The 242,434-nt window shown below is 38.7% G+C and overlaps 2 long non-coding RNA genes across 2 annotated transcripts; one reads left to right on the top strand and one right to left on the bottom strand.

The window, feature by feature from the left end:
• Positions 1-54,147: 54,147 nt before the first annotated feature.
• LOC120299155 lies at positions 54,148-93,524 on the bottom strand. Its single transcript, XR_005554351.1, has 3 exons — positions 93,345-93,524; positions 92,556-92,588; positions 54,148-54,646 (listed from the first exon to the last, which is right to left on the bottom strand). It is a non-coding gene; the product is annotated as an uncharacterized LOC120299155 (long non-coding RNA).
• A 20,107-nt stretch (positions 93,525-113,631) lies between these two features.
• On the top strand, positions 113,632-231,931 carry LOC120299159. Its single transcript, XR_005554352.1, has 5 exons — positions 113,632-113,671; positions 182,643-182,685; positions 184,426-184,488; positions 196,094-196,102; positions 231,887-231,931. It is a non-coding gene; the product is annotated as an uncharacterized LOC120299159 (long non-coding RNA).
• Positions 231,932-242,434: the final 10,503 nt, after the last annotated feature.

Here is a 242,434-nt window from a genome sequence, read left to right on the forward strand (position 1 = left end):
GAGATTTCCCGAAAGTCTCTCATCTAACTACTAAGCTAAACTGCTTAATATTCCTAGACCCACCAATGCTAGTTAGATGCTACCACTCACTAATGTGAAAGAAAGGTCATATTAATAGAATTTTCATTTAATGGAATTTTCATAATGTACACAAAATGGAATAACATTCTAATTTGGTCCTCATCTCTCCCGTTTCCCTGATCTTCCTTGGTTTTAAAAAAGTAGCCCTCAGCACATAAACATAGCTCTCTACAGAGAACCTCAGTGCTGATTTCATGGCACAAATGGCTTAACTATGTAATTGTGCCATGTCATCTGATGCACGTATGTATTTTCTATCATCTGGGTGAAGATGCCACAATGTGGTTACTTCCTTCCCATTTTGTCGCTTGGTATCACTATTCATATAGATCCCCCAAAGGGTGAGGATTCCCCTTTGGAGGACCTATATGAATGGGCTAGTCATATGAACTCATAACCAAGCCAGTGGCTCCCATCACTATACCTAGGCGCTGATAATTTATACTTCTGTTTGCTGTTTCTGAGTATGCAGATTCTTTCCTTTTCTCCCTTCTGATAATTTATTCCTGGATTTTACTAGCAATTGAAGAAGATCACAACCCAGCTGCAAAAGAAGAGGTCATTAGAAATTGTTGCTATTGATCTTTCTCCATCTGTTTCTCAAAAGGGGGTTGCTATAAATTACTATGTGGAGCAGCTCCCAAGCAAATTCCAACATTTGAATGAAACTGTTGTCATTAGGCTGAACAATAGATCCTGCAGTTGCTTGCAGATTATCTTGCATCACTCTGTTCACTTAATATTCTAATTATGTAACCGGGTTTATTGAAAACCAAATATCCCACTATTCTGACATGATAAAAACAGGAACTCATTCTCTCTCTCAGTCTCTCCATCCATCCATCCATCCATCCATCCATCCATCCATCCATCCATCCATCCATCCATATCTCTCTCTCATCTATCATTTATCATCTATATCCATCCATCTCTACATACAGTATAGTTATACATCTGATTAAGACTCAATTTAACATCACCTTAATTGGATTTTTGCTTTTCATTTCATTTCACAGCACTCTTGAAATATACTTTCCCTGCTGGAAATTAGAACTTTCCTGCTAAGAAGTGACAGAAATGTAAAATGTAAACATGATTCTATTAAATAAAATGAGGTAGATAGTGACCCTTGCTTTCAGGTTTCTTTCTGGGAACCAGAGGTGATATAAGCTTATAAAATAGAATATAAATGTACAGTGGGACATGTTTTTATGTTTATTGTACTTTTAAATAACAAATGTATGTTCCTACACATGCATAAATGAATGGGTATAAGTAAGAGAGATATATGATGGATGCAAGGGATGCTATAGCACATAAGTGTTGCTTGAGCAGGGTCTGCAGGATTGTCCAGGACACTACACATCCTCTTCATGACCTGTTTTCCTTGCTACCTTCTGGGAGGAGGCTTCGTGGTATCCAAAGCATAACATCCAGATTCAGTCACAGTTTTGTGCCATACAGTATTAACCTTGTGAACTCTAAAGCTTCCTCCTTCTGTTATGTATTCAAGATGGACAGTGATTAATAGTTATATGTTATTTATATCTAAGGGTGTTGGTCTATACATATGTTGCATATAGTATGTTTAAATGTGTGTTGTGTATGTGTACACTTTGAGAGCAAGTGACTAAATTTCATTTTTAATGTGTGCCGTTGTGCCAACAGTAAAAAATGACAATAAAAGTTATCTAATCTAATCTAAAATCTATTTATATTTACCTCATACTGATTCTCCTATATAAGTGCGGTATCCTGGTGTTTTCCCCCAGTTGCGGTGATTTGTATTCTTAGAGCCCAACTGTGAAAAAAATTGATTGCAAATGACAGGGAAGGGGGAAGCCTTTAGAGTCCTCCCATTCACTGAATATTCTGTAAGCAAACTTATTGTCTTTGTGCAAATGCCATAAGACAATTACACATTGTCTTGTCAGATTGAGGGCTGCCCGACAGTTACCTAGGGATGTACTGGGCCTCATTTCAATGGCTGCATTCAAACAGAAGCTGGGCAGCCATTTGTGACTCTCCTGTCTCGTCACCAGAGCTAGGGTAATAGATATTGAACCACACTGCACAGTTACATAGTAAACAATTCTACTCGCAGGTCTTAAAGGAAACCTTCTTTCTCTCTGTATCCAATGGGCTCTGGGTAATCCCCAACCTCCTAAAGCAAATCTGAGATGAATTTGTGTAGGAATTGGGGAAATCAATGCTCTTATGGTTTCCATTACGTTGCCACACAAATAGCCATGAATAAAATCTATAGAGCTAAAATTAGGACAAAGAGCTGTCACGTGTGGTGGCATATAGTTTGACATATTTAGAAAGAATGTAAATAAGAATGTTAAGAAAGAACTTAGAAAGTAACGAAATGGCATTTTGGAAATGGTAAGTGCAGAAAGAAGAAGCTCTCAATCATTAATAAATGCATAATAATTCACTCTACCCTCACTTTTAATTATCTTTGCTTTCAGCCATTAAATCAAAGTGGACAACGTGAGCATGTAGATTGCACACGGCTCTGTCAGCCCTTCGAGGTAGATTAGACAAGGAAACTAATGCTACATAGAACAGTACTGCTTTTATTATAAAGTAATAGCAACAGAATCTTGCAAGTTATAAGGTTCTTTCTCCTCCCTCCCTGTATTTTTATGTGAACTAGGGGGAGGGGTGTCTCTCAGATGTTTCCCAGGTTACTTTCTTAGCTTGCAATCAGGACTCTTTTATCTGACCTGTTCCCTTGGCAGCTGCATTTCCTCCTGTCTCCCAAGGCCATTCTCTCATCTCTCCATAGGCTCCCAGGACCCCATTTGTTGGTAGATGTCTATGTCTCTGTTCTCCAAAACTACAAGTGGTATCTGCAGCACACGCTTCTCCGGTTTTTTTTTTTTTTTTTTTTTGCCACAACTAGCAACCTGTGAAAAAGATTGGCCTGAAAGTGAGTGGCTGCCCAAAGTCACCTAGTGAGATTACATGGCTGAGGAAGACTTGAATCTGGGTTTCTCCAGTCTATGGTCCAATGCCTTACTTCTGCAAAACATCTCTGATCCCCACGTTCCCACTCACCTCGCCTTGTAGACAAGGCCAGAATTTTTAAAACGTTTCAGAGACACTGAGGAAATTTTAAGGGAATAGCACATTATCTTTAGACTTGCAAAACCTCCCGCCCTCCCCCCCAATTCTATTCCTTAAGTTGCACAAAACTGTATCTCGATTGGCCTTCTGGCAGTGAACTATCATTGTGTAGTCTCTAAGCTGAGAAATCTTCCCTTGCATTAAACCATTGGCAGCTTGACTTAAGATAGGAAAGACATTTGCTTAAATTGAATATCATCTGGTGAATTCTATTCAAGAGACACTTCCTCATTCACAGGTTTTAATCCAAACTGCAATCCCAAGCATATTGACTAGAGTTTGCTCCAGAAAGAACTAGGAGCTTTATTTCTGAATAAGCAAGTACAGGTATTGTGTTTATCCTGTCTTTGCGTGAAATGTTGGTTTGATGTTCCATTCCTTCATAGGCTGATTATATGAGAATGGCATTTAGGGACCAGCCAAGAAACTGGGTGACCTGAGGATTGGAACTCAGAAGGTTTAAAGAAGAAAACAGAATAAAAAAAAAGAGAGAGAGAGAGAGAGAGAGAGAGAGAGAGAGAGAGAGAGAGAGAGAGAGAGAGAGAGAGAGAGAGAGAGAGCGCTTATAATTGTTCATGATTATTATCTGTGTAGAGTCTGGTAAAGCATCAGAAATTTGAGCAGGGTTTCTCATGTTACATCATATTTTGCCCTCTCTCACATTTATTCTTATCTGCATTTCCTCTGAAGCTTGACTGTCATTCAGTAACCTTTGGAGATCGGCCTTTCTCAAGATCATATAATTGGAACTCTATTAAATATGTACTGTTCTTAGTCATGTTTGTTTCACATTTCTTGCTGGCTTCAGTAGAGTCTGAAGGCAAAGTGTGACTAGTTTACTATAGTACTGTCAGGAAATTCTAGCAGAGATTTTCATATAAAAAGATGGTCCTGATGGAGCCCAATCAATTGGTCCAATTTAGCTCACATTTTTGGCTGGGCTTCACATGACAGTGGTATTCCAGAGTCTAAAGCAGAGACGCCTTCAAGGCACTTCAAAGCTATCTGTTTCTTTTTTAAATAGCCAACGATTGAACCAAAATCAGCCTGCATGAGACGTATGCCTTGGTTGTTAATCAATTATGGACCCACCCTTCATAGGCAATGTGAGATGAACAAACCCATCAATATCAGTGACCTTTTGTAGCCACCTTCTTCTATGTCTCATTGTTTGTTCCTTATTCACACCACAGCCTTTTCTGTCATCTTCTGATTTTTATTTGCTTTGGATTGTTACGAAAGCTAAGCTGCTAGAACACTTCCTTCCAAAACCCAGCCAAATCAAATAGGAACATGATTATTTATTTGCTAAACAGCACTGAAGCCTTACATGCAACTGTACTTAAGTTGATACCAAACCAGATGCCGTAGATGCAATTCCATGCATTACCTCACATGAGCAGGAAGAATTAAAGAACATTTAAACAAAAATAATTACACATGGTCCCCTGAAACTTAAACGACTAATGAAACAAATAGTAAATGTGATAGTAAGAGAGGACAATGTTCAGGTTCTTAGGATGAAGCTCTCACTGAAATGAATGCTTATCTTGCTTCAGGACATTTTATGGCAGAAACGGGATGAACTGCTTTATTATCTAAGCTGTTGCAGGTGCAAGTTAGTCTTCTAGTAAATAGCCATAAATTGTTTTCCAAATGTACTGATCTGGTCTCCTGATTATATGTCCTGATGAGGGATACATAGGATGGAGATTTACTGCTAGAAATCATTGTACAACCTTTTCAGGCCAGTTGGTTCCAATGTCTAAGTCCAGCTGAATCAAATGTTATGCAAGGAACAGATTGTTGAAAAATAAGCCATGAGCAGAAAGGAGAAGTTAACATTGCTATATATGTCTTCCTTTCATTGGATGCATTTGCTTTTTAAATAATTTGGTCATTGGCAGGCACAATTTTAAGACACGGATCAGTAACCATAATGTCAAGATTATGCTCAGTTGTAGGAAAACAGTGGATCGCCTTAGGCCAGCGGCCCCCAACTTTTTGGATGCCAGGGACCTGTTTCATGGAGGGTGGTTTTTCTGTGGTCGGGGAGGAGAAGTCATGGCTTAGTGTGCTGCCTGGATCCCATGCATTTGTAGATGGGGCTTTGCTTGCCTGCGCGGACTGGTTCTTGGCAGGCTGCAGACCGGTGCCTATCTGTGGTCCAGGGATTGGGGACTCTTGCCTTAGGGTGGGGGTGTCAAACTTGCAATGTCACATGACGTGTCATGACGTATCACAAGTTTTTTGCCATTGCCGGCAATGGGGTGAGGCCAGTTTTGCTATGATGCATATAACCCGCCTGTCTTAGGGTATTCAAGAAATGTTTGCCAGATTCCTTATAACTGGCTGACTGTGGCTGCTAGGCACTATGGCTGAGTAAGATCACAAGCTCCTAATTCCTGACCAGACTTCCTTGCACTCAGAGTCCAAGTGTTGTTAGATTTTAATTTCCATCATCTCATGAATAATCATGTCACTTACAGGGAATTTGGGATCTAAGTATGTTTCATATTAGAGATTCACAAATATCATATCATGAGTTAACTTTCAAAATTGTGGATCATTTTAGAGGCTGACATCTCAAACCAATGCCACTATTCCACGCTGCGGTTCTTCAAGTGGTGGGTAGCAGATGCTAGTCAATTCCTGCATATTTCTAGTATCTCTTGGTATAAATCTCTTTCAATAATGAATGAGGCTGAAGTGTTAAAGGGTAGTACTGTATGGACCTCTATAAATAAAGTGATGCTACAAAACAGGCTCTGTTTCTTTTCCTCTGGCTTCCACATTCCCAAATATAGAATAGCTAAGCTTTGGCTGAATTATTTCTAGAGGTTTACAATGCTGGGCAGAAATAGAATTCCATGTCACTTTTTAAAAGATGTTTGTGTCACATCGATAATTGTTATGATGGCAACCAGAACAACAATGCTTTTATTTTCACCCACTCACAGTTAATCTGCCTCTTTTTTTTAGATTTGGTGTTTTAAAAATTATGTTATAATTTAACACAGGGGACCTCAACCTTGGCAACTTTAAGACTCGTGGACTTCAACTCTCAGAATTCTGGGAGTTGAAGTCCACAAGTCTTAAAGTTGCCATGTTGAGGACCCCGTTTTAACATACACAACTAACACAACCCGCTTTAAACTTATAGCGGAAAAAATACTAAAAAAAATGGAAATTAAATGAAATCAAAATAAAATACCAGCCTTAAAGATTTAAAAAAGGGAAAATTACATAAGGTCACCAGTTTAGGAATAAATACACTTATGATATAACCAACACGAAATATTATTGTAAAATAAAATCTCTGCCATATAATCTGCAAAGTGCCAAACAAACTTTCAGTAGCAAGAGGAAGATGCAGGAAATAAAACATATTAAATAAACACTAAGCTCTTTGATTCACAAGATCAAACGAAGATGGAAGAAACAAACAAAAAAGTAGCAATATTCAAATATTATAGACCAACTATCACTTAGATCTGAAAGTTGCAGAGCAACAGGAACATACTATCAGATTAATAAAAAACTACAGAGGAATGTCAAATATCATGTGAGCTTTGGCTTAGACAGGGTCTGGTTCTTTCTAGATCAGTAGAACTAAGCTGCAAAAAAGACTGATTAATTGTTTATTAAATAAAAGCCATAGATGTACTTGAAAACCAGCTTCGCTTCCATAACTACGCCAAATCATTTTGCTATATCAAGGACATTAAAGACAAGTAATTGAGGAATTGCTAAGAGACAGATAATACTTTGACAGGAGAACATAGCTGATGCAATGCTTATTTACATATCATTAAAACTGAACATATGGAGTTTGTCTGGAAGGCTTTTATCAACATTGGTAAGATTAGTTGAAGCTGTTTATTCAAACTAGACAGAGTACACTAACTGCAAAGTTTATAGCTGCTAAACTCAAAGATGCCCCTTAGTTCTGAAATAATCAGCATCCTGAAAGATATGTTTTAGATAAGTATAGAAAAAAAAATTAAACCTGAATATTCTAATTTGAAAATATAGATTGTGACTTATAGAAAATCTTTCTGCAATATGACAATATGATATATTTCTTGATGGGTCAAAATCTTCTGGGATGGTTCACATCTTTATGGCATAAGGTAGTTTATTGCCACAAGTTTCTGAGCTGGGTTTGAGAACAAGAGAACCATGTTGCTTACTCCACATCAGTTGTATGGTTAAAAAGGGAAAAATTGTTGGTAGAATGGAGCAGGTAATATTTACTTGTAATGCTGACATAAATGCAGTATCAAAGTCATGTTTAATATGTTGCCTACTTATGGACCTGAGTTATAAACTTTAGCTAGTTACCTGATTCTTTGGAATTAATAACTGACCATAATCTACAGATGTAGTAAAAAGCATTCTCTCTTGAATCCATAACATTTCAACCTCTACATCGGGGGTCCCCAACCTTCAAACAGTGGACGGGTACTAGGCTGTGGCCTGCCAGCAACCGGTCCACACAAACAAGCAAAGCCCCATCTGCGGGATGCAGGCAGTACACAAAACCACGCACCCTCCGGCCCACGGAACCGGTCCCTGGTGCCCCCAAAATTGGGGACCTCTGCTCTACATATTCAAGGATGTTATTTTACTAACATCTATCTTGCTACCCAATAACTAGTTAATTGAAGTAAGAAATCATCCAAATTAGACTAGCCTTTTGGAAGAAAACTCCTGGGATTGGTTAACTGCAGTCTTGACTAGGAAGATTGAAGAAGCTATTTGGATAAGCAGCAAAACGTTTCAAGCCAAAAAGAAAAGAAGTCCAGTTGCTATGACTCAACTTCCAAACAATCTTGACTATTGTCATATGTTCTGGATGGGGCTGCCTTTGGTACAGAACTCGAAAAGTAGATTAGGCTCTTTCAGAAAGCCCCATATTACTTGTGCTAAAAACATTGCAAGACTATTTCTAGGCAAAATACAGAAAGACCTGTAGCAGTGCTTTCTACATTGGTTCCTCTTCCCTGATTTGCTGAGTTCTTCTGAGATTTGTCAACAATGGCCACAAACTTCTCTACTGGCATCTCAGAATTTAGCTATCTCACTAGCTGCTCAGATATTTGGCATGCACTTCCTGCTGAACTGAAGAGGCCTAGCCTCTTGGTTCATCATTTACAAGATCCTCAAAAGCATGCCTTTCCAAACATTAAACTGTTGGCTTCAGCTACTTTTAATATTACTGGTTCTAATATTAGGTTTAGGTTTTATGAGTAGCCCTTGCTTAATGTCTGCCCAGTTTAGTGACCATTCAAAGTTACAACAGCACTGAAAAAATAACTTTGCTTGGTCTTCACACTTGATGACTGTTGCAGCCGCCCATTTGTGATTGCCATTTGTGTGCTTCACAGCTGGCTTTTGACAAGCAGAGTCAATGGAGAAGCTGGCAGTAAAATCATAAGTCATGATCATATGATATCTTCTTTAATGACCACATTGCTTAGTGATGGAGTTGGTAAGTCCCAATTGTAGTAGTTAAGTGAGGATTAATGTAAAATGCTAAGAAATATCAGTAAACCTCAATATATGCCAAACAGCAAAGAAACACTTGGCTTGCATTATTTATCCAAAGAATACATCCAACCTTCCATCCTTTCTTCTTTTCTCAAAATGATCTGAGCTGATAATTTCACTTTTTGAGATTGCCACGATGTTGCCACTCAAAGGAGACCATCCTAAGATATCTGAAGGAACTGTCGGATTCTTTACAAGGTTTGTATTTTCAGTCACACAGTATTGCTAAGTCACAGAAAATGTCAACCTGTTGGAGGACTGACGTAATCCTTATGTAACTCTGTTTACATCAACATCTTTTCCTCTTTGCTCAGCCTGAATGTCTCCTGCTGTGGCAGTCCTTTTGACCCTCTAGTGATTTCGGCACAAGGATTTTGTTGCACTTGTTGGCTCTGACTCTCACCAGCTGGAACTTAGTGGGACACTGTGAAAATCTTTCCATAACATCAGCATAAATCCAGTTTGAAAAGGTCCAGTTTTTCTCTTTAACTGTATTATAAGACTGAGTATAGTTTCATATTACTGCTGATAATGACATTTTGGAAAAGACCGGAGGCTCTTTAACTCCGGGTAAGCCAACATGTAATTTGTGCATGGTTCTTGTGGCCCAAAACTCCATTAAAGAGACTTTGATTGTAGAGTCTGCTGAATAGTCCAGATTTGCCATCTCTATTAGGTAGACCACACTAGGAAATCAGTTTCACTAGAAGGCTGGAATAACTTTTGTTGAGATTGGCTATAATGGCAGAATCTTGCAAATCTGATGGTACTATACTTCCTCCCCCTCCCCCTCCCCCTCCTCCTCCTCCTCCTCCTCCTCCTCCTCCTCCTCCTCCTCCTCCTCCTTCATTGAATAAGGCAGGTATCTGTCTAAGCTGCTTCAGCCCCCTTTGCTTTGGTAGTGGTTCCTGCATATCTACCTCAAAGTCATTTTCATTAATCTTTACAGGCTTAAAGTACAAATGTTAACTCTTCACCTAAATGAAACTTTATCCTATGGGCAAGCCACATTACATCCATACTTGCAGGTGGATCTTAGAATAGCAAAAAAGAGTATATGTTTAGCTGCTTTTTGCACAAAACATTTCACCTATTTAGTCTTGAGATTCCAAAAGGATGCTCTAAGACAGGGCTCTTCAAACTTGGCCCTTTTATGACTTGTGGATGCTGGCTGAGGAATTCTGGGAGTCATAAAAGGGCCAGGTTTGAAGACCCCTGCTCTAAAACATATACATGAGCAAAACAAATACATAGGAAGCAAGTATTACAATTATGATCTCTATATAAAAAATGTCATTTGGAATGGATGATTTCAGGTTTTCAACCAGCCCTTTCCTCTTTCTGGAGTCCCTATTCCAGGGGTGTCAAACTCAATTTCATTGAGGGCCGCATCAGCATTGAGGTTGCTCTCAGGGTGGGTGGGTGGGTGCAGCCTATTGGGTGGGCATGGATGGAGTGGGTGTGGCCTACTGGGTAGGCATGGCCAGTTCTACATATTCGCATCAAGGGTGCCTGTGGGGGCCTGGGCAGGAATGGGACAGATCTGAGGATCTCTGGCAGAAGGGGGTGGGACCGAAGTAAGCGCCAAGGTATGGTCCATTTCTTCATTCCTCACAAAGGGTGACACCTCCCCAGCATGCACCCAGGGGGTGGGGCCGACACAGCAGGGGCTGGTTCCTCGCTGTTTCTAGATGGCCTTGTGGAGCTAAGACTGAATGCGTTTCAGCATGGATGGCCACCACAAAATTGTACATTGGCTCCCGGCTGGCTTGGGCCAGGGCCAAGGCAGTGTGGGCCGTTCCCTCACTGTTTCCAGGATGGCTTCGCGGGCCACATGAAACCACTTCGCGGGCCGTATCTGGCCCCTGGGCCTTGTGTTTGACATGTCTACCCTATTCATTGGCTTCTTGAGTTTTCTCTCCCTTCCATGGCCACTGCAGATACAATCCTGTTTGGGTTACTTAGTGAGGACTTTGTCTGTTGATATTTTCTAAATGTTCTTTGTATTTCTGCATACTTTGTAGTTTATAGAACATAAGAGTTTCTTCAAGCCCATTCACCTATATATGTTTAATATGTATAATGGGGGCATACTCAGGAAATATATTTGTGTCTACAATAATGCATACTACTATTATTAGCACCTGATCCTATGAATTGCAGCCAGAATAACTTACAGGCATCTCTATTAGTCATCGTTATACACACCAATAGTGCTTCATGAGGACAGTAGCTGATATGTCACGGGCTTTATTAAAAGTTGGTCTCCAAGTGCATAAACTAGAGGCAACATTGCCACTGTCATGCATCTTTCTGTGATTTAATTTGCTTTTTATAGGCAAAATATGTGATATTGGTCTACTGAAAGTGCCATTTCTTGAATACTGTAAATATTTTACATCTATAACAACATGTTTTAATAGTGGAGCTTTGGGGATGCTTTCATAGCTTTCTGTACTGAAGAACATGTGCTAATGGAAGGCATTTAAAGATGGATAATTTAGCACACATGAAACGGACATCTCAACTAGTTTTTTCTTTCTTATGCAGTATGTTTTTTTTTTAAAGGTAGATATGGCTTCTTTAATGAGTAATGTGGCCAGTTGATTATTGTTGCCTCAATAGCTTTGTATACCTCCAAACACTGTGATGGAAGAATTTCTACATACCTGCATTTCACCCATCCATACAGTACTTGGTTTGGTTTATGTAATATTGACAGGCAAGCTTTCAAAATAGATTCTATGTGCACCATTGGGCTTCCTGACCATTGAGAGAAAATCTGTGGCTGAGTATACAGTACATTATCCTAGGTTCAGTTTCTGGTATCTTCAGGTGGAATTGGGAAAAAACTTTTCAAGATTTCACACATCTGCAACCTTGGGAAGTTCTCATCAGTTAGAACAGATATACTGAACTCAATAAGGAAGGAATCTTGTTTGATTTAAGGCAACTTCCTGTGTGCCTCTTTGCTCTCGTGAGAGAATCTGATCCACCCATGAGAGAGTGAGTCAGTAACATATTCAAGCAAAAGGTGGAGTGACACTCCTCCTCCTCCTCCTCCTCCTCCTCCTTCCAACCAAAAATATAACAGTGCTAACGAAACCAGAAATTAAAATGTGACTATGGAACTAGCTCAGTCCTTTAACTTATTATTAAATTTAGCCATATAGATCATCTATTGCTCCATCTTCTCAGTATGTGACTTCTGTGAAGTCAAGAGCAGGGAAGAAATAATCAGAAAATATTTAAATATTTTTTTTAGGAAGAACCTGTACTATTTCTTTAGCTCAGTGATTTTCACGTGCGTGCAAACAATTTACCAAACAGTACCCAACGGAAGGAAAATATTTAAATAAGAACAATGCCATAAATAGAGGTGTCCTTCCTTCAGATATTGGATTAAAAGTTCATGTTTGACAAAGGCAGCAAACGTGGTAATAAAATGTGAAGCATGTATTTTGGCTCAGATTGTACATTCTGTGCATTGTTGTCTGAGAACAAGGAAATACTTAAAAGATCACCATACAGTGTTCTTGCCCCTACTATGATTTACCTGGTTAATAAGTTACTCATTATCTGAACTCTTTAGAAGGAGTTTACAGAATATTTAGGTGAACTGAAAATAACAACAAGGTACAGACCTGTGTCATCATTAGACATACATTGTAATATGACTTTAACAATCAATTCAAAGTACAGTACAATCACTTCCTTTATTTTTTTATAGCTTGGTCTAATTTGGGAATGTGATGGAAAACGTTTTCAGATTCATTTTATATTGTATGAATTTGAATCCAGATCTGCAGAAGGCTAAAAATTTTGAATCGAAGTTTTGATTTTATCCATAAATGAATAAATGAATGTGATATAGTGGTTAAGGTAGTGGACTAAAGTTCAATTCCCACATGATCACAAATGTCACTGAGGGAATCTGAGTTGATTCTCAGCCCAACCTACCTCCTTATGTTTGCCTGCTCTGTGAGCTTGTTAAGGAGAAAAAAAGAAAGAAGGAAGGGATGGAGGGAGGGAGGAAGGAAGGAAGGAAGGAAGGAAGGAAGGAAGGAAGGAAGGAAGGAAGGAAGGAAGGCCAAAGGCTATCCATTTAACATTCCCATTAAATACATTCTATTAAACTGCCTTGATCCTGATAACTGAAGTTCTTTTCAGCTAAGGCTCACTGTGAGCAGGAATGAGCAAGTTCATTTGCCAAAGCAACCATCAATCATTCTGATAGTTCACCTCTAACAGCTGCTTCATATATTCAGATTGTAAGCATTGGCTAATTAGGAGAAAACAACTTTATAGCACTCCAAAGGTTCATTTTTAAATAACTGTTTTCTTTTTAAAAATCCACAATTTGGCAGCCAAAGGTTAGTGCTAAGATGAATGGATGGGGAAGTTTTGGGTATATCTGAGATGCTGATTTGAAATTTTCTTACAAAAAACAGTGGGAAATCAGGCTCCTTTCACTGATCTATTGCCTAAGTTAGCTGACAAGATTTATGGGACTCTGAAAAAAAAACCATAAAAGAAATTTCATAGCCCATGGGCTGCAAGTTGCTCATCTCTGGTTGGTAATAATAGAGATTGCACATAGCAAATTGAGAAACTGAGCAAGTCAGGTGGAGGGAACTCAGTGTGAGGTGTGGCATAGAGCAAGCTGGCAAGTCAACTGAAAGGCAGTTTCAGTTGCCGTGAACATTAAGAAAAGGACTAAGAAACCCATGCCAGTCCCTGTGACATGCATGCATATATATTGTCTTCAACATTAATGGAAAGCTTATGTAAGTTGGGGTGGTGGAGGATGGAAATTCTTCCTGGGGTGGATAGAGAAACATCAATTTCCTCAACAGAGGTAGATCAGGAACATGTCATCACTGATAACAGTCACATAGAAATGGCCTCAGAGGTGAAGACTTCCAATCAAAATTCAGCAATAGGAGATTGAGAAACTTTGAATCAGTATGTAACAGAGAGACTTTTAGGGGTTATAAATGAAATCTTATTTGATTTCCTCAACAAGTATCAGGAAATATCAAATCTGACAGTTGCTAAATAGCAACTGAAAATATTTTCTCTCTCTCTACCCAAATGCATTACTGCATATCTTATTCCTTTCATCTACTACATTGGATGGGTCTGCTTGTTCTGAACATACATATTGGTCATATTGGAGATATTTGCCTTCTATCTATGGTGGGGTTTAGCAAAGCGGGGAGTAATTGTTTTAGGTAAAAGGTATTTAAACTATTCCCAGATTCCAAAAGCACTACAACAGAGAGCCTAAACAAACAAACACAAAGTAAAGGCTGTTGCAATTTTTTGGGACTGTAAGAATGTCATTTTACTCCTGATGTCCAACTGATATGAAATAACCAATTTTGTGGTGGTAAAAATACCTGGGCTTTCAGTTAAATACCGATGAATGATTCTGTTCATTTCAGTGTTGAAAAGGGGCAAAATGAACACTGAAATGAACATCAGAATCAGGCAAATATCTACAGAAAAGTATGGAGATCTTCCTACAGTTCATTTTATTATAAAGGTAGAATACAGTCAAATACCCTTTCAAAGAAAAGCGTTACAATTATCTTCCCTCGTGCTGTTTGATTTTGTTTGAAACCCACATGCACATGACTTTTGCTGCGTCTGATATATATCTGCAGCATCTTTTAAAAGCCAATACAAAATCAATTATTTTATCAACAACAGACTTGCCTCTTTAGAGAGAAAGATAAATAGAAATTATTAGATATGATTGAATCCTTTGCTCAGTGCTTTTCTTCTAAAAAAAAAAAAAGGTGCCGGAACTCACACATGTCATACAACCCGCCTTGCCTACCCTACAAGGTTCTATCCAAAAAAGGTGCCGGAACTCAGTTCTGGGCGTTCTATGAGAAAAAAAGCCCTGCCTTTGCTAGCCTTATCAGAAATAAGCTTTATTTTCAGTGGGACATACTCCAAATGAACTTCCTGAAGAATCAGTAGAGAGATGCAGAGAAATAGAAGGGGGCATCACAAAACCATTGAATTTCTTGGTTGGCTTGATACCATTTTGCTTGAATAACTGTTTCTTTTCCACAGGACTCAAATGAGGAGTAGTCCCAGAGAAACGAATGTGGGTTGACCAATCTGTATATTCAGAACAAAAAAAAAAAACCCTCCATCAAATGTAGTAGATGAAAGGAATAAGATATGCAGTAATGCATTTGGGTAGAGGGAGAAAAATTATTTCCAGTTGCTATTTATGAGCGTGAAGATTCCGTATATTTCCAGTCCCATTGGTTCAAAGAAGCCCTTCATCTGATTGACTGGCATCTTCCTTCACACCCACATTCTTGCACACTTAGTCCCTTCAAAAAACAAACACCTCTAGTCCTGATCAGCCATTTCCTCTGAAACATTAGCTGCATTAGCTGTCTTTTGGATTTCTGAGTTCAAAAATTGCGGATATGAATTATACTCTCACTTGATCATGTTTTATTCATATTCCCGTGAGACTATACATTTTCCAGGAACATTTGCTTTTGGCTTTTTGTATGAACATTTTCTCTGTGTCATCCATTTACCAAAATTTTTGTCACCCTGAAATTAAATTTAACCAATAATGCACTGGATGAAGTTTGTTTACCCCAAGCCCTTTTTTTGTTATCTATTCCTTATTGCTTGATATCATAAATTGAAGCTGTTGTGGGACTTAACCAATTACAGGTAGTCCTCGTTTGCTGACTGCCTCATTTAGCAACTGTTACAATTGTGATTAAAAAAAAGTAACTTTGCAACCATACCTTCTATCTGCAACCTTTGCAGATCTGTAAAACAAAGGAAAGCTGAAGTATGATGATAAGCATGGTTATGGTTTCACTTAGCAGCTATTTCACTTGATGGCTGAGTTGCCAATCCCAATTATAGTCGCTAAATGAATCTACTTATATGTTTCTGATATTATTGTGAGGGAATAAAACAACTTGGCATACATCAAACCATGCTGAACTCAGCCTTTGTGCCCAGCCCCTGTTTGTTTGAGTTAAAAGCAAAGATAAATTCATTGGGTTGAATCTGATTTGGAAGATATGAATTGGATCTTGGAGTAGATGTAGAATGAATGCAGTGAAAAAGGAGAGTAAGGTATGTTGGTTAGATGAAGACAAGTAAAGACAGAAGGTATAAATACAAGAAAAAACTCACCAAGAGGGAATAAAAGCAAGTATAAACAAACAAATACATCAATAAATCAAACTGTATTTTCTTTAATTTGTCAAGTTAATTTGTCAAATTGCAGTGTAGGGCTTTCAGTTCAGAGACTTTGACTTCTGAGCTGGCTTTATGTTATGAAGTTATCACCTTCATGTAATAACCTTATAAAATATAAGACGTAAATTATTTTATTTATTTATATCCCACCTTTATAATTTTTACAAATAACTCAAGGCAGCAAACATATCTAACACACCTTCTGCCTCCTATTTTCCCCACAATAACAACAACACTGTGAGGTGGATTGGGCTAAGAAAGAGTGACTGGCCCAAAGTCACCAGCTGGGATTCACGGCTAAAGCAGGAATAAAATTCAGGGTCTATATAACCATAGGCAATTCTTAAAGCTTCTCTGGTATACTTTTCATATTTCTTAAGCTTAGATTTATCAGAAATTAAGCTACATAATGCTTTTTTTCAGTCCAAGCAAAACTTGCATTTTAAAATTGCCTGGCATATCTTCAAAAGATGCTCCTTTGTCTTCAAATATCTATCTCATTTGCTCTAGCAAACAGAAGCAGCATCCCATGTAATTTATACCACACAGTAATTAAGTAATTTCAATTTGTATATTAGTGTTCTGGTAGTTAATGGAAAGTGTTACTAGATTTAATCCATTTGGAATGATTCAAAGTTAAGCATTTTTATGTCCAATTAATATCAGGGTGGAAACAAATTAAGGGTTTATTTCACTTTCCAGATGAAACTAAGGGGGCTTTAAAGTCTTTAACATTGGTTGGATCATACCCATCATTGTTAATACCATAAATCATAGGATTGGTTGATAAACGATACTTGTTCTAAAGCAGAGGTCCTCAACTACCGGTCCACAACATGCCAGCAACTGGTCCATGCAAACAAGCAAAGCCCCATCTGTGGGATGCAGGCAGCATACAAAACCACATCCCCTCCAGGCCACGGAAAAACCTTTCTCCACGGAACTGGTCCCTGGTGCCCAAAAGGTTGGGGACCACTGTTCTAAAGACTTTAGATTACTGATATCTTTTTGTAGACAAACATCTCATCCATAGGGGGCGCTCATATACCACGTTCTATTACCAATAACATTTGTACATAATCTGGAACTAAATTGATTATAATTGTCAACTGTGCTCAGATTTCCATCATAAAAGAAGTCAGTGGCATAAAATATTGGAGGCCCAAGTTTTGACAAACTAAAAGATGGCAGTAAATTGTATTTCCCAAACGCATTGCACTGGGATTACTAGAAATATGCAGCGTTGTTTAAAAAATGAATCACAATTTGCTATAAATCTTGCTCATATTTGTAAACACAGTTTAAGATGCAATTAATATTTTTATTTTTTATAAAAAGCCGAAAGCACGTTAAGTGAAAAAAGTGATTGCTAGAAGGAATAGTCTGCTGTTATTCTTATATTTTCCTAGTTTACTGGAAAGCCACGGAAAATCTAACAAAGATTTATATTAACTAGCACTAGGATGCTGTGTGAATACAGCCATTTTGGTCCTTTACCCACCTGGTTAAGCAGGTTGTAAAATTTATATCACCACTGACTAATTCAAAGAAATTGCAGTGTCTCTTTTGGTCAGTACTTGTCTATAGGATTGGGAAGTTAACAAACACAATATAATAGAAGACTATTTCATCAGACCACGGAAGAAACAACATGTGTTAAGTTCATCAACAGGTGCTGTTATACCAACAGCAGTCAGATAATGTTATTCCGGTTAATAAACTTGCTGGCCCTTTTATCTGCATTATGGGTTCTGGTGCATTCATCCCAACACATTGCAAAATTAGTAACAAAAGGTAAGAGATATATGGCACAGCTATGATACTTTTCTTCAAGCTAGTATTCAAGGTAGGCTGCCGATATTGGTAGGTCTACTTCAGTGTTTCCCAAACTTGACAATTTTAAGGCATGAGGACTTCAACTCCCAGAATTCCATAGCCAGCAACACTGGCTGTGGAATTCTGGGAGTTGAAGTCCACATGCCTTAAAATTGTCAAGTTTGGGAAACACTGGTCTACTTGAATAAGAGCCTAGAAGGCTTGTGACACACCTCTCTGCTGAGCAACACATCCAATTAAATATAGGGGTTTGGAATATTTATAATATTCCTATTTTTTTTTTTTAATCCTTGGGGATGCCATCACATTGCCTTACACAAAAAAGGGATTGGAGTTATGATGTTTCTTGGTTGCTTTGTATTTTAATCTTTATAAAGCTCATAACTATTTTTATTTTATTTTGTAAAACTCTGGTTTGATGCCCAGAATCACTTGTTGAGATGGGCGGCCATATAAACTAATTAACTGACTGGTTGACTGACTGACTTTTCCCCTCAGAATGTGGGCCTATGAATGTGGGCCTTATGAATTCCTGATAAACAATTTGAACTTAACTGATTTGTTTAAGTGGTACCCAAGATATAACTAATGATGATTTAAAGACCTCAATATCTTGCTGCCTGGCTTCTCCAAACTGATTAGAAACAGCCAGACGGCAGCTAAACGTGCTGCAGCTGGCAGAGAGAGGGTTCCCCCCCCCCCGTCTTTAACTTTCTGTGTGGCATTCCACTGAGCCACATTTGGCATACTGAATATATTACACCAGGGAAAAGATTCCTGCTGACTCCATAGCATTCAATGGGAGAAATATGTTAATTGCACAGAATGTATGCAGAATAGCATTCTCCCTGCTGCACACTTAACAGAGGGTAAAGACTGGAATGCTTTGTATTTCCCAAGAAGTCCCACCCAGCTTTGACAGATGTTATGATTACAGTCATTCTGAAGTGGGAGAAAAAGTAGTTTTATTGGATGCCATCTTGCACATCAGTCTGCAGGAGAGGACCCAACATTACCCTGCTCGGGGGTAGCATTGGCCAAGGAGCCCTTGCATGAATCTCATGTCCCATACATTGAAATAAGTTTTTGAGGTTGAGTATACAAAGTGCACAGGATTCCAAAATACTTCTTACTAACAAGTCCCTTTTTGCAAGACATAATTACCCATGTAACAATGTTCAATCTTTCAAAATAACAGAGTTGGAAGGGACCTTGGGGGGGGGTGTCTTCTAATCCAACCCCCTGCTCAAGCAGGAGACCCTATACCATTCCAGGCAAATGGCTGTCCAATCTCGTCTTAAAAGCCTCCAATGATGGAGCACCCACGACTTCTGAAGGCAAGCCGTTCCACTGGTTAATTGTTCTCACTATTAGGAAATTTCTCCTTAGTTCTAGGCTGGATCTCTGTTTGATTAGTTTTGATCCATTGCTTCTTGTCTTGCCTTCTGGTTCTTTGGAAAATAGGTTGACCCCGCCTTCTTTGTGGCAGCCCCTCAAATATTGGAATACTGTTGTCATGTCACTCCTAATCTTTCTTTTCAGTAGACTAGACATACTTAATTCCTGTAATACATATTTTGTATATTTTAGCCTCCAGCCCCCTAATTATCTTTGTTGTTCTTTTCGGCAGTCTTTCTATAATCTCAAGATCTTTTTTATAATATGGTGACCAGAACTAAGTGTGGTCTTCTGAAGGCTTTATAAAGTGGTACTAACACTTCACGTGATCTTGATTCTATCTGTCATTCTACCATTCTTACTGTCTTTCCTCTTTTCTCTTCCTCTTAATTGGTTTTATTGTCATTTCCTTGTTCTTATTTTTGTGAGCTACCTGGAATCGTTGGGAATCAGGGGGAAACATAAGTTTCATAGATAAACAAAAAAAAATGAACAAATAAAATAAAGATACCTGGATAGATTCTGTGATGATCATCACGAGCTAAGATGTTAATTGTTTTCTCCCAGTTACCCCAGAATTGACAATTTTCTCCTCCCAATTGGGGAGGGGTTGACTTCTAGGGGAATTACTAATCCTGCATTGTTTCCTAGGACCTAGACAATTTCTAACACCACAATGAACAACCTATATTATTCTCAAGAAATATTTAATTTGAAATATAGTAAAAAGCCTTTGCTCTTTTTGCACGTACTGTACTTTCACTGAAAGGAATTATATACATGGCTGTCGATGTGCATGCAGTACCTTCTGTATGCATATGTAAAAGTAAAAGTGAAATGGAAATAAAAGAGAAAGAATAACTGATACATGGTCTCCACCCACATTGATCAGCAAAAGGCCCTTGGGGTGTTATACATTGCTTTTCTTAATATATACTTTTAAAAATGAAGTTACTCTTCACATCTCCACATTTATACTTCTGAGGGAATTTCTTTTATTAAATAATACTTTTTCTGTGCATATTTCCAATCTAAACACAACAGATACTAGCAGCTGCCAACTATGCTGTGTTTGCACCATACTATTCATTGAGAAATATAGCAGAGTCCTTCTACCTGCCCAGGTACCTAACAGTATTCAGATTATGGTCTGAACAGTTTGAAGTACATGGTTCAGCATAGAAACAATTGAAACTCTAGTGTGCAATCAAACCTCTGCCTTACAATAGTAATAAAAAAACTGTGGAGGAGAGATGAGCAGTTAATCTGGCATTATAAGGTAAAGAGAAGAATTAGACCTGTCCATATAACCCCTTGCAGGATGGAAATGTTCAAGGGAAAACACTTGGTCCAGGCATAAAGGCATGAAGCGTGGGTGGTCTTTAGGCTTTACATAGCATATAAGTGATGCTTGAGCAAGGTCCTTAGGATTATCTGGATGCTACACATCTTCTTCATGGCCTGTTTTCCTTGTTACCTTCTGGGAGAAGGCTTCATGGTATCTGAAGCAGAATATCCAGATCCAGACACAGTTTTGTTCCATATAGCATCAACCTTGTGAACTCTCAAATTTCCTCTTTCCGCTATGTATTCAAAATGGACAGTGATTAATGTGTGTGTGTGTGTGTGTGTGTGTGTGTGTATATATATATATGTAGGTCTTTGGTTGTTCGGGTTTTCTCCCGCGTAAAATTGGAAGTGTCTTGTCGACGTTTCGACGAAGTCCCATTCGTCATCTTCAGGCTGGTGTTTTCAGCTTCGTGCTTCGAGCAGCAATGTGTGGTCTTAGCTGTTTCTTCCTTTTAACTGCCAGTGGGGGTATGAACTGATTGGGTGGGAGCTTGGCTGTGTTCTGATTGGGTGGAGGTGTGTTATGATTGGTTAGGGGCGTGGCTGTGCTCTGACTGGCTGGGGGGTTGGCTGTGCTCTGATTGGCTGGGGGGTTGGCTGTGCTCTGATTGGCTGGGGGGGTGTTCTGTTTGGTTGTGCTCAGGTTAGTCTGAGTTGCAGAGGGGTTTAAGATTTTGGGCTGCCTTGCTATTTTTTGGCTTCGCGTTTCGTGGTCGTGCCTCCTCTTCATGGAGGGTGTCAGTTTGCTTCATGTATGGATTGGAGGGCTTTAAAGTGGCTAATGATGCAGCTCTGGTCTGGCTTCTGGTTTGTGGTCGTGCCTCATCATCGGTGTGGCTTTGGGTTTGCTTTTTGCGTGGATGTGTGGTGGTGACATCCTGTGTGGTTTTTGTGAGTGTGGGTCTGGTATCATTTTTTGTGTTAGGGAGTCGTTTGTCAATAAGGGCGGGTTTCCAAATGGCTGGTAGGCGGGAGGTATCATCTCGCTTGTTCATGCTGTGTGGGCGTTTTTCTATCTCGATGGCTTCTCTGATTATTCTGTTATTAAAATGTTCACTTTTGGCAATGGTTCTGGTATTTTTAAAGTCAATTTCATGTCCTGTGGCTTTAAGGTGTTGGACCAGGGAAGATGTTGGTTCCTCTTTTTTGACTGAGTTCTTATGTTCTTCAATGCGTGCACTTATTCTTCTGTTGGTTTGTCCGATGTATGTGGTGGGACAAGTGGTGCATGGGATTTCGTATACTCCTTGATTTTCTAATTCAATTTTATCTTTGGGGTTTCTAAGGATGGTGGATATTTTTCTGTTTGTGCAGAATGCTGTTTTGATGTTGTGTTTATGGAGGATCTTACTGATTCTGTCTGTGGTGCCTTTTATGTATGGGAGGAGGGCTTTGCCGTTTTCTTGTTCTTTGTCTTGGATTTTAGTGGGGGTTTCTTTTTGGATTAGGTTTGTAATCTTATTTCTATGGAATCCATTGGATGTGAGTACATTGGTGAGAGTGTGTAGTTCGGGTTTTAGGTGTTGTTCGTCAGCTAAGCGTTTTGTTCTGGAGATGAGTGTCTTGGCTACAGAGTTGATCTGTGCTGGGTGGTGGTGTGAGAGAGCGTGCAGATAGCGGTTTGTGTGTGTTTTCTTCTGGTAGATGGTGTGTCCTAGGGAGCCATTGGATTTCTTGTAGACTAAGACATCCAGGAAGGGAAGTTGGTTGTTAGCTTCTGTTTCCATGGTGAACTGTATTTTGGGGTGTAGGCTGTTGAGGTGTGTGAGGAAGTTGTCCAGTTTTTCTTTCCCATGTGGCCAGATTATGAAGGTGTCGTCTACGTATCTGAGCCAGAGTTTGGGTTTGTGATCCGATTTTTCTAGAGCTTGGGTTTCAAAGTGTTCCATGTAGAGGTTTGCAATGACAGGTGAGAGGGGTGATCCCACACAGGATGTCACCACCACACATCCATGCAAAAAGCAAACCCAAAGCCACACCGATGATGAGGCACGACCACAAACCAGAAGCCAGACCAGCGCTGCATCATTAGCCACTTTAAAGCCCTCCAATCCATACATGAAGCAAACTGACACCCTCCATGAAGAGGAGGCACGACCACGAACGCGAAGCCAGAAAATAGCAAGGCAGCCCAAAATCTTAAACCCCTCTGCAACTCAGACTAACCTGAGCACAACCAAACAGAACACCCCCCCAGCCAATCAGAGCACAGCCAACCCCCCAGCCAATCAGAGCACAGCCAACCCCCCAGCCAGTCAGAGCACAGCCACGCCCCTAACCAATCATAACACACCTCCACCCAATCAGAACACAGCCAAGCTCCCACCCAATCAGTTCATACCCCCACTGGCAGTTAAAAGGAAGAAACAGCTAAGACCACACATTGCTGCTCGAAGCACGAAGCTGAAAACACCAGCCTGAAGATGACGAATGGGACTTCGTTGAAACGTCGCCAAGACACTTCCAATTTTACGCGGGAGAAAACCCGAACAACCAAAGACCTACATACAAACACCCGCGAAAACCTCAGAAAACATATATATATATATATATATATCTGTGTGTGTGTGTGTGTGTGTGTGTGTGTGTATGGTTATCTATCTATTTAGCCCTTCCTTTTAACAATAGTTCAATTAATCTTACTATTATTTGATACGCTTTCTCTAATGGTTATGTGTTTACTTCCCTGACTGCAAGCCAAAATTATTATTTTTTTCACATTTCATGGATTGAACTGAGAGGTTTACAGACTAAAACCAATAAATCCAAGAAGTCCTGTTGCATGTGTCAGCTTATCTCACAATTTTTTTTTCTTTTTGCAGTTCTAACCATGGTCTTTTCTAGAGTCATAATGTGGTATTCCAATGGGGATAAATAATTGATGCATTACAGTTTAACAATCTAGGATTCCATAAATCAGATCACCTTCAGGCCTAGTTGATTCCTTGCATGCTGATCTCCCGAATTTGGTATTTTTCAGACCAGAGGGAGTGGTAGCCCAATAAAACTAGAAAATTTAGTTGGGGAGGGAAGTTTTGTAGAATGGAACTTCCTACTAATCCACTCCCCCACCCCAATTTCAGACTCCAAGGCTCTGCATTTCAACCTAGTGAATAACCATTGCAGCTAATCACATGCTGAGGCTGATTGTAGGTATAACAACTTGGAAGTACAACCCATTGTGTCTACTCCAGCTAACAGTTTGGTTTTTTTTCACTCTTTCTGTTAGATGTTAGCAATTTCCAAATAAATCAGCTAGGAATACAATGGAAGCAAGCACCTTAAGAAACAGATTTTCAATTAAAAAAAAAAAGAAACAGATACGGTCCGTGTTTGGTGGTGCACATACAGGTTGCATTAGCATGGGATCTTGAGGGCTCCATGCTTTCTATGAGATACAGTATTCTGGTTAGCTGCTCAAATAATAGACCAGCCATATACAATGTTTGCAATAGGAAGCCAGTGCTTTAGAACAAAGCAAGCAAAGGGAATTGTAATGCTTTGGAAATGATCAGCAGGAGGGAGGATGAAGGCTCGGCTCCAAAAAGGCTGCTCGGGTTAATGTTGTGCATCCTGGATGCTGTGTGTATGGTAACTTGCTCAAGCTGCTCAAGTGACCTACAATAAACAGGATGAAGGAAGAGCAGTTATTGAATGGTGAGGTGGTGAGTGGGGCTGGCCTGCTAGGCAGACACATTAAAAATAAAATAAAAATAAAATAAAAAGAGGAAATTCTGCTTGTAGAGATCTCAGATTCCAGAAGACAAATGGTGACCTTTGAGGGTTATAAAGAGATACATAGGTTGCCTTTTGTTATCATCAATTGACTGAGAGAAAGTGTACATGGGTGTACAATTTATACCCATAAATCATTTGTTGAGGGCCATCACATTTAAACTGTGAGCAGAAATAATAAATAAAATAATAGAACTCACCACAACTAACAGCAAAAATAATTTAAGATAAATCAGCTTACGTTATAGTAAATTAGGCAATTCCTGAGTATTATTGTTATATATTATCATCCATGTAAGTCAGTGGTTCTCAACCTGTGGGTCGGGACCCCATTTGGGGTCGAACGACCATTTCACGGGGGTCGCCAAACAATGCAGTCTGCCATTTTTTCCCCCTTTTCCTTAGCTGTGCTACTCCCTTTTATTCTATTGGCTTTTGAAAGCCAATAGAATAGACTCTCTTGAATAGAGTCTAATTCTATTGGCTTTCAAAAGCCAATAGGAATTGTCCAGGCTGTCTCTGCCCTGCTGAGCCCGCCAAAAGTCCCATTCTGCAAACGGTGCTGCACCAGTTGAGTAGTCCTCGACTTACGACCGGTTGAGTAGTCCTCAACTTACGACCGGTTGGGGGTCGCGGCATTAAAAAGATTGAGAACCACTGATGTAAGTGATACATACGTACTAGAAAGATGGAATAGAAATCAATCAATTGAAAAATCTATGTTTTAAACCAATAAAGTTAGTTCTTGACTTAACAACCATTTATTTAGCAACTGTTTGAAGTTACAACAGCACTTATGACTGGTCCTCACACTTACAACTGTCTCAGAATATTCAGTCATGTGATAAAAAAAATGGCACTTGTATTTACTACAGTTGTGTCCTGTGGTGTTCTGATCACCATTTGAAGATAAATAGAAGAGTCCAGATGCAGACATCCCCTAAATGCCAGCCCACAAGCTCGGAAAATGAACTTTGACTTAAATATGACTACTTCTTTCATAACAGAGATAACAGGTGTGTGGAAAGAACAATGTCAAAATATCCAGACTGTAGCAAAGAATCTATAGTAAAGTTATTTACAATTACAATAGGGCACTCTGCTTCCTTTGTACACATAATTTTCCCAAATTGGTCAAATATACATGTTGGCCTAGATATACAGCATGTAGTCTAATTCATTTTTTTGTCAACAGTATGGTCTGAAATTGTTAATGTTCATACTACTAATTTTTATTCCAAGTCATCAAAGGTAAAGTTCCTCAAAAATACTGGAATAATTAACTTAGATATGAACTGAATTGGGACAGAAACACAAGAAAACTGATGACTATTCTTTATGCATTACCTCCCCATAGTGATATTGATAGATTATACCTGCCCTGCAGAAATGGAGGCAGAGGTTTACTTCAAATCAAACCAACTGTTGAAGAAGAAAAATGTGCTTTGCTGATAATGAAAAGGCAGCCAAGAACAAGCACTGATGCAAGCTAAAAAATGGAACTTACTGAATGTACAGTCAACAAAAAGTGAATATCAAAATAATATAATAAAACTTAAACAGAATTCTGGCAAGGAAAAGAATTACATGGTCAATTTCTACAAAAAAAAAAAAAATGAGAGGAAAGAGGATAAAGATAAAACCTGGCAATGGCTTATAGCTGGAACATTAAACAAAGAAACTGAAGGCTTGATTTTGACTGCTCAAGAGCAAGCTATTCATATGAATGCAATCGGAACTGAAAAATCATCAAATGATTCAAAGTGCAGATTGCGCAAAGAGGCAGAAGATACAATAGATTATATATCCAATTCTTACAAGAAGATTGCACAAAACTGATGAAATGTTTGATATGTACCAATAATGAAATGTTGGTGGGAACATAGAGTTGAAAAAGTAACTGAAAATAAGAGGTTAAAATATTGTGGTATTTCTAAATTTTTGTTGTTGTTCAATTGCTAAATCGTGACTGACTCTTCGCAACCCCATGGACCATAGCACACCAGGCCCACTGTTTCCCAGATTTTGCCCAAATTCATGCCGGATATCTAAATGCTGACAGATAAAAACTTGACTCATAATACATCAGATATAATTGTGGTTGGAAAGAATAAATTGTGGATACTTGATACTTGATGTGGCAATATGAGGGGATGACAGAAAGACAAAGAAGATAAAGAATTGGAGAAAATAACAATTTCTGAAAATCGAAATTGAAAGATTATGGCATAAACCACCTAAGGTTGACCCAAAAATACCCAAAAATCTTGGAGGCACTTAAGAAATCTGTGTATTGATAAAATTTCTGTCAACAGTAAAAGGCCACACTGCTTGGATCCACACAGTACAGGCCAATACATTATGACATCCTAGGTTCTTGGGAATAATTTGATAAATTTGATATAAAGACTAACACCAGCTAAAGAAGTGGCAGCAGTGATTGGTACATCAATTTTTATTGTATTATACAATGTATTTAAATTTCCTGCAGATCATTTGGGCACTTAATGTGGCATAAGCTGCAGATACAATGGTTCAGAGCACTTCTGGAATACCTTGAAAAATTTACTCTTCAGAGGATTTACCCCTGAAAACTGCCAAGCCAGGTCCCTCCCTCCCCTGGCTGCCATGGTCTGGTGAAGGAAGAACACATTCTATTCCCAAATTACCAAACTTTGCACTCTCAAAGTTGTTAAATACATACACCCATACCCACACAATTTGATTGATAGAGATTAGGCACATGGAGGGATGCAGTATGTCACTATCAGCAGCATTATTTCATGTACCCAAAGTATTATGAACAATTTGATAAAAAACAAGGGTCCTTCTACTTTCACTAATTTCATTGTTATAGAGATTTATCATCAGTGTGGATCCAGACTAACCACGGCTAAATTTGGACCAAATAATAATACTTTTCAACCAGGTTACAGGAAAAGAATTGCCTGCCACTGTGAACATCAGCACCCAATAAACAAAAAAGCATATTCAAAGGAGAAGTCTTTTTGAAATCAATGGGATACATTATTACTCACATAAATCATATTGATTTTATTAGATTCACTTTAAACATAATTGATTCCATTATGTGTAATCTTGGTGGGGGAGGATTCTTATGTACTTTTATATTAGCAGCACAAATCAATAACTACTGACTGGTATAATTCACCTGTAAATCATTATGATTGAAATTGAATGTGGATAATGGAAATAAAATGAGAAATATTTCCATTGGAAAATGTTGTGCCAAACAGGTTCAGAAAACCACAGATCCATGACCTTTCTTTCACCATCATAAATACCTTTTGCATAATGAAGTGGACATCCAGCTAGGATAGCTCAATATTCTTAGCGTGTTTCATTTCTGTCATGATGGACAAATAATTTCTTTTTCAGTAAAAAGATAGAAAGATTTGAAGTTCAGATTCAAAAACAAAAAAAACCCCTCAGTTTTGGAGAAATTTTGATACAATAGCAATAGCACTTAGACTTATATACCGCTCTGTAGTGCTTTACAGCCCTCTCTGAGTACTTTACAAATGTCAGATATTGCCCCAGTCTGCATAGTCATTTTACCAAACTCAAAGGATGGAAGGCTGAGTCAACCTTGGGTAGTCAGGATCGAATTCCTGACTGTGGGCAAATTAGTCTGCAATACTGCATTCTAACCACTGCGCCACCATGGCTCTAATTAACTAAACCTAAATCACTCCAGGGGTTCTCAAGCTGTGGATGATTTCATTGCTTTTAGTTTTATTGCTTTATATTTTAATTTCAAAATAACTCCTGTAGTGTTTCCTTCCTCCCTCTCCCCGCTTTCATAATTAAAGTTTTCAGCAATGGCCTGCCTTTCTTTGTAGTTTAGCATATTGTATATCTGTGTTTTTCAATCGTGGAAACTTTAAAATGTGTGGATTTCAACTCACAGAATTTCCCAGCCATGAGAGTTGAAGTCCATACAGATCTTAAAAGTTGTCAAGGTTGATAAACACACACACACACACACACACACACACACATGTTGGAATAGAAACTCACTGGATTTTCTGGGATTTACTCCAATCAAATGGTTAGAGGTGAAGTTTGTGTAACTTTTCCTGGGGAGAATCACATTTGAATACATTTTGCATAGACAACTATAAATTAGAATTGCACTTTAATATGATAAGAGAAAAAAACAGCTGAAAAATGATGTGCTAACCCAACTTTCCCTATGCCCATAAAAAAACAATAGGTGGACCTTTACCATGACATACAAACATCCATGCCTGAAATAAAGAGCACAAGATAATGAATAAATTGGCTTAAGCCTCGTTTGTATTTCAAATTCTTTAGATTAATTCATTGACTCTTCTTAGAAAGATTATTTGCTGTATTTTTGTTCTAACACTACGGGTGACTTTATTTTTTTATTTTTTCCTTCTCACTCCCACTCTCTTATAAATCCAAACTCCAGGAAATCATTGTCCCTGATGTTTTTGGAAAAGCAAACAGGTACAGTGATAATGTGGAGTCCTGAAAGGTTTGAAACAAATCCCCAAAAAAAGGCAGATTTCACTTAGAAACATAATCAGAGATTCACTTTCCCCCCCTAAAAGAAGCAAAAGCAGTTTGCTTATATTTGACTTAAGCAACTTGCACATGCACAACTTTTCTCATCGCTCTCTAGGAAGAAGGAGAACTATATATTTTTAAAGAACTGGTTAGACAAAAGACTGCAGGGCTGTTTACAGCCTCCCAGTATTGCAGATGGGTATACACCATCTGTGTATTGTGATTGTGAATCACCATCTGTGATCGTGGAAAAATTATTTATGCCCATAATATATGTGGAATGTAACAAGGCATTTTACAAGGTGTTATACTTTATTAATGCTGTGATAGTTGTATACAATTGCAAAATCTCAGTTTTGAAAAAAAAGAAACACAGTTTTATGGACACATTCCTGACAGTAAACACTTGTATGATGTAATAATTGAAAAGGTATGGTGCCAGTCTCCCTCCCTCCCTCCCTCCCTCCTTTGTGCTGTAATAGTGATCACAGCTGTAGATGTGGGAGGTAATTTGGAACAAGCTCTGACATTCCCTCTAATAGCAGCTCTTCTAGTATGATAAGAAACTCTTCCACCAGGTACCAATTAAGGAAGAAAGCTTATCTGATCTTTGGAAAATCAGACACAACAGAATTGTGATTAGAGTAGAAGGTAGCCCACTCTGATTATTTATAATGATTAGGAACATCTTTCCTGGATGACCTACAAACTGATTGTAGGAAGGTTATAGGGCAATTGATCTGATGCCAATTCTATAGTATAGCCCAGTGATGGCAAACCTTTTAGAGACCGAGTGCCCAAACTGCAACCCAAAACCCACTTATGCATCATTGGGTGCCGGATGGGTGTGGCCCATTGGGTGGGTGTGGCTGCGGTGGTAATGGCAGAGTGGGTGGGACTAAAAAGTTCTATCAATCAATTCCAACTTTGCAAGATCTTTTTTTTCCCTGCAAGAAGTTGAAATTGACTGATTGAACTTTTTTTTTTTGCACATGGCGGCGGAGGCCTAAAGCGAAAAGGTTTTATAAAACCCAGCTGAAGGCCTAGGACTGGGGCGACGGCGTGCATGCCCATAGAGAGGGCTCTGAGTGCCGCCTCTGGCACCCATGCCATAGGTTCGCCACTACTGGTATAGCCTTTGGAATAAAGTCTCAGGCACTTTTAATGAATGCCTGCGAGTCCAGTGTGGAATAATCTCTCTCATTCCACATTCATTCAGATCAATAGTGTGAACACAGTTCCTTTCATTAGCCACAACTGCTATTCTATTAAGTTCCATTTCAATTGATTCGTTGACCATTCAGATTGATACGGCACATGTTTCCCCCCCCCCCGTTTTCATCAAAAATCCACATTTTCCTTGTCTGTCTCTGAGTTACTCTCACAGAAGTTACATTTGGCATCATGTGGTGAGCACTGCCCCAGTGTGCTTGAATAAATGGCACTTTAAAACAGGTCAGAGCTTCAAACTGCACACAGCAGAGTTTTGAAAGTTCAGGAAAACGAGCCACAGATATTTTTGAGGATAGAATTTCAATAACTGTTTGACCTTCACTTCCTTGCTTCTGTAGGGGATGATGGGCTCCCTGAGATTAAGGGAGCAGAAATGGATAAAAAATGACTCTGAGTATCACTGCTCAGGAAGCAAATGACATGTTAAATTGCTCTGCAGATTGAATGCATCATTCAGAGATTTCCTGCAGTGTGGATGTGCCAATATAGCCATGTTGTCTTTTTTGGCAATTGGATGCTTTGGGGACTGTTGTCTCCAGCAGTCTCCCTTTTGCTTCCTGTCATAGGAAAGCCTGTTTCCTGAAAGCAGAATTCCTGATTAGTGTCTGTACTATTTTAGTCCAACAGGTTGCTTCTTGGCATTTTATAGTGATTTGTAGTATGTAGAGCTAATTTTTCACAATCCTATGACATGTGAGTTTTGGGAAAAATCTGAAAAAGGACATAGATAACAGGGACACTTTTGCATATAATTCTGCATGCACAATCTCGATAGAGTTGCTCTGATCTTTGAATGCAGATGTTATACTTATGATTATCTTGGAACAACAGTTATTACATATAAAATTATAAATCAGAAGAACCAGAAGTAATCTCAGATATTATCTAGCTCAATCCGTGGCCAACGGAGGAAATTCTTTTGAGGCTTAGTAGTAATTTAGAAATGTCTAATAAAAACAAAATCCACTCCCACTTAATGAGCAGCCAATTACTATATCAAGCTGTTCACATTTTCAGTGATACTTATATTTTTTTCTTATAATTTCAATCTCAGAGAGGAAGCCTTATCTTCTGGAACAATTCAAATGTATTTATTTAGTTTATGTGACACTTCCTTATCCCAAAGGAATAGGCAACCGGACTTTGTTTTTTTTTCTTGAAGACGTTTCACTTCTCATCCAAGAAGCTTCTTCAGTTCAGAACTGTTCTTCAGAACTGGATGACTGAGAATCTCCATAGTCCAGTGTTTCTCAACCTTGACAATTTTAAGGCATGTGGACTTCAACTCCCAGAATTCCACTGCCAGCATTGCTGGCTGTGGAATTCTGGGAGTTGAAGTCCACATGCCTTAAAATTGTCAAGGTTGAGAAACACTGCCATAGACAGACATGATGATCACTGTGGTATTGCTTCTGAATTTCTCTTCTTGATTTAACATGGTATTTGTTTCACATTGTTTGCTAAAATGCAGTTCCGTGATAGCTACATAAAACCTAAATATTCACATACATTTTGATCACAGAGACAGGCAGTTTTCTGCTTTACTCTTAAAATTCCAGGATATGGGTGTACAGTAATCCAATCCAGGAAAGCAGTTTTTACACTGACAACTTCAAAGAAATAATAAGTTTATGTGTACATTTTCCTTAGCAAGATTCTCCATCTTACTTCTAACAAGCTTCTCTAGATAGGCTTATGTCATGTACATTAATAATTTCTAAGTGCATATGATAACCTCCTAATTTGCCTTTATTTAGATTAGGCTTTTATTCTGTGTTATCTGTTATCTCTCTGTTAATGATATGGCCCTGGCTGGCTGCATTGTCAGATAATGTGCAAAAGTACAGTAGGGCAGACGTGAATGGAATTAAGCACTAGTGCAAAGCAGCAGGATTAATATGTAGCCATCCATAGAATCTGCTGTTGCCCAACAAGTTCCTAATAACAAACCAGATCACTAATTCGTTCTTAGCATTACCAGCTTTTCAATGGTGGCAGCCTTCAAGAAGTTCAGTGAGCAGCTTCTCCAGTCTTGCTTGCTGTGAACCATGGTGTTATCAGAGGCCTGTGGAGCAAAGGTCCACGGAAAGAGCAGGATGACCCCAAGCACAGTAGACTTGGTTTATCATAACTTAAAGTTAGTGAAGTAAAATATAAGCAAAGAAAACATGCCTTTGAGACAAAGGGAAGGTTTAAATTTTAGCAAACATAGGAGTGGCTAAAAAAAAAATTCCATATGTCATTTTCTCAAATCAGACTGAACTACTGTACTTAAAACAAGGTGAAGTTAAAAAAGAACTCCTTAGAATCGAAATTCAGTTCTGATGATTATAGAAGTAGCTTGTTATTGCCTTTATTGGAAATGTTTATTCATTTAGAAACTCCTGCCTTGAGCAGAAGGTTGAACTAAGTGTTTTGGGGTCCCTTCCACACCAATGATCCTATGTTTTATGTTTCCCAGTCTAGTATATAATGCTCAGATTCCTTCATAATCTTTCATCCAAATGGGAGCTCTCCTTCCTTTCCATGATCAGACTAAGTTTGTCAGGTGCTGCCATCTCTGCCTGTCAAGGTTTTTTTTGTGTGTGTGTGTGTGTGATGGTGGGAGTGAAAATTATTTAAAAATGTGTGCAAAGTTCTCATTCTAACATGTTTCCATGCAGGCTGTACATCTATCTAAGAATTTCTGATACTTTTATAACACAGACAGATACACAGAAGTTTTAATGCAAATTTCGTCTTCCACTGCTGAGATGTAGAGGACTTTTCTAAAAATAAGTAACTAACCTGCTTAGAAGTTCTTGTAAGTTGGAATCAGAACACGTGGATTCCGAGATTCGGTCTCTTTTGCTATAATTCCAGGCAAATTTTATTTTGCCACACATAACCTTCCACTTGCCTTCTCCCAAAGAGCAGTCAGTATCTTTAACTGAGCCTCTGCAAAAGCTACTCTGTCTTACAATAAGTGTCAGGTTCAGAATGTACGAGGAAAAAAAATGAATCAGGAATGTCACCATTATGGAAAAAAGTGAATCCAAGTCAGATCATGACATTTAAGTCGGTCTTAAAAGCATTACTGTGTTTGGCTACAAATGCCTGCTAGGTTCACATAAGATGCCAAGCCAGATTTTTCTTAACTATGGTTTGTTGAACTCAATAGTGGTTTCACACAATTTACGAAGCTATAAATAAGATTTTCATATCATGGGAGCTTGACTTCCTCTTTTTCATTAAAACTTTTATTTATTTTTTATTTATCTTAATACAATTTACTGAAAGAAATAGAAAGAGAATGCAAAGTACAAAAAAAATCAGAAAAGATATGAAAAACACATAAAAACACAAATACCCATGTTAACAGTAACAACAACAAAGCAGAAAAAAGGGGATCTATCAATATAGATCATGTATTAATAAAATATCACACAAACACCTTCTGGTCAGGACTTCTGGTGAGGTTTCATAGTCAACCAGACATATCCAAGGTAGCGAAGGTGGCATTGTGGCAAGATCAGAAGTCAGATGGTGTTTTCTGGCTGGCCAGGCTTCCCTGGATAAAGGAGAGATTGTAAAGGAGAGATTGTAAGATTGTAAGAGATTTCTTGTGAGTAAACTGCAGCAACTGAAGTTTTTGCAGCTGGCTACAGTGCTGAAGCAGATTGTTTGGAATAAGGCTTTGGAAAAGGGAAACATGGGCCTGCTGATCTTCATTCACTTTTGCTTAGTATATAAGGTCTGTTAGCAGGAGCATTCTTGTCCTTCTGCAATCAGCTATGGCTCATTAGGTTTTGTACTATAGTTGAAAAAACACTGCTCTTTTCCCTAGAACAAACTTTGCTTTTACAGATATACCCAGGATCACAAGATCTGAAAGAAGGTTCCTCTCCCAATGGTTTCTATGGTTTTATATCTGGGGAAAATTGAAAAAGGACCCTATGAAAATGGTATGGCATGTGTGCCAGAGGTGGCATTCGGAGCCCTCTCTGTGGGCACGCATGCCGTCGCCCCAGTCCTGCCACCTCATGTTGCCCCCTCCTCACCAGCAGCCCCCCCTGGAGGAGACTCTGCCCTTGCGTCCCATTGTGTGCAGATGATACCATGGGGCACGGACAGAGGGCATGTCCGCTATGATGCTGCTGGGTGATCTGCTATGGCAGGCCGTGGAGGCAGTGGGTGGCCCTCCGGGCAGGAGAGGCGGGGCAGGGCAGGGGCGAGGCAGTTTTGGGGCACTCGATCTCTAAAAGGTTTGCCATCACTGCCCTATAACTTCAAGTAGCTTTTGAATTGAAGTGCGGATTTAAAGCACTGGTTGAGGTTATCTATTTCCATCTGGCAGAAGCTCTCTGAAATATACTAATACCAGGTCTAAAATAGTATATGTGATTTCTAGAAGATGCTAGAAGGGGGTGTAAAGCTAAGATATGCTATCCTATGGGGGTGTCTTTCGCTCCAGGAATATCCTTCATCTTTGTATACTAGCTGAAATTAGTGAGCACAAAGGTTCTTGCCTTGAGTCTACGTGTGCTGAAGTTTTTGTCTCTATTGTCATGCCTATTGCTTTCTAACTGGGAAATGTGAGTATGGAATTTTGCTGATTGCTTTCAGTAACAGTAGAGTCAATTGGAATCAACATCAGATTAAACAATGGTGATCTATGATCCTGGAGCACAGGGGAACTACCAGAGGACTGGAAAAGAGCTGATGTAGTTCCCATCCTCAAAAAAGGAAAAAAAATGGATCCAGGAAATTACAGACCTATCAGCCTGACCTCAATACCTGGGAAGATCCTGGAAAAGATAATCAAACAACGAATCAACGAACACCTAGAGGCAAACAAAGTCATTACTAAAAGCCAACATGGGTTTGTCAAAAATAGATCATGCCAGACAAATCTTATTGCATTCTTTGACCAAGTGACAAAATTAGTGGATCAGAGGAATGCTGTGGACATAATTTACTTGGACTTCAGTAAGGCATTTGATAAAGTAGATCACAACTACTACTTGACAAGATAGAAAAATGTGGGGTAGACAGAACCACCACCAGATGGATCTGTAGCTGCTGACCGGCCGTACTCAGCGAGTGGTCCTCAATGGAACTGCATCTATATGGAGGGAAGTGTGTAGTGGGGTGACCCAGGGCTCTGTTCTGGCCCAGTACTCTTCAACATCTTCATCAACGATTGGGATGAAGGGATAGATGGGGAACTCATCAAATTTGCAGACGACACCAAGCTGGCAGGAATAGCCAACACTACAGAAGACAGGCTTAAGATACAGAAGGATCTGGACAGACTTGAACACTGGGCACTAACTAACAAAATGAAATTCAATGGTGAAAAAAGCAAGGTTCTACATTTAGGCAAGAAAAACCAAATGCACAAGTACAGCATAGGTGGCACCATTCTCAATAGTAGTAACTGTGAGAGGGACCTCGGAGTCCTAGTAGACAATCACTTAAATATGAGCCAGCAGTGTGCTGCAGCTGCCAAAAAGGCCAACACAGTGCTAGGCTGCATTAACAGAGGGATAGAATCAAGATCACGTGAAGTATTAATACCACTCTTCAATGCCTTGGTAAGGCCACACTTGGAATACTGCATCCAGTTTTGGTCACCACGATGTAAAAAAGATGTTGAGACTCTAGAAAGAGTACAGAGAAGAGCAACAAAGATGATTAGGGGACTGGAGGCTAAAACATATAAGGAACGGTTGCTAGAATTGGGTATGTCTAGTTTAACGAAGAGAAGGACAAGGGGGGACATGATAGCAGTATTCCAATATCTCAGGGGCTGCCATAAAGAAGAGGGAATTAAGCTATTTTCCAAAGCACCTGAAGGCAGGACAAGAAGCAACGGGTGGAAACTAATCAAGGAGAGAAGCAACCTAGAACTAAGGAGAAACTTCCTGACAGTGAGAACAATTAATCAGTGGAACAGCTTGCCTCCAGAAGCAGTAAATGCTCCAACACTGGAAGTTTTTAAGAAGAGACTGGACAGCCATTTGTCCGAAATGGTGTAGGGTTTCCTGCCCGAGCAGGGGGTTGGACTAGATGACCTCCAAGGTCCCTTCCAACTTTACTACTATTATTAAATGTACATGTGGCTTATTGAAAAACTCAAGGCTGGCGAATGTATAAAGACTATGGTGGATAAGCAATCCATTGCAGTACTTTAATAACATTCATCTATAATGTTGATCTGGTTGGAGTATTGCTGTCCATCATGGAAGCATGCTGTCACTGGGTAGTCCTGTATTGCATTTTCCCTCTTTTATAAAAGGTGTACTCTTTTCCTAAAAAGTTTCATACTAATCACGACACTTATAAATTACAATAAAAGAATTGAAAAAAATGGGCATGGTAGACAGGAAGAAGAGAGATAAACACTTTCCCCTATTGCAGCTTCATCTCTTTCCCAAACAGACAGGATAGAAATCCATATGGAGAGCAAGGAGGATGCACTTATGGGAGATTTTATAACCCTGGAAGAGAGCTACAGTTCCTGGTTTAAAAACAGCAGTCTCATGATCTGTAATAGCAATGGAAAGGAAAAGGCTTTTACAATCTCATTCAGCAGAGCTAGGAAAATAGGGGGATCAAAGAGGTGACAGCTGGTAAAGAGAGAAATCTGGCTTCCTTCCCAGTGGGTGTTTGTTGGCCACAGCAGTGGCAGATTTTTTGCACAGTAAGGTGTAACAGTGTTCCTGCTAAATGGTCATGCATCGGGTCCTAGGACTATCAGATCATACAAATGGATAAACATAATGCAGCAAATGTTCTTTTACATAATGAGATTTGTGAAATATTTAAAAAGAACAAAAAGGTATATTTATGAATAAGCAGTGGGGAGATCAGCCTCTTAACAGAATTAAAATGAGATCCTTTCTTGCCTGTACTTTTTGTAAATAGCAAGCTATGCTTTAATAAGGTTATATGACAACTGAAGAGATTTTGACTTAAGATTTCACAGGCATGCCTTCAAAGGTTTCATCTGACTAAGGCAGAATTACACATTTCATTGGCCATCCTCATGGTTTCATGTCCCACCTCTTCCCCTAAGTGAGCCCCCCACCCTAAGCTTCCCTAAATCCTACTGATAAACAACACTGAATCCCAGTGTAAGGCACATCAGATAATTACTTCTCCACCAGCTTCCAATTTTCTACCATCTTCCCCCCCCCCCTCACCTTTGCAGCTCTATGGCCTTCCTAAACTCTCCCAATGCCACCACTATCGTTACTTTTCCCCATTTTGGGCATTTTGTTTCATTACTATTGTACTTTCCCCTTTGAGGTCTCCCCATGTTGTTCTCACTATGTTAGTCAGTATTTGCACTCCCACATGTTCAGTACATTGAGATTTCCCCTTCTTTTTCTCCAACTGTTGCGAATATTCCCATTACTGTTTTGAAAGGTTCCCAACACTCGAGAGCAGATTTTGTGGGAAGGAAATTAGGAAAGAGGAAGAGAGACCATTTCATTGGTGAAAGAGAAGCCTTCCCGTACCGCTAATGCCTGGCTTTGAAAAAGCTCTTTTGCGTATCAGGTGTCAGGTGTTCTTAGTATTCTGATGGTGGGAGGCACACTTCTTTTGTCTTTCAATACACCAATGAAAGAGCTCATGGTTCCCTTCCCTAAAAACCTGTACTGTTGTTTAAATCTAAATGTCCTTCCTGTTATGTAAATCCACTGCCACAGTTGAGTTCACTCTGGTGGCAAAAGGCTGTCTTCTGTGCATCAGTAAGCATCAGTCATCCATTTCAAGACCAATGAACTCTTTTTATATTAGCATTCATTTCTCAACCCTCCTGGTAACAGAGGTCAGTTTTAACTCGGTTCAGGAGCCTTGCCAAGAAGGGCCTGAGTGTTCTTTCAACTGATCATTTTTAGACTTGCTGTGTCTAATCAAGACTGAACCAAACCGGAGAGTTAGGCAGTTAGCCCAGGAAGATTTACAGATATTGAAGCATTTCATTTTTGGATGCCAGTCCTGTAGGGGGGAAAGCTTGGCACAACTGAGATAAAATGATGTTTTCAGGTTCTTCTGCTGGGCACATGCAAATAGGACTCCAAATGCATGTGAAATAGAGTAGAGTAGAGTAGAGTAGAATAGAATAGAATAGAATAGAATAGAATAGAATAGAATAGAATAGAATAGAATAGAATAACAGAGTTGAAAGGGACTTTGGAGTCTTCTAGTTCTGCCGCCTGCTCAGGCAGGAAACCCTATACCATTTCAGACAAATAGTTACAGACAAATTTGCAAGGGATTTAGGGCAGATGAAACCTCATTTAAGGCCAAGAAGACAGATGAGCCAGAGTGATGGGACAGGTTGGGCCTGTATGCCAAAACGTTTTCAACTCTGTCTTAAAAATACGCTTGCTTCCTTGTAGAGCAAGAATCCTGACGAAGGTTAATATATAGGTGGAACAAATGTAAGCAGTTATTCCCCAAAGAGAGTATAAAACCACAAGTTCCTGAATAGTACCATATATTCATTTGTATAAGACACGTTACAGAAAAGTCAATTGCTCATTTGGAGATTTAGCAATCAGAGGTAGGGCATCTACTCTGCCTGCTTAGCTTTTCTAACAAGATATAGCAAAAATATTGTAGTTGAGAAGAGACTAAAGAAAACGTGAACTGCCCCAGATGAATAGAGGCTGTTAGCATATCTAGACCAGTTTGGCCTAGTGCAGTGGTTCTCAACCTGTGCTCTGCAGACTTGGGGGGGGGGCAGGAACGTGATGACATCTCAGGGGGTCTGCAAAGGCTTGAAGAAATGTTATGATTTAAATCTTGCGTTAAGTCTTGGTGGTTCCTGGCCACAAAAGGTATTTAAAGGGGCTCCAAGGTGAAGAAAAGGTTGAGAACCACTGGTCTAGTGATTAAGGTGCTGGCCTTCAAACCAGGAGACTGTGGCTTAGGCATGAAAGCTGGCTAGTTGATCTTGGACCAGTCACTCTCTCTCAGCCCAACTCGCCTCATAGGATTGTTGGGGAAAATAGGAGGAGAAAGGAAGTATAATAATAAGGATAATCATGAGCATACACTCTTCCACACAATTACACACTGACCTTCAGTTGTACAGTGTGTACCTTTTCCATGGGTGGGATTCTTCTATGTTTAGCAGCCTGAGAAGGAAATGAGAGTTGACAAACTGGACTGAGCCCCATTACTTGTATTACTTTAAAATATCAACATTACGTCCATGGCTAAGACTGCCGAATATAAAGTATACCATTTAAGTAAACTGGTGCAGATGTGCCAGTTCATTGTGGAATGTACTTTTTTGGTATTAGGCTGGATAAGGGCTAAGCACTTGAATGCCAATCTGCTAAATTCCCAAGTTTATTTTCTCAGCTTAATTTTCTTGAGAATTAGGAGCTTTCTCTTTGTTAAAAAAAGTCATGCCTAATAAACTTTATGTAATTTTTTTCTTCATTTATGTAGAAATTGCAGCATGCAGTTTCCATGCCCCAGGGAGACACTACAGAAAATGACAGGAATGAAAGAAGCTTCTTAATTCTGTACCATGTTATCATAATGAAAATTCAGGGGGAAATATACATCGCTGAGAGGTGCCAGAATGCCTAGGATTATGTAGCCCCTTGAAAGAGGCAGGGTGTGACTTGGTAGTTAGATTTGAATTTCTGATTCTTGAATCTTGTCTTGCATTTGCATGTTCTACTTCCTTCTCAAAATCCCAGCAGGGTCATTTACATTTTGCCACCACACCTGTCTGTGTGACTTTTGCTGCTGTTTCATATCAAAACCTCAATTTCATCACTGGAATCCTTACCTAACTTGGGTGGAATAATGAGTGTTCAGGTAAATTCCAGTTTCCACCCACCTCCGAGTCACATTTTACTATATTTTAGATGAGAAATAGACAGGATCTTACTCAGCAAAACAGTTCACCTTGAATAACCAGTTAAAGTGTGTAAAGTTTTGATAGGAACATTGTTTTCTGCTAAATCTCGCAAGCACAAGCCATTGTTTGCACTTTGGGTAAAACAATAGCCATCTAATGGTTTGCCCAAACCAGGAAGTCAGGGAAGGAATCTGAACAAAGAAGGGAGTTAAGAAAGGAGGAAAAACTCTATGGAGCACTTGGATTTCTGGGCAAATTTCCAGAAGCCAAAGACAATGAGCTTGTCAAGGCTGCTGTTGACCTCTGGAGTAAAACTGAAAGGGCTAATGACACGATTGCTCATAAGTGTATTCTTCTGGCAGTGTAGAACCCAGGCTTGTCCTTGGTTTTCTGTGGATGCAATGAAAAAGTCAGGGAACAACTAGAATGCAAGTAGTGTACGATGTGCCAAGAGGCCAATTGGACCTAAATCAGTGCATATAATTTCACCTACTGTGTGGCAACGAACCCTGTAAAATAGTTTGAGGCTTCCATTGCATCCTCAAACAGCCATCCAGCAAAGCTCTTTAGAGTGGTGAAGGGCTTATTGACATCTGCTTCAGAACTCCCAAGGCTGTCCATTTCAAAGCAAAAAAGAAAACAGTCATAATAATTCTTTACTTGCTGCTCTGAATAAGTCAACATGTTTATTTTAGCTTACCTGAACTAGCAAAGGGAGGGAGGTGATCAAATAAACACAGGAAGTGATGCCATCAAACTTGAAGGAAGCAGAGTTTTACTCGCTCCCCGGTTCCAAAAGATTTTGTCAAATACCATCCCTTATTTTGGTTTTAAAGGTGCATGTGAGGTAGCTGCAGAGCTTGGATGACATCAATTACTCTGAGCACTTTCAACTGGGACAAAATGAGCCATGTCATCTGGTAGAAAACACAGACATTGTTGATCCTGCTTGATCTCTCAGCAGTTTTTGTTACTGTTGACTAAGGTATTTTTGGGACTGTCTCTGTGGGCTGAGAGTTGGGGACACTGTTGTTTCTACAGGCATGGTTGGCTGCCAAAAATACCATTGTGTCCCCAGCGCTATCAAGTTTTTATATGAAACTATGGGAGTTGCTTGCTCATCAGAGATTTGGGAAGTGGCTAAATCCTATTTGGGGGGGGGGGAGAAGAGTTTAGAGCATTGGGGAATGACCAGTTCCAAATGGTGTTATACGGCCTCAGGAAAACAGGAACTTTGCAGGAACTTTTAAAGTCATTATATATATATATATATATATATATATATATATATATATATATATATATATATATATAGCCATTTTCATCTGGAATACCAACTATGCCCTTTGCTGGAAAGGGACATCCTACCTACAGCAGTTCACAGGTTGGTAATCTCACATTTAGATTATTAGAATGAATTCTATGTGGGGATACCCTTGAAGACATTCTGGAAACTTCAACTAATACAGAACATTGCACCCAGGGTACGACTGGAATTCAAAATCATAAGACTCTAAATAGCATGGTACCAGGATAGTAGTCAGTGTACCTCACAATTATTAGACCTGGCCAGTCAGTGAGATCTTTGGGAGAGATCCTGTATAGGGCCTGAGGATAATTTCTTAATAACATTGTTAATACTCTGCAACAGTCTTCAAGAGGCATCTGTTGAAAACTTAATTCTTCACAGAGGCCTTTCCCCCACTTTTTAAATGAATAGGTTTATCTGAATATTATTTTATATAGTTGTCTTATAGTTTAAATATTGTTTCATTATATACTTTATTGCTGTTTTTATTGCCAACCACCTTTAGCAAATGAAACAGCATACAAATACATTAAATAAGGAAGTACAATAAGTTACATTCTGGTATATTAGCCTGATAAATTAAAAGTTTCACAAGTGTCAGACATTCAAAAACAGTATTCTGCCTGATCACAGCACATTATTATGATATTTGAATCAACTAAGCCAGTGATGGCAAACCTTTTAGAGACTGAGTGTCCAAAAACTGGCCCTACCTCCATTTCACCCCCTGCCCCACCTCTGCTCTGCCCCCCAATCTCCCACCCTGCCTGCCTGCAGGGCTACTCACCACCTCCAGGGCCCGCCGCAGATCGCCCAGGCAGCCCAGCAGCGCTATGGCAGCCACGCCTTCTGTCCACACCTTGTAGCATCAACTGTGCACGATGGGGTGTGAGGGCAGAGTTTTGTCTATGCTGCCTGGCTGCCATGTCCTTGGCTGCGCTGCTCGGGGCAACTCTCCTTCAGGGGGGCTTCTGGAGAGGAGGGGGTTGTGGGGGGAGGCGAGGCTGGGGCAACGGCACATGTGCCCACAGAGAGGGCTCCAAGTGCCGCCTCTGGCACCCGTGCCATAGGTTCGCCATCACTGAACTAAGCTGACTTAAATTTTATAAAGCATGCAGTCTGAAAAAGAAGCATTATCAAATCACTCTCAGCTCTAAAATTATTCTTAATAGCTTAGGGATACATAACAGAAAGCTTGCATGATGTCATCGAAATTCACATGATTTGTACAAAAACACAGTATATGCTATGGTGCAAGATGTATCTGCTTTAATATCGTTTGCAATTTAGTTCTCCTGGATTTTACTATTATTTATAATCACTTTTTTTTAAAAAAAAGTATTACAGATTGCCAGAAGGAAACCTAAAATGCAAGAACATCCAGGTTGGTGTTATTGTAAGTTGATTTGTTGCTAATTGCTGTGGCTAATATCATACTGGTAAACTATAAGAGCTTTAAATGGTTGGCTTTTGAAAAAGAATGCTGTTCCAGCTTTTCTTAATTGTTTAATTTAAGAATGTTGTGAAACAATTGTAGAGTTAGAATCCTACAGGGCTCAGGTAGAATAGGAAAGAATAACTGCTGTTAAACTACCAGATTTTCAGAATTGAAACTGACGTCATTCATCCCTGTGGTGAAATAGAGAGGGACAAGGTCTCTCAGGGGTAATACAATTAATATAAGAAGACTGCTATATTTAGTATGCAGGACAAGAAGAACAAGAAAAGGAAAATAAGCTATGGTAAAGCTGCTTCAAGGACAGCTAAAATTAACACACGAGAACACTATAGCCATCTTATACGTATTAACTCAAGATTATTTCCTGGTACACGGTTTTGCATCTGCAGCCCAATTTTTCCATAATTGCCCTTTTTAAAGACGATTATGCATTTTGAATGTCAAATTTATACCCCAGATTTTCAACACAAATATTATAGTCTTTTTTGTTATCTTTTTTTTTTAATGAGAGGGATTGGCTTCCGATGTAAATGATGTTTTGTGAGAAGAACCAAAAACTGAGCTTTGCTATAGTAAAATAATGGATGAATTCTGAGATTCATTTTATTTCTTAATTAATGAGAGTATCTGGTGAGGACAGAGTGTGCACTATTAGACCAGATCAGAGGTAGGCAACCTTGGCCCTTTTATGACTTGTGGACTTCAATTCCCAGAATTTCTAAGCCAGCATGGCTCAGCTTGGAAACTTCTCCCTTTCCCCTAAGCATGGCTGGCTCAGGAATTCTGGGAGTTGAAGTCCACGAGTCATAAAACAGCCAAGGTTGCCTACCCCTGGACCAGATCTACATTATGCGTAGAATAATAAACATGCAAGGATTGTTTAGGATGAATGGAAGGAACTCTCAAAAAGGTAAATGTTTGAAAAACACAGCAATAGACTGCTATATTATGTGCTATTAATGCTATTAAATATTAGCTACAGATAGTCCTCACCTTACGACTACAATTGAACCCAAAATTTCTGTTGCTAAGCAATCACTGAAACATTAAAACATGAAGAGGAGTGTTGTTGTAACTCCTTGTAAAACTTAACTCTTTGGCTAATTTTATATTTTACTCAGCTAAAACGGCATAGAGAAAACAGATTGATAATAACCAGAAACAAAAGAGGAGATAGGAAGAAAATAGCAGAAGATAGATATTTTCAGAAAAGAACATGACTAGAAAACAATTTAATTGTTCCAATTCAGAATATATAGCATATTTGGCCAGAAGGGTGTGCCAAGTAAATATGAAGAAAAAAGCCCAATAACTTCATATTAAATGCAGTTATGGTGTAATGACATAAATGAATGACTTGCTGGCCTTTAGACTGCCTTCTGTATTAGGCAGTGGTGGGATTCAAATATGTGAACAACCGGTTCTCTGTGTGGATGTCGCTTCTGGAAGTCCATTCTGGGCCTGGGCAACAAAAAATTAGCTACCGGTTCTGCCGAAGTGGTGCGAACTGGCTGAATCCCACCACTGGTATTAGGTTACCATATTACCTAATTTCTGCTGCCATTGAATGAGAGGAAAAGTAATACTTATTGTGATTAAAGCTGACCATTCCATATGCTTCCATTTTCATTCGTAGATCCTTGCTGCTTCCGCATTTGCTACCAATCTACCCCCCCCCCCCCAGGTAGAAAAGTAATGTAGGCAATGAGATTCAGTAAATAAATCACATTAAGATTTTCATCAGTAAATTAGAAGCCAGATGGCTGAGATGACTTTAATGATCCATTATGTGAGCTGGAATATAAAAATCTGTCTAATGCCCTTGAAAAATTACCACAAATTATAGCATTTGGCTTTGTCAAAGCAATCAGAAAAACAAGAGATCCTTTTGGATACTAACTTCATTCCCCCCCCCTCAAAATGTGTAAGAAGTTGCTACAGACTTGCATTAATTAACCTTTTTAGCCTATAGAAAGAAAACAGTGATTCTGGAAGGTGGTCAATTTACTTACTTCTAGCTTCTGATTTGTCTGTTTAAAGCAGGGGTGGGGAACCTTGGCCTTTTTATGAGTTATGGACTTCCTGAACCAGCCATAAAACAGCCAAGGTTCCCCACTCCTGGTTTAGAGCAGTGGCCCCCAACCTTTTGGGCACCAGGGACCAGTTCCTCAGAGATAGGTTTTTCCACAGATCAGAAGGGGTGTGGTTTTGTGTGCTGCCTGCATCCTGCGGATGGGGCTTTGCTTGCTTGTGCAGTTCGGTTTCTGGCATGCTGCAGATCGGTGCCGGTCCACAGACTGAGGGTTGGGGATCCCTAATTTAGAGGATGAAGGATTTTGAAAGGGATTCAGTCACTAAATATTTTTTGGAAAAGATATTCATGTAGTTTTAAAATGTTGAGGAGCACATCAGTAAAATACAAACTGAAGTGTTATTTAGATATATATCAGAAACAAAAAGTCACCCAGGAAGCAACTGGAGTCCTGGACTGAAATCAGTTTTTTTTTTTGGGGGGGGGAAATCTGAAGAATTGAGGCATTAAGAGGTAATGAAATATTAGGCATCAGGAGCAAATTAACAGCAATAGGTTGAAATGGTATCAATTGGTCTAGAGGGTATCCACCTAAAAGTTCTGAAAAAAATCCCCCAAATATTAAATTCATGATTGTCTAAGAAAAGTATCTAATATACGGTTCTCTACAAGAGCAATGGAAAATGAGAGAGAAGTGGGGGTCAACTTATTTTCCAAAGCACCAGAAGGCAAGACCAGAAACAATGGATGGAAATTAATCAAAGTGAGAAGCAACCTGGAATTAAAGAGAAACTTCCTAACAGTGAGGACAATTAACCAGTGGGACAGCTTGCCTTTAGAAGTTGTAGGTGCTTCATTACTGGAGGTTTTAAAGAAGAGATTGGACAGCCATTTGTCTGAAATGGTATAGGTTCTCCTGCTTGAGCAGGGGGCTGGACTAGAAAACCTCCAAGATCCTTTCTATTCTATTTTGATTGATTGATTAATTGAACTAATGTCTATTTTGTATGAATTGAAAGAAACTGAATGTTATGAGAATCACAAAGATAAAAAAAATAATCTTAGTGCAACCCTTATAATTAAATAGGGCTACCAGAGTTGGCCTGCAAGAATTCAGATGACCACTAGATGGCAACAAAGGGATACAGAAACCTCTAACTCTTTGCTGTCATCTAGTGGCCATCTAGATTTTGCATACAAGTTCTCAAAGCTGTGTAGTTAAATTATGGAGTTTGCTACTAGAAGTTGTAATAATAGTCATTAATGTTCCTGACTTTACAGAGAGTATAACACATTCATTGTAAGGTGGTTCTTAATGTTGATTTACTCATAATAGCTGTCTTATATAGCATCAGTTGGGAAACAACAACGGACAAGCTATTGTATTCTCCTGTTCTTACGTTTTTCCAGTGGTGGGATTCAGCCAGTTCACACCAGTTTGGCAGAACCGGTAGCTAATTTTTTGTTGCCCAGGCCCAGAATGGACTTCTGGAAGAGGCATCCACACAGAGAACTGGTTGTTCACATATGTGAATCCCACTACTGCGTGTTTCACATTGGCATCTAGGGGTCACTGTAGAAACAGAACATTGGACTAAACAAGGCCTTGGATTTCATCCAACAGCATTTTTGCTGTGTTCCTATTCATTGAATAGCATCTGACAAAAGTGCTATTCACATTTGGTCAGCTGCATTAGACTAGGCAGATCACGAGAGTGTAGGCTTGAATGATTAAATCATGTATTAAGAGGAGATTATTGCTTCCTAGTATAAAGTCATATACCCTCTAGGCATGCAAAATAGGCCAGAAAGAACATGACATACTCACATGGTGGGAATGGAAAGATTGTGCTTCCGTAAAAGTTTTACATGCTCTATGGTTGTAATCTTAGGTTCTTGTGTTCCATTGCTGATGAGCAGAAGCTGGCTGAGATTTAAATATGTTACATGGCCCCATCTCCATAAAGGAAAACAAATTAATCTCTGACTCCTTGTTATAAACAATAGCTTAGAGCAGTGGCTCCCAATCTTTTCTATATCCCGCACCTCTAGAATGCTTCTGATATATTCTTTGTTGCCAAATTATGCATATACTATAATTTTGAAAACCCAAGTTTTCGCATCCCCTGGAATATTGTCTCGCACCCCCAGTTGGGAACCCCTGGCTTAGAGTAAATTGGGTTTTAATGGGGGTGGGAAAAATGTGCCATTCTTAGTACATACCCCAGTTTGAAGAAAGTCTACTTTGGACCATACTATTCTTATGGCCAGTTAATATATTTAATACGATCAAGCAATAGGCCCATAGCTGGGTTTCAATACCATAATAAAAACCTATTAATTTGGGGTATCTAATAATTTTTCAGATTCATCTATTTTTTGAGCTGGATGCAGAGGCAGAAATCCTCATTACTGTTTTATTTGAAGGTTTATGTGGAAAGCTGTTGCCAGGTGGGAATCTTGATGCAAAGCCTCAACCCAAAACTTTGAAATATGCAATCTATCATTTGTATATATATAAATTGAAATATCCTATCCTACTCTTGGGATTGGTGCATTCAGCAAACTCAGAAAAAAAAATTTGAGGACTGACCAGTATGTAGTCTGAGAAATAAACTGGATGCAAGCATGCCCATTAATTATTCTGTAATGGAGCCTTTAAGGTGTGTGTGTGTGTGTGTGTGTGTGTGTGTGTGTGTGTGTGTGTGTATGCTTTGCATATAAATATTATGAAGTTCAATTTTGTGGAGTTCAGTCCTGACTGGCTTAAGGTTGACTCAAACCTCCAATCCTTCTGAGGTTGGTAAAATGAGGACCCAGATAGTTGGCAAATATTCTGACTCTATAAACTGCTTATACAAGTAGTCCTCGAGTTACAAGTGAAATGGAGCTTGCCCATTCCATTTGCAACTCGAAAACTCATAAAGTGAATCTTCTACTTTGAACAAGATCACTCCCTTGCTCATTAAAATGAACGCAGCTCATTAACCGCACATGAGGTATCTCAGGGTGGGGAAGGCCATGGAGGGCCTAGTCATGGAACAGACCCCCAGGCCTCCCCAACCTCTTAATATACCTCATGCTTTCCTCTCCCTTCCTGCCATGCCAGACTCACCTGGAAAAGATCCATTTTCTTTCTGGCCGCCTGGATCTGAGGCTGGAGGACATTTCCAGAGCCTCCTATGGCCCTATCCAGGCTCCAGAGGCCTTTCCCAGGCTGCTGCTGTCTGGAAATGGGCCACTGGAGGTCTAGGTAAGCATCCCCCGGTCTCAGATCTGGGTGGCAGCGGCCTGGAAAAGGCCTCCGACACCCCTATCCAGCCTCTGGAGGCACATGGAAGTGTCCCCCGGCTTCAGCTCCGTTCTCTGTTGCAGAGAACAGAGGCCTAAAGTACCATGAGATCAGTAGCATGAGATCTCACCCCATAATCTCGCGTGATCTTACGTTACTTTAGAGCCGTGGTTCTTAACCTGGGCGATATTGCCCCCCAGGGGGCAATTTCATTTTTCAGGGGGGCAATGGAACAAAAAGGGGCGATGCGGGGGCAAAGGAACAAAAAGGGGACGATATGGGGGCTATGGAGCGAGAAGTTTTGGGGACACCTTTGAGACTTTTTCGTACAGTGAATCGCTGCGTATCTGTTGTACAAAAACAACAGATCACTCGCTATTAGTGGATTGAATTGTGTTTTCAAATGTTCCTCCAGCTAGCTTCAGTACAGAACGCCGTACATATGTGAATATGCATTGCTTATCTTCATGCGCATTGGGCAGCAGCCTCTACCCTTTTTTATATTTCTTTTTGCGTCTTAAATTTCACTTGTAATTCAATCATTAAATGTTACTGTTTTTCTTTTTGGGCATTTTACTTTCTTGCAATTGAATTTTGTTTTCAGTGATCATTATATTTAAGTATCTTGAATAAATAATATAATAATGAAATACATGTATCATGAAGTTTGGGAATAAAGTGACGGGTGGCACCAAATTTTTCAAACAGTTGAGATATGGGGAAAAGACTGGAAATAAATTATTTGCATCGATATGTCCTGATGACAATTTTAAAGAAAATAAAAAAGTGCATAAATTGAAGAATTATTTCCTATGTTGTGATTGAGAGGTTATGTTGGGGGAGGGGGGCAATGACAACTTTCTCATTGGCTCAAGGGGGCAATTCTTTCAAAAAGGTTAAGAACCACTGCTTTAGACTTCTATTCTCTGTGAACACACTGAAGGCCTGGAGCAGCCAAGAAAGTGAAGGATCTCGATCTTCGCAGGGTGAGTATTGAAGGCCTGGTGCCTAGGGAGATGCGGGGTATGGATGTGGAGGGAGAGAATAACCAGGGTGAATATTGCAGAGCCACTGCAGTTGCTCATAAGGGCGAACAACTGCCGTGGTGCTGCAATATTCGTAATTTAGGGACATGCTCGTAAGCACTGGGGGGCATTCATCATGTAACTTTGAATGAGCATTAAACGAACACTCGTAATTTGAGGATTACCTGTACCGTGCTATAAAGCACTATGAAGTGGTATATAAGTCTAAGTGCTATTGCTATTTTCCATTTTGACGCATCTCTTTTTCTATCAGTCTATTCAGTGATAAATGTCTGGTATCCTGTTCATTCTCAAAACTTGCCCATTAGATAAGGCACCCTTATTTACATCTGGTGGATGAGTTAAAGTCAATAAAAGTTGAGTAGAGCAGTCTAAATAAACTTATTAATACAAGCATATTTTCCTACACACAAAATTGTATCCTGCATAATTGTTAGGTTTATTACTATTTTACCAATAATTATGATTTTTTTCCCCCACAGATGACATTTTTTTCAATTTTTGAGATGGCAGAGAAATTTCCACATGAGGCTTTTATTGTATAATTATTCTACCTAAACACAGAATTTATGGGCGCAGAGAATATCACCTTTATCTTGAATGTTTCCCATTTTTCTCACTTCAGCTTCTTTTTTCTCTGAAACAAACAAACAAACAAACAAACAAACAAACAAAAAGGTAAAGGTTTCCCTGTCAGCCATATCTGACTCTAGGGAGTGATGCTCATCTTCGTTTCCTAGCTGAGGAAGCCAGGATTATCCAAAGATGCTTCTGTGGTCACGTGACTAGCATGGTTATATGCCAAAGGCACACAGAATGCTTTTACCTTCCCACCAAAGTGGTACCTATTTCTCTACTTGCATTGGGTGGGCAAGAGCTGAGGCAAGGAATGGGAGCTCACCCTGTTGCATGGAGCTCAGGTCTTGAACCTGGGTGGTTAGCTCTCCAACTGACAAGTTCTGTCATCGTTCAAAATAAAACAAAATAAAACACTGTCAGAGAGGTAGCACTGGGATAATATGAGAAGCATATCTGTGTGTTTTTTTTTTAAAAATCAAAAGATTCCAATGAAGAAAAATATCTTTCTGTTTTATTCTCTTTCCTGGAAGATTAGAATGTTGCTTGTTGTTTTCTATTACTATTTCTATTTGGCAACAGGAAATTTCAAAAGATCTTAGAATATCTGGATATATCCCAGACTGGGACAGGAAATATGTTGCATATACATACATACATACATATACATACATACATATACATACATACATACATACATACATACATACATATATATATATGAAGATTTATTCCATGCATTGACTTGCTTAATGCAGATTTTGATAAGTAATTTCTCAAATGGAGCAGCTTTGAAATATACAGCTTCATTCATTTTTTTTTTCCTTGCAGGTTGAAAGGAGATGTGTTCATATTCTCTTCATTCTTAGGCAGGGCTATTTTTTTTTTCCATCTCTGTTATTTAGTAACCACATTTTATGTCACACTAAGTTCAATGACTCCAAGACATTCCCAAGCAAAGAAGAGGGAGGGGAAAAAAAGTACACAAACCTCATGTACCCAGAGCTCTTTTGCATAATTATGCACAGCAAGATATTCAAGTACAGTACAGTGGACAAAAGGTCAAGGACTGTATTTTTTTTTTCAAAAACAACACAGAAAACTACAAATAAACCCTGAAAAAAAAAACACGTGACAAAGAATCCAGTCAACACAAAGGACACAAGGAACGCAAGGGGAGGGGAGATAACAGGAAAGAACTGACAGAGCATTTTCGTTGAGCATTTCATTCTGTAATCTGCTGGCATTTTGCTTAAAATTTTGGATGAGTGACACAATAGACAAAGAGCATAGCTCTTTGCTTCCCTCATTTTAATAAAGTCTATACAGAAAATACTGCTGAGTGATTTGATCTAGATACTATAGCTGTGGATTTATTTGGTTTTCGTGGGCTGTAGTTCCATGTATACTTTCTGGAAGACAATCCCATGGTACTTTTGAATCACTGCGGTTCATACACCTGCCCACAAGCCTAAGTGTATAATTTGCTTTCATTGTGTTTCCTTTCTTTCTCATTACTCTCTGGAAAGCTTGGGTTTTATAGAGATTCATCCATGTAAATTAAATATTATCAATAGTAGAGATTTAGTGCAAGAGGTATTTTTGCACTACCGGTCCTCCATAAATTTAAAAAGAAATAAATCAAGATGGTGCACATAATGGGGAGCTGCACTGCTCAGAGATAATGTGGTAGAAATATTCCTTCATCACTAGAATTGACACGAGATCAGATCAATGATTCTAGAGAAACCTATGGAGGCATTAAGTGTAATTCTGTAGATGAAGCTGAGCTGGCCCCAGATCTAATCAGAAAAGAGCCTCTGCAGACCATTTTGCTTGAATGTATAGTTCAGTGACCTGTTGTGTTACTGAACTATATATTGTACAGCCAGTCCTCGACTTACAACAGTTCATTTAGTGACCGTTCAAAGTTACAACAGCACTGATAAAAGTGACTTGTGACCATTTTTCACAGTTACAACCTTTGAAGCATCCCCAGGATCCTGTGATCAAAATTCAGATGTTTGGCAACTGATTCATACTTACGACTGTTGCTGTGTCCCAAGGTCATGCGATCATCTTTTGCAACCTTCTGATGAGCGAAGTCAATGGGGAAGCCAGTTTCACTTAACAACCAGGTTACTAACTTATTACCTGCAGTGATTCACTTAACAACTGTGGCAAGAAATTTCGTAAGATGGGGCAAAACTCACTTAACAAATGTCTCACTCAACAACAGAAATTTTAGGCTCAATTGTGGCCATAATTCGAGGATTACCTGTACTGGAAAAAAACCCTCTCTTCTGTGTTTCAGGTTATTAGTTATAATTATTGAAGCAATAAATATTATTGTTGTAAGGTCAGAATAAAATCACCCGAGCTAACTAAAAAGCATACAGTGAAAAGCATAGAGATCCTGTTAAAACAAACAGGAGCCTTGCCACAATCTCTTAATACTACAAAAGCAAAATTGAGACAGACACCTTGGAGTTTTAGCCAAAGCATGTCTCTCTCTTATTTTGATGGACAGAAGGGTAAAAATGCCATAGCCAGTTGGCAGCAGATGTAAACAAATGTGTCTGCCAGCAAGTAAATTATGTGTTCAGCCTCTACATTGGAAAACCTGCTAATGATCAGTCCTGATGCTTTTCTTCTGCTAATTGGATAATAGAAGGGGTTGTGAAGGCCAGTTTGTTTATGTTCCCTCACTTGTCCTCTTCAAAGGGACAAACAGGATGTTCTATAGAATTTTAAGAAAAGTACCTTTCAAATACATTGGGTGGGATGCTCTGAAGCAGAGAATAATATCCTTCTGAAAGGCACATGTTAATCAGGATGGGTAGATGCAGAAAAAAGGGTTTCTTAAAGTGAGACTGCCAGGTGACAAATTGCAAGGGTTGAAAAATGAACATCACAGTTGGTTTCCTATTGTTAGTTTCTACTAACCGGTTACATCATGCCATCCGCCCCCACCACACACCCCAGCCTAAGAGAAGAAATTCCTTAACAGCACATCTTCTCTTCTTCTTGTGCCATATCCTTTATCGGATGTTGGCGATCATGTTGGCGATCCTGTTTTTATCAGCAGCCGCATAAAAAAGTGCTGCTGAGTTTTCTCCAAACCAGTCCCTTAGATTTTGAAGCCATAATCTTCTTCTTTTGCCTAGACCTCATTTGCCTTCAATCTTTCCATGGAGGATTAAATGGAGTATGCTGTATTTTTCTGGGTGTCTCATCACATGTCCAAAATATTCTAATTTTCATTTTTTAATTGTTTTGATGATTTCCCTGTTTCTCTTTCTCTTACTTTCCTCAAGGAAGAAGTGCCAAGATCTATAACACATTTAAAACACATTTAAACAATTCCACAAAGCAGATCTCTTAAAAATAACTTTATGAGATAATTTCAAATATTTCAACAAATATCAAAGCATTGAATTCCATACATGAGGCTATCAGGTTGATATTGAGAAATAATTTAACCCCAAAAATGGTTGGCAAATTTGGTATATTCATGAATATAGCTAGACTCCTTCCCCAAAGAAGTGTCTATAGACAGCTTAGTTTCTGTATTAGGTTCTATGCATTCAAAGATGCTGTAAAAAAAGGACCCCAAATCAAGCAGTTTATGGATATGCTATTTTCAATCAGTTTAGAGCTTCGTTGGTGTAGTGGTTGAAGCACTAGGCTAGAAACCGGGAGACTGTGAATTCTAGTCCTGCCTGAGGCACTTTCTCTCAGCTCTGGGAAGATGGCAAGGGCAAACAACTTCTGAAAACCTTGCTGAGAAAACTCAGGCAATCATCAGAAGCCAAAAATTGACTTCAAGCTGTGGTGTGTGTGTGTGTGTGTGCATGGATCTCTGAAACGATGACCCAACAGGTCATAGGTTATCTAATCTAATAATTATCTATTGTTCTTCTCCAGTTTGATAGCCTTTCAGCTCCAGAATTTCCAGTTAAAATGGCTAATGCATCTGGAAAGCACCATGCTGGAAAAGATTGTATCATAACAAATTAAAATTCTTAATTTGTCACACAACTGCTCTTTAATCATACGCATACAATAATTCATAAAAATAATTTATAGGAAATAATTTTCCTGTACATTTCAATCTACTCCAGTAGATTTAATGGTACGGCTTTATTATTCAGTGTTATTTTCTGTTTTTTTTATCTGTTGCATATTCTTAAGAAAGATGTTCTGTTCAACATTCTGAAGCCCTGTTTCATTTGCTCCATCTCAATACTCAAAGGAATGCACTCCAAAATGTAGAGCTTCTTGTACAGACTCCAGCCGATAAGGGTGAGGTCATAAGATGCATGATCAACAAAACAATCATGTAATGAAAGTGTTCAGAATCTCACAAAGATGATTTGTAGGAATTCACCAGACATACATTCAATAAACACAATCCTAGGATGTTCTGTAAAGGACAGACCCAGTGGCAATTTAATTAAGTTCCAAAATAGGACAGAAGTGGGCCTTTTCAGTTGGCATGGCATACTTTACTCCTAGTAGCTTGGAGCAGCATGGCTATTTGCTAGAAATGCTAAGAGTTAGAACCAGGACAATTATTGATACTTCTGAACAAACAAACAAATTGATCACTGAACAAATCAATCCAGAGTTCTCACTCATGGCACTAATGACCAGAGTCAAAATATCATATTTCAGACATATTATGTGAAGACGTAGCTTTTTAGGAAAGTCTTTAATTCTGGGAAAAGTGGAAGGAAAGAAGATAGATGGCCAGCTGTAAGATGTATAGACTCAGTTACGGCACTGATGAGTACATCATCGGAAGACTTGAAAGACCAGGTTAGATTGTCATAAAGCAAATCTATCTATGTAGTTGCCAGGAGTCACGAACAACTTGATGGCAGACAGTCAATCAATATATGGAACATCATGGATTTCTTTCTTTTTGGGTTAGAAAAACACAGGGGTTAACTCAGGATAAAACACTGTCAATTTACACTGAGAAGCTTTACACCAAAATAATAAGTAAACTACCTCTTCAATTCTCAAAGGCTTCTACGGGACTAGAGCAATGAATATTTCAACACTGTCGTCTAATTAAGCAGGGGAAACCATACAACTCACTTAGTATTCCCAGAATTGAGGCTTTTGATTAAGAGCAAAACACTTGAGACTGATGTTAAGAGAGCTGGAGTAGGCAGGTAGCACATAGCAACTACCCATGTTGAGAGATCCTAATTGGAAATTCTCAAAGTAGATTTTTTTATTTCTTCCCTTTACTACATTTTCACAGGAGCACCTTGAATGTTTTTACTGTATTTGCAAACAACTACTTGTATCAAAGTTGATCAAGAAATGTGGCAAGCCCCAACTCCATTGCTTATCAGTAACATTAGAACAAGAGTGCATATTTTCAGAATATGTGCTATGGCAATATGTTTTTTTCCAATTTAAAAATGTGTTCAGAAAAAAAAGAAAGAAAAAAGTCAATCCCATCTAGACTATATATTCTGGATGATTATTTACCATTGCTTAACTGGTACACATATTTTGTTTATTTTGTCAAATTTACTTAGTCACCCTTCTCACACACAGTGTCTTCATATAGTACTGTACACAGCATGAAAAATTGACCCTAAATAACAATGATATTCAAATCAATTATATCAAATTCATGATTTTTAAAAGGTATTCACATTTCTATTAATTCTTTAAAAAACTGATTCAAGTTTACACTTCGGCTTTCAAAAAATGACATTTAAAACATTTATATATTCTCCCATCTTACTACCAACTCTGGATAGCTCCCAGTCAATCCCTGACTGAACAAATGGTCGTAAGGTAAAGACTTTCCTTTAGGGAGGGAATAAGTCTGAATGCAGCAGGATAAATTTGTAGTTTTGCAGAGAGGGGAGAATGTGTTTGTCCCATTATAAAAAGTAAAATATGAAGACATTAAATCTTACCAGTGGATTTAATTGGTTTAGAAACCAAAAGAAAATGTATCTTGAAATGAGAGGTTATTGCTTCAAGGATATAAAGAGCTTCATGAGGAACTAGGAAAGTGGAAAGAATCATATGTAGAAAGGGTAATTATGTGGCTTGTTCACATGCACCTTTGAAATTCAGATATCATGCCCTTTGTACAATAACACAAGTCAATGTTTATTGTTTGGAATATTTGTTCCAAAGAACTTTGACAAGTGACGTTGAAAAAAAACCTCAAACAGTTTAATGTTGAAGAACTTTCCAAATTATACTTTCCATCTCACCCAGACTGACATGTTTGCCCTTGATAACCAGACTAGACTCCACCCCGAGCATATGGACATTTTCTCTGACTGTTTTGTTAACTCAAGAACATTTGCCAGAAAAGATATTGGTGGTAAGAAAGTCTAACACTTTCTATTGGGATTATTTCTTTTCCTTTTTCTATAAATGCATGTGCATCTTGACAATAAAATCCTGTGCAGAAGTCCCAGTAATTTTAACAAGAGTTAAAATATGGTAGTACATATATAGTTTGTACTGGCAAGGTTGGAAGAAATGATAAATATTGTCTGAATTTGTGGAAAAGCCTTGTTAAAATCTGTATCCCTTAAAGAAACCAAGATGATTGTGTTTTATATCTAATTCCTAAAAATCAGAGTTAACATTATGGAAAACTAGGTACAGTACTATACCACAAAGTTTTAAATTGACGTAGAGAGCTGAATTTTCCCTTACTAAGTGAACTCTTTCTGATATAGTGGCACAAATATCAATCAGCAAAACTAACCTGTTGGTTCTAATCATATCAAAAATACCACTGAAAGATTAAACGTCATAACAAGATAAAGTACAAACTGTAAAATGCAAAAATGCTATCAACACAGAACGTGATACCACAAAAAAAATGGTATAAATAAAATTATATTGCTGACGTGCTGATTCCTGTGAAGCATTTGAGAACATGGCTTCTGGTTTTCCAAATTTTACCACATTCAAGAATTGTATCAGGATTGAGGCCTTGTCATATTAGCTTTGTAATGCTAGCATCAATGGCTCTTAATAGTATTCCCTCCTGCTGGTGTGAGGGCAATTGTTTAAAAACATGCAAATACGGGTCTAGATATGGAATAAATTCATTGCTACTGGACTTCATCAAAGTATCTTCTTATACACTTCAGCAAAATTTAAAGGGAGGAAGAAGAGAGTCTGACCATATAGGTTTATTTAATGAAATAAGTTTTATTTCAATTAAAAAAGTTAACTCAAGAATGAATTGACTAATGCTAGTAACAGTTTAGTTGCTAAAAGGTATAGTACATTTTAATAAGCAGTTATCAAAAATACCTTATTTCTTGCTAAGGCTTGTATTTAAGTATACAATTCATCAAGGAGAAGGGATATAGCCAGGGTACCCACTAAATAAAATAACTTTTCTTAAATGAAGATGTGTTGTTTGCATAGCATTTAAAAAGCTGCTATCAAGGGTGAACATCTAGTCTTTCAAATACTATATATGAAAAGGATAAACATACACATCAGCAAAATACATGAAGTGCAAACCCAGCAGTAATAATTCTTGGGCCTTTATTAGTTTGTACTGTCTGCAAACCAAAGTATGAGTCTTCAGCACCACCATACCAGCCCATCACAGGGTTATACTATATAAGTATGATAAAAATTCACAAAGACAAATTGTGGTTTACTTTACAATGAGCACAAGTTGCTTACAGTTTTGCAGTTTATCAGGGGCGCTAATTTAGCCAGACCGCTATCAGTCTGACGTATTTGCTATGCCACCAAAAGAGGAATCAAGCCGTAATGAATCATATATATATATTATGTACCTATATTAATTGCTCTTAAGATTATATTTTTCAAATAAGGAACAGATTTTAAGGAAAAATCCACAACCCCTCTCAATTCAGGGCAAATTATGTAAGAAATATGCGCCAAAGCTTGTCAACCTGATTTTCTTTTGAGGAGCTGGGATTCCAGATTCCTTATTTCCCAGTTATATGGTCACCAGGCAGTGGCCTTTGAGAAATTTTATTTAGATCAGAGTTGAGCAATCACAACCTCCTCAGATGTTTTGGAATTTACCTTTTCATTTGACCTAGCCTGTTATAGATTGTGACGTCCAAAAGATGTGGGGAGAGGCAACCCTGATCTCCATTCCAGCAGTTGTTTATTAAGCAAACACTGCTGAAACCTTGGTTTGATTTGCTGTGACTCTGATAATAGCTAAATAAGGAAACAAAACCCTCCCACACAATAGTGGAGATTATTACATCAGTATAGAATTGAAGTGGAATGGAAAACAAGGCAGGGTAATAATTGGAGTCTATTCTCTTAGTGACATTTGCTGTTGTGTACAACTGCTCCCAGTGTCAAACCAGGACAAATAGCCCTACTTATTTGCTGCTGTTAAAACTGGCTCTGCTAATTACACTAAACATTTCCAAACAAACAATCCTATTAAAAGTGGTGCCCACTCATTAATCAAAGAGACACAACACTGAGTGAACAATTTATTTGATTTCTTCTTCATTCTTCATTTTCACTACCCAAATTGTTCCTGAATTAGTGTTTGCATGCTCACACATCTTCAGCCATGAAATAGCTGATTTCTCCGTTGCCAGAAACATTGAGTAATGCAACTGCATTGATAGGGCCAAACCTCTTGATCCTTCCCGCTAAATGTGCTCTCTCCTCACCAGAAGGCAAGTCAACTTGTTAGTAGTAGGGCAATCTGGTCTGGTGTGTGTGTTTTTTTTTCAGAAAAGAAATCATAAAAAGCAATGGGGATTATTGACAGATTGTAAATTGATGCTCAGGTTACATGTGGGACTGGCACATGAAATAGAGAGACCCTTGGCACAAGCACTGAGGATAGACAGGAGAGAAATGCATGCAATTCTAGAAAAAGTGATACAGCATGCCTTTTTTTTTTTTTTTTTTTCCTGTGACAGCCTTTGTATCACAGGACCTTCATTCGTCTTGTGACTTTTTCAGCTTTACTAGATGCAAATGTCTGGATGGCCACTGTATGGCAGCAAAGAGATACAAAGCTCAAAGACTTTAATGCCACTTAGTAGTCATCTGGATGTTGGCAGTTCCAATCTGGTAGTTTTAAATTTTATAAAAGTGGCTTTTTGTTAGTGGCCCATGCTTTTTTTTATTGCTCCTTTTTTCAAAATGTACACCATTATATCTTCTAACCATATTTTTAGTAAGTTTTCCAGTCCATTCGGACTTGTTCAGGTTTGATTGCTGCTATAAACAATTGTTTTTTTTCTTTGATGTGGGAATGTTCTGTTTTACTAGAACTTGATATGATTTTATTACATTGTTGGTTGAGTTGCATTTGCTTTTAGGTTTTCTTTCAATTTAGTGTTTGTTTTGTCTGCTTGACTGAAGTATTGTTGTCAGTAGTTTTCCTGAGATGGTGCTGAATGAGTACTTGTGATTTTTTACTAATAGCAATAGCACTTAGACTGATGTAGCACTTCACAGTGCTTTATAGCCTTCTGTAAGCAGTTTAGAGAGTCAGCATATTGGCCCCAACAATCTGGGTCCTCATTTTACCAACCTAGGAAGGATGGAAGGCTGAGTCAACCTTGAGCCGGTGAGAACTGAACTGAGCTGGCAGTTGGCAAAATTAGCCTCAATACTACACTCTAACCACTGCGCCATCATGGCTAATACAAGAATAGCAAAGGTGACACACTGTCATCACTCTAGGATTATGCTTTCACATAAAGAGTGCCTTAACCCAGAATTCCCTATGCTAACCATCGATAGGTAGGTGGTCTGAATTATTATTTTTCTATAATTAGTAAAACATAAATCATTGCCTAAGACCACCTACTTGGATCTGGATCTGACGGACTGAATTCTGCTAAATTTTATATGCATTCTAATTTGATGGCAAACTTAAGCTGGAATAATTACAATCTTCTGTTATCAGAAGGTTTAAGTATAAAGCTTTTAATAGCTTTGAGATACAGCTTCAGGATTTTTAAAATTCTAAACACTAATCTTCTCTTGCATCTAGTCTTAGATTAAACATATTAAAAACTGAAAACTAAGATGCTAAATTGGCCTAGTGGCTGATTCAAAATCTTCCATTTGGTCATCACTATATATATATATATATTTAGAATTGCAGGAAAGTGATCATTTAATAAAAAACTTATAAGGGGTTCGGTTCTTTTGAGGGAAATGGGCAGTTAAGTATGAAATAACAACAAACAAATAAATAAACAAATAAACTTTGCATATCAGCTTCCAGAAACAATTATTTTTTAATTTGCATAATTAAAACACAATTACACAATTAGCGCATGAATATTATACACATGCTGCTCCTTTTGCCTACATTTTCCGTTTCTGTTTTTGGTAATAGGCATAACCAAACAGATAGACCTATTCACAGATTTTTGCAAACACTTTCTTCCTCACCAAGCAGTCTGACCAAAATGACATTGACTGAGGGGACTGGAAGCATACCTGCTTTGACTGACCTCCCTGGATTTAGTGGAAACATAAGGGGACAAGTTGCTCCTCAACTAGATAGGCCATATGTTCTCGGTTTTAAGCTGAGAACACCTCTGGAATAGTTGTTAACAATTGTAACTTCCAGTCAGGTTTGAACTTAAAACAGGGGTCTTCAAACTTGGTCCTTTTATGACTTGTGGACTTCAACTCCCAGAATTCTGGGAGTTGAAGTCCACAAGTCATAAAAAGGCCAAGTTTGATTGAAGACCCCTGACTTAAATCAAGGTGTCTGAAATTTAAAATATTTCACACCTATATGTCTTTAGACCAGTGCTTCTCAACGTTTGTGTGACGGCGCCCCCCGCCACACAAATGTTCTGTGCATGCGTGGTGCCGCGTGCATGGGGGCGGGGCCCCCATGCGCGGCGCGCATGCGTGGCACCACCCCATGCGTGACGCGCATGTGCGATGCCCCCATGCGTGGCACATGCGCACGACATCGCCCCATGCACGGCGCGTGTGCGCGGCGCTGCCCCGTGCGTGGCGCGCGTGCGCGGCGCTGCCCCGTGCGCGGTGCGCGTGCACGGCACCGCCCCCATGCGTGGCACGCATGCATGGCGCCGCGAAAAATGGCGGATCGCCACCTTTGGCGACCCCCGAAAAATGGTCAATCGACCCCAAATGGGGTCGCGACCCATAGGTTGAGAACCGCTGCTTTAGACCATTATAGAATGATTAGATAAGGATGCTGAACAGTAGCAAATAGTATTCCTGAATCCTTGGGATGTAAGAGAATTAGAATTGTGGAAGAGAGAAAAATCAATGACCAGTTTCCAAAGATAATCCAGCATAGTTTGTGATAACCAATGATTAGACTAACATGTGGAAGCTGAACCTAGTAATACACGTTTTTATTATTTACTTTAAGTTATGGCTCTTGAAACATGGAACTCTCCAGTGTTCTGTACATTGCTGATTATACAGCACTAAAGACTGATAAGGAAACTTGTTTAAATGCATTTCCTGACTCAGGTTAGAGGAAAATAAACAAAGGTGAATGTTTTTGTCAGTTTTTACGAGGGTGGGTGAATCACAAAGAAAGCTTTTCACCTTTCCCTCCATTTCTCTGGTTAACACTCTTCCTCAGGTTAACCTTGTAAACAGTTGAGAAGAAAATGGTATCCTGTTGTGTTATGGTTGAATTCTTTCTTATGAAATTTCTCAGCTCAGTTCTTTACATTCTTTCTATCTCAAATATTCCCCCAAGGTTTTGGTTAAAGGCTAACATTCCTCCATTAACAAAATTATGTGTTATTGCTTTCTGCAATTCAGCAGCTATTTATATATATAGATGTACAGTATGTTTAATTCAATTAAAAACAAGACAGAAAACATGTTTCATAACAACTAAATTCTGAAATGAGTCATGCCTTTAGGAATCTGTGCTTAGGGCTGTACGGGCATCATTTCTTAGATTTGGTAGTTTAAATCCTGTCTTTTTCTAAGGGCTAAGGTCATCATACACAATTCTTTTTCCTTCAAATGTTCTCCACATAACAACATCATTGTGAAATGGATTGGTCTTAAAGATAAAGACTGCCTCAGTTCACTCAGTGGAAAGCTGGGTTAATCTATAGTAGTCAAAAAGAAGGAATCTGGTAATACCTTTTCTCAAAAACTAATGTTTAATAAATGGCATATTGTGATTTTTTTATAGACTTGGATCCCGGCCTTGATCAACATCAACAATTACATTTCTCTATAGGTGCACACATGTATACTTAAATTATGTGAAGTATACTTACAGGTAGTCCTCAAATTGCAACAGTTTGTTTACTGACCATTCAAAGTTACAATGACACTGAAAAAAGTAACTTATGACCATTTCTCACATTTATGACCATTGTAGCATCCCATGGTCAGTGATAAAAATTCAGATGCTGGGCAACTGACTCACATTTATGATGGTTGCAGTGTCCTGGGGTCATGTGATGCCTTTTTGCGACAAGCAAACTGAATGGGGAAAGCAGATTCACTTAACAACTGTATTCCTAGCTTAACAACTGCAGTAATTCACTTAATAACTGTGGCAAGAAAGGATGTAAAATGGGGCAAAATTCACTTAACAAAAGTTTCACTTAGCAACAGAAATTTTGGTCTCAGTTCACTGGTGGGATTCAGCCAGTTTGCACCACTTCAGCAAAACTGGTAGCTAATTTTTTGTTGCCCGGGCCCAGATGGACTTCCGGAAGCGGCATCCAAACAGAGAACCGGTTGTTCACATATTTGAATCCCACTATTGGCTCAGTTATGGTCATAAGTTGAGGACTACCTGTATATTCACATGTTACCTTTTATAAATATCCCAAGTGCATGCATCATACAGCACACTATTTAAGATCTGGTATTCTTTGGCAATATGGACTTCTAAGTAACTCCAGCTTTGGCCTGTGTAAAGTGTGTTCACTGATACGGTATCCATAAATACTGTGTTGTTAGAAGTCATGGCTGGGACTGTGAAAGCTGTCTGGTCTTAGAGTATGAACATTAAGCTACAGTTGGCAGGACACAAATATTGCCTCTTGAATGTTGTTTTTTGTGGTTGTGCTACATTACATTTATAGAAAGGAATGGGATCAGTCTAATGGCTGCACTGAAGTTTGTCATGTCCTCAGTTAAGTTCACTTTGTCAGAAGAAGACGGAGTAGAACCTGTGTACAAATGTTTGTGCGCTTATTTTTACATAAGTCAGAACTAGACTTATAGTAAGTCAGACTAATTGATCCACCCAGTCTAATATAGTAATTGTGACTACAAAAATTACTTTCTGGGATTTTAGGAAGAATTCTTTCCATCCTTCCCTTGAGACGCTGAGGACTGAAACTGAGATTTGCTATATGAAACCTGAAGTGTCTCCACTGACAATGCATTCCACCCCCCCAAAGCATTTTACTTTGGTTTCATTGCAGATGCATTTTTAAATGAATCACTTTTTCATGCAGCCTATGGATGTTTGCATTATTTAACTTGCAAGCTGCTTCAAAACATTTGGAGGCCTTAGTATTTAACTATGGGTTTGGGAAGTGACATGCCAATTTCCTCCTCCAATTTTCCCAGCCCACTTTAAAGTGCCTGGAATGAATTTCTTTGCTCATATTGACAAACATGGTCCTTTCAGATGGTTCAAATAACCCTCTATGGTCCATGCTGTCTTTTCTTTTGATGTCTGGATTGGTTCATTTGCATTATGAATGGTTTTACTAAACCCACTTTTCTTATTCACATACAGTATCACTGTTGCGTTATTTTAGCCTTTGTGTTCATTGAATACACTGTGCCAAATTGTTTAGGATAAGTGTAGTGTGAAGTTTACAAAATCCAATACTCTTTAGATTGAAATGGACGTTCTAATTTGATGAGGCATGGGCATTAGCTAGTAACAGCTCCCTCCAATTTTACAACTGAAAAGGGACAAATTGATGTGTTACACCCAAATATTGGTTTAGTCCTCATTCCAGACTACCTTATTATTTGTTTTCTTGTTCATTAACATAGATATTTCCTCTCCAGCTAGAGGTACAGTTGGAATGTTGAAATAAAGGGTGCAAAGAACTTTCTCATTTCACCTGAAGGCTGGTGTTCAGTCTAGAAAACGGAAAAAGATCTCATAAGTCCACTTTTTAAGTAGAGATACAGGTAGACTTCAACTTAGGACCACAACTGAGCTCAGAATTTATGTTGCTAAGTGAGACATTTGTTAAGTGAGCTTTGTCCCATTTTACAACCTTTCTTGCCATAGCTGTTGAGTGAATCATTGCAGTTAAGTTAGTAGTAACATGGTTGTTAAGTTTACCCATTGACTTTGCTTGACAGAAGGTCACAAAAGATGATCACATGATCCCAGGACCCTGCAACCATCATAAATATGAGTCAGTTGCCAAGCGTCTGAATTTTGATCACGTGATCATGGGGATACTGCCACGGTCATAAGGGTGAAAAATGGCCATAAGTCACTTCTTTCAGTGATGTTGTAAGTTTGAATGGTCACTAAATGAACTGTTGTAAATCGAGGACTACCTGTACTGTTTTAACTCTATATTTTTTCTTTATCAATGTATTAGCCATTGCTTGGTGATTTAGAATCACAGAATGTATGGGCTGGATTTGTACTGAAATGCTTGAACAATAAAAGCTCTGATTACAGAAACTGATCTGCAATTGCTTCTTCTGAGACACGTCTCAACAAAAACCTTGCAAGTTTGATCCAAACACTTTTCTGTACACAAGTGGAATCTGCTGGAATATTCAAAATGATATAATTTACATGCTTTCCAGAAGCAGCGTCCTTAAAAGTCACCTGGAAAGTCAGATCCAATACACTACCAGTAAACTTGTTTGCAGCCCATCCATTTACTCCATTGCTATATAATGGAGAATAGACCTTCAGTTCATACACCCGGCTAAGAACAGAAACAGATGATGTTTGGCTTGCAAGCATCTTAACCCATTAAAAGCCTTTTTAAAAAAACTATTTGTTTGTATTTGTATTTTTATTGGCATTCAGTGAATTAAAAAGAAAAAGAAAGGAAAGGAAAATCCACACAAATTCTGAATACACAGAAGCGTTTCTGGAATCTCTGTTACAATGAGTTTATTTTCCCAGGTAGATGTGAAATGCTTTGTGGAAGAATATTAATTAGATCTCATGGGACTGAAGTATCCTGCGGCAGGAAAACATGTAGGGTATAAACAGGAAGTGAAAAAAGAAAGTTGAGGAATATAAAGGCTCACAGTTTCCGTACTTCAAAGAGTCTTTTCAGGAGAGGGCTTTCCACCTCCTTCTTAAGTAAGTATGATGGCAGCATACTTATAAATTGCTTGTGAGGTTTTGCATACAGCTCTAAACCAGTTAGCCTAAAGCTCTGATTGCTGGTCCATTGAAAATAGCAACATAATCCTTGACACCCAAATTTAGACCGATGCTTGGATTCCCTGGCTCTAATTATGGACCTTGCTATGACTCAAGAAGAAACAGTGGGTTTGGGGCTTTACTTTGTATTTCCTAGTCACAGCTTGTTAAGTATGCGTGTGGGCAAATCTCTGCTTAGCTATCTATGTTTGTATAGCTATATCTGTCTATAAACTATTTATATCCATTTAATCTGCATTAAAGGCTGAATGTGGAAGTCTTGAAACAGTTCCCTCAAGTAGATTAAGAAGGGGGTAAGAAGATTTGGCATGGCTGGTGCAACCCTGCCATATGGATGTGAGTTTTTTTTTTTAAGCAATTAACTTGTCTGGACAAATCAGCAATGTCCCACCTGAGCTATCTTAAGATAGATTTCACTCATCTGATGTGTTCCCAGAGAATCCCAGGCTACTGACTTAGCAGGCAGCTGACTTAAAAACATTCTTTCTGGCTCTTTCATACCTCTCACTGGTGTCCTTTTCTCAAAGCTAAAGCATATGGAAGTACATCCAGGCAGGGCAGACAATGGATACAGATTTTAGAGTGTTAAAAAGGGTTGCAGTGCTGAATTCAATGGGGCTTACTTTTAAGTTAGGGTGCAAAAACCAATGCTCCTCTATAGAGTTGTACATTTATTTGTTTAATAGCTTATGGTCATGGTGGTCATGGATGGGAATAGCAGATTGTAGTGGCATTGTGGAAGATCATTATATTTCGAAGAGTGACATATATTAGTGACTTATTTTGATTTCCCCTTCATATTAGGAAAAGTCTAGAAGTTCATAGCTCATCCTAAACCTGCTTATTATCTTTCACTCCTGCTCACAAAGTATGTGTGTGAGCATATGTATGTGTGTGTATGATTTTTCACACAGTTATAGAGAGCACTGCCTTAGACTTTGGGTCTCTTCCCAGAGTTATCAAGCCAAGGTCAGGTTTTGTAATCTTGTGACTAGGAAAACAAGGCCATCAAAACTTGATGCCCAATTTCAATGAAAGCTCTGAAAATTGATCATTAAGATGGACTCTCTGCACAGGCTCCAGTGTTCAGTGCTGTGTACCAAGGGCCTTGGAGAATCTCTACTGCTTAAATGGGGCTCCCAGCAGGTAAAAGGAAGAATCTTGTTTGTACATTGCTTTGCTGTTGTGTTTCTGTTTATTTTACTAGTTACAATTAAACAATACAAATCCTTTTACCCGTTAGTGTGTTCATTATCTCTGGAAAAAAGAACCATTGGTCTAGCATTTGGCCACTGCCTGACCTTTGGCAAAACATGGACCAGAAGCTCTTCTAGATAGGGATATGGATCCATCATTGAGAAACTCAGGACACTAAGTTTGCAAATTACATTTTCTAATCACTTTTGGGAATTGCTTATTAACTGTCTTAAAGCTTTAGAGTCCTTTTGAATGACAAGTTTGAACAATCATCAGGTGAGTTTTATCTTCAATTCTGAATAAAATAAAAATTGATTACAAGTTGAAGAACTTAAAGAATATAAAACAAACAGTCAAAAGGTAAATGATATTTTGATTTAAGAAAGTTATATGTGTTTTAAAGATCTGGGTAAATTTTGAGTATTGACCTTTTCTACAAGATTTTGGAATTAAATACATACATACATACATACATACATACATACATACATACATACATGTAGGTTTTTGGTTATTCGGGTTTTCTCCCGCGTCAAATTGGAAGTGTCTTGGCGACGTTTCGACGAAGTCTCATTCGTCATCTTCAGGCTGGTGTTTTCGGCTTCGTGGTTCTAGGAGCACGAAGCCGAAAACACCAGCCTGAAGATGACGAATGAGACTTCGTCGAAACGTCGCCAAGACACTTCCAATTTGACGCGGGAGAAAACCTGAATAACCAAAGGCCTACATACAAACACCCGCGAAAACAGACCTATTTTGCCTTTCCTGGTAATTGCAAATTGCAACAAAAGATAAGTGATGATTTTAGAAACTGGATACTAAAGGGACTAAAGATTTTAAGCAAAAAGAAAAAAATTACAAACCTGTTGACTTCAGTTAATACTGGGACTTAGGCAGTAGTGGGATTCAGCCAGTTCACACCACTTCGGCAGAATCGGTAGCTAATTTTTTGTTGCCCAGGAAGCATCATCCACAAAGAGAACTGGTTATTCACATATCTGAATCTCAATACTGGGCTTAGGCTTAGGGCCAGTTTTAGTTTTTGCAGTTGTAATTAAAATTCTCAATAAAAGTGATCCCCCCCAAAAGAAAACAATTCAACACAATCATATTTAATAGTCTAAAACTTGCCATTTCAGGTCATAGCCATATCATCTGCAATCATGTTTTATAAAATTGGAGGGGGGCATACATAGTCTGAGATAAAACATGGAAGGGATTCCATCAAAAAATATGGTCCAGTATTTGAAATGACCTGATAGATCAATACATTTAATCATAAGCAATACATCTAAACAGTTAAAATACATTCCAAAAATTATTTCAGCATTTTCTGATTTCCAACATACTCCCTTATATCAAACTATTTACTTCAGTTGATTAAAAAATTCAGACACTGAATAGGATGTATTGAAAAGAAATGGAAAGATGAGGGTTTAGATTAAATTAACATTCTTCTCATCCAGGTCTTTTGAAGTCCTAAAAAACCCCAGCTTGTGAGGATTTGAAAATCTGCAAAGTGCCGGTGTCTTGCTACCAGCTCATGAGTCTCTGAATGCCAAAGACTTTTGCATTAGAACTTCTGCTATGACAGCAGTTTAACTCAAATAATGCAACACCTTTTATTTATATCCTGATTAAATCAGCCATCAGTTATATATTTACTCTTAATTAGGTTAGGTAACTCATTGGCCAGAGACATTAGATTATTAAGTTATAATGCTACATGTTCATTCCATAGGCATGTTGATTGATGACCTGTTGTGTGACAATAGATATTACTGACAATGTTACATAAAGCATACATCAAACTATAGCTAGTGTGAGTCCATTTAAATCAATAGAATTCTAAAGAGGGAATAGACATAATTTTTTTTGAATAAAAGTCTTTTTTGATTTGACTATTTAGGGAAGTTTCAGGAAAGCAGAATCATTTTTCCTGAACTGTATGAATATTAACTGTCCAATTTCTTCCCAGTTTTCAATCCTCCTGTTATTAGAGAGAAACATGTTTTACTTTAGAGTCTTAAATTTAAGATTCTCTGCCAGAGACTCAGAAAATAAAAAACCTTTGATAGAAGAAATCCAAGAAATCAGGGAGTTATTGTTATGTCCCGAGCCCTGCAAACGGGCTCGGGGCATTTGCAGGCAGTCCCGGGCAGGTGCAAGCTGCCCGGGACCAGACAGGCTGTCGCCAGCGCTTGTGCGCATGCGCGGGTGCTGGCGCGGGAAAAGTAACACATTGACCAGGGAATTGCCTATATAAGAGTCTGGGAGCTTTTGGGCGTTGCTGAAGCCTTCACCTGTAAGCTGAACACAGAATAAAAGGAAACCTGAGAACTACAACTGCTTCTCGTGTCTGCTTTTCGCCAAGGACTCAACACTGGTGACGAAGGTGGGATGCCTTACATCGCCTGGAAAGGAAGAGGTGTAAGCTTACCTAAGTGAGTCCTGAGCGGCGGAACGGCGTTGACTCGGCAGCTACCCGCCAATCCAGTGCGCATTCGGGGGTAGGCTGGCTGATAGACCCGTCTCCTGAAAATGGCAAAAGTTGGAAGGCTTTCGGAATTCGACGTCTCACATCCAGAGCGGTGGGAGTCCTACGTAGCCAGGGTGGAAAATTACCTCAAGGTGAACCAAGTGAGGGAAGATAGCTTGAAGGCTGCCACCCTGCTTTGTGTCTGCGGTCAAGACGCCTTCGAAATCGCAGAGAACCTTGCAGCACCTGTCCCATTAGAGTCTGTCAGCTACGCAGATCTAAAGAAGCTATTGAAGGAGCACTTCCAGCCCAAGATGTCCGTCATCGCATGGCGCCACACCTTCGAGCAGAGGGATCAACGATCCGGAGAGTCGGCCAAAGAATACATCGCCGCATTGAGGAAGGCCGCCAAGCACTGTGAGTTCAAGGACCTCGAAGAACGACTGAGGGACCGATTCGTGTGCGGCTTAAGGCATTGAGATCTACAACAGATGCTTTTCGCCAAAGAAGACTTGTCCTTCCAAGATGCCTTAAGAGAGGTCACCGCAGAAGAAGCAGCAGGCGGCGCCGTCAAAAACATGCGGCCGATCAGGAACAGTCCAGATGTTGCATCCGTGCACCAAGAGGACATCCAAGGGAACTCCGAGGAGGATCCGGACGAGGAAGTCGACCGTCTCCACCCCACGAAGGAAGGGAATCAGAAAAGAAGCTCTGCAGTTCCCCTCAAGTGCATCGGCTGTGGAGGTCACCACAGGAGAACCGACTGCAAGTTCCGCTCCGCTATCTGCCGGGCGTGCGGGAAACAAGGACATATTGCAGCTGTGTGTCTGGGCCAACGAAAGGTACAACCTCAGGAAGAACTGCGCCTGAAAGGTACCAGGGTCCCAAGCCAGAATAGGGTAGGTTTTTGCGCTTTGCGAAGAAGCATCTTCAGGACAGGCACACACAAGCCCATCAAGAAAAAGCTGTCACTCAAGGTGAAGCTACAAGGGGTTCCATTAACTATGGAACTAGACACGGGGTCTGCCCTTTCAATCATATCCTTACCTACATTTAGGAAGATTTGTTCCGGCAGTGGAACTCAGGCTAAATTAAGGCCTTCAGACATTGTGTTAACAGACTTTCAAAATTCGAGAGTGTGTGTTAAGGGGGAGGCCACCCTTAACGTACAGTATAAGAATTTTGAAGGTCCACTAGACCTATTAGTAGTAGGGGGTGAAAGAACGAGTCTCATAGGACTCGATTGGTTTGAAGCCTTGGGGATACACGTCACGGGGCTCAACAGCTTACAAACACTCGACCTACAGGAAGTCTGCAAAGAATTTGCAGATGTCTTCAGCCCCCAGCTGGGCACATTCAAGGGACCCCCTGTGTCCTTAAAACTAGACCCCACTGTCACTCCAATTAGAATTAAAGCAAGAAGGGTCCCTTTTGCTTTAAAGAGTAAAATTGACACTGAGTTAGACAAGCTGATCCAACAGGGAATCCTAGAACCTGTTGATTCCAGCCCTTGGGAGACCCCCATTGTCACGCCTCTAAAGGCAAATGGGGACATTCGCATTTGTGCTGAATACAAATGCACTCTTAATAAGGCATTGCAGCAACATGCCTATCCTGTTCCTGTGGTCAGTCATATTCTGGCCTCCCTCAAGGGGGGCGCGTTTTTGCAAAGCTTGACCTAGCTCAAGCATATCAACAGCTGCCTGTTGATGATGCTGCTGCTATAGCTCAGACTATTGTGACCCACAGGGGAGCCTTTAAGGTAAAAAGGCTACAGTTTGGAGTGAATGTCGCTCCTGGGATTTTCCAAAGCGTAATGGAAAACAAACTACGGGGCATACCGGGGGTTTGCCCCTACTTTGATGATGTCTTAATTGCAGGAGACTCCACACACATTCTAGCTGAAAGGCTAAGGGCTGTTCTGTTAAGGTTCAGGAAAACAGGCCTCAAGCTCAAAAAAGACAAATGCAAAATTGGGGTGCCTTCTACTGAATGTCTGGGATTCAAAATTGATGCTGCTGGGATTCACCCTGCTGAATCCAAACTAACTGCCATTTTAGAAGCACCTAGGCCAAAGTCTAAGGCCGAACTTCAGGCCTTTCTGGGCCTCCTGAATTTCTACAATTCCTTTCTTCCACATAAAGCTAATGTAGCTGAGCCTCTTACAGGCTATTAGACAAACAAGCAGTGTGGCAATGGTCACAAACACATGAGGCTAGTTTCAATGAGGTCAAGGCCTTACTCACTTCTAACAGTGTACTTGCACACTTCAATGAGTCCCGTCCTGTGTGCATCGCTTGTGATGCTTCCCCTTACGGGGTAGGAGCTGTCCTGAGCCACCTCAGGTCTGATGGAACTCAGGTTCCTGTTGCATATTACTCCAGAACATTGTCTTCTGCTGAGCGCAACTACGCTCAGATAGACAGGGATGCTCTGGCTGTTGTTGCTGGAATTAAAAAATTCCACGATTTTCTATATGGCAGGCATTTCACGGTCTTCAATGACCATAAGCCTCTGCTGGGACTGTTTACCACACGTAAGCAGACTCCCCACATCATTTCCCCTAGAATGCTTAGGTGGTCTATTTTTTTGTCTGCATATGATTTTTCCTTACTCCACAAGCCTGGGAAAGAAATGGGCCATGCTGATGGCCTCAGTAGATTGCCCCTGCCAGTAGTAGAAGCTGACCCTGCGCCAGATGTCAACATTCTATCCATCCAAGCCTTGCCCGAGTCCCCTCTGAATGCCAGGGATGTCGCCGCTGAAACAGGCACAGATCACACACTTTCACGTGTCCGCTCCTGGGTCCTGTCCGGGTGGCCTGAGCACTGCCCTAGTCCTGAGTTTCAGAGTTTCTGGTCCAAAAGGAACGAGTGGTCCACTTCTCAGGGTTGTCTGCTTTGGGGAAACAGAGTTGTCATTCCCACCTCAATGAGGACTAGGATCTTAGAGTCCCTCCACGAGGGTCATCCTGGCATTGTTCGCAGGAAGGCCCTTGTGCGCAGCCACTTGTGGTGGCCTGGTTTAGATAAGGACATTGAGGCTAAGGTGCATGCATGCCACCTGTGCCAGCGCTCTCGCCCAGAGAGGCCCCAAGCTCCTGTGCATAGATGGGAGGATACACAGTCCCCATGGTCTAGGGTGCACATTGACTACGCTGGGCCCTTTCAGGGCCAGTTCTTCTTGGTCCTCGTTGACAGTCATTCAAAATGGCTTGAGGTTGTACCTGTCTCATCCACCACCACTGCAAAGACTATTCAGGTACTGAGGGGGATTTTTGTCATCGTGTCTGACAACGGCCCTCAATTTACTTCCTCCGAATTCCAAGCTTTCTTACAGGCTAACATGATTTGTCATGCCACGTCTGCACCCTTCCACCCGTCCACCAACGGTATGGCTGAACGCATGGTCCGCATCACAAAGGACGCCTTGAAAAGACTCACCTATGGGGACTGGCATCACAGGTGGGCTGACTTTCTCCTTTCTTACCGCACCACACCGTCCACTTCTACAGGGAGAAGCCCAGCTGAACTTCGCTGGGGGCGCAAACTTACTACGAAGCTTGACCGGTTGCATCCGGACAGACTGCCTTCATCTACCTCACATCCTAGGGCACCTAGACAACTACTTGTGGGTGCCCGGTTTGGGCTCGCAATTACGGGCCTGGTCATACATGGGTCCCCGCTTCTAGTTCCAGGGTCACAGGTCCTCTATCCTACGAGGTAGCCCTGGACAACGGTCATGTCCTGCGTCGGCACATCGACCAACTCCGCCCTAGGCGGGATCTTTCAGATGAGACTCCTGGGTCTTTTCCAGGGGGGAGGGGGACCCTTTAGAGCAAAGGGAGGGGCACGAGCTGCTGCCCACCTCCAATGATGGAGCCACAAATGGCCCATTCCAGGATTCCGCGAGTGCCCCAAACAGGAATTCTAAGAGCCTATCCAACTACCAGGCATTCACGCCTACTCCAGCCAGTGAGTCACCCCGGGGGTACAATCACTATTCACCTGCACAGCACAGTACTCCAGTCAGGGAGGATACCCGGGAGCATCCCAATAAATCATACCCCGCAAGAGAGCTGGCACATAATCCCCAGAGTTGGCCTGATCTTACCCCAAGTCCTACAGGGGGTCAAACATACAGGGAGGTTGTCGAGGAACCAAGTCCCGACCGCAACACCTCTAGCCCAAATCAGGGAGTAACTGAGTTTTGGGAAGGTACAGAAACCCACACGAGCCCGGACACAGAATGGGGTTTAGGGAATGGACAGCCTCCTGACAGATCTTGGATGGACCTAGGAGGTTCTACAGAGACGCCCAGCAGTGGCTATCATTTCAAGGGGCCCGAGGGCCTACAGCTAGGCAGGTCAACCAGGTCACAAAGTGACAGAAGCCCTGGCCTGACGAGCCCGGTGGGCGAGAGAGCAGGCCAGGCATTGGGGCACAGTCCTTGGAAGGCACCAAGGCATGATAAGGAGAACAGGCTCACGTCTCCCCTCAGTCAGGGAACACCTGTCAGAAACCCAGAGCTGAGAAGGTCACAGAGAGCAAAGAAATCTCCTAAATACTTAGAGGATTACATAACATTGCTGGCCAAACAAAAGCCAGTAAACAGTAGGAGCACTGGGGAGTAGAACATTGCATCAAGAAATAATTGTATGTTGATAGTAGTCTTAGCCCGGGGGAAAGGGGTGTTATGTCCCGAGCCTTGCAAACGGGCTCGGGGCATTTGCAGGCAGTCCTGGGCAGGTGCAAGCTGCCCGGGACCATACAGGCTGTCGCCAGCGCCTGTGCGCATGCGCGGGTGCTGGCGCGGGAAAAGTAACACATTGACCCGGGAATTGCCTATATAAGAGGCTGGGAGCTTTTGAGCGTTGCTGAAGCCTTCACCTGTAAGCTGAACACAGAATAAAAGGAAACCTGAGAACTACAACTGCTTCTCGTGTCTGCTTTTCGCCAAGGACTCAACAGTTATAGTCTAATATACCTGGAAGAGAAGCACCAAGTTAAGAAAAGCTGCATTTAAGAAATACCACTATAGAGACAACAACCAAGGAGATGTGTCCCCACGTTTTTCTGTGTCTTTCAAATTGTTGTTGCGAAGTCATGTCCGACCCATCAGGACCTCATGGACAACATTCCTCCAGGCCTTCCTGTCCTCTACCATCTTCTGGAGTCCATTTAAGCTCAGCTACTGCTTTAGTGACTCCATCCAGCCACCTCATTCTCTGTCGTCCCCTTCTTCTATTGCCCTCAATCTTTCCCAGCATTAGGCTCTTCTCCGTACATACATTAAAGTCCTTCTTCAGTCCTTGTGCATACAAAATTTTCATGAAGCACTGAAGTTTTTGAATCACTACCATGATCCTGAGATTTCCACTATTGTAAATTCAGAATGAAAGGGATGAAATAGATTCAGTGAGTCATCTAAGCCAACCTATACTTAAGTAAAACTATAGAGCCCAAAGGACTTTTTTTCTTTTAAAACTCTATTTTATTGTCACCTTGATGGAAGAGATGCACTTCTTTATGTGTTGTAGAATTGACCCAAAGCTGGAGGAACATGAGATGGAAGATGTATGCTTCCTCAGATGTTTGAATTGGGACAATCATTCCTGTTTACATAGTAGTTTTTGTTTTAAGATTTCAATGGATTTCACAAAGTTTCACTTTCTAACCAAGACAAAAAAAAAGTGATCTATTGTGAGCCACTAAATTTATATTTGGGCACTTGAGATGAAACCGTCAACTAATTCTGATAGTGGTAGCCATGGAGGCTTTCCTTTATTTCAAGTGCCACATTAAGGGACAGGGAAGTTTAAGGAAAGATTTAAAAATTCCTCTTTTGGGTATGGTAGTCCTGAAAATTTAGATTAAATAATAGAGGGGATTGCATTTAGTTATCTTGCAGATTGATCAAATCTTTAACATAGAAATCAGCATGTCCAGGAAATGATTAACTCATTTTTTTCTTTGCCTCCTAAAATTTGTATTTAATTCATTGTCATTGATCTATTCTAAAATAAGGATGAATTTAACTAATATTTCTTGGAAAAACAAGAGGCACCTCTGACCAACGTAAGGAAAACATAAAGAGAAGAGTTAACAATATTTAACTACTTTTGAAGTAATGGAACAATAAGATCTCTTAGACTGTTTATGTTTCATAAAGATGTTCCCAAACGTTTTGGAATCGTGATAAACCATGGGAAAGTTCAGCAGCAAAGGGTGATCTGCCAGTACATTCTAATCTTCCTCCAACTCCTCTTTCTGCCCTCTTTGAACTTCGCTGTTTTTCCAAGTGGAAAAAAGGTGGCCATTGCTAGGCAGAGGTGTTTTAATAACTTGGCATGCTAGTCTGGCACAAACACACTACCCTACCTTTATTCTCAGTGAATCTTGTTGTGTAAATCACTGGATTTGCTCTTTCACTGCAGAGAAAACTGAATGTTCTTGGCAGATAAATAGGTGATTCAGCCGTGAATCAGAAGTGTAGGCAAACTTGTTAAGAACTTGTAAGTGCCTCCTGTGTGGCCACGGATTATGGAAAACCCTCTTCAAGCCAGTTCGTACCTGAATACAAGAGTGTGCATGTACCATTTACAAAGAAACGTCTCAAAATCTAGCAAAACAATGAGAAACCACAGTTTCTCCAATCTAACTTATTTCCCCATCCTAGTTCACAGAAACCGACTCACTACAGTTACGTGGGAAAGGAAGTAATTTATCTTCATCTTCATAGAGTCTTCAATGTGCTTAGAATGAGCACATAGGTCTCATTTGCTAAGAAGAGTAAGGATTAGACTGCTTCTCATTACTATAGACCTATATTCATGTCTTTTATCTTTACCTAAAGGTACAAATATATATTATCAAATGTAATTCCTCTTTTCTATATATAGAAATATATGTAAAAGGTAGCACGTCAAAGCAGTCAGCATTCGATCGCAAATGAGCAGTACTGTAGCAGGCTTTCAAACAATTGCTTGACCTGTACCTGTGAATGTTTGACATGTATTTGAATATTTAGAGATGCAAGTGATAACAATTTTTGATAAGGCAGCTATCAATATTTAATAGTTTATGTCAATGAACACACAATAGGACCCAGTATCGGACAGTAACTGACAAGTGACTTGCAAAAAAAGGTGATGCTGCAATGGTTGTAAAGTGTGAAAAATGACCACAAGTCACTTTTTTTTAGTGCCGTTGTAACTTCGATCAGTCACTAAATGAACTATTGTAAGTTGAGGACTGCCTGTATTAACATATGAAAGATGTATGAAACAAGCAGGTTTATTTTAAAATTCATATTACACAGTATCCTGTGTAACATTTATACATACATAAAAAGATCAATAGAGATAACCAGTAATAAGAATACAAGAACATAGAGTACACCCATATGAACGTATGCATAAACAAACAGATACAGCAACAAGAATAGCCGCAGGTGCTTCAGATCCCAAAATATCAACTGTGTCTCTGAAATATTAGCTAAATAATCCAAATCAAGCACCTTTCAAACTCCCAAAAGCTGGCTGGGGAATTCTGGGAATTGAAGTCCACACACCTGAAAGTTGTTGAGGCTGAGAAACCAAGTCTGTGATTGTCCTAAGAGAAACTATCAGGGCCCCTCTTGGTTTTGCAAGTTGCCTGATTCAGATGGATTGCAATATCTTCCTAGTGTTCTGATGCTTAAGGTGACCAACTGTCCTCCTTTAGAGAGGACAGTCCTCCTTTTTAAAGTTCTGTCCTCCCTCAAAAAGTGTCCTCCTACATGTCCTCCTTTTTGATATTTGAAGACTAATCTGCAGGGTTTTTTTTTTCTCATAGAATGCTCAGAATGGTGTTCTGGTACCTGTTTTTGATGGTTTTTTTTTCAACTTTTGCATGAGCTGTGCTACTCCCCCTATTGGCTTTTGAAAGCCAATAGGAATTGCTGCTGAGCATGCCAAAACACCCAGCCGCAAACTTTGCACATGTAAATTGTCTGCAGTGAAGGCGAATTGGCAGGAACTTTGCACCCCTCCTTGCTACCCAACTACACCATCTCCTAGTTAGTCGCAAAGATACCTGGAAGAGACTGGAGTGGCGATGCCATGGTAACTTTCTCTTGATCTTCGGCCCTGCTAGGGCAATAATGGCTGCGGGCACAAGAGGCAGGGGCAGTGGGGCTGCTGCAGGCAGGGGTGTGAGGGGTGGCGGTGCCAGCTGCCCCCATGGTGTGAGAGCCACGGGGCCTGCTCTACACGGGGCTGTGCAGGGTGGGCGGTGGTGCAGGTGGGGAGGCTGCAGGCGGGGTGTGTCGACGGCGGGCTGCCCCCCGGGGCTGGAGCCAGCACAGCTGGTGCTTTGGGAGCCGCAGGGCCCGCTCTACACGGTAGGACAGCAGTGCTGGCGGGGCGGCTGCGGGTGGGGGAGCGGCATGTAAGCATAATTACAATATAAAATGTTATTGTTACAAATGTTTTTATTATGCATTTATCATATTATAATGTATTCTGTATTATTGTTGCAATGAATAAAATGTTTCTTTTATTTACGATATTTTTTTCTTCAATTTATTTGTGTCCTCCTTTTCATTGTAAAAAAGTTGGTCACCTTATGATGCTGCAATAATCAGTCTTGTCCTTCCACTCTGAAATTGCTCTAGTAATATACTGCTGTGAGATTCTTTGGTCAAATTCATAGGCCTTATCTTCTGTCTTTTTTCTGAGTATGCATGCATGGTGACGAACATCTGCTTTGATGATTGGATAATATGGTATCATGTATGATCAGAGTACTGCACTTGCATTCAGTTACAACTGGTTCAGTCATTACCTACATGCATATTTCTCTTTATTGATAGATAAACATGATTAAAAGGTTCTACAGCAAGAACATGGAATAGAGTCAGTAGTTCAGGATTTGGCTTAGATTTGATGCTTGATGCATGAGCATCTTAAAATGTGATATACTATGACATTGAGTGGAGAGGATCAGGCCTTGTTTATTTCTAATTATAATATGCATATATGCTGAGACAGTTGCTCAGTGCATAGGAGTTTGGTGAGGAGTGAAATACATTCATGTATCTGACAACATTTCTCCTGCTATATAATTCTGATAAATTGGCATGTGGCTCACTTCCCTCCAAAATATAGTCTTGGACAAGATTAAGTAATTAGCTGGTAGAAGATGCAAAGAAACTTCATGCATTTTATTCTCTGCTCCCTGTTTGACTGAACAAAAACTTTAAGCATGGAATTTGAATAGTATAGGCTATCTTAGTACGCTCATGCAAAGAGCGATCCATAATATGATTGTTTGGTTCTAATAGAATGTGCCTTTAAAGCAAGTTGAGAACTAAGGAGAAATTTCTTGACAGTGAGAATGACTTGCCTCCAGAAGTTGTGGGTGCTCCAACACTGGAGGTTTTCAAGAAGAGATTGGACAAATATTTGTCTGAAATGGTATAAAGTCTCCTGCAGGGACTTGAACTACGGGTATAAGATCTTCAAGGTCCCTTCCAGTTCTGTTATTCTGTTATTCAAGCTTTTGTCACTTGTAAATCTGGGTTCATGACTTGAAGCATGCACCTACCTGAATTACTTTCAAAAAAGTTTATGAACATGGTGTACTGTCTGATTTGATCATAAAAAGAGTCCTAATCATGAAAATCAAAATGAAATGGAGCTTGTAGAATATACAATTATGCATTTGCACAACATGCGTGATGATATGAAATAATTATTTAAATGATACACATGTTCAAGAGTTCATAATGTACGGTACACTCTGATAATTCTAGTGACATTATCTTAAGGCAAAGACTGCTATTTTAACAAGCCCATTTTAAAAATAATATAAGGACCGCAAAGTCTCTTATCAAAGTTAAGAGTCTGATTTGTGCAAAAATTCTCCTGCTTACAATCCATTTCTTTCAATTGAGAGGCATTTGATCCAGAAAAAAAAAAAATTCTCCAAACCTCAGATTTTTTTTCAATCTGTATTTGATAAATCTTCCTGGGAAATTGTTATGTATAATAGAATTAGGTTCCAAAATGCATACAATGACTCAGGGAAAAATAATGCCACTTTGATCAGCAGTACAAATGGACTGTGTTAAAGTTCAGATAATCTGTAAAACCATAAACCTGTCCTACTCTTTGAACCTTCATGCTTTTTCAGAGAATAGGCCTGATTTTTTTCTCTTCCCTTTTTGAAGGAAAATTTGAATTCATCATACTTTCTGCAAATGACAGATAATTAGGCTATTATACTGATTTCACCATCAAAGAGTTACGGCAAGATGGACATTTTAAAAAATTGCCCTCTATTATTAGCTGACATGAGGAACTTTTTAAGAGTGAGTTAAACTAATCAAGCATTCACACACACTTCAGTGGGTGATAAGTGTAACAGTTCAGCAAAGAGTGTGGTATATTATCTGGCATTGAAATAGGAAGCTTATCATATTAAGGGTGAAATTTATAAGGCCAGCTTCCAACTTAATTTAAAGAGATTTAACATTGAAAGGTATGCCTTTCTGGATCTAAGGCAACTATCATGATGCACCTGATCTTTATGATCTGCTATCTCCCAGAAACTTGGAAGAGATCTGGCAAAAATCTGTGTTGACCTAGTGCTATACAACGTAAGGAAATCTGAGACAGATCAGTAGGGAAGCAGAAGGCTGAGGCAAACTGATCAGATTCAGGCAAGGAAAATATAATCTGGAATGCACACGGAGAATGCACAACTATCAAAAAAATATTGAGACTCTAGAAAAAGTGCAGAAAAGAGTAACAAAGATGATTAGGGGGACTGAAGGCCAAAACATATGAAGAACGGTTACAGGAACTGGGCATGGCTAGTCTAGTGAAGAGAAGGACCAGGGGAGACAGGATAGCAGTGTTCCAATATCTGAGGCGCTGTCACAGAGAGGAGCGGGGGTCAGCCTATTTTCCAAAGCACCTGAAGGCCAGACAAGGAATAATAGATGGAAACTGATCAAGGAGAGATTCAACCTAGAAATAAGGAGAAGTTTTCTGACAGTGAGAACAATCAACCAATGAAACAGTTTGCCTTCAGATGTTGTGGGAGTTTCATCACTGGAAGCTTTTAAGAACAGACTGGACATTTCTGTCAGAAATGGTGTAGGGTCTCCTGCTTCGGTGGGGGGGGGGTTGGACTAGGTGAGGCCCCTTCCAATTCTATTATTCTGAAATCTGAAAAGTTCAGAGAAGAATCAGAGAGGATGATGAAGCTGAAGGCAGAAGAAGGGAGTCAGAAGCAAGCAGCTTGAGAAAGACAAGATGAGATTCTGGCAGAAGAGGAACTGGGGTGGGGAAATAGCTACCAAATCTTAAAACCTGAAGGGCTGCAAACTGTAGGCCAGGGGTGTCAAACTGCTGGCCCATGGACGGATGCATCACCAGGAATCCGTGCCCACCCCGTTGGAAAAAGCTCCGATATGTCATGCAGCGTTATGTGAAATCACGAGTTTGACATGTCTGCTGTAGGCTAATTATGAACTGATGATCTCTCTTATCTATACAACAAGATGGGGAAGATTGGTTTGTAACATCGGCAATGGTATATGTTTTACTATGGAACTGGGACTTCATTAAGTGCCTCTTCTATCTGCTCCTCTTCCACGCTCCGTATTTATTAATGTATCTGCTTCAAAGGCTCTTACTTAACAAAGTAGCTTCAGATCAAAGTGTGCATGTGATGCTCTTCACTTGGTTTTCGCTTTGGCATTCACTATTTTTTTTAATATCTTTTGAAATTTGGGATCAGAGGACTGCAAAGCAGATGGGAGGGGGGGGGGTCATTTCTGCCATGAATGGAATCTTAATTGAAAACCTCTCCTGGCTTTTTACTGTCTTTGTATTGTGTATTATTGTTCTAATAATCTATGTACAGGTAATCTTCGATTTACAACGGTTCATTTAGTGACCGTTCAAAGTTAAAACAACTGAAAAAAATGACTTATGACCGTTTTTCACATTTGCAGCATCCTCTTGGTCATGTGATTAAAATTCGGATGCTTGGCAACTGACTCATATTTATGACAGTTGCGGGGTCCAGGGGTCATATGATCAGCTTTTGTGACTTTATGACAAACAAAGTCAATGGGGAAGCCAGATTCACTTAACAACAATGTTATTAACAGCTGCAATGATTCACTTAACAAGTGTGGCAAGAAAGGTCACAAAATAGGGCAAAACTCACTTAACAAATGTTTCACTTAGCAACCTAAATTTGGGCTCAATTGTGATCATAATTTGAGGACTACTTGTACTTTTTAAACTTGTTTTAATACTGGAATTTCTGTGCTCTGTCTCCACTGGTTGATCGATGTGTTATGTCCAAACTACAATTATTCCAAAGATACAATAGGAGTAACATTTAAAAATTTTAAAACAAACACGAGGGACTCAATACAAATTAAGTAGGGAGTGGGAAGTCCTTACACATATGTAAGAAAACTAGGCAAGTTGTTGGAAGTAAAAAAACAGGAACAGAAATAAAATGTTTAATAACTATTTCCAGAGAGGAAAATTGTTCATTTTTTCTTATATCTTATAAAAATTCAAGCACAAAAATTTATGAGAAGGGCGTGTATTACTTTCTTTCATTCCCAAAAACATCACTATCACTATAATTTATTGATTCTCTATGTAATTGAAGTGATTATTTTTTTTATTTTCCAAAGCTGTAACAAAGTATGCAACATTGCTGCTATTTATGTGGTATTAGCATGCTTTTTAAAAAAAAAAGAGAAAACTTTTCTGACTATTCATTTTTTTTAAAAAAAAATATGTGGTAGACAATTTAATTCATCTTGTGTATCCACTCTTGCAGATATAAAATATAATCAGTATAAAATCATGACTATTTCCCAAGATAGCTGCTGAACAGTAAGTGTTTTTTTCTCTTTTGCCAATGTTCTGCTGTTTTTGCTGCCAAAGCTGGCTCTCTGGTAGTGCTGCTCCCTGGATTTAAATGAGAGCAAGATGACTTTTGGACACCATGGACGCACCTGGGAAGGGGAGTCTTGAAGATTTAATTCCCTGTGGGAGTGGTTGGAAAGTCACCTGACTTTTTTCCCCCTTTCCCTTTTGATTTATGTTGTTTTGAATAACGTTCACTATTAGGAATTCCATAAGGAAACATCATGTGCTCTTGGATGATGAAAGTGCTTTCATTTGATTTACATTAATGTTGGACCCTCACCACAGAGCTTTTGCATTTTATTAATTTGCAAAATATTTGCAGCTATTTTTTATTTTTCTTTTCATTGTGGATCAGAATATTCAGAAACTATCTTCCTTGTTTTTTTAATTATTTCTTCACTTTGCTTCAGCATTCTTGGTTTTCTGATAAGTTACATCGAGCAATAATGTATCAGTTTACATACAAGCAAGCGTGGTTGATACCTGGAAAAAAACCATTTGGTAACATGCAATTTTTAGTTGAAAACTCTTTTAAAAAGTTTGATGAAATGATGATGGTTGTGGAAAATATTCAGATGCATATAGGTCTGGATAAACTAGGTCACGGGTGTCAAACTCACCACATCACATGATGTGTTGCGATGTATTGTGACTTTTCTTGCATTGCCTTGCTGGCAATGGGGTGGGCGTGGCTTCAGTATGATGAAACCGGCTTGCGGGCTGGCAGTTTGACACCCCTGAACTAGATTCGCAAAAGGAATGTGATTTGAAGGATCCAAACCCGTTGGAAAAAAACATGGACTATACAGACTTAGAACTAACTGAGTTGATTGTATATGCCTCTCTGAAGCTCAAGCCTACATTTGTTTACAACAGCAGAAGTTTGATTAAATGGAGAAATGATAAATTAGTTTTCCTTAGGAGGATTGAGGAGATTGGGGAATGGATTTATCAGAATTAGAAACCATTTTCATCTGGACTTTATTGGGAAAATAGACCAGTTGTGGAGACTGTATTTATTATATTTAATCAGAAAACAATTGATAAAAGATGGTATTTGATCCAGGACGAATTACTCCTAAATCTTGAGATGATTTGGAGTAGATAAGATGCTGTGGTAAATTTTCTATGAGTTAATTACAATAACAGTTTGTTAACAGAGAATTTTGAAACTTTAACCTTGCTTTTCTTATTATTGTTGTTCTTCTTGTAAACTATTTTGTCATTAATATAGTATAATTTGCTATATTATACTATATTAAGTATTTTATTTAGTAGTTTTAAAAATTGGGGGGCCTATTTCCAAAGGGTGGGAAACTAATACTGTAGTAATGTATTAATTAGTATTCAACTAGGGGGCATAATATGTGTATATGTGTTATTATTTTTTAAAATGCATTTATTTCAATGTCTTGTTTGCTTTGTGTTTTTTATTTTTTATTTTAACTTTTTAGAGTTTTGTAGTTTAACTTTTTTTGAATAAAATAAGAATAGAGCAAAAAATATAAAATTATATCATCATGCTGTGACGGATTCATGTACCAAAACTTTCTTCCATGTTGTTTGCATGAGATCAGTGAGAAAAAGAGAAGTTATAAGTAGAATTGTTATCTCTCAGCGCCAAATTTTCAGATTGCTCCTGTAAATGAAATAATAGTCATAAAAAGGCTATCAATATTTATGATAGAGAAACAAGAGAGTGATAATCTATGAGCCAAAAACCCAACCTATGTTAAAGCAACTGAAAAGACATCATTCTATTGGATGGTACAAGCTTAGGTTCCCAACCTGGTATTTTCTGACTAAGCCACTCAAAGTTACCAGGAGCTTCTTTGGATTTGTATGTCAAACCTGGAAGATTAATGATTTATTCTTCACTGTAGCATATTATTGATGTATTACCCTGTGGAGCAGGAGACCGCACATATAGAAACCTCACTAGCCATAACCATTTATCCCATCAAATATAATGAAACTGAAAATTTAGCCAATGGAAAATCTGGAAGAGTAATTTTTGTGCAGCTGTACAAAATACAATTAAAATGTGTAATGTAGTGCTAAATCCATGGATCATATAAACCTTTGCTGAATTATAGATTTTTTTTTAATTCAAGGAATAGAATTGACTTGTTTTTTCTGCATGGTATCATACTTGGCAGTAAATCACTCTGAATGTAAGGCTGACACATAATTATTTAGCAACAGAAGAGAATGTGTGTGTGTGTGTGTGTGTGTGTGTGTGTGTAGGCTGTTGGTTTAATCTCCAGGCTTGGTAATCAGGTTGCAAACATTTTGTCTCTGCTTGGGAGGGGGGGACATCTTCAGTGCAGTTTGAATTGTTTGGCATGTTGCTTCTGGTATTTCAGTTGAAGCAGCTCTCTCACTCTCAGTGGTTAGTAGGCGGGATCGATGTCAATGTGTCTGTTCACTGATTGGTTGGTGGAGAACCAGGCCTTAAGGAATTCTCTTTCTCTCCTTGACTTTGCTTGGGTTATAATTGTGGTCCCAGTTAGATCAAACTTGTGTCCTTCCGAGTCCTTGTGGATGGACATGAGGGACAATGGGTCGTCTCTTTTGATAGCCAGGGAATGCTTGTGCAGTCTGGTAAATAGCTTTTTTCCTGCTTGGTCCACATAGTTCTTTTCACAGTTGTTGCACTGGACTTGGTATACGACATCTGATCTTTGATTTGTTTCTGTTGGCTCTTTAGGTTTTGATAGGGTCTGTCTGAGAGTTGTGGCTGCTTTGTGGGCTACTGTGAGGTCATGTTGGTGTAGTAGTCTTGCTGTCATCTCTGAAATGTTCTGTATGTAATGAATTGTGATTCGTTTGGTCATTTGCTGTTCCTGTTGCAGTTGTTGTGTTGTTTTGAGTGTTTGTGTTGTTTGTGTGTAGGGAATCTCCGGATGAAGTTTCATGGATATCCGTTTCTCTCAAAGACTCTGTATAATTAAGGTGACCAACTGTCCTCCTTTAGGGAGGACAGTCCTCCTTTTTTAAGTTCTGTCCTCCCTCAAAAAGTGTCCTCCTACATGTCCTCCTTTTCGATATTTGAAGATTAATCTGCAGTGTTCTCATAGAACACTCAGAATGGCGTTCCGGCACCTTTTTTGATGTTTTTTTTTCAACTTTTGCATGAGCTGTGCTACTCCCCCTATTGGTTTTCAAAAGCCAATAGGAACTGCTGCTGAGTGCGCCAAAACACCCGGCCAGCAAACTTTACACATGTAAGTTGTCTGCAGCAAAGGTAAATTGGCAGGAACTTTGCACCCCTCCCTGCTACCCAACTACACCATCTCCTAGTTAGTCCCAAAGATACCTGGAGGAGACTGGAGCAGCAATGCCATGGTAACTTTCTCTTGATCTTCAGCCCTGCTAGGGCAATAATGGCTGTGGTGTAAGAGGCAGGGGCAGCGGGGCTGCTGCGGGTGTGTGTGTGTGAAGGGCGGTGGTGGCCAGTTGTCTCCCATGCTGTGAGAGCTGCAGGGCCTGCTCTACATGGGCTGTGCAGGGTGGGCGGTAGTGCTGGCGGGGCGGCTGCAGGTGGGGTGTGTTGATGGTGGGCTGCCCCCCGGGGCTGGAGCTGGCACAGCTGGTGCTTTGGGAGCCGCAGGGCCTGCTCTACATGGTGGGGAAGCAGTGCTGGTGGGGCAGCTGTGGGTGGGGGCGCAGCATGTAAGCATAATTACAATATAAAATGTTATTGTTACAAATGTTTTTTATTATGCATTTATGATATTATAGTGTATTCTGTATTATTGTTGCAATGAATAAGATGTTTCTTTTATTTACGATATTTTTTCTTCAATTTATTTGTGTCCTCCTTTTCATTGTAAAAAAGTTAGTATAATTGTCTCTGTTCTGCTGATCTGGCTTCTGTGGTGTTGCAATGGGATTCTGCTCTTCTGAAAAGTGTTCTGACATAGCTTTGTTTGTCGCAGTGGGGGTGGTTGCTGTGGAAGTTGAGGATTTGGTCTCTGTGTGTTGTCTTTCTCTATATGGATGTTAGAAGTTAGCCATTGGTAGTTCTGATTATAAGGACGTCCAGGAATGGCAGTTCATTGTTGTTCTCGGTTTCCATCATGAATCGGATGTCTGTGAAGATATTGTTTATTTTTTGGTAGGTTTGGTTGGTTTGGTTGCGCTTAATTATAACGAAGTCATCATCCACGTAATGTACTCATAGCTTGGGGTTTATTTGTAGGAGGATAATTTCTTCAATTTTTTTGCTGATGACTATATATATTCAGATAGACATTTGTCTGAAATGGTATAGGGTTTCCTGCCTGAGCAGGGGGTTGGCCTAGATGACCTCCAAAGTCCCTTCCCTCATCATCATCATCATCATCATCGTCGTCGTCGTCATCATCATCATCATCATCATTATTATTATAATATCAGGGTTGAACTGAGTAGTCCTTGGTGCATAATATTCAGATTATTTCTACATTGATACACTATGTATTTTCGATGGGGAAAAAAATCAGGAAATGGAAAGTCCAGATATTTCCTGTGGAAATTTAATGCAAGGAGCATTTGAATGGTTTAAAATCACTAGAATGGGAGGGGGAAATCCTTCCATAAATTATTTAAAACAAATTATTCCCAGAGAGTATCAGAACTTGATTTTGCCATTGTTTGTTCTAGGATGTATGTTGTTCTTTCATAAACAAATTTACACGTGCTGTTCAAGCATGAAATAAGTTTATGCTACTTGGAACTGATGCAGCATTGAATATAGGAGTTGTATATGCACTTAAATTTCAAATCAATACAGAGTTTGATTGTACAAACATAATTTGACATAACTTGTAAAGATGACAATCGGGCCACGTGGCGGGATGACTTTGATACATAGTAGTATATAATCATAAAAAGTATTGTCTTCTTATGATTTGAGATCCAGAACTTGGTTTCGGAGGTAATAACTAATATTAAAAAAAAATCCTGAACTTCACCCATGCATCTAAGTTAGTTTTCTGGTATTGGAAATTGAAGAAAATAAAGTGTGATAGGAATTGGAAAGAGAGAGAAAGACACACACACATACACACACACACACACACACACACACACACAGACACACACACACAAAGAGACAGAGACACACAGAGAGAAACAGAGAGATATAGAGAGATTCTAAATAGTACATCTCTTTTTAATGTTTAAATTGTGCCCTAATACAGTCAGCAAACTTGAGACTATTTCTCACCCTGTACTGTTATGCTAATAGAAGAAGGGGACGACAGAGAATGAGTGGCTGGATGGAGTCACTGAAGCAGTAGGTGTGAACTTAAATGGACTCCAGAAGATGGTAGAGGACAGGAAGACCTGGAGGAACATTGTCCATGGGGTCGCAATGGGTTGGACACGACTTCGCAATTAACAACAACAACAACAACAACTGTTATGCTTTATTTAATTATGGTTTGTCATTAAATCATTATTGTCTGGGTTCATAGAATAGGCTATTAAGAAACAATATTTAGTAAGTGAAATAATTGTATTCACACACATTGCAAAATCAAGTCAATCAAACCATATGTGATTTTGTTTAAACCCAGTCTGAAATTTCATGCATTTGGCATTCAACATGCACATTTAAGAAAGAAATGCCATGTTTTCAAACAGTTGTCAAATTTGTAGAGAGTTACATTGATTCAATATAAAATGTTACATAAAGTGTGTGCATGTATACACATAAAATAAGAGTTTTAACCACAAGAGGCAGTCAAGACTAAAGCTGTTTTCTTCCACTAAAAACTTTGGCATACATTCCTCCTCCCAAAAATGCAAAGGAAAACTCCAACTCTCCAAAGGAATTTTCCACAAGACAAAAGCAACAATAGAAAATGATGACCTTGGGATGGCGCCCGGACGTCAAACAGTTTGACTATTGTATAGAAGTACAGCTGACTTTTGCATAGGAAGCAATCATAGCTGATTAGATATTACCAATTCCTGCCTTAACTCTCCCCTCTCCATTGGTACTAGCTCATTCAATATGGTACTAGCTCATTCACTATCCCTATCAGCCAAAGCACAACCATATTAGACACACTGAGATGAAAGTCTGGCATGCTGAATTTTGTAATTTTATGGTTTCTATATATTGTGAAGATATCAATTGTTTAAATAACTGCCTATTTTATGTCACAGATGGCAAAAAAAATCATAAATCAGGCAGTGCACAATGCCACATTATCTATATATGTTGAATGAACAGTGTTATTTCTGTTTTTTGAACATTTAAGGAACATTCCCCTCCCCCTTGCAATAAAGTGAGCATTCGGATTGGATCTGTGCTTTGCAAAGGAGCTTATATACTATCAGAGCTGCATGGTTTAATTAGCCAAGGAGACATATAATTGCTTAAGTGACTTTTCCACCCATTCGAGAACACTTGGAATTAAAAAGCAGCAAAAGGCTCAGATTTTTTTAAAAAAAAATCTCTTTGAAAGTCCTAGCTCAGTGATGGCGAACCTTTTAGAGACCGAGTGCCCAAACTGCAACCTAGAACCCACTTATGTATCATCAAGTGCCGGGTGGGTGTGGCCCATTGGGTGGGCATGGCTACAGTGGTAATGGCAGACTGGGTGGGACTAAAAAGTTCAATCAATCAATTTCAACTTTGCGAGATCTTTTTTTTTCCAGCAAGAAGTTGAAATTGGTTGATTGATTAAACCTTTTTTTTTTTTTTTTGCACACGGCCGTGGAGGCCTAAAGTGAAAAGGTTTTATAAAACCCAGTTGAAGGTCTAGGACTAGGGCAATAGTGCACATGTCCACAGAGAGGGCTCTGCTTGCCACCTGTGGCAAGTGTGCCATAGGTTCGCCACCACGGTCCTAGCTTGTTGAAGAGTCAGGTAACAATGGGAAAATTTGCCCACTCTGATGGTACCTAACTAGCAACTTACATAGTTAAGCAACAATGGTATATTATCTCAGAACATAAAGAGAAAAAGGGAAAATAAAATAACAACAACAACAAAACAGTTGGATAGTGGATGTGGCAATGCCTGAAGACAGCAGAATAGACAAGAAAGAGCTGGATAAGATAACAAAATACAAAGACCTACAAATAGAAATAGAACTACTGTGTCAAAGGCGAGCAAGGGTAGTACCAATAGTAATAGGTTCCTTGGGTGCAATTCCAAAACAAGTGGAGCACCACTTGGACAGCACTGGCATTGACAAATTTGCCATCAGTCAATTGCAAAAGGCAGTCTTACTAGGAACAGCTTCCATCCTGCGACGATATCTATAATGCCATTAATTCAAACATCCACATCTGCCTATCCTGGGTCTTTGGTAAGGACTCAGTAGGTAGACAAAAATGCTAAATCCAGTCTGAACATCTGGCTGACTGTGCAATGATGATTAGTAATCATAATCATAATAATACAGGTAGTCATCCACTTACAACAATTCAAAGTTACAACGGCACTGAAAAAAGTGACTTATGACAGTTTTTCATACTTATGACAATTGCAGCATCCCAATGGTCATGTGATCAAAATTTGGATGCTTGGCAATTGGTACATATTTATGACGGTTGCAGTATCCCAGGGTCATATGAACACCTTTTGTGACCTGATAAGCAAAGACAAAGGGGAAGCCGAATTCACTTAACAACCTTGTTAATAATTTAACAACTGCAGTGATTCACTTAACCACTGTGACAAGAAAGGTGGTAAAATGATACAAGACTCACTTAACAACTTTCTAGCTTAGCAACAGAAATGTTGGGCTCAACTGTAGTTGTAAGTCAAGGACTACCTTTACAGAAACATTGGCTGGGCTCTTGATCTGGTAAGGGAGAAAGTCACTGTCTCCCGGAGGGCCTCTTATGAAAATCCATGTTTGATTGTGGTACCTCCACGGCATTTATCAGCCATGGCGACTGACAAGATTGGAAGCTTGATCCCATGGGCCACTTTTAGCCTTGGTCTTGCCAGCTGCTGAGTCTTTTACACAATCACCGTGAACGAATCTGGCTCTGGGAAAGCTCTTTGGCTCTGACAAGCATAAAAAAAATCTTTTTCCCAGTAGGAGGATTTCCATGCTATTATACTGCAAGCTTGTCAAGTCTTATTGATTCCTTATAACTTAAATGAATGCCCACTGCAGCGACTTCTGACAGCTTTGTGGTTAACTCCTTTATAATGAGTGTTACAGAAGTAGCCATTAGTTTTTCAGCGACATCACTTTCTCTGGAGTTAGACATGTTTTGAAAGGAAATCCTTCAGTCATTTTGTTTTCTACAGATTATGTCTGCCACCAAACAAACATGATGTATGAGCTAAAGAAGAATGCAAACGTTCTATCATTTGATTTTCAAAATTAATAACCTTGGAATGAAATATAATCAGAGGTAATAATGAATAATGAAGAATGCTAATGTAGCTAACAAATCCTTTCAAATTGGAAGCTCTGTTTCAAAAATGTACAGTCTGTTTAATTTCAAATAAGAAAAGGAAGTAATTCATCAAGACAGAATTGACCCATGATGATTATATGGACATATTATTTAGTTTGTTGGCAACAATACTGAAAATCTCTGTCATTACGTTCTACTGGGCTTTTTTTTTTTTACTTCTTCTCTGGCTACAGAATTTATATTTCCATTTTCTTTGCTCAGAGTACTAAGTTATTGTGTCCTCAGGGAAGGTAAAATAAAAGTCAAGATGATGGTCACAATTGCACAATTGAAGCTTTTTGTGTGTGATGTTTACACATGTAACAAAAGGGAAGATCTTTATGGCTATGGCTGCCATCTTTGTCATTTTGATCTCCACCCTGAGGCTTCTGTTGATTAAACAGTCAGTGGTTCAAAAGTAACATGTCTCTACTTTTCGTTAAAGCATTCTTCTTTTTTTCGGATTCGTGAATGAGATTGAAAAACAAAGAGACTGGAACCCATTCCACCATGCTTAATTTTATTTATTTGTTTGTTTGTTTGTTTTGAAAACCATCAAGATAAGCTAGATGTTGAGCAAGATGAACATAGGCTCAGATTTCTTGGTATTGCCAAAAGAAGGTATATTAAAAAAAAAAATTAAAGCAGAAATGCCAATGTCAAAGGCACCTATTACTATTGGTACTACTCTTGCTTGCTTTTGCCACAGTCTTTCTATTTCTATTTGTAGGTTTTTGTATTTTGTTATCTTCTCCAGTTCTTTCTCATCTATTCTGCTGTCTCCAGGCACTGCCATGTCCACTATCCAGACTTTTTTGTCTTTCTTATCGACAATTGTTAAGTTCAGGGTGTTATGTTGCAGGTGCTTGTCTGTTTGAATTCTGAAGTCCCAGAGCAGTTTAATTTTATCATTTTCCATGACTTTCTCTATTTTATGATCCCACCAGTTCTTGCTTACAGGCAAATGATAATTCTTGCAGATCTTCCAGTGCACCATTATTGCTACTTTGTCATGCCGCTGCTTGTAGTCAGTCCGGGCGATCTTCTTGCAGCAGCTTACCAGGTGGTCCACTGTTTCTTCAGCTTCTTGGTCCACTGTTTCTTCAGCTTCTTTGCCTAGGTGGCACTTACTGTCTGTTGCTGTCTTCTCAATTTTGACTTTATATGCATTTGTCCTTAAGGCTTGGTCTTGTGCAGCCAGAATTAGTCCCTCAGTCTCTTTCTTCAATTTGCCAGGTCTTTTTATTATCTACTTTCCCAGCTATTTTTTTAATGTACTGGCCACGTAGTGCTTTGTCTTCCCATGCCTCTATTCTGTTCTTCATTTGGTCTTTCTTGTAGGCCAGATTGGTCTCTCCAGTAGTCAGTAAGCCTTCCTGACATACTAATTTCAGTGCATCTTCATCACTGTCCTTCAGATATTCTTCCAAATCCATTTCTTCTTCTTCAGCCATCTGGTGTACTTGCAGCATTCCACGCTCACCTATTTGCCTTTGTAGATAAAGTCTGTCAATGTTACTGCGTGGATGAAGGGCATGATTCATTGTCATTATTTTTCTGGTCTTCCTATCTATTGCTTTTAGTTCTGCTTGAGTCCAATCTACTATTCCAGCTATGTATCTACTGACTGGAATTGCCCAGGTGTTGACTGCCTTTATGTATTTCCTCCATTGAGTTTGAACTTTAAGATCTTCTTCACTCTCTTGATGTATTCACCTCTAATCTTTTTCTTGACTTCAGTGTGCTTGATGTTGTCAGCTTGAAGGATACCCAAGTATTTGTAGTAATCTTTCTCATCCAGACTCTTAATGTTATTTTCATGGGGCATCTTGATTCCTTCAGTTTTCACTATTTTTCTTTGTTTGATAGTAAGTGTGGCACACTTGTCCAAGCAAAACTCCATTGCAATATCTTGGCTATATATATGGACTGTGTTGAGCAGCGATTCTATTTCAGATGATGTTTTTCCATACTGCTTCAGATCATCCATGTAAAATATTATTATTATTATTGTTGTTGTTGTTGTTATTGTTACAAATGCTCCTGAAAACTAGTAGTTCCTTCCTATATAGCTTGGTGGATGTCAAAAAGCCACTACAAAAGCTGATATATAAATATTGCAATACCAATCTTGTCACATAATGTAAGTTCATTTAATAATGAGGCCAATACAAAGTGCATTTTCCCATTTTCTAGTCAATAATAGTCTAAATTAGCATCCTTCCATAGTCCAAGAAAGATCCATTATTTACCCACTTATTAGCTATCCCATTTCCCCCAGTGTTGTGCTGCAATACTGTGCTTGAACAGAAAAACCTGCAATATTGGAAACTAATAAGAACAAATATAATAGTAATCAAGAGTAAACTCAATAACAAGAAAATGTTACCTTTATTTCACTCATGGTCTTCTTGGGGAAAGCCTAAAAATAATCAATAGAAACCAGAATGATTAAAAAAAGATCTGGAAAGGAATCATTATAAGTTGCTGATAGAGAGAGAGATAACTTAATTTGGTGCTATTAAAAAAAACCCAGCATTTTTTAAATGAATCATACTCAAAGCAAGTATTTTAACAATGTTGTATTTCCAAGCACTATAGAGATAAATTAAATAAATAATACAGAGATGAATTAAATAAAGAAGAGTCCATTTTATAAAGCAGAATTGTTTACATGTATTTGAAAAGTGCAGGAAAAGCCTCAAATGAAAGTCTTTCTATTATTGTTCCTCATTGTGCTTATTGCATCCAATATATAATTAAAATTATACTTAATTTTCCTTTTGTTCTATATCAACAAGCTTGCAATGTTTGTGAAAAGAGATAAATTTTACTTTTCTCCTTATTGCTATAATGAGGACACATTTAGCCATTTTAGTGCTCTTCATATAGCAAAATGTTGCTTTCTTCTTTTTTTCCTCTGCCACACAAAGCACTCAATCCATTATGACTCTACTAACTGCTTAGAGTCACTGGGAGTTAGGCAGCCCACTATCCAATGGTGGGATTCAAATAATTTAACAACTGGTTCTTTGCAGGGGGGGAGGCAGAGGGGCAGGTGGGGGCGCTGCCATGAGGCAGATGGGGGAGAAGGGAGCTGCCCCATGCACCCCGCAACCGCCCTGTCGAGGGCCCCTGTCGCCAGGCCTACCACACCCTGACATCCATCGCACCTCACCTGTTCAGTAGTGACTTTTCCCACTTTCTCCTTCTTGCTTTCTTTGAACAGTTCTTTGCTCCCATTGCTGCTTTTTCAGTCCCAGAGTTTTGTCCAGAGCCTGTGTAGAGAGTGTTTGGAAACTAAGCCCCGCAGCGATTGGGTGGGGTGGGAACCATTCCCTCTGCTTTTGGACTGGCTCCGAAATGGGCTGGAAGTTGCAGCCCAGTCTGGCTTTGCAACAAGCAAGGGGATTGGAGGCATGTGAACGCACGCTAGTTTGACATCTCAAAAAAACAGGTTTTTTCCCACTGCTCCTGGATTTTCGCTGCCAGACTGTTTAACTTTCTTTAAAATTTACTTGATGCAGAAAGCGGATCCTTCCTATTCTACATCAAGTAAACTTTTAAAGAAAGTTAAACAGTCTGGCAGGGAAAATCGAGGACTGGGGAAAAAACCCTGTTTTTTTTAGATGCCAGTCTAGCGTGGCCAGATTGCAGCAAGCAAAGGATTAGAAGCACGTGAATGCATGCTAGTCTGGCTATTTCAGAGCCAGTTCCCCAAACTCAAGAAAAAAATTAGGTATCAGTTCTGCCAAACCGGTGCGAACTGGCTGAATCTCACTACTGCTGCTATCCTTTCAGCTTTGCTTACCCTTTGGTAAGATCCCTGTGCTTGGGGTTTTGAATTACTTCTTTCTTTTTGGAGAAGAACAAAGAATCTTGTTGCAGGTTTCCACATGGCTATCTGTTTTATTTCAACCCCCACTGGAGCCCCCTCAAACGTCATCTGTAGTATAATTGTGGTGGCATAATAACTGACAATCAGTGGCATGGTTTCTTGACATTTTGAGATAGGAAAGAAGCCCAAAATCTGTAGCAAAAGCCCTGAACTTGATTTTATCATTTAAAGAACAAAAATCCCCTATACTCAATAATATTCAGACTTCCAAACAAAACAACCATAACTAGAATGTGCAGTGAAATCCTTGCTGGAAAAGCTATATTTGACCATGATCATCCTGTTTTTTTTGTATCACTAATGAACAGGCACATGGTTAAAAGCTTCTTCCTATCAATGCCAGTCCCCATGAGTTCTTCAATTCTCTCATTCCAAGTGAGGAGCCATCCATTTGACAGATTGCCTTAGACCAAAATATATTGCCTGGTCTTACTCCATGACTAGGTCCAAAGGGACTCTGATCATCTAACTAGATCATTGGAACAACTACCATATTTTAGCAGTCACTCAAGGGGCAGGGGCAATAGCTTCTGTTTTCAGGCCTGTTCTTCCCTGTGAAACTCTGCCCAGTATCAACAATCAATACTACCACCTGCAATTTACTTTCCCAGTACCAAACCCATATTCATAGTCTGAAAGACAGTTAAATCCAAAGCTTCTGTGAATTGTATCTGTTATGGGGGGGCTCCAGTTCTCCAGTGAAGCTTCTTATCCAAAACACCAACTCTCCAGAGACCTCTACTTCATGTTACCTCATCCCTTTTCCAGATAGTTCAGCCAATAATAGAGACTGCTATCTGTTGCTGCTGCCGTTATGTTATTTAAATTTGTACATTGCCTGACTCACAGCAATTCTCAGTGGCTGGTATCAATGTCGCTCTGACATTGTAACTCTACCAAGGAGCCCCTGCTATCATGCCAAACAAAGTTACAGTACTGGTAAGACCAGACCATTCTGTTCTGCCATGCTAATAAGCTACACTAGTTACTTTCATCGAGTCCTTTTCCATGGTTTCCTCTCCTAGCCTCTACTTTTCATATTAATTCCAGCTCTGGAACTTCCTGATCTGGCTCTGTCCAAACTGATGCACCAAAAACGTTTGACACCACTCCAACACATCATCATCCATCCATCATCCACTACTTTAAATCAACATCCTAAACCATTCCACCAAGAGACCCTCTGAGAAAGCCACTACAGCCAGAGTCCATCATCAGGGGGAATAACAACAACTTCTGATAAAAAATAAGATTAATGGTTTAAAAAAGCATCAAAACGCTTATAGTAAAACACAGAATAAACCCATGCCAGTGTGCTGTTTTAATTATCAGATTCTGCTTTGTGCTCATGAAATCCTACTCTCTACAATGACAGCGTAATTTTATGTTGCTACATGTTTCATTTACTGTATGAAAAGCAGTCAACTTAATTCGGATGGAGAATTATGAAGATTTACCCTGGAGAAGTAGTAATAGCCAAAAGTTGGAAGGATTTGTTTTGAAAGAGGATCATTTTCTATTCAAGTACAAAAAGTACATGAACACTCCTAATATCCTTTGCACCTGATCTCCCTTGCTTGAACTCATACAGTACTGATTTAATGATTTAATCCTAGGCTAAGTAAATACCAATATAGTTAGGTAAGCAATAGGGTAGAAATTTCATCTTATTTCTGTGTTTTAATTCCTATCAAGAAGAATGATTTGCTGTTGGGACAGAACCTCCATGTTCTATCACAATATATTTCTGATATGAAACTAATGCTAAGCAAAAGAAGGTAGATATTCCTATCATTGATCTACCCAAGAGTCTACAAGTCCACATAGGGAGTATTAGCTTGGGACATTTGGAAAAAATGAGCTTTCTCTGTGGAACTTCAGTCTTTGAACAATGAAGGCCTTACTTCCTCTCTTTGAAACTTCTATTTGAAGCATATTCATATTAGTCCATCAGCTGATAAGCCTTCTAGAGTTCAGGTGTGATGAGATGTTGTGGCTAGTGGCTACTTTTATGGAAGCTTTGTAACCATCTATAGTAGGGCTTTTCAACCTTTTCACCCATTGTACCACTTTTTGGATATGGCAGTATCTGAGTACCACCAGTCACCTAGCAAGATGTCAAAAACTTGATGACCCCCCCCCAAAAGGAAAAAAGTGATAAAGTACAGGGAATCCTCGACTTACAACAGTTCGCTTAGTGACTGTTTGAAGTTACAATGGCACTGAAAAAAGTGCCCCCCAAGGCACAGCTGAGCAAGACACCTACCTGCCCACCCAGCGGCACTCTCATTCCCCTCCCCCACTAGCACTTTTCTAGGATGGTCGTGTACCACCTGGCAGCTGCCAATGTACCACATGTGGTACCCGTACCACTGGTTGAAAAGCCCTGATCTATAGAACTCTTCTCTGCATTCTGGATTAAAGTTTCCATCATGGTAGCTGGGAAATATGGGCACTGAAGACCTCAACATCAGGAAGGTAGCAGCTTGGTGAAGGTACTCCTCAAAGGATGAGTTTTTTTAAGGATCCTGGATCTCCAGGTGTTTCCTCAAGGCAATATTTAACAAGAAGCTCCTTAAAATTCCCCGTAATATAATTTGGAATGTCATGTCACATTTCTAACTCAGATTATATGTCACCTAATGTGCTTATTTTAACATACTTTTATACTATATCATCTCAAAATGGTTTATCAAAATAAACTGTAAAAACCATGAGTAATGTTCATATTGTTTTAATGTATAGTTTTAATACTGATATTTAAAAGTATAGGAGGTGGGTAGGGAGGAAAATTATGGAGAAATTATCTGGCATTCGTTTAGGGAGAATCTGAGTGAAGAGAGAAATCGTCTGTAGTAATATCTGTATCATGAATACCAGGAGTGAGAACATTCCAGGTTTTAGGAGCCACCAGAAAGAACTCCTTCCATGAAGCAGAAAAAAAAACCTTTGGAGTTCATGCAAACATAAAAGTCTTTCCTTCTTACTCAGAAGAGACCATGAAAGTCTCTCAGATCTGCTGAGAATATGCTGAAGCCCAACTGCTGTAGTCTACAGGTCATATACATATAGAATTTTACCTCAGTAATATTCATAATAAGCATAGAATCTGGACAGGGCAAAACATTGGCTACTTTTTTTTTTAAAAAAAGATTGAATGTTATTGTAAGTTTGGCCTACACTAAACAATATTCAAATGCTCATCATTTATTCATCAAAAATAAAGAAAACAGTATTCTCCTAATTTTCAAGCTAGAAAAGTGTTATGTAAGATTGGCTGAAAATCTACAGATTTCTGACCACTAAAATTGTTTCACTTGTTTAAAAATTCTCTCAAGAATAAAGCCTCTAATGCTCAAGAATTATCTAGTCTAGGTAAGCAGCAACATTATTATACTGTTTTCATAGGGTATGTGTTTGTGTGTTGGTCTTTTGAGATTGCGGGGATAGTTTATTTCCCTTTATATCTCTACAATATTTGCTTGGTCTACAAGTATCAGAAAGGAAAATAAATAGAAGCAAACTGGAGGGATTGGTACAAGGGTTTGTCAACACTGGGTGCTTGCAAACGTCTACTGCAGGCATGTCAAACTGCTGGCCTACGTGCCAGATGTGTCATGGCAAAACTGAGCCCACCCCATTGCCAGCAATGGGGAAAAAGTCCTGATATGCCACATGATGTCATGAGTTTGACACACCTGGTCTATTGTCTGGGTGACAATTCTTGATACCCTCCCTCTTTTAAGCATCTCAAGCAGGAGATTTTCTAAAGCCTTCTGGGCTACCATTGACTTGTATGGATATAAATTAATTAAATGTAATGAATATGTATGTTATCACAGATTCTTCATGTAGGAACACTTGTAATAGCTGCCACATTATGTGAGGAGAAAGGTAACAGTCTGATTCTTGGCTCAGTTCAATTCCCCATTTCTGTTAAATGAAATTAATTTAAACTGTACCCATTTCTAGAGTAGAGTATGGTAGGGTAGGGTAAAGTAGAACAGAACAGATTGGAACAGAACGGAACGGAATGAAATAGAATATTTTGCCAAATGTGATTAGATACATTCTTTCACACATTTGTCTATTCCCTGTATAAAACTTGTTGATTGTAGCTGTCACTTACATTTCTGGAGAAACATATTACACAGTGCATTTTAATCAGGTGCTTTATTTTTCATCTTATAGCAACTCACCAAAACCAAAAGAGCAATAGCAAGAGTGTGACATACTTTTAACTCTGAGCCTTACCAATTCTCATTTGCTCTTGCCAATTAAAAAATGGCCCCATCAAGTTAATTAGCTCAGCTGATTAATCTTCTCACTAAACTGACTGAAGCTTGAACCTCTCCGAGTTTTAAATATCCTTCAGTCTCATAATATGGTCTAGTGCTCTTCATTTATTATCCCGTGTCTGCCTTTTTGTCTTGGAACAAAGAAGGGAAGTACATCAAGAAAAAGCTGGTGCAGATGGAATTAGTATCACTAAGTAGAAGAAGTAATATCATGAGATCTTTAGACGAAAGCCAGTTTGAATGTACATTGTGTTTCAAGGCCCACTTCCTCTGCTCTGTACATCTTAAAAAGGACCATCCCACCTGCAGTCTGTCAAAACAAAAGAATGTGCAGCCCATGTGATGTTATCAGTCCTTCCTGTGGTATGGCAACAGTATCCTGGTTGTTTTATTGTGGAGAATTAGTAATTGTTTTCAAGAGAGTAATGACTCCATTGGGTGGGATTTCATGGCATCTACTTCAGTAGAAGTGGGTGGTCTTTGGAGGACATCCAGACACATGACACAATTTTCTGGCTGGGGAGGAACCAAGTATAGGAACACAGCCATCAAAGCCATTAGTAATAACAGAATTTCTAAGTCAGATTCATAAGATGAAGCCTTTTAACATACGGAGGGATAATTTCATCATTTAAGAAACTGCCTTGAACCAGATATCATCTTGATATACTCTTGAGTTCTAAATCAAGACAGAATGCTGTCTTTTTATGAACGTATTGTAGCACTTGTCTCGATCTCTTAATAATAATAATAATAATAATAATAATAATAATAATAGTAATAATAATAATAACAACAATAACAATAATAATAAAGTTGGGAGGGACCTTGGAGGTCGTCAAGTCCAACCCCCTGCTCAGGCAGGAAACCCTACACCATTTCGGACAAATGGCTATCCAGTCTCTTCTTAAAAACTTCCCGTATTGGAGCATTCACCACTTCTGGAGGCAGGTGTTCCACACCTCAACACTCTACATAATTTTACAAATGTAGCAATTTTAAGCTGTTTTAAATCTAAAGGTTTGGTTGTAATTTACATTGGTACAGTTATTAATATCTAAAGTGGACCAAAGGTGTCTCAAGAGGCTTTAGAGGGAAATACTAAAAAGTACATTGGTTCTCAAGAATATCTCTGAGGGAGTGATTATAGGAGCATATGGTTGTACTCCTCCAGGTCTGAATTTGTATTTGTTTTAACCAGGTTTATGGCTCACTGCTCTACATGTTTTGAAAATATAATAGTTCAGACCATGATATTATCAAGAATTTCAGAAATCTGATCTGGGAAAGACTCTGATTCTATTTCCATGTGTGGCATTATCTGTAGAGCTATAAGATTTGAAGTAATAAATAAGTAATCTATGAGCGTCACATATTTGAATGCTTTCAAAGCTTAAAATTTATAGGAGACTGTATCAATTTAAGGCATCTTCTTAAATCTCATGACTAAAGGGGAAAAAATCAAATATAATAGATTTAAGATGTCAGGTGACTAGTATTTCAGCTTGAATCTCTTAAGCTGTTCACTTATCTGCAAATAAGCGCAGTATGACAAATTCTGAATCAATGCCCCTGTATAGGACTAAATTGAAAGTTTATAAGCCTTTTTGTATTTCAGTCATTGCATATTAGATTGTACAATTTGAAGTATAAGATCAATCAGCAAGATTTTTTTTTAAAAATAGGGATCTTATAAAAATATCTAGTATCAGTTACTAGATAATAAGATTTATTTTCAAAGCAATTGAAATTGTAAAAATTAATATTATGGCCTCCAGTTTCTGTACAGTTTTTTAAAGAAATGAATCTGCTGAATGAAATGTTGAAGTTATATTATTAATATAATATACACTAAAACTGATTTAACAATTATTGATTGGGAAGCATAATTTTGTAAAGGAGATTAAAACTACTAAACAAGTAAATGCTAGCTCTCTTATCAACTTAGTGCTCCCAGGAGGGTTCTTGTAACCTGTTGCTCTTTGGAAAAGGAATTAAATTTAAGTGAATGAAATTTTAAATATGTTATTATTTACTGTACATAAACTGTTCAACAGTTGTTCAACAGTTGGATGGGAGGAATATACATTTAATAAATAAATTGTACAGTGTAAATAAATTCCCCACTTAGCCACCAACCTGGTGAATAATTTAAGTTAGACTAAGTCATCTGTTTCAAATTTCAGTTTTCTTTCTATTGACATTAATTCTGCTTCAGAGGTTTTAAAGATAAGACACACCAGAAAGATATAAAGCAGCCATAGATGTGGTTAGTTAAGGAAAACTATAAACAGACCAACAAACCCTATTAGTAAAATGTTTTGTAGTTCTTTCTACTCAACTTTTTTAAAGATCATAGAGTTTATCTTTTCCATTTATTTAACGTTTATTGGGAAACATCCAATAAACATAAAATTGGATGTTTCCCATTAATTGAAATGTTTTAACCTCTGGCTATTACACAGTCGAAGAAATGGGAGTGTAACTCATGTGTGCAACATTTGTGATGGGAATTATTTAGAATATTTTCCCAAGAACAGCATGTTATTTGATTAACTACACGTTACTGGGACTGTGTAATAATGCCATAGCAACCTTTCTGAAAATAGTAATGAATGAATTGTGATAATGGCAGGGTGTTATCTCTTGATAAGAGTTTTCATTCTAATATAGAAAACCTTGCCAGACTGGTCTGGCAGCCTCTAGACCATTCCATTCAGCTATGTGGTTCACATTTTTCCATGCTGAAGTCAGTTTTTAAGCTACTCTTATATAGCCCACTCATCCAGGAACACTGAACACATGGCTCCCCTTAACACCCTGTTATTAAAACAACCCTCTGGAATAGGTTGGACTGAGACACAGTGACTGGCCCATAATTACCCCGTGGTTATTTTGGCTGAATGCATCATTCTGGTTATTCCTATATGTTATCTAATCATTAAACCACACATATTCTCAACAATGCATTCTTGCCTGAATGTCACAGTGACAATTATATTGTTATATGCTTGTATAAGGCATACTGAATTGTTCATCTTTGATATCTGGCAACATGTGCTGACCCAGCTAGATATGTCTTTTGGACATTATATGGATTCATTTACTTTTCTGGCCAAGCCACAATTAGGTTCCCACCAATTGATAAGATGTACCTCATGGGGTAACGTATTTTTTGTCTAACTAGGGTAAAAAGGATATTAGGTTAGGCTATTTAATGTTGCTACCACTCATTGCAACCTAGTATCACCACAGTAATGTTCAGTATTACCTTTGAAGCAAGGAAATTTCAGTCCTTGTTTTCATGTCATTGTTGACTTCTGATGACAAGTCAGCCAAGTCCCTGCAGTTTGCTTGGCAAGATTTCAGAAGTGGTTTGCCATTGTCTTGTTCCTTGGACTGAAAGAGAGTGGCTGACCTAAGATCACCCAGATGACTTTGTGCCTCATACAAAATTAGAAATCATTTACCAGTTTCTAACCTGGTGCTAACCACTACATCAAACTGGCTCTCTGTCTTTGAGTTAACTTCTTATAAAATGGGAAATCTTTTTTTTGTGCAGGGTTCTAAATCATAGGAGAGCCTTTATGCTTACTGAAGTATACTGTAGATATAGAGATATTGACAACATGGTGATATCTCATGAATTTTGTATTCATTATTTTTGGGAAATGTATTATATTTGTAATATATTATTATATTTCATATGGTGTTTGGTTTTTATGATTTATATTTTAGTATGGATATGTGTGTGTGTGTGCATATAATTAATTTTTTTTTAAAAATCATAAACTAATTTCAAATTCTTTAAAGCAATATTCTACTGTTCTACGAGAACAGGATATTTAAGCTCACTATTCCAAAGAGTGGATAAATAATGCCAATTTCATCAACTTCTTTCAACCCTGAAAACATTTTTCATAGCATTTCAAAAACTATTCAGTAATAGAACAGAACTTTCCAGTATACTGTGTATATCTTCAGTAGACTATATGATACAGGTGGTAATCTTCAGCAAACAATGGTAATTGGGACTGAGAATCCATTGCTGAGCAACACAGTCACAAAGTGTAATTTCATATGACTACACCAGGGGTAGGCAACCTTGGCTCTTTTATGACTCGTGGACTTCAACTCCCAGAATTCCTGAGCCTGCTGGCTCAAGAATTCTGGGAGTTGAAGTCCACGAGTCATAAAAGAGCCAAGGTTGCCTACCCCTGGACTACACCAACTTACAATAGCAACTGCCAACAGTTCCAATTGTCATAGTTAAATAAATCCCACGCAGTGGTTAGATATGATGCCATTTGCAATCTCCTGCAGGCTTCCACATTGACTTTGCTTGTTGAAAGCCAGCAGTGAAGATCACAAATAGTGATCAACTATGGAACACTGCAATGTTGTAACTGCAAGCTTGTGACCTTGGGGAGGCTTTCATAACTGAACGGTTGCTGAATGAAGACTGCCTGCATGAACTTCTTTACTGAAGCCTTGAAAGCTAAAAACATACTAGATTTCTCTCCTCTTTCCCAGTGTAAAAATCTAATGGAAATACTCTAAATGGCCTTTGTGACTGGGCTGATACAACTAGCATCTCTATGTCTATTTCTTTGGTTTGCTGGCACGTATAATTCAGTGAAGCAAGAGCTATGCTTTTGAGTGTGAAGCCCTAAGCTGATGGGAATAATATATCAGACATTGCCTGAAGAAATCAAGATTTAAACTTGCACTGGACTTCAGTAGGGAATTTGAGGCTCAACACCCAACCTACTTGAAATACTGTTGCTGTGGTGATAAAATTAGAGGAAATTCACATGTAAAGTGCCTTTAGACTCCTGAAACCCTATTCCCAATTGCATCTTACTACAGCAGGGATAGGTTCCGGTTTATTACTATTGTAGCTCCATGACGTTGCATATAAAAGCAATGAATTCTAATCACTAATAATAATAATTCTTTGACGTGTAACTCCTGCTCAGTAAGCAAACACAATCAATATAGCACTTTATATCTGCTGTGTTTAAAATGTAGGAACAACCAGGCATCAATCCAGAATATTGTAACAGCAGGAAAAGAGGGAGATTAGAAAGATAATATATTTTTACAACGGTCAGCTTTGTTGATTTTTTAAAAAAAACTCTGTTTGGTGTCTAAAATGTGCAGAACTATACAAATTAATTGTGTGATTCTAATTGCCTGCCTACAAATTCTTTGCTCTAGGAGAGCCCTGAGTAGAACACCTGGCTTTTCAATTTTACTTTTGGAAGTTGTATGTCTATGGCAGTGGTTCTCAACCTTTCTAATGCTGCGACCCCATAATACAGTTCCCCATGTTGTGGTGACCCCCAACCACTTATACATCACTGGGTGCCAGGGGCGTGGCCAAAGAAAAGGGGGAAAAAATGGCAGACAGCCTTGTTTGGCGACCCCCGTGAAATGGTCGTTCGACCCCAAATGGGGTCCCGACCCACAGGTTGAGAACCACTGGTCTATGGAGATTCTCAGTCATTTAGGTCATGTTAGGTGCTTTTTTCAAGAGGCAACTGGACTTTCTTTGCTTTTCCATAGAGACATATCACTTCTCTGTCCACATTCTGGACAGAGAGGACCGCTGGTTTGAAAAAGGGGTCAGAGAGGCCATCTTCTTTAAAATTGAACAGCCTTCTTTCAATAGAGGGGATAGGGATATGACACCACCTATCTCCTATTTACAACACAGTCCTTTCAGCAGTTCCAAAAAGTTTCCACATCCACTTGCACTATTCAGGTGACCCTGAGTGCACAGATAAATCTCCATGTGGCCTCAATCACTCTCAGAAAGAGTGCTAAAGACCAGATGACTGCAAGGAATATGAATCCTTGCATTCCCCACCATTCAGTCAGAACTGAAGAAGGTTCTTGGGTGAGAAGTGAAACGTCCTCAAGAAAAAAAAACAAAGAAAGTCCAGTTGCCTCTTGAAAAACCATTTTTTAGAAGTCGTGTTTTAATATTATTGTTATATTATTGATTGCACGGAATTGGGGGGGGAGGGGATTTCTCTTCCTCTCTCAGCAGCTTTCCTAGCTCTCAAGGAAATCTGGACAGCCAGTCAGCCAAGCAACTCTTCCCTCTGCTTATCAACACATCACAGTTTGAACCATGTTCTCCAGAAAGAGCCCTTTGAGGCTGAGACACTGAAGCACATTTTATTCAATAGCATGTGGAAACTATAATGAACTGAAAGAGCTGTCATAAAAAAATATTTGGAAGGAGGAAAAGAATATTGGGGAAAAAGAGCATAAAGAGGATTGGACGGGAAATGTATTGTGTACTTCATGAGTCATCCAGAAATTGCAGGTATAGGTTAAAAGGCATGTACAGATTACCCTCCTTGTCTGTAGCAGGGATTCAGGCTGATGCAGTGAAAAAGTTGACTGATCTGAGCCAAGAACCAGATGCTGAACAAACAGCAGGAACAATAGTTCTAAATCCTATACAGATCTCTCTCTCTCTCTCTCTCTCTCTCTCTCTCTCTCTCTCTCTCTCTCTCTCTCTCTCTCTCTCTCTCTCTCTCTCTCTCTCTCTCTCGTTTGTTTTTTCTTCTTTGCTCTTTATTGCATCCAAGTGTCTTGAGTCCCTTTGAGCCAAAGTTGTAATTCAAGTAGAGCTGACATAGTGACATACTGCGTAGGTCAGGAGGCAAGAGAAAAGGATGACATTTGTTTCAATTTGCCTTCTATCGCTTGAGGAAATGTGAAGACAGACAATAAGTCTGCAGGCTGAAAGGACAGGCGCAGGGTGTGTGGGCATATTTCCTTTAAGAAAGGACACCATGTCATACTTGCGTGGAAGTTCAGCCTTCCATTGATTTCTGCTTGGCTTCTGGCATTATACTTATCCCATTGTGTACACCAGCAACTCAATAGGGATTCTTGATTGAAACAGATACTGAAATATGTCATGCTGTTCACTGTTAAGTACCAGGACTAAATGAAAAGGTCCAGATGAACTGTGAAAGCTTCTGTGAAGCCAATGAAGATTTTTTTTAAAAGTATCCATTAATGATTGTAGTAGCATTATTAGCAAAATAAATAAATAAATAAATGCTGTATTAGGGCAATATTTTTATTAGATAGCTTTGAAGTTCTCATGTCTTGGGATAAGACATTTTATTTTCTAGAATTCTTCATTAAATAACAAAGCAAAAAAGAACAGGATTCTATAGAGACTGCATTTAGTTAGTCTTCAGATACTTTATGATAGAAATTAATAAACATTTGAAAGGCTTTAGGACAGGGGTGTCAAACTCAATTTCATTGAGGGCCGCATCAGCATTGCGGTTGCCCTCGGGGGGCTGGATGGGTGTGGCCAGGGTGAATGCAGCCTACTGCGTGGGCATGGAGTGGGTGTAGCCTACTGGGTGGGCATGGCCAGCTCTACATCGTTCACGTCAAGGGTGCCTGTGGGGGCCTGGGCAGGAGTGGGACAGATCTGAGGGTCTCTGGCAGAAAGGGGTGGGACCAGGGCAAGTGCCAAGGCATGGTCCACCGGAGGAGCTTCACTGTTCCTCTCAGGCCATGCGGGGGGGCTGGATGGTGGCGCGGGCTGCCCGGAGCCTGGGCAGCAGAGGTCAAATGCCCAGCCTGGCCCTTGAGCCTTGTGGAGCTAAGACTGAATACATTTCAGCATAGATGGCCACCACAAAATTGTACATTGGCTCCCGGCTGGCCTGGGCCAGGGCCAAGGCAGTGGGGGCTGTTCCCTCACTGTTTCCAGGATGGCTTCACGGGCCACATGAAACCACTTTGCGGGCCACATCCGGCCCCCGGGCCTTGTGTTTGACATATCTGCTTTAGGAGGTGCTATCATTGTTTATACTTGTACCTAAGACTTTCCCTGTGCATGAAAGGACAACTGTTCCTGTTGAGTCCTCAGAGAATGGCAATAACTTCATGAAGCATTTGGTAGTTCTCAGGAGCCTCTTTATTGTTGTTCAGCAGCCCTGTTACAACGCCAAGGCACACAAGCCTCTCTCCTTCTCTTAAAGACAATCCCCGGGCCAAACGGCAACATCTGGCGCGCTTTGCACTTCACACATGCGTGCAAGTGCTGGTGCCAGCCAGTCTGGTCCTGGGCAGCTTGCAACTGCTCAGGACTGTTGCAACGTCCCGAGCCTGCCTTTGCAGGCTCAGGACATAACAGTTCCCATACTGAAAATAAAACAGGTTTTATACATTTTGTTATGCTGGCAGGTTTTATTGGCAAATAATGAGGGATTCAAACCTTATCTGATGCTTGACAACATGTAGAATACTAAACGTATAAAACATAGTTCCAAACCTTAGAAAATAATCTTCCTCTCATTGTATTTGCATCAAAGAAAGCTTTTGATTTCTCAGGAATTGGAGGTAGATCAGTATATATCTTTAAAAAATATTAAGAAGCTTTGCTTTTGATAGATTTTAATCAAAATTCTTATTTGGAGTTAAATGTTGCAGAACACAAATCTGTCTTATTTCTAAATCTTTCTTTTTAAAGGGGAATATATTCCTTTCAAAAATCATATTTTTAAAAGCTTTAATGCCATAAGCCAAAAATAGAGATTGAAGATCATCTGATTCAGCATCCATGGCTGATATACCAAAGTACATAAAATATTAGTAAGCTTCTGTTTAAAAAAAAAATCTGTAAATTCTCAATCTCCTGATCTGAAACAGGACTACCATAAGTAGGAATAGAGAAGCCTTAAGCTTTTTCCTCAGCATTTTTTGTTTTTAGAATAATTCTTTCCCTTCCTTGCCCTCAGAGGTCTATCTGTGTGCTTGTATTCATATTTTGATGTCTCTAAACATTGCAGGGACATCTCTTGGGACTCTGATTTTAGAAAAAAGTACTTAACATGCCCCAGGTCTTTAGTGTGCTTTTGTATTAAGCAATCTCACATTATGTAATTTTCTGCCTAACTCCAGGGTCACACCTGTCTCAGTCAGTTCAGTAGAAAGAACCATGATTCAGTATCATTAAGCCGGCGTGCAGTATTTAAAAGGGGGAAAATAATTAATGTTTTAATTCGTAAAAGCTAGTAACAATAAATTTCGGCAGTTTTTAAGAGATTTATGAGCACATTCTATAAATGTGTCTAATTTAACTGGGAAATGGAAAGAATTAACAAGCGCTTTACCTAAGGCTATTTATTTATTTATTTATGAGACTTATATACCGCTTTAAGTGCAAGCACTCTCTAAGCGGTGTACACCAGTAAGCAATGTATATATATATATATATTTACATTGCCCCCAACAATCTGGGTCCTCATTTTACCTACCCCGAAATGATGGAAGGCTGAGTCAACCTTGAGCCGGTGAGACTTGAACCGCTGACCTGCTGAACACAGTCAGCTAAAGCGGCCTGCAGTACTGCACTCTAACTGCTGCGCCACCTTCATAGATTATACAGTTTAACTTAATTCTGTTGTGAACTGGTGTGAAAGTTATGTTTGTCCAATCTATATTACATCTTAGTTATCTCTTATCACTAATAATGGAATTTGCCAAAGCGTTCTCGGCTTGAGCTCATTTATTTATTTACTTACTTGTTTGTTTGTTTATATTTATCAAATTTAGCAGGTGTCCACTTCCCTCACAGAAAGATTATGAGGAGTGTACAATACAAAATATTAAAACATAAACACTATATATAAAGTTTAAAGAAGAGACAAGGATAGTTAAAATTTAACATTAAAAGTTAATTAAAAGGCAGGGGGAGGGCCTTCAGGATGTTAACCAGACCCATAACTGCATGCTTCTTTGTGAGCCCCAAGCAAGACAGCAGAGCCAGGTCTGAAAGGCCAGGAGAAAAGGAACTTGCCTCATCTCGGGGGGGGGGGGGGAGAGATGTTGCTCTGGGTTGGGGCAATGGCATTCCATGGCCATCTTCTTGGAGTTTGTCAGTTAGGATTCTTTAACTGATGGGGTCCCAATATACTCTACCTGCCTGACCAGGTGAGATGGCTGATATAATGGGATGAAGACGGTTCCATAGGTAATCTGGCCCTGGGTTCAAGGACACTAACTTGAACTTTCGTTACTTGAAAGCTCAGTATACCTCATTGTAATGTAAAAACCAAACCTCTTGAATATATGGATCAGCATTAGCAAGATCATACTAAGAATATCATGGGATGCTATGGAACGTTATATGCTATATATTCGAGTTACTGAGCATTCGTACTGCATCAGAGATGTATCAAATGATATTAACCAATGAAGGAAGTCATTCTAAACCCAATATGTTTGAATTGTATATAAGATGATTCCCACCTTTGCTTATGCATAAATAAGGAGATTTTAATCTACCTTTTTCTGGCTTGGATTCTGTTTGGGCAAGGAACATCTGGCTAATGGATCTGCTGATGTTTACAGTTAACAGAAGGCCTTTAAAGGTCACAACCAATACCTTGAATTGGACCCAGAAGCAAACTGGCATGTAACTCACACAGCAAAGGTATTACTTGTGCCATTCTTTGGATGTCCAAGATTGTTTGCATTCTGTACTAGCTGAAGATACATTTCAAGCACAATACTATGTAGAACTCATTGCAATAGTTCAAGCAGGAGATGATCAGGGCATGAATGACTGAACGGAGAGCCTCCCAAACCATGAATAGTCGTATATAACATGAAATTAAGCAAAGACCCTCTTAACCATTACTGCCAGTTGCTCTTCAAGTAGGAGCTAGGAGTCTAGGAAGACCCCCAGATTACGCACTCAGTCTGTCTTGGGTAGTGCAACCCCATCCAAGACCAAAGATTCTAAACACCTTGATGCATCCCCTCCCCATCTTACCTGGGTTTAATTGAAATCTCTTCTTCACAATCCAGTACCCTCCAGGTACCATGTAAGAATGTCCATAGCATCACTCACTTCACCCATGACAAAGATACACTGTACAGTTGGCTATTGTTAGTTTACTGATGATATCTTATCCCACTAAATAAGAACAGCTGAATTTAATATAAGCAAAATGGCAGTATTAAGGATAGAACTGAAATAATGAAAATTAATTACCTCTTGTAGAAAAGTTATGATATCATAAAGGAAGCAATAGATAATGAAATCTGCATTTATTATTTTTTTTTTAAAATTGCTTGGACACAAATGGACTTGTTGCTCCAGCCCTACCCATTACCATTCCAAACACATATTGCAAATCCTTGTATATCCCCCAACATGGATGATTCTATTATCTTGATCTGGATAATTTCAATTATTACAATCAAACTTGAATCTGTTTTTCTTCTTCCCACTTCCTTAATGCATAATCACATTGCATGTTCTTGTTAAGAACTTGAGCAAAAAAACCCAAAATGTGCTAACCTTTTGTTTTAAAAAAATAACTCTAATCTACTAATGGGAGAAAAAGCAAGGCAATTTACACGAGAACATGGTATTGAAAGATTTGTGATTCTGTGCTAAAAGACTGTTTATAAAACACCACAAGAAATGTCAAAATTAATACTTCAGAGAATACAGTAACTATAGGAATCCAGAGTTGCAGATTTCCCCCAGTGCTTAACCTAATTCTAAACTGAATATTTTTTTAAAAATGGTAAAATAGCTGATGTGCAGTTAATCCCTCTCTTTCTCTGGGTATTTATATTAATCAACATTTCTAGAAGCCTATGGAGATTCAAAAAACAAAAATCCCTTGATATTTGTAGTCCTGGTGCATCCATACCATACATTACAATCCTAGCCAACTCGCAACAAAACCCACAGTACCATTACTTCCTAACCCCAATCCTCTACATCAGTGGTTCTCAACCTTTTTAATGCCGCGACCCCCAATCGGTCATAAGTCGAGGACTACTCAACTGGTCGTAAGTCGAGGACTACTCAACTGGTGCAGCACCATTTGCAGAATGGGACTTTTGGCGGGTTCAGCAGGGCAGAGACAGCCTGGACAATTCCTATTGGCTTTTGAAAGCAAATAGAATTAGACTCTGTTCAAGAGAGTCTATTCTATTGGCTTTCAAGCCAAGGAAAAGGGGGGGAAAAATGGCGGACTGCATTGTTTGGCGACGCCCATGAAATGGTCGTTCGACCCCAAATGGGGTCCCGACGCACAGGTTGAGAACCACTGCTCTACATACACTGCCTTTTCCCAAACCCTCATGTCCTAGGGGAGAAACAGATCTTCATCGTCTTCCAGAAGGTTAAAAGGGTAGAGGACCCCTGAATATCAGGGGCTAGGCTGTTCCGAAGGAGCAGTTTCAGAGAGGCCATGTATCCCAGGTCCCACCAGATGACAATGTTAAAAGGAGTCTGCCCAATAGTCCACCCAAACTATTGAACATGAAAAAAAAGGCTAAAAATGTTAGTCCTTCTGCATGTGGGATTTTTGGCTTCTATGAAAGCAATATTGGCGACTGTATGCCTTTCTTTCGATGCCAAGAAGTAGTGTATATTCAGTGTGTCCCTGCCTCACTGCTTTTGAATAATATCCAAGAGAGTGAGGTAGAAACAGATGGGTGAGGTTCCTGCTGAAGCAGTCCCTCCCTGCACAAAGATATTCTACAAAACAGGGAGAAACTTTTCTTTGTGATCCCTTTGTGTTAAGGCCAACAAAATTCACCTTTACGTTGCCCATTGAAAGCTGCAAGATGAAACAATTTAACAACAGCCTGTCCCTCAGCTGCCATTTTAAGGGGGAAGAAAAAATGGAAATAATGGAGTTCAGCATTGCTCTTTCATTTTTAAAAAGATTTTCTTTAATAATATGAAAGCCTATTTCAAGGGCCATATCAGCTTTCTGGTTATTCCCAATGGCAGGTTTTCTGTGCTGAATAATTCATCATATTTTTAGCCTGGGTTGAGCATAACCTAAAATTGCAAAACTTACCAAACCCAATTTAAAGTTTTTCACCTTAAGCTGTGCATTTTATAAATAATGCATTTTTCTTCTAATAAGCATGTTTCAGTGGATGGCAAATTGCCATCTCTTGATCCTGTTTATTTTTCCACATGAAAGGCAGAAAAAAGGGATATAGTCTTTTTGCCCAAAACTTTCAAACCTTGAAAAAAATTAAGCTCCTGAGAAAGGTTAGCAAAAGGTATTGAAGCGCTATTATTCTGTAAAGTGATACATGCAATTATGCCCCTCCAAAAAATTATAGCTGGTTTTTCAGCGGTAGATGTTCATTTGAAGACTTCACTATAAAAAGGAGTTTGTATCCAGTTTACTTTACGGCTGAGAAAATTTAATTGAGTCAAGGTCAGCTGTATCATTAGATAATCAGAAAGGTTTACCATATTGTTTGCTATAAACTTTAGAAAATGATGTAACAAAAGAATCCAGTTTATTGAAATATGAACTTGCTCAGAAAACTCAGTTTTATGTGGAATTGCAATATGCCCTTTCTGGAACTTTTGTCTAGTACTTATGAAACCAACCTTAGTTCTTTAACTTAATTGGGATTAATTTCCAGGTTTCCCGGTTTAATTCGCAAACATAGGTGGCTACTTATTGTAAGAGAGTTGGTGTTTTCCAAAAGCTAAACTTACCTATATTATGGGGAGCAATGGTATTCTTCGCAATGCTGTTCAGTTTTCTTTTGGTTCCAGGTTAGAAGTGAGTCTAAATTAATGTTAATAAACACAGTTTGTTTGCCTCTTGTGTCATTCCCTCATAAACAAATGATATGCCTCATCAAAAAGACATCTGGACAAAAGGTACTGATTTGTACTAATTCTCCTAAGAGAATATGCATTGTAAAAGATGCCTATATGATCCTGCAGCCTTCAGATGACACCTAGTCAAAGGCTATTGATAATAAAAGTTGCTGGGCCAAGTAGAAATTGGGCAGTGTGCTCTCAATAGTTTCAAGCATTTTGTTCTCCTTCTTTGGTTGTACTTCACATATCTTCTGAGCCATCTGATAGCAGACAGGAAGCTTCTGGAAACTGGAGCAGTAGCTCTCTTTGTTCACAACACAATTCCTCAAGTGTATCCTTTTCAAATTATATAAGCAGCGTACAACATGAACCCAGGATGTCCTATTCATACAGATATAAACAAGGGGTTTTCTGATATGTGAAGAGAAGAAAAGTGCGTAGCCACAATGAAATTAGAATATGAAAAACTGATCTTAAACATTAACTTTAAAACAAACTAACTCTGTAATCCAGGGCTTTGTTAGATATTTTGTTTTTGAAATGGAGCAGCAAATGGCAAGATTCACTTAACTGAAGTGCATCATCCTCTGAACCAGGCAGTACTTTCTTTGCTTCGTGAGACAGAAAATATTAAAATATGTTTTCTTATAAATAGCAATCAAAATGTTGCATTTGTTTCTCCGTGATGATTACGTTTGTGGCCCTAGGTAGGCACTTTACTAGCTAGCCTTATTTAAACTGTCCAACAAACTAAAATCTTTATTTTCTGAGGGCCTGCACTGAGAATGGACAAAGCTGACAAAAGACATTTTTAATACTTAAGGCATAGACCAAGATGGCATCACCCTCTTTTCTCTCTCCAGAAGTTAACTTAATAATACCTCAGACCATAGACCTGCCAAGTGACAACATTTTCTGTTATCTGAGAAGAAGAAATTGTTGTGGGGCTTAGGAGAAATAAGGGGAAACATAGGGGAAACTTTTTATTTCTATCATTTGACCCCTGAGATGATTACCAGGGAATGGAAATATAAATTAAGAAGTACTCCAAGTCCTGATGATTAAATGTGCATTTTCCTCAGATATGAATATATAAGCTATTAGTAGCTGGGATGACTTCCTTCTGACCAAGAGTAGTGCTAAGAATTGGAGGCAACTCTGTCCTCGTTTTTTACGTCGTCTGTTTTCCTTTTCCTAAGGACTAAAACAAAAGAAATGCAAGCCAGCACCTGTTGTAGAACAAATACATTTCCACTCCTTCAGTGGAAAAAGAAGGATGTGCAAGAGAAAAATAAAAAAGGGTTGTAACAAGTTGCTAATAGCGTTTATTGTTGTTTGTGCTTTCAAGTTAGTCTTGATTCCTGGCAACTTCCTGGACAAGATCTTGCTGTTTTCTTGGCAAGTTTTTGGAAGTGGTTTGCCATTATGTCCTTCCTAGAGCTGAGCAAAAGTGGCTGGTCCAAGGTCACCCAACTGGCCTTATGCCTCAGATGTGACTAGGCCTCATGTTTCCTAGTTTCTAGCTTGGTGCTTTTAATGACTACCTGCTCTGAATAATTTCACTAATAACAGTGTTTATTAGCCTGCTGTTAATCAAGCTGTTTTGTTTTTGCAGCAAAGGATGTTCTTTGAGAATAGATTGAAACAGGCAGAAGGTAAGTTTACATTTTCTTAGTCAGATAAGAACAGAAGAATGAAGTTAATCTGTGATTCTTGAATTTAACCTATTTCTGAAAATTCATCTTTTCCTGGAAGTGATAATGGAATTAATAAGTAATTTCAACACAAACAGGGATCTTATTTTATCTCATTACACAGCCAGAAATAGAAATAAAAATTAGCATGCATCCACAGGGAGCTGCCTTCTCTGCTTGCAGGATCATCATAAACATTATTTCCCCCAGATAGCAAAGGACACTCATTTATACCATGTTGGGCATTGAAATGCTCCGTAACTTAATAGGATAGCTATATCTCCTTCACATGGGACTGGCTTCCCCAAATTTGGTTCCATTCTTGCACAGAAGGAAGATTAACCTGTTCAGCATGTTAGACATATCTGTTTTCCTTTTAGTATCAGAGAAGCTCTTTACATAAGTTTAGGCAAATTGGTCTATTTCTGGTCTGTGCCACTGTTACATAAGTGTTGGCTTAAGGGCATCCTATTATGTTTAATCCTCTTTAATAGGAAAAGGAAAAAAATAACCTACCCTTGGATGAAAATCTGAAATATTGTTCTGCAAAGTTCTCTTAAAGTATTACAAACATGTTTTATTTTGGAATGAAAGTTTGTAGAATAATGCATTTTTGCATTTTAAAATATGTATTTTAAACAGTCTGATATCAAGAAAAAAAGGATGCATTCAGGAAAATGCAAAATAAGTGAAGAACAGTAGTTTCAGTCTGAATTCATAAAATTCTGGTAGAGCTATCAAAATCCCTTGGCTCAGAATACTGTCTAAAGCAGGGGTCCCTAACCTGGTCCGTGGCTTGACAGCAACCCCCGTCCGTGGGATGCAGGCAGCACACAAAACCATGTAATCTCCGGTTCATGGAAAAACCTTTCTCCATGGAACCGGACCCTGATGCCCAAAAGGTTGGGGACCTCTGTTCTAAAGAACAGGGCTTATGCCTTCGGTATTCTTGGACTGATAATCCAGTTAAAATGCTAAATTTTAAATGCCATATTTTTTCTCTTTAACAGAAAACATGAAACCAAAATAGCAAATTTAGGTGGTTGGAGGATTACCTTCCTCTCATTATAAATAATTCTAATCATCTCTTGTATAAATCAAATTGCTCAAAACAACCATGATCAGTAATATTTAGACAGCAAATTGTTCTACAAAGGAATACAGCAAAGTATTAGAAAGCCAGCGGGCACTATTTGTTGCCCTTTGATTTGACCCCATATCACTTCAAGGAGTTTTCCAGCAGTTAAACCTCCTCTTTATGGAAAGTGAGATTTGGCTGACTGCCATTTCACCAAATACACATACAGTATGCACTTGCCAGGATTCTTCTACATAGTTCATAGTTTAGCTACAGGAAAGTTTGCCAAACAAGTCAGCAAATTTACTGCTTTAACAGCTGATTCTATTTATCTTCTGCTTTCATATTCAAAGAGGTTGCTAAACCTGTGATAAAATATGGCGTACTGCCCAGTATGTTCTAAGCAATTTTAAACCTCTTTGGTGGATCAGGTAGTATATTATATGTTCCAGGGGCTGTTCTGTATTCAAACTTGACTCCGAGTGTCATCAAAACTTCTTTCCATCTGAAGCATTAATATTCCCTCTAGATCAAAGATAAAACAACATGCAGTGCAATGAATTGTCATTATGATGCATATAGCAACTTTGTAGCAAATTTTATCAAGATGCACATAATAGATGCATCAGCTATTCATTGCTCCATAGTTTGAAAATACTACTGCTTTTTTTTTCTTTTATCCTGTGGTCAGCAGTAAGGTTGTAAGTTAACTGCTTAAATGTTTGTAGCCATTCAGCCTGATAGCACAAAGAAAATGTTTTCAGGAGCTGACATTGCAAGACTCTGGCTCTGATCCAACATCACATGGACTGCTTAAACGTCGTCACTCTTAAATTTTATCTGATAAATTTATCTCGTAGAAAGTAAAAACCTGATAACCGAAAAGAGTTGGGAATGTATTAAGTATGCATTGCATATATTCATTGTATCAAATTTGCTGTTCAGGATTGAACAATCCAAGTCATCGATTGCTAGGAATTGTAGCAATATTGTAGAACAATATTGAATCAAATATTAAAACAGATGACTTGAGTTGGGTACTATCACTCAGGAGTATTTCCATAGTCGACTTATGTATAGATTTACTTAGTTTATACTGACTGTAATGGCTTAGTCAAGTATGCATGAATATGGAACATAATCTTAAAGATGGCAGTCCTTTGCACATTTACCAGAGGATCCATCACCGGGACTTCTGAGTAATTATTCTCAGAAGTAAGTTTGGATATAATTCTAAGTATTCCAATTTTGAAACAGATTTCAAGGAGGCTAGGAGAAGATAGCTTTTGTTTAATTCACATAATTATGTGTGAATGTGCTAAGTAGCTGAGAATCAAAAATAAAGGGAAAGGGAAAAACTGATGAAAACATGACAGAGGTGATCATTCTTAAATCACATAACAGAAAGATCAAAAGGGTAACTTTCAAACAGGGCAACTATTTTGTGAGAAAATACAGACAGCTCCCAAGATCTCATTCATCTGCTCATTTCTTAGAGCAGCAAGGAAGGTGATCTTTAATTCTGAATAGATGCTGATATATTGATTGTCTCTTCATTAAAGCAATTTCTTTGCCACACAGCAGCTTCAAAATGTTTTCCCCCAAATATACTTTTCCTTAAACCATGAAGAAGAAGATTTGTGTATTTTGGCGAATCTATCTATGAATGATAATTGGAAACCTTGTGTTGAGTAGCCATCATATAACAGTGATGAGCAGTGCCAATAAGAAGCCCATAACTTTTCTTATGGTGGTAACCTGCATGAATAATAGTGCATAAATGTACAGATCCTTTAGAGCAGGCCCGCAGGCTGGACATGTCATCCCGAAGTCACGCCCACCCCATTGCCGGCAATGGCAAAAGCGTCCTGATATGTTGTGCGACATCACGTGACGTCGCAAGTTTGACATGTCTGCTTTAGAGTGATACCATTTTATAAGAGCCTTGGTGGCGCAGTAGTTAGAATGCAGTATTGTAGGCTGACTCTGCCCACTGCCAGAAGTTTGATTCTGACCAGCTCAAGGTTGACTCAGCCTCTTATCCTGTCGAGGTTGGTAAACGAGGACTCAGATTGTTGGGGACAATATGATGACTCTGTAAACCACTTAGAGAATGGTATAAATCACTATGGATTGGTATATAAGGCTAAGTGCTATTGCTATTGCTATCATAAATGCAGTCATATTAACCACTGAAGATTTACCTATATGGACCGCAAAGTGTGTACATTTGAAAGGCAATGCCCCGAAACATCTCTCACAAAGTCAATTGTTATAATCAGCAGCCTGGAAAACCTTTACAGGTCATAATAATATTCTGTTACTACAGTGATGATGTATCACATGCACACAGGGTAGGAACAAATGGGGGGAAAACTGTACTGTATTTTTAATTCCCTTTTAAATATCCTCATTGACCCCTGCCTGAGCTGGCAAATTGAAAAGAAAAGCTGCCTGTGCTTTCAAGCCTGAACAGTTTTCTATTACAGTAAAGCAATTCGGGTTTCTTCTTTCTTATCTTTCCACAGCAGCCAATTGGGAATATGTTGGCCTTTAAACAGCCTTCTCCAAGCTGGTGTTCTCTTAGCAAAGCCAGCTTTAAACAACACTGCAGAGAGGGTTATTAAGACAAAAGCTATCCCCATGTTCTCCCGTTTACTTTGAGAGTCCCACTGTTAATCATCACCCCAGAATACAAGGTCAATAGGCATAGGCCATAATGAACTTATGGAATGTATAGATACAACTATTCACCATTATCAGTATGGTAATTATGTTACAGCAAGACTCTAGGGTATAGTCTTATGATCATTATTTAATTCTACAGTTCCATTCATTTGCATAGGCCTTTCTAGAAATCACTTTAGGCTATGGACCTCCCCCAAATGTTTACAATCTAAACTAGCTTAGAATGCAAAGTAGCTAAAATATACCAGCTGGGAAAAATATATCCTGTTCAATATCTACATGATACCATTGGGTGAGGTCATCCATTAATTCAGGGTGAGGTATCACTAATATGCAGATTATATCCACTTCTATATAAAAATCCAGGCCCAATGGGACATGTGGTAAAAGGTTTGGCCAGATCTCTGGAGGCTTTCATGGGCAGGATCATGATTAGACTCATCCAGGCAAGGTGGGCATCAGAAGATATAGAAGTCATTGATGCTTGGAAAATTTCAGTCCTAGGCAGGAGATGAGTTGCATAACTAATTAACAGTAGAGTCTTTAAAACTGTCCAAGGCATTCACTATATAGGTTGTCCAAGTGGGGAGGGGTTGATCATTGCCCCTAAAAATTTCTCTATTTCTATCCAGAACTTTAAATTCTGTATTTCAAAATAAAAATAAAGAATTTCAGGCAAATACGTTTGTTTCTCTCCCCACTTCAGCAATAAAATAAGCTAACTCTTTCTGTAGCATTTTTGTTGTTGTTACTGTTGTTGTTATTTGTCTGAGAACCAAAAGTATGAAGTTTAACTGAAGAATTGCAATTTTTTTTAACTAGGGGATGAAATGATGTCTTATAATCCTTAATGCACATTTAGTAATTTTACTCATGGTTTAACTAAAATAAATAGGAAGTTAATCCAAAAATTCCACTTACATAATTCAGAAATAATCATCTTCAGTCAGTACAAAATGTGATTCATTTGAGGAACATGGTACAGATTTTTTTCTTGGCAAGAATTTACTTGCCTGTGAAGGTATTAATTCATAAAGCAGTCTTTATTACACTCTAGAACATCATGTAGGTTATAAAAAAATATTAGCTTAGGAAATAAAACTGTCTGGAGTCATTAATAGATCAAATGTGTCTACGCAGATGCAAGATGCTTTGAATGCAGCAGATTTATTCTCAGATAAATGAATATAAGAATGCAGTTTCTGTTAAATTAAGATGTCTTGCTTTCAGGTTTATAAAACTGTAAGCAGGTGCAATATTATGTCTTTCTGGAAACAGTATCAGAATGTGTCCCAAAGATGCTTTTTCAGGAAACAACTGGACTTTCTTGTTTTTCTTTGAAGACATTTCGCTTCTCATCCAAGAAGCTTCTTCAGCTCTGACTGGATGGTGGGGAATGGAAGGATTTATATTCCTTGAAGACAGCTGGTCATTTGCATTCTTTTAGAGCAGGGGTGTCAAACTGCCAGACCATGGGCCGGACGCATCACGCAGAAGCCACGCCCATCCCATTGCAGGCAATAGCAAAACAGTCCCGATACATTGCGCGACGTCACATGATATCGCGAGTTTGACACATCTGTTTTAGAGAGTTGTTGAGGCCATTTGGAGGTTTATCTGTGTCCTGAAATGTCTTCAAAGAAAAACAAGAAAGTCCAGTTGCCTCCTGAAAAAGCACCTTTGGGACAACCATCACCTGGATGACTGAGAACCTTCATGGTCATTTAGTATCGGAATGTATATGGTATTGCACAGGGCCTTTAAAATACCATTCCCAGAACTCCTTCACTTCTGCAGAACTCCCAGACCAAAAAGATAACAATAGCAGCCGAAGAAATAGCAACAGCAACACTGAAAACATATGTAGGCAGACTTCTATGTATGGCCTATATCAAATCAACCTTTATTGTCAAGGTATAACACGTGTACAATGAGATTGGCTAAGCCTCCCTTCGTGTACCCCCCCGACACAACTCATAGTGACAACAAACACACAATCTTATTACACCACGTGAACTTATTGCACAACACGCCGTTTCTGCAAGTCTATCATACATGGAGTTATTTCCCATTCAGGAGTCTGACAGCCCATGGGTAATATATGTAATAATATGCAATATTTCTGACTGCCAATAATAATAATAATATATAATAATAGTAATAATAATAATAATAATAATAATAGGCTGAGCGCCAAAGAATTGAGGCCTTTGAACTATGGTGCTGGAGAAGACTCCTACAAGTCCCTTGGACTGCAAGGCGTTCAAGTCAGTCAGTCCTAGAAGAGATCAACCCCGACTGCTCTTTAGAAGGCCAGATCCTGAAGTTGAAACTCAAATACTTTGGCCACCTAATGAGAAGGAAGGACTCACTGGAGAAGGGCCTAATGCTGGGAAAAATTGAGGGCAATAGAAGAAGGGGACGACAGAGAATGAGATGGCTGGATGGAGTCACTGAAGCAGTAGGTGTGAACTTAAATGGACTCCAGAAGATGGTAGAGGACAGGAAGACCTGGAGGAACATTGTCCATGGGGTTACGATGGGTCGGACACGACTTCGCAATTAACAACAACAAATCATTTAACTTCTAAACTAAAAGTGCTTGAAACATCTTTCCTTCTTTTACCCCAATGCTTGCCCCGTTCATTTATAATATCTAAGGGATGTTTACTTTCATAGGAAAAAATATATTTGTGGTTGAAGGATCACTCCTTCTCTTGTTACTTTATCTTCTAGAGGAGAAAAGGAGCTTATTTGCTTACATCCTTCTGGGTGAAGCTTATTAAAACAAAAAGTCCAGAAGGGTGAGTATTTCTGGTCTGCTCACTCTTTTCCACATTAAAATGAGGATTTCGCACCCACTGCTTTATGTATCAGCAGGAAATAAAATTGCTAGAAACTGTGAAAAAAATCACACTATATGTGAATTTAAAAAAAAAATCATCTCCCAAATAGCTAAACTGGTTTTTCACATGTGCATATTGTGTTACAAATAATAATCAAAAATTTAAAAAACTGTAAATTGATTTCCCTCTCAGTATATGTCTAGTGTATGCAAAACCTACAGGAATTATATTTTCCCAACTAAATTAACAAAGGACCAAGTTCAAGTTCTCAACCATCAAGATCATTTGTGATGGATACTCTTCAGTTCCACCTACCTACATATAAGCCAACATCACTTACAACTGGATAGTAATGTTCTGTAATATTCTTTTAATTATAATTATTTTTGCAGCCATGGAGGCTAATGAATGTGGTTGACAAGGAGTCATAACATTTTGGTTTTATAATGTTTCACCATAGCAAGTACCTATTAGGAAAGTATTAGTGCATAAAGTGCAAAACTGCTAACTGATAAAGAACATTGCCTAAATTATAGAGTAGTTGATGATTTGGTTTTATTTATTGCACATTCTTAAATCCATTTGGTTTACAAAGCATCAAATGTACTTTATTTTTTACTAATAAGGAAAACAGATTGAAAAAAATCAGTGCAATGTGACATTTTAAAACTAACAGATTCTCTGATGTTTTTTTAAAGTACAGTATAATTTTTATGTGGGAGTTTCAATTACTCTTTGAAAGACTTCTGTGAAAAATCTTATTCTCACTGATTTTTCTCCCAGATGATTTGTAAAAATCATTTTAATAAGTTATTGTCTTTCTAGATAAAAACAGCTTTTTATGAACATATATGCAAACTTGTATTTAGAAGTGTCAATGTCCAGCTAAATACTGCAGCCTGGAATCATCCAATCATTGTCAAATAAGCAGAACATAGTCAATACTGATGGACATAGATAGGTATGTGGAATGGGAATTATCATTTTGGGGAAATCCACAGCTAAGTTGAATAGCCTCAGCTACAGTTTCAGAGGAGCTGTCAGAAAAGGTTCCTGAAGGCATATAGCATTTTACTACCTAATAACTTGTAAAGGATCCTTGGGAAATTTGCACATGGACACATTAAATCCTATAGGCTCCCCATCAAAGTGAGGCTACACTTTGTCAAGGGGCTTCCTCCAGTTGAAATATTTTCCTGAATTTTTCAAGAGCGGTGTTGGCTCAGTGGTTAGAATGCAGTATTGCAAGCTAACTTTTCCCACTGTCAGGAGTTTGATCCTGACTGGCTCGATATTGACTCAGCTTCCATCTTTTTGAGGTTGATAAAATGAGGACCCAGATTGTTGGGGCAATATGCTGACATTGTAAACTGCCCAGAGTGTGCTCTAAAGCCCTATGGGGCAATAAAGTAAGTCTAAGTGCTATTGCCATGGGAGTCCAATGATTCTTCAAAACTGGAAGGCTCATCTAGTAATTAAAGCAGCGGTTCTCAACCTGTGGGTCACGACCCCATTTGGGGTTGAACGACCATTTCACGGGGGTTGCCAAACAACGCAGTCCGCCATTTTCCCCCCCTTTAGCTGTGCTACTCCCTTTTATTCTATTGGCTTTTGAAAGCCAATAGAATAGACTCTCTTGAATAGAGTCTAATTCTATTGGCTTTCAAAAACCAATAGGAATTGTCCAGGCTGTCTCTGCCCTGCTGAGCCCGCCAAAAGTCCCATTCTGCAAATGGTGGTGCAAATTGTCTGCAGCAAAGGCGAGCTGTCTGGAAGTTTCCACCCCTCCCTGCTGAGCAACTACTAAAAATGTAAGTAAAAGAGGGCCAGGGATGGGAGGTGGGAGGCCGGCGGGCGCAGGGAGGGTTCCTGGCGTGTGTGGGGCCTGGCAGGTGCCTTACCTCCCTTGGGCTGGGCTGGCTGGTGGCCCAGCCGGTGGTCGGCCTGCGCCGTCTCTGCCGCTTGCCAGCTATGCCTCGGCTGGCGCAGGGGGCGGCACCATGCATGCGTGGCACTCCCGGGCAGGGAAAGTCCTCGACTTACGACCAGTTGGGTAGTCCTCAACTTACGACCGGTTGAGTAGTCCTCAACTTACGACCGATTGGGTAGTCCTCGACTTACGACCGGTTGGGGGTCGCGGCATTAAAAAGGTTGAGAACCACTGAATTAAAGACTACTGGTTCGGTGGTTTAATTTTTTATTTTAATATGAATGGGGTAATGCTTTTCTTGTAACAATTTAGAAGTTTGGATGATAAAGTTATTGCTACATATTTCTATTTAGTTGTACACTCTGTTGGCAGGGCTTAAATTCAAAAGAAACACTAAGCAGGCAAAAATTGGTAAAGCTTGTTACATAAAAATTCCTTTCAAGGACATTGTGTTCTCTCTTTCTTTCCAGGTGACATTGCTGGCTAGGACTAAGTAACTATGCTACTTACAGCCGGCTGAATACACATAACATCTTAGATTATTAGAATGTTAGACTGAACAATTTAAGATAAAGGGACAAGTGCATGCAAAAAGCAAAATAAAATAAAAAAAAATAGTTTTATCAATAGTCTGCAAGCAATCAAATTATTAGGCTGGTGGCCTTCAAGCTTTCCTCTAGGTGAAAATGAGGCTTTTCATCTTTCTCCAACATCTGCTGCAAAATCCTGAGCTTTATAATAATCCCTTATAATACAGAAGGGATTTCGCATGAACTCTCTGCACATTTAATGACTCATTTTGGCGGCTGGTGGAAGCCAATTGTACAATGCACAAATCATTCTGCCAACCTTGAGATCAAAGCTCAAACTCCTCAACTGAAGGAGTTGTCAGGCCGCTCACACTTGCATGCACAGAAAACTTTTTCACAAATATTCCATGGACGTTCATTAGGAAATGGAACAGTGTCTGAGACTGGCAATGGGCAGTTAGCAGTCATTTCAACCCCCTAAAAACTAGTTTATTGGGCTTTGAAGTTTTTCTACCAGTTCTCATAAATTCTGTCCAAAGTAGGATTGAAGCAGGTTAGTTGGAAACTTACTCAGGTATCTGGCTAAATGTTTGAAAGACACAAATTGTGCAAGGCAAGGGATTCACATTGTCCCAATAATGTCATGTATATTGACTTTACATCATTTGATACCAGCCTTGTTCTGGATGCACAAATTCAGGATTTAAAGAAGGGAGAAGGCATGCTGAGAAAGAGACCCATACAATCAATATTGTGCCTTTCCTTCCTTTATTGGAAATAGGAAATTTAGATCACTTGAACTCAGGGCAGGTCTTAAAAAAGCCTTTCTGGACATCATCTTTTTGGTGTTTTTCCCCCTCAAATTATTGCACTCCATATGGAGACTAGGAAGACTCAGAGAAGGAGCTTTAACACTCTTTTGCTGATGGAATCACTGAATGAATGCCTCCTTAGCCATCATTTATGGAAGGCTAGCATATAAATTCAAGAAGAAACCAGCATGGCTGCACAAAGATCTCTCTGACAAATTGAATGACAAAAAGGACCAGTACAAAAAAAATGGAAAGAGGGACAATTAACTAAGACTGATTATCAGGAGACAGCCAGAACATGCAAAGATGAAGTCAGGAAAGCAAAGGCTCAGAATGAACAAAGACTTGCAACAGAAATCAAGGATAATAAAAAGTTGCTTTCAAAATATTAATAACAAGAAAAAAAATCAAGGAAACTGTAGGTCCACTAAACAGAGAAGATGGCGAGAAAATAACAGACAGTAGGGAGAAAGCAGAGCTGCTTAATTCATTCTATGCATCAGTCTTCACACAAAAAGAAATTATAGCCCAACAAACCAAAAAAACTACTGCAAAAGACAAACTAGAAACAAAAATTAAAATAAGCAAGAAAATGGTAAGAGAGCACTTATCCAACCTTGACAAATATAAATCACCAGGACCCGACATATTACATCCCAGAGTTCTGAAAGACCTGGCAGATGGTATCTCAGTTCCATTGCACCATATCTTTCAAAACTCCTGGAGCATCTTGACAAACTTGAACAATGGGCCCTATCCAACAAAATGAACTTTAATGAGGAGAAAAGCAAAGTTTTACATTTAGGCAGGAAAAATCATAGGTATAAGTACAGATTAGGTGAGACCTGGCTCAAAAACAGTAACTGTGAGAGGGACCTTGGAGTCCCAATGGATGATCACTTGTATATGAGCCGGCAGTGTGCTGCAGCAGCAGCCAAAAAAGCTAATACAATCCTGGGTTGTATAAACAGAGGCATAGAATCAAGATCACCTGAAGTATTAGTACCGCTTTATAAAACCCTAGTAAGACCACACCTGGAATACTGCAATCAATTTTGGTCACCATACTAAAAAAAGATGTTGAGACTTTGGAAAAAAATCAGAGAAAGGCAACTAAGATGATCAAAGGCCTGGAGACTAAAACATATGAAGAACAGTTGCAGGACTTGGGTTTGGCTAGTCTAAAGAAGAGAAAAAACAAGGGTGACATGATAGCAGTATTCCAGTATTTGAGGTGCTGCCACAAAGAAGAGGGGGTCACGTTATTCAGCAAAGCAGCAGGGGGCAGGACAAGAAACAAAAGTTGGAAACTGATCAAAGAGAGAAGCAACCTGGAATGAAGGAGAAACTTCCTAACAGTGAGAACAATTAAGCAGTAAGACAGCTTGCCTTCAGAAATTGTGGGCGCTCCATCACTGGATGTTTTTAAGAAGAGACTAGACAGTCACTTGTCTGAAATGGTATAGGACAGGCTCTCCTGCTTGAGCAGGGGGCTGGACTAGAAGATCTCCATGGTCCCTTCCTACTCTGCTCTGCTCTACTCTACTCTACTCTACTCTACTCTACTCTACTCTACTCTATTTTATTCTATTCTAAATAAACTAAATAAGTTAAAAAAATAGAGCTAAGTAAGTTCAAAAAACTATTGTTTTCATGGTATGTATGCATGTATGAAATTTATACACCACCCATCTTGCTATTTTTGTTTGTTTCAAAAATTTAATCAGACAAATGAAGCTAGCCGTTGAACGTCTACTAGTTAAAGAAATTCAATATTGAACCTTATAAAAGATGCTTTAAAATGCCTAGGCTGATAGCTTATTTTTCTGCTGACTTAAGAAATGAAAATGATATCTACCACAAACAGCATAAACATTGTGCCAGCTTCTAAAGATCTCTGTTGTCTCAGTTGCTCTGCTGTCTTCAGAATTGCAGGATTGTTCTTCCACATGCTGTGTATTGGGAGGCTCACCTGCACATTCTTAAGCATTGTGACAGATTGTAACTTGTGATACGTCCCTGCAGCTCAGCCAATGATTTACAGATTCTGTCAGTGGGAGCAATGTGGAAGACCTGTGGGCCACCTGTACTCTCCATTTAGGTTGGCTTGTGTCCCCAACATACTACAGTGTGGTAAAACTCAGTGTGGCTGTTTGGGGAGCTGGGTATTCTATAGTGTAGTGACTGCATTGAAAAGCCCTCTGCCTTTTAATAATTAATCTCACCTCTGATTGAAATGGCATCAGCCATTGACCTTAATGTACATGTTTATAAAGCTGCAAGCAGTGGACCAATTTACGTATCTTGGTAGTACCCTCTCCCGTGCAGTGACAATTGACAACGAGGTCAACTGTAGAATTGCCAAGGCAAGTTCTGCATTTGGCAGATTGCAGACTAATGTGTGGGACTGTCGTGGAATAAGCCTTGCTACTAAACTTAAAGTTTACCAGGCAGCAGTGCTAACTACCCTGATGTATGCTAGTGAGACCTGGACAGTGTACAGGAGGTATGTTAGGCAACTGAACTACTTCCACATGACTTGCCTTCGTAGAATTCTGAGGATCCGGTGGCAGGATAAGATACCAGACACAGATGTCCTCTCCAGAGCAGGCATATCATCAATTTACACTCTGTTGATGAAGGCCCAGATGCGCTGGGCAGGCCATATTGTAAGGATGCCAGATCATCGCATCCCTAAACAGCTCTTCTATGGTGAGCTGTCTCAAGGAAAACGATCGCACAGGGGACAAAAGAAGCGATACAAAGACACGCTGAAAGCCTCTCTCAAGTCCCTGGATATTGACACCATTTCTTGGGAACTTCTGGCATATGATCAACCGACATGGTGCACCTTGGTGTACCAGGGTTGCCAGACATATGAACACAGAAGGACAATCTTGGCACAAGAGAAGCAAGCACTCCGCAAAGCCAGAACTGTAAATGCTGAAGTAACAGTGTCTACATTTCTTTGTTCAGTATGTGGTAGAACATTCTGTGCTAACATCGGTCTTATCTGCCACCTACGGACACATCATTGATGGCCCATAATCTATAAGATGTCAAGGTCCTCATCGAAAATCGATGGATGAACAACATGTTTATAACTTACAGTTAGTGGAAAAGAGGCAGCCTTTCAGGCATTTCATTTGGGCTCCAATTCTTTGAGGCCTTAATAGATAGGCATGAAGTTTGGATTTGGACCCAGAAATGAATGGGATACCAGTGAAATTATATACACATTCAAGAGGCGTGACCTAAGTTATAAGTCAAAATCTGGCTGCTAAATTAAGCAGTTGTTGTTGGGATTTTTTTGGGTGGATGGGGGGGTAGTCACATATAATGTTACAAAGCACAGATAATGCCTGGCAGATTCTTGGATTCTTGGATAGTCTGGTTATTGATATTCTGAATTTAAAATCTAATTGTGCTCTTGCAGCAAGAAAACTTACTGAGTTCCTATTAATATGTTTGAAGTTTGAAATTTTACTAGATGTTAACACTTAATTTTTGTTGGAACATATCATGAATTAAGATTGTCGTTGCAGCAATAGGTATTTTCAAATAGCATTATATGACCAAGAAAAAGTGGTATCATTTAATTGCGGAGTGGTTGGTAGAAGATACATTCATATTTTGCAGACTCCTTAGTTTTAACAAGATAACTTTCACTGGGAAAGACTTTTTCCTGTATCCTCCTTAGGACTTGGGTACATCATAACATTTCTTGCTAATTTAACGAGGCCACCCTTTGGCAAGCAACTTTTTTCTTTTCCCTCACTTAGTGTCAGGGCAAGGCTGAGGCCATGGATGCCCCTAGCTGGGCCAAATGGATGATGGGTTTTCCTATCCAATTATTTATCTGGTGCTGAAACGGTGACTGAAGATATTGAGCTGCTGTATTGATCAAGCAAGGGCAACAAGCCGGAGTCTTGGCTTCAGAACCAGAGGCTTCACATTGTCTGTAATGGAAAATGAGAATAATCTTGGGAGGCAGAGCGAAGAGCTGCAGGCCAGACAACTGTCAGGCAAGAGTTAGTGCACAGAAGGATTGCAGGTAGAGAAAGCATCTCAGAAGGAACCTATTGTAGTTTTTTGCAAGTAAAGGTAAGGGTGGGGGAGAAGTGCTTTACAATAAAGGCAGCATTAGTATATTCGTGGTTTTGGTTTGGTTGGATTGGTTTCCATTTCAGAGGACTGACGGGCTCTGTGCAGGACTGAATATTCCCAGCTCCACTTCCTTCTGTGTCTGGAAGGAGCTCTGATACCTTCCAGTTTAATAGCTCACTAGGTTAAGTTTCAGCCTGAGCTGATATGGGCCTCTGTTGGGAAATACCCAAACTACAGGGAGGAGGACTTAAGGGGGAATTAGCCTTGAATCGTTGTATAACTGCAAGAGATCCAAGACTAACCTTCCCTGCCCAAGCCCTATGGAAGGTTATCTATTTGTTGTCAAGGGAAGGCAATCAGTCTGGGGAGATTCCTGTATTAAAGGCAGAATACAATAAAGTATTTAAGTTCACTTCTATACGTGTAGGTCTGGTCACCTGTGCCTGACAGCTTCTTCTAGTCAGAGCCCATGGGTGTTATTAGGTGTGGTTTCAAATAAATGCCAGAAGCTGGCTGAATTCCCTGCCAGTCAGTCACTGCTGTTGTTGGGTGCTTTCCATAACACAAGTGTCAGTTTCCTTCTGCTGTGCGAGTTAGGTTTCTGCAAATGGAAGTTCCCTATTTGTATAAAATTACACTATTGTAGTAAGAGGAAGTTGGGACCTAGTGCAGTGGAAAGCCTTGACATCAGAAACTGGTTAGTGAGAATCAGTGGGGTGGCTTATTTTACTTCCTGCACAGATCAGAAAGCTGCCCATGGGAGAAATGGGAGGGTCTGGTTGTTATGCTGAACTTACAGTGGTGCCACCAAGACAGGACAAGAGCTAGATTCAAATGACCCTTTGAAGATTTGTGGCCAAAGAAATTAAGTGGTCAGTTGCTTTAAATTTCACTAACGTAAGTGGAAAAACGTCTTTAACAATTCCTTAAGGGCAGAACTACCCTAGCAACAAAAAATCATTCTCCTATTGAAAAAAGCTCCAAAGTTCTCTACAATCTTCTTTTAAGACTTAATTGAAACAAAGGAAGCCAGAGAAGATGCAGTCTGCTAGAAATTTGACTGTACAATGAAAGTTGTATAGTTAACTTTGAGTTGATTTGACCTAAGCATCCTTGGCCACCTTGTATCTAAATAAATGCAAGAGGCCTTGTGGAGATTTCTTTGATATTGGTTTTTTAAGAAGAATTTCTAGAACAGTGGTGGCGAACCAATGGCACACATGCCAGAGGTGGCACTCAGAGCCCTCTCTGTTGGCACGTGCATCACCTCCGCCAGCAGCAAGTCCATCAGGCCGCCACCAGAGCAGGACCTCTGTCCAGCACAAAGGAGACAAAGCTCGAGTAGAGGTGGTAGAGCAGAGGTCACCAATCATTGTCAATTGGTGGACTGGAAGAAAAGGGAGCGGGAAGCATTTTACATGTGTGCATGTGTGCACGGGGCTGTGAGCAGGCACGTGCTGCAAATGGGGCAGGACTAGTTCCTGCATGATACTAGCCCTGCCCCATTCTTGCATGGTGCAGTGCCTTCTATCTTCACACCGCAGTGCGGCGGCCATTTTTGCGCCTTGCAGCACAGTGGCCCATTTTTGTGCCCCTGGGTTTTGCGTGACAGAGGTGGCACTCAGAGGCATCTCCCTGCCCCCCCCCGAGGGCATCACAATGCTGATGCGGCCCTGGCACTTTGGGATAAATAAGTGGGGTTTGGGTTGTGGTTTGGGCACGAGTCTCTAAAAGGTTAGCCATCCCTGTTCTAGAACAAATTGTCTTTTACCAAACTGGGTGAGAATCAGTAGGGGGGGGGGGAATCAAGAGAATTCCTCTGGTTGGTACTATGCAAGATCTATGAACAAGCATTTAGGAGTTCGCTTAGTAAAATAATCAACAGTTTTCCCAAAGGACAATAGGCTAAAAAAAAAAAAGAGATGGTACATAATAGTAGTAAGTCCATGATTTTAAAATCAAGCTACCACCATTTGTTACTGCCTGTTTTTAAAACACCCCCTAACATTTTGGTACCTGCTTTTTGTGAGCCTGTGAGATTTTCAGAATTCTTCAGATGGTCCTGAGGTTCCTCAAAGGCTCGTTAGAGAAACTTCAGCTGGATAGTTAATAATGGACATCTTGCCCAATCATGTTATTTTTTTCCCCCTTAGCATTACAGAAAGAGGAGAAGTCTTCTGGATGTGTCAATTTATGCACAATAGTAGAGGCAGGCCCAAGGTGCTTTCCTGGTGCCTTGTGTGAATCAAGCCCTGAAGATTTGTGAGCCAAGCCCTGAAGATGTTTTTGATTTACAAGCTGCTGTGAGTCTCATTTAGGGCAGAAGTTCTTAAAACCATACTTCATTCATTTGAATCTACAGACTATAGTGCTCAGTTCTTTCTTCCATTCTTAGCAGTTTTTGTTACAATGTAGGGTGAGCAAGAGTGGGATTTGTGTAATTTTTGTTTAGTATTCTCTCTACCTATAAGATGTGTCCTCCTTTAAAAACCTGCCAAATTTATAAATAAATCTCCTTTCTTGTTATCTTCATAGTTACCTCCAAGGAAACTCACGATTTCTTTTATGTGGATGACTCAAGGAAGAAAACATTTACTTGTGTTTAATTTCCATAGCACCACCTCACTCACCCATATATATCAGCCTTCCTTCCTTGAACAGATTGGAATATAGCAGTAGCAATAGCCTTTGGATTTATATGCTGCTTCATAGTGCTCTATTGTACTCTCTAAGCGGTTTACAAAATCAGCATGTTGCCTCCAACAATCTGGGTCCTCAATTTATCGACCTCAGAAGGATGGAAGGGATATCTGAACTGACAATGTGCTTATTTAAAGTTAAATTTGATTATGGTCTTGTAATTGTATAAAGCTTTAAAACAGGTTTAGGATTAATAGAAATTTAAGTTAGAAATAGACTATTTTAAATATATAAGCTGTTTGAGGGAAATAGAGAGGGAATATTTGATGTACTGATTGAGTTATTTACATATGTTTTGTTCTTGGATTTTTGATTACTCCAGCACCACGGTGTGTCTCAAGCACTTTGTCTTAAGAATTAAAAAACCAATAAAATGTGTTTTAAAAAAAAAGAAGGATGGAAGGCTGAGTCAACCTTCAGCTGGTCAGGATCGAATATCTGGCTGTGAGCAGAGTCAACTGCAATACTGCATTCTAACTCCTGCACCACCACCGCTCCTAATTTATAACTCCCATTTAATTCAGTGTACTTATCCAATGCTCATGCAGTCTGGAGACCATGGCCATTATGGTTCACTGCAGTATGAGAACATCAGGTTGAATGAAGGCTGATACACATGCTACAGAATGATAACTGAACTTTTTTTGAATCCTAGGGCACGATTGCAGATCGCTTTGTTGTATTTGCTGTATTTTTTCCATGCAAATCTTAACCCAAGCTTTGTATTGTGATTATAATAAGGCCCACATGAATTAAACATTCTCAGAATATTCCTGTTAGAACAGGGAAGGGGAAAAACTGTGATCAGTCATTTAACCCTTGCTTCGTCCACTAATGGATGGCATTTTGTTGATTTCAGTATAAACTCAGACAATGGGTAGAGACAATGTAGAATCAAAGGTGCTGTCCATCCTTTGTGGCAATTCTAAGTATAACCTCCGTGCCATGAATATAGTAGCATTTGAACTGTGGATATTTTGCATTATGGGGTTCTCCTCCCCAACCTCTTTTCTTTGCTCTCTCTTCTCCATACTTCCTGCAGTCCTGTTTTGAAATGCTAGGCTATTTTGGGAGGGGGGTGGGACAAGGGAAATCATTTTTTTTTAATCTGAAATTGGTTCTGCAAGGTTTGAAACTGCCTTTCAGAATATAAGCCCACGTAATTCTTAATCTTATTTTTTGAAAGCCAGATCAAGAGGTCCAGGAGAATTTTTTTTCCCAGTCATGTTGCTTACCAATCAGCAACAAGACGGTTCCTCCTTTTAAAGTCACCATTTATGCCATATATTATGATAGCGGTAGTATATTTACAACCTGGCCATCCTTTTACAATATTTACACTGCTTTGGATGGATTTAGTTACTGTTACTGTTAGATACACCATGGCATTCATCTCCTTTCAAAATATCAGAACAAAACAAAAAGGTGGAAAAAAATTGAGAAGATTCTGCAAACATTTTTTTTCTCCTAAAATGGCTGCTGAAGAGACACTTTCTCTATCAGACTTCTTTGTTTTCATAGCAAACTGGCTCCCTGTGAGGTAGCTGTTTGGTTCTACTGAAGGACCATCATAAAAATAGAACTAAAATTAAAATAACCGGATAAGTATTGTGAAGTTGAAGTTCCGCCTCTTCTCTTTGGGACCATACTGTGCTTTATGTCAGTAAAAGTAGCACTTTGAGGAAAGCAAACATTTTTGACCTCCTTTGCATGATGGACAAAAGAGTGCCAGGATTGGGGGGGGGGGAATTTTGGAGAGGAACAATGACATAGGTCCTATCCACATGAATTCCATGCTAACTTCCCCAAAATTTACACTGTACATTAGTTTGCATTGAAACTCCTACTCTTCTTATTCTTTCTTTCATTCACGCCTTCTGTGCCATGCCAGTATGAACCTGTGAATAAGAGTGTGGAACGTTTTTAGGGGAAAGAGCTCATTAGCTGTTTCTGGGTACAATTTTCTGCAAATGAGTCTTACACCCCCTCCCTTTTCAGCAAAATCTAATGTACAGGAAGGTCTAATACATGGAAATATTCAAACAAGGGGAAAATGTTCTCTCCAGGGAGCACCCCCCAGGGCTTTTTTTCCAGTTCATTCTAATTGTTCTGTATTTGCAAACAAACTAATATCAGTGGATGTATCCTGTGGTACCATGCAGGCTAATATAAAGACAATATTTTAAAATGGTTTTAAAATCAGGGTGGTGTATTGCCAGCATGATCACAAAGAAAGCAATTTAGAACTCACTTTCTCAGGGGTAATTAAATTATCGGCTGCAGTCCAATGTCATTCCTGCTCAAGTTATTTATATCAGCAGAATTTAAACATTAGAACACCATCAGTTGTGGTTGTATGCTTTATTTAGAAGAAATGCTCCCTTTAGCATCCTGTATGAAATTACATAGGAAAGAGTTGGAAACCACTCAATGTATAACCCTACTTGGTTAGGTAGAAATGGTTACCCAAACCACAACAATAAAGGTACTTCTGTCTCAGTGACCATAGTTGGGACTGGTAACTCTAAATGTCATGGTTGCTAAGAGGAAAATCACATGAACGTAATGGATGTATGTCATCACTTTCTATTATCCAGTTCTTTAGCAAAGCACTGTGGCTGTTACACATAACCATGACTTATAATTTTGCTTTTGCATTTTCATTCATTCTGCTTGTGGCAAGCTGATTGGGAAGCATGCAAATGATGAGCACGTGACCAGGGGATGCTGTGTGACAATCTTAAATGCAAGGATAGATCCCAAGGCTGTTTTTAAACACCATCCTAATTTTGAACAGTCATTAAACAAGGCAATCTGCAAGCGAGGTCTATCTTGCATAATCTAACATAATAACATGCTAACATCAACAGCAGTTACAAGTATGTGTGAAGTTATGCATCAGAAACTGCAGTATTCAGGGAGATTTACTCAACAGACCAAACTCCATTACTGGGGTCATCCTCACCTTGAGAACCAGTGGGGTGTCAAGATTAAGAAGTTGGGCTAACATCAAGAATACTTAGGTTCAAGTGCCTTCTCTGTCCTGGAAGCACACAGCATTAGTTTCTGCCCAATTTATGCCACAAAATTATTGCAGTGGGGGGAAAAGCAATAGAGGAGGTTATGCCAGGCATGTTGTCTTTTCTTCTGAGTATTTAATACAATATCTACTTATGTTTATATTCAGCACAAATACTGTATATAACAGTAAACATCTGGTTAACTCAGTTAATCAGTGCTTAATTATCTCATGGCTTAGCAAATAAAACCAAAATGTTGGGAGGCTGATGGTTACATTTGTAATTTGAAGAATCAGCTGTACACTATCTGCTCTTGCAAAAGAGCTGTTGGGTATGGGGGGGGTCTTTATTTTGCTACATGGACATTTGTAATCATAAAGCTCCAGTTGACCAAAAAGCAGCTTCTTTTAGGCCAGGCATGTCAAACTTGTGACATCACGTGACATTGCACAATGTATCGGGACTTTATCCCCATTGCTGGTAATCGGGTGGGCGCGGTTTCGGCGTGGGCCAGCAGTTTAACATGCCTGTTTTAGAGGATATATCCTATTCATCCTGGTTATCTTTTTCTTGCCTAGTGATTATAGACAGCCATTGTTTTTATTTTTAAGGAGGCTTATGGGATCTGCTTGGGACTTAGATATGTTACCAAAAATAAAGATGATGCTAGATGCTAGAGCTTTTCTTTGCAGCATGCCAGCCCTTTAGTATCATGAATACATAAATAGAAAAGATCAGATGGAACAGTAATCCTGCTGAGTACCAAGGAGGACAGCTATGTGCTCACTGGCAACATGTTGAGGAATTCAGTGCTGCATCTGCTCCCTGTTTTGTGATGCAAATGCAGCCATTTTTGGACATAAACCACAGCTTCATAAACCACAGTTTGCAAACCACAATGGGTGAGTTCATACTATACACTGTTCCACAACCAAACTATATTCTTTTTAGTATGATGTGTGGATCACATCAAACACTGCCATCTTTGTGCAGTTGTGGATATTGAGGACCATCAATGAGTCTTTTGCCTTCATTAGTGAAGTAGAAGGCTTGACTGGAGTAAATTTAGTAATGTATAATATTTCTTAGAATGCTGTTCAGGAGGAGATTCAGAAGAACACTATAGATTCAATCTCAACTGGCCTAATTCTCTAGTCCATCCAGATCGTTCTCAATCTGGTGTCTCCAAATGAGTTCCAGTACCAAATCAACCAGAAAGCACTAGGGTGGGGAAGGTTGCTATTTGGTTCCTATACCTTAGAACATTTTTAGCACCAATTTTTGAAATATCTTCAGGTGAAAAAGTAGCAAGAATCTTCTGTCTCGGATTATTGCTTAGAAAGAAGAGCTTTTGTAGATGTGGCTATTCTCCCCTTGCATTTTGCTCATTCTGAAGCAAAAGCCTTACGTTCCGTAGAGTTTGGCTATCCTATCTTAATGATGTGACATTATTCTTGAGAAACAAAGTAAAGAAGGGTTTTTAGTTAGGGTGACCATACCAGAGAAGAAACAAGTTTTGATAAACAAAGAGGAAAAAGAAGAAAAAAGGAGAGGGAGGCATATTGGTTTGAAGTATTGCTTACCTCTCTTTTAAAGGATCAGCTTCAATCATCATCCATGCCATTTTGCTATAAGCAAAAGGTACAAGCAAATTAACATGAGCTATAATAAGTTCTTGTCTCCTTGGGTCACAGTCAAGTCATTGTTGATGAGCTACATCATGATTTTCACATCAGTGCTGGCCACAAAGCTATTTCTCCTGCCTCTCTCCTATTTTAGCTCACTGCTTTCAGAAGTCAAAAGCACCCCAAGGCTCTTTTGATCTTTCTTCATTTCAAACCTATTGCATTTTCATTCTCCCATGGGCATATTTTCTTGGATGCTTCTGTTATGAAGATTTGCTCTATTAAGATTACATAAATCAGATCCTACCACTAGGAAACAGAACAGCAATTTATGGATGGCCTGTGACTCAGCTTGTTCTTACATTTATAATTACTCAATGAAAATCAAGTGGGCAAGTTAACCAGTCTAGTTGGATCTCTCTTCTTGACAACTACTAAAACCACTGTATAAACTCACTTATTCTCTACAGGACAAAAGGACAAGGGGTAGAGAAGAAAAGGATGGGGACTGCTGTACCTCAAGTGTTTGGAAGCAGCTTATGCAACTGGCATTCCCCTCTTCAATGCCTTTGGCTAAAAGCCCCATCATCCCCAACTAGTATGGCTGCTATCCATTTTGGCAGGCATGATCAGAATTTATCCAACACATCTCAAGGTCACTAGGTTAAGAAAGATTGCTTCAGAACTAGTTTACAATCTTTGCCTCGTTTACTTTTTCTTTTCATAGTTCTGTTAAATGAAGAGCTAATGCTCTGCTTTAATGATGTGGAATAAAGGCTGACAGATTGGGATTTGCTCAAGGCCAATGAGCAATTTGGTTGCTGAGATTATTTTTGAATCCAATTTTGCTGGGTCAACATTCTTCTTGCTGATCCACAATGTTACAGTTAAACCAGGACTGGACAACCTGATATTTAGTAAGACAAAAACAACCCACTCACTAATCTATCACATGCTCTGTGTAGTAAAAGCAAGCCTTGGGTAATCCATGCATGGGGGGGTGATGACTAGATGTGCTAATGTATCCATAATCAAATGCCATTTTGAATAAGATAATAGCATCATTCAATTTCTCTTTTTTGATGGTTTGTTTGTTTGTAGATTGCATATAGATATGATTTTAATCTTCTGCCTCTGCAGAAACTTATAATTATTTTTGCAAGGCCAGGAATTAATACAACCTTGATCCTGGCTCTAAGTTTTGCTGAGCTCTTGGGAAATTATCTTGTATAAGCCTTTGGCTTCCTGACCTATATTGCTGCTGTCAAAAAGAGAGCGGCAACATCCTCAGTTATTGAGCCACAGAATGAATAAATAGATAGTGAGTGTTTTATGGTGGCTCCAGGCTCTTGGACAAATGTTTCAAAAGGCAGTGCTACAGTTCGGATGATTAACACATAGCCATCAGCCTCTGGTGTCTCTCAGAATGCCAGCTCATTCATAATGTTCTTTAACATAAAACCTGGAATTGCTGAGAGTTTTCTATCATGGCATGTTATGTCACTAAAGATACATAGTTTGGTCTGATGGTTAGAAACATATTTACATAGCTAATTACAATAAGAGATAGGGTTAGGATTGGACAAGAATACTTTGTGATCCCTTTATCCATACATTTTTTTCTAGCTTCATAAATCTCCTATTTGCTGTCTGCTGGTGGCTACAAAAACAAGAAGTTAGCAATCACTTGGCCTGAACGTATTCACGTTTGGGAGATTCCATGTTGTACATCAGATCACGGTTTAGAAAGTACTGAAGTGCCCTCAGAGGAAATGGGCCATTAGAAACATGAAATATAAATAAATAAAATATCTAGAAACACAATATTTAGAAACAATGTAATTGCCCTGGTGGCACAATGGTTAGAATGCAGAACTCTGCCCACAGCCTGGAGTTCAATCTGGATGAAGCTCAAGGATGACTCAGCCTTCCATCCTTCTGAAATTGCTAAAATGAAGACGCAGATTGTTGGGGGCAATATGCTGACATTTTAAACTTCCCAGAAAGTGCTGTAAAACACTATGGGAAGGTACAGTATATAAGTCTAAGTGCTATTGCTGATGCTAACTTCTTTGGAAGAGAGTACCTTTCAAATAAATAACAACTTAATGTTGTTGATGCTAGGAATTGGGGTGGCCAATGTTGGCAGATGTGCAAGAGATAAATATCTTGATATATTAAGCAGAGATATTTGTGGAGTAGTCTGTACTAGATCTCACCAGTGTAGGCTGCTCAATATTGCAATAGCATGTAATGTACTGCAGAAGAACTATTAGTTCTTTTCCAAGCTGTATAAAAGGAAACCATGTGATAGTTTAAATTACACTTGTAAATATAAATAGGAAGAGATCTAGTTGCAGTTTGGCCAAGGAGATGTGAGTGTTGCTTTGCTTCCCTACAAGTCTTCTGGAGATGCATAAGGGATTGAGATACTTTCTGTGACCTTTGCAGCACTGGTTAGTTTCATCAAGCTGATCTGAAGAGTACATTCAGACATGTTGCTTCTCAGGCTTCATGAACACTTTGCAATTAGGGGAAATAATCAGAAAGGACAACTGAATCATAAATGTGAATGTCTGACCATGCTACAACTGTAAATATGCAGGTCTATGCTTAACCAGGAAGACGCATTTTATTTTGAAAGACCGACCTAACTTTGGCTTTTTAGCTTAATGTGTGTAGCTAAAACTCAATCCTTGCTTTCCGCTCCAAATATAAATCTTGCAACAGGATCATTCTCATTTTATCGGATACTTATCTAAGGACAATTCTTAGATAACAAGTATTATATAATCGCAGGTATAACTCCTAAAGCAAGCGGGAGGTAGCTGTGTAATTCAAGAAACACAGGAAGCCACACAAGTGAGAAGTTAAACATTTCCCAAACCATACAAAAATAGCCTCTGGTCAGTTGGAGGTAGAGGAAAAGACAGATAAGAAAGCAACTCTCCATTCAGAGTGCAAACGATATTTTATAATTGATGTACAGCATTCTACCTTTATAGAAAGCATCTCCCACATATTCTTGTTATTTATCAACCACCTTCTCCAAGGGGAGCCCACCTGGTCCTATAAAGAATAACTGGTGAAGCCAACTTCGCTTTTCATCCTTACCAACACTGACTTCTTTCCTGCAGTCTTGCAGAAGTGCATTTATTTTTGGCCTTCTCCGCTCCCCCTATTTGGCAAGCCTCTGAGGCTCAACATATAATCACATGCAAAGGCAAGTCTTTTGGGCATCATTTCAGCGCACCGCATATCTTCTTGCTGTGATTTTTAGCATCCCATAGTGCCAAGACCTATTTTATTTCTATTCTGGCTGGGAGACAAGGCAACATTTCACTGGTGGCAAACCTCATCTTTCACTCCCTTTCAGTCATTTTAATGTGCTTGATTTAGACTCTCGGGAACCAAAACTGGAAAAGGAAGTTCTATAAATACACTACGGGAGACATATTTGAAAAGCGAAAGTACCTATTTGTAATGAAGATGCTCCTGAGACTTTGCTCATTATTCATATTCTGGTATTCATGGAGTGGTACACAATATAAAGAGTGGTAAACTTGTTAAGATAAAAGCATAAAGATACTTCGTATTGGCCCGTAGGAGCTTGCTATTCAACCTGCTCTTCAAGTTGGCCAATAACAATCCCTTTTAGTTAGCCCAAGGAATATCTAGAAATTGGACTTTAAATGTTGGTAACAAACTAGTGAAAAAAAAATTGGCACAATTTATTGTGCATTATAAAGAAAACATGGCAAATAGGTATGGAAACTTAAAAATAGCTCTCCCTGGATTGATTGATTGATTGATTAACATCTCACCTTCATTATTTTTATAAATAACTCAAGAGGTAAACATACCTAATACTGCTTCCTCCTCCTATTTTCTCTACAAAATCCAGTGAGGTAAGTTGGGCTGAGATAGAAAGAGGAACTGGCCCAAAGTCACTCAGATTGATTTCATGCCTAAAGTGGGAATAAAACTCACAGTCTTTTGGTTTCTAGCCTGGTGCCTTAATAACTACTAGACCAGTGGTTCTCAACCTGTGGGTCAGGACCCCATTTGGAGTTGAACAACCATTTCACGGGGGTCGCCAAACAACGCAGTCCGCCATTTTTTCCCCCTTTTCCTTAGCTCTGCTACTCCCTTTTATTCTATTGGCTTTTGAAAGCCAATAGAATAGACTCTCTTGAATAGAGTCTAATTCTATTGGCTTTCAAAAGCCAATAGGAATTGTCCAGGCTGTCTCTGCCCTGCTGAGCCCGCCAAAAGTCCCATTCTGCAAACGGTGCTGCACCAGTTGAGTAGTCCTCGACTTATGACCAGTTGAGTAGTCCTCGACTTACGACCGGTTGGGGGTTGCGGCATTAAAAAGGTTGAGAACCACTGCACTAGACCAAACTGTCTCGAATCCAGACAAAAACAGGGTGGGGGGGATATGGTAATCTCAGCTTTGCCCACTTGCTGCGGGCTATGTAACATCAACTTTATGCTCACTATACAGCTCTCAGCACAAAATGGAAATGGTACCTACAACTACATATCACTACCCACTTAAAAGCTTTACAAGAGATAGAGGTAGAAATGTGCATAATCTCAGGATGCTGGGATTTCCTTCAGAATCTATTTTTGCTTTAGGTCAGATTTCAAAAATGATGATGAGGAAAAACAACAACAACAACAACAATACAGCATTCAGGACTGTCATTCTTAATTGCATGTTGTGCCTCAAAAATTCCATGTGAACGGTCAATGAATTTCATCTGTGTTGAAACATCCAATTGCAGGATTCTTGGCCCTGTTGTCTTCAGAATGATGAGTCAGAGTTTCTCATACTTGGAAAAAGACAAATGTTTAAATGTAAGGGTGGACTCTGAAAAATGATCGGGCCACTGGGTCAAGGATATAGTCTCACAAACAGCACCAAATGCTTTTATTATTGTGTTTTATGGAGCCAATGATTTGGGGTATCTGTCTTGGTGAAAAATGCCATTGCAGAATATGACTGCTGTGTCAGTGGTGGGATTCAAATATGTGAACAACTGGTTCTCTATGTGGGTGCCACTTGTGGAAGTCCGTTCTGGGCCTGAGCAACAAAAAATTAGCTACTGGTTCTGCTGAAGTGGTGTGAACCGGCTGAATCCCACCATTGTGCTATGTTCCTGATAGACAATTGTTCAGCCTCGCTATAGAGTTCTTCCAAGGCAAAAGAGTTTAATAGTCCTTCCAAATAGGAATTTTCTCCTCATAATTTGATAAATCTTTATAGCTATTTGTTCTGTTATGAAGTAAACAGTCAGTTGTTCTGCATTGCAACTTATTAGATCTTTGAAGGCTGCTTCTTCACATTCTGCAGGCTAAACGTATCTCTTTTGGGTGATGCTGATAAGTCTTAATTTCCTGTTCCTTCTTGTTCTCTTTCCTTTTTTATTGCTTGCTCTTGAGCAGTCAGATGAGTATCTATTCATTATCCCTTGAATGAGGATCAAATTGCTCCTTGTCTATTCTTGTGATGCAGTGGGACAGCCATATAATTTCTTTTCATGACGTTGCTTCGTTTCATTTTTATTTGGTAAGCGCTGGTCTTATGGCTCCATTCAGGAGTATCAGAAGAACAATCATTGCAATAAAAAAGCACTTTATCATGGCAAAGGTTAGGTTTATAGGAAATTATGAAATCTGATACAACTAATATGAAAGCATCTGCTTGGAGGTAATTTTAGGATATATATATCCTGGTCCGATAAGGGAACAGAGAACTATGAGCAGGGCATACCTGGTGACACGGCGGAGAGACCTCCCAGTGAAAGATGAGGATGGAGGATCTAGACGCAATGAATGGAAGATCAACCAATTATGAACTAAACAGCGATGGACCGTCACTCGTACAGCCCAAAGAGGTTGCTCCCAAGAACGTGGGGAGGGAGTGGCAATGGACCCAATGAAACACAATTTGAGACACCTGTAAAAAGGGATGGGAGAGAGAATAGCACAAAATGGGATGGAATACTCAGACCACAATTGCAGAAGATGGGGGGATCAGAACGTAACTTGACCGAGATAGTTGGAGGAGCTAGGAGAAAACGGGAGATAACACACACACCCCATAGCAAGCAGAACCATGGACAGGAGGTTGGTGGGAGGGAGAAAACCACTACCCATAGAATGAGGGATGACAATTGGGGAGCAAGTAAAGATCAGAAGAAGGAGGAAGGTAGGAGACACGGAGGTGTGAAGAGGGAACAACTTAGAGATACAAATGACCAAAAAAGGGGAGGAAAGAACCTCCCTAATTCAAGGCAGTGGGAGGTAGAGGGGAATAATGACACACCCACAAGCAGTAAAAGCAAGAAAAGAGGAGTCATCAGTATGGAAGCCATAATTAAAAAGCAGTTAAATCAATTAGGACCTACGACAAGATCTAGGAGCCGTGTGCAAATGACAGCTCACCTATAAAGGCACTCTCCCACAGACCAGCATTAACCCTGACGATGTCAGAAGTATCTGACGAAAACTTGGTGATCGGTGATGGTATTAAACTTTTATAGTTTATTATATTCCTGGTGTTCACGTTTTATTGGTAATTGACTATACATACATATATGTTTGTGTATGTGCATGTGTCCTAAAGCGCTGTTGTAATTTTGAATGGCCACTAAATGAACTGTTGTAAGTCAAGGACTACCTGTAATAGCAACAGTGAGTTCTGAAAGATCTCACTGAAATATGCAGTACCAAGGGAATATTATTAATATTCCCCTACATTGTCTTTTCTTTTTCATATATTAACTAATTGTACAAGAGAATCTGGAAGAGAGCCTCAGATGATGTTTTCAGTGTCCAAGTAAGAAAATATGGTAGGAAACGCTACAGACAATTTGCCCCGAACCATTTAGGGTTTTACGTATGATAAGGTGACCAACTTTTTTACAATGAAAAGGAGGACACAGATAAATTGAAGAAAAAAAATATCATAAATAAAAGAAACATTTTATTCATTGCAACAATAATACAGACAACTTGCATGTGCAAAGTTTGCTGGCCGGGTGTTTTGGCGCACTCAGCAGCAATTCCTATTGGCTTTCGAAAGCCAATAGCAGGAGTAGCACAGCTCATGCAAAAGTTGAAAAAAACCCATCAAAAAAAGGTGCCAGAACGCCGTTCTGAGAGTTCTATTGGAAAAAAAAAAAGTCCTGCAGATTAGTCTTCAAATATCGAAAAGGAGGACATGTAGGAGGACACTTTTTGAGGGAGGACAGAACTCACAAAAGGAGGACTGTCCTCCCTAAAGGAGGACGGTTGGTCACCTTACATATGACTACCAGAACTGGGCCTGAAACATACAGAAAGTCAATGGAGATGAGAAAACTCTGGTATAATATAATTGCATTGACCAGACCTGTCTGTGTCTGCCTGTCTGTCTCCCAGCTTTCTATTTGTTGAATGTATATGACTGCCCATCGATCCAGTAAAACTCTGGGTGGCAGTAAGGTTTGCTCTGTTTTGAACTGAAGTTTCTAAGCTATTTTTTCACTGCAGTAATGGAGTAGTATATGTATGAAAGTTACCCAGTGACTCTATCCAAATAAGCGGTAAAGCTGGAATAGGATGAGTCTGGCATCCCAGAAATGTCACCCATACCAGCTGGAAAATCTCCCAAGCCCTCCAAAATCTTTCAAAATCCTTCAGGGTCCATGGAGTTTTCGGAAAGTCTTCCAACCTTGCAGCAGAGATGGCGACTGAAAGTCTACACCGTTCAGCAGAACTTGGTTGTTACAAGGGAACCTTTTAGACTATCATTTTTTTTTCCATTCAGGAACAGTTCACCCAGAATATATCCTATAATAGGCATTGAAGCAATGATGTATATTAGTCCATGTTGTTAATGGACTGAGGTATTCCAGTTGCAAAAGCATCAATATAGACGTCCCTCAGGATAAACATGGTGTGACTCTTCCTCACCCAATTCACCATACAGAAACTATTTCTTTTGAGAGTAGTTAATAATACTACACAGATTTTTTTCATTATGATCTGCCTGTACGCATTGCACCCTCTGTTATTCATCTCGGTTTATCTCATAGTAAACCTTCATTTTGATGTGCACTAAACTGCATTTAGCAGTTGTCTAGACCAAATCCTGCTATTGTTTGTCACAACATTATAATTTGTTTGTCACAACATTATAATTTTGGGGGCCCTTCATCTACTTATTTTCAAAGAAATTTTACATATGAAAGCATGATAAAAAAATCACCATTTTGTTATTCAAAAGAAACAAGACAAGGGCACAAAATTAATCCACAACTGGAGAGCATGTGTTTTATTATGGATGCTGTTGTCATTGCTAAATCAAAAACCTTATTCATTAATTTAATGTAACTGTTTCATATAACAAATAATATTGATAATGTTTTGGATGGAGCTAAATTAATTTCAGAATGCTAAAAACATTGACGTTGCATAATAAGAATACTTTTAATAGTTTTAAAAACATGAAATAAAAATTAAATACGTTTAGGAGTAACTTTAACCCGCTAACATCCTGCACATGGTTAGAACAAAGATGTGAAAACTTTTATAATCCACTGTCCTCTAGAGGTGTTGAATTTTCTTGTATCATGATGAATGAGATGGTGGGAGTTGTCATCCACTATAGTTTGGAGACCTAGATTGAATAGTCCAATTTAATTGATAGAAGAGGTATTTGGAGAGATTAAGATGATAAACTCCTTAGTTAGAGAGGGATTTCTTTCTTATTATTTTTTTGAGAACATGATGATATCCAGTTGAAACAGACTTCAAGCAATATTTAGTTAAAAACAGCATAAAGCCAAATAATTTCAGAAGTCTATTGTTTTAGGAGCTCTGTTGTGTGAGTCCATTATATAATTAGCTGGTATTTAGTTGCATAAGAAAGGTTACATCCTTAGTAAGTTGCTTTTCACACTCCTGTCTAGAAACAAGATCTAATTAGTCAGGAATTACTTCTTTGTTGTATATAGGATGCAGTGTCCATATTAGACATTTGACAGTCTCTGAATGGGTGGGAGTGATGATACAATATTTTTTCTCTGTGGTATTTCAGATTTTTTATGTTTGTTTATGGAGCTACCCTGTATGGAAACAAATCTGGAGGTCCCCCTTTGCTCTCTGTTCAAGACATTGCATGTTTACGTGCTGTCTGTTCTTCTTCTGCTATCCAGTTAATTACTCCATTAGGTTAATTCTTTCCTCCCCCTAGCAGAGCATTACATTGAATATTCAATATAATGTAATACAATACAATAAAGAGATAAAGGAGTTCTGCTTTACTCCACTAGTTTTAGCCAACTTTAGGGAGTGGTGCTCATCTTCGTTTCTTTAAGTGATTGAGCCAGCGCTGTTCAAGGATGTTTCCACTGTGAACAGCATGACATCACATCTCAGTGCAAAATGTATGGCAAAACATGGAACACTCTTTCCCCCCCACCGAAGTGGTACCTATTTATCTACTCGCATTTGCATGTTTTCGAAACTGCTGTTGACAGGAGCTGAAGCACATGATGGGAACTCATTTGATCATGTGGTGATGGAACTGGAACTGTTGGAGTGTAGGCTCTCTCCAGCAACTTTTAAGCCACTAAGCCACCACGCCTCTATAATATAACAAACATAGCATAGCATAACAATATTATATTATATTATATTATATTATATTATATTATATTATGTTGTGTTGTGTTGTGTTGTGTTATGTTATGTTATGTTATGTTATGTTATATTAATATATTATTTAATATAACATTAAGTATGTTACTGGATGGCATCTTTTCTTCTCTACGTATGTCCCTACATGAACAGCTTTGTTTGCTGTAGTCTAATATATATAGCACAATTTGCCCCAGCTGAGACAATGAGTTTGGCTATTTCTTTGTTCAGAACACACTGTGCTGAAATGGAATACTGTATCACAAACACCATCTCTGTTGATTTTGCTTCCCTTTAATATGTACCTCAGATTATACATTTAGAAGAAGATGATTATAACTATATCAAAGCTTCCAAAGTTCTCTTGATCCCTCATGCAAAAAGCTGTCCTGAAAATAGGAAAGAAGGAAGGAAGGAAGGAAGGAAGGAAGGAAGGAAGGAAGGAAGGAAGGAAGGAAAGAAGGAAGGAAGGAAAGGGGGGGAGAGATTTCTAAAGTATCAGTAGCTAATTACCTGAATTTGATCTCTGGTGACAAATACAGTATCTTAATCTAATGGGATTAGTATTTCTTTAAATAAATATATACTTTCTAAAATTCAGCAAATGACTTTTTACAAGGTAAAATAAATTTCAATAACTGGTTTCAACTTCATTATCCTCATCTTCCCAGACAGATTTTTTTTTTTTTTTTTAAGATAGCAGTGCTGCCTATTTGCCATCATAATATAGAAGTTACAGAATAAATCTTTGGGTGGATCTACCATGTTGACATCATTAGCAAACTGCAAAGATTTAAATTCTAACTTATAAATCACAATAAAATCTTTTATTTTCTCATAACTATCACCCCCTCACTGGTAATGAATAAAGACACACGCACACGCACACACACACACACATACACACAGAATTTCTTTTTTTAGAAGAGTGACAGCACTCTTTAAGTTAAGGAGATGTCTTGAAACCAGATGTTTTCCCTAACTTGTCCTTGTTCTCTTTTACATTGAATAAACAATGGCACCTTATTCTTTGACCTCTATATTTTAAACATCCTTGCTTGCCATTTACTGCGTACTGCACGTTTGCATTTATTAAGGTGAATCTGAGAGGAAAGACCAACCTATTTTGAAACAACTAAACTATTTTATTTTTACTAATCAACCATCAACAACAATAAAAGAAATTTTGGGTGTTTCTGTAAAGCAGTACAAAAAAAAAAAAAAGAATGATTCATATAAAAGATCCTTGGTTATATTAGTGCATAACTCAGAGAACGGAATTAGGGCACTGTTCTAAAATCTATTATGAATAGGTTCTAAAATCTATTATGAATAATTAATATTTGTCTAATAAACTAGATTTGTAGTCCAGAACAGAAGCAAAAGAACCTTTTAATGAACCTTCATATATTTAATTTTTTATCCAGATTTGACACTGTAAAACCATTAGAATTAGGAGAAAGAGACTGTCAGTAACCTTTTGAATCTGGATCAAAATCAAAGCATAAAAGATGGATTGATTGATGTTGGACTTCAGCTTTGGGGCAATCTAAAAAAGCATAAAAGCAAGGTACCTTTCATGTCAGTTACTTCTTCTGAACAATAATACAGTTTATAATTCAAGGAAATATCACCAAGATACTTAAACATATGCCTTTCCTCCCTCTCCTTCCCTCCCTCTCCCTTTATGGTTGAACTTTCTTGGGAAGTACAAACCATTTAACAGTGTTTAAGGAGGGCAAAAGTATTTGAAAATTAAGTCAGACTATATTTATCATTTTTTTCTTTCAGAGATGATACCTGCCAAGATTTTTTGAAGGAACTCCTGTTCCTTCCTATCAAAAGACATTGATTTTATTTATTTAACTTAGCATGCTTCCAAAATCAAGTGATTATTTTTTTAAAAATGTCATGAACTAGGTTCTGCCCCAATCATCTGGGTAGAAGTCCAAAGAGTCTTCTTGTTATGCCAAATCAACGGCTCTATGTCTGCCATCCATTCCCTTGCTTTCTGTCCCTTTCCTGTAAATTCCTGTAGGTCCAAGTCAGATTAATTCTCAGAAAACCTCTGCAAACTGAAATTAATTAACCAGGTAAAAGGATAGAGGAAGCAATGCAGTTTCTTGCTGTGGCCTCTGATTTCTGTCATGTTCAGCTCAGTACTGTACTTTCTGAGTAGAATCCACACTTATATAAAACATTCCACATTTCACATGGGGAAATTTACAGCTAACTGTGCATCCCATGAAAGTTTTCCATATTCACCCAGGATTATATTTAAAAATATGTATATTATTGCATTTGCTAATATGTAATGTGCAACATGTAAAATTTCTCTGTGTAGTCATGCACACCCATTTTCTTCACCATTTCTAGAACTATTAAAGGCATTCCAAGACTACATTGAAATATTTATATGTTTATATTATCGCCAGTGAAAATCCATCATAGATGTCTTTTCTGTTTCCCATTTCATATGTTATTACATATAACATACTGTAGAACTGGGTCAGCTTAAGGGTCAGTTTCTTTTTCAGAAAAGTCTGAATGCCTCAGACAGAATGTTCCCTGCACAAGAGTTGCACAAGATTTTCTCAAACAGAGTCATGACGTTCATTTTGTTTTAAATCCCTGTAATGTGAAGAAAAATAATCCTGAGGCATTTATTCAGAAAGCAACATCCAAATATGAGCCAAAACTATCGGATCTCCATCTTCGTGCTTAATCACTTCTATGTAACTGAAGGCAGATGTTTAAGGACACATCGTACCTGCAGATGCTATTTGAGACTAAAACGTCAGATTGGAACAATAGAGGATGTTTGAATTTAAATCCCACATATTTTATAATACTTTAGGCCAATGCCTTTATTCTGATAACTTGGTTTGCTGGTCTGTGACTGTAATAAAGGTTGATTGATGATATTCTGACAATATATTTTCACCCACTCTCTTTATATGCTCAAACTGGCTCAGAAGAATAATCTGAACTCATACACCTATACAGATAGTCCTTGATTTACGACCATTACCGAGCTCAAAATTTATGTTCCTAAGTAAGACACCTGTTAAGTGAATTTTCCCCCATTTTGCGACCTTTCTTGGCACAGTTGTTAAATAAATGACTGCAGTTGTTAAGTTAGTAACATGGTTGTTAAGTGAATCTGACTTCCCCATTGAAGTTCGCAAAACGGGATCTCATGACCCCAGGACACTGCGACTGTATAAATATGAGTCAGTTGCCAAGCGTCTGAATTTTGATCATGTGACCATGGGGATGCTGCTACAGTCATAAGTGTGAAAAATGGTCATAAGTCACTTTCTAAGTGCCATTGTAACATTGAACAGTCAGTAAATGAAGTGTTGTAAGTGGAGGACAATTGTAGTAATAGTTCACTGAGAAAATGCTTGCGTGAACAGGAAAGTATTTAGGTCCCTTCAAAAGTCAGAATGTGTTTAATTGTATAATCAAGCCTTGTCCCTCTATTCTCTTTAATGTCTTATTTTTTTTAATGACACATTTATTTTGCTCAGATGCCTCAGATGACAAGGTTTCAAGAAACAATCAGCTGGACTGGATTTCTATAGTGCTCAGCTGTTCTTAATTTGTTCCGGGACTGTTCCACAAACCAATCAAAATGATCAATCTATTTTTCTTGCAGAAATAATTTCATAAGCTCTGAGCAGCTTAAAAATCAGTGCAGAAGTCTCACAAATGTGGATTTCCCCACAGAGACCTGCCTCCTATGGTTAAGTATTATCAAATATAGGTCACATTAATGAAGTAGTCTGCAAGGTTACTATGGAAACTCATACGGAATTTAGCTGATGAATACTGATTAAGAAATGTTGCAAATAGTTAAACTTGCAGTGCCTGTTTACCGTTGTCAGTTAGATGCGTTTCCAAGTCCCCTGATGCACTTTGTGAAAGTGTGAAATATGAAGACATGGGAAAGTGTGGAGGAGAAAGTCAATGCCTTTGACAGCTGTCAGGAATTGAACAATTTATTCTTCATTCATTAAACCAAATCTTTAGGAAGGCACCAGATTAGAAATTGGGAGACCAAAAGGCCAGTCATTTCCTTTCAGCCCTGGAAAGGAGGCAATGGCGAACCACTTCTGAAATATTGCCAAGGAAATGGCAGAGATTTGTCCAGGCAGTCACCAGGAGTTAACTGATGACTGCCTGACTTTAAGGGGTACAAAAACAAACAAAAAACAAAACACCATACATAAGCAATGCATAGATTACATCCATACGTATCATTACTTCATTATGGCCTTGACTATCAGGGAGTATCCTAAGAATCTTTCAAAATCTAGTACACAATTAATGATGCATCATCACTGTTGACATTCTTTGTTATAACACATATTTTTCATTTGTTGGGCTGTTTCATAGCCCTGTGTCTTCATATATGTTTCTCTAGTTTAGGTAATATAAGCTCTTTAGATTCATCCAATATCAGGAACTGGAAAATTAAAGAAAAAGAGAAAAAAAGATATATTCGCTGTAACTTAATTGACCCTTTGGAAACACAAATCAATTGCACATTTTAGTTAAGTGGTCTTTTAAAACCCTTCAAGCTCTGATTAGTACTAAAACACATTTGTCACCTTAATTTGATATTATTTGAAAGAAAATTATACCTGTCGCCCACCTTCAAAAAATAGTTGATTTCTCACCTCAGTTTTAATGAAATCTTTATATATTTGTAAATTAACAAAATACTAATTCTGAAGAAAAGTTACTGGTCTCCAAGGAATCTCTGGTCTCGACTCCAAAATTATGAGTTGGCAGAGAACTTGGGAAGTGAAATCAATACCATGCTTTTAACCATGATTTATTGAAAACTTCAGAATGGCTTGATATACACATAACCCTAAACCATAAACCTCCCTTTTAAAAACACCCCCAAACCCCACAATCTTGGGGTTTACCCATTGTGTTTACCCATCAAACAGAGTAATGTTGGAACCCATCAGTACTATGAAAAGATTCAATTCTAAGCTTGCTTCATGTACATATGATATTAAAACACTAAATTGTAAGACTGGAAAGTACCACATCAGACCTGAGTTAAGTGACCACAAACGGTTACAGGAAGTGGTGCCGAATGAGGCTTGGCATATTACAAAAAATATATATAATTAAAAGGAAAAGAAGAAACCTTTTCCAAGTCAAACTATTGTGTCCATTTGCTCCAAAGAGTTTCTGGTAGGATTCTTTCCCAATTCTCCTTTGAGATGCCATGAATCTGGAACCTTCCATATTGACATTCTGTCACTGAGCTATGGCTTTTATTAAGTTTGGTTTGGCTTACACTGACATAGCATTTAACTAGTGGTTGTAATCCACAAGTCAGTAGATTGAAATGATATGTTAATGCCTGCTGGCTTGTAGTCTATAATTAACAATTAATTAATTGAATTAATTAAACACTCCATAAACATTTAGCCATACTCTCTGTAAACTCTATGATAGCCATCCAAAATCTGTTCTCAAAGCTCCAAATGTATCCATTGGCTGTCAGATTGAAAAATCCTGTTCTGTCCTTTATAAGTAGCCAAACAGGCCTACCCAGGAATCAACTTTTGTTTTTCATGTTCGTTAAACATGTTTGACCACAACAGGTGCTGCCATTCTAATTAGTAATTAATCTTACATTTTTTCTTCTGCTTAAAGAATCAAAAGACAAAATCCTATACATTTTTCTTTTCAAATGACCTTCATATTTAGTCTTAAGAGAAGAAAGCTCAATGAATTCTTTATATTAGTGGTCACACTGAGGGATCTGGAAAATACCTTTGTCTGACATAGTTTGATACAAAGCTGCCTTTTAAATATTCTTGTGGTTATTTCCAATTACTAAGTTTACTCTCCTTCTGTTATTCATTGTTCTTGTGTTTTTCAGTTGCTGATAAGGGAAAAAAAACAGACTTGCTTTGTTCTTCATACAAGTATTTTGAAGTAGGAAATCAAATAGCAGACTAACTTTTGAAATTAGGAACAGCCGATTATCTCTGTCTTTCATATTGTCTCTACTGCATGAATAGAGGACCGGAAACCAAAGGGGAAGGAAAAACAATTCTAGTTGACAAGCTGGTCACAAGCACATATTGTCATGTGAAGAAGCTAGAGATCAACTATGTTTTATTAAGATAGGAAAACTGGAAATAAAACATTTTTTTAAAAAAAATGCAATGTTTATTTTATCCTTAGCAACCAAAGTGCATAACTCTTTTATTACAAATGTATAGATAAATAGAAATATTTTTTCCAGAAAATATCTTCAAGGCTATTCTGGCAGTTTGTGCTGACTTAGTAAGAAACTATAATCCTTTATTTTTCTATTTCAGTTAACACACACACGCACACATGCACAAACACACATACATTTTTTCAGCTGGGCAAATGCCACTTCGAAATGGTGAAAATCGGTGAATACTGATCTTGCTCAAAGCTCCTCCTCATCTTAAGTTCTCTAAGGAAACACCAACCAAACTTCCTAAATTTTTAACACTTGATGATTAAAGAATCATCAGCTATAAGCTGTAATAACATATTCCGGTAAATGTAGGAGTTGTACCCTAATTATTCATGAGGAAAAAAAACTCCGCTTTTGAAAGGGGCCTGAAGCATCTTAATGTCTCTCTTTCTCTTTCATCCTTTTGATTTCACTTGCTTCAGAGGAAGTGAATGTGTACAGAACAGGAATCATTTTCCTGTGATTCATTTCTGGTTCCTGGTAGCTTAAAGTAGATCTAGGCAGAATCTTTATCTCTTTCTTTGAAATATATCATTATATTCTGGTCATTGGTATATATACAATTTTTAGCATTTCTGGGAGCCTCGTTTTAGAACCCTTGTGACGTTAGAACACAATTTTTAACAGTAGTCTTGAGAGCCAGTTTGGTACACTGGTTAAGGCATCAGAGCTATAGAGACTGAGAGACTGTGAGTTCAAGTCCTGTCTTGGGCCCAAAGCCTACTGACCTTGAGCCAGTCTCTCTCTCTCTCTCTCTCTCTCTCTCTCAACTCTAAAAAGAAGGCAATGGCAAACCATTGTTGAAAAACCTTGCCACGAAAATTGCAGGGACATTTCCTGGCTGGAGTAAAATAAAATAAACACACACCTCCAACCTTGTAGTTATGTCTTCAGAAGGCAACATGCCTTGGGTATCTTAGATGCTGCCCTCACCCAGTGTGGTCTCCTCCAGGTAAGTTTGACTTTGACTTCTAAAATGAACTTAATCCAGTATAGCCATTAGCCATTAGAGGGATTTGACAGGCTGGAAAAACTCATTTGACAGGCATCTGGGGGGGGGGGGAGAGATTCTTAGACAATGAAAGATTGGCATTGTCTCTTCCTAAAAAGAAGTTTAGATGATGCAGTTCAGCTGAAATTTGGATTTTAGTCTCCAGGAAGCCATGGGTTTATCACCTTTTTATAACAGAAATTAACCTATCTATTTAAATCATATAATCACAGAGGGCACTGTTCTCTTTTTCAAAATGTAAGTGTAACTTTACTAAGAAGAAATAAAATAAGTGCATTAACACAGGACTATTATTTCACAGGACTATTCCACATTGTTTATGCAAGAGAGACACAGATAAACAAAACACACTTTGATAGCAAGAACATTTCATGGGGATCATAAACTGGTGATTCATCTATAATTTGACACAATTTTAAGATGTTGGTTCAGGATGTTCTTTGTACGAAAAGTCGCAGAACATGAACACATTTTCATGGGTACAAATATAGAGAACTCAGTGGGGCATTACCCCACCCCTTAATGAATACTTAGAAGTATTCCCACATCACAACTGGCACTGGAGTTTTCTCTTGTGCTTTCTGTGAGCTGAAAGTTCATGGACTCAGTTGCAAAAATCCAACAATTAGTAGTAATCCTGGATCATTTCAAATGTCCCATTGTGGAGGAGCCTTCAAGTACTAGCTGTAAGGTTGAGACCGGAAATAAAATAAAAACTGATATAGTGCTTGTTAAGGCTGTGTATGGTTCCCAAATGATTGGGAAGAATTGTTTTGGACTTCTTTGAACATATATCATTCTGCTATTTATTAGACTGGGCTGGCATTTTTCAACTTTTGCATGAATCTGAAAAAAAACCTGCCAGTACTTCAAGAGATCAACTCGTTAAAATAATTCTTAAAACAGTTATAACTTCTTTCAGGCTGAAAATGGAAGTGCTCTTCTAATGGACAGCTGAGAGGTGTTATGTGCACCCAAGGTCAAAAGCATTTCTGAATTGTTTTCAAAGCATACACAGCCTTAGCACTTACTGTATAGAAGTAAATTGGATAACGGCATGAAGGTATCCAGTATGTCAATAGAAGGCCAGCTAATTGCTATCTAATGATTGCATGGCACATTCATTGGAGAAGATTATTTTATGGAAAGGATATCTCAACTCTAGAGTCATTCTTTTCCCATGAAAAGCCATATTCAATATACTTCAAAGAGAATATAAAATGTATTTGTTTGGTGATTTGTTTTCTTCAGTTTATATGGCCACCTATCTTACTGGTGACCCTGGGTAATGAGCAACACAACCAGCAATACAAAATAAGTATGTAACTAGAAGCTGAGATAAAATAACAGACAAACACAACACAACTGACAATGAGAACCCAGGACAGGAAACACAGGCCAAGAGGATCAAGGTCAAACTGATCTTTGGGGGATGATGTTCCACAGGGCAGGTGCAACAACAGAAAAGGCTTTTCTTACCTTTGACACAATGACATTCTTTAATAACAGGATCCATAAGCTGCCCCACAAAAAAGGGGTTGGCCTTAAGGCTATGTTTTAACTTTCATAGAAATTTTAATTCCAAAGAAAAGGAAGGAGTTATAAGAAAAAGAGTTGAAAAAAGGGGTCAAGGAAGTTTGGTGCACGTTGTGTGACTCAGGCTGAGGCTGGAAATTCAGGAAGTCCTTTTGCAGACTCATTCTTTATGTCACAACCAGGACAAATGTGGATGTTTCATTAGCAGTAAAGAACCCTTCATGTTGAAATATATCTTGAACTACTTTTGTTTCTGATCCATACTGATTTGCTCTGAAAACTAAACTGGACTAAATTATTAAAAGCCATTTGCATTTCTTTTAGTATTTTCGGGGGGGGGGGGAACTGTACTCTCACAGGCTCAAGGTGAGACCGAGCAGCAGAAGTAAAACACATCTAAGTATTGCAAGATCCCACTCACCCAGCTGATCACTGGGTATTACTGAAATGACCAATCAACCTGTCAAGTTTACAGAACTTCTGAAAAAACTAGCAAGGATGAAATACCGTAATTAAAGAGCCATTTTTTCCTTAATATGGTAGGAATGAAAATAAATATTGAACTACAAAACATGTTCTGATCAAAAGCCAAATCACTGTCATTCTTGGTTAATATATTAAAAGCACTTAGTACAGCTATTTATGTTGTACTCAATGAGTATTCGAGAAGTGATGAATCTTCAGGGATATGTGAGTTCAGAGAGAATGACATGACAGAGGTGGGTGGGCATGAAATTAAATAATGAGGACATAATCATATTTATCTGAAACCCCGACAGCCTTTCCTTGCCTCTCATATGCCCTTTAGTTAGACAAATGTACTTAATGATACTGTAAGCCAGAAAATTTTGATAGTACTGGTAGTCCTCAATTTACAATAGTTGAAGTTACAATAGGATTGAAAAAAGTGACTTATGATCATTTTTCACACTTATGACTGTTGTAGTATCCCTTTGGTCATGTGATCAAATTTCAGATGATTGGCAAGTGGTTCATATTTATGATGGCTGCAGTGTCCTGGGGGCCACATGATCATCTTCTGTGACCTTCCAACAAGCAAAGTCAATGGGGAAAACCAGGTTCATTTAACAACCATTTCAGTAACTTAACAATTTCAGTGATTCACTTAACAACTGTGGCAAGAAATGTCATAAAATTGGGCAAAATCCATTTAGCAAGCATTTCACTTAATAGCAGAAATGTTGGACTCAATTACGGTTATCCGTTGAGGACTATCTGTACATTCAAGCTTCTAGTAGTAGAAGCTCCTATCTTTTTTTTCCCCCTATTGTGATCAGGGAATTTTCCATCTGTTTATGAAATCTGGGTCATGGCATAATTCTTTTCATTTCTTTAATGGTATCCTGGCTGTGTGCTGCTTTTGAGCTTCACCTTCAGTAACCCCAATTAGAAGTGGGAATTAAGTTCAAAAAATTCATGGAGGAAGATCTAGAGTTCAGATTTTCCGCCTGGTCAGGAAAAACACTGCTGCCATGAGACCATGTAAAAATCCAATTGTTTCCCACAGAGCAGAGAAAAGAGAAAATGTTGGCTCAGACAAGTAATTTCATACAGCAGATGAGTCATGCCGCTAAGGTTTGTTTTTTGTTTTTTTCATTTCAGCCTGATCTCAGCAGCAACCTAATGAAATGCTTTGAAATAATAAAGGCTAACTTCTTTTTCTAATTATCTTTAAATAGTCTCCAAGTCTCATCTCTTCGCCTGCTATTGATTAAAACCAGCCTTCTGTAAAGATGAATGGAGAATTAGAAAGGATAGCATTCTGCATTCAGTATACTTCAGTGGGGTAATATTTTGTTTTTGTTTTTACCAAACTAGGACTTGCAGCCAAACAATTCAAGAGGTGTCAAATTTTTAAGAGCATTTGAAAACTGTTCTGTTTATTGTACAGTGCCCTGGAACTCCCATGGTAGATTCACAGGTCTGTGTATTACAGTACTGTCAGTTTCACCATCTTGTGTTCACATCTTGTATTCATAAGACCTGCTGGAAACTGGCAATCTAATTCACCTTCCACGGAAGCCAAAATATTATTTAAATAACATATTTTAGCCAACTTGGAATAAAATCTACCTACCGGTCCAACATTTTTGAGCAAGCGTCCAGAGACCATGGGTGATTGATAGACTTGCTGAGTTGAGTTATAGACTCATTACACTGGACTCTTGATTCTTTTATTTTAGGCAGTTAGTTTGTGTGGCAATGTAGCTATCCTGTGAAAAAATGGAGGCTTGTAGAAAGCCTGCAAGTTGCAGCTTTCACCAAGAAATGTTCTTGTTCATATGTAGAGGGACAGGAATCATGCCAAGGACACATTCTTTCTAAGAAACAGAGTGTTATAGGTGTTTTCCCATGACTTGGAACTGATCCCTAACTTTTAACTATTTCTCCTTACCTCATATTGAGCAGAAGATAGGTGATGATTTGCAGTTATTAAGTAAGACCATGCATAGTCTATACCAGACATTTCAGCTCACTGCTGATATGGAAAAGCTTAAGGGGTAAGAAGCTATTCCAGTATGTTAACCTTTACATGCACTGTTTTGCTCAGATTGGCAGTTCCCTATCTACACAAATAGCAATATGATTCCAGTTGCTTACATTCCAACATATAATCCCAATCACATTTGAATTGTAAGAAATGTGCTCAGTTCTGGGAATTTTCCAGACATTTATGAGGTTCACAGCCTAGCCATAATGTTTTCTGAACTCAGAAAACCTATAGTATAATTATGATTTCTGAATCATAATCACAGTTGGGTAATGTGAAATTCAGTAATGGAATTCCCACTATAATTAGTGCAATGGGTGCTTCATAATCTTTTGCTCTCTTCATTTATGTTAATACTGGATGTCCTCCATAAAGCATGGTCAGGACTTTATTTTAGTCATTTATCTTTAGTTCATCCAAAAAATAACATTATTGAACACAAATGCTGTAGAATTCAAATTTTCTTCCTGAAGAATTTCAGGGCCCTTCTATCTTCTGTGGAAAACATATAAGACATTGATATAAGAGATTCTATTTTATTTTCACGTTGTTGAACTTTGGAATCTCTGAGTCGACAACCTAGGTTCACCCATTCTCCAATTTTTCATTCATACATACAGTACATTACATTCACCTTTGTTTATCAAGATTGCTTCCACCTAATGCCAATGTACTCTTACATGTCATTACTTCTTTATCGTAATAAGAAATCTTATGGTACAAAGTGTAGCATTAACTATTCTTGCAACTCTCCTCATAGGCTTGTATCCTGGTTATGGATGAGTTACATATGTTTTTCAGCAGGATAATGTCCATAAGCAGCTATAAGGATATTACCAAGTTTTCCTGGCTGTTATGATCATAGGAGAACAACGATTTTTTTTGGCCTTCAAGATACTTTGCACAAAGTGCGTCAACTACCTTATTGCTGTATTTATTATTCCTATTTTACAGATATGAGAACTGAGACTTAGCTACCTAGAATTTCCTGATAATGTTTCTCCTATTGAACTAAAAAAAACATTATTAGTGTTTGATAAGGTATCTCTGTAAAAGTACTGACACATTGTAATCTGAAGATTTGTTGACACTCTCCACTATGCAAAATTCTAAAAGGAAATATGCCATAGGTCAACTCTAGCTAGGAATAGAGATATTTACATCTGTCCTTGGCTTTACCTTTGATTGGTTTAGTAGGTGAAGAAAATTTATGTTATGTATGTTTCCAGCAATAGCTTAAAAATATTCATTTATGGGCCCAAGATTCACTGAGTCCAGAAGCAATTGAAGGGATGGTCATGTTTCATTAACATCTGCACTGGTACAATAAAGGGTGGACTTTCATGATGCTTTCTTTGTGTCAAGTGAAACTGTCTGTAGGTTCTAGGAAAACCTAGGAATTCTTAAACTGGCTGATCCAATTACCCCTTTTCCTGTCTCAAATAATGGTACTACACCACAACAATAATGGTATTACACCACAAAAACAAAACAAAACAAAACCGCTAGATCCTGTTATTTAACACAAGCAACTCAGCAGTGACAGTCCCAGACTGAAACCTTCACTCACATACAATTACAATATGTTTCATTAGCCCAAAGGTTAGAACATCTGCCCTAGAACCTACAATATTTTCTGCAATCATCTTAGAATTAGTAGTTGTGCACTGCTTTTGATGAGATGGGCAGCTATGTAAGTTTGATTAATAAATAAAAAGATCACAATAGTGAAAGGGTCCATTTAAAATCAAGTCCCCTGCTTGCTATGGAAATCCAAGTTAAAAGAACCCATAAAGTTTCCAGTTGAGTACATTCAATAAAGGAATCTTGTCTTCTTGTAACTTACATTGATTATTATCAGACATGCACACTAGAATGACCTTCCATAGAACAAGGTCACTAAAGCGTGTTAATGCTCAATCTTTCCCCACTCCCCATCCAGCTTTTTCAGACTGCCATTTTAGGACTTAGTTTCTATATCCTTGCTTATCCTCATTGCTTTCTCTGAACCATTTCAATTTCTTCTTCAGTGTAATGCCCAGATGTAGGTATAGGTGGGTCTGACCATTACAATGGAATAATTTCTTCCCATGATTTGAAATGTATATTTCTTTTGATTTAAGCTAAAAAAAATCGTGCAGACCTGCAACACAATTGATTCTTAGTCCATTGGAATTGGGTGGTCAATTATTTTAAATTAATAATAATACATTTGTAATCCATTACTGTTCCAAGTTCTTTTTTCAAAATGCCATTTCCAAGCCAGTCTTCTTAACACATTCAGTTTGTTGTCGAAATCAAAGGAACAGGGAAATGTGACAGTAGGTCCCAATGAGATGGGCTAATATGGCTTAATCATTTTAGAACACGTGTCCTGAAAATGGTAACAGCAGCTTACGGTACCTAGCTGACCTTAATTGAATCCAAAAAAAGTCTAAGAAGGGCGGATCTGCTTAGTACTTACATGAGAATCCACTGGAAAATATCAGAGCTGTAAGCTAGACTAAGAAGTTTTTTTTTTTTTAAGGAAATCCTAGAATAAGGCAATGACAAGATGCTTTTGTAATTTTGCCATGAAAATTACAGAGATGTGTGCATGAAATTACTGTGAGTCGAGTTTGATTTGATGGAATAATTGCCTTTTTACTGTGGAAAGCAACTCAAATTTGCTTTAATGAAGAGATTTACATGGTGGAGGCTATGCAATTGGTTTCACTGAAGCAAAGAGATAAAGCACATTACCTCAGAAAAGCAAGATAGTTGGCCCCAAACCTCTTTGCACCACTCCTGTCGGAGAAACTTCCTAGCTTTGGAGTCATTCCACATGAGATGAGAGGGTACTAGGCTAATTTGTAATGTGGGATGGCCTATGGAATATGCCAGAACTTTTAGCACTTTTGATGAAGCTGCCCAGCCTGGCAGCACTTTAGCTAGCAGTCCGGAAGAAAAATCCTGTTAGCCTTCTTCTGCTGAAAAAGATTCCTACCAGTCTTTTGCAAGAACAAAAAGCTCTACTGAATGAGGCTGGGAGAGCCTCTGGAGCATATCAGGCTGAAGTAAGCAAGTGGCTCTCCTTTACTACAAGAAAGAAGGAGGCCATATTGCTTTGCAAAACAGTTTTGAGGGTGGCCTCATTCAAACCTTCCCTGAAGCAAGCACATCTTTGAAATTTTTCAAAGCTTTACTTTTATAAATATATCTTTTTCATCCATACTCTCTGGCAAATTCTTACAGAAGACGAAGACCATTTTATGGTGAGATTTAATATTTGTTGTCTAACTGAAAATTATTTAATTACATTTTCCCAGGATCATCAACTTTATTGAGGCAAAAGCCTATTGTTGTCCTTCAACTCTTTCCCTGGTACTAAATCCACTATATTTTCAAAGAGCTGAGTGTGTTAAACATGACCAGAGGCACAGACTGCTTCTGACAAAGATTCATTTATAGAAAGCATATGAAATAGTACAAATCTTAACAATAATCTTTTGAAGAAAGACTGTGATAATGAACTAATGTTTTTCTATATTAGAGATTCTAATACTTTGATAAATAAAAAGAACATTTTAAAATTCTCTCAGACAGCATATTGTGAGCTGAAATCAGTCAATGCATTAAACTTGAGGAAGTAGGAAAACAGAAAACAAAGACAAATAAATCTCAGTGTCTGTAATCATCTACACTCAATTATATTAGATAACATTATTCTTCTCATTCAGAATTTCTACTTATAACCGTACATTCATTGTTCCTCCTATGCTTTTTCAGTTTACCATAACTTTAACAGACTCCCTCAAATGCTAGCCAAATCAATGTTCCTCCAGCTAGTCAGGTAAGCAGCACAAACAAATTAAAATGGATAACCTAATCATAATTTCTGCATTGACCTAGTAATTTTTGATCCTTGAGATATATAATCCTGTCCTGTGCTCTTTCAAGGAAGGGAATGACGTAGCTTAACCTTTACAGGCTTGGTTTGAAGATGAGAGTAGTATGAAGGTGTTGAATCTGTGGCAATAAAAGATTTAAATAAGGAATAACATCTATTACAATAATATAACCTTTCTAAATTAGAGTGTGCAGCTGCCACATTGGGAAGAACAGATTTAAAAGCACTTTAAGCCTTGCAGAATATTTACACTTCAACTTAATGTTAAATTTACTCAGCTCAGCTAAATATGTAACCAACAAGCAATAGTTCCCAAAAAGGCTTGTGAATAGTTAAATGTGTGTGTACCTGATTACATAACTGATATATGTGCATACCGTAGATGTGTTCATCCCTGCTGGGCATTAACCAAAGGTTCATACTGACTTTGAGAATACGGCTAAAAACCTTAGCACTCTCCTAGATAAATTGCACAACAAATGTGGTTATTTTATTCAGCAAAACTAAGTAGAAGCTAGAGGTTTATAGAAAAGACCACCAGCTAAATAATCATTGGCCAAATATTGCTTTGTATCAAAAGTGTGATCAGCAACAGAATAGTCCAAAGTTTAGGAAGTCATGCATAAATACTGCAGATTTGTGATGGTTCCAGACCACCACAATAAAATGAATATTGCAATTTATTCCATTCTACCTCCAGTCCCTGATTCCAGATAATTCTCAACATTCTGTGGGATTAAACATGTTCAACTACTTTCATTTTTCCCCTATGCACATGTTTTCTTTACAATGTTTCTATTCTTCCACAAAGTTTGAGACTGTCCCAAATCTACTTCTAGCTCAGTCTTACTGTGGTTCTATTTTTAACTTAATATAAGATCAAATGACTTATGTCATGATTCCAACAGATGAATCTCTCCAAAAGAACTTTGAGGCATTGTTTTCCTTAAAGAATCTTTTATTTGAGAAACAAAGTATCGGCACTACATAGTTGAAGCCAAAAATTGAACTCCCCTCCCCTGGCACAAAGTAGCAAAGTGCAATTCCCTCCTCCAATTAATAGTCATAAATCACATTCCCCAATTAACTTGAAGCTCGGGCTTTCTCCCCATCTCTCCTGCCCGCCAAATTTCTATCAACTCTGGACCTAATAACCTTGGGTTCCCACGGCTGAGTTATTATTGTTATGACTAGCTGGACTCTCATCCACATTCCCCCTCCCAGCATCAACAAACTCTAAAAGTGATAGAGAAAAGATAGCTACATTTCCATCTGTTGTCAAAACAAGAACATCTGATGTTAGTAGTGTTGACAACTTATTTATAACTAAAATTCAGGCTAATTATTGAGCCAAATATTTAGCCATGGAGTTGGTTTGTATAGTGTGGAAGGTGAAGGGCCTTAGAGAACATGGCACTCATGACTTTGAAATATACTGTAAGATATTTGGGATGAGAAACTGAAGACAGTGTTTAGCATGCTGAAAGTATATATTATTGGATTAAATGGAAGACAGAGTGATATTGCAACAGTTACCCAGCCCACCTGCAAGCTTAGGGGAAAGTGGTCTATACACTCAATAAGATCCAACAGCAAAAACTATTTACACAAAAACCTTTTGCACTGACTGTCCCCAAGAATGACCCCAAAGTCATCTCAGAGGAAATGTGGACAGGATTTACCTTTTGTTGGGAATGGCTTGTCACATTTTGCAAATGGATAGTGTAAGAGGGCTCAGAGTTCAGCTGAGGAAGGAAAATAGCAAAGGAGGCAAGTTACTCTCCTGGGGAAAATCAGAAGTAGGATTTTGCTCACAATGTTAGACCATTTAAAGATAATTTGCAGATTCTTTTTTTTTCCCAAGAAGACTCTCATATGCCATTATAAGAAGTTATAATTTCTCTCTGTGATTAAAAGGTAGCCTTAGAGATCATTACATTGGCTTCATTTCATTAATCACTTAACTTCATCCACATTGATCTCTGCCCTGATCTTAGGAAACTATAAAGATAATGTTGGCTGACGTGGTCTGTTTTTTTTTTTTTGCAGTTTATTAATTGCATGTGTTTCTTCTGTGATATAAGGAAGATCATTGCTCTGCAGCAAAATTGGTGTGTATAGGAAATTTCCAAGTCTGCTTAAGCCAAATGAGCAAGAAGAAGAGCTACAGGAATAAATGGGAATGTGCTGTGGAAAACAAACTATGAAATGAGACAGGACAAGTAGACCTATAAATTTTGTTTATACCTATAGATTATTGATGGTTAAAAATGGGGATCTGCCCTATCCCAGATTTGCCAGTTCATGCAAGTTGAACTGTAAATGGTTTCATGTTTAATAAATTAATGAATTATTTAACAATTTGTTTTATGCAATTTTCCAGAGGACTTTTTCACATGGGCTCTATGGGTTCTAGACAAATGAGAAATGGTTGGGCTTCCATGAAAGATGAAGGAAGGAAGGAAGGAAGGAAGGAAGGAAGGAAGGAAGGAAGGAAGGAAGGAAGGAAGGAAGGAAGGAAGGGAGGGAGGGAGGGAGGGAGGGGGGGGGAGGGAAGGACGGCATGCTCTTTCTATAGAAAGAAAAGCAGCAGAGTTCTTTTACTTTGTATGTCCTTTTTTTAATTTTTTATTCATAATACAATTAAAACAAAAATGGACAAACATGTCATGGACAAACATGACATTCCAGAATGAATTTTCCTAACAGTTTGTTTCTCATGGTACAAAAACTTAATACATCGTTCTTAACCTCTATATAAGCCTCATCCTTCTATACAATACAATTATATATACAATTATATGTACAGTTATATATATCTTTTAATTCTACCATTAACTTGAAGTCCAAGCAATTCTCCTTAATTCATACCAACGGTAAAATTTGTCCCAGATTTCAAAGTATTCGTGTTCTGTCTTGTCTTTCATAATCATTGTAAGCCTGTCCATCTCAGCACATGATAAAATTTTATGCAGGATCTCTTCTTCCGTTGGAGTTCCCTTATTCCTCCAATTTTGAGCAAAAACCAGTCTGGAAGCTGTTAAAATGTGTAACATTAAATAAAGTATGCCTTTGTCATGCTTTTGCGTAGTTAAACCTAATGAAAGAGTTCTGGTTTTGGTTCTACCACTCACTCTAATATTTCTTCCAATTATACTTTAATCCTGTTCCAAAAATCACGAGCTCGCATGCATTCCTACCACATATGATAGTATGTTCCACTTGTCAGATTACATTTCCAACATTTAGGGGAGACATTGGTACACATTTTAGCCAATCTTGTGGGTGGGAGATGCCATCTATAAAACATTTTGTAGAGGTTCTCTTATGGGGGGGAGGGAGAGAGGGAGGGACAGCATGTTCTTTCTATAGAAAGAAAAGCAGCAGAGTTCTTTTAGTTTGTATGTCCTTTTAAAAGATGAATGTGCACACATGGCAAAATCTCATACATTTTCCATTAAGCGGGCGGGGGGGGGAGAAAAGGAATGGGGAAAAAAAGACTGTAAACAAACAAACAGAAAATGAGAAGTGCATTGATTGGAAATTGATGAAGAAGAGATACTCCAGACTCTTATACCCATCTGCTCCAAAGTACATTCCAGTTAACTATGCATAGTGTCATACAATATGACCTTTTCTAAGAGAACACCTAAAATAGGAGATCACATGGCATTATTTTAAATATTGTATATTGTTGTTCCTTATGATTGCCAATTGCACATTTGATTTTTAATTAGTTCATTTTAGTACCAAATGTAATTTATGAAAACCAGCCTGGTTACAGAAAAGGAAAACACAGAGAGGGGGGGGGAGATTTACTAAAGAACTGATTTTGAATTGTGATTTCACAATACACTTTTTATTGTACACAGCCCAAGGTCATATTTGTGAGATGGATGGCTATATAAATCTAAGGAATAAATACATTAACAAATAAATCATTTGGGCATCCCTGGGATTAGGACTGGATGCATATAATAAAGGACCTTCCCTATAAATGAACATTTTTTAGAAATAACAAAAAAACTGGTTTTAAAATTAGCTGAATTTCCTTCTTCCATTTTAACTAAGTTATTTGTCTGGTTTATTTCCTTCAACGTTTCTAGCAATTTACTGCATTTATGTATGTTTATTTATTTAATTTTTATGTCCACCCATCTCAGTCAATCATTCTGTGCAGCTTACAGTTAAAAAAATATTACAATTAAAAATTAAAAAAAAACATTTTAAAACAATAAAATCAGTCTTTTGCTCATCTTTTCCTTCATACCAGTGTGTTCACACCAGCATATTGGTGTGAAAGCATATATCACAAACCAAATAATTCCTTTTCTGTCACCAGCCTGGTTCTCATAAATTACATTTGCTACTAAAAATGAATAACAATAGCAAACAACAATATGTTATTTTGGCTGCAGGGTGTAGTCAAAAGCCAGATTGCAGTCACAACAGCGCAACTGAAGCTCCGCCTGTTTGTACAGGTGTTACAAAGAAAAAACAGGCAGAATTTCAATCATAATATTATGGTCACTATCCTGCCTTTTTTGAACATAATCTAAGGATGTTTCTAGTTACATTTATATAATCCAGTGGTTTCCCAGATTTTGACATTGTTTGTAGAGTCTGATTTTTAATACAAAAAAATCCATGTCAGAATACTTATTATTTAGGGCAATGCATATTTCTCATGAAATTAAGCCTGCAACTGTAAATGCCAAATGTCTTTGTTTTAGGTAACACGCCAGACTTAAACATCATACATTGCTGTCACAAGTATGGCAATAGGGTTGAGATGAGGATACTAGACTGTGCTGTGATTATCCTTTCCTTAGCAGGACAAAAAATAAACTTGATGTAATAAATATTTGGATGTATCAGTCATGCACTAAGTTAGACTGAGCTTATTTGCAATCATGCGGTCATCTTTCCCGCATCTTCTCCAGTTAAAAAAATACTGTTGTTATAAACATCCTCAGTGGCAAGATAATTTGTATACATATATTAAATTATGTCCTCAGTGGCAAAATAATTTGAATACATATATAAATTATGGAAATATACAAATTTAAAGCTGATTTAGCCCTCCCCTTTTAAAGGTTCCTTTCCTTCTCTGTTTAAAAAAAATATGTTTTGATCTTTTACAAAATTCTTTTTTTCTGAGAATATGGCATCATTATGTCTTTATGAATATTCAAATTACAGTATTTTAACAAAGCATGAGTGAGAAGGATCTGTTTTTATTCCTTCAGGACAGTCAATAATACAACCCACCCCCCGTACACTTTTTTCTATATATGCTTATTGGCCAAACTAGTAAACACAAAGCAGTCATAGTAGTTAGAGATGATAGAAAGAGATTTCAAAGAGGGCTTATAGTAGCATACCAGATTTGGGCCGCAAATATCTGAATGAGAGTGAAATGGTAGCAAAGTATTAAAGTTTGCTTTATCTTATTGCTGTCAACCTATGTTCCTCTGAAGCCCAGGTGTCATCTTATGTTCTGTGGCAACCTGAATCTGGCAGTTCTGACTTGGAGACCATCTAGTTCAATTTACTTTTTAAAGCGGGAAGTCCAATATCAGGACTGGCCTTAAAAGATGGCTAACATAGTAGTCTTTGAGGGATTGGGTAGGGTGAAGGATCCAAGATGACGACATACCAGCAACCTCTGGAGTAATCTCCTGGCTTGCAACAGGCTTTTCCACTCCTGGCTTAACCCAATGACCTCAAAATGCCATCCCAGGACAAGAAAAGAATATAGATGAGCCCCAGCAATGTTACTGGAAGCCATCAATCCCACAAGGCCGAAAAACAGATGAGGATAAACTCTTACCTCCCCACTAGAGAGGCAACTAAAAAAAGGGAGTAATGGATCCAACATTCCAGGATCTATTTCACCTTCAAAAACTCTAAGAATGGAGAATCCAATCCCAACACAGGCCATCTTCTCAACTTTCCAAAGATTCTGCCAAAATCATTCCCCAGATAACCTCCCGGAGCAAGCTCTGGTACCCCTCTAACAACTCTATCACTAAACCAGTGGTCTTCAAACTTGGCTCTTTTATGACTTGTGTACTTCAACTCCCTGGCTGAGGAATTCTAGGAGTTGAAGTACACAAGTCATAAAAGGGCCAAGTTTGAAGACCCCTGCACTAAAACTTTGCCAGAAGTTGTTTGCCTGCTGCAGTTTGAAAACGTCTAACAAGGGAGAACAAACCTACTGCTAAATGTTATAATCAAATAGAGCTAATGGGCTTTATTTCATATAACATAAAGATCAATTCAACAGTGATTGGATTATATCTTTCAATTTGCCTCTTCAGGAATGGTAGTTAACAAGAGGAGAAAATGATGTTTATCTTCATGCTGAAAATGTTGTTCTGCCTCAAGTTGCTGTTGAAGGCATCAAGATGGACCATTAAGGCTGAAACCATAAGTTTTCCTTATCTCATAAATTCTTATATTGGCTCTGGGAAGTAACTAGCATAGTGCATGTAGAATATTTATACTTCAAAGTAGATGGTTAATACATATTCCAAATGTAAAGCAGTGTGGTGTGGACTGTGGTAAGTGGGACCGTGGTCATACACAAAAAGATGTTATAATTCTAAGGGTCTGCAGTACCAGTATTTATTGAGAAAGCAATGCTTCTGAGTAACTACCATGTACTATTTGTGTCAAGAACCGCACATCTATGTACAATGCTGCAGTTATAGGAGAAATGGATGGTTTCTCAAGTCCATGTCCACAGAGCTGCATTGCTTGCATTACATTAGAAAAGAGAAGAACTTGTGATATGAAGATGGCAGATCTATTTGGATCTTTTGGGTGATCTTTAATATTAATGCATGCCTGCTAGCACACATTTGCTTTTTGTTAAGTGTCAGAGGGGATGTTAACCCCATAACTGCAGTCTGTTCATCTGACCTGTGTTTCTTGTCACAGATTTGGCTGTGGTTACTGTTGTGTCCTGGGCCTGATGAGGAAACTCATCAGGCCCAGAATTGTTGCAAATGGTCCCAGGCATTCTAAAAGCCGCCCGGGACCAGACAGAGCGGCGCCAGCCTTGTGCTCATGCGCAAGGTGCAAAGAAAGAAGAACTCTTATTGGCTCACTCTGTCCAGGTTTCAAGCCCTATAAAAAGGCCTGCGTGCCTTTTGCTTTTTGCTTGGAGTTGGAGTAGGAGAATAAAGCATTGTTAGTTGTCACCATGTGTCTTCATCATTCGCATGCAAATGAAGGATTTAACACTGGCGACGAAGGTGGGATCCTTTGCAAGCTGAAACAAATGATTTAAGGACTTACCCTGGAAGTCCTAAAGAGGGGAAGACGGCATCTGAATCAGCATCCCAGCCTGCCAGTGTAGCGTCGCTGGAGGGTGAGCTTGGCTAAAGGACCCTTTCCCCAAACAGCAGCTTGCAGAGGAAGCAAGTGGTGAAGATTGTAAACTTTACGATGTCGAAGATTGGCTGCTTGATATCTCCTACCCAGAGAGATGGAATTCCTACGTAGCACAGGTGGAGAACTACTTCAGAGTAAATCAGATTAGATAAGATGGCATGAAGGCAGCAACTTTTTTGTGTGCCTGTGGACAAGAAGCTTTTGACATCAAGAAAATCTGGTGGCCCCTGCACTTCTGGAGGTAGTAACATATGCTGACTTAAAGAAAATGTTGAAGGAACACTTCCAGCCAAAGTTATCCATCATTGCTTGGAGGCACGCATTCGAGCAGAGAGACCAGAGGCCGGGTGAATCTGCTCGGACTTTATTGCGGCCTTAAGGCAAGCAGCCAGATCTTGTGAGTTCAAGGATCTGGAAGAGAGGCTGCGAGAGATTATAACAAAAGATTTTTGCAAAAGAAGATGTTTCCTTCCAAGATGCGTTGTGAGAGGTGGCAGCTGAGGAAGCAGCAGGTGGGGCTGTGAAGGCCTTGTGCCTCACCAGGAATCCTCCAGACACAGCTACCATCCATCAAGAGGACGCTCAAGAAGGATCAGAAGTAGATCCTGAAGAGGAGGTCAACAGACTTCACCAGCCAGCTGAGAGGAGGCAGACAGGACATCCAGTCAAGCCCCAGCATCTCTTCAATGCTTCGGGTGCAGAGGATGCCACAAGCGAGCTGATTGCCGGTTCCGTTCTGCCATTTGCCGGGTGTGTGGCAGGCAAGGCCACATTGCATCCATCTGTTTCGGTTGCCAGAAGGTTCAACCTCAGAAAGAATTGCTTCAGAAAGGTACCAGGGTCCCCAGCCAACACAGGGTGGATTTCTGCGCATCATGCAGGAGCATTCTGAAAACAGGGACACACAAGCCCCTTAAGAAGAAACTTTCTATTAATGTAAGGTTGCAAGGGGTTCCCTTATGGATGGAGTTGGACACTGGGTCCGTTCTTTCCATTATTTCAATTAATACCTTCAAAAGGATTTGCAGCAGTAGTGACTTTCGAGTTAAGCTCAGGCCATCGAATCTAATACTCACTGATTTTCAAAATTCTATGGTGTGTGTTAAGGGGAGGCCACCCTTAAGGTACAGTATAAGGATTTTGAAGGTTCCATAGATGTGGTAGTTGTTCGGGGTGAACGTACAAGTCTTATTGGACTTGATTGGTTCGAGACTCTGGGAATCCAAATAACTGGGCTGCACAGCTTGCAAATGCTGGGCCTTGCAGAGGTTTGCCAGGAGTTTGCAGATGTGTTTAGTTCAGAACTGGGATCCTACAAGGGGCCTCCGATTTCGCTACGGTTAGACTCAACCATCACGCCCATTAGGGTTAAGCCTAGGAGGGTACCTTTTGCCCTCAAGGGTAAGATAGATGCTGAATTGGACAAATTGCTCCAGCAGGGCATTTTAGAACCTGTGGATTCTAGTCCATGGGAAACTCCCATAGTAACACCTCTAAAGGCTAATGGGGAAATACGTATATGTGCAGACTACAAATGTACACTGCATAAGGGGTTGCAACAGCACACTTGTCCAGTCCCTGTTGTAAGCCACATCCTGGCCTCCCTCAAGGGGGGGCACATTTTTGAGAAGCTTGACCTGGCACAGGCTTATCAACGGCTACCTGTTGATGAGGCAGCTGCAGAGGTCCAGACTATTGTAACTCACAGGGGGGGGGCTTCAAGTTCAAGAGACTGCAATTTGGGGTCAATGTAGCCCATGGCATATTCCAAAGTGTCATGGAGAGCACACTTTGAGGTATTCCTGGGGTCTGTCCCTATTTCGATGACATCCTCATTGCTGGGGAGTCATCTCAAAATTTAGCAGAAAGATTAAGGGCTGTCTTGCTTCGTTTTTGAAAGGCAGGCCTTAAGCTAAAGCAGGATAAATGCAAGATAGGAATCACTTCCACTGACTTCTTAAGTTTCAGGATTGATGCCCAAGGCATTCACCCTGCTGAAGCTAAACTACAAGCTACTCAACAGGCCCCAAGCCCCAAGTCCAAGAGTGAGCTGCAAGCCTTCTTGGGGCTCTTAAATTTTTACCATGCATTTCTCCCACACAAAGCTGCAGTGGCAGAGCTGTTACATAGACTCTTAGGCAAGTAGGCTCCTTGGCAGTGGACTAAAGTCCATGACAAGAGTTTCAATGAGGATAAGGCCTTGCTCACTTCTAATGTTGTTTTAGTGCATTTCAATGAGCAACTGCCTGTTTGCATCGCATGGGGTGGGAGCAGTACTCAGCCATCTGAAGGCTGATGGGACACAAGTCCCTGTGGCCTATTATTCAAGAACTCTGTCATCTGCAGAGTGGAATTACGCTCAGATTGACAGAGAAGCCTTGGCCAATAGTGGCTGGCATAAAGAAATTTCATGATTTCTTATATGGCTGCCCTTTCACGGTCTATGCAGATCATAAGCCTCTGTTGGGTTTGTTTACTACTAACAAACAGACACCACATATCATTTCTCCTCATATGCTGAGATGGTCCATTTTCCTGTCAGCATATGACTACACTCTAGTTCACAAAGCTGGAAAAGAAATGGGCTATGCAGATGGCCTAAGTAGATTGCCTTTAACTCAGGTAGAAGCAGACCCTGCTCCTGCCATAAATATTCTTTCCATTCAAGAATTGCCTGAATCTCCCCTCAATGCTAGGGACATGGCTGCTGAAACTGCCACTGATCACACACTTACACACGTGCTGACATGGGTGTTGTCAGGATGGCCGACACGTGTCCAGATGCAACATTTCAAAGTTTTTGGCAAAGGAGACACGCACTGTCTATCTTTTATGGGGTAGCAGGGTAGTCATCCCAGCCTCATTGAGGTCTAGAGTCTTGATCTCTCTGCATGAGGGACATCCTGGGATAGTCAGGATGAAAGCGCTTGCACGCAGCCATCTTTAGTGGCCTGGGCTTGATAAAGCTATTGAGGCTCAGGTGCACGGGTGCCAAGTGTGCCAACAATCATGGCCTGAAATGCCTCAGGCCCCTGTACACAATGGGAGAAGACACACACCCCTTGGTCAAGGGTATATTTAGATTATGCTGGGCCCTTCCAGGGGCAATTCTTCCTTATCCTTGTTGATAGCTATTCCAAGTGGCTAGAGGTTGTTCCTGTTTCCTCCACTACTACTGCCAGGACTATCCAGGTGTTGAGAGGAATTTTTGCATCACACGGACTTTCAGATGTCCTGGTTTCAGATAATGGCCCTCAATTTACCTCTTCTGAGTTCCAGGTTTTTCTTCAGGACAACCTGACCTGGCATGCAATGTCAGCTCCCTTCCACCCTTCCATCAATGGGCAAGCTGAAAGGATGGTGCGCACCACCAAGGATGCACTCAAAAGACTCACGTTTGGTAGCTGGCATCACAGGTTAGCTGACTTTCTTCTTGCACACCGCACCACATCTTGCACGACCACTGGGAAGAGCCCAGCTGAACTCCGCTGGGGTCCCAGACTCATTACTAAATTGGACAGGTTGTACCCAGACCAGGTGGCTTCAGGGTGTTGCAACTGCGGGCACCAAGGAGACTACAATTGGGTGATCCGGTCTGGGCTAGGAACTATGCTCCTGGTCATCTGTGGGTTCCTGCTATCATCTGTAAGATCTCTGGACCTCTATCATACGAAGTGGCCTTGGGAGATGGCCGCATCCTGTGGCGTCACATCAATCAACTGCGCTGGCAGTGTCTCCTGTGGATTCCACCCCTGCCTCTGCTCTCGGGGGAGAGAGGGCCCAGGAACCACATCACACTTCAGGTCAACCTTCTGAGACACAATCTCACTGTTCATGGGAAGTACCGCAGGTCGCTAGGGATTTCCCAGGGGAGGTGCAAGGGCATCCTCAGAGTTCAGCTATTGTGCCGAACAGGGAGTCATGCGTATCTGCAAGAGCTCCAAACAGGAATTCACCTGAGGCGGGGTTTGCCATAGAGGAGGCTCCTGACTCTGGCACCTCAGCGACAGAGGACTGGGAGTATTGGGGCATGCCTGCAATGCAGGTCATATGAGCTGAGGTGGCGCAGCAGTTAGAGTGCAGTACTGCAGGCCACTTTAGCTGACTGTGTTCAGCAGGTCAGCGGTTCAAATCTCACCGGCTCAAGGTTGACTCAGCCTTCCATCCTTCCGAGGTAGGTAAAATGAGGACCCAGATTGTTGGAGGCAATGTAAATATATACATACATTGCTTATTGGTGTACACTGCTTAGAGAATACTTGCACTTAAAAGCGGTATATAAGTCTCATAAATAAATAAATAAATAAATGTCTGAGACTGGTTGCGGGTTCAAGGGATTAAGTTCCCTAGAGCCATCCAGGGTAATTGGGAAATCCTCAGCCAATTCAGAGGGTTGGGGAATTTCAGCTGCTCTCACGGAGCCTGGGGAGAGCTCTGGCAATTCTGCTGGCCCGCCTCACCAGGGGTCACCTGCAAAATTTGTGCATAAAAGTCCTGGTCTAGCAAGCCCAACAGACAGGCCGGTAGGCCAGGCGCCCTTAAGAACAAGTCCTGGTCTGCCTAGCCAGGCAGGTGAGCTGACAGGCCAGGCACCCTCCCTAACCTTGCATAGGTCACAACGGGCTAAGGCCCCTCCTAAGCATCTAGGTGAATATGTGAGGTTCTTGTCAGTACAAGGGACCTTACAGGTCTAGGTTGAGCAGATGGGACCTATGTGGGGTAGAAGATAGACACACAAAGTCCACATTAGAGAGTGGGTTGGTTAGCTAATTCTATTAGTTATAAGAAGGGTGTCTGCGTGTGAGCAGACTATTATTTTCTTTTAATTTATTTTATTATTATTGTAAAGAAAATTGGAATTGTTTGTGTTCTATCCAGGTGGGAGGGGTGTTGTGTCCTGGGCCTGATGAGGAAACTCAGCAGGCCCAGAACTGTTGCAAATGGTCCCAGGCATTCTAAAAGCTGCCCGGGACCAAACAGAATGGCACCAGCCTTGTGCGCATGCGCAAGGCGTGAAGAAAGAAGAACTCTTATTGGTTCACTCTGTCCGGGTTTCAAGCCCTATAAAAAGGTCTGCGTGCCTTTTGCTTTTTGCTTGGAGTTGGAGTAGGAGAATAAAGCATTGGTAGTTGTCACCATGTGTCTTCATCATTCGCACGCGAACAAAGGATTTAACAGTTACTACAATCTTTCTCTTCTTTTCAGTCACTCATCTGGATCCCTTTTAGAGTTTTGAAACTTCTCCAGTAACTTGTTTTACTTTGCTCTGGTTTGGAAGCAGCTAGAGCTATTCAGTTCATGACTGATTTTTAAATAATAGTTTGCATCATGTTGTCACTTTCTGGTATTTTTCCTTTGGCAGGAAAATAAAATATGGAAAGGATGATGTCAGTAAAGTTTGTGAAGTATCTCAAATTCTGTTTTCCTCAAAAGAACAATGGTGTGAAGGAAGCAATGATTCTTTAATTTTTCATTACATTGAGCAAGGAAGAAAGAGATGTTAGGGGAAGCTGTCCATAACAACTCTCTGCTACTCCTCAAAACACTGTTGCTGCTAATCTCCTCCTCCTCCCGTTCCCCCTCCTCTCCAAACCATCACTGTTCTATTCTTAGTTGTGCCAGGTGGATTTAAAGAATACATATGCAGATAATTAAGTAGTTAGTCCTGGATAGCAAATGGAGCTATGATAGATCTATTGTTGTTGTTAACTGCGAAGTCGTGTCCGACCCATCACGACCCCATGGACAACGTTCCTCCAGGCCTTCCTGTCCTCCATCATCTTCTGGAGTCCATTTAAGTTCACACCTACTGCTTCAGTGACTCCATCCAGCCATCTCATTCTCTGTCGTCCCCTTCTCCTATTGCCCTCAATCTTTCCCAGTATTAGGCCCTTCTCCAGTGAGTCCTTCCTTCTCATTAGGTGATCAAAGTACTTGAGTTTCAACTTCAGGATCTGGCCTTCTAAAGAGCAATCAGGGTTGATCTCCTCTAGGACTGACTGGTTGATCGCCTTGCAGTCCAGGGGACTCGCAGGAGTCTTCTCCAGCACCATAGTTCAAAGGCCTCAATTCTTTGGCGCTCAGCCTTTCTTATGGTCCAATTTTCACAGCCATACATTGCAACTGGGAAAACCATGGCTGGACTATACACACTTTTGTTGGCAGGGTGATTACCTCAACCCTAATGAAAAGTGGAGACAGAAGAGATGAGGTTCCAAAATATTCTGAATGCTGATATCACTTCCAGCCATTTTCATCACAGCAGACTACAGCTGCTCTATGCAAGAAACATGACTGTGCAAAGTAGCATAACTGAAAAAAATGCCATGAAAGAATCTTCAAACTTAGCAGGTTGCTCAGTTTGCACAATTGCACAAGGACCATGAATAAAACACTTGGACTTGAACCCAAAACTGTATGTTCATCAAGCATTGTCTGTATCAGAAGTCCTTAAATGTTTCAAGATCATGGGACAATGTGGAAAATGTAAGAAAATGTTTTTTCTTCTTATGGAAACAAAGGAATGCCAGATTAAGGCATGTGTTGTGACATCACACATAAGTATAGAAAGGTGAGATGTTTATGTTGCAAAGCCGAAGTTTAAAAGATATTGTTTAGGTCAGGGGTCCCCAATCTATGGTCTGCAGTCTGATCCGGTCCAGTACTGGGCTGTGGCCTGTTGGCCACCAGGCCATGGGAATAGCTGGCAAGCCCCCTCATATGCGGTGTGTGCTAGCATCGCCACCAGCATCACGCGGGCCTAGTGGCTTGTTTGTGCATGCGCGTGTGTGCCAGCAGCCCGTATACACATGTGCATGGGTGCCAGCTCCCTGCCATGGGTGCATGTGGCTTTTTTGTGCATGCATGCATGCATTAGCGCCACTGCCGTGTGCATGCCTGTTTGTGCATGCACACACGTGGGCCATGCATGCACACATTTCCCTGCTCCTCCCTTTCCTTCCCGGTCACCAAGCTGGGAAGGTTGGGGAAGTCTGGCTTTGGTGTTAAAAATCAATTTCTTTAGGCCATTGTTCTCCACTGTTTTCTGCATCATCAATTTTTTACCCATTTAAAGTCCCGAGTTGTGCTGTATTGCACAATGTTTGCAGGATGAAGCCAATGCATAGAACAAACCAAGTGTCATGGTTCTGACTAATAAAACACTTCAAAGCACAGAACAGAATAGAGAACAGAATGAACAGAATGGAGGAATATTGCTGACTTAATAGGATGCAATGACCCCATCACCGTTAGTTCTTGATACACTGATTGAATTGTTATGAAAGGAAATCATATTTCCACTAGAGTAAGTTAATTTACAAATCTATTATTTTTTTCAAACCTACTGGAAAAAATCATTAAAGTCATATTACATCAACACCATATTTCACTTGGAATTTTCCAGAATTTTCAATGACATTTTGTGTGCAATGCATGTTTGCTCTGGAATAACTCCCATGGAATCCAGCAATTTTATTATTACACATAAAGAAGAAATTCCACAGTATGAAACTGAAGCTGCTTTATGTATACTAGGTATTTAGAACAGGCTTCATGATCAATGTTCCTGTTTCACAGCATTCTTGCAATTACTTCAGTTTCTTTGGAGTTGACATGATTGATCTCCAGAAAGGAATTATTTTGTTTAGGAATAATGACAACTATTTGTAATATTTAATGATCACAAATATTGTCCCATCATGATCACAAGTAACAGCCACAGAAAGAGGAATGTAATATAGATGAGCCATTATGTACTAAACATATTCATTGCTGGGAGGGGGGCAATATGTTTGAATGGGCTACCTTTGGATATATAATGATCCTTTGAGATTCAGAATGCATCTTCCCTGGTGAAGAAGACTCCAATAAGAGAAGCACTTCTATCATATCACCTCTAGGTCTTCTTTTCATTAAACTAGACATATCCAATTTGTGCAACTGTTCTTCATATGTTTTATCTTCCAGTCCCCTAATCATATCTGTTGCTCTTCTCTGCACTCTTTCTAAAGTCTCAACATCTTTTGTACAGTATATCATAGTGACCAAAACTGGATGCAAAATTCCAAATGTGGTCTTACCAAGACATTATAAAGTGAGAATAGCACTTCTTATGATCTTGATTCTGTCTCTCTTTTAATATAGCCTAGGACAGCATTGGCTTTTTTGGCATCTACAGCACACTGCTGGTTCGTACTTAAGTGATTGTCCACTAGGATTCCAAGATCTCTCTTGTAGTTACTATTACTGTATTATGCCAGGTAGCTTAATTCCTTAATTCCAGATACTTAATTCCTTAAGCATCACTCACCCCATACCCTGAAAATATGCTGGAGAGCTTTCAAAAAACAAATCATGAGTTTAAGTGAAGTGAAGATTAAGTGGGATTTTAAGCATCCCAAAGATGGGAAGGGATAGTATATGCCCTTCTTATTAGAAATTTCTGCATTAGAAATTTCTAATATCATAATAGGAAAATGCATGTGAGTAAGGAAGCCTATTTATAATGTTCAGAACATATTTAATCTGTTTATTATCCATGTCTAATTATACCCATAAATGCAGTATCAGTTCTAAACTGACAAATGGGAAATTTGTCTACCAAGATGCTTGTCACTCTTAGGTCATGAATTAACGATGGAGTTCAATTTTGGGCAATATTCGACCAATGTCAAAGAGTCTACATTCCCAACAATATCAGCTTTTACTTTTCATGGACAGGAAAAAGTCACCAAAAATTACCAATCCCATATCATTATTCTAAGTACTTGGATGTGATTGGCAGGTTGACCGACACCCAACGTTGCCCAAATCATCTGATTTCTCAACACTTATTATGGATATGGAAAACTTACAATTAAATACCTATGAGTGTTTTTCTATCAAGGTGTGTCATTAATAATGCTACAACTCTTCCATCTTGGTGTTAAGTGACTGAAAAAGCCTGGACTGGTCTTCTAAAATCAATGATAGGTTGAATAGTGAAACTTAAATCAGAAGAGACACAGTCAAAGAGGGTCCAGATTCAGTAAAAGAGTCAATAAAAGTCAGATTCAGACAAAATTGGCTTCCCCTGGCAAATCAGATTCATGATTTGTTGTTAGATGCCTTGGAACATTTTTGCTTGATTTGGTGCTTCAAATTAATCAGCTAATGAAAAATAAGGATCTTTATGTAGCATGAATTACTTGTAGCATGAATAGGGAATATTCCTTATTATTATTATTATCATCATCATCCTCATCATCATCACTATATCATCATCATCATCATCATCATCATACTTTTACATTTTGAAGGGTTTCATAATTTTTATGATTTTTGTAAAAATCTTATTGAAAATATTACATAGAATGATGGGATATTGATGATGATAAATAATCTCATCTATTATAGCTTATATATGCAGGTGGCCATAGTAGATGAGGCATATCAATATGCAAACCAACTTAGCCTGTTTTTCATATCATTATTTCTGAGGTATATAGTTGTGGCATTACAGTATATTCTATAAGCAAAATACTGTAAGCAAAGATTCCACAAAAATTGGTTTAATTGAAATTCATAGAGTGATTGTGATCAAGAAAAAGAATTTTTTAGTGTAAATATGTTGCAGAGTAGAACTTTTATTTTCTTGCATTCTTGCATATTAACAACATCAACACACATCTACTGTAATATGTTCATTTCCTGCAGATTGTCATAGGCACATTCTTTGCAACAGGAGACATTCAAGTCTAGTGATCTGAACTGTGGCCTTTGGAACTGGCGTTTCATATCTTACCAACATTTTGTCATAAAAAATCATTTCGGGTCCGCAACATTGACCTGCTACCATGAACAGAATGCTGACAGAGAATGTCATTCTTAGATTTAATCAGCTTGTACTTTTGGCACCTATTCCATGATGTGCCTAAGCATGCAATAAACAATATTATCAAAAGCTAAAGACTGGCTCATTCACTGGGGAAAAGGGAAGGGAATATTACCTTTGCTTCCTGAACACTTCATGCATTTTATTGTTAATTTTTAAAACACATCAGTGCTAAAATACAGTCGTAAACTTGTGATTCTCCAGAACTACAGTATGTCCATTTTCATAATGAAGAACGTTTAGAATTGTTTTGTGGTAGACCAAGGGCCATAACAGTAAGCAGAGTAAGTGATACCATTGTGTCAAACAAATGGCCATGGTTGAGATTTCTTCTCATTTGGGGGAGCAGTATGGTGAGATTCTTTGGACCTTTAAGTTTAACTTACCTATTTTGATTGGTTGGTTCAAAGTTACTACAGAACATCATTGCTTGAGAGTTGGGCTATCATTTTTCAGTTGCAAAAATCCAGGTAAATCACAAGATGGTAGCAAATAGATGCCAAAAGTCTATCTGCTGCCACCTAGTGGTCAACTGGAGTTTTGCAGTTCAGGTAGGATAGTCTTGCTTGAGAAGCCATTTGAACCCAACTTCCCCCAGTCATAAAATCAACTATAACTTTAACTACTGCTTCCTAGTGGATAACCAGTTTTTTTGCAACTTGGATGGTTGTCTATGAATTGTTATATTTTTCCATTCTATAAGGAATTAGAATCAGCAACAAAATCAGTAGCAAACAGAATGGATACAGCACTTAAAGCCAGTATCAGTTCTGGCTGGTATTGACTCCCTGGAAGAAAAGTTTGAGAAGGAGACTTTTTTCTTGTTATCTTTTTTAAAGTCTGATCATATGCATATGAATCAATCTATCCCTTTCATTTCAACATAAGAACTCACAAAATGCATGTCCTCCGGGTATAAATACCTAGTTGCCTTACTTTGGAACAAAAAATCCAAAAAATCAACAATAGAATTGCTTATTAGTCAAGCCAGGAGAAAAAGTGGTCTGGGTAGGAAACAGATGGACATTAATGAAAGAAGATATTGAGGAAGTAAAAGAATTATAACCAACTCAGTTTAAAATATTTAAATTCTATTTATCATATGGCTGCTATATCTGAGCTGCAGAAAACTGGATCTAACAGTTGGCTGGATTTTTGCAATCCAAATCTGATCACTGCAGCTATTTGCTACCTTTAAGTCTTAGAAAGGCAGGTAACATATGGGTATTTAGTCAGTCAGTCAATAATGAATCCAGTCCATACAATTAGGTGATGTTTTGGAGATCAGAGAGCAAAGAGAACCTGAGGTACTAGCTTCATTCTCCAACAATCTTCTGCCCTAAAAATGATTTAGAGATTCTCATTACTTCTTTTACTACATTTTTTTTACTGATTATTGAGTAGTGATTACTATATTAAATAACAGCAGCACCAATAAATTTTGATCTGAAAATTCTCCATCCCCCCCCCCATCCATCTTTCCAGACTTAGTAAATAAGAAGCTGTTTTCAGTTGCATCAACACTTAGATCAGGGGTCTTCAACCTTGGCACCCTGGCTGAGGAATTATGGGAGTTGAAGTCCACAAGTCATAAAAGGACCAAGTTTGAAGATCCCTGAGTTAGATGGTTTGCTTCATTAAGAGAATCAATTTGACTAGATTCCCCCTTTTGCTTTTTAGAGGTGGGACCTCAGCATCTTCTCAAGCAAGGCAAGCCAGGTGGCAGATCTAGGCAGCTGTGTTCTGCCAGCCTTTTAATGGCATACTAAGAGGGAGAAGATGATGGCTCCAATGTGAGAAAAGCATCAACACAGTAGAATCCAATCAGAAAGTTTGAAAAGAGTCCTATGTGGTACTATGCAACTATCTTTGCAAACAGGCTGAATAAATATATATATAAAAACCTTCTTGGGTTATACTATATATGTTTACTCAGAAAAAAATCCCATTGTATTTAAACAATTTTACTCACAGATAAGAGGATACAGAATTGCAGGAAAAGTGACTTAAAATAGGCTGTGTGATTTGGTGTGCACCAGTGATTTAAGTAATAGATGCAACCCAGAGTAAATCTGGCTGTACTTGAAATAGATAAATAGTTGCAACAGAAACGATCCCATTACAAGGCACAAGCTTTCTGTTAGGCACTTTATTTTTAAAGCTGTGCTGTAAACTAAAATAAATTCACATTTATTCATTCATTTAAACATTGTCCATGTCTAAGAACATCTGTGCATGCATGATCTTAAAAATATTTTAAAAGTGTTTTAAGCCAGAAGTCCACTTTTTTTTTCCTGACCAGAGTTATCATTTCACCAACCTGTCTAATGAAACTGCTAAAATTGCATCAGCTTGCCTAAAACACAGAGCTTTTATTCAAGAATCCCAATTCTCACAGGATTTTGTCATTGTCAGATAAAGTTCTTGCAATCTCTGGAATATGTCAGAGCATCCTAACATTTTACTACTTCAGGAATTGTTGACATTTTTTAAAAAAAGAGTGTTCACATAATGCTTTTGATAATGCTTTTTGGGCAGGCCAAATGAGTCCTGCCATCCAGAAGCTCCATAGTTATTGATCCTGCAGTAAGTGGCCAGAGCCCATTTGACAGAAGGAATAACCTATTTCTATCCAGATAAGATCAGAATCGGGCCCTGGCCAAAGCTGGTAGATCTTTGCCGGCAACCAAAGTACATAAACCGGGGAGAAGATGATGATTTCTCTTTGGCAGTTGCCTTGTTCTGGCTGCCAGCCAGTTGCAGTGAGCCCAGTAAGAATGAGCTAATTTTTCAGTGGGCTGAACCAGAAGTGCAATTGGATAGGTGCCTCAGCATAAAATGCGGCCTTCATTTTTTCAATGGCTCACCCTTTGCGATTGCTTATCGTACCAAACTTCTCACAGGTATTTGAGTTGTTTGCTGGCAGCAACCCCAGTTGTGAAGTAAGGGACCTTCTTCCCCCCTTCCTTGGCCTGCCGCCAGTCATCTTGTGGTGCTGTTTCAGCACAAGAGGCAGATCAGCTGCCAGCAATGGATTAACCCATCAGGGAGTGTGCTGGGTGGCAGCTCTGCCTTTGGCTCTGCAGGGTCACAGAGGGAAGCAGGCTGTGGCAGTTACACAGGCCCCTTCCGCAAGACCTCCCACCACGCTGCTTTGCCACTTAATGAGCAAACCAATTTGTGAGTCACTGTTTATTCGCAAGGGGAACAAAGTGAGAAACTTGACAAACTGGGTTGCAGTTGCTTCTTCTTTTCATATCCACCGACTGCTCGTTCTGGGCATTTGGGGCAATTTGGAAAGCATGACAACATTGCAAAAGCTCGCATTGCAGATCTTCCAGTTTACAGAGAGCAGGAGAAAGAGCAACTGTGAGAATGCACCCCCTTTGCAAAGAGTAGCATGAAGCGAGTGTCACCGTTCTGCACAACAAGCAAACTGATGGCAACAGCTGAAGTTCAAAGCCCAGCAGTGACACACATTGTATTATGAAATCTGGGTGGGTGAAGGCCAAGCTCGGAACTGAAATAAAAAGCCTCTGAGGCAACATTGCTATCAGAGCAGCTTACATTGCGTGGCATAATTACTGGCTTTATTTTCAAGCTGTTTTTATTTGAGCTGAATAAAGTTCTATTTTATTGTTGAACTAAATAAAATTGACTGGTGTGGGAAAGGGCCTTGGATGAAAAATGATATTTAGATGCTTTGGCTCTCTTCTCCATTTTCTGTTCACTTCAACATTCATGTTGCAACTTTAAAAATCAATACTGGCATTAATGTGTTAGTAGATCTAAATAGGTATGAGGGAAAAGAGGTATCTATCTATCTATCTATCTATCTAGCTAGCTAGCTAGCTAGCTAGCTGATTTAACAATGCAGATAAAAGGGCCAGGGCTTCAATACCTTTGGTTGCAGATATAATGAAGCAACCATAATAAAGCAATAAAGGAGAACTAATTCCTTTAAAGATGCTCTTCCTTCTCTCCTGAGATGCAAAAGGATATAACTGTGCTGCAGTTTTGAGGTGAAATTATTCTTGCATTGTCCTCTTATTTGGGCAAATTCATAGAAAAAAAGAGTTAGAAGAACTAGTGAGTTCAGTAACCCATCTCTTTATGCACACATCAAAGAATATCTCTAAACAGGAATGGAATCCACAGAGGGATGTTCCAGAGGTATGAAGCGGTATAAATGACTCACTGATCCGTTAACACTTCCGCTTATAATGACTCCTGCATCTAACAAGCAGTGACATGATCCTTTTCCATCCCAGGAAGGTTGAATCCCTTGGTCTATTTTGCTGTTGTTTATGACACACACTGTGCGAGAGAGAGAGAGAGAGAGAGAGAGAGAGAGAGAGAGAGAGAGAGAGAGAGAGAGAGAGAGAGAGAGAGAGAGAGAGAGAGAGAGAGAGAGATACAAAGAAAGGGAGGGAGAGACAGCCTAAACAGGAGTTGGTTAATTTGACTTTGAAAAATATCATGGTAAATAATGCGAGTAAACTGCTGAGTTTAGTAGGATTCCATTCCAGTGAAGAGTTTGTTAAAAATCTGATCTTGGCACTGTAACTCAAGCCAATTAACTCTATATTATTGATCTGGTGGGAAGGACTGAAATATTTTTCAAGCCACTGATTATTATGGAAGCACTTGCATTGATCTGAACATTTTCTTTATTCGTGTTGTCATGATCTAATTATTGGATCATGACAACACCATTCAAGACAAATGTTTAATACATTTTAATATAAACTATGGTTGACAGTAATTAAGCTTATATAAAAAGGAGGCTGCAGGTATATCTCCACTACCTCTCCCTCCCCCCCCCAAAAAATTAAAACAGACCTGCAATAACATCATAGGATAGATCATCAGCAAATATGGACTACAGGTCATCACCCAATTACATAAATTTACAAATGAGTGAACAACATATGAATCTCAATTTTGCTCTGAAATATGTCATTCAAAAACTTGGCAAATATCTGTATTTGCAAGAATCCAAATAACCATCAGATTGCATTAAAAAGAATCAGGAACTTTTAAACTGGCAGTACAAATATTCAAACAAGTGACTTGAAATGGATAGCTAGTTTCCTACTGAAATATGGAAGGAAACTAAGCAATCTGGTTTTTAACCAGATCATTTATTTATTAGATTTTTATCCTGCCTTTATTACTTTACAAGTAACTCAAGGCAGCTAAGATACCTAATACTCCTTCCTTCTCATTTCCCCCCCCCAAACAACAAACCTGTGAGTTGGGTTGGGTTGAGAGAAAATAACTAGCCCAAAGTCACCCAACAGATTTTTCTACCTAAGGTAGGACTAGAACTCAGTGTCCTGGTTTCTAGGCCAGCACCTTAACCATTTATACCAAACATTAAATTGGCAACTCTTTCTTTGATTTTTCAGGAATGGCAGCAGAAAACCAGTAATCTTCCAAGTCAATAAGAGGGTAAGAGGGAATGGAGTGATGGAGGAAAGTGATGTGTGAAAAGAGAGTATGATTGTTATGTCTATAAATGCATGTATTTAGCCTCTGATCTTACAAATGGGATTTTAAAAACCAGCACAATTTTATGACCATCCTTCCTTCTTCACATTGGGACAGAACTTGATAGTTGTTTTTTTCTTAACCTATATAAATAAAACATGATTGTTGCTTAATTGGGCAGAATATTGAGATTTCACTGACACAGAAAAGAATGATTTAATTACATTTTAAGCCAATGCTTGAATTCCATGGATGCTCATATGCATCATAACAAAATTATGATCAGCATATCTGAGTGGGTGAACTATCTATTTGAATACAAATCTACACTTAGTTATGAATATCAGTCAATAAGTGACCCTAGAAAGATATGCAATTGTTTATTAGCCTGCTTGATATGATTGTTGTTTAAATAAAAATTCTCTAAATGCTGATATGAACATCTTGAAAGAAAGCCAGGTTACCCATGATTAATGAACACTGTTGTGATGTTTTAGAAGCAAATTAAAATAGTATACCAATGTAAACAAGTCCCAATCCCAGTATCTTGCAGAACTTTGTAGTTAATTTCAGCTTTAATTCAATGCCCTTGATTTTTATATGTAGCTTTAAGCTGAAATGCCTAGTTAAATTATTGTAGAAGGTTTCATTATTTTCTTAGAGAGGAGAAAATTGAAAAATGGATTTCCCAATACTCGTTCAATCTGGCAGAATATATATTGTGTTGGTGAAGACATTTGGGAGTGTCAAATACAGTTTAAGCATGTACTGAAAGGTTTTAGCGTAACCACCAGGATGTGTTCTATTCAAATCTTTTCTCTGCCAGTAAGATGGAAAGATATAGATCTTTAATAACATTAAATTGCTCTTGGGAAAATCAGTCGTGAAGATCAAGATGTTTTCATAATTCCCTTTCTATAATGATGAGATTATTCAATCTTTTATCTTTTATAGAATCTTCAGGCTCTGATGTTCTATCAAAGCCTCCAATAATATGTGATAAGGTGTGTATAGACTTACAGCCACTAGAAGAATTAGACTCTGATGCTCCATTTTTATGTTATAAGATTGTGTAAACCATTCAAAATAAGTGCTTCAAAACATGCAGGAGCAGATACAAGGCATTTAATAATTAAAATAGTTGGGTTACACAGCTGCTTCAAACCATCTCCACATGTGTGTGCATGTGTAGTTGCTTTGCGTTGTTTGAAAGAGAACTGGAAGCTATTAAAAATGATAAAGTTGTAAGATGAGAGAGAATAACTTTCAGAAACCAAACTATTCAAAGCTCTATGTCTCTGTGCACATTTTAACACTTAATTCTGTTTCTATATTCTGTTGGAATATCCAAGTTAAAGCATAAACCTATGGTTGGAAATGATTTTGTGAACTATAGTATACATTACCTATAGAAACATGACTGAAGAGTTTTAGGGTAGTTTATTCACCTCTTCATTATCTCAGAATGCAAGTTAGGAAGCTGACAATACATGTCCCAAAGGAATGAGTCTTAGCTCTCTAAAAAAAAAAATGTGATTTCTATCTACCATTGAGAATTTAATTTGGGCATGCTCATAGATATGGCTAGTGGCAGTCCACCCCTGAAGGAATCCACATTAATCAAGGAAACAGACAGCAAACAGATGTTATAATACCAAACAATGACATGAAATAACTGGCAGTTTCTTTTTCCTACTATAGGAGATTTTGTCCCTTCAGGCTCAGAGTAGTGAAGCTATCTCCAATATATGCCTGGATCTTCAGGTAAAACAATTTAATGCCTCAATTTCTTGCTACTATCTCTCCTTGTCAGAGTAATGTACAGCCTTCTGTAGCTCCCTTTTGGCCAGCTTCAGAGTCGTCTTCCTTTTCTGATTCTTCTCTTTTCCAATTCTTTATCTCTCTTTCCTTATTCTCCACTATGCAATCTCTTTCTGCCTTGTCTTAGTGCATTCAGCACTTACTTTCAAATCCTTCTTCTTATCCCTACCCTGCCTACTGTATCACCGTAGTAGTTTTATGGCCTCCTGCCCTAGTTTGTATCAGTCAACATTTTCTTCAGTTACTGATCTCACATTCTTCCTGCCAAAGGTGACTTTTATCCTCCAACCATACTTAATGTAATAGCCATTTGTGCCAACTACAGTGTGCTGAAGCATTTCCCTACTACTATATTTGCCAAAGTATTCCAAACTTTTTTCTTGTTTTTTGAAATGCCTCCCCTATGATTTTCTGTGCAATAAAAATAAGACTTTCCTTTCATGAATGAATACATAGCAGAAGAATGAATTGATACTGCCATCCAAATGTTAGTAAAGATGATCATTGACTGTTGTCAATCTTGCCTGCACAAGTTCTGAGAGAGTCTTTCCAAATAGATGAGTGTATGTACAATGCTCCTATCTATGTATCACTTCATTGTCTTAAAAAAGCAAAATTGAGACCACAGAATGGCTTGGAATCATCATCAGATAATGCAATATATTAAACTTTTCCTTGAATCAATATTTTAGTCCAGTTCATTTCAGAAACCAATCAGATCCCTGAAATGCAATGAGTTAGAATTATTTTTAGTTTAATTGAACCAGTGGACCATTTGATGGTGGTGGTTTTTTTTTTTTTTTAAAAAAGATAAAATTAGGAAATCTTTCTGTAGCTTGGGCCCATACAACACTATTGTACTTAATGCAGAATACAATCTTTACCAATGAACTGTTACTGCCAAAGCACCTTAATACTTTTTTTTCCCGCAATTAAGACATTGGATAGGAAATGATGAAGTAAGGAGGCAAAGCATTATTAATAGTTTGGACATTTTAGTTTTATATGTAAATACAGAACACTGCCTTTCTAGTTAGCAGGAGAGACTTTATAGGTCCTTTTCTACGTAGCCCAGTTGGATCAGCTAGGCATATTAGTTCCTGAGGAATTACCTGCATCTGATGGCACACATTGGGGTGCTTAAAAATAAAAGCTTTTATATTTACAAGAAGAAACTGAAGTTCTCCCCATGGGAAAATGGAGAGGTCTTCTGACATAACTGGTTTTCTTTTCTGATGTAACTGTTTTTTTCTCTAAATAATATAGTAAAGTAAGTCTTTGGCTGTAATCTGTTTTTTAAAAATGTGACCTCTCTGTCACCATCACAAGCACAAATTAAGCTGAAGTCATTTTTTCAAGTGCTTTCTCTCCTCTTCAGCCTCATTGTATTTCTCAGTTTATGGAGAATGGTTAATTTAATGTCCTCTGGCATCATAGATAAACATTTCTCTTCTGACAGAAACCTGACATTATCTTTAATAAAATTCTAAAGACAGCATATCAGCAAAAATGCAATGAAGGAGTCATGAAGTTATTCCAGTTCATTTTGAATTGAATTCTTCAAATATAGTGCTTGACCAATATTGGAGAAGGCAGGCAGACAGAATATACTTCTTGAACATTATAGCTGATAGTGTGGAGAGGTTCCTATCAGTGGGGCAAGTTATAACTTATGAGAGGTCAAACAAATAACTTCATTATGGTCGTAGACCAGCAATAGCCATCACTTTTTACAATATATTAATAATAATAATAATAATAATAATAATAATAATAATAATAATAATAATAATAATAAGATTGCACAAACTGATTACAAGCAGCGGCATGACAAAGTAGCAACAATGGTGCATTGGAAGATCTGCAAAAAATATCATTTGCCTGTAAGCAAAAACTGGTGGGATCATAAAATAGAGAAAGTCATAGAAAATGATAAAATTAAACTGCTCTGGGACTTCAGAATTCAAACAGACAAGCACCTGCAACATAACACCCCAGACTTAACAATTGTCGATAAGAAAGACAAAAAAGTCTGGATAGTGGACGTGGCAGTGCCTGGAGATAGCAGAATAGAAGAGAAAGAACTGGAGAAGATAACAAAATACAAAGACCTACAAATAGAAATAGAAAGACTGTGGCAAAAGCAAGCAAGGGTAGTACCAATAGTCATAGGCTCCTTGGGTGCAATCCCAAAACAACTGGAGCACCACTTGAACACCATTGGCATTGACAAATTCGCTATTAGTCAATTGCAAAAGGCAGCCTTATTAGGAACTGCTTCCATCCTGCGACGATATCTGTAATACCATCAAACATCCACATCTGCCTATCCCAGGTCCTGGGTAAGGACTCGATAGGTAGACAAAATGCCAAATCCAGTCTGAACATCTGGCTGACTGTGCGATGATCGATAATAATAATTAGTACTAACATTAATAGTAAATAATAACATCCCTGTTAAGAAAATACATGTTCTCAAAATGTTAGAGTCACTCCCTAGTTTATGTGAGTGGACAGCCGATTAGGCTGTGGTAAATATAATGTTCCAAACATTATTAGAGATATCTCCAAAAAATTAGCACAAGTTGACGGCTATAGATCTGTAACCAATTTTTTTCTTGTGGACATTGCCGCAACACAGTATTTTGCCACTGCATGCGTGATAGAAGAGTTTAAGTCCTGGAGGAGAAAGCCTACATAAAAATTGTCTGCCCTCCCTGGCAATCTCTCTAATAAGGGGAGAATATATACTGTCCTATAAATTCGGTATAACTCACAGATTATGAGAGGTCTATATACTGGTTACAGCAGAAGAGAAGGAATTTGACACCCTGCCTTATAGTATTGGTAGTGCTGAGTTTATTCCAAAAACGGAAAGTGGAAGCAAATTTTGGTGTATAGATGCCATTGGCCCTATTCCATACATTGCAAGCTTCTCCAGATTAGATAACAGGAATGATTGTCCCTTGTTCATAGAAAGGTGAAGGCCAGGAGTGAAAACGTAAATTGTTCTTTTGTTACTGACCATCACCATTGTAACAGTGAAAATTGTGAATTAAGAAAAATGCCCTGTTGGCAGACGTTTTCTTGTAAACAGCCATAACCTGATCCCCAAACGTCCACTGTATTCATTGCCCAAAAAGATTGGGGATCCTTGCCATAACAACCATCACCTTTTAAGGGTAGAAGAATTGTGGCCTTCCAGAATTTGCTGATTAACACCTCACAACTTCTTTCCATATTAGTTGAGGTTACTCTGAGTTTTATTTCAATTCACGGAAAGGCCACGTTTTTTCCCTCTACAAGGTAGACAGATCTGCAATGGCAAGATGTGCACAGTTTTGTTTGAACAGCGAAAAGAGGCATCTGGCTGAGTTTTTCTGGTGCCCCTTCAGTAGCAATGTTTCATGATTTATAGAGGAATATATTTATATTCCAAGTGGGATGATCAAGAACAATCCCAGGACTCTGATTCCAGGGCCATAATATATCATCTGACCAGCTGTGAGCCATATTAATATCATGTCAACTTGAGGTTAACATAGGTTAACAAACTGTTATGCAACCAACACTCCCAGCTGGTTGAGATATACAGAAAAGGAGAGAAAGGTTTTTTTTTTTGGACTGCAACTGTAAGCACTGAGCTGAACCTACTAGTGTGAAGTATATTTCTAAGACTAGACGTGTAAACCAATAATATAATTCGCTTTCCTGAGGCTCTTGGAGTTTCAAACTATGATTGTTGGATGCTGAGGTCACGATTTCCTGACATTTAGAAGCACGGAACAAATGATAATGACAACATATGTTCTAAAACAGTGGGGGGGAGGGGAATCAAAAGAAAAAACAAATGTCTCTTCAGCAACCTCAATTCCTGGTGACTACATGGGCCTATCATTTATTTTTTTCTTGGAAACAATGCAGGGGTGTTTTGTCATTGCCTCCTTCTAAGATTTTTTAACTAGCTCACGCACTGTTAATCCTGGTTGCATTTCCCATCTAAGTACAACACTGTCTTGTTTTGTTTGGGGTTTTTTTGAGTCAGGGTTGGCCTGTTCGTCTCGTGCTTTGAACAGGAAGATCCCCAATTTGGCCCAAACCCCATTCTCACTCACATCTGTTTCCCCTTCCACTTTGCAGCCCTCTCCACTAAAATTGTTGCTCTTGGTCCTCAAAAGGCTGCTCTTGGTATCATCCACCATAGTAATATCAGGGCTGGAATATGTTTATAATGGGTCGTAGGAATAACCTTGAGCAACCGGAGGAAGAGCCACAATCAATGCAATAGTCAGATAAAACACATTTGAGTCCAACGCATCAATGTAATTTGGGAAAGCATCTCAGACTTAATGCTCCCTAGTTCTCTTGAAGGTAAAAGGAGAGGGGGTGGGGGGGAACACATCCAGACTTGCAAGATTCTATTATTATAACCTTACAGTAAAAGTAGCGTTAGCATTTATAACTTTGGTTTCCTAGTCAACCTTGAAGGGCTGACAATGCCAGTATGAGGCATACTTCATTTTGGAAGTTGGCATGGAATGGATACAATGCTGGTAGAATATCTGCTAGATTTCCTAACAACTGCAGAAAAGAATTTGGGCAAATGTGCAAAGAATGCCTTCTGGAATTCTTTCCAACCCCTTTACCATCAGTGACCTTTAGAGGTATCAAGTGTTTTCTTTTGTGCAATGAACTAAGGTTGGGTGTGGATATCAGTGCTTTCCTTTGCATATCCCTTGCTTTCTGTGCAGGAAGCTTAAGACGGGCTGCAAAGATCCTACTGTGGCTCATGTTACTGGGTTGGGGGGGGGAGAGGAGGAATTTAGAAGAGCAGTTAACAGCATTCCCAGGCTGCTGACCAATTGCTTCTCTCCTGGCCTTCTGAAAAGGAGTTAAGACCCAGTTCTGCACCTCTTATGGGGATACCAGGAGAGCATGCAGCCATGAGGCTGGTTAGTGCCCTGAAGCCCTCCCTTCACTTTTTAACTAATTTTAATTTCTTGCCTCCTCTTAATTATATAATTATATATATAACATTATATATATTATATATATAACATTAAACCAACAACTGTTTAATACAAGTGCTAAGCTTTCGTCGGCCAACACTGCCGACATCGTCACAGCATAAAAGCAAGGTTACTGGGTGTTCTCTTATATCACCTCTGCATTTGGCTTTTCGACCTGATCATTGGTTCATTCATCATCTCTAGTTGTTTTATTTTTAAAGAGCACGTGTTTGCCGCTATGCTGATAGTTTCCAAGGTTGCTGTTCTCTTTTCCCCTTTTCTCCCCCCAATCCCTTTCCTCGTGTGCATCCAACTGTCAAATTGTACCGGGCGCTTTTGCTCACTCTCCCTCCTCGCCTCCATCCCAAGACAAGTCTGTTCCTCCCCAGTGGGGCCGTCGGTGGAATGCACGTTTGGTGTAATTCCCTTGGACGAATGCCCAAACCCGCTTGACAGACCGGTTCCTGGATGCTCACACATGTGCATGAGCAGCAAGACAGAGGAGCAATGTTATTCTGGTGTTCGAACTTATTTATTTTTATCATATGGCTTTACCCAGGATTCGTATTTTTAATATAATTACACACACACACACACACACACAATATATATATATATATATATATATATATATATATATATATATATATATATATATATATATATATATATATAAATTTGGATTGTTAGCAAAGAATTAAGGGAGAACTGGAATAGCTATTTCGAACTCTTTAGTTCTTTTCAACCAGACATACCCTTCTGAGATTCGAACCTGGGCTGTCTGCACGTTAGGCAGCTGTATTAACCTTTAGACCACAGGCTCTTTCTCACTTTTGCCAGCTGTGTTAGGGAGGGAAGAAACAGGGGAGGAGTTATCTAGAATGCTGTATGTTACACCCTGTTGACCCAAATATGGGAGAGAGAAATCTTTTGCCTTGTATCAGCTCATACAAGGCAAAAGATTTCTCTCTCCCATATTTGGGTCAACAGGGTGTAACATACAGCACTATATATATATATATATATATATATATATATATATATATATATATATATATATATATGTTTTCTGAGGTTTTCGCGGGTATTTGTATGTAGGTCTTTGGTTGTTCGGGTTTTCTCCCACGTAAAATTGGAAGTGTCTTGGCGACGTTTCGACGAAGTCCCATTCGTCATCTTCAGGCTGGTGCTTTCAGCTTCGTGCTCGAGCAGCAATGTGTGGTCTTAGCTGTTTCTTCCTTTTAACTGCCAGTGGGGGTATGAACTGATTGGGTGGGAGCTTGGCTGTGTTCTGATTGGGTGGAGGTGTGTTCTGATTGGTTAGGGGCTTGGCTGTGCTCTGATTGGCTGGGGGGTTGGCTGTGCTCTCTGTGCTCTGATTGGCTGGGGGAGTGTTCTGTTTGGTTGTGCTCAGGTTAGTCTGAGTTGCAGAGGGATTCAAGATTTTGGGCTGCCCTGCCATTCCTTGGCTTCGTGTTCGTGGTCGTGCTTCCTCTTCATGGAGGGTGTCAGTTTGCTTCATGTATGGATTGGGGGGGTTTAAAGTGGCTAATGATGCAGCTGTGGTCTGGCTTCTGGTTTGTGGTCGTGCCTCATAGTCAGTGTGGCTTTGGGTTTGTTTTTTGCGTGGATGTTTGGTGGTGACATCCTGTGTGGTTTTTGTGAGTGTGGGTCTGGTATCATTTTTTGTGTTAGGGAGTCGTTTGTCAATAAGGGCGGGTTTCCAAATGGCTGGTAGGCGGGAGGTATCATCTCGCTTGTTCATGCTGTGTGGGCGTTTTTCTATCTCGATGGCTTCTCTGATTATTCTGTTATTAAAATGTTCACTTTTGGCAATGGTTCTGGTATTCCTATAGTCAGCTCCATAGGCTCACCTCTACAAAACCTAGCCAAATTTCTCGCCAAACAACTACAGCCCTATGCAGAATCCATCACCTCACACGTAAAAAACTCATTCCAGTTTATAGAGATCATAAAGAAACAAAACTTACAGCCCAGCGACCTACTAGTGAGCTTCGATGTCATATCCCTCTTCACCCAAGTGCCTATCAAAGAAGCCTTGACAGCTATCCAAAACAAATATAACCCCCCCAAACACATCTTAGATCTGACCAACCACTGCCTATCCAACACATACTTCATCTATAATGGACAAAAATACAAACAAACAGAAGGAGCACCCATGGGATCACCCCTCTCACCTGTCATTGCAACCTCTACATGGAACACTTTGAAACCCAAGCTCTAGAAAAATCGGATCACAAACCCAAACTCTGGCTCAGATACGTAGACGACACCTTCATAATCTGGCCACATGGGAAAGAAAAACTGGACAACTTCCTCACACACCTCAACAGCCTACACCCCAAAATACAGTTCACCATGGAAACAGAAGCTAACAACCAACTTCCCTTCCTGGATGTCTTAGTCTACAAGAAATCCAATGGCTCCCTAGGACACACCATCTACCAGAAGAAAACACACACAAACCGCTATCTGCACGCTCTCTCACACCACCACCCAGCACAGATCAACTCTGTAGCCAAGACACTCATCTCCAGAACAAAACGCTTAGCTGACGAACAACACCTAAAACCCGAACTACACACTCTCACCAATGTACTAACATCCAATGGATTCCATAGAAATAAGATTACAAACCTAATCCAAAAAGAAACCCCCACTAAAATCCAAGACAAAGAACAAGAAAACGGCAAAGCCCTCCTCCCATACATAAAAGGCATCACAGACAGAATCAGTAAGATCCTCCATAAACACAACATCAAAACAGCATTCTGCACAAACAGAAAAATATCCACCATCCTTAGAAACCCCAAAGATAAAATTGAATTAGAAAATCAAGGAGTATACGAAATCCCATGCACCACTTGTCCCACCACATACATCGGACAAACCAACAGAAGAATAAGTGCACGCATTGAAGAACATAAGAACTCAGTCAAAAAAGAGGAACCAACATCTTCCCTGGTCCAACACCTTAAAGCCACAGGACATGAAATTGACTTTAAAAATACCAGAACCATTGCCAAAAGTGAACATTTTAATAACAGAATAATCAGAGAAGCCATCGAGATAGAAAAACGCCCACACAGCATGAACAAGCGAGATGATACCTCCCGCCTACCAGCCATTTGGAAACCCGCCCTATTGACAAACGACTCCCTAACACAAAAAATGATACCAGACCCACACTCACAAAAACCACACAGGATGTCACCACCAAACATCCATGCAAAAAACAAACCCAAAGCCACACTGACTATGAGGCACGACCACAAACCAGAAGCCAGACCACAGCTGCATCATTAGCCACTTTAAACCCCCCAATCCATACATGAAGCAAACTGACACCCTCCATGAAGAGGAAGCACGACCACGAACACGAAGCCAAGGAATGGCAGGGCAGCCCAAAATCTTGAATCCCTCTGCAACTCAGACTAACCTGAGCACAACCAAACAGAACACTCCCCCAGCCAATCAGAGCACAGCCAATCAGAGCACAGCCAACCCCCCAGCCAATCAGAGCACAGCCAAGCCCCTAACCAATCAAAACACACCTCCACCCAATCAGAACACAGCCAAGCTCCCACCCAATCAGTTCATACCTCCACTGGCAGTTAAAAGGAAGAAACAGCCAAGACCACACACTGCAGCTCGAGGCACGAAGCTGAAAGCACCAGCCTGAAGATGACGAATGGGACTTCGTCGAAACGTCGCCAAGACACTTCCAATTTTACGTGGGAGAAAACCCGAACAACCAAAGACCTACATATATATATATATATATATATACACTTAACGGATAAAAGACGACCACCAGGAAGTAAAAGCAATCAAGTATTTAATAGATAAATAACCGAGCTTTCGATGGCTGTATTGCTGCCATCATCATCAGGGTGTAAAAGCCAGAGGGTGGAGAAGCTTGCTTATGAGCGCAACCGCACCCGCATTCGGCTCATAGATCTCGTCACAGGGCCCGGTCAGTTGATCCTTGCACCACTCATGTCAGATGTACTTTCAAGCTCTAAGTTCCTACGGTTGATTACTTCTCTACTACTCACAACTCCTAGGCTGGGGAGGGAACATTCCATATCGCCTTGCATCAAAGTAATATATTGTTTTGTATTTTAACATTTTATTGTATACCACCCACAATCCCTCTTTGAAGAAAATGAAAAGTACAGAAATGTGAAAAATAAACAAACAAATAGAAATGCAAAAGGGGAATTTGGGGGGGGGGAGAGAAAATGCTTTCTTCATAGCCCACAGACATATCCATTATCTTTTTTTTTGTTTTTGCCATTTTTCTTCCACTGTGCTAAATTTGGTCTTCTTCTGTTGTTTTCAGTGAGTTAGCACTAACCGACTGAGTCCTAAGAGCCTTTACATAGTTTCCTTACCTTGTTATGTAAGTTGAAAAGAATTTTAAAAAGAGGCAGGGGTTTCTTCTCTTTACATTCTTCAGAACTGGTTGCTATTTCGGCAGCAATCCTTTGAATGTTTCCCACTGTCCATCTCGATGCTTTGCATCCCGTTGACCAAACTAGAATTATATCATTCTGCTGATGTCAACGAATTATAATTCCCAGCATCCCCTGCCATTGCCTGTATGGATGGGATTGGTGGTAGTTGTAAACTAACATCTGTCCATTCTTTCTGTGGGAACTCTTGTATTAGTTTTCTCAGAACAGGTATCTTTCTCTGAGGATTTAAATTCCACTTCAGTAGCTTCACTCACAGTTAATCTAAATACGTTGGTAAAAAAGCAGATTAAAAAGCACAGAGTGGAAGCTTTTGCTATTTGTAATTTTATTGCAAGACATGGAGAAAGGGGCACATTTTAACAGATTAAAGCAGTGGTGGCAAACCTATGGCACATGTGCCAGAGGCGGCACTCAGAGCCATCTCTGTGGGCACGCGCACTGTCACCCCAGTCCTAGGCTTTCAGCTGGGTTTTATAAAACCTTTTCACTTTAGGCCTCTACCGCCATGTAAAAAAAAAAAAGGTTCAATCAATCAGTCAATTTCAACTTCTTGCGGGGAAAAAAAAAGATCTTGCAAAGTTGGAATTGGTTGATTAAACTTTTTAGTTCCGCCCAGTCTGCTGTTACCACCACAGCCACGCCTACCCAATGGGCCACACCCACCTGGCACCCGACGATGCATAAGTAGGTTTTGGGTTGCAGTTTAGGCACTCGGTCTCTAAAAAGTTTGCTATCACTGGATTAAAGTATGTAATTGTTATTTATAATTAATCCTGGGTTGTTTGTGGCATGATTTCACCAATTTTCAGTTCTTTGCAGCATTTATTTTGCACTTATTCTGAGCAACGCAGATTTGCCTCTGAACTCTTCCTTCCATTGTTAAATCAACCCTCCTACTAGTCCAGAGAAGTCCTTTTTCTTCATCTTTCCTCAGACTTATCAAATATTTGACACTACCTTACTGACAAAACATCCTTGTCCTCTCTCACAGAGGGAAGTATGACATTTCTCTGTTTATCCATGCTGGAGAATCTCTTCCCTTTCTTCTCCATTTTACTAATCCGCTGTTTTTTCTTCACTTGCCTGTTAGGCAATTCTTCCTTGCCTGCTTTCGTGTAGTAGAACAAGCTCCATACTTAATAACCATCAAATTTGTCTCTCTTACTTGGCTTCTCCACCCTCCTCTACTTTGCTTTCAAAGAAAATTGCCTCTGCAGGTATTAAATGTGGAAATGAAGGTTAAAGGGAACAGAACACTTTAATGCTACTTTTGGATTCAGGTAGGAAACCCTGCTTCCTGCTAAGAGCTTCTGCCAATATCCCTTCCATTATCTTCTAGGTGGTACGGCTGGTAGGTCTAATGGCTGTGACTCCTTTTCCTGATCTATAGAGGTGGGCTCTAACACTAGCTGTCAATGCAATTATATCATTTATAGTAAAGTCTCGGGGTGGGTGTTTTTCATCTCTTCGACTCTAAAGCCCAGTTCTCCTCCTAAATTTTTGCCCCACTGAGCACAAAGCGCAGCAATCTTATGAAAGAAGACAGCAGATTGAAATTTCATGAAAAGCTTTTTGCAGAGTCTGGCAACGGCTTCACATAAGAGGCTTCCCAAAGTGCTTTTAGCAGATATAGGGAAGTCTTATGTAGGGCATTTGAACAAATGCTTGCAAAGGGTTTTATTTCAGATGCTCCTAATCATAATTGTCCAGGAAAAGTTAACAGCAAGCTGCAGAGGGCCACAGAAATATTGGGAGTGAAAGAATATAGAAAAGAAAACAATTTAAAGAAATAACTCTGATTGCACGGAACGGATTCCACAATTCTTAAATAATAATAATAAAAAACCCCATCAGCATCATAAGTGCTTCAGACATGAGTTAACTGACATAAAGGATCTGGTCTAAATCCTGTTCAGATTCCTCGTGATAATCAATGTTATATTGTTATAGATGATTGACACTGATTCTATTGATATTTAATGTGTATTCTGTTTTTTCCTGCAAACATTTGAACAACTGGATAAATACATATAGTGAATAAAGGTATTTCTGATTTCATTTTTTATACTCTAATTACTGTTTATTTCTGTAATTAAAATATTTTAATCCCTCTCCTAGATAAAGGCTTCAAGATGATTAACACCTAGTAAAATGAATGAATATTAATAATCCCAACAATTTACTAGCTAACTTGAATGTAGAAGATAATAATACTGTATCTTTAGAGCATAGGTAATCCTTGACTTACGACCACAATTGAGCCCAAAATTTATGTTGCAAAGGGAGAAATTTGTTAAGTGAGTTTTGCCCCATTTTACAACCTTTCTTGCCACAGTTGTTAAGTGAATCACTGCAGTTGTTTGTAACATGGTTGTTAAGTGAACCTGGTTTCCCATTGACTTTGCTTGTCAAAATGTTGCAAAAAGGGATCACATGATCTGGGACACATGTCAGTCAGTTGTCAAACATCTGAATGTATCATTTTGACCATGGGGATGCTGCAATAGTCATCAGTGCGAAAAAATGGTCATAAGTCACTAAGTGAACTGTTGTAAATCAAAGGCTACCTGTACAATCAGAAATGAAGCTTCTTGGAGATTTGGAAAAAAAAAATCCACTTATTGTTTTCTGTGTCTGCTTCAACACCTTCATTTACATCAAAGTAATAATATTGTTTCATAATCTGAACTACAGTAATCACTTCGGCAATTTAGTCTGTGACAGTTTGTCTAGTCATTTATTTAGACTGCAAGAGTTGTGCAGTAACCTTTGGCACAATTCTTCAGTTGTTTTAGAGGGAATTTCCAATGCTTTTAATCTGGTGGGGATATTTGGAATTTTAAGACATAACCATGATCTTGTAAATGGTTGTGGCGCTGATGGTGAGACTTCTCTGTTTACCAAATAGCTATGGAGCACCGTGGCTCACAAGGTTAGGATGCTGGACTAACAATTGGCAGGGTTGCATTTGAGGCCTGGTTGCTGCTGTGAGTCGGGGTGAGCTCCTGTCACCTGCTCCAGTTTCTGCTAACCTAGCAGTTCAAAAGTAGGTGACTGCAAGTAGATTAACAACAACAATAACAACAACAACAATAATAACTTTATTGTCACTTTGAATGTACACCAATTGGCATACATCAAAATGAAATTTCGTTGCATACAGCTCTCAAAGGGTCACCACCTCCGATATACACTCCTTGTCTGTGGCCAGATCAAGTTTCAGAATGTCCATTTTAGTCTCTAGAGCGCAAACGATGGCAAACAGGAAGATGGAAATGGAGCTCCATGTGGATTAGCCCTCAATTTAGCTTGTATTCCTGCACAACAACCTTGCCTCCTTTTCTTTTTCTGATCCTGTCTCTTCCACCTTTTCCTTAAAGAGGTCTTGCTCCTTTTTGCCCCTGGAGAACGCTGCTGGCTGCTGCCACCACTTCCAACTCCTCCAAAAGCCTCTCTCCCTTCCTCTAGGTCTGCTGACAGCCTCATCCAGTTCCTTCACTCCATAAGCCCCAGGACCGCTCCTCCTCTGCCTCCTTTGGAAGCAGCCCTGATTTGCAATAGAATCCCTCACTGGGCCAGCAGCCAGATCTTGCTGCCAGCAGAACAATTTCAAACAGCGCAAATGACTTTTAACGGTCTCACCAACAGTTCCGAAACAGCTAAAACCTGGCCATACCTAGCAAAGATTGTCAGTCGTATGTTACCTTAGTCACATCACATTGCTCAAACATGTTAAAATCTTCCCGATCATGTGGCCTAGATCCCTTATATCCCTCCAAAAAATTTTTACCTTCGAGAGCCAATGCAAGCCCCAGCCGATCCAGGTGTCGCTATCTTAGAAATGGGTAGCAGTTTGGTGGGCAATTCAATAGGGACATAAAAAGAGCCCCCAACCTGGCATCTCCCATGGAACGGTGATGTCACCATTTCAACCTGATGCTCCCAACATGTCTGTAGTAGTAGTAGTATTGCCTATATGTGCTTTTCTGTTTCCTAATACAGTGGTGCCAAGCTTTGAAAGGGCACTTCACTTTGACATAGGTTTGCGTGGAGCACTGTTCGCTCTCCTCTGCCTTTTTGCTTCACTTCATATTATTCTGATCAACTCAACTTGCAGTTCTAGCAGCTGACTGTGGCAATACAGATTCTGAGGCTTCTTCTGAATATTAGAACCATGGACTTGAAGCAACAAAGAGTATCTCAACAAGGAGAATCACACTGTCTCCATGTTCTTTCAGTTTTGGTTCCACCGGCCTTTGGTATGTGGCCCCAATCTCTAAGTGTCAAGCCAATGCAATCTCAACAGAATATTTGTAGGTCAGGATGGAACCTGGAGTACTTGGCGCTCTCTAAAGCCTGGTTGTTTACTGTTTGAGCTGGTAGTTCCTTGATTGTGGCATTGTTTACTGCTTGAACACTTATATATAAAGAGAAACCAAATTCCATTCCCTTCTAGCACTGATGATATTACCTAATTGGGTAATGAAACATCTGCACGAAAACAACCAAGCTCAGAGAGCACCAAGGATGCCAATCCAATCTGCAAGATTCTTCTTTTACCCAGATTCCTAATCCTATAATGTAGCATTGAATTACATTGAACATTGCAGCTCTATAATGTTATGAGATTCTCAGAACAATTTAGTGATATTTTAATTTTGGGGGAGACCAAGGAATTTCTTCAGAGTTCTGAATTTGCTATGTAGAAGTAGACAATATAGGTACTCCTCCCCAGGCATAGAATGATGGAAAGAGAAGGAGAAGGAGATAGGAAAATGTCACAAGGGTGCTTTTTCAAAAGGCATCTGGACTTTCTTTGCTTTTTCCTTGAAGACATTTCACTTCTTATCCAAGAAATGTCTTCAGTTCTGACTCTGAACTGAAGAAGCTTCTTGGATGAGGAGTGAAAATGTCTTCAAGAAAAAAAATATGAAAGTCCAGTTGTTTTTTGAAAAAGCGCCTTTGTGATAACCAAGACCCGGATGAATTAGAATCACCATAGAGAAGGAAAAATGATGTGTTCAATTGAAAAATAGTCCCAGGGCATTATAGAGATTAATTGACATTTGCCAAACAACCGATAAGGGACATTTTTCAAAGGCCAGTTGTAACACCTGTTTTAGAGAACATGGCTTTCGTGCTCTGCAATACAGATGCATTAATCAAGTCAAGAAATGGAGAAATATATATATTCCATAAATAATTTGCAGCTCATTTTAAATGCACTTTAATGGCTTGTGCAAACTTCCATGCAGAAAGACTGCATTACGTATCTAACCACAGTTTAAAATGTAGAGTGCAAAAAACCTACATTTCCCTTTTAGTTCAAGTAGATGCCCTTAAAATGCTAGCAGATTATGAAAATTGAACTAATTGTGGCCCACATATTTTCAATGTCATTGCTTATATTGAAAAGCTTGCATTTTGAGAATGGTTTTATATGGGAGATTCATTGGGAGCTAGAGATTTCTAGGAAAAGAATTCTGAAAACATCAAAAGAAAGGTTTTCATTAAGCCATGAAACTAACACTGAGTAAGGTGTTTCATTAAGCCACAAAAAGGTTATCAAGAAAAAGTCATGACTTAAAACTAAGAGGGTATAAGATGTGGGTGCTAGCCTTGTCAGAAAGCAGCAGCAGTAGTAGTTTATTAATTGATTATTCTTATGATCATATCACAGAAATAAAAATAAAATACAGAATATAATTCCACGGTAAAATACACAAAAGAAAATACAATAATAAAATACAAATGTGATACATATAAAGAATCAGCATCTGGATCAATACATCACAAAACCAGTTTTGAAATGCCTTCTATCCTGGTGTTCAATAAAGACCCATGCCATTCTGGGTCAAATCTCTAGCCATGTTTGAACCTGTCAAACAAACTGGACACCTTACCCTTTATGAATGTTAAGGCAAAATTCATATGCTTCATCCAGATTGTCTGTAAGCTTTAGTTGTTAAACAACAGTTTTAATTTTCTGAGGATTAATTCTTGGCAATAAATTATAATTTCAATTCCTTTTTCTTCAAAAACCATACAAGATATGTTAGAAATCTTTGACTTTCAAACAGAGATTCTTTAGCAGAGGGAAATGAAGTGACCAATGTCAAGGCTAAGCAATTGAGCTAAATTATGACTTTGACCATTATTATCTAAATAAGCAGCCAAGTATTTACATCAGTCAGCAGTACTAGAATACCTGTGCCATGGGCTTTAATGGCCTTCATCTTTAAATAATTTATTGATTGCATCTTCTATATTTTACATTTCCCCCCTCTTTTTCTCCTGTCCCTTTCCTTCTTTGTTTGCTGAATCTTCCTTGTCCCAATAATATTTTATGTATCCAGGGTCATGAGTAACCATCTATACAAGCTGATGATGACATAATGTATTTGTTAGTTATTAACATTCCACAGGACTCTTTTTATTGCTGTTGCAACTGAAGAACATGGCACACATTAGCAACCTTCTTCTCAACTACAGTCACACTTGAGCAACTACTACCAGGAAATTTAAAAACTAAACGTTTGACGTACAAGATGTCCCAGTTCCAATTCCTTGAACTCCATGATTGGACAGATTAACCCCGGGAACAGCATGGATCTGAAAAACAGAATGTCAGAAAGTAGTAGTTTTGCGTAACCTTAGAATGGATTCCTAAATTATTACTATAATTAGAAGAAAGATGTATGTGAGCATTCAGATTTCATATTTTGCTTCCTGATAATATATTTCCTATTCAGATGACTTGCATTCAGTAAGTTGACTTTGGAAACCCTCCAAGCAAGGAAAATAGGGAAGAAGTATTCTGACTGTTTTCAAATATTTCAAGAAAAGGAAAGAAAAGTGACAAGATGAAGGAATCTACTGTAGGAATGAATGTTTGTATTATATTTAACATCATAATTCTTATTGTTTTCAATTTTTGTACACCAGGTAAACGCAGGATCCACCTGAAGCTCCTTGTCATTTTAACTTAGAATTTTGTTTCATTTTTGTATATGGGCATGAGGCATTCAGACAATGATTACAACATTTACTAACTTATTGTAATAAGGTTAGAATTTGCCTGTAAATAATGAGAGGGGAACAAAGCCTGAATGTAATACTTCGCAGATTTGATTTTCATAATCTAAACCATGGGTGTCAAACTCGTCATGTCATGTGATGTGTCGTGGCATATCATGATTTTTTTCGCATTGTCGGAGTTGGGGTGGGCGCGGCCTCAGCATGATGCAACCGGCCTGTGGGCCAGCAGTTCGACACCCCTGATCTAAACTACCCCTTTTGCTGCTGAAGAATTCAAAATAAAACACCCCTAAATATATTTCAGAAAGAGGCATAGGATGTTGAAGTTTTTTTTAAAAAAAATAAATCATTTGAGATGGGAATGTGTTTTTTTTTTTAATTAATGTGGCATTTGTGTTGCTCTGGGAATAGCTCTATAACTCTGAGATTCGCAGTCACACTTTTTCAATAGGTGTTCTGATTTATCTGTAAAACTCATTTATTTTTTTAAGATACTGCAAAACTATGGGTGGGCATTTACCCATTTGCCAATCCTCTTTGTTGAATTTCACATCCTGGTTCCCTGGCTGTCGCCACACTAACAGACATTTGAAGAGGAAAAAAAAAAGATTGTTGGCTTTTAATTTCCTCTTGTCATCACAGTTGTTAGAATGTGTACATATACTCTATGTACATAATGCAGGGTGGGAGCAAGGGGGGTGGAGCAGAATATGTTCAAGACCCTACATCGCTCATAATACTTTGATTCTATGAAATTGATGAGCTCTTTTTAGAATTTCACCTAAGATGATAAAATATCTCTATCTCTATCTATCTATCTATATCTCATCTCTCTCTCTCTCTCTCTCTCTCTCTCTCTCTCTCTCTCTCTCTCTCTCTCTCTCTCTCTCTCTCTCTCTCTCTCTCTCCCTCCCTCCCTCCGTCCCTCCCTCTCCCTGCAGTCTGTGGCCAGGATTTCTTGATGTTCATTTCTTGATCTTGAAATGTGGAAGACACCTGCACAGTATTGCAATAATTGTCCTGCTAATCTTAGTCACCTTGTGACTTTCACCAACATACTTGTGACCACTGTATTTAATTTTTGCTTCTTGTGCTCAGCATTTCTTGTTTTGAAGGCTGGGGATTGAGAAGTGAATGAAAACAGTGGTGTGTGGAGAGGGATGAATAGGAAGGAAGGAATAAGTTGATTCTTTTTTTAAAAAGAACATGGTGTGAATGATTTCATTAAGCAGATATCCAGCTGATAGTTGACTTACTTGGAGCAGAGCTCTGCCCCAGATGAAACTGAAGAATGAGAGATCTCGTGGAATAAGTTCTGCCATTAGAAAGAGTTTCATCTCATCATGAAAAGAATAACAAATCATTGTTTGTTTTATTTATTATTGTCAGCAAGCTGTTGGCCATTAAATAATCAGTAAACTGTTCTTTATTTTCATTATTATATTTTTGCTTTCAGGAAAGAGAGAAAGTGTTCTTGGGATTATTATTATTACCGGTATTATTATTTTTGCATTGGGTTCCAAAATAAATTTCTTGGGCCGGATACTATTTACCTTGACTATGAATAGTGATGAAGGGGAACTTTGTTTGGTTTGCTTCTTTAGATAGCAAGAATTTGAGGTTAGCCAAAAAAACTTGAGAGATATCTACATCCAGCTTTGCTCTTCAAAATCTGGGTATGAGGTTCTTGTATTTAACCATATTTGGATTGCTGAATTGGTTTTCCCCATCCTTTTTCCTGATAGCATCTGTTCCTAAACAGCAATGAAACCAAAATAACAGAATGTGCATTGTGATGTCACAACAGACTCCACTCTTCATACTCACATTGCAATGACAAATGCCAGTAGATATGGACTGCAGTTTGCGTCATGTTATCGTGATACATGTTTAATCACTTTCTCTTCTGCCCACCCAGCCACCCTCACCCAACCTTGTGAATGTGCTAACTGATAAACTCCTATTTTTTAAACAGCTATATAATAACAAGGTCATTTCCCTGTTGGAAGTAGTGCCTTTTGAAATCAACCAGCATTTGATTTCAAAGAATTTCATTTAATTTCCTTTCAAAGAAAATTAATCAAGATCTGCATGTTATCCATTACCCCAACAGAAAGCCAAATTAGACCAGAGAATGAAACAAAAGGGTCATGAGTCATATCACCACAATCTGCCTTCATAACTTTTTGCTTATCCCTAGTTTTGCTTATCCCTAGTCCCGAAGATCTCAGGATTAAGAGACAGAAAAAAAATGGAGGAAAGCATATACTTCTCACAAAGCAATAAAAGTCATAGAAACTTAAAACTTACATGAGGAAGGTCCCTCAGAACTAAAATTAAAAAGGTCTTCCCTTGTTCACTAGATATTACCTAGGAGCTTTAATAAATCTATCATTAGAATACATGAAAATAACTCAGGATATACAATTAGATCATTATATTATTTCTTACTGAAAATTTGTGTCAGTCTGTACATTAACTGTGGGACAGTAAGTTACAACTGATATCAGCTCAAAACTGTGAGGGGAAGTTTATTCAATTAGGTCAGGGGTCTGCAACCTTGACAACTTTAAGACTTGTGGACTTCACTCCCATAATTCTTCAGCCAGCTAGGTCATGAGCTAAAATGCTGAGGTGATCAGCTTGCCATGAGATAATCTTGTCCAAATGCTAATAGGCAATAAGTAAAGCTTTCAAGTTTGGAACAAGGAAGCTTGTAATAGGGCTAAGAGTTTCAGAGACCCATATTACTATTATTATTTCAATTGCAATAAGAGTAGGAAGAATAACATAGACAAATTAAACACTTCATTCTCATTTGTAGGACAGAGGATTCTATTGAAAAATGAACCATTTTTTTCCTTAGGCCCATAAATAAGTCCACTATAGATGGAAAACCTGAGCAGGCAATAGCTAGAGGTGATGAGACCTGTAGTTCAAACTGTCTGGAGTGTCCATGATTAGAGAAAAGATCTAGCTTGTTTATCACTGGGCTACACAGCTTTCACAGAACACCTCTTCCCTTATTATAAGTGCTCAGCACCATTGAATATGGGGAAGAAGAACAATAATCTTGGTGTTGACCAACAGCTTTTTAGTCAAGCATTAAGCAATACTGAGGAAGTCACTTTTTTCTGACCCACTTTTCTTCCAGCAGAAGTGATATAACTGTTTGCAACATGTAATAAATGCTGTCAGAAAAAAAAGCCTGAAAGGCAAGGAGCTAGTTCAAAGAATAGATGCAGCAAATAAACAGCAATGGATTGTTCTTCAACAGGAGTCTCCAAACTCTTCAGTTTATCCGCCATTTCATACAGTTTTGGATTGTTCATTGACCCCAAACATTTATTATATGAAAATAATTTAATAAATACTTCTTTAATGAAAAAGAAGGAGGAGGAGGAGGAGGAGGATTCCTTGGATAGTCTCATCAACCCTTGGGGGTTGATATTGACCACTTTCGGGAGCCCTGCTTTTGAAAATGACTGATTGATTACTTGAACATGTGTCATCAAGTTGATATCAATTTTTAACAACCACATAGGTAGGTTTTCTCCAGGAAAAACCAGCTCCAGCCTGATCCTTCATTTCTTCCAATAGTATACCCATTGCCACTGTAACTGAGTTATTTCACGTTGCTGGTTGTCATCTTCTCCTTCCTTTTTCCTTTCCCAGCATTATAGATTACCCAAAGAACGCTAGGTCCTGGCATAATGTGTCCAAAGTAGGAGAACCTGATCATTTGTGCCTGTAGTGAGAATTCTGGAGTAATTTGTATCTATAAGTGGACATTAATGTTACAAACTAATGTAATAGGATAGGACCACTGGGTTTTGGTTTCCCACAAATCTGTAGCTTCATGGCTATCCCTTTTAGATGTATGAGATATTGCACTGATTTATTTTAATGTTTCATTTTATTCTTATTTATCACCCTATTTTACAATATGTTGAATGTACAGATTATAAAATACTTTTTTGTTTTTAAAAACCATACCTAAATTAAAATAATTAAGAAATGCACTGATTTGCATATAGTGAACAGTACGCTGGAAAATATAGTCTATAGAAATCTCTGATGATTGAACAGCAGTTATTTCAAATTGGCAAAAAAATGTCACTCTGGCATAATTATAGCCCAAGTACAAACTAGCAATATGGAAACTTGGCCCTCTTTCTCGTTTGTATCTTACAATGTTGGCATTACAAAAAAATTACAATTATTTTTCCAAGTGTGGAACAAGAAAGCAGCTGCTTTACTATTAAAGAATTGTTTTAAAGCTGGGCATAGGAACTATTAGTTAGAAGAGTATATATTCCTCATTTTCTTTTGTGCAAAAAAACATTATGTCCTTAGCAGATTTTCATTGCTCTTCTTTCTAAGAAATCCTCTAAACCACCTAGAGGAAAAGTAAGCTTGAATATACAGGCTGGTTGCTAATGCAAGTATAGAAAAACAGATCATCTTCTTCCATACTCAGATGCTTCCCATTGGGTTTAAGAGGTCCTTGTAGACTCCTTGAATATCTTCCTGCCTCTTTCAAATAAGGAATTCCATGTTAAGCAAACACAATTATGGTTGTTCTTACATGACTCATTTTCCCAAGGTAAGGGAAACAGGTGATCTTTCCTACAAAAGTGTTGCTGGAAGGAAAACTTCAAACCTCTCTCCCTTACAGTCTGAACGTTCTGTCGAGCAGTGGTTCTCAACCTTTTTAATGCCGCGACCCCCAACCGGTCGTAAGTCGAGGACTACTCAACCAGTCGTAAGTCGAGGACTACTCAACTGGTGCAGCACCGTTTGCAGAATGGGACTTTTGGCGGGCTCAGCAAGGCAGAGACAGCCTGGACAATTCCTATTGGCTTTTGAAAGCCAATAGAATTAGACTCTATTCAAGAGAGTCTATTTTATTGGCTTTCAAAAGCCAATAGAATAAAAGGGAGTAGCACAGCTAAGGAAAAGGGGAAATAAATGGCGGACTGCGTTGTTTAGCGACCCCCGTGAAATGGTCGTTCGACCCCAAATGGGGTCCCGACCCACAGGTTGAGAACCACTGCTGTAGAGATATATGTGCACAGACATGGGTGAGAGAGCAAGTCAAAAAGAATCTGCTCACACATCTATAAATTGTGGATATTCTCCATTAGAATACAGCTGCAACTAATGTGATCCTCCAGTTTGGAAAAATTTGATTTGCTAAAATTTTAGAAACCTAAGAAACTTTGTGAAAAACTTCTTGGTCAGCAAACATTACACCTTTACTCATGCTGCTTTTAAGACTGGTTTCATCTGTTGCAGTATTCATAGTTTATTTGTGCAATAAATTTAAAAGATCAGCAGAGATTATAGGTCTATGTAGCCTAAATCCTGCTTATGCTGTTTTCCAGGTGATCAACCAATATTTTTAATACTGAGTCTCAGAATTTAGCACACTGTGAATAATAGCAATAAAATTTCAGTAATAAAATTATTGAGTCCAGTAAAATCAGTTTCCTATTATAAAAATATCCACAGTTCACAAGCAGCAGGAAATCCAATTATGTGAGCGCAGAATAGAAAATATCACCAGTTGTTTTGTCAATGCTTTATTAAACAAAATAATAGAATAACAAAACCATCCTAAGTAGTACATCCTGTTGAGTTCAATGGGGTCTGCTCCCAACTATGTGATTGAAGAATTGTAGCCAAAATGTCCCAGAGGGATAATATTTGCTCAGCTCATATAACCCATCAAGAATTATGATCAACAAGTTCATCTTTTATTTTAAGAATGAAATATGATGCTTTTGAAAGCTACATTTTTTGATTTCCAGCATTTTAGTTCTTCCTTGTGTTGTGATGGATGAACACATTCGCTCAATACAGCTAGCCAGCTTTCTTGAGGTTCAAATCCTGTTAAAGTAGAGTGCATATAGATCACTCATAGGGTGTTGCTCAGCTCATGTTCAGATATTTTTATGTAGTTTACTAAACATACAGAACTTTGAGTATTCTATTCTCCATTGTTATGGTCAAAGACTACACAAATGTTGTAGCTATGGGAAACTCCTATCCCAATGGTTCTCAGCTTGTGGTCTGCAGATCTCTGGTGGTGGGGGGGGGTGCTTGAAAAAATGTTATGATTTAAATCTTGAGTTAAGTCTTGGTGGTCCGTGGCCATGATCTGTGGCCACAAAAGATATTTAAAGGGAGTCTATGGTGAAGAAAAGGTTGAGAACCACTGCCCTATCCTATAAAGCTTTGAACCTGTGACAAGGGTCCAGCTCCTCTTTGCTTGTCTCCTCACTAACTGACCTGTATCAGATCCATAGGATAACACATTATTGTGGTCAACATTTTTGCTGGAGCCGAAGATGGGAATAATTCTGTATTGCTAATAGCTCCCTATGAATCTGCACTGAACAGGGAAAGCAGGAGTTTATGTGACTGGAAGATCCACTGGTTTAATGAGGAAAAGAACAGCTAACTAATGAGTCTCCTTTGGCATTTTGAGTAGACTCGCTAATATGAATGGGATGGTGGTGGTTGAAATCAGTAAAGTTCATTTGCATTCGGAGGTATCGAAAAAATTCCTTGCATGGATGAAAGGAAAAGCACACATGTGCATTCACATCATCAATATGGGAGTACAATACACGAATGGTCTTGTAGTACATCTTGGTTTGCTATAATATACAAGGTAGCTTTAATGGATGAGGAAGGATATGCCTACCCAACTGAGACTGAGAAGGGGTAATGTCCCATCAGGTAAAGAATAAACATTTTGCAAAGTTCAGCAAATCAGGAACAACCAAAAACAAGCAAGGAAAAGACCAGGAGACCTTCAAACTATTTCATATGCACCCAAAGTAGTATAAAATGCAGGATTTTATGTAGCATTCCAAAAACTTCATTCTCTGATGTAGCATATGGAATGCACAGATGCTGCTGAACAAGTACTGAAAGTTAAATGGCCCCATAGATATTATTGCCAGGGGCGGGGAGGGTGATATGGTGTGGAAGACAGTTATGGCCAACCCGCTGAGTAACTATGTGTAAACAGTGAGAACACAATTCAACCTAATGACCTGTGTTATTTATTCCACTTTAAAATAATGAGATTCTGCATTGTGGATGGTCTCTCTTTAAACTGGCATCATGGCAAAGATTTAAGATACATTGATGCTGGGTTTGGTACAGTGATATATTATTTCTGCTAAATAGTATGAATTACTGTTGGTGCGGTTTTACATACTGTTCTGGATTTGACAAACTTGAATGTGATATCTACAGGTGAAGTATATATTCCAAATTAAATACATTTAAAATATATATTTAAAAGGGGACTGTGATCTTGAAAGATCACCAAATGGCACAAAATGTCAGGGTTATTTTAAGGTGGGAATTAATGGAAAGATTTGGCACTACCCATTATGGAGGAATGGTTGGTGAAGTTAACAGATTTTGTTGAAATAGATAAATTGACTTTTTTATTAGAGAAAAAAAACGTTATCTACATTTATTGATGTCTGGAAGCTTCCTATGCACTTTTTGTGTAAAAGTAGAATTTTGATGATGAGATTAAACAAAGATTAAACAAAGAAGAGTAAGATGATGTACCTTTAGACAGAGAGAGTAAAATATATTAGTACTTAATAAATTCTGTGAAGAATTTTAGAAGCCACTTCTTTATATCTTTTTTTCTTTTCTTCTATTGTTGTTTTATTGTCTTCTCTTTTCCTGATTTTTGTTTATCTTTTTTCTTTTATATAAGATAAGATAAGATAACTTTTATTGTCATTTTTTTTACTGTGGGCACAACGGCACACATCAAAAATGAAATTTAGTTGCCTGCTCTCAAAGTGAAACACATACATGACACACACCTAAACATACTATGAACAACATGTGTACAAACAGTTTGTGTTAGTTTTTAATCTTCTTGTTTAAAAGTTTTAATAAAAAAAAAAATCTTTAGAAAAGGGTGGGAATCTCTTACATGCTCTTCCAAGAGGCATAGAGGAGTGGCAGTGATGTTCCTGGAGGGGCAAATATGGCATTTTTTAAAGATTTTAAAAATACTTTGAAATTGGAGGTGGGTTCCTTCCAGTAAAATAAATTCGATACTCCTACTGGTGGCATAGAGGTACCCCTTTACGAGCCCACATTTGCAAAGTTATTTTTGCGCCTCTGTAATTACCACGGTTCCTAAAATTATGTCTCATTATTCCTAATTATTTTTGCAGTCCTTTCTGCACTGCAAAACACCAGTACAAGCACAATACACAAAAAATATAAAGATGCAGGATAATGAATCGTAATGCCAGAAGATCTTTCTGTTGGCCCAGCAAAGGCTAACTTTTGCAAAAGTTCACCAGGGAGAAAAGGCTAAATCTCATGATAGATCCCATAGTTAAAGTAATTAATCAAAGTTTTCAGTTCTGGTAAAATAAAGACGCTATTCATCATATTTAGCAAAACTAAGTTCCCCCCCCCCCTTGCATTTACTACAGCACAATCATTTATTCCTACAACATCAATTTTCCTTGCAAATTGCCTAGATTTTCAGTCTCAGATGATTAGACAAATTCCAAAAAGAAACAAATCCATGAATGCTGTCTTTATTTCATCCCCAGCGCATGAGTGATATGGTCCTCGGCCATAATTAGTTTGAAATAATACTTTCTCCCTTAAGCTAATACTATCCTGGCAAAGTTTCCTGTTTAAAATCTATAAATGTTTTATCCTTTATCTCTTAGAAGCAAGGTCAGGTGGTCTGTTGTGGGAAGAATCAGAGGTATTTTTTTTTTTTTTTTTTTTTTTGGGCAGGGAAGGACAAGCTTCTATAATAGCCATTTTATGGCTTGCATTTCCCCACTCTGTTCATTTCTTGAGCTTCTTTCACGTCTGGCAATTCTGTCTTCCCTTTTTTAAATTATACCATCTTATCTTCATGTATCCAAGAAGCCAGGGGAAAGGAGGAGGGTATAGTTCAGTGCTCTTTTATTTGTAGAAAGAGAGGAAATTGGCTTACATTGTTAATTTTAATAACATTCTGAAATGTACCCTTTTGTTAAGATGCCCCACTTTTCCTCATGGTCATGTTGTCCAAAACTCAAGGAATGTTAAATTTAGTTTTTTTCTTTGCCAGTTTCCCTGAAATTTGTCCATTTCAATTACTCCCCTATCCCTTGAAGTAAGAGAAATGGCTGCCAAGCAGCTAAGCCATTTCCCTTGTTGTCTTTTCAAGATTCAGCCAATTGCACAATCAGGGAATGGTTTGCCTTCATTTTCTCTGGAAAGATTTCTGCTCTGGTATTTTCCCATAGGTTTCATTATTTCACATTAAGGCAACTGGAGAGATGTACAAATGAAGTTGGTGGTAGATGGGCAGACAAACCCACCCTAGGGTAGCTCTGAGTAGCTCTGATGGATGTTTCTTCATAGGATGCTGAAAGGAAAGTGCAACAAAGCCAGAACAGTTCCTATATATGCCATTGAGTCAAGCTCAAACTTGGTGACTCCATGAATATCTATGTAGCCTTTTTGACAATTGTACAGAAGTGCTTTGCCCTGGCTTTCACACAGAATGGTTTGTTTGTTTTTTTTAAAAAAAAATCTCAGTCTAAGATTAAGGATTTTTCATCCAAGTATTAACCAAGCTTTTTCAGTCACATGCTGAGATACATTCTAGCTCCTCTTAAATCCTGTTAATTAGACAACCCTTTTCCATTGCCTGTGGAAGCAAATCTCAAAACCAAAAAGCAACAGAGATTGCCGGTATAATCCTTTCTCTGTCTCTGTGGAGCTATGGGATGACGATGGTATCTGACAATTGTCTCTGATCAGCCATCCACTCCTTTTTTTTTTTTTTTTTTTTTGCTTGCAGTTATCAGTGCAGTTACAGAAAAGACCCCATTAAGGTATGCCAGGCAACACTTTAATGATAAAAATTAGAAGGCAACAATGATCTATTACAGGGATGTCAAACTCGCAATATCACATGACCGGCAATGGGGTGGGCGTGCTTTCGGCATGATGCATCTGGCAGTTTGACACCCCTGAATTATTACAACTTTCTTGTCTTATCAGTGCAGTGGAAGAACATTGTTTTGTTTTATCCTAAAAATAGCTCAGGACCATAATGTTCATTTACTGTACTTGAATCACCAGTTTAAGCCCCTGAGAAATGGGTAGCATATAAGTTTCACAAACTATTATTACTTTTATTCCTTTTGACAGTATCCTATGTTAACACAATTTCTCCCCATTTTTTTTAATATACATTGAAGTGAGTGGGTGAGTGTCTCCAAGTATATATAATAACCCACAATGGTGAAATTATTTTTGAGAATATATTTTGTTAATTGGTTTTTACCGTCTTGAATTTTGTTCCATCAAGTTCTTTCAAGGAATGGACTTTCTGGAGAATCAGAGTAATAAAGTCATTAACATATTGGAGTAGACTTGGGGAGACTCAAGTTTTATTTAACCTTTGGTCATGAAAGCTCACTAGGTGTCTCTATAATGGTCAAGGGATTTTTTTACATCCTTGACATTTCTGTTTGTCAGTCAATCGTCTACTAATAAGTATAATCAGACTGGCTATATCCATCTGGACATGCTGAAATGCACAGCTGGCAAAGAAACATTCACAGCATATAAGCTCCATTCTATGCTTGCATTGATGTGTCCCAACATCTACTATGACATATATATATATATATTCTGTTTTTATTTTTTTTTAACTACTAGGATGTTGGAAAGAAATATTATAAACAAAGAACTGAAAAAATCAATTGAGAATTAGGGGAATGCTAGACTGTCATGCCAAATAGAAGATCTGATAATGTCCTCCTGGAAAGTTATGACATTTTAAAGAAGGAGAAGTGAAAACTATTCGGCAAAGTTTGGGGGGGGGGACAAAGAATATGCATATCTCAGCAGGCTACTTCCAGCCTGCCCCAACCACCTATCTTTTTCTGTTGAGTGTGGAGATTCCTTACATAGATCTCAGAGGTGGATCTTATAAAGATCAATTACTCCTCTGTGTAATGATAAGCTCACTAGTGTATATCTGTGTCAAGTATTCCATATATCTACTGGACTCGATGCTAAAAGAAATATAAGACAACAAGGTACAATTTATTTTCCTTTACCCTGTATTTTGTCCATAGTGTGATTACCTGTAAATCAAATAGAGTCTTTGAAACCTTTTTGATCAAGCCAAAGACTGCCAATGTGCTTTTCTAAAGAGCAAATGTAAGTTGAGCTTCCCAGAGGATTGCACAGTTCCAGGAAAACAACATTTGGCCAGCAAGAAGATGCCCCTCCTATTTTTCTATAGGAAAGGAAGAGCAAAAAGAACAGCCTGATTCCATCCATCAACCAGAGAAGGTGCAACTGGGTCAATCACCCATCAAAGAAAGAACATTAAGTTCCAAGTGCCAGTTGTCCTTCTACTACAAGGTTGAAGAGAAACATGCCCAGTTTACATCCATTGATCAAGATATTAAGAGTCTGCTTAAATGGATTTGGTATTTAAATTGATGATGATGATGATGATGATGATGATGAAGATGATGATGATATGATAGCTTTTATCCATATCATCCAGTAGATGGGCTTAGAAGTTTTTTCTTGGAGCAGGAAGGTTTGGTAGGATTCATTTTTTTAAAAAAAGCTGTGTTAAGACTTAATTTATAGTTTTTGATCCCTGTCTCAAAAGGATCAGAAGGCACATAACTATTTTTCAGCAGCAGAAGTGTCATGGATCCATTTCCAGAAATGATGGAACACAATGGCCTCTAGAAACAGCATGTTGTCCTAAGAGTTAGTGTGCCAAACTCTGTGTTAAACTAAGTATACCAAAATAACAGACTGGGATGCAAGATTTTGTGTTCTGGTATTTCACAACTTAAATTTCACATTTTATATATATCTTGAATGGGAAGGTTTGAAGAAAGATCTGTACATGTTTGTTTGTATATGAGTCAGTCAATCCTCAGTAAGGTTCACTGAGTTGGATCTATGATTGTGCATCTGAGTTTTAATCCTGAATGAAGATGAGAAGTTCTTTTTTGTTTGTTTGTTTTTCAGACAGACCACAATTCTCTGTGTTGTGGAGCACTCTTTCCCAGTGTTGGCAATTTTGAGATGTGTGAATTTCAAGTAGGAATTAAGGGGGCTGAAGTCTACATGTCTTAAAAATTGCCAAAGTTGGGAAACACTGCTGTAGAGTCTAATACTGAAGGGGAATGAAACCAATAAAAGGATGGTGGTGACTATCCAGAGTTGTGTTTTACAAGATAAGTGTCATACATAAGAAGTTAGATATAGATCAAAGATAGATAGATGATAGATAATAGATAGATAGATAGATGATAGATAGATAAAGTGTTGAGATTCAGCTAATTTTTTGTTGCCCAGGCCCAGAATGGACTTCCATACAGAGAACCGGTTGTTCACATATTTGAATCCCACCACTGGATAGACAGACAGATAAACAGACAGACAGCGAGAGAGAGGCAAAAAGAGAGACAGAGAGTGAGCAGAGAGCCAGCAAGTCCAGTTTTCTCTCTTCTGTTCAGTTGTGCATTCAAAGTCTTGGTTACTTAGCAGTCCAGAACCTGACATTACTCTTTTCCTGGAAAACTGAAAAAAGATTATAATAATCTTTTTAATTACATACTCCAGTTAAGTAGCAGCTGTGTGCTTATTCCTTGTTATTCCAAAACTATTACGTAATATGTCATTAATTACACAAGTAGTATACCACACTCCATTTTACAACTTAAATATGTATATTAGTAAACAAACTGCTCAACCCAGCTTGCTTGGGCCATTATAAGTAGTTACCTTTTAAGTTTGGCGTACCAAAACAAGTTACTTTGGTGGCATTTCCCTTTATATTATTGATATAAAACCCTTCATTTTAAGCTAACATAGTAGTGCAAGTAAAAAACAAAACAAAAACCCAAATATTTGAATAAAGAAACGAGGAAATAAATTCAGTACAAGCTGAATCAAGCTGTACTAAATGTGGATTGGAAATTACAAATCAGTGACTATCTCAGAAAAGGGCTTGGCTGTCCTAAATGCAATTTCCCTTTATCAAGAAGTTATATGTTAGCAAGAATTAGCAGGAAGAAACAACTAAATTACAGACATAAGAACTGGGAGAAAGCCTAGCTATAGCTTAGGAGAAGAAAAGGCACTGTGTGATGGGGGGAAAAAACCCCTCACTCAAATTGGAAATGGACCAGTTCCAAACATGGAACAAGCGGTACGACTGGTGGGAGACTAGAAATAATAGAGGAGAATAAATATGGAAAGGTCAAAAGTGAAAATATGTGTATAATAATGTATAATAATAATAATATGAATTATTCTTAGTAAGAAGTAGAGTATGAAGGAAGAAAAATGTAAATAAGAAACAACGGGGCAATAAGGACAAATATTCTAAAGAAGAATAAGGGGGAGAAATGTAAATAATAGAAGATTACCATTACATAATCGCTGTTAAAAAAAAGGGGAGGAGTATATACTGTGTATGTATGTGTGTTATGTTTTGTTTTGTTTTGTTGGTTTAAAAATAATATATATATAGAAAATGGGTATCCCTTTTGAGGTCAGAAGAGGGAGCGATCTCTGCCTTTAACTGACAGCAACTCCTCAACTTTTCACTGAATGGTGGTTAGTACTACACAGTGTAAGCAGACAGATGTGAAACCAGTGAATCCTCCAGCACAGTTCTTTGGCTGAGCAGCATCTAGAGGAGTTCAGTTCTAGCTCCTGCATGTTCTGTCTCTTGATGACTCTACTGTCTCCACCCACCCCCACTGTTCATCTTGTCCCTGCTGTTTGATGCAATTATAATGAATCATCTGTGGTACATCTGAAATGCAAATTTTAACCTGGAATTGCAACATCGTGCTGCATAAATTGTATAACTTGTAATTATCCAATGCAAGTCTGAAAATGCAGGGCAATGAGTTCTTCTTTCAGGAAAGAGGAAACAATTCGGTTTGAAATACAGTGATGTACACAAGATCTAAACTCAATTAAAGAGTCCAAGAGGGAATCCCATTGCAGTGTTATTTTAGCCTTTTGTTCCAAACATAGTGCTGCATGTTCCTTTATTTTTAATTTTCAAGCAATGCAGTAATAAGCCCCTTGATCAAATGCTCAGATGCTTGAAATAGAAAACAGTGAGGTTATGCATTTCATAATATCTAGCATTGTTATGAACGTTAAGATGAATGCTTAAAGCTAAAATGTACGGATCAGTGCATACATAAAATGAAATGTTGAAAGTCCATGTGCAACCTACTGCTCCCCCCCCCCATGCTCAGAATCTCCTTAGGCTTTCACGTGTCAGATTATGAGTCTTAATGTGAAATCAGCTGGGCCCAGCTGTATACAGAGCTTGCACTAAGCTTTGTTCCTATATGACTTCAAATGCCAATTCAGAACGGCTGAAATTGCATTCCTGTATGTGAAAAAGCAAATGGAGTTCTAATTTAATGAAATAGTTTTAAAAGTACCCTATGTACACAGAAATATTCACATGTGCTTTCTGTGTGTGTGTTTCTAACTCTGATTCTGTTTCTATCTATAAATCAAAGCTAGATATCTTTCAAAACATGTGTTCAGTGCTCTTGTGAGAGGTGACTAGACTTCTCTTTTGAGAAATATCTTTCAAAACCAGAAGGAAGGAGGAAACAATGCAAGATTGCTATGAAGACTGACAGCAAGATCACCATGATCTCCACTACTGTGCCATTGTATGCAATCAGAAGAGCAGTAGACTGAACTCTTCATTGTGATTTTATAGCTCAACTAACACTCTCCAAGTGTTCCCTCTTATGTCACCCCATTGTTTGTGTCCCTCATCTATAAATAATATTTTAGGAGAACATGTGTTTATTGTTCTCCCAAAATAATGTCAGACAGGTGTTTAGGACTAGACCAAGTCGCAGCCGACTATGATAACAGACTGTCACTTGGGCAACTTGAACACTTGTTTTAATTTCAGTATTATTATTAAATTGTCAACATGGCTATAGCCAGTGCTAAATGAATAGTGTCAGGTTTCTGATTCACAGGCTCCTGTCAACCAACCCCAATCTATTACAGTATTAAGAGTTGATTTATAGCTGTTTTTCCTAGTAAGTAGTTAGAGGTTGTAATGCTGGTGGAAGAAGAAATGCAGCCCCCAAGAGTTGCCTATTATTGGTCCCACATTAAAATTGTAAGGACAGTTCCACTTGTCAGTCTCATTACAGAGGAACAATAGAAACCAGCTGTTGGGAGAGAGCAATTTTTGTATCTCAAACCAGCCAATTGGATGAGCCCTGAGTAAAGAAAGAGTACCAACGTTTGGTGCTGGTTTCATTTGTTCATAAACAAAGTCACCTAATATGCAAACACAGCAGCGAGAAAAAGTAATCACCTCTTTTACGTCAGTAATGGGTTGCATCACCTTTGGCTGCAATAAAAACAGCCAAATGTTTCTTCCAACTGGTGATCAATCTCCCAAATCACTGTCTAGGAATTTTGGTCATCCTCCCTTGCACGCTACTTCAACTAAGTAATATTTGAGAGTTTTCTACCATTTCAAGCCATGCCACCTTTCTAAGGAGTTTAAGCCTGGACTTTGAGATGGCTATTCTAAAACATTGGATTTGTTTTTCTTCATCCCTTTTGCTGCAGACTTGTTTGCATGTTTTATTATTTATGAATTATTATTTTACTGTATGACACATTCAGGCACAGGGTGCAGCTTCATCTGACAAATAGAAGGATGAATATTTTCCTATAGAATTCTCTGATACAAAACAGAATTCACACTTCCTTGATGGAAAGTCATCCAGGTCTATAAGCAGTAACAACAACACCCCCAAACTTTGCCACTAGTAGCCTCAGACTTGACAGCTTGTCATGAGGTTCTTTGTGCAATGCTGTGTTTGATTTTTGCTAGACATAAAGACATGCATATGCCCCCCTCCATTTTGATTTTTGACTCGCCTATCCGTAACTCATGTTTCTAGAAACCCAGATTGTCATACGGTACATTGAAGTAAATTTGAGATATGCAGTAATATTACATTTACTGAGCCATGGCTTTCAGCTTGCTGTTTCCTCATAAATTCCACCCTTGCCTAGTATGTTTCTGATGTGGGAGTCATGAACATTGATTTCAGCTAAGGCAAGAATAATATACAGATACCTGGATACTCTTCAGTGGTTATTTGTGACTTTCTGGAAGATTTTATGCTGCTCTCAGGGAATAGTTTAAGCAGGACAGAATTGGAAAGATTCATTGTTGCCCCAGATCTTTTTTTCAGGATTCTGTCCCTGACTGTAGCTCAGGGGACCTAGAGTCTTAGAAATGGTTATATAACTTTTTACCAACTGATAGGTATTAAAGAACGGAGGTCTTCAGATTTATTTTCTGAGTGGGGCATGGCATACATTTGGAATCTAAGTGTTGAGGATTTCACTGTGATAAGGTAAGGAAAAATATGTGAGATTTATTCAAGCAGGACTGACCCAAATTAATCCTGGATTTTTTTAATGTAGTACATACAATTGGTCCAATATATATATTTAATGTAGTTGATTGGATGCTGAAATTACATTTCCACCTTGTACATCATCATTGCATACATGGCTTCATACATGAAATAAATGAAGCAGGCACCAAATTTTAATGTTATCTGTACACTCAGGCTTCTTTTATATATAATTCTCACCATAACATTCAATGGCATTTTTTTCCACACAACTGTTATGTTTTAAAAAGTATGCCTGCATAGGCCTATGGGAGAATATGGACTTTGTTCTTTCAAGCCTCATGCTGTAAATTAATTAAGACCTTGTATTACTTCCTGTTATCTGACTGAAATCTCAGTTTTTAGGATCATCGTCTGATAAAAAAGTGTGAGAATTGTTTGGAGACCAAACATTTGTAAGTGATATAGTAGTTATATATTTCACATGGACAGCAATTTTTTTTCCTGAATCTTGTTATGATCCATTTTAGGCGATCCTATTCTTTTGCAGGGTTTTTTTGTTCATAATTTGAAGGTTGCCTACAGATTTACTTCATGGCCATTTACATCGTGTTTCTAGACCATACTAGTTAGCCATAGTATCTGTTCTTTTTCCAGCTGATAACACTTATATACGTCATAGTGTTTTGTAGTCCTCTCTAAGCAGTTTACAGAGTCAGCATATTGCCCCCAACAATCTGGGTCCTCATTTTACCAACCTTGGAAGGATGGAAGGCTGAATCAATCTTGAGCTAGTGAGAATTGAACTGCGGGCAGTGAGCAGAAATAGCCTGCAATACTGCATTCCAACCACTGCACCACCCTGGCCCTTTTAGCTAAGCCTAACTAAACATTACAAACTGTGTTACATTGTATTTTTCCAAGGTGATGGTGGTCCCAATGGTTGGAGACTTTGCAGTTCAGATCCCTAAAAGAATATGCCCATTTGATACTCTGGATCTCAGGTTGTCCTCCTTTGGGAGAACTGCTTCACCCATTTCTAAAGTTTCTTTTATATCTATAGTTATCAAACAAGAGCCTCAGCAGTCACTTGTAGGAAGCTAGGAGAGGAGTACACAAAGCTGCTGTGGGGGTAGGAGTGGGGGGGACAAGGGGCAGCAAATGATGAACATACATTGTCCCAACATGTTGCAAACTCCCCCCTCCCCATCTTGTGCTGAAACATCCTCTCTGGAGATGGAGCTTGTATCATGATATTGCAACACATATTTTGTCCTTTGGATGAAATTTCTATTGGGAAATTACTGTGGATGTTTTTCATTTTAATTTGTACCCACATGCTCCTAGTCAATCCCTATATCAAGATCAGAGCAAACATGCCTGCACTCAGTATGGCTAACAAAAATGTAATTCTTATTTATTAAACATCAGCAAATAACAGAAACAATTTACATTAATTATACATCTTTATCAAAGGGCACAGAACTTTCTTGAGCCACTAGAAATGAAACTGTGGGTCTCATAAGCAGGGACAGAGAAGCCTTTAGTTATACCAGCCTTAAGCCTGTTTTATGCAAAACAGTAGCAGAATACAGATGGAAAGTAGGACACCAGGTAATCCTTCCTGGATTCTGAACAAAGAATTTGGTGGATGGGGTGAATGGGGATGTCAATCACAGCTCACAGCAAAAGTCCCTGTTTCCACAGTTTAAAAATTTTGCTCTGAGTCATCCACTTACACATGATCAGATATTTAAAGCAGTAAACAACATAGCTGTTTGTGCTGGAGTGAATAAATCTAATCAACCCGTAACATAAATGTGTATATAAAATCTGCTTTTGCATTAAGATCTTGCAAAGAAAGAATAGAATTTGGAAGTATAGATTTTTAGAAGTTTAATTTAGTTTAATTTTGTTCCTAAGTACACTTTTAACATATTGTAACATAGATCTGCCTTTCAGATTTAATGCTCATATAAATTTTCAGTCACAAGTGTCAAAGAGAAAATTATGCCTCAAGATTTATCCCTACATTTTCATCGACAATGCTTTGTTTCTTCTTGAACTTCAAAAAAGGCTCACCAGAGCATTTCAGAAGGATAAAAACATAGCGTCACTTCATTTGGACCTCCCATTGAATTCAATGCCTTCTGTCATGATCCTCAGGAAGCCAAGAAATCAAAGGTGTTCCAGATCCTTCTTGCAGAGCAGCAAACAATTCATTAAAAGTATGAGTAATTTAAATCAAGGTATTTCACATGTCAAAATAAAATGAATCATTCTACATGAAAATAGCTCTAGGGTACTTCCAATATAAAGACATGTATTGCAAGCCTACAACAACATACACTTCTGATTTTTAGGTGTTACATATAATGAAAGATTCAAAAATCTGGAAGTTGATAATTTGGAAAAATAAAAAGTTTCAAAGCAACATTGCACAAGTTCCGTAGTGTGTGAAATATATGTAACAGTATCAAACAAATCCATGGGAACCACAAAGCAATTGGGAAAGGTCATTAGATATTTGGGATTTAATCAACTGCCATCTGTTTCATTATTATACGATAGAGATTGTTTTACCATTCATATTAAAATTACATGAATACAATTGCTAACAATAATTAGGGTTCAAAATCTTAGCTGACTTTGTTACAGCATGATTTTATTGAATTAGCATCTTAAAATAATTTTGAATGATTCAGTACCTGTCAGATGGAAATTTGATTTATTTTTTAGAAGATTCTCACACTCTAGAATAAAGAGCAAGCCACAATACCTAGTTAGATTCATGGAGGTTTTAGAACTCTTCATCTGAAATACAAGGGACAGACTAATGAGAATTTACAACTCATAAATTGCAGAACAGCAGACGGAATAAGGCGATAGATCTTAATATGGAAACAGGCTTTTTAACAACTCCATGTTTATTTTATTGTTTGCAGTTCACAATTCCCTCAATTTACACTATGGCATTAAATAAAAGCAGGACTGGAAAAAATAAACTTCAGCTAGACCACTGATTATCAGGTTTTATATTCTGAGAAGTAAATTTTTCTCCAAGTACTAATCAAGGGGTAGAAATAAATGTTCCTTTCTAAAGTTTGGTCAGGCTATATAATATAATTAGTACTACAAGCAGGAAATTATCTCATAATTTTAATGGGAAATGAAAAAAATTGAAGTATGTGGACTACAACTCCCAGAATTTCCCAGCCAGCATGCAAAACTCAGTTAAGGAATCTCTAGATCAGGGGTGTCAAACTGCCGGACCATGGGCCGGATGCGTCATGGCGAAACCACACCCACCCCATTGCCAACAATGGAAAAAAAAGTCCCAATATGTCACGACACGTTACGTGACATTGCGAGTTTGACACCCCTGCTCTAGATAGTTGCTTAGTTTGGCCAGCAGTTGAGAATGAGAACAAAACTTGAACAAAACTTATCCTTATTCTCTGTACTTTCTTGTCAATGACCTCTTTCAGAGACAATTGATTCAAAATGAGGTAGACTGTTACTCCACGCCTTTTATTTCAATTCTAAATTGGAAGCAGGGTAAATGTGAGAAGTAATATTTCATCCTTTACTTTGAAAGTTGTGTTGAGTTGCACCAAATAAGAATTATCTTCCCTCTCCATTTTTGAACTATTTTTGTTTGGATTCTCCTGATGGAATACAGTGAGAATGAATAAAACAATCCTGGAATCTCATGTGGCAAACAAATAGTCTTGCGTTTGATGAACCCACCCGTTGGAACATACCCCTGAGAATGTTACTGGAGATGCTTGTGAAAAAATCAGTGTGCACATTGGTGTGTGCCCTCTGAGTTTTTTTTACAAGCATAGCTAGAAGTGGATGTGATGTAGGGCAGGCCTGCCTTTCTGCTACTGGTTTCAAAGGATCTTAATTTTCTTGTGAGTGAGTGAATCTGAGGGTTTTCTATTTGGCTTTTTAATTTCCTCCATTCAACTAGTTAGTCATTATTGGAAATCAAATATTGAACAAAATTGACCTTTAGTCCAATTCAGTCTAATGTTGATGTTCAAGCTTCCCCTAACTTATGTCCAAAATTCAAGTTCTGCTGCACTGATCAGAATAGTGTAGGAGAGTTTCTCTTCTCCAATGTTACTTATAGATATTTGGCTTTTCTGAACCTTATTACTACTTAGTGGAACTGGTAACAAATCATAAAAAGACAGAAGTTGGTTCTTTGCTATCAGTGCAGAAAACATAGTGCAGAACAAATGCCGATTTAATGTTTGGAATATTGTATTTGATACACCACTGTTGTGATACTTGCTTATTGGTAAGTATCCCTTATAGGAAATACTTAAAGTGAATTTGAACAGAAATATGTTAACCAATGTATAGTATTTTAAGACTTGGGCTCTAATATTTTCAATGTTTTCTAGCATCTTCAGCCCTGTTGTAGGGCTGTCAGATTTGAGCTAAAATAATCTGAATGGCCACTAGGAAATAACAACAATAAATCTCTTGGCTGATGTCTCAATGTCTCAGATCTGATAACACTAATCTCTGGGTTAGTCATGTGTGTTTGAAAAGATTTCCAATATAATTTAGGAAGAAATCTGTTAACATTTCCCAGGACTCCAAGCACCATTTGCATTCCTCAAATATTTTAAGTTTCACAACTCCTTTTAGATACTTGTGTAATACCAGCTTCTTATTTGTTGACAACATTCACATAGAGTGTAATATTAGTCAAGAAAAGGATTTAAAAAAACATATTGTGCTTTTATATTGATGATCTGTTCTAACTAGCAAATAGTTGTCCTTCCCCTGTTTTGAAATGCTTGCATTAAATTGAAATCAGTCTGTCTTGCATAAATAAGGTGATAAATTGTCAGTTGTTGCCATTTGTCATTTTAGGGATTTGTTGTTATTCACACAGCACACTTTCTGTGTAAATTTTGGATTTCACAATGACTTTCTTGGCGTACATAATTGAATCTGCTGGTAGACCACCGAATAAAAAAAGCTCACTGAACAATGTATTTTTTAAAAGAGAAAAATGATCTAAACTGTAAAATAACATAAAAGCAATATAAAATCTATGCCAGGAACTGTAAAACTGGTTGAATTAAAAAAGGGGGGGGCTTTAAAATGGAAATATCATATCTAAAAGGCCATAATGCAGGTGAATCACTTTAATATGCTTTGTTATATTTTATATTATACTTTATATGTGTGTACTATAATACAGTATATTGTAAATATTTCTTATGTGATATTCTATTTCTAATAGCATTTCCACATATACACATTGTTTAAAGTAAATTTTCTACAGCAGACAAGGCAGCAGAGAGCCTTTTGTCATTACTCAGAACAATCTGGGGCAGCAAGAAAAGGAATGTTGCAAGTTCAGACAATCCACTAAGCCTAAACACAATATAGCTCAGTTTCATGTGTGAAAATATCACACAAGTCTAGTTGGTAAAGAAATGATAACAAGTCTTCCTGTTTTATTGAATTACAGGTAGAGAATGACTAACTGTATCCTCCAAAATGCTTAAGAAAACCTCCATATGTGTAAAAGATTGTGCAATAGAAAGATATTTTATTCTAATTTTCTAAGTGCTCAAAAAACAGTCATCCACCTGACATCACTTGTTGCAAACATTTCTATTTCAAAATGCCAAACCTGCAACTGGAAGATAATGAACCAGATCTTGCTAGCAGTGGTTCTCAACGTTTTTAATGCCGCGACCCCCAACCGGTCATAAGTCGAGGACTACCCAACCGGTTGTAAGTTGAGGACTTTCCCTGCCCGGGAGCACCGCGCATGCATGGTGCCGCCCCCTGCGCCGGCCGAGGCGTAGCTGGCAAGGGGCAGCGATGGCGCAGGGCGACCACTGGCTGGGCCACCAGCTGGCCCAGCCCAAGGGAGGTAAGGTACCCGCCCGGCCCCATGTGCGCCAGCAACCCTCTCTGTGCCCGCCAGCCTCCCACCTCCCACCCCTGGCCCTCTTTTACTTACATTTTTAGTAGTTGCTCAGCAGGGGGGGGTGGAAACTTCTAGACAGCTCGCCTTCGCTGCAGACAACTTGCAGCACCGTTTTCAGAATGGGACTTTTGACGGGCTCAGCAGGGCAGAGACAGCCTGGACAATTAGACTCTATTCAAGAGAGTCTATTCTATTGGCTTTCAAAAGCCAATAGAATAAAAGGGAGTAGCACAGCTAAGGAAAGGGGGGAAAAATGGCGGACTGCATTGTTTGGCGACCCCCGTGAAATGGTTGTTCGACCCCAAATGGGGTCGTGACTCACAGGTTGAGAACCGCTGTGCTAGAACCTTTCTGCCTGTTCTTTTATTGTTATATATTGTTGTGCACAGCCTTCAAGCCTGTCTTAGGTGCCCTGTAAATATTTTAGATTGTAAGGGTTGTTTCCACCTGGAGAAATATTTGTAGAAGAAATATATTTCCCTCACTTCATCAATTTGCTGCTCTATTCTGACACGCTGAGAATATGAGGAATGAACACAGAACAGAAAATAGGAAATACTACCTATATGTGCTTTGATACATTTCCAGTTGTCTTGATTTCTGGCATATCCATTTGCAAGAATCCATTTCTTTACAATGACAATTCCATGTGTATATATTTTTATGCAATTACAGATCATCACATATTTTCATTTCAGCTGAAGCTAAATGTCACCACTCAAATCGCTATACTAACTAACACAAATTACACGAATGACAGAAAGGGTGCAAGACAAGGCAAATGCTTGGAAAGGCCCAGAACCAAATCCAAATTTCATTTCATGTAACTTTCTTCAAAATTAATTCAAGCTGATGCGATTCCTCTTGAGTCATGCATTTTAATACTTTTCCTCCTCTGTCATATTAAAAAAAAAAATCCAACATTGATGATCTCTGGAGGTCAAACCCAAGGCTTTCATGAGGACACAGAGTGATGGAGCTTCAGGTTACGCACTTCTGAATTGTAACATCAAAAGGGGAGAACAAGATTCTGAATCTCTGTCCACCCAAGAAGAAACCAGAAACAGAAGCCAAGCCATGATGCTTTTTTTTTTTTTAATTGAAATTTTTCAAAAATTTTACAAATAAACATCCCCCCCTCCCAAACCACCCCACCCTCCCCCCCCGACTTCCCAGAACTGAATATAGGATTATTTAACAAATTTTAGAAAATAACGTTTACAATTTATAAGATAATTAATAAAAATAATAAAGGTCATAATAATAATATATATAATAATATATATAATAATAATATGCATAACATAAGCTTTAAAATGAATAATATATACTAAAAAAGAGAAAAAAAAAGGGAAAAGAAAAGAGAGAGAGAAAGAAAAAAGAAAAAAGTAGACGAAAAATAGAACATATATATAAAAATATATATATATAAATAATAATACGTAAAGAAAAAAGGAAGAAAGAAAGAAGGAAAAAACAATCATTACAAGTTATAAAAAAGCTAAATGGTATTTTTCCATATCCAAATTATATTGTATGAAATTTATCCATTTTTCCCATACTACAAAGAATTTCTCTTGAGATTGCTCCTTTAAAAAAGCCGAAATCTTTGCCATTTCTGCCAGATACGAAACTTTATGAAACCACTCTTGCAAAGTAGGCAAGGATTCCTTCTTCCAATATTGCCCTATTAACAGCCTAGCGGCTGTAATCAAATTTAACATCAATATAACCTCCTTAGCATCACAATCATGATGCTTTTGAAATCATGCCTCCAGGCCTCTGGAATTAAAATTCATAATTTGGGTATTTTGCTCAGCTTGTCAGTAGTTCTGTTAACCTGCTAATTACATCGATTATATTGAATTGCTTCAGAAGTGCAGCTTGAATGCATCTATTATAAAAAAATAACAATAATCAAGAGTCTGAATGAGTCAAAATACAGGTAATCCTTGTCTTACTAACCTTCATTTAATGATCATTCAGGGTTACAATGGCACTTGAAAAATGTGACTTATGACCAGTTCACATGCTTACAACTGTTGCAGCATCCCCATGGTCATGTGACCAGACTTCGGGTGCTTGACAACCGGCATGTATTTACAAGGGTTGCAGCGTCCTGGGATCCTGGCATTGTCATTTGTAACCTTCCAAGAGAGCTCTGCAAGCAAAGTCAATGGGGAACCCAGACCTGCTTAATGACTGCATGATTCACTTAACAACTGTAGTGATTTTCTTAAGAACCAGGGCAAAAAGGTTATAAAATAAGGCACAACTTATTTAACAACTGGCTTGCTTAGCAATGGAAATTCTGGGCTCAGCTGTAGCCGGAAGTCAAGGGCAGCCTGTATAAGAATGCAGTGTACAATCAGAAAAATTTTCAAGCTTTTAAAAGAAAGATATAGAGATTATATCAGAGCCAGCTGAATTTTTTTTTTTAGATTTACATCTGTAAAAGATGAAATTATTTTTCACCTGTTCCTTAAGCTATTGAGACATCTAGTCACAGCAAAAAAATAGCATTTAGTTCCTATATCAATGTGTTTATATACAGATCACATTCCATCTGTATTGCTGCTATATGTTTATGTATCAATATAGCCTCAATTAGCTGAAATAAGTGACTAGCAAGCAAACAACCGTCATGCTAAACAAGAGCATTTTAAGCCTAGATTATTTTAGTTGTGTCCACAGTCATACATATTTACAGTCGTCTGTCATAAGTACAAGGTTGCAGCTGGCCATAGAGACTAATGGACTAGAGTGCCTTAAGCAACAGACAAACCTATTGATTTCGCCATACATCTTCATAATGATGCTCCGTCATATCATCAATATAATGAACTCCAAAATGCCCTTCCTTGAATGTGGTAGGCCACTATGGTTTATGGCTGACCTTTCTCTAACAAGGCACGAGAATTATTGCTAAAATATGTGTGTAACATCTCTGGCTTGCTCTAAATAAATTGTTTGAGGTATTACACTCAAAATGTTTAGGTCAGGAAAGTGAATGTTACCTTTAAGAGGAAGATGAAATGACAGGATGATTCTTACACATTTAACCATAACTGGTCCAGTGCATTCCTAATCCATACATTCCTTGAGATTCGATAACTGAAACTTGCAGGAAGAGACTTCTTCCCAATCACAGGATTCATAAACCAGGGATTATGATCGTTGACTCACTTCCTGACTTCTCAAAATCTGTGTCACTGAATTGTCCTTCCTATCTGCTACTTGTATGGTTCCATAATTGTTGCTACAGTGTTTTTCTTTGCACATGTGCTGGTACCCTTGACTGCAGTTCGTAAGAATTTCAAATTATATGTTTGAAGTGTATGACCTTAAATCTGATCTCTATCCCTCACTGGAAGTTACAACTCTAAATTAAATGGTGCTTTAGAGCACCCAAAATAACATCCACATGAACATGATTTAAAGCAGTTGTTCCCTATTTTTGCCTTCATGTAAACCACTATAAAGGCAACTAAAATTTTGAAGACCTAAGCCAAGATTATTACAGTTTATAGAAATATAGGAAGCTACTATTTATTGAACCAATGCTGCCAAAATGAACTGGTAGTTTATGTATGGAATTTTAGGCAGGAAATTTTCCAGTCTTAGGTGAAGATGCCAGAGATCTTTAGACATTGTGTTATACAAGGGAAATTCAGAAATAAATCTCTATTTGGTTATCAATGACAGACACTCGCAGATACAGAATTTTATTATACCACAAACACCAGAAGTGGTGCCATAGAAAATCCTACCAAATGTGAAGATGCAAAAGGAATACTCTTAGAGAAGTTCATGGAGCTTGGTTTGACCATCAATTCAGAAGTCTACTGTGAAATGTTACGAAAGCTCAGACGAGCCCCATCCTTAACAAGCGTCGGGGCATGCTGACTTCTGGTGTGGTGTTGGTTTACAATAATAATAACAGTAAAGTTGGAAGGGACCTCGCTCACACATGGCTAGAAGCACCCAAGAACTTTTGAAGCAGTTCCGTTGGGATGTTTTTGATCACCCACCCCCATAGCCCAGATTTGGCACCAAGCGACTACTACTAAGGAATTTCAAACCTTGTAAGACATTATGACAAGTGCCTCAGTTTGAATGGCAATTATGTCAAAAAGTAATGTAATGTTGTAGTTTTCTAATGTATATGATAAAAGTTCTGTATCTGCGAGTGTCTGTCATTGAAAACCAAATGGAGGTTTATTTCTGAATTGCCCTCATATCATAGAGCTTTAGTTTTCCTACTACTCATTTAATTAACCAAAATATATATCCTACATTTCAATCTATCAGCCAACATGGGAAATAGATAATAATTAGGGCCCCTTGAAACTAGTTTGGAAGAACAGACATCTTTTATTTAGATTTCTGTGCAAGCTTGGAAAAAAGAAGCTATTTCTTTAAAAAGTCATCATTAATGTTAATATGAGTTTTAAAGCAACACTATCTTGTTTTCAAGTTCATACAGAAGACTGAAAATGTTGGGCCACCTTAATGAAAAACAGAGAGATGTTGTGCTTGTGTGAAGTCTCAAGAACTTCTGGATCATTCTTAAAAATGTACAGCAATGCTTAGTTCTTGTTAAAATTAATATCAGCCTATACAAGAGTTAAAATCAACTTGCATAATGCAGTAGCAGATTACACAACTATAAGCATCCACAATAATATCATAATAGGTTTACTGGAATGCCAGACTGAATAATAAAACTCTCCTGTGTTATTTATACTTCCATCCTTATATATGAAAGACATTAAGACATTTATTATTGCTAGTTTTGTAAATATATAAATAACATTTATAATCAGAAAGGTGAACAGCTTGTACGTGATAGGAAACCTACAGTATATAGATAATAAAGGGATTCTAACTCTTTGTAATGAATTGTCTGCTTATCTATTGTTCATACACTGTACTTAATTTGTATGCCGCCATTGCCTATTTCTATTGCAGTTCAGTTTCCAATTATGTAGTCCTTTAAAGGAGAATAAAGGATAATATTTGTAGATGTAGATGTAGTCCTTATTTTACATCTCTGAGCCGTACTGTGCAGACAGCAGTCTGTCTATCCAACTGACTAATTACTATTAGTATGTTTAAGGGGAAATATTGTAAGAACAAGATTCTAGGAGAGTTATTTAATGTTCATATGTTATCTCAAAATCAAGTGAGAAGGAAATCAGTTCTATGATCTGAGAAGAAGAAGAAGGAAGAGGAGGAGGAAAGAAAAGGGGAAGGAGGAGGAGGAGGAGATCTTTGCCTAAAATTTATCATCTCAGAGAAATAATAAAAAAGGAAAAAGCGGTTGAAAAGCCAAATGAGAAAGGAACAGCCTCAGACTCAAATGAATGATAGTTCATTCAGTGACTTATCACATAGTGTAGAAAAAAAGGACTTTTATTTAGGAAAATATAGATTACAATTGAGACTGGAACTACCATAACTAGGCAATGCAGTCTTTAAGTGAGTTATATCTGATTTTACAAACTTTTTGCCATGGTCATTAAGCAAATCACACAGATGTTAAACCAATCTGGCTTCCCCCATTGATTTTGCTTGTCAGAAGGTGGCTGGAAAAGTTGCAAATGGAAATCACATGACTCTGTTGTAAATTTGTCATGGTTGCCAAGTGTCCAAATTTTGATCATGTGACTACAGGGACACCATGACAGTCATAAGGGAGAGGACTAATTGTAAGTCACTTTTTTTCAGTGCCATTATAACAAGCAATCATTAAATGAATGATCGTAAGCCAAGGACTACCTGTAGTCACAAAAATGAGCAACTTATGGATGCAAAATAATGTTCCTGCTATTCTTTTCATTCCACCCCAGCCTAGAAAGGTGGCCTGTTGCTTGTTAAACTCAGCTGCTTGGCTACTGGCCATTAGGTAAACATAGAGACTTGCACTTATAGGCCTTTTGGCTGGGGGACAAGTCCTAGGATGCTGATGGAATTCCATCTCCTTTGACTCATCACGGCAACTACATAGATTATCATGTGCAGAAAGACAATCAAAATGTGCAAAAAAAAAGGTTGCAAAATTGGGTATTATGGTGACCTGCTTAATGACCACAAAAACATAGGACTGCATTTTCGGGCTCAATTATGGTAATAAGTCAAAAACTACTGTAGTCGCAGCTCAAAGGGAGGTTTTTCATTCATGAACCTCAAATGTTGTTCCTAGTCCATTTAATTGCTACACTACCTTTCAGCTATATGCCTTCCCCAATGACTGCCAGTTGTGAAAGATCAGGTCCACATATGAAGATCCAATTAAATTGATTTATTGCTAATCATGTCTACATGTTCTCAAATAATAGTGAGCTTAGTTAGATAAAATGCATTGGAATTCACGGGAGATTGGACTTAGATCATTTGTGGCTGTGTAGAGGTTCCAGGCTGATCCCTCTTTTAACTCTGCCTCTACGTTCTGCCAGCCTCTCTCTTATAATGACAGAACAAAAGTCTGTAAACCATCTTAACTATTTGATGGATTTCATAACTATAAATTAGAGTGATAAATAAAAGAAATAAAATAAAAACTGTATGTGCACTACTTCAGTTAAAACAAAAAGGAAGAGAACATTTTTGGTTCTCTTTTTATTGGTGTTAATGAACATATGCAAGATTGTTCACAATTTCACCAGAAGCATAAATTATTTTGTTAGCTTCTTGTAACATGTCACTGATACAGAACCTTATTTCCAACAGTTTTCTGCTGGCTCCTCTTGTTGTTGTCTTCATTTTTAAACTTTTTACAAGAAACAATTATTGGGACTTCTGATACATTTTAGCTGTTGCAACTGGACTTCAATATTTAGGGGCTGGAAAATTTAAATATGATCTTATATTTGTTTTTTATTCCAGTTTTTTTCCACAGAACTCCATTACAGCCAGTAATTGTTTATGATGTTGCCTTAAGAAGGCCTTGCCTGTAAAAATGGCAAATATAGCCTTTTGTTATAAATTTCATTCATTCATTCATTCAACTATTAGGGCTGCCCAATTGCCAAACAACTAGGCAGCTTACAAGGATAGTTAAAACTGTCCTTGATTATGACTAATCAGAACTAATGCAATAAAAGAACTGTGCCAGGGGAAGATAAAAATTAACTTGCATAATATTCCCTGGGGTCAATCACTCTGGCCTAGTAGCTGCAGGAAAAACCAGCTTCCAAAGGTCTCCCTGAAATACCACAGAATCAGGGCCATAAGGAATACAGAGGCAATGCTATTCCAAACAGCAAGCATGATGCTGTATATTTATCCATATACCAATAAAACTGTCAATGTCATGACTTTTAAGTGGGTGAAATGCTGCATCACAGTGCAACAATTTTTGAACCAAGTTACCTCAAATGGGCTAACGTACAGAATGAATCCAAAATCCAGGACCAATGACACCCAAAGGAATGAAATTTGGGGAAATTGTGACTTCTCCAATGCTACTGGCTAATATTGTGCTGCTGTACTGCTGCTGTGGTCTTGTGATCTTCATTTTCAATGTTTCATAGTCATTTTAGAACAGGGCAGGGCAGGGCAGGGCAGGGCAAGATAACAGAGTTGGAAGGGATCTTGGAGGTCTTCTAGTCCAATTCACTGCAGGAAACCCTATACCATTTCAGACAAATAGTTGTCCAATCTCTTCTTAAAAACTTCCAGTGTTCACCACTGAATTTCATTTTGTTAGATAGTGCCCAGTGTTCAAGTCTGTCAAGTCTGTATCTTAAGCCTATCTTCTGGAGTGTTGGCTGTTCTTGCCAGTTTGGTATCATTTGCAAATTTGATGAGTTCCCCATCTATCCCCTTATCCATATCATTGATGAAGATGTTGAAAAGTACTGGGCCCAAAACAGAACCTTGGGGTACCCCACTGCACACTTCCCTCCATGTAGATGCAGTTCCATTGAGGACTACACATTGAATGTGGTGGTTCAGCCAGCTACGAATCCATCTGGTGGTGATGCTGTCTAACCCACATTTTTCTATCTTATCAAGTAGTAGGTTGTAGTCTACTTTATCAAATGCCTTATTGAAGTCCAAGTAAATTATATCCACAGCATTCCTCTGTTCCACTAATTTTGTCACCTGGTCAAAGAATGCAATAAGATTTATCTGGCATGATCTGTTTTTGACAAACCCATGTTGGCTTTTGGTTATGACTTTGTTTGTCTCTAGGTGTTCGCTGATTCGTTGCTTGATTATCTTTCCTAGAATCTTCCCAGGTATTGAGGACAGGCTGATAGGTTTCTGGATCTATTTTTTTCCTTTTTTTCACAATTTCTTTCTCCCTCCACCACCCAGAAACAGCCACTTATTTGCTGCTGAGAAGGGAAGAGAAAGGAAGAAGGAAGGAAGGTGAGTTTTTGATGCTTCCTGCCAGATTCCCAGAAGGAAACTCAATGGGAAGCTGCCAGAAAAAATGGAAGTCCTTCCTGATCCTTTGGCTTTTTTGCCTGCCCTTGGTCATTCTGTTCCTCTCTTTAGGTAAAGAAATACCTCTTAAACAATGACTCAACATGACACATTGTTTATAAATTCAGACAGTGCTGGATCAAGGGAGTATTATTTTGAATCATGTAAATCTGATATAAAACCAGCTTGAAACTACTTGAATGTCTGATTCAAGTATTTATTACACACATCAACTTTCAATGGAATATTCTAGCTTTCTGTATTGCTGCCTGTTTCACAGAACTGTGTGGTCAATGATCATAGAGAAACAAATGATTTCTCTTGGGTGGGCTGAAACTCTCAACATATATAACGGAAAACCATATAGCATTTCCATATGAACCTGACATATTTACAATAACTGAGTCTGAGCAACATGGGTGGGAAATACCATGTGTGAATAAATCAGGGTTTTCTTTTAAAAAAATATTAATGCATTTTCTCCCATCTGGAATCATTCTTAAATTTATATAATTACACTATACAATTATACTATTAAATTTGTACAATGCTCCTAAAAGTGCCAGAGCGCTATTCATTTACATATGATTCATCTGCCAATTATATTCACACTTCTTTGCTTCTGAAATTGTATTCCCACAATGTGTGCAATATTTATAATCAAGCCTCTGAGACATGTTTTCTTAAACATTTCTGGCTTCCTTTGGACAGATTTCTGGTTACTTTAAAAACTCCTGCAGATATTTAAATGAAATTGGCAAAAAGCCTGCAGTACTGACAATCCATTTAGGATTGTTTTAAAATCTATTATAAAAAATAATTGCTCAAAACAGCTGTGCTGCATTTTTAATTTGGAGAAAATCCAAGCCATCTCCCATATTATTTTGTTTTCATGTAAAATGCCCTGGAGTGGAATATAATGAAATTTCATGAAAAATATGATCAAAAATAGGCTTCGTTCCTAACAAAAAGTGATGTTTAGTTTCACATCTCTCTAGAAACATGTTTTACTTTGAACCTCTTCTCTCAAAATTCTGGAACTTCTCAGAAGCATCACTACTTCATATGAAAGCAGATGCTAAAATTGGAAGATGGATGACACCCTTGTAAGTCATGTTTAGACATCCTGCTCTTTTTGTAGACGTTTGACAGCGTCACAATTATGTATGACCCTATGGTAACAATACAATCTTTGTCTAAAAGGTCATTTTTATGTTTCTTCAGTTATGCTATCAATGCATTTTACACAAAGTTGAGATTTATTAAATACATTAAAACAATACTCTGAGGCTACAGAGAGTAGCCAAAGAATAAAGCTGAATAGAAGAAAGTTGCATGAAGACAATACTAATTTAAACCCCAAATGTCTGTATAAGAGTAAGTCAGCAACCCTTCCATTGAATAAAATCTTTGCAGTTGTAATTTACACATGAAAAGAGTGTTCAAAGGAAAACCAACCAATGTTTCTGCAGAATCATAAAGTTGATGATTAGAGGGGACATTTGGATAAATCCTGAATGCAGAAATCCAAATTATAGCACCCCTAAGGTTTGTCCAATCTTTGCTTGAACACGTTCAGTGAAAGGGAATTCAACGTTTTTATCAATAATTGGTTCGTCTTTCATTTAAGTGTTCTTACTTGGATAAGGTTTTCCTAACATTTAATCAGATCTGTCTTTTACAAACTAAAAGGACATTATTTTGTGTCCTAACCCTGCAGGTTTTCTAAAAGAACTTCCTTTTCAGCTTTTACTGTAAAAGTATCCTACTCAAATCAAAATGCAGCAAGGAGTAGGCTGAGATAATTTTCACCATGCACCTCTTGCCTCTCTAGGTAAGACCATATCATACAAATACAAAGAAAGTAAGGTCCCCCCCACATCTTAAATGTAATAACTCCCTGGGTTAAGTGAGATTGAATCTATTCTTCCTGTGATCTGTTAGAAAGTCTGAAAATCAAATCTTACACTAATTTTCTGGTGCTCAGTATGGTGGACTGGCTGACTGGAATATGTAAAATCTTATTTATGTTTAATATATACCTTTTTGAGTAGAATATAGCAATAATGATGTATCATAACGACAGACACAAATTAAATACATACATATAACTATACATACACATACAAATATATACTATACACATAAATTTTTATTGAAAGTTTTAACAATAATTAGACTATTAAAAACTAAAGTACAACTAAAAAAAGAAAGAGAAAGAAAAAGAGCTAAAAGTGAGGAAAGAATAGACGTAGAAGAAAAGTACAAGAAAAAAGAATATAAAGAAATATATAAAGAAGTGGCTTCTGACCTTCACAGAAGTTATGGCTACAGTTATATTTTAGCTTCTCTCTCTAAAGTTATATCCTGACTTTCGTCTTTCTATATGCTATCCAATCCAATCATCAAAAAACAAAAATTATAAATTCATTTTTTTAATTTTTCCCCCAAAAAGTCCAGAAGGGGTTTCCGGTCACCAATAAATACAAATTAAATTCTTCTGAGATATGCACATATCATTCACATATCATTCACTGGTAGAGGTCACTGGCTGTTTTTGAGAGCGTTGGGCATCTTGCTTGTGATGGATTGTTCTTTGGAAGGTGACATGCCATAAGTGACCTGCTGTGATCTCTTTGAAATACTGTAGCACTAAAACCCTATCTTTAAACACAATTGCTGATATTTGTTGAGTGCAATTTCTGAGAATCAGAATTCAAGAAATTCTGTGTTCTTGTGACTATGTACTAGTGAATCCTTATATGAATCATTTAAATATGGAGGACAGATAGACAGGTTATTCCAGGAAAGCATTTTCTGATGATTTTTTTCAAAGCAATGTGACTGCTGAGTTACTGAGTGAGAAATGATGCAGGAAGCAGGAAGCCCTAGCCCCCTTTTTCTGTAGACTATTTGGCTGTAAAAATTCTTCAGTGTGATTTTATTTCAGGTAAAGACACATTTCCTTAAAAAATTAAAGCACCCTTTTCCTGGACACATGAGGAACAACATCCTGTACTATAGCTGGCATATTTTCTCTCCCTCCTAGGATGACTAGTGAAGGGGAAATATATAAAATAATCCGGGGACTCTAGAACAATGGTGGCGAACCTATGGCACGGGTGCCAGAGGCGGCACTCAGAGCCCTCTCTGTGGGCACACACACCGTCGCTCCAGTCCTAGGCCTTCAGCTGGGTTTTATAAAACCTTTTTGCTTTAGGCCTCTGCCGCCGTGTGCAAAAAAAAAAAAAAAAAGGTTCAATCAATCAGTCAATTTCAATTTCTTGCAGAGAAAAAAAAGATCTTGCAAAGTTGGAATTGATTGATTGAACTTTTTAGTCCCACCCAGTCTGCCGTTACCACTGCAGCCACGCCCAGCCAATGGGCCACATCCAGCCAATGGGCCACACCCAGCCAATGGGCCACATCCACCCGGCACCCGACGATGCATAAGTGGGTTTTGGGTTGCAGTTTGGGCACTCGGTCTCTAAAAGGTTTGCCATCACTGCTCTAGAAGAAAGAAGTCCCAGCTTACCTGTCTGTCAACTTTGCCTGTTGCTAGAATTATTGAAAAGTAAGAATTTTATCAAGTATTTGTGTTATTATACGATGTGTTAAAGCAATTTCAAACAGACAAGAATCTATCTTGTTTTGATGCATAGCTCTATTTGTGGTCATTCACTCTAACTCTATTGTCATGGACAGATCATTGACTGGTCAGCTTTAAATTGACATTGGCTACAAATGAGGGTTCCTTGGTGCTCTCTGAGCTTGTTTGTTTTCTTGCAGATGTTTCATTACCCTAACTACCCTGTTTTCCCGAAAGTAAGGCCTACCCCAAAAATAAGCCCTAGCTTGATTTTGGGGGGGTGGTCTAATATAAGCCCTACCCCAAAAATAAGCCCTAGTTTTGGGGCAAGGCATGCACCTAAAAACCAAGCTAGGGTGGGGGTGAGGGGTGAAGCTACCCCAAGCGCCCTTCACCCACTCACCTTGCAGCAAGGCGTCTCCTCACTAGCCCACTTCTTTTGTGGCGTCTTCTGCAGCCAGGCCTGCATTTCTCAGTCACAGGCCTTTCCGTAAGGCCACTGCAGCTGAGAACCGAGCTATGAATTGACTCCATAGCTCGGTACTCAGCTGCATAGGCCTTCTAGAAAGGCCTGACTGCAAAATGCAGGCCGGAAGGCAGCTGTAAAATGAATCTGCTCCTTTAGTCAGAAGAAGTGGGCTGGCTGGGCAGGGCTGTCGGTGCCAGAGTTGAGTATAAAAGACACCCCCTGAAAATAAGACCTAGTGCCTCTTTTGGAGGCAAAAAAAATAAAATAAAATAAGACCCGTTGGATGGAAACATGGATAAGTAACATCACTAGTGCTAGTAAGGAGTGCTCTTTGCTGTTGGTTTATATTCTGGTGTCTTGCCTGTCTGGGTGGGTGGGGCGGTCTAGGGATTCTTTTATTGGGTTGTTTACCAATGGCTCTGTTGCAGGTTCTTGATTGGGGTATTACCTACTTGACTGTTGGTCTGAAGGTGAATTTGGAGTTAATCACTGACTTGTTTGTCAGTGATATTGTTGAAGCTTGGATCAAGCAATGGAAGACAGATGGCCAGAGCTGTTGACACAATTGCTCCTAAGTATCTTCTACAGTATCTTCTACAGACTAAAATAGCATTTTGCTTTCCCACAGTACTGAGTACAATGAAGCAGATGCTTAGAAGGATGGAACACAATACAAATGAAGGAACATTTGAGAAGGATCAGACACAAAACAGAGTTTAGTATTCTGTTCTGGAGCAATCCATGCAAAGAAGGGGGGTGAGTTTTATGCCTCCACTGTGTTTGCACAAAGCAGGTATCATACCCACAAAATATTGGGGGAGAGATATTGTTATATATTGAATATATATGAAGTTGCCTGCAGTTCTCCAGTTCTAATTTGAGTCAATTAATAACGTTGTAACTATGCTGGTCTGCTCCTTGCCTATTGAAACCCACTACACAATAGATAACACTTGGGAATAATTGTGAGCAATTTTCATAGATTGATTGTTTTGTTCCAGCTGTGACTTTAAAGTTGAACCAGGTTCTTATCCTTACATATGGGTCTTTATACTTTATAAAATGTTGGACGTTGATAAATTTGCAAAGAATGTTGTTTTTAATGTTGTAAGCTGCCCAGAATCTTCTTGTGATGAGAAAAGAAAGAAAGAAAGAAAGAAAGAAAGAAAGAAAGAAAGAAAGAAAGGAAGGAAGGAAGGAAGGAAGGAAGGAAGGAAGGAAGGAAGGAAGGAAAAACCAGATTTCTGGTTCATTAAATCAGTTAACTTGGAATTGGTTCCATGATTAAGACATAACTGGCTCGTATACTATAACATGCTTAAAAGAGAGCATTATACTATGTTTCCCTGAAAGTAAGACCTACCCCAAAAATAAGCCCTACCTTGATTTTTGGGCCAAGGCACATGACTAAAAATCAAGCTAGGGTGGGATTGGGGGGTGGAGCTGCCCCACGTGCCCTGCACCCACTTACTATTGCAGCCAGGCCTCCCTTGCTGGCCCACTTCTTCTGCAGCGCTCCCCAGCCTGCATTTCACTATCAGAGGCCTTTCTGGAAGGCCTCTGATGGCAAAATGCAAGCCGCAGCTCCATTCTCAGCTGCAGAGGCTCTTCCTTCAGCCGCAGAAGAAGTGGGGTGGCTGGCAGGGCTGTCAGTGTCACCATCGTGAGATGAGACCGTGGAAAAGGCACCCCCTGAAAATAAGACCTGGTGCCTCTTTTGGAGGAAAAAAAAATAAGACCAGATGTTATTTTCAGGGAAACATAGTATGACTTTTTTAGAAACAGCCCTCCTTCAATTAAAAAGTCCTCTATAATTCTAGGCTGGTCTCAAATATTCTATTCTTTGATAAGAATGCCAAGAAAGCAGTGACCTTGCCGCTCCAAATGCATTTGAATGAAATTAGCTCTAGACTCATTTCAATCATGGTTTCATCCAGGATAAAGTCCTGAAATTGTTTTTGGATGTCTTGATTGATAAAGTGTATCATAAGGGAAATAGAATCTCTTAATTCTCCCAGACCTCTTGGTGGTTTCAGTAGCAACTGCCATAGTAGCCAACTGGAATAACTGAGCATTAAGTCACTCTTTTGCAGTGACTCTATGCCTTCTTGTCAAATGTGTCCCAGAGGAACATGCCAAGGAATCAGAGTCATTGACTTGTTATGTCCCACAGAGTTCCATTTTGTCTCCTATATGAAAACAGCGAGGGGGACAATTTGGAAGCTTAAACTGGGGTGCCATCAGTGTGTAGATAATATGCAGTTCTATTGATCCCTACCATTTAACCCCAAAGCACTCAGTTCTCTTGAGTGTTGCCTAATCTTGATAATGGACTAAAGGACAGAAAACTTAACACAAGTGTTGAGATTAGCCTTCTTGAGATGTGATTGCACTCAGAGAAATAATAAGTCCACAATTTGGGACTGCTTCTTGATTCTCAGTCACTGTAGTGAGATCTTTGTTTGCACAATTATGGATAGAGCATCAGCTATGATCCTTCGTGACTTGGTTAGATTTGTCAACAATTTAAACATGTCTTGGCCATAGCCCGTCTTAACTGCAGAATTGCAATGCTCTTCATGTGAATTTACCCTCAAAAGTATCCAGAAACTGTAATTGTTGCAACACATGGCAACCAGGGTGCTAATCAGTAGAAGGTGTGGTAATCACATGATATCTGCTTGGAAAGACTTGCACTAGTTGCTGGCTATCTAGTGGGTACAGTTGAAAGTGTTGGGTAATTAGGCAATTGCTGAAATCAGCAAGTGAGGCATATCTGAAGATCTCCTGTTGCTGTTTGAAGATGCCTTCTTCTGCACAGCTCCCAGGACATGGAAGATACTCTCCAAAATATGTGTCTGGTTCCCAGGCTCCAGGACTGGGGAAAATGGTCAAAATGTATCTTTTTCAAAGAACGTTTAATTTATCTTAACTTCATCAATGTTAATGTCAAACTTCGTAATTTGTACTTTGGTTTTAGGTATAAATTGCCTTGAATCTTATGTAAGCAGAAAAGCAGAGTATACTGTACATTTTAATGACACACCAATCCAAAAAAAAGAAATGCTAGTATTTTTCTAGAAAATGGGAAAGACAGTGTACTTAAACTATTCTGTATTCAGGGCAAATATATAATTTCTCAAACCAAGTAAATGTTGCAATCCTGGACACAAAATTACATACCGGTTTACTATAGAGTGGGAAAGTACAACTCTGATCTTTCATAGGTACTTTTAGAAAGCAGTACAGTCCCCTTGTGAATGGATATGTTTCATCACCATTGCAAAAGCAGGAAGAAGCAACAGGGTGATCCATATTTCAGACAAGACAACAAACACCTGCCTCTATTAGTCTCTCAGCCCTCCAGCATTTTTGATTTATTTATTTATGCAAATCTCATGATCCTGGAAATTCCCCCACTGTGTCTTTCTCTTTTGGTGAACACAGGAAGAATTGGTCTATCAGTACAGCACAGTCCTTAGTTTCTCCCTGTTTTGCCTGATCTCTTAAATAAAAGCCAAGATTAATTTTTCTGAGTTTCCTCAGCATTTAAGATGATTTATGTAAAGGATACGCATTATGGTGAGTACAAATTACCCATCTCTGATAAATGTCAAATACATTGATTCAATGTAAGATGTCTCACTGCAGTAATTACTTTTGTTAAAAGCAATTTAACCATTCAGAACTTCCTTATTCTTCAAAATGCAAACCACGTGCCAAAATATTGCACTTCTGCTTTTGAATATGCTTTAATGGGCCACCTTTCTAAAGATGAAGATCTAATGAGGTTTTACAAAGTGAAAAGAGCACTACAGAGTGACAGAGATGGTCCCAGTCTACTTATAGGTGATAGAAATCAGAAGAAAATACATCTGTCAGCCATACAGATATTTGCCCTACAGCAGGCCTAGCATCCCAGAAACTGGACCAATTACCCCATTGAAACCCATATCCAAGTGCTTCTATCCTTCAAGTTTTCTGGGCATGTCATTAGTTACATTGGTATTAGCCAAAGCTATGGTGTGGCTTCTGGCATATGAAAAATGGCCCTAGCTGAACTTCTCTTTTCTGTACAACATTTGAAAAAGCAGAATGTCTGTGATAAGAGCAGTTCCCTTTTTAAAGTTTTTGCTTAAGTAGTAAGGTAAAAACAGGCCTTAAAACTGCAGAAACAGAGAGATCAAAAAGCTAAAGTGTTTCTATTAATGAAAGCCAGTCCCTATTATCTACTGTAAACATCTGATATATACTGTATATTTGCTTTTTTGGAAGGTGAGGAGGAAAGTGAAAAGTGGTAATCTGAACTAGCATGAATGAAAGAGGTTTCCACCAAAGCAAAATCACCACTGGAGATAACTCTAAATAAGTAGTCCTCGTCTTACAGCAGTTCATTTAGTGACTGTTCAAAGTTACAATGGCACTGGGAAAAGTGACATATGATCATTCTTCACACTCATAACCGCTGCAGCATCCCCATGGTCACGTGATCAAAATTCAGACACTTGGCAACTGACTCATATTTATGACAGTTGCAGTGTCCTCAGATCACGCCTTTTGTGACTTTCTGACAAGAGAAGTCAATGGGAAAGTCAGATTCACTTAACAGCCAGGTTCCTTACTTAACAACTGCAGTGATTCAATTAACAATTGTGGCAAGAAAAGTCGTAAAATGGGGCAAAACTCCCTTAACAAATGTCTCACTTAGCAACAGATATGTTGGGCTCAATTGTAGTTGTAAGTCAAGAACTACCTGTATATTGAGTTATTGCATATATAAAGAATGCAAGGAGTATATTTACTATGTGAATAAATCCAGACAACTAACATGAATTTGACTGAGAATCTCAACAGAAGAAACAGATAAGAAATACAGGAGGAATGGTAGGTTTCTCAAGTTTGTTGTCAGGTTCCCCAGACAGAAATTTGACTGTAAATCTCCAGTCCTCCATTTTACCCAGTTTAACTTGATTGCTCAGAATAAATTTCTCAGAAGCTTGATACAGGACAGGTAGATCAGGATCTTTCCTAAAAACAAGACTGAAGCTACATCAGTTGATTACCATCTCTCAGCATGAGGGTGCAGTGCCCTTTTACAGTTTAAACCCATTGCTGTTTCTTCTCATCTTTCCCAAGTTCTCAGAAAGACTCTGCTCTCTGTTTCAGAGCCTGAAGTTGAACAGACATGTTGATTGTTGACATACATGACATCTCTGCCCTGAGAACCTCCAGTTCTTGATTTTTTTCTCTCACAATTATGTGTTCAGTTGTGACAGGTGAAAAGGTCATCTCCTTAATAGTTGTTGATTGCAAGATGTACCTCCAGAGAGATGCTGATTGTTCACTGGTTGAACAATGGCTTCCTGCTGAAAAAGTGGAGACTTTAGGATGAAAGTGGCAGCAAACTTACCGAGCAAGTGAAGAGGGAGAGACAACCATTGCTGAGGGAAAGAAGTGGGAGCAGCAAGAGAATTTATGTTCCCAAGCAATTTTCTTTTTAAGTCAGCAATATGCACTTAGCTAACACATGAAGAGAACAAATAAGTGCTTTCTAATGGCAGTGTGTTAAGAAACCAGACTCAAGATGTATGTGCAGAATTCTACAGTTGAAACTTCTAGTACTTGTAGCAGATGGCTTGGTACAACCTACTATATATTTACAGCAAGTACCAACTTGTTGTGGAGCTTGACAAAAAAATAAAAAATAAAAATCAATGGATTGAAAAAGCAAGTTGTCCGTCTTTAGCTGGGGAGAGAGTATGAAGGTTTATCAGATCAAACAAACAAGGCAACAAAAGATGCTATTAGAGAAAACAACTCTCTCCAAAATGTTAGTAAAACAAATTATAGTGATTTATAAATGTGACAACCAGAAGCAAGAGACATGTACAGGATACTCTGCACCAACAGAAGTCAGAAGCAGCTTTTAGGATCTTTCAGAATAAAAAGGGTCAGAGCTTTTAGGGGAAGTAAAAAAAAAACAAAAAAAACAAAAACCCCATTTGGATCAAAGGACAGGATAGTGATCTCCAAAGGACAGAAGAGATGTGGTTGTGCCTTTCAAGATGGCATACAGAAAATTTGTGATAATTTGTGGCTGTCTACTATGAGAAATCAAAACAAATGTGTGTCAACTAGGCTGATCAACTTGTCAAATGTGTCGTCTGCCAGTGGCACGGATCAAGGACTAGAAAAAAAAAACTTCCACAATTTAGCAAATTTACCAGAAGTATTCTCTTCTGGCTAAACAACATGGCCACAAACTATACTGCAATGAACGTGATTGCTTCGGACTCTGAAAATCTAAATAAGGAACTTAAGAGCCTTGAGGATCAGGTGTCTTCTCATATATTCTTCTCCCCACAAATGACAATTAGAA

This window comes from Crotalus tigris, unplaced genomic scaffold, assembly GCF_016545835.1.
Source record: "Crotalus tigris isolate CLP2741 ecotype Arizona unplaced genomic scaffold, ASM1654583v1 scf7180000017611.44802233496:7321179, whole genome shotgun sequence".
Lineage (NCBI taxonomy): Eukaryota > Metazoa > Chordata > Lepidosauria > Squamata > Viperidae > Crotalus > Crotalus tigris.